General features: G+C 45.4%; 1 protein-coding gene across 2 annotated transcripts; it reads right to left on the bottom strand.

The window, feature by feature from the left end:
• Positions 1-115,882: 115,882 nt before the first annotated feature.
• LOC148508927 (NXPE family member 2-like) lies at positions 115,883-260,860 on the bottom strand. 2 transcript variants are annotated; one of them, XM_088443815.1, is made up of 7 exons: positions 260,454-260,860; positions 257,498-257,575; positions 256,811-256,908; positions 166,127-166,803; positions 134,390-134,451; positions 119,250-119,468; positions 115,883-116,653 (listed from the first exon to the last, which is right to left on the bottom strand). In XM_088443815.1, exons 3-7 carry the CDS (start codon positions 256,901-256,903, stop codon positions 116,115-116,117), a joined length of 1,590 nt encoding a protein of 529 aa, XP_088299941.1. In that variant the 5' UTR covers positions 256,904-256,908; positions 257,498-257,575; positions 260,454-260,860; the 3' UTR covers positions 115,883-116,114. The 2 variants fall into 2 exon arrangements, with proteins under 2 accessions (XP_088299941.1, XP_088299942.1); XM_088443816.1 differs by lacking the exon at positions 257,498-257,575.
• Positions 260,861-288,358: the final 27,498 nt, after the last annotated feature.

Below are 288,358 nucleotides of genomic sequence, written 5' to 3'. Positions count from 1 at the left end.
GTGTAGTTTGGGAAGTGTATGTCCAAGTCAGTTCCCTTTGGATTTTCTGCATGTCGGCAAACCAATATGTGCACACAGGGACGTTACGAGCGGGGTGGGAAAAGGGGTGTGGCCTTATTGTTAATGTGACCACGCCCCCTTAGGGAAAAAAAACTGTGCATGATTGTTCCCCCTCCCCCACAGGCAGAGGAGACTGTTCTTGCTGGGCTGCTGACAGGTAAGAGGGAGGGGGGCGCATAGGACCCAGGGCTCGCCAGGCCCCTCCAAAAAGCCTAGGCCTGGGCAATTAGTACCCTCTCCCCCCATTCTTGCCGCCTCTGTGTGCACAGCCTTAAGTGGCCGAGGAGTTCTATTATTGTTGTGTAGTATTGTGTGCATAGGCATGCGCAGAAGCCAGCACAGGAGGTGCTTCTTCAGCACTTCATCATCTGCCAGGTCATAGACTACCTGAGTCCTGCCTTCTATCGAGACATACACTACTCATCTGTGCCCACCTTGCTGCCCAGTTGAGTGGTCTATGTCCTCAAGTGAGGGGGGAACGGGGTAGACCATGATCCTGCAGAGAGGGAAGTGTAAAAGCAGTACCCTTTGTGTCAGCTTCTGTGCCTACCTATGCAGGGCTGGTGCTACCATTAGACAGCTTTAGGCAGCCTCCTAAGAGCCCTGGCCCCTGCAGGGCACCACTGAAGCCACAGCAGCGTGTACAGAAGAACCACATTGATGAGGCAGCAGGAATGTCAGTGATGCTCGCACACCCCAGGCGCCTGTTTAGCTCTACCTCATGATGCCATGGCTGTGTGGCATGGATATGTCTGAGCCATGCAGCATGCGGCAGTGCAGGCAGACGCTGTGCAGTCATCCCAGGTAATACTGCAAGCAGCACAGGGGCGTGTCCATTGGAGGTCGTGCTCCACACACTGATGGAGGTGGAGGCGCCTTCCAGACTGTGCCCTTGCCATGCTGCTGTGTTGGATGTGCGGTGAGTGTCACAGAGGTAACGGGGGTCGTTGCTGTTGCTGTGTGTGCGGAAGGGAAACTGATTTTTAGTCACTGCTGGGTTTTTCTGCCACTTATTATCTTCCACAACTTTTTATTGCACAGTTATGTTCCCCACAGTTTGTACCCCAACCCCATCATGTGCCAGCTCCACAGGAAGAGGAAACAATACGTGCTGCTGTCCTTCACTGCGATTCTGGCTCCCACTTGGCGCTATGGTTACTTGCAGACTGGTGCTGTGCATTGTTATATCCTGATGTACCTTTCTTCATAGCAATGACTCATCAAGTATGCTGTTTATGTAGTTTATCAATTATAAGTAATACTTGCATTATTACAGGTACATAAAGACATCATCTCCTCATTGCTGTTCTCCTTTCTCTTCCTTTTCCCTATCTCCCTCCACTTCCTGATCACATGTCCTTATATGCTGCAGGATCCTTAAAGGTACACTACCTCATCTTACTAGTACATGACAATGCACATAAACTATCTACATAGATACTACATGCATGTGTATATTTGTGTTACCCTCCTGTGTGCAGGAAGTACATGCTCTTAGTCCCCCGCGCTAGGCTGAAGCCAGGCTTGCCTACCCTCCCGATTTGGTCGGGAGCCTCCCAAATATTGGGTGTCGCTCCCGACCCCCCGGAAAGGCTGCCGCCTGCCCCCCACTACCTCATATAAACCCCCGCAGCAGGGGGGGGGCAGTGATGAGATTTGCACTGAATCGCGTCATCCTGGCCCCGCCCCCTGCTTCATAATGCTTATATTTTCGGCATTGTTAAGAGGGGGCAGAGCCACGATGACACAATCTCATGGCTCCGCCCCCAATGCCGCGCCACTAGCCGGCCACGCCCCCCACTGTGCGCAGATATTCAGCTTCCTCCCGGAAGGAGGGAGCTGAATGTCAGCATGTGTGGCTGAAGCTTTGCCTAGGGTGCAGAGAGAGCTTGCACTGGCCCTGCGCCTATGATTGTGTGAGTGTGATTGTGCAGTTTAGCTGGATACTAAGAAAAGTGTAACACTATTTTACAGTTTGCCTACTGGTATCGATTATTTTTTACAAGTTTGCCCTTTTGTAAATAGTCTGTCATCTTTTATTAATTATATTTTGCATAAAATAATTGAAAACTCTACCCATCATTATTTGCTCCGTCTATAGAAGAAATGTGCCGTGGTGGCTTCAGCAACAAAAAAATGTGTGTCTCATAACAAGTTAAGGTTTGGGCTGTGAGGTTATGGGGCAGAGGTTTCCTGAGTGAATCCCTGGTAAATGAAGAACTGTCCATTACCATGTAACCTGTAAGACTCAGATAAAGGCGCTGCCAGAAGTTACAATGGGAAAGAAACACTGCACATATGTGTCACCACCACTCAATGATGTGCTGAAAGGGGTGCTACATGTGACTAATGTAGTCAGTTTCCAATGTTTAACGCATTGTGGGGAGCACTCCTTTCATTGTTCAATCATGAAACGCTAAATAAATAAAGAGTTAACCAAATCCTCTGCACTCTAATGAAAGCAGCTTTAGAAATATCACTGACAAAAGACATCTCTTCTGTCAAATACAATAAATCAATAAAAAGGAAGTTGTGTCAACATGGAACACTATATCATGTGGGGGTAGTACTCCTTGTATAAACACCCAATAATGAAAAATCAGTTAAAATGTCTGTATTATTTATTACCAGTTATTTATATAGCATACACGTTTCACAGTGCTTTAAAGAGAATGTTTGACCATTTACATCAGTTTCTGTCCCAGTGGAGCTTACAATCTATGGACCTGATTCAGCAAGGATCGTAATTGCAATCTACATCACCCGACGGAGATCCTGGCCTCTTTCCTTCCCCCCCAATGGCGGTGACACACCTCTGTTTTGGGTAATAGAGGCTGTCGCCACCCCCTCACCACCTCCAAATGGCAGCACATTGTCAATCAATGAAAGTCTGCTGCCAGTTTGCAAGCGTACTCACAGACCATTGCGCACATGCACAGAACGGGTCTGGGGCCTGCGCAGATTCCCAAGCATCTGGAATCTGCGTTTATGCACTGCCGAATCAGGCCCTATGTTCCCTAACACATGCACACTAGGGTTCATTTTGTTGGGAGCCAATTAAGTATATTTTTACCAGTAAATTTTTGGAGTGTGGGAGGAAACCGGAGTACCCGGAGGGTTTCCTCCACTCCATGCAAGCACAGGGAGAATTTTCAAACTCCACACAGTTAGGGCCTTTGTGGGAAACAACGTTATCCATTACACCGTGTGTCTGTAAAGTTGTTAGTAAACAGAAAGTTGTCTGCTTATAGAAATATGGGCCTGATTAAGATCTTATCGTAAATGCCGCTGTAACTGCGATTTCTCACGAACTACCTTGTGAAAATATGCTAATGATAAACTTGCCATCCAGGTCTGAGAGATGCCCACTAAAAGCATCTCGCTCACGTCCAAAACCGGAAATATGGGATCCGGCAGGCATTAGCTTTCTGAGTAAATAAAGGTGCAGCAGACAGCGTGTCTCCAACAGTTGAATTAGGAGAATTTACTTTATTTAAAAGACAATGGGGCAGATGTATGAAGCTCTGGAAAGTGATAAAGTGCAGAGTGATAAATGACCAGCCACTCAGCTCCCAACTGTCATGTTACAGGCTGTGTTTTGAAAATGACAGTTGGGAGCTGAGTGGCTGGTCGTTTATCATTCCCCACTTTATCACTTTCCAGAGCTTCATACATCTGCCCCAATTATTCTTGATTGACTATTAGTGCTACAAACATCCATTTTTGCAGTGGCTAAATGCACACCCTAAAAACAGTGTTTAAACAGTCCGACATGTCTGCGTTTTTTTAACCACCCCTCGTTACCTTCCCTAAACGCTGACTACCTGTCTCTTATGTGAGTGAATCCTATGTGCGTACATGATCGCAAAACAATCGCTGCCCATGCGCTGTATGGCTTTCATTCATGCACAATGGCTAACAAATACTCAATATGTGTAAATATCGGAATTGCATGCGATTTGAACAGGGCCGGTGCAAGATGTCACGGCACCCTAGGCAAATCTTCTGCCACCCGCCCCCGCCCGCCCATACCCCCTCTACTTTTGGATAGAGAAATGCCCCCTCCCATAACAACTATGTAAAAATGCCTCAACATACATGTTGATAATATGCTGTATATAATATAGTTTATTATATATATATATATATATATAATAAACTAGTGTAGTGTATGCGTATCAGTAAGTGTAATGTTGCTGTAGCTAGTATATAATATACTGCCTACAGCCCCATTACTGACACTCATACACTACACAACAACAACATACATTGGAAGTTCCTGCTGCAGCCGCTCTCCCTCTTCATACATTTTCTTTATACCCAGCATGCCCCACACATTGGCAGGGTCCTCAGCCTGCACAGCAGCCTTACCTGTCAGTTGAGCCCATACTTTGCTACATAGGCACACATTCTGCCCTCCTGTACAGGTGTGCGCCCAGGTGTCCGTCCTGTCCCTGCTACGTCTGCAGAGGAGGCAGACTCCGGCAGCGCAGGGGCCAATTCTGCTAATCATCTGCTTGAGAGCATGCCGCTGGTGCCAGAGCTGGGTTTGAGCTGCTCCTGCCAGGGGGTAGGCCTGAGAGAGCAGGGCCCGGGGCCACTCACCCCCTGTGCCCCCCCTTAATCCGGCTCTGACTTCAGCCGGGTGGCACTTTATGTGAGCAGCAGCGGCCACAGCGCTGACGCCTGACAAACGGCCACTACTTTGACAAAGTAGGCAGCCTGCCTGCCCTGAACCCGCGCCTGACACTGCGGCTGAGGAGGAGACAGTGTGCAGCACTGACGCTGCAGTCTCACTGTCTCAGTCTCTTTCCCTAACATAGCGAGGTGGTTGCGGACTTTACAGGGGCGGCCAGGCCATTAAAGTATTGTGTACACGGTCTTTGCCTGGCTGGACATAGCGGTGGGCAAGGACAGTGTCTGGCCATTATAGTAGTACTATACACTGTGTCACTAACATAGCAGGGCAGCGAGCAGCGCCCTCCAGTCGCCGGTGCTCCTAGGCAGCTGCCTAATGGCGGCGCCGGCCCTGGATTTGAATCAGGACCTATATACATAGAGAATTACGGTTCAACCCCTCAATCCAAAAAATCTACATAACAAAATGCTGAAACCTTAGCGCTAGTGTGCTGAGGCAAGCCGCTGACAGAGAAGAGGGGGCCCAAATGGAGGCTGCACATGGGCAGGGCCGTTGAAAGCCTGGCCGGGCCCGGGTAATGGGGGCGTGGCCTAATCGTGGGAGGCATGGCCACGCCCCCTTAATGAAAACACTATCACTTTTGCAGCGGCGCTGCGCGCCGGGGAGGGGCACTGTTAGTCCCCCAGCCTGGCACTAAGCAGGGGGGACGCGAGCAGTGTGATCGCTCCCCCCACAGCCATAGGAGACTGCTCTGGCTGCTGCAGCAGCCGCGACTAATCTCACACAGTAGCCCAGCACAAGCTGTGTGCTGGGCTGCTGTGAGGGAGGGGGGGGGGAAACTGTACCCGCCCCCCCCTCTCGGTGCCCATGCACATGGGCCCCCTCCTCTCTTAAAACACCCCAGTAAAGACGCTACACACCATGGTTGGCAGGAAGAAGGTCCACATTTTATTTATCACCTCCATAAAGTTGGTGACCTAGGAAAAAGCAATTGTAAACTGTACTATTCAACCGAGTGACTAATCCTACCCACGGATTGGGTTCTTCCAATCCCACTGATCGTGAAGTCAGCAAACTCCTCCCTCACTACATGGTGCAAAGTCCGTATGTAGACTTATGTACCACCATTATTTGTTTTTAGAGGAGCCTTCATGATCTCCAATATCAATGAGGGCCGTGCCATTACCCGCAGCACTGCTGCATACACCGGCATAGGTGTTACACACCAATATAGGTGCCCACTGCCCGTCATTAGGCAGATAAGCTAAATAACTTGCTAAATCACTACACAGCCCCCAAAGACATATCCTCACACTAGATGATTATCATTGTACCTGGACTACGGTTTTTAGTTAGCAAATATTTATTGTGTTAGTTGGGGAGGGAGGGAAACATTTCATGCAAGATGATCGTTCTGTGCATCAGCCTTTTGTCCTTTGAAGCCTCCTCCCCTTCCATGCCCGTTGAACCTCCCTTGTCTTGTAAATCCATCTTTAACCCTGCATGTCCTACAGTAATTGTCTCTTGACACACTAATCATTACTTACTCTCCTGTGCACTACATATAGCCAAACAAATCCTACACAATAGCCCCACAATCCCCACAATGCTTACCTCCATCAGGATCGGGATCATTCACAGATCCCTGCTTACATATAAGCCGCTTAAGTAGGCAGTCGTTAGTATGTTTGTGCAGTTTGTTATACACCTATTATATAGATTCCTTTCGTCATTACCTCTTGATACCCAATAGATAAAGACACTACACACCATGGTTGGCAGAAAGAAGGTCCAAATTTATTTATCACTTCCATAAAGTTGATGGCCTAGGAAAAAGCAATTGCAAACTGTACTATTCAAATTTGGTCAACTGAGTGGGTATTCATACCCACGGATTTGGTTCTTCCATTCCCACTGATCATGATTTCTGCAAACTTCTCCCTCACTACATGGTGCAAAGTCCATATCTAGACTCAAGCCCCGCCATCACTTGTTTTGGGAGGAGCCTTCACGATCTCCAATATCAATGGGGGCCATGACATTACCGGCAGCCCTGGTGCATACACCGGCATAGCTGTCACACACCGACATAGGTGTCTGCTGCCTGTCATTAGACAGACAAGCTAAATAACTTGTGAAATCACTACACTGCCCCGAGGACATATCATTCTCGCACCACATGATTTGTACCTAGATTACGTTTTAGTTTGCAATTGCATTTCCCGCCAAATCTAAGGCCTCTTTAGGACCTAGCCTGCTACCAGTTACATGCATACTCCCTGACCCCTGCTAGTAGATCCTCTATAAACCAGGCAATCCCATAATCAGACAAATGCACTTCATCTGCTCTGTATAGTGATTCTATTGTAGCCACCAGTCGAGGGTGACAAATCACCATTCCTCCTAATTTGGTTACGAACTTGCCTCAGGGGCAGATTAAGAGGGGGCGACAGGGACGGTCGTTCCAGGGCCCCCACACACAGAGGGGCCGCCACACAGGGTCTATGTGACCCTGCAGAGAACTGGTGTCCAGCGGCACCTGTTCCCGGATGGACGCTCAAGCAGAGGAGGCTGTTCTACTGAATGCAGCAGCACAGCCAGTGCTGCTGCATTAGCTTTCAAGGGGGGAGAGGTGCCGGCTTTACAATTAGCGGATGTAGGGGAATTACACACCGATTCCCCCTACACTTACCGCATCGGGGGTGGAGCCAATATGACAAGCCCCACCCCCAAATCCCTGCAAATCGCTGCATTACTTCTAGGGGGCGGGGTCTAATGAACCGAGGTGCCCGACCCTTGGTGCAACCTATACCTGCATGCTGCAAAAGCTGCTGTATTAAGTGTAAGCACTGTATGCATGTGTACTGTTTTAGTGTCTGTGCATGTATGTACATATGTATGTATGTATTTCTGTGTATATATGTGTTATGGTGTATATTGTATGTATTAGAGGCCTATCCATTAGGCGACCTGAAAAACTGAAGACTAGCGTTCAGTCCTTCAGGTTGCCTACTGTAAGTGTGTGCCCGCAACTGAACATCGTTCACTGAACGTCATTCAGTGCAGGAGACCGACCTCCTATCTGCGAACATGTGGAACCTGCCGATCATCGTCAGGTTGACGAGTATGTTCCACAGATAGTCGGCAAGGACCCAGCGTGCACGCGCATCAATGGTCCTTGCCGGCTATCCATTAGACGACTTTCTGAACATTCCAACCAAAACCTCCTGGTCGTCTAATGGATAGGCCCTTTTAGTGTGTACTGTATGTATGTGTTAGTGTGTATGTATGTTAGTGTGAATGTATGTGTTAGTGTGTGTATACTGTTTATATGTGTGTGTGTGGGGGGTAGGCTCCATGTAGTTTGGAGGGGGTCCTCACAACTTAATTGCCCTGGGGCCCCCAGAAACCTTATTCCAGCCCTGACTTGCCTATGATCCTATTTGCCTTCTGCCTTGCCCTATGCATAGCTGGCCCTGGTGCTGCCTGCCAGTGCCTTCTAGGAACTATGGCCCTCATTCAGACCCACTCGCAAGCGGGCGCACGTACGTTAGGCGTACGTACAAAAATATTTAAATTCAATGGCTCGCTCGTATTTTCGTTCGCATCTAAAATTCCTCCCTAAACTCTGACGACCCCTCCTCTAACTAACGAGCGTACGAAATAGCGAGCGTACATCCCCGAAATGGCTTGAAAGGAACGCACGCACAAGTATAAACAGGAAGTGGCCTTGTCAGATGTCGATTACCTGCTCCTTTATTCTGCCTACCTCCATCAATCGTATCATGCCAATCAATGTATCAATTAGCTTAATTGTTTGTTTTTTTCAACACAATGCAAGAAACTTTACTCTTGTCCGTGTTTGTGTTTACCCGCAGAATACGTACGGATGAAACATTCGCTTTTATTGTTCAAAAAACATGTGAACCACAATTAAACAATTGTTCTATTGCTGTGGATCCCCGCATATTTCCCTGGGTTCATTTCTTTATTTAAATTTGCTTACGCATGTCACTGCATCAAGCCTATCATAACTCTCCAGAGATTTCTGGCCCTGTCGAACACATGACTCATACACTAACCAATAAAATTGCTCCTGTTAATTTCCAAAATACATTAGCCAATCAGAAAATTTTTACACACTTTATCAAAAATGATTTTTAAGAAAAACACCATTGCCATCATGAGAGCCTCCGCATTCACCAGGCGCGAGCTGCTGGTGCTTACGGAGGTCATGGATCGCCGGATCACCAGCCAACCTCAACCCATGACCAACCGGCAGAAGCGCTCCGCGTATGCGGAGGCACGGTCCCGCCTGCGGTCCTTCGGCTCACGCCGCAACATCGGGCAGCTGGAGCGCAGGTGGTCCGACCTGCAACGGCGAACGCCCCGCTTGCTGGCATGCTTTCGCATGCAGATCCTGGCAAGTAAGTGTTATGTATTGTGGTTTTAATGTTTGTGTTTGTGGGGCAAACTGCGTGTGCATGTTTTCCTGTCTGTCCTATTTATTATTTGTACTCATATCTGCGTGTGCATGTTTTCCTGTCTGTCCTATTTATTATTTGTACTCATATCTGCGTGTGCATGTTTTCCTGTCTGTCCTATTTATTATTTGTACTCATATCTGCGTGTGCATGTTTTCCTGTCTGTCCTATTTATTATTTGTACTCATATCTGCGTGTGCATGTTTTCCTGTCTGTCCTATTTATTATTTGTACTCATATCTGCGTGTGCATGTTTTCCTGTCTGTCCTATTTATTATTTGTACTCATATCTGCGTGTGCATGTTTTCCCTCTATTTCTGATTTATTCATTCTACTGCTATTTGGCTTATTTGTTTTTTTTTTGTTTTTTTTTAGTTTTGTTGCCCGGATTTGTCCATAAATTAACCGCAATTTCTTTGTCATATTTTAGGGGGACAGCCAAGACTCCGCCGTCACCGTCCGTCCAGACGGCGTTCCCGGCCACTATCCCCAACCCCCAGCCAACACTCCACCCCAAATCTTTCCCCTATTCCCCACTCCTCCCCATCCTTCCCAGACCCTCTCCCGGAAATGTCGGGCCTCCTTCCCCTCCGTCCCACTTCCCCCTCTCCTCCACCCACCCCTCTTCCAATTACCCCCTCCCCGGAGTCCATCATAACTCCTCCCCATTCTTTGGGGAATGACGGATCCTCCGAGGAGGATCATGGAGGTATTTCCGGAGCTCCCGTTTTGGCTCCCGGTATGTTTTTTTTTTTTTAAAGCACAAACTGTTTGTATGTAATCATGTGTCGTGCCTTTCTTCGTGTTTTTGTGGCTTGACTTTTGGTGATTTTGAAGGTTTGCCTTTACCTCTTCCTGGTGATTTCAACATACACATATCATACCTGTGGGAATTTGTACCTAGGCCTTGTATTTTTGCCAGCCCCCCCCTTTTTTTTTTTTTTTTGGGTTTAGGAGTGATTTGGTTGTGTTTTTTTTTTTTAATGTGGATTCCCTATTGTTGTATTAACCCACACACTTTTCTCACCCACAGAGGAACAGAGGCGTCGGCAAGAGGTGGCGGATTTTGTGTGGGGCAGATGCGGCAACATGTCATCGGCATTCTGGTTGCCCTCGACTGGCTGTCTGGCCTCCTTCGGCAGTAGTTTTTTTATTTTTGTTATATTTTCAAAATAAATTTATTCAGACAAATATACGTTGTGGCTCATTTTTAAAATCCAAAACCAAGATAGTTTAGCATGACATAAGTAGACTGTTCCTGCAAGGATTTCCCTTTTTTAAAAGTTAGATTGTGTTTTGTCTTTGTATGTCAAACAGACACAAGAAACACATAACAGTAACAATGTCATTTCCCTTTTTGGGTGTAGTGTCAATTACATATTTCTACATTTTACAGGTTCCTAGTTGGTGCGCAAGCTGCTTAGGCCAATCTTACAAATCCCAAGGTTGGGCCAGGCTTCCTTTTGGTGTGGGTTGTGAAGCTGAAAACATATTTCAGTTTAGCTCAACTGGCGTCAGTACTGGTTTACCCCTTAGTCAAATGTAACTTGTGTTAACCTGGTTACACTTGCTGTTAACGTCCCAAAAAAGGAAGACCATTTCACTCTCCAAACATTTATTCACAACATAACAGAGAAAACAAAGTGGTCACTCCCAAAAAAAGAACACACTGATAAATTCAAATACAACACATACCAAGAAATAATTAAATAAAAACAAAAAATCAAGAACTGGTTGACGAAGGACCATGCCAACATGATTCCACAAACATGGCGTTGCGATATGGGTTCCAGAATATATGCCCAAAAGGACCAGATCCAGGTTTGGTAAGGGTAGCAGGAAGTAGTGAGCGTTGGAGTGCCAAAGATTATGTGAACAAACAGAAGATGGTGAGAAAAAAAAACAAAAATTAGATGTTCGCAAACAAACACAAACACATTAGGTATAAACACTGTAGTTTTGTTCAAACTTACCTAAAAAATCTGGCCACCACATCATCGCGTATGGCTCCCCCACATACTGACCTTTGACCAACCTCGGGGGGGCCATCCTCAGGTAAGGCATCCTCTGGCTGCATTGGGACACCACTCCTTATGGCAATGTTGTGAAATATCCCACACAGGACCACAATTTTAGACACCATATCCGGCACATACATGAGCTCGCCACCAGAGCGGTGGAGGCATCTGAATCGGCCTTTTAAAAGGCCGATACAGCGCTCCACCACTTGCCTGGTGGCTGTAAGTGCGGAATTATACGCACTTTGTGGCCCTGGTGTGGGAGCCAAATAAGGAGTGAGCAGCCAGGACATGCAAGGGTATCCACTGTCTCCTGTGAACAAAAATATACCACATCAGGAACACTGTGTATCAAGCTTAACATTGTTATGTACTAAAGGTCTCCACTTACCCAGAAGCCACGCATCACCAGCTTGTAGGTTGGTTAATTTCTGCCATATCCCTGATTGCCGGATGACGAAGGAGTCATGAGCACTTCCGGGTAATTTAGCATTCAGGGACAGGATCTGGAGGGAGGCATCACATACCACCATTACATTCAGGGAGTGATAGTGTTTACGGTTTCTAAATATTGCCTCCAGCCGTGCTGGAGGCTGAAGTGGTATGTGAGTACCATCCACAACCCCTATGATGTGTGGGAAGCCAGCTATTTGGTAAAAATTGGCCTTGGCCACACTAAGGGCACCCATATCCAAAGGCATTTTAATAAAATGATGGAGGTGCTTGAAAAGTGCCTCCATCACTGCCCTCAGGATCCGGGAAAAGGAGGATTGGGAGATGCCCGCCACTATTCCCACCGTTGTTTGAAACGATCCTGAGGCACAGAAATGTAACACCGCCATAAATTGCGTCAGTGGTGGTATTGCTGTTGGACTGTCAATTTTCCGCTCAAGATCACTTTCTATTAATGAGAGAGTGTCTATGATGATTTTGGGAGGTAGACGGTAGCGTCTTAAAACCTCATCATCGGGCATTCCAAAAAGGGTGACACGTGTTCGAAATATCTGGGGCCTTGCATGCCTACGATGCCTATGCCTGGGACGAGTTTGAGGTTGGTCTTCTTCCGGGAGCAGGGCCAGAACAATTCGCCCCAGATCTACCTGAAATTCAAAGTTTACAATGTAAGGCTTTTGAGCCACCCCAAAAGTAACATAAAACAACTTAGCTTTCTGATACCATCCATAGCTGCTTACATGCCGGGGTATTGTCATGATACGTATAAACTGTAAAAAAGCCAAAAATGAGACATCAAAAATTTAGAGGGTGAATTTTTGTTTGTCAAATTGTTGCAAGCCAACACATAAAATAGGTGAAACACACATTTGGCCATCGATGAAAACGACATTGCACACCGTACGTCAAATAGGGTTCAAATGGACCCCAAAAATGGAAAAGGGAAAAGCAAAACTGGTTTACATGATGAATAAGCCTCGAAAAATGCGTTAATTATTTCGCAAATGCAAGTCACTACACCAACAGTCAAAAATGCGTTAATTATTTCGCAAATGCAAGTCACTACACCAACAGTCAAAAATGCGTTAATTATTTCGCAAATGCAAGTCACTACACCAACAGTCAAAAATGCGTTAATTATTTCGCAAATGCAAGTCACTACACCAACAGTCAAAAATGCGTTAATTATTTCGCAAATGCAAGTCACTACACCAACAGTCAAAAATGCGTTAATTAGTTCGCAAATGCAAGAAAAAAAATGGACTTACCCAACTCGAATATATAAGATTTCCAAAAAAAAGGTCTTTGGGTCCGAAAGCCAAAACAAACTAAAAAAGATGAAATTAGTGTAAAAAAAAAAATAGCTAACCAAAAAACAGAAGTAGACACCAATTGGCCACAAATTAGACTGCACAAAACTTACCAAATCAGGAAAGGATGGGGAAAAAAGCAAAAAAATGCGAACGGAAAACCAAAACAACTGTAGCAAAACCAAACAAAAAACCAACTCTGCCAAATCCTCCAACCGCAAACAACCAAATCCAAACAACTTAACCGCCAACAATCCAACAACCCAACCTCGACTCCACACACACCAAGCCATAAATAGTGTTTATTTTCCCGCACAAATTAAGGATGAATCATAGGGACGCACAATCAATGATGCGGCCGCAAACAAAGGACGCATGTATAAATACGTCACGAAATCACATTGAATTTCTGGTTGATTTCATTCTGGAAGCAGAGACATGGCTTCAGACCAGGGAAACAATGGCCAAAAATCCGGCGGTAAGGCCTTCATGCATTTTGTCTCAATGATTATTTTAAAACATAATATTGGGCAAGTTGTGAAGTGGCTAAATCTGCATATTTACCCAAATAGGTGAGGAGGATGACATGGAAGAGACTGCTGGCCCCAGTCAACCCGCCAAAGCTGCCAAAAAAAAAAGGCAGCCACATTTCACAAGCAAGGAGATGGAGGTTTTGATCCAGAAGTGCGTTGACATCCTGCCCCAGGCAGCCAGGAATATGAGCCAAAGCCAGAAGTGGAGAATGTGGGAGGAGGTCGCCGTTGCTGTCAATAGGGTGGGTGATTATGTCCGTCTAGCCCGGGATGTCAAACGGCGGTAAGTAAACACTTTCCCATCCTATAAACAAACCCCATTGTAAAAAAAAGGATAATGGTTCCAATTTCATTCCACAGATGGGCAGACTTCAAATATCGTCTCAAGCAAAAACTTGCCGACAGGGCTAGGCATGCAAGGGGGACAGGTGGGGGTCCCACCCCTGTGTCATTGGAGTTGACAGACTTAGAAGAGCTGGCACAGGGGTGTGTGCAGGCTGTGGAGGTGTTTGGCGTGTCCAACATGGATACGGACATGCCAGACTTTGCGGCTCCTCATGTTGGCCAAGGTAAGTCTTGTGATGTCACCAACTCTGAAATGCTATTGTGCCAATATGTAGATTCTAATGTGAGTCTTTTCGCAATTTTCCTAACAGAGACAGAGGCGGATGAGTCTGCTCCAGAGGGGAGCCTTGGCCGCAGAATTTCTGCTGGCTCTGCAGGGGAGGAACCAGTACATCCGGCTGAGGACCCTGCAGAAGCCAGTCCAGGGCGTGCCCCCTCGCAGGCAGTGGGCCTCCTCACAGAACTCAATTTTAAATTGGATTTCCATACGGAGATTCTGCAGAGGATGGACGCCAGTCTGATATGGGTGGCTGAGGCCCTGGAGCAAAATGCTGCGGCCAACGTGACCATTGCTCAGGCCCTGGCGGAAAATACCAGGGCCAACATCCGCATCGCCGATGCCCTGGAGCAGCTCGTTCGCCAGCACATGGTGGAGCCGACCTCCCTTCCTGCCGGAACATCTGGATCCTCCACCTCTGGCACAACATCAGCCAATCCTCCAAATGTGCCTAGCCCTGTGCCTAGTCCAGAGGCCACAACATCTGCCTCTGGACAGGCCAGCCCGATGGCATCCCGGACCCGGTCTGGCGCCCACCCTCACCCAGCCAAACGGGCGAGAAAACGGTGACAGCAATGGCGACTTTTCCCACACTCCTTCTGTGCTTGGCTCATATTCCTTTCTGGTCAAAACTTCCCTCTCCTTTCTTGTGAAATTTTTTTACATTTGGTATTTACGTTTATGTTACCAGTTATGGCTTTTTTTTTTTTTTTAACAAATATCTTTGCCACAAAAAAAAGGCAACAAAATATTAGGCCAATTTGTTTGTGTTTAAACAATAAATTTAAAACAAAAAACTGAGATTGTATTGTGACATTATTGTACAAATGGGTTACATTTAATCCTGGCCCTAAAGGCAAAAACTGACCCTCTTAAAAAAAAAAAAAGGCCTCTTTAAGGAACGTTTAAAAAATCACATAGCGATGCAAATTCCACAGTAAACCAAAAAAAAGGGGAGCTAATTAAAACATGATGACATTATTGTTACAATAGGCCATAACCAACAAATTGTGGCCAAAATAAAACACCCAAAATGTACGCTAATTGATTGTGTAATCATGACATTAGCAGCTCTGATTTCCACCTGCGTACGCTTTTGTGCTATCCCAATAAACTGCTTTCCAAACACATACCAAGCCGGTTTTCAATCCAACACTAATTACTTTACTGACCAGCCGCGATTAATCGCAGCACCATCATTGAGTCCCGGGACGGAGGAGAAGGCCATCGCCAATGTGGTCGAGTAATCCTGACCCTAAGCTGTGCGAGCATTTTGAAGGGAAAGCGGATGTTCCAGTGACGTATGAGACGGTCCGAACACATTTGACGTTCGCATCTGCTAATGTATGTACGCCCCAAAAACGCCTCGCCACGCCTGCGTTTTTTCATCTCCACCCCCGTCAACACCCAAAAACGCCCTGTTCTGTCAATCACATTTGACATGTCACTTCCTGTACGCTATTTTAGGAACGAGAGAAAAAAAACTCGCAATCTGCCGTACGCACATGCGCAGTGTAACACTGACGCATGCGCGGTTAGTCAACATCGGAACGCAACGAGCGTACTGTTGGTAACGTGCGGCTCTGAATGAGGGCCTATGTTTGACCAAGCCAGGAGTGTGTCCGGCCACCGAGAGTTTACCTGTGTTTTAATCATCCTGACCACTCCAGGAGCTTGCCCTGCCTAAATCATTTCCCCCAAGTATATTACTATCTTACTTGGGTATCCATATCACCTAGCTGCCCTAGTGATTTCTGCATCTAGCTGTTGCCACTTCATTCCACTCCTTCCCAACCACCTGATCTGACCCAACTGTCTCTCAGTAGTCTGCACTAACCCGTTCTCCCTTGCATATTTCTTTGCCCAGCAAATAAATAAATGCCCCATGATCCACTTGTCTCTGGCCATAACATGCTTTTCTGAAATTTGGAGAAAACATGTCAGTAACACTGTAATGTATGAAACTTTCAAACCCATTTTCCTTTGTCCTAACTACCATCAATGCATGCTCACTTGAGGTTCAAGACCCTCAAAGGGGGTGAAAACAAAAACCTTAATGTTTAGAGCCAAATGGAGAAATTAAAATTTATAATGAAATGAAGAAGAATAAAACCCCCCTCAGAGGTAGATCCCTTCACCTCACCCGAAATTCCAGTCCGATATCCTATACCATCGGTCCCAGTCTGAAATCCTCTACCATTGGTTTCCGTCTGATATCCTCTACAATCAGTTCCAGTCCATTATCGTCCAGATTCTTCCCGGAGATTCATCCATCATCTGCCAGTAAAGGGAAACCCAAGCAGAGGATCGCAACCTGCATGTCAGCCGCAGCTAAGCCCAAACTCCTTTGCGGGGTTCCCTGGTGAAAACCACTGGCATGTTAGATGCCATTTAGGGTCTCAGCCAATTCCCCAGTACTGTCCAGCTTCCCTTAGCCTCAGTAGACAAGCCAGTTTACATACATCCACTCCAGAACCCACTTCTGTCAGAGACTCAGAACCGAATCCTCAGACAAATCTGAACACAACAGTGACAAATGTCTTCCAAAAACAGCCCCAAACTCAGTGCTACCTGTCTCATCAATGTGCAGCTGCAGCTCATGGTTCTGGAAAGCATCCCTTTGCTATATTCGTACTCTGTTGAATTCTCGTACAAACACCTGCCACATTCTAAGATCATCTTGAATCTCATTTGATAAGCATACTTAGTGATGCAGTAGTTTCTGTCAAGGTTTTGTTATTCTGTAGATCTGGCTCGGGACCCTTATGGATGATGGATGTGCATAGTAAACGTGGAGCTTGATCGGTATAAACAGGATTGTAGGCACGCTAGTGATGGTGTAGGAACCAAAGACTTGTGATATGCATGGATACTGAACTGAAACCTGAGTGAATAGACCAGGTCCACTGGGCAACCCCATGCCTAATGACCTGTGAAGGCCAGCAAGTCCAGGGACACACTCTAGGGACAAAGGTGACCTCCAGAACTCAGAACAATATAGTACTGGTAGATTGGAACTCAGAACTCCAGGCCAGGAATCGGAGTCTAGTGTAGTCAGAGTACAGCTTGAGGAAGCTGCAACTCTGGTACTGCTCTGAAATTGGAAACCAGTAAGGAACTCAGAAACTGAGAGTCAGGATAAGTAATACAGCTTACTGAACACCTCGGTGTACAGACCGTATACTGCACACTGAACCCTAGCCCTGGAACCAGCACCCTTCTCTGAACCAGCCCAAGACAATAGCACACAGCATAGGGAAACCAATACAAGGTCAGCACAATAGTTTAACCTAATAACCTGATTAACCACCGAGCACAGAGTCATACAGTATAGGTACTGTAACTTGCATGCACTGTCCCAGCGGTATGATGTACTAGCAGTAGATAGACTGAAGAATGATGCTGCACTCGCTGGCTCTGCACTGAAGCTGCAAGTCGGTATGCAATGTGGAAGCTATGGCGCTGATAGGTGATTGATACACAGTGGCAGATAAGCAGGTAAGGTATACTTGCTGGCCGAGTTAAGTGGTTAGAGCAGATCTGTATGCAGCGTGGAAGCTGCAGTGCTGACAGATCATGAATACACAGCAGCAGATAGAATGCAGGTAATGGTATACTCACTGGCTGAGTGAAGTGGTTGGAGCAGGATGGGAGATGCAGTGCTGACAGATGACACATACACAGCGGCAGATGGAATGCAAGTAAAGGCTGGAGGCTGAGATTGTAAATAGCAAGGAGTCCATGAAGTAGCAATGATAGTCACAGAGGACATGATATCAGGATAGAAGGGGTAAACCTGTAGCCTAGAACTATCCTGGGAATGAACTTGTTGTTCAGGCAATGTGCTGATTCTAGGTGCAGATTTAAATAGCAGACAGTCCAACCCATTGATGATCAAGTGAACACTGCTGAGCTGCTCAGATGCATCAGATAATTGCAATGGAATGTTTCTGCATAGGCCTGGAGACAGCAATTAAGTAGTGTCTGAGCTTGCCAGAAATGCTAAGACCCATATTCATGAGAGTACTACCCCTTCACAAGTGGCCACTGGACACTTAGGATGGGGCTTACATAGTACCAAAGATTACATTTCTTGATAAAGTCTGGAGCATGAACATCAGAAGCTTTAATCCATCTGTTACAGGACATCATCCTTACAGTTCTGATGAAGATAAACTGGATTCTTCAATGCTTTCCTCTTTAGAAAGAGACTCCAAACTTCCTTCTATAGAAGAAACATCATCGTATAATGGAGTATGGTGGAAATCAAGAGTGAGAATTTCCTATTTCTCAACTGAGAAATGAGATACTGGTTGATTTTCACTTTTTGAGACTTTAACTGTCAATAATGAAACCTCTCCTGAGTGAAAATATCATTGGAAGACATAAAACCTTCAAAGAACAGTCTATTGTCTGTCTCTGAATCATAGTCAGACTCAGAATCCAAATCCAATGTCAAAATCGGATCTTTTGGTATAATAATAATAACAGGACTCGTGGACGTGGTCACAGCAGGTGTGGGGGTAGGCATGGAGTAGTGTGCTCCTTCTAAGCTCTCCAGCTCCAAACAATCCTCCTTCAAAATCTAGCAGAGCACTCCAGGGCATAGAACCATATCTCCGGCTGTCTTGGGATGCAGCGTTGTGGGAGATTTTTGACCAGTGAACTGTACCATTCAGCCAACACTGTATGCATTAGTGGACTTGGATGCAGTGATTTGCAGATTGAAACCAGCACTGTGGTTTTCTTCCACCTGTATCAAGATGAGCAGAATGCCAGCAGCTCCTATATTTGCTGCTTATTGGTCATGTATCTGGGACAATCGCAGACATTTACTATATACAGCTATATTCATAAGTATTAATGCCTGGCACACTGCTTTGTATAATTGTGGAAATTTGCCCCAGTTGCCTGGTTGAATACCATGAGCCTCATTCATACTTACTTACTTTTGAAAAAGCATTTCAGGGAGATTGTGAAAGCAAAACCTATGAGCATGCGTTAAAGTGAACGTGTACTGTCTGCTACATCTGAGAGGCATGTCATAAAATAGCCTTACATCCAAATATACGTGAGCCAAAAAATGTTTTTCAGAAAATGCATGTGTCCATAGGGATCACTGGGCCTTATAACCAAAGCAGGGAAATTATACTAATGATCCCATTTGAATGTATATATCTCTGTCTTTTTATATATATAACAGCTTTATAATGTAGGTAAGGTGCAATCAAGGATATTGCTAGGCTCTTCAAGGAGTCAGGGCGTTTGCTACTATTTCAGGGAGTCTCCCTGACAATCACGGAGCGTTGGTAAGTATGGCCTCAGGACCTGATTCAGCAAGGATTGTAATTGCAAAGATGCACACAGGCCACGCCCCCATTTCCGAGAATGCCTGCTGCCCCCCGCATCGCCCCTTAAATGCCTCTGCCTGCACAGGACCCATTCTACACATTGCCAGAATGGGTCCTGCGCACGCGCAGATTCACGATGATCAGGAATCTGCGAATCTGTTTGAAATCCGGCACTGCACATTTCAGTTTGAACTAAGTTATATAAGTTATATCAAACTCACTATGCCTACTTTTGTGTGATCTAGGATTATGTGCAGTGTGCCTGGCTAGTAATAGGATGAAAGCCACAAGTGTTGGCCTCTGAATCCTGTATTCCTGGCCGGTGAACTGAATTATTTGGCTAATACTGTATGCTTCTGCAGGCTTTGATGCAGTAATTTAAAAGTATACTGAACTAGCACTGTGTTTTCTTTTTACCTGCATTAAGGTGAGCAGACTACTAGGAGCTTCTGTATTTGCTGCTTAACGACTATGGAGCCTATTCATGATGTTAATTATTGGGGTCCGAACGGACCCCAATAATTAACATTCTAACTCGCCACAGATGCCGGAGTAATTCATCATTGCTCCAGTGCGGTTACATCTGATGCTAAATCAGCTGTCCCTGCGAGCGGCTTCACTGCTCCTTTTTGGAGCAGTGAATCTTTTCACTGCTCCTTTCGGAGTAGTGACGGGAGTGCGCATGTGTCCTACTGGTCACGCATGTGCACAAGAGCCTCGACATCCGGCAGAAGGAGCCGGACAGGGGCAGAGGGACCCAAATAGGTCTGTCTTTGCAACCCAGACCTCTTTCCCATAGGGAAGGAGCGGGTTGCGAGCCCTGAGCAGGAGAATTCGCCATAAGCAGATAAGTTGTTGTACTTTGGGACCAATAGATGACTTAGAAGTCCCTGTGAATTGTATGATACACTGCATTGTCTGCTTTATGAAGGGACTATGGATGAATACTAGTCTGCGGCTAGTTGACGACTTTGTAAATCCCAATAACCACGGTGACTTATTATATTGTCAGAAATACAAAGGTATCACATATGTATGCTAATCTTGGAATAGCTAATCATTTATTTGTGACCAATGTGGAATAGTTCATTACTTGCTATATAAATGTGCAATATAAGGATGTTTAAATTGCGATGTACTATGGTTAAAGTGTGAGCTTAACATACCACATGTAATGCTGCTGTGGCTAACACATTTGTATTTTACTGGCTAAAATGATTTATAGACCAGTACAACTAATTTAGATCTTCTTTTGAATACCAGTACCCACGTGGAAGTAATGAGGATTATCACAAAAATATAAAATTCTTATTAACTTGTCACCAGACAAAAGTCCATTGCTCAGACTATCATTAACTCACAAACAGATTCAGATTACCAAATATGAACCTGAACCTATACAATAGAAACACATATAACATTTAAATATAAATGTATATATGTACTATGGTTCACTAGGGGAACCTTGTTTGAGAACAATAGTTCTTTACTATTGCTTATTAAGATTTTCACCTTTGCCCTTGTTTTTGCTTTCGTGATTCCTTTCTAAAAATACTTGAAATAATCATATGCAATGAATGTAATGTCTACATAGACAGGAATCAAGCTATATGTCATTCCAACGACAAATAATGTAACTTTGTATTTGTTCTTGAACTATATTTTCTAGAGAAACATAATTTTAAATTACTTTAATAATTTGTATAACATTACACATAAGAGAACCCCAGAAAAGAGCCTTATCTTTCTATTATTATTTATACATAATCCACTGGCTCTAGGGAGCACCGCCAACTAGAGTGATTTGCAACCCGGTATGGGTTTGCGGAGTTCATTCAGACCCGCTTGCTAGATGCGTTCGCTCGCACCTAGCGTATGCAAAACCAGTGCACGCCCAGCAAGGCAGGCAATCACACGGCAAGGCATTAGCACGCCCATTAAGTCTTGGCGTGCGATCACTTTGTGTATGCAGACGCCCACCAGCCATTCATAAGACGCCCACTTGCGCACATCATCTCCTGGAAGTGCATGAAACCATTGGTACATCGAGCACCATCGGATGCAATCACAGCGCTTGAGGTTGACTATATCCTGCCGCAAGCACTGCTATCACTTCAGTGTGAAATTCAACCAAGTGATGTGTACTATTGTAACCCTCTATTATTATGAATAGGATACTGGGTACTGCTCCTACATATAGTAAATGTGCCTCCACCAAAACTATTAAAGGTTAGCCTGGGAAACCTCCTACTGTATTGTATACTGTACAGTTATTAACATGTCATTCTCTTTTGTGTGTGTGTGTACTGGTGGTCAACATACAATTTATATAGCAATAACTGTATTTAAATTTACCACCTGAATCCTTTCTTCTGTTACAGAAGGTTGCGGTCCTGGTACTCCCCCAGTATATCGACTCAGGTAAGTATTTGTTCAACAAAGACGGTTATGATTTCTTTTCTTGTATATATATGTATATATATATATATATATATATATATATATATATGACAACAGTATTTCCTCTATATAGAATATTATTGCATTACAGTATTAGTGCAATTATACTACACCTAGCATAAATTTATATTGAATGACAATAGGAGTATATTAATAGTATCAGTCCATAAGATACTAATAATGTCTCTTTGTATTGTAAAATAATCCTAAAATTAACTAGTTGATGGAGTTCCTTTATAGTATGTTAAAGTCTCGGTTAAACTCCAAGCAATTGTAAATGCAACTTATTTGTGTGTCCTCAAAGTCAGTTCCTGCAATAAAACTAAGTTGCAACCTCAGCCGAATACTTTTCCTCACTCTTCAATAAGAAATGATCCTGTGGAGTAATGTGTGTGCAATAAGAGTAACTCCCACCACATTAATAAGCAAAATTCCTGTAGGATTAGATAATACCAGAGCAGAAGGCTTTATGCAGTAGTTTATATTGATTCACGTAAGCTGCAGTGGAATTTGTTATAAATAAGGTTCCTACGGCCAAAAGTCGGTAATATACCTCTTCTGATCATCCCTATCCTCTCTGGACTTTGGTTATAAGATGCTGCCTCCTGAGCTTGCTATTGTTTAACTGGCAAAGTATTCTCTTAAACAATTAGTGCGGTTTCCTCTTTAGGGGACTGTCCCGAAACCTTCTTTATATATATACAGTATGTAAGTTATCCTAATGCCAGTCCAGCCAAGTATTATAAGACTTTATTTTTATAAGCCTTATAGATGACCACTTGTGGCTGGTAACCACCTTGTCTTGTAGTGATATATATATATATATATATATATATATATAGGTATCGATTTCCCTTTACTATGGGAGGTAAACACTATAGTCCCCCTCTGACTTTAATTATACTGTTCCTTAGCTAATTGCAGTAGATGCTCCTGGAAATTATATAGAGTATTAATGTCTTACACTTATATGGGTGCAATTCCCACTTTAGTCTGCAGTGCTTAGACATATATCAGCTGTTAATATGGGACTTGATATAAGTATGCTGTGTGTGTCTGAACTCACACAAGGCTCAGCGCTACTGCTGCAGCCAATCCAGTACAGGCATCTGCCCCCTTTCCTCCACACCTCCTGCTGATGGAGGATCTGCTGTCAATCAGTGACGGGCAACACCTCCGTCCTGAGTACTGCAGCTGCTGGCTTGCTGGTGGGAGGCAGACTCACTACCGCTCAGCCACTGACGTTGCCACGGAGACAGCAGCCACACCTCCCCTTCCTTCTGACCCAAGTGCTGCAGCTGCGGGGTTCAGCGTGGGAGAGCGGCTTAACACTGAACAGCCGCCGGGTCCTCAGAGACGGCAGCCGCTTCTATTACAGCGCTGCCGCTCTGGCCGCCTATCACCTGACCCAGCGGTGGCTCCGGTATCCACTTCCGGACTCAGCCCTACTCTGGCGCCACTCTCCTGCTACTCCTCGCCCTCCTATGGTGAGTAGCAGTGCCAGTGTGCACACTGGTAGGGGGACCTGCAGACTGATGGTTAGCGCTAGCGCAGTCCTTAAGTACATAACTGCTGCCCGCGTGACCTACCCTTCTTCCCGCTCAAGGCTCGAGCTCTCTGCAGACTCACAGCTCGCGCTACCTCTGGAATCTTCCATGCCCTAATTCCCTATAGCCTGCTGCAGCATATCACTACTAAAAAATAAAGCACTGCCTTTGCTCATAGCCTTAGCTACCCCCTCACAATCTATATATCACAGTATGTACAGCATAATATAACAGCATTACCCCATACATCCCTATATACATAGCACATTACCTTAACACATATATATTAATGACACAAACATATTGAGGTGCCAGTAAGCTACTCTCCATATATTTGTGGTATATGTGACCTAAAGTGTGACCTATATATATTTTAGCCATATTTGTATAGGGCTACACTATGACGCTGGCTATTAATTATGCACGCCTTTCAAATGGTGTTGAGACGCTCAGGCACGTCTGCGTTAGCACCTCCACTCCCCCATTTCTAGTGGCCTGCCCCTGTTACCACCCGCAAATAGCCTCTCCTGTCACTCATTCAGATGGGCTGTCTATGCTGGGCAAGTGAACGCTTCCCGATCTTTCACAGTGGTTCGCGCACGTGCATTGCGATGCATACGCATGCGCAGATTGCAAATATTGGCCAGCTACGAGCATTCGCATCCTAGTGAGCGGGTCTGAATCAGCTCCTACATACTAAGGTTATGTTGGTTTAACAACACATCATTACTATATCAAACTTTTCTGTGCGGATTTCTCCTTCTTCCTCTTTAACATTTTTTTTTAAGTCAGCTATATTCATAAGTATTAGTGCCCGGCACACTGCTGGGTATACTTTTGTAAATCTGCCTCAGTTACCGGCCTAAATACCATCAGCCTATGGGGGAGATTTATTAAAGCTTGGAGAGAGATACAATTGGAGATAAATAGCACCAACCAATCAGCTCCTAACTGTCACTTTACAGGCTGTGTTTGAAAAATGAGTTAGGAACTAATTGGTTGGTGCTATATATCTCCAATTTTATCTCTCTCCAAGCTTTATTAAGTCTGTTTGATATCCAGCACTGCACATTTCAGTCAGTACCAAGCTATATCAAAATGCATATGCTAAATTTTGTGTGATCTTAATCGCTATGCATTGTTAGTCTGGATGGTACTTGGATTGGGAGACCACTAGTTAATGAGAGATGAGCAGGCCTGGTTCTCAGGGAACCAAGCCCACCAGAAGACACAGCTCGGATCTTCCCGTCCTCCTCGGATCCCTATTCGAGGCAAAACCTCGAGATCCCGCTGTCTGATTTCAATGTTTTACCTCGAGTGGCCACTTTTGAGAGTCCCATTAAAGTCTATGGGCTTGCTGCTGATTGGCTGAGAGAGCTGTCTGTCACAGCTCTCAGCCAATAAGCGCTTGCCCATAGATTTCAATGGGCACAGGAAGGGGAAGAAAGATGTCACCCATCCCCCACTCTGACACCACAAACCCCCCCCCCCCCGCTGCCGACACTGCACTAAGGATACTGCCAGAAGCCTGCACTGCTGCCACCGTTCTGAGGACACCATCAGCACCGCTGGCACCCCCACTCTGCCAACAACGCTGGCACCCTGCACTAAAGACACTGCCCCCCACGTGCTGAGGACACAGCTGCCACCCCACACTGCCAACACCACCAGGACCCCCGCACTGAGGACACCGCTGGCACTCCCCACACTGCTGATGCCGCAAGAAGCCCCGCACTGCCAACACCCGCTCACTGAGGATGCCGCTGGCACCCCTGCACTTCCGACACCGCCAGCACCCCTGCACTGAGGACACCGCTGGCACCCCCACTCTGCTGACACTGCCTGCACCCTGCTCTGAGGACACTGCCAGCACCCCTGCACTGCCGCCCCCCTGTACTAAGGATACCGTCAACCCACCCCTGCACTGCCGGCACTCCCACACTGAGGACACCCTTGGACACCCCCACACTGATGATACCACCAGCACCTGCGCTCTGAGGATGCTACTGGTATTCTTGCTCTGAGGACACTGCCGTCGTCCCCGCACTGCCGACACCGCTGTCACAGTAAGTGTACCACTGATAAATCTAAACCACACTAGCCAACCTGCACTGTATCCGACCTGTACTGTATCCAACCCACACTATATCCAACCCACACTGTATAAAGTACTGTATCCAACCACACTGTATCCTGCACTGTATCCAACCCGCACTGTATCCAACACTATATCCGACCTGCACTGTATCCAACCCAAATGTATCCCGCACTGTATCCCTCACTGTATCCATCCTACACTGTATCCAACCCACACTGTATCCCAAACTATATCAGACCCGCACTGTATCCAACCCACACTGCATACCGCACTGTATCCGGCCTGTACTATATCCAACCCACACTGTATACCACACTATATCCAACCCACACTGTATACTGCACTGTAGCAGGTCTGTACTGTATCAAACTCACACTGTATCCCACACTATATCCGACCAACACTGTATCTCACACTGTATCCAACCCACACTGTATCCGGCCTGCACTGTATCCAACCCACACTGTATCCCGCACTATGGACTTCATTCAGACCCACTCGCAAGCGCTATGCGCTCACAAGCGGGTAGATGGTGAGGGCCTGCACATGCGCAGCGCTCGCACTGCACGTGCGCAAGCCCCGGAGCAAGTGACAAATGCACTCGCTCCAGGGCTCGCTACAAAATGGGTGGCTGTCGATGTTGATCGACAGCTCGCCCCATTTTGTAGGCGAGCTGCCATTTGTAGGCGGCCCTACTGACATCACCAGTGATGTCAGTAGGGAGCTTCCTGCTCTGTTAGAGCAGGAAGCTACCTGGGGCTTGCGGTAGACGAGACCCTACTGCAAGGGTCTCGTCGCAAGCCCCGATGGTCGCGATGGTCTCGACCATCACCTAGTCACTCGCTAAAGCTGTGGGTGGTAACCCACAGCTTAGCGAGCGGCCATGAGGCCGCCTTTCGAAGAAAAGTGACCACCCTCATTCAGAGCGAGTGCTCGTTTTTTGCGAGTGGCTCTGAATTGAGATCCTATATCTGACCCACGCTATATCCAACCCACACTGTATACCGCACTGTATCTGGCCTGCACTGTATCCAACCCACACTGTATCCCGCAATATATACAACCCGCACTGTACCCGGCACTATATCTGACCCGCACTGTTTCTGACCTACATGTATGAAATGCTGTTTTTATGTTTGGCTAGATTTTAGGGAACTGCTCAACAAAAAGACTTATTGAACGGGGCTTTACATGGGCACAGAGTGACAGTCATCAGTGGCCCAGCACCCCCAGGAGGGAAATAATGATTGTGCACTGAGAATAGGCATGTGCTGGGGGCATGTGCACTTGTGTAGGGGACATTCATGTCTGCTTTTGCTATTTACACATGGTTTAGGGTTTTATTGTTTGCTGCCTGTTAATTCTGACTACTTGTTTTGAGCAAGCATATTCCACGCACGATTTTTAGTACATTTCTGTGTTGTATTGCTTTTTATTGAACGTAGTTGCGAGTTAGTTTGATTGGTTATTGCTAATACATTACTAACCGGCAAAACATTTGTAAACAGAAATAACTTATGTGTATTTGTGCAGCTGCTCTGTTGGTTGCTTAGTTTAGCCAGCCAGCCTTTGGCCTATGTTGGTGAACAATATTGTAAGCTGTGAGGTGGTCAAAATTGATTGGAAATTACTGGAAATTATTGTTATTGAGTTTAATAATACTGTAGTAACAAAAATAGGTCCAAACTATGTGATTTTAACTGTTTCTATGATATTTTAGAAAAATATGGATCTGAAACACGAAGAAGATACAGATCCAAAACCAAAACACGGGGGTCGCCTGCAAGTAAATAAAATTTAAAATCAGCCATAAGTATTGGACTTTGAGTTCTGTAAGTACATTTGCTGGAAAAAGTGCTGTGCTCCTCTTTAGCTGATATGTGTTGATTCCAAATAAACTTGGTCATAATTATGGTTTTATAAATTCTGTATTTCCATCAGGGAAATAGCTGTGAGGAGCTATTCCTGTTGAAAGTTTGAACAGCCATATTTTTTTCTTTTTTTTTACACCCTGTAATTTGACTCTCCTAAATTCTATGATGGGGAAAACACAACATGCTGCTGCTGCAGTTAAATTGGAGAAGTATGCCAGGTTATCCGCACCCCACTATCCACAAGAAGTGGGCTCAGCTGTAACTCCTACTAAAGTGTCCTCACCTGCTAAGAAATAGTCTACTATAGTACATTAGAATCTGATTGTTACAAGTCGCGATCACAACTTGTCTCCCTCTAGCAGTTTACCTCCTCATGATGCTGTTGTGCCAGTTCCCTCAGTTGCTAGGCGATCTGCATGTCACAGGAGGTCATGTGTTATCCACAGCACGGTGTGTTTGTTTCCTCCTGATATTTGTGCAAGCTGGCCTTTTGCTGCCTCACCGACTATAGCGTTCCTTTTGGTTCTCTCGGCTCTGCTGCATGGTCAGCATTATGTGCTTTCTTGCTACGTTGTGTCCTGATTCTCCAGCGGTATTGCCGAGCCAATGGTTATCAGCTTCCCAGCCGCACCAGCAGCTTCCGTGCTGCCACCGGCTCACCAGCCACTGCATCGACTTTCCAGCCACACCAGCAGTTTCTGTGCTGCCATCAGCTCACCAGCCTCTACATTGGCATTCCAGCCACACCAGCAGCTTCAGCACTGCCACTGGCTCACCAGCCACTGCATCAGCTTCCCAGCAGCATCAGCAGCTTCCGTGCTGCCACCATCTCCCAATCCACTACATAGGCTTCCTTACCGCACTAGCAGTTTCCGTGCTGCCATCAGCTCTCAAAGCCACATCTCAAGTACACCAATTTGTGTACCGGCTCCCTAGCCACACCATCGGCTCTCAAAGCCACATTGCAAGTACACCAACTTGTGTACTGGCTTTCAAGCTGCACCATCGGCTCAAAAGCCACATATCAAGTACACCAACTTGTGTACCGGCTCCCTAGCTGCACCATCGGCTCACAAAGCCACATCTCAAATACACCAAATCCTACTACCAGCTCAAAGCCGCACCATCAGCACCTTAGCCGCACTATCGGCTCTCAAAGCTCTCACCAATTCACTTATTTCTGCTACAGCTCAAAGCTGCACCATTGGTTCCTAAGCCGCATCGTCGGCTCTCAAAGCCAAACCTTCCTACACATCAGTTCTCAAGTGACATCACTGGCTCTCCAGCCACACCATCAGGTCTCTGGTTGCCTCATTGACACTTCCTGTTCCAAACTCCTCACCTCACCACTGAATCCAATCAGACACTCATGTAAGCCGCTACTACCCCGAGTATTAAGTCCAGGCAGCCACCTAAGTACCGGTGAACATCTCTAGTTCTAAGGGAACAATGGATGGCTGTTAGTGGCGGAAGACTTTGCTAGGCCGGGTTCTAGGGGGCTTACTCAGAGTAGTCTTTGGGATTTGTAACACGAATTTACTGCATCCAAAACCTGCTGTAATATCAATGTGAGAAGCAACCGGCTGATTTCATTGGGGAAGTGCAATCTTATCTATCTATTACTCAGCAAAACTAACAAAATGGAAGCTGCTCAAATCAATTTGGCAATACTCTTCAGGTGCATGAAAGGGAGGGGTCATGCTAAACAAAAAAAACAGAAAGGGTGGGTGTCCCCCAGACGTTCCCCAGCACACTAAATTGTACCTGTAACAATACAATTATAGAATATTAGAAAACTGTATGGTAATTGGTAATAGAAATTAAAAGATATTTGTTGCATGCACATGGTAAGCTACCAGACCAATTTCATGGCTTCTATGATACTGTTGGTCCATACACTGCACGGTAACAGTACACACTCTGGGCCATGTTATTGTCTATTATAAGGCCTCATGATAAAGGCACATACAGAAACACATCCAAATTGAGAGCCAGCTTGATTACCCAGAATGGGTACTGTTATCATGCAGTGTAGGGACCACCAGTTATCAGAGAAGCCATGAAGCTGACCATGTATTAGCAAATTAATGCAACAAATATCTCTGAATTTCTTTTACCATATAGTTTTCAAGTATTGTTGCAGGTACAATTTAGTGTGCTGGGGGACGCCCCCCTTCCCCTATCTATTATTCATCAAGACCTTCAAAATGTTTGCAAAAGTGTTGGTGAAGCAGGGATGTGTACTAGGACTCTTTTGTGCCTATGAAAATATGGGTTGACTCTGTGGACTCCCAAATGGTAGTTGTTCAGCAGACGTTAACTGATATGAAGGGTTGCCTCCATCTCAATAATGTAAGTTTTATAGTATTGCCAGATAGAGAGGAAAGCACTTGCAAAGAGGGGTTTCTTGAAAAATGGCTGGTGGAAACTTATGGACGTGATGCCTTTTCTTCACATTTCTCCATAGAGAGAGCTCTTCGTATACCTACTAGAACGATGCTACCAGGGGGTGCTGCCTCAGAAAATCTATGCTAAATGTCTTCATTATGGTGATTGTGATGTACTTCTATGCCTGGCACAGGGCCGAAAAGCAGATTGCTGTCACCTGGGGCAAGACAGTAATTTGGTGCCCCCCCCTGGTAATTTCCCCATAGTAATGCCGCCTGCAGCAGTGCCCCTGTAGTAATGCCCCCTTCAGCGGTGCACCTATAGTAATGCCCCCTGAGGTAATGCCCCTGTAGTAGTGCCCATATAGTAATACCCCCATAGTAATGCCTATGTAGTAGCGCCCATATAGTAAGGCCCCATTGTAATGCCCCTGTAATAGTGCCCATATAGTAAGGCCCCATTGTAATGCCCCTGTAGTAGTACCCATATAGTAATGCCCATATGGTAATGCCCCCATAGTAGTGCCCCTGTAGTAGTGCCCATATAGTAATATCCCTGTAGTAGTGCCCATATGGTAATCCCCCATAGTAATGCCTTTGTAGTAGTGCCCATATGGTAATGCCCCTGTAGTAGTGCCCATATGGTAATGCCCCCATAGTAATGCCCCTGTAGTGCCGCTTACACAAAAAAAACAATACTTACCTTAAACCCCGCTCCTACGTCCGCCATTCCAGCTGCTCCTTGGGACTATGGGAGAGATGTCATGACGTCTCTCCCATAGTGCCTGTGGGGAGAGCCGGAAGCTGGAGATCAGGAGTGAACTCCCGCCTCCGGCTACTGTGGCGTTGCAGGGAAGGAGCCAGATCCCCGCTGGTAATAAAATCTTAGCGGTTGTCCGGCTTGGAGCCCCCCTGCAGTGCCGGGCTTAAGGACACTGGCGGCGGGTGCAGCGGCGCACTCGGTGCATGTGCACCTCCAGCCCCCCCCCCTATTTGCGGCCCTGTCCAAGAGCCTACACGAACGAGGTGGAATTCGAGTTTCTGTGTTTCCTGATTTTGCTACGGATGTACAGATAAAGAGCGCAATTTCTATTGGTCAAGAGACGTTTGAGGGACTTAAGTATCCCATATGCTATGCTCTTTCCATCTAAATTGAGGATCATTGCGGATGGCGAAACAAAAATATATTTCTCCACTCGAGAAGTAGCTTCATGGTTGGATGAATATAGATGCTGGCAAATGGCTGCTGATTGATTTTGAATCCTATCACTAATAAACACAATGCTTATTAATTGTATTTAATATATGAGTTTATACTAGGGGTGAGCGGGTTCGGATTTCTGAAATCCGAACCCCCCCGAGCCCCCCAGATCCTAGGCAGATCCGAGTCAGGCTCGACTTTTCCCACCTGACTCGGATCTGAAATCGAGGCAAAACTTCATCATCCCGCCTTCCGAGTCTCGCGGGTTTTGGAACCTATATAAGGTACCCGCGTCAGCGCCATTTTCTCACTCGGCTGTGGACAGTGAAGAGGGAGGGTGGGAGTTAGGGCTGGCTGGGCTGTGTAGTGTAGTGTAGTGCAGAGTAGTGTTGTGCTGTGCTGTGCTGCGCTGTGCTGCTGTTGTCCACTACTTCAAAGTCCATAGGGGCTGGCTGTGTTGTGCTGTGCTGCTGTTGTTAATAGGGGCTGTGTCCACTACTTCAAAGTCCATAGGGGCTGGCTGGACTGTGTTGTGCAGTCAGTTCTCCATAGGGGCTGTGTCCACTCCAAAGTCCTGTGCAGTGTCCCAGTCCTAAAGGGGTGCTGTAGTGTTGTCCAGGGGGTGCTCTGTCCATCAGGGGTGCTCCCCCCAAGTGCTAAAAAAATTAAATTTTTTTGTGTGTTTGTGAATTGTGTGCGCAGTAGCCGCACGTGCATCAACAAAGTAGTGCCAAGCGTGCGCCTGTGTCATAAGTAAAGGGCCGGCTGGCTTGACCGTTAAAGGGTGCTGTAACCCCCAAAGTACACTCCAGTCCAAACCAAAAAAAAAATTATTTTCTGTGTTTGTGAATTGTGTGCGCAGTAGCCGCACGAGCATCAACAAAGTAGTGCCAAGCGTGCGCCTGTGTCATAAGTAAAGGGCCGGCTGGCTTGACTGTTAAAGGGAGCTGTAACCCCCAAAGTACACTCCAAACCAAAAAAAAAATTATTTTCTGTGTTTGTGAATTGTGTGCACAGTAGCCGCACGTGCATCAACAAAGTAGTGCCAAGCGTGCGCCTGTGTCATAAGTAAAGGGCCGGCTGGCTTGACCGTTAAAGGGTGCTGTAACCCCCAAAGTACACTCCAAACCAAATAAAAAAAATATTTTCTGTGTTTGTGAATTGTGTGCGCAGTACCCGCACGTGCATCAACAAAGTAGTGCCAAGCGTGCGCCTGTGTCCCATAAATGAAGGGCCGGCTGGCTTGACCGTTAAAGGGTGCTGTAACCCCCAAAGTACACTCCAAAACAAAAAAATATATATTTTCTGTGTTTGTGAATTGTGTGCGCAGTAGCCGCACGTGCATCAACAAAGTAGTGCCAAGCGTGCGCCTGTGTCATAAGTAAAGGGCCAGCTGGCTTGACCGTTAAAGGGTGCTGTAACCCCCAAAGTACACTCCAGTCCAAACCAAAAAAAAAATTATTTTCTGTGTTTGTGAATTGTGTGCACAGTAGCAGGAAGTGCATCAACAAAGTAGTGCCAAGCGTGCGCCTGTGTCCCATAAATGAAGGGCCGGCTGGCTTGACCGTTAAAAGGTGCTGTAACCCCCAAAGTACACTCCAAACCAAAAAAATATATATTTTCTGTGTTTGTGAACTGTGTGCGCAGTAGCCGCACGTGCATCAACAAAGTAGTGCCAAGCGTGCGCCTGTGTCATAAGTAAAGGGCTGGCTGGCTTGACCGTTAAAGGGTGCTGTAACCCCCAAAGTACACTCCAGTCTAAACCAAAAAAAAATTATTTTCTGTGTTTGTGAATTGTGTGCGCAGTAGCCGCACGTTCATCAACAAAGTAGTGCCAAGCGTGCGCCTGTGTCATAAGTAAAGGGCCGGCTGGCTTGACCGTTAAAGGGTGCTGTAACCCCCAAAGTACACTCCAGTCCAAACCCAAAAAAAAATTATTTTCTGTGTTTGTGAATTGTGTGCGCAGTAGCCGCACGTGCATCAACAAAGTAGTGCCAAGCATGCGCCTGTGTCATAAGTAAAGGGCCGTCTGGCTTGACCGTTAAAGGGTGCTGTAACCCCCAAAGTACACTCCACTCCAAACCAAAAAAATATATATTTTCTGTGTTTGTGAATTGTGTGCGCAGTAGCCGCATGTGCATCAACAAAGGAGCAGCGCCAAGCGTGCGCCTGTGTCCCATAAGTAAAGAGCCGGCTGGCTCATTTCTTAAAGGCTGGTGTAACCCACAAAGTGCACTACTCTCCAGCAAAAATAAAAAAATATTTTCTGTGTTTAGCCGCACGTATATATCAAATCGATATAACATAAATGGAGGACCAAACTTTCTCCGATAAAAATAAAATAGAGAAAGATCAAGAACCACTTCCTCCTAGTGCTGAAGCTGCTGCCACTAGTCATGACATAGACGATAACATGCCATCAACGTTGTCTGCCAAGGCCGATGCCCAATGTCATAATAGAGGGCACATACAATCCCAAATGACAAAGTTCAGGAAAATGACCTTGAAAAAAACATTTAAATCAGCTGAAGAGAAACGTAAACTTGCCAATATGCCATTTACGTCACGGAGTGGCAAGGAACGGCTAAGGTCGATCCCTAGTATGTTCATGACTAGTGGTTCAGCTTCACATGACGATGGAAGCCCTCCTCCCACTAAAAAAATCAAAAGAGTTAAGCTGGCAAAAGCACAGCGAAGAACTGTGCTTTCTAAGAAGATATCACAAATCCCCAAGGAGAGTCCAAGTGTGGTGGTGGTTGCGATGCCTGAACTTGCCAGCACTGGACGGGAAGTGGTGGCTCTTTCCACCATTTGCACGCCCCCTGCAAGTGCTGAAAGGAGCACCCACAGTCCACTTGCTGATATGCAAATTGAAGATGTCACTGTTGAAGTACAACAGGATGAGGATACTGGTGTAGCTGGCGCTGAGGAGGAAGTTGGCGAGGAGAATTCTGATGGTGATGTGGTTTGTTTAAATCAGGCTCCAGGGGAGACAGTTGTTGTCCGTGGGATGAAAAAGCCCATCACGGTCATGCCTTGGCAGAAGACCAAACATTCCACCTCTTTGGTCTGGCAATATTTCTATCCAAATCCGGACAACAACTGTCTTGCCATATGTACCTTATGTAAAGGTGGAATAAGTAGGGGTAGGGACGTTAACCACCTAGGAACATCCTCCCTTATACGGCACCTGCAGCGCGTTCATAATAAGTTACTGTCAAGTTCAGAAACTTTGGCTAAGACCGTAAGCAGTCCAGGGACACCTAAATCCCGTTGTCCTGTTGTATCCAAGCGCCTGCAAACCACACCGTCAACTCCCTCCTCGTCAATTTCCTCCTTAGTCAGGATTGGAAGTAGTCCTGCAGGCCATATCACTGGCATGACTGACTCTCCTATCGGGGATTCCTCCGGAGGATCCTGCATTGCTACGCCTCCTGCTGCTGCTGCTGCTGTTGCTGCTGCTGGGAGTCGTTCATCATCCCAGAGAGGAAGTAGGAACACCACTACTTTTACTAAACAATTGACCCTCCAACAGTCCTTAGCGAGGAGGATGAAGTACGACAGCAGTCATCCTGAAGCAAAACGTATAACTGAGGCCTTGACTGCTATGTTGGTGTTAGACGTGCGTCCGGTATCCGCCATTAGTGCAGTGGGATTTAGACAATTGATGGAGGTAGTGTGTCCCCGGTTCCAAATCCCGTCTAGATTCCACTTCACTAGGCAGGCGATACCGAGACTGTACAGAAACGTCAGAAAAAGTGTCCTCAGTGTCCTGAAAAATGCCGTTGTACCCAATGTCCACTTAACCACGGACATGTGGACAAGTGGAACAGGGCAGACTAAGGACTATATGACTGTGACAGCCCACTGGGTAGATGTATCACCTTACACAGCAACAGCAGCAGCGTCACCAGTCGCAGCATCTCAGAAACGCCAGCTCGTTCCAAGGCAGGCTACGCTGTGTATCACCGGTTTCAGTAAGAGGCACACCGCCGACAACCTCTTAGAGAAACTGAGGGAAATCATCCCCCAGTGGCTTACCCCACTTAGACTCTCCTGGGGATTTGTGATATCTGACAACGCCAATATTGTGCGGGCATTACATCTGGGCAAATTCCAGCACGTCCCATGTTTTGTTCACAATAAACTTGGTGGTGCAGAATTTTCTGAAAAGCGACAGGGGAGTGCAGGAGATGCTTTGGGTGGCCCGAAAAATTTCTGCCCACTTTCGCCATTCAGCGACTGCGTGCTGAAGACTGGAGCGCGAGCAAACACTCTTGAACCTGCCCCGCAATCACCTGAAGCAAGAGGTTGTGATGCGGTGGGACTCAACCCTCTATATGCTTCAGAGGATGGAGGAGCAGCAAAAGGCCATTCAAGCCTATACATCCACCTATGACATAGGCAAAGGAGGGGGTATGCACCTGACTCAAGCGCAGTGGAGAATGATTTCCGTGTTGTGCAAGGTTCTCCAGCCCTTCGAACTTGCCATACGTGAAGTCAGTTCAGACACTGCCAGCTTGAGTCAGGTCATTCCCCTCATCAGGCTTTTGCAGAAGCAGCTGGAGAAAGTGAAGGAGGAGCTAAGACGGAGCGATTCCGCTCGACATGTGGGACTTGTGGATGAAGCCCTTCATTCGCTTTGCCAGGATTCCAGGGTGGTCAATCTGTTGAAATCAGACCACTACATTTTGGCCACCGTGCTCGATCCTAGGTTTAAAGCCTATGTGGTGTCTCTCTTTCCGGCCGACACAAGCCTGCAGAGGTGCAAAGACCTGCTGGTGAACACACTGTCAGCTGAAGTGGAACGTGACACGTCAACAGCTCCTTCTTCATTTTCTCCCGCAACTGGGGCTGCCAGGAAAAAACTTAGGTATCCTAAGCAACCCGCTGGCGGTGATGCAGGGCAGGCAGGTCCAAGTTTGGACATCTGGTCCGGACTGAAGGACCTGGCAACAATTTCTGACATGTCTACTGTCACTGCATATGATACTTGTACCATTGACAGAATGGTGGAGGATTACATCGGTGACAGCATCCAAGTAGGCATGTCAGACAGTCCATACCTGTACTGGCAGGAAAAAGAGGCAATTTGGAGGCCCCTGTACAAACTGGCTCTATTTTACCTGAGTTGCCCCCCTCCAGTGTGTACTTCGAAAGAGTGTTTAGTGCAGCCGGGAACCTTGTCAGCGAAAGGCGTAGGAGGTTGCTTCCACAGAATGTGGAGAAGATGATGTACTCCTGCACTCCCCTATCGCTTTTCAGAAAATTCTGCACCACCAAGTTTATTGTGAGCAAAACATGGGACGTGCTGGAATTTGCCCAGATGTGCCGCCCACTCGTGTCGCTTAGCATAGTCATCCAGCTACCTCGGTGCAACCTTTTGGACATAAAAACACTATTGTGAGGTGTTCAGAATAGACTGGAAATGAGTGGAAATTAAGGTTATTGAGGTTAATAATAGCATAGGAGCAGAAAAACCTACAAATTCTGTGATTTTAGCTGTTTTTATGCTTTTTTTCAAAAAAATACAGATCCAAAACACAAAACCCAGAACCCAAAACACGGAAGGGTGGTTTTGGCAAAACCAATCCAGATCCAAAACACGAAGAAAGATCCAGATCCAAAACCAAAACACGAAAAGTCGCCGGTGCACACCCCTAGTTTTTATACATGTTATAGTTTTTTGAATATTAGTAGGTTTTTCTATGGTTAAAAAGAAGGTATCACATAAACTGTAATTATACAACATACAAGATTAGTAACTTAAGTTGCGCGGTATAAATTACAGTAATTGTTATGAAATCATAATATGCACTATGATATTTATATTTATGTGTATTGGAACAATTGTATGGTTGTAACAACACGCAGGTATGGATTTTTTAAGTAGAATATACTGATATAATGGCATTTTAGCACTATTATATATAGTCATGCGTACTGCAGAACATCTGTAGGGTTGTATGATACATTGATATGGAGTTACCATGGAAGAATATTGATTTAAATATTTATTAAATTATTCATGATTTTGATTAGGTTTTACTGTTTTATATCATTATGATGTTGGGTTATAGAATATTGTGTGTATTTTTTAGTATGTAGCCCTTGGGGATGAATTTGGCTGGAGAGTGCCTCCTGCCTAGTGGCCACTTTGTTCCTTTGTTCCACTTTCTGTTGAGAAAAGGGAGGTTATCTCCGCCTTTTATGATTTGTTTTTTACTATAGGGTCTAGGTTGGGGTTATAGGGATGTAGGTATGCCAAAGTTGGGGTTAAGTATACAGGGAGGCGGGCCTGGGGATTTCGGTGGACTTTGTGGACTTTTATTGTGTGGTGAAACTCTCTCTTTCTTACTCTACCTGGAAGACTTCATGCTTGAGGTGTGTTGCTAAACTTAGCCTCAAATTCCAGACTCTTTTTCGCTTATATTCCACCTGTCTGTATATTTTTTAATTCTCAGAGCAGTTATTAGCACTGATTAAGATTCTCACTATCACTTGCTTCACATGTATCTCAAGTATTAGTGTTTTTACTTGTTTGTGTTTACCTATCTGCTGCATTAATAACTGTATACTGTGCCTAATGAGATATCTACCATACTCTTTTATCTATTTATTTGCAACTCTGATTGGCCATGTCAAAGATTAGGGTACTGAATTGGAATGTCAGTGGGCTTAATGACAAGATTACAAGGTCATTGGTTCTCTGACAGGTCCAACAATACCAAGTAGATATTCAGAGCCTAGTCAAATTAATGCCCTAGGCAAGATTTTCAGTGGTGCCCCCTCCCTGTGGGATTCTGAAAAAGGGGTGTGGCCTCATGAAAGGGGGCCTCCCCCAGCATGGCACCCCCCATCCCAGCACAGCACGGTGTCAGCACCAGTGACGTGCAGTGAGGTAAATGGCTGGTGAGGCACTACCTAGTATCAGAGCCAGATTTACACATCCATTTACGAACCCGAGAGTTCATATGGGCATTGTACAAAGGTGCAGCAGTATACAGTGCCTGGAAATTTATTGTGTTTTGATCAGGGAGGTGCGGAAAAGATAGACAGGGGAGGCAGTGCCTCACCTGCCACTCACTGTTTACTCCAGAGTTTTGACTATAAAAATGATTTGAATAATACAAAGAAGATATTTCAAATATTTTCTTACATTTTTTCTTATCATTTTTATAGTCAAAACTTTGGAGTATACCTAAGCACTGTATGACAGGAAAGGCTCTGCTAACCTGCCTCACCTGACAGAACATTAATAGTCGGCACCCACCCTCACCCAGTACCCCTTATCCCAGCAGGGCACCCCCTCTCCCAGCAGTGGACACCACAGCACCCTGTCCCTCTCCCAGTTCCAAACTTTCTCTACTTGAGCGCAGCCCGCAGAGCCATCTGACTCCAGGTACAGTAAGCCGCAGGTGGCGGACCCACTTTTCCCATCTCTGGCTGGCAGGCCACAGCTGTGTGTGTTGTGTGATGATTGCTGGAGGTGGAACCCAGAGCCGTCAGGTGTGACTCACACTCCAAGCTCTGAAAAGGCCCGTGGGAGGAGCTGCTGCCCATGCACAGAAGCTCATTCTAATTGTGTGATAGCCCAGAGCCAGCCTGACGCTAACCACTAGCCACTGTCCAGTTGCCTTGTCCCTGCAAACTGCCGCCGGCTGTTCCATCGCTGCTTTGCTGCTGCCAGGCCCAATTGGAGCTGTCAGATGAGCTTCAATCGTGGTGCTGTGCAGTGGCAGTTGTCAGAGCCTCTGCCCATCTGGCAGCAGGTTCCCGGCCATGTCTACACCAAACCTCCGCCGGCCCTAAACGGGCTTGGCTGCCCCTAGACATTCCAAATGCCCAGGCATTTGCTTAGTTTGTCTATGCCTAGAGCCAACTCTGCAGATATTGTATGCCTCACTGAAACACATTTATTAGGTGGCAAGCAAATGTCCTTAAGAAAATCTTGGGTCAGCTGGGCATACCACTCTTCACATACAATAATGCCCATAGGGGTGTCAGTTTTAAATCGTAAACAGTAGGTTTTTGCTTAGAGTTTCTGAAAACTGATCCTTGGGGTCACTATGTGTTTATCCAATCCCGGGTTTATGCTATGCCTTGCCTTATATTGGCAATATATATCCCCCATCGTACTTGAAATTATTAAGAATGTTCCTGAGTTCTTAATCTAGTTTCCTGATATCTCGGTTATATGCATAGGGCATTTTAATAATGTCCTTGACCCAGGAATGGTTCATTGGAAATTCAGTTTGTGGCAGAAATGGGCTTGGTGGATGAATAGAGGATGAGAAATTTTGGGATGAGACAATATTCCCTTTTTTCATACACCTATGGCTCGTTCTCCAGGATAGATATGGCCCTTGTCTCTCCCAAATTGATGCATAAGATATTGTCAGCTATTTATGAACCAAGAGGAATATCGGACCACTCCCCATTAGTGCTTAATTTGGGGGTAGAAAGGGGACAACCCTTTCCAAGATTAATCCATTTTGGCTAACGTATGGGAGACTGGGCCTGATTCAGAGCCGTACACTCTTTCAGAGCGCTCGCTCTGAATCAAGGCGGCATTTTTTATTTTATTTTTAACCGGCCTCCTGGCCGCTCGCTAAGCTGTCGGTGACCACCCACAGGTTTTGCGAGCGGCCAGGAGATGGTCGCGATGGGCATGACCATCAGGCTTGCGACGAGATCCTTGTGGTAGGGTCTCGTCCATTGCAAGCCCCAGTGAGCTTCCGGCTCTAATAGAGCCGGAAGCTCACTACTGAGGCTGCCCCCAAATGGCAGGCGTTCCTTCTGGCATGCCTCTGTTTGGCCAGCCACCTCCCCTGCCCGCCTCCAAAACGGGGTGAGCTGTCAATCACAATCGACTGCCGCCCTGTTTTGGTGCGAGACCTGTAGCGACGGAGCGCCCGTCGCTGGCCGGGTCTCGCGCATGCACAAGCGGTGCGCTCGCGAGCAGATCTGAATCAGGCCCACTGTTCATACTTAGAAACTGTGCGGAAGGGTTATTTTGCTACTAATGGCTTGGCCTGGGTGAAGGTAGTGTTGGACGCTTTTAAATAATTTTTATAGGACACGCTGATTAAACAAGTAGTGGAATTTAAATCTTTTCAAAAGCATCAGGAGAGAGTTAGAATCCTTTTACAATTGTAATTGGATTATCTGGGAATGGGTACTGATTCATTAAAGTCAGCATAGTTGGGCTCACAAAAAGAGTGGCACAATCATCTCTTAGCCAAGATCCAATTTAAGCTTTTATTTTGAGCTCACTCGCAATATATTTTTGTGGATAGACCAGGGAGTTATCTTCCGAATTTGGCTAGGACTGACTATCCCTCTAATACAGTGTTAGAGGCTATTGATGAAAAGAGAGAAATTGTAAGGCAGACTGCAGACATTGTTGGGGTATTTGGCCATTTTTACTAGACCCTTTATGCTTCTAAGTTGTTGTGTAGCATTAAGGATGTATATAAGTATTTGGCTGAGATTCCTCTTCTTAATTTATCTAAAGGAGGCTAGGAATTTTTTGGATTCTCCAATTACAATGGTGGAAGTAGAGTTGGCTCTTCATTCCTTCCATGAGAAAAAGGCTCCTGGTTTGAATGATGTGCTCGTTGAGTTATATAAAAAACATGCCTCCTTTTATTTGCCTCAATTATTGGAACTTTATAATCAATTATTTACAAATGCTGTTTTTCCACAATCTGGACCTCATTCAGAGTCGGTCGAAGCGGCCGCACGGTCGTACGCTACCGATGTTCGCTATACTGCGCATGCGTAAAGTTCGCAATGCGCGTGCGCAAACTAGCCGCTACGATCAGAAATTTCTCTCTCCTTGAACACAGCCAGGTCTGTAGTTTGAGTGACAGATTGAGGCGTTTGTGGGTGGTAACAGGGGAAGATGCTTGAAAACGGGGGAGTGGAGATCCGAATGCAGGCGTGCCTAATTATGCGAACGGCGTTTTATGGGAGTGCATACGGTTTATGGGAGTGCATAATTAACAAAGTAGCGTCATGGCACATGTGACATGGGAGGTTTTTACACTGACATGATCGTAGAGCTTAAGAGAGGGTATGGTCAACCTTAAGCTCTACGACCAGTTCCGATGGTTCCTGATGGTCTCGATTAATCCTTTTATGCCCGGAGATGACGTGTAATGCGTACGAGAAGGGGGCGCATTTTTTTGTCTTCCGGACGCTTCCTCCCCTTGGTCGGCCAGCTACCGATCCGAACTTAGGGACGCAACTTGCGATGGAATCATTTGCATATCCAGCCCCTTTTCCCGTACGACCGTTCGGCCGCTTCGACCGACTCTGAATGAGGTCCTCTATGTGAGAGGCTCTCATAGTGGTTTTGCCTAAATCAGGGAAGGATCTGAAGTTACCTGAATCATACCGTCTTATTTCTCTACGTACAACAGATGTTGAGATTCTGGCCAAAATATTAGCAACTAGCCTTAATCAGGTGATTTTGCAGATTATTCACCCGGATCAGACAGGATTTGTCCCATGTAAATTAATGTCTATTAATCTTAGATGTCTGTTTTCTCATTTGCAGTTCTCTCATGAAGAGGAGACATCCTTGGTAGTTGTATTCCTTGATGCTACCAAGGCAGTCGATTCTGTGGAATGGCCCTTTTTGTGGGAGACCATGAAATATTGGGGAATAGGACCTGTGTTTATTAAATGGATTCAGCTGTTGTATTCGGCCCCGGTGGCTCGGGTTTCTGTGTATGGATTTATAACTTCTCTTTTCCCCCTATTACATAGAATGAGACAAGATTGTCCCCTTTCCCCTGCATTATTTACCATTGCAATTGAGCAATTAGCATGTTTGCTAAGTTCACATTGAGGCATTCAGAGGTTGAAAATGGGTTCTAGGATAGATAAAGTGGCTTTATATGATTATGATGTTGTTGTTTATCAGGGACTTTCATATCGCCATGCCCATAGTTCTTGATGTAATTGAAAAGTCTGGCAGTTTTTCCAGGTCATTTATAAGCTGGGATAAGTCATGCATTCTCCATGTGAGGTTCTATGCCCAATGACTCCCTCAATTCCTCTTCCCTTACAATAGGTAGATAGATTTAAATATCTGGGTATCTGGATCTCTAATACATCTCATGAGTACATTAACCTAAATGTCAAACCTCAGCTGGAATATTTAAAGACATGGGTAAGTAGCTAGAGTAAATTACCTCTTACACTGATGGGTCAAGTCAATTTGATAAAGATGGTGATACTCCCTAAATTTTTGTAAGTTTTTCAAAATTCTGCAGTTTTTCTACCCTCTGCGTATTTTTCGGCAATTGATAGTCAGCTTTCATCTTTTATATGGGCAGATAAAAGGGCCCAAAATAAACTTTAATACACTTACAAGATCTAGAGCACGGGGATTACTTGCATTACCACATTTTCAGTTATATTGCCTCTCAATTGGCTCATTTACAATGGTGGTTAGTGATCCAGACCCTAATGCTTTACCAAAATTTTTAGTCACACTGTTGGGATATTTCCGTACTCCACGACAGACACTTTTAAGTGGAAAGATAACTAGGAGTGGTATTCCTCTGAATGATCAGGCGATTAGGGTGGAGGGACTGGAACCAGATATGACCCTCTGGCATTCTAGAACCTTGTCCGAACTCTCTACTATACAGATTTGTGAGGATTGGAGTGAGGGGGGAGTGATTTATGTGAGTCAAATATACACTTCTGGGGTTCCTAAATCATTTTCTTAATTACAATAAGAATTTGTTTTGCCAAATGATAATTTATTCTTAAAACGCTGTGCTGTCCACTCAATTCCCTGAAGGCCCTCCAGTCTTTAAGGATTCTCTTCTTAAAAAATACATATCATCCAGAGCTGTAACTAGACATTTTGGTGCCCTGTGCCAGAAAGAGCATCGGCGCCCACCCATTAATGAAATATGGAAATTAGGTGCACGTAAACTCCTTATCACACTGCTCGGAACAGCACAACAATATAACTTTTGTCCGACACATACTAAAGGCTTTATTAATAAAGCAGTTGCAGGTTAAAATTTAAAACGTCACCCGCAGTCAGTGTATAGCCGGCGTACTTTACAATGACTACGGGTGTCTATTTACATTTTTACCTGCTTCGTAAATAAAGTCCTAAGGTGTTTTGAGAGGTATATTTACATTGCAGTATGTTTATTGGGTATAATTGAAGCGTATGTGCACACTAAACAATGCATTCTTAATATGTGTACTTTAGCTAAAGTTTGTATAGCCCAAACTTGGATGGCCTAATAGGGACCAATATTCAATCAGTGGCTCTCTTTTGTTAATGATACTGTAGCACATGAGAAATATGCTTTCAAAGCCAGACATGCTGAACATAAGTTTAATAAAGTCTGGACCAAATAGTTTAACTATGAATTGTACACAGGGGCTATGGAAGTGGATTCTGAATTGTTGTCTACTATGTAGATGAGCTGTAAAAGTACTAATTTAATTGATTAGCATCAGTGTAATAGATACACATATATGGAAAATATGTAACAGGTTATATACTGGGAGATATTTGTGGTAATTGGTTCTTAAAATTATTTGGTTTTCTTTCCTTCTGTACTATTTTCTTTTTATAATTTGGCTTGGTTTGATTTTTTCTTTTTGTTTTTGTAATGTACGTATTTGTGTGTGGTTTGTATGGAAAGCTTAAAAAAATATTATTGAAACCTTATCTAAATGATGACACATGACAACTTGAGCTGGCATATAAAATGTATCAAATTTATTTTTTGACTGAACAGTTAAGTGGTTAAGAATCATTTGTAAGTAAAATGCAACCAACTAGTGTGGTATTGCACATTCACAAAGGGAAAGATAAATATGACAAGACAACCAAAAACATAAAGTCTGGGAGGGAATTCCAAGAAGGCAAAAGGAAGTGCTGCAAACTGTCAACTTCCAATGGTCCATACACACGTAGCGGTCTGCCAGCGATACGATATGGTCGGGACCATTTAAAAGAACTATATGAAAGATAACGCTAATGATCATTATCGTTCAAATCATTCTTTTAAATCGCTACATATGTACGCACCATAATAAGGATTAACAAAACTATGCCATTTGACAACAATAAATAAGCTTACTCATAACTAATCTAGCAACTGATACACCTGCAATTTCTTAAAGAGGGGTAAGAAAAAGGTGAGCGCTATCAATTATCAGTATAGGATGTGTATATGGTATGGGCTAGTCTAGGCTGCCCCTACAATGTGGGTCTGGGTACTCCACAAAAATATGGTAACAACTATAAATCAAATAAAGGTTCCTATTATTATTTACTAGGGGTGTGCACCGGCCACTTTTCGTGTTTTTGTGTTTTGGTTTTGGATCTGGATCTTTCTTCGTGTTTTGGATCTGGATTGGTTTTGCCAAAACCACCCTTCCGTGTTTTGGGTTCTGGGTTTTGTGTTTTGGATCTGTATTTTTTTTTTAAAAAGCATAAAAACAGCTAAAATCACAGAATTTGTTGGTTTCTCTGCTCCTATGCTATTATTAACCTCAATAACCTTAATTTCCACTCATTTCCAGTCTATTCTGAACACCTCACACCTCACAATAGTGTTTTCATGTCCAAAAGGTTGCACCGAGGTAGCTGGATGACTATGCTAAGCGACATGAGTGGGCGGCACAAACACATGACCCATCTAGGAGTGACACTGCAGTGGCAGACAGGATGGCAGTTAGAAAAACTAGGCCCCAAACTGTACATAATGCAAAGAAAAAAAAGAAGTGCAAGATGGAATTGTCCTTGGGCCCTCCCACCCACCCTTATGTTGTATAAACAGGACATGCACACTTTAACAAATCAATAATTTCAGCGCCAGGGTCTGCCACACAACTGTGGCTGAAATGATTGGTTCGTTTGGGCCCCCACAAAACAAGCTGGCAATTAATGTGTCCCTGCACAAACTGGCTCTACGGAGGCAAGATGTCATCCTCATCCTCCTCATCCACCGATTCCTCACCCTCTTCAGTGTGTACATCCTCATCCTCACAAAGTATTAACTCGTCCCCACTTGAATCCACCACCACAGGTCCCTCTGTACCTTCTGGAGGCTGGTCTCCCTGGAAGAGCTGATAATTCATTTTGATGAACATCATCTTCTCCACATTCTGTGGAAGCAACCTCCTACGCCTTTCGCTGACAAGGTTCCCGGCTGCACTAAACACTCTTTCGGAGTACACACTGGAGGGGGGGCAACTCAGGTAAAATAGAGCCAGCTTGTACAGGGGCCTCCAAATTGCCTCTTTTTCCTGCCAGTACAGGTATGGACTGTCTGACATGCCTACTTGGATGCTGTCACCGATGTAATCCTCCACCATTCTGTCAATGGTGACAGTATCATATGCAGTGACAGTAGACATGTCAGAAATTGTTGCTAGGTCCTTCAGTCCGGACCAGATGTTCAAACTTGGTCCTGCCTGCCCTGCATCACCGCCAGCGGGTTGCTTAGGATACCTAAGTTTTTTCCTGGCAGCCCCAGTTGCGGGAGAAAATGAAGAAGGAGCCGTTGACGTGTCACGTTCCGCTTCAGCTGACAGTGTGTTCACCAGCAGGTCTTTGCACCTCTGCAGGCTTGTGTCGGCCGGAAAGAGAGACACCACATAGGCTTTAAACCTAGGATCAAGCACGGTGGCCAAAATGTAGTGGTCTGATTTCAACAGATTGACCACCCTGGAATCCTGGCAAAGCGAATGAAGGGCTTCATCCATAAGTCCCACATGCCGAGCGGAATCGCTCCGTCTTAGCTCCTCCTTCACTTTCTCCAGCTGCTTCTGCAAAAGCCTGATGAGGGGAATGACCTGACTCAAGCTGGCTGTGTCTGAACTGACTTCACGTGTGGCAAGTTCGAAGGGCTGGAGAACCTTGCACAACACGGAAATCATTCTCCACTGCGCTTGAGTCAGGTGCATACCCCCTCCTTTGCCTATGTCATAGGTGGATGTATAGGCTTGTATGGCCTTTTGCTGCTCCTCCATCCTCTGAAGCATATAGAGGGTTGAGTCCCACCGCGTCACAACCTCTTGCTTCAGGTGATGGCGGGGCAGGTTCAAGAGTGTTTGCTGGCGCTCCAGTCTTCGGCACGCAGTCGCTGAATGGCGAAAGTGGGCAGAAATTTTTCGGGCCACCCAAAGCGTCTCCTGCACGCCCCTGTCGCTTTTCAGAAAATTCTGCACCACCAAGTTTATTGTGTGAGCAAAACATGGGACGTGCTGGAATTTGCCCAGATGTAATGCCCGCACAATATTGGTGGCGTTGTCAGATATCACAAATCCCCAGGAGAGTCTAAGTGGGGTAAGCCACTGGGCGATGATTTCCCTCAGTTTCTCTAAGAGGTTGTCGGCGGTGTGCCTCTTACTGAAACCGGTGATACACAGCGTAGCCTGCCTTGTAACGAGCTGGCGTTTCTGAGATGCTGCTACTGGTGACGCTGCTGCTGTTGCTGCGTAAGGTGATACATCTACCCAGTGGGCTGTCACAGTCATATAGTCCTTAGTCTGCCCTGTTCCACTTGTCCACATGTCCGTGGTTAAGTGGACATTGTGTACAACGGCATTTTTCAGGACACTGAGGACACTTTTTCTGACGTTTCTGTACAGTCTCGGTATCGCCTGCCTAGTGAAGTGGAATCTAGACGGGATTTGGAACCGGGGACACACTACCTCCATCAATTGTCTAAATCCCACTGCACTAATGGCGGATACCGGACGCACGTCTAACACCAACATAGCAGTCAAGGCCTCAGTTATACGTTTTGCTTCAGGATGACTGCTGTCGTACTTCATCCTCCTCGCTAAGGACTGTTGGAGGGTCAATTGTTTAGTAAAAGTAGTGGTGTTCCTACTTCCTCTCTGGGATGATGAACGACTCCCAGCAGCAGCAACAGCAGCAGCGGCAGCAGTAGGCGTAGCAATGCAGGATCCTCCAGAGGAATCCCGGATAGGAGAGTCAGTCATGCCAGTGACATGGCCTGCAGGACTACTTCCGATCCTGACTAAGGAGGAAATTGACGAGGAGGGAGTTGACGGTGTGGTTTGCAGGCGCTTGGATACAACAGGACAACGGGATTTAGGTGTCCCTGGACTGCTTACGGTCTTAGCCAAAGTTTCTGAACTTGACAGTAACTTTTTATGAACGCGCTGCAGGTGCCGTATAAGGGAGGATGTTCCTAGGTGGTTGACGTCCCTACCCCTACTTATTCCACCTTTACATAAGGTACATATGGCAAGACAGTTGTTGTCCGGATTTGGATTTGGCATCGCAACCACCACCACACTTGGACTCTCCTTGGGGATTTGTGATATCTTCTTAGAAAGCACAGTTCTTCGCTGTGCTTTTGCCAGCTTAACTCTTTTGATTTTTTTAGTGGGAGGAGGGCTTCCATCGTCATGTGAAGCTGAACCACTAGTCATGAACATACTAGGGATCGACCTTAGCCGTTCCTTGCCACTCCGTGTCGTAAATGGCATATTGGCAAGTTTACGTTTCTCTTCAGCTGATTTAAATGTCTTTTTCAAGGTCATTTTCCTGAACTTTGCCATTTGGGATTGTATGTGCCCTCTACTATGACATTGGGCATCGGCCTTGGCAGACGACGTTGATGGCATGTTATCGTCTATGTCATGACTAGTGGCAGCAGCTTCAGAACTAGGAGGAAGTGGTTCTTGATCTTTCTCTATTTTATTTTTATCGGAGAAAGTTTGGTCCTCCATTTATGTTATATCGATTTGATATATACGTGCGGCTAAACACAGAAAATAATTTTTTTTTTGGTTTGGACTGGAGTGTACTTTGGGGGTTACAGCACCCTTTAACGGTCAAGCCAGCCGGCCCTTTACTTATGACACAGGCGCACGCTTGGCACTACTTTGTTGATGCACGTGCGGCTACTGCGCACACAATTCACAAACACAGAAAATAATTTTTTTTGGGGTTTGGACTGGAGTGTACTTTGGGGGTTACAGCACCCTTTAACGGTCAAGCCAGCCGGCCCTTTACTTATGACACAGGCACACGCTTGGCACTACTTTGTTGATGCACGTGCGGCTACTGCGCACACAATTCACAAACACAGAAAATAATTTTTTTTTTGGTTTGGACTGGAGTGTACTTTCGGGGGTTACAGCACCCTTAACGGTCAAGCCAGCCGGCCCTTTACTTATGACACAGGCGCACGCTTTGCACTACTTTGTTGATGCACGTGCGGCTACTGCGCACACAATTCACAAACACAGAAAATAATTTTTTTTTGGTTTGGACTGGAGTGTACTTTCGGGGGTTACAGCACCCTTTAACGGTCAAGCCAGCCGGCCCTTTACTTATGACACAGGCGCACGCTTGGCACTACTTTGTTGATGCACGTGCGGCTACTGCGCACACAATTCACAAACACAGAAAATATATTATTTTTTTAGCACTTGGGGGGAGCACCCCTGATGGACAGAGCACCCCCTGGACAACACTACAGCACTCCTTTAGGACTGGGACACTGCACAGGACTTTGGAGTGGACACAGCCCCTATGGAGAACTGACTGCACAACACAGTCCAGCCAGCCCCTATGGACTTTGAAGTAGTGGACACAGCCCCTATTAACAACAGCAGCACAGCACAACACAGCCAGCCCCTATGGACTTTGAAGTAGTGGACAACAGCAGCACTACACTACACTACACTACACAGCCCTAACTCCCACCCTCCCTCTTCACTGTCCACAGCCGAGTGAGAAAATGGCGCCGACGCGGGTACCTTATATAGGATCCAAAACCCGCGAGACTCGGAAGGCGGGATGATGACGTTTTGCCTCGATTTCAGATCCGAGTCAGGCGGGAAAAGTTGAGCCTGACTCGGATCAGACTCGGATCGGGTGGGATCGGGGGGGTTCGGATTTCAGAAATCCGAACCCGCTCACCCCTATTATTTACTAATATCAGCGGTGACATGTAAATGTTTGCATTTGAATTGTGATCGCAGCCTGACATAAAGACTCCCCTTACTCACATCCATATACTGTAACAACATAGAGAAACAATCGGTAACATCGGACAGTTATGGAAGCCCAGACCTTACTCAGGAATTGCTTACTTCAGCGCACGCTATGACGCCTCAGGCGGCACCTGGTATAGCAGTGGATAATTTATGCATGCCCCTGTAATGGCGTTGAAACGCACTGGCACGCCTGCATTCACCCAACCACCCCCCTCATCACCACCCACAAATAGCACTACCTATCAATCACTCTGCCATGGGTCTGTGTAGCCTCTGCGATTGCAGTTCTGGATGCAGCGTCTGACTCGCGCACTGCGATGCATGCACAGCGTGAATTAATCGACCGATTGCGTGCATATAAGCAACTGCATTCCTTTATCCACAGCACTTCTATTATTATATCATATAGTCTTGTTAGTGATCTTATGTGGCAAGTTAACGTTCTGCACTCTGCTGGATAAGTCTACTCTGTTCTGTGCAGATCTGTATTTGTCTGCCTATGCCTAGCTACCTTTTACCATGTGTTATTTTACTGTTCACTTATTTCAGACCTTCCTCCAACATGACCCATTCCACCAGGTACAAAATGCTCTGCTCCTGGACTTCCCACCTCATTTCTGATTGCAGTCACATGTGTTGAAACTACTTTCTTATCAATTAACTAGTTCACAGGTGACTTCAATCATAAATTAGGTGGGAAGTCCAGGAGCAGAGCATTTTGTTCCTGGTGGAACGGGTCGTGTTGAAGGGTAGGTTATTCTGTGTATGAGTTGCTGACAGGGGCTGTGTTAAGTTTCCTCTACCCTACAGGCTTATACAGAGCCGTAACTAGACTTTTTGGTGCCATGTGCCAGAAAGAGCATTGGCGCCCCCCTCATTTTTCAAAGGTACATAATGCACCCAAAAAAGGGCCATGGCTTCATGGGGAAGGGCCAGGGAAGAGATAGGAGAGGCCAGGAGATGCTGGGGACGAAATAAGAGGAAGCTACTAGCAAGAATAATAATAAACAGAAATTTTACAGGCCCAAACAGTGCCCTCTGGCCTGTGGTGCCCTGTGCGATGGCACCAGCCGCACTACCCTAGCTACAGCCCTGGGTTTATATCTTCTTAGCCACACACACACACACTTTATTTTATTTCATATATTATTTGTCACCACAAGTACAGTGATCTACCCTGCAGAATCACAGCTATATTATATGGACAATCATTCCAATCTGTATTAATAAAAGGTGAAAAGTTTCAGAAATCTCATTGCCTGTGGATTAAGAGAAGGACTTGGTTTAGCTATCAGAATAGTTACACACTCTTTTTGGTGGGCTCAAGCTTTACAGATTTACAACCAGGCTGGTGTAATCTCACCCATTGCAGATCTACAATCTGGTGACTACGTTCATAGTGCTGGAAGTTCCTACAAGTTCACTCCAGACTCATTGTCACGTGCAGTTGATCTTGGATCTAAGGCGTGTTGTCACAGTCAGTTTCACCACAAAGAACTCAAACAAATGTGTGCAGTGCAGAGCATGTCCTGATAATCATCAGTCATAAACCTGCAAACTCCACATCATGGCAAACTGTAACTCTAATGTAGAAACTGCTGAAAATGCAGAAGATGAAATCCCATCACAGCCCCAGCAGGCCCAAGATGGCACTAGACCTGTATGTACAGTTAAGCTATCTGTACAGTTAGGCTGTTAAATCAGAGATGACAGACTTTGTTAAATTCATGGTGTGCCGTGAGCTAGTTAACACAGGAATTACAAAGTTTGATGACCATCCAGAGAACTACAGATCATGGAGGTCCAGCTTTAAGAACTCAATTAATGACCTGAACATCACGGCAAGTGAAGAACTTGATCTTTTAGCAAAATAATTGGGGAACAAGTCTTCAGAATGCGTGAAAACACTAAGGCCAGTCAATGTGAATAATCCCTCAATAGGATTCAAACTAGTAGGGGAACGACTTGGAGTGTTATGGTAACCCAGCAGTTATCTTTGGAAACCCTTCTCAACAAAGCTAGAAACTTTCCCAAAATTTCTAACATAGATAATCTGTTGCTAGAATTAGAGTCAGCTAAAACTGATCCATTTTTACCAAGACTTGGCTATTTAGACACTGCTCAAGGGGTGAAACATATTGTTGAGAAACTTCCATATAGCATACAAGAAAAATGGACTTTCCAAGGCTCAAGGAACATAATCAAGTGGTATTTCGTCCCTTCTTTTTCTTTTCAAAGTTCTTTCAAAACTTGGCAAAAACAAGAAATGATCCAAGTCTTGCCCTTAACTCCCAAACTACAGCCAGTCCAGGTTATCCAAAAGGTTATAGAACTACGAAATGGTAAGATAACTTCAAAATACCTTTTTCAGTACACAAGACAGAGGTGAAAACACTTGTGACTTCTCCTTTCACAACAGGTAAAAAAAGTAGAGGATCCCGATAGACAATGCCCTCTGCACAAGAGACCACATCCTCTTAAGAAATGTTGTACTTTCAGAGAGAAAACTTTAGAAGAAAGAATTTACTTAAAAACTTACAAATCTGTTTCCGATGCAGTTCCTCTACAAATTACCTCCTTGAGACTGTAAATCTATAATTAAATGTTTGGAGAGTGACAGTGAGAAACATGTAACTGCTTTACACCCAGACACTTTTAACCCAAATTCTGCCAACGCCCTCGGCCCTGTGTCAAAGGACGGCGAGGAGAAGGTGGGTGAAATGTTGGAAATTTCTACTTCAGGGTCCATAGGGGTTCCACAGGGTTGACCTTGGGGTATAGCTGGATCTGGATCCACGGGCACTACGCAGTTAAAGCTTTAGCTGCTCCTAGGATGCACTTGGGTCCATCCTCCACTATACCCCGCCCCTGAGCCACAGGCACCTCAGTTTGAGTTGGTGCCCGGCCGGAGTCGGGACACCCTGCGCAGGGGGGCTGCAGGAGCAGCCCCCAAAAGCTTTTTTTTTTAAAACGGCTCTTTAGTGGCAGCGAAGGGCTGTCTATACAGACGCCCAAGCTGCCGCTCTTATTCCCCGCTGGCGCAGCGACACCAGTATTGCACTGGGGATCGCAGCGGGAGGCCAGAGTCCATACTAGCTAGACTCTGGGGACCTCCCTGGACTGCTGCTGGAGACGCCGGGGACAAGGTAAGCCGCGAGTCGCCGATTAGTGTCGGCTCGCGGGTCTTGTCAGAAATGCTGTCCTTTGCCCCCGGTTCTAGGGGACAAACCGGGAATCCTAGCGGTGCCGGCGAGCTCCCCTTCTGCGGAGGAATACCCCATGAGACCACTAGACCACCAGGGATTTCAATGGCAAGCGGGAAGCCGGCAGCCCTGGGGTTAATTGCTAGCAAGGGGAGGAAGCCTTCCCTGTTTTTCAGCTCCTCCCCTCAGCTCAGCGCGCCTTTCAGCACGTAGTCTGGCATCGCTGAGCTGCAGTTACTCGGCCACTCCTTCTCTGAGGTCTCTGGGGGCCATTTTCTTGTGGCAGCGCAGATACTCTCAGGGAGCATGCGGACCGGTCCCCCTGTGTACCTCTCCCCCAATCAAGGACAGTGTACACAGTGCTATAGCCCTCCCAGACACTGAATCTGGGGGGTTGATTGTAGTGGAAAGGTGCAGTGAGTATATCTTCTCTGCATGTTATGTGACTTTTGCTAGTGCTGCCTGTCTGTGCTTATTTCTACTTACTGTCAGCTTATACCTATCCCTTTACTTCTCCTACAAGCCCTACAGGTGTGTGGGGGAGGGGCATTTCTACAGACCTCACCTATATAAATCACGTATTTGTAAGGTCCGTACAGTTGTGTGCTACACAATACCATATTGTGGGCTGTTGTTCAGCACACTGGTGAGTGCGCTTGATTCGGCTCTGTTGCCTGATATATTTATTTATATAATATATTTTGTCATGTCGGACGAGGAAATTGAGCACTCCGTGGCTCCGGTGTTGGTCTCCTGCGGACGCTGTTCTGCAGGAGTGGATAGGGAGGATTTGTCACAGGATGGCCTGTGTAGACGGTGCCAGGTGGTTCCTGGCCCCTCAAAACCTCCTATAACGCAGGAACCACCATGGGCAATGTTTTCTCAGGTGCTGGTGTCTATTGCAGACCGTCTGTCGGTCCCAACTGTGGTTGCTGCTAGGGCGTTGCCCCAGCCGGCCGTAACCCATTCCCCGGGTGTCCCGCAATTATTGCGCAGCCCCCCTGGGTCTCAGTCTGTTGGTCCTTATGCGGGGTTGCCTATGTATCTACAGGCTTCCCCTGTGACGCAGCAGTCTGTGGTGCCCTTCCAGGCCCCTATGGCGGCTCCTCCACCCTGGGTGGATGTGCTCTCCAACTCCGTACAAAATTTGGCGGCCGCGTCTTCGGCTTTTCAGTCAATATTGCAGACTGACATGCCTTCTAGGGCGTCAAAACGCACACGAATGGTGCGGGCGGCACATGTATCTGACTCAGAGGGGTCCTCAGATGATGGGGAGGTTCCTGATGACACTGACTCGGACACATCGGTCCAGAAAGTGGATACCAAGTCGTCCATTAATGTGCGAGCACTGGTTAGGGTGGTGCGAGCCATTCTTCTAATAGAGGAAGAGGCACCAGCTCCTAAGTCGAAGTATCCTAGTTTTAAAAAAAACTAAGGTGGCTTCTGCGGTGTTCCCCCTGTCTGATCAGTTGACGGATCATATCGTGGTGGCTTTGTGAGGGGTGGGTGCGGTGCAATGCCTGCTGCCGTGCAGGTGTACGTCTGTTACTTACCTTGCATCGCACCCTCTCACCTTCAGGCCGTGTGTTGAGCAGACGGTCCTGGAACCTCCAAATAAAACACGGACACGATGACCTAGGGGGAAGGAGACGAGGTGAGTACCGTCCTTCCTCACGTCGACCGACGCGCCCTACCGAACCGGGGGATAAATTCAGGTTTTAAGTGAAGATCATCATTGGCACTTTTGGCCTCAGATCCCGAATTTTCACCTATCGGTACTCACGCACCAGGTGAAGATCTGTCCTTGCACCGGGTTGCAAGGTTCACCGTCCGCCCAGAAGGAAGGAGAGATAGATAGTGACAAACAAACAGGGAGAGACACTACACACAGATATTTCTCACCGTGTCCACTCTTGCTCTTCGTCCGCTCACTCGCCTACAGGTCCCTGTAAGGAGATACACAACACAGCCGTGCAGGGCCTAAACCTATGTCAAGCAACTACACATACTAAACGGCATCACCCTCAACCTACGGTGTGTGTAGTGCGACAGATATAACAACAACTAAACTTTTGCCCTGCACGGAACACCAATCACAGACCAAATATACAAGAGCAAAACACGGTACTGTCTCTTTAAATGTCTGCTACCTACCTAGAGCTGGACAGCTCCTCTTCTCGGTGACTGGGGAAACCACTACCTCATGGGTGGAAGCCATACAGCTCTCCACCATTGCTCACACCTCTAATCATCCGCCTCTCTGTCAGCGCTGCAGCTAATGGGCTCAGGGCCCTGGGCCTAACGCCCAGGGTCTTACCTGCGGCTCATGCCTAGGTGCCTGCCAAACGGTGGGCTCTGGTAGTGGTTCTATGGGGCTCAGGCCTATTTGCCTGCCTGTCTGTGGGGCTCGCCTAGCGGTATGCGCCTAATGCCCAGACCACCTTATACTCTGGGTGCTCGGGCAGTTGCCCGCCTACTTTATTATATAGTGACCTGGGCCTAGTACCCAGGCCACTCACACCTGATTATGGGCCAATCCTTCTATGGGGCCTAACGCCCGCTACAGTGCCCCGGGCCTTGTGCCCGACTAATTGCCCACGGGCCTAGTGCCCGACATTGCTCCACGTTCCTAGCACCCGACAATCCTGGCAGTCTTGGGAGGGGGGTATATGGTGGACCTCATGGAGGGCCTACCTGCGACGTTGGAAGAGGCTGCGGGGGGGAACTTCGTGACGCTCTTTCACTTCCCTCCCCCGCAGTCCTCTCCGGTCCTCAGCCGCATTCTTCGGCCGCTGGCCCGTCCTGGCCAGCGGCGCCGCCTTTTCTTCTTCTCTTCCAGCCGGCGCCACCTGTCTTCTTTCTTGACAGCGGCGTCTTCTGGCCGCCGCCCCTGTTGCCGCGCCGATCTTCCGCTCTTCGGGAGGTCTTCTCTCCTCCCTCTCCGCCGCCGAACTGAACTTTCCCGCTCGGCGCCGTCTAATACAAGACGGCGCGAGTGGGCGGGGCTATGACGCGGCGAGCCGCGATTGGCTCGTCGCGTCCGCCTCTGAGTGGCTGCTGGCCCGCAAGCCAGGTTTGGCTCGCGGCCAGAGCCAAACGCCCGCCGCACTGAACGCCGCGCCCAACGCCTGACCGGCGCTGGGAGCAGGTACTCTGTCCCAGCGCCGGCTACCCGCCGCTTCTCGGCTGCTGGGTGCCAAGCTCCGCTGAGCTTGCGCCCAGAGCCAAGCTTCTCCCGATGCCAAAGTACCGCCGGCACTGGTGAAAGGGACCAGGCGGTCCCTTCACCAGGTGCCCGCGGTATCTGCACCAACGCTAGGGACATTACTGTCCCAGCGCCGGCAATGGATGTGTCCCGCAGAGGACACATCCCCTCTGCCTCCCCCTGCACCTCGGCTGATGCTGGGATCAAACGCGTGATCCCAGCACAGCCTTCCACATTTCCCCCCCTTTTTCCTATGTAGTCCCTACAAAGTCTTCTTCCATCTCCATCGTCCGCGGGTCAGGGTATTCTATGGTCCCTCCAGCGAGGATCTGTTCAAGGGCCCAGCCGGGACCGACCATGACCCCACATTCCTTCTCCACTGGCTCAGGGCTCTCCATCTTCGTACCTTCTGACTTCACTCTGCGGATCCTCTGTTGGAGTGGCAACTCGGAAGTGCCACTCAGGATGGACCACCATGGGGAATTTTCTTCTAAGGGTGCCGCAGCCACCCACTCTTCTTCCAACTTGTCTGGGGCATCTTCACTGAATTCAGGGTGTGGCACTAACCACCACCCAATAGTCAATTCCTCCGGGGCATCCTCTTCCTCCCGGGTCTCCGCCGACATTTTCCATGAATCTGGACTCTTCTCCACAGACTCCTGCAGCAAGCGACAATTTCCTTCTTCAGCGTACTCCATCTCTTCCACTGACATCTCCGGGTATCCAGGTCGCGGACTCTTCCAGCATGGGGAGATCTTAGACTTCTTTGCCACTGGGTCTTCACGCTCTTCCTTATAGCGTGGCATCTTCACCTCCCAGTCATCCACATCCGTCCTCTGCGGGCAAGGATACTTCTTCACTGGGACCTCTTCGGGGCATAACAGTGCCACTGCATCTTCCCATGGACACTCATGGGCCAAGTGTCCCTGCCGCCGACACTTCCAGCACGGGGGTGCTGTTGCCATCTTCATCACAAAGGGGTCTCTACCCTTCGGCTCCTGCTCAGGAACAATGGGCACCTGCGAACGTACTTCCAGCAGGCTCTTCTGCTCCACTTCCCTGGCTTCTTCTATCCACTTCTGGGCTCTGCCATCCAAGATCATCCGATTTTCATCCCACGGACAATCTCGAAGCTCATGCTCTGGATCTCCACATCCTTCACACCGGAATTCTTCCTCCTCCTGGTGCCACTCTTCATCACGTGGACAGTTATTATGCTCATGCCCGTAGGTTCCGCAGAGCATACACCAGTGTCTCTTCTTCACTGAGTTCTTCTGACCACATCTCTGGACCGCTTGCTGGGCCATCTGTGTGATCTCCAACGGGGACATTTCTTCCTCTTCTGTCGCCCTAAATTCACACCAGGGACATTCACTGGCATCATGTCCCAGCCGCTGACACGTCTTGCAGGGGGTTACAGCGGATTTCTTGCGCCCCTTCTCCCGGCGCTCTTCCTTGCCGCGCTGTACCGACCGCTGCACCATCTTCATGATGTCTTCTCCCGACACCGTAATCCAATCACTCTTGTCCTCATACGCCCGGGGATGGTTCCACTCCGGAGCTGTCTGTAGGGGGGTCCTCTTGCTGGTGGTCCACATCGTGTCCGTGATCCTGCCGACTACGCCAAAATGTGAGGGGTGGGTGCGGTGCAATGCCTGCTGCCGTGCAGGTGTACGTCTGTTACTTACCTTGCATCGCACCCTCTCACCTTCAGGCCGTGTGTTGAGCAGACGGTCCTGGAACCTCCAAATAAAACACGGACACGATGACCTAGGGGGAAGGAGACGAGGTGAGTACCGTCCTTCCTCACGTCGACCGACGCGCCCTACCGAACCGGGGGATAAATTCAGGTTTTAAGTGAAGATCATCATTGGCACTTTTGGCCTCAGATCCCGAATTTTCACCTATCGGTACTCACGCACCAGGTGAAGATCCGTCCTTGCACCGGGTTGCAAGGTTCACCGTCCGCCCAGAAGGAAGGAGAGATAGATAGTGACAAACAAACAGGGAGAGACAGTACACACAGATATTTCTCACCGTGTCCACTCTTGCTCTTCGTCCGCTCACTCGCCTACTGGTCCCTGTAAGGAGATACACAACACAGCAGGGCCTAAACCTATGTCAAGCAACTACACATACTAAACGGCATCACCCTCAACCTACGGTGTTTGTAGTGCGACAGATATAATAACAACTAAACTTTTGCCCTGCACGGAACACCAATCACAGACCAAATATACAAGAGCAAAACACGGTACTGTCTCTTTAAATGTCTGCTACCTACCTAGAGCTGGCCAGCTCCTCTTCTCGGTGACTGGGGAAACCACTACCTCATGGGTGGAAGCCGTACAGCTCTCCACCATTGCTCACACCTCTAATCATCCGCCTCTCTGTTAGCGCTGCAGCTAATGGGCTCAGGGCCTTGGGCCTAACGCCCAGGGTCTTACCTGCGGCTCAGGCCTAGGTGCCTGCCAAACGGTGGGCTCTGGTAGTGGTCTGGGCCTAATGCCCAGACCACATTCTATGGGGCTCAGGCCTATTTGCCTGCCTGTCTGTGGGGCTCGCCTAGCGGTCTGGGCCTAATGCCCAGACCAACTTATACTCTGGGTGCTCGGGCAGTTGCCCGCCTACTTTATTATATAGTGACCTGGGCCTAGTACCCAGGCCACTCACACCTGATTATGGGCCAATCCTTCTATGGGGCCTAACGCCCGCTATAGTGCCCCGGGCCTTGTGCCCGACTAATTGCCCACGGGCCTAGTGCCCGACAATGCTCCACGGGCCTAGCGCCCGACAATCCTGGCAGTCTAGGGAGGGGGGTATATGGTGGGCCTCATGGAGGGCCTACCTGCGACGTTGGAAGAGGCTGCGGGGGGGAACTTTGTGACGCTCTTTCACTTCCCTCCCCCGCAGTCCTCTCCGGTCCTCAGTCGCATTCTTCGGCCGCTGGCCCATCCTGGCCAGCGGCGCCGCCTCTTCTTCTTCTCTTCCAGCCGGCGCCACCTGTCTTCTTTCTTGACAGCGGCATCTTCTGGCCTCTTCCGCGGCCGCCGCCCCTGTTGCCGCGCCGATCTTCGGCTCTTCGGGAGGTCTTCTCTCCTCCCTCTCCGCCGCCGAACTGAACTTTCCCGCTCGGCGCCGTCTAATACAAGACGGCGCGAGTGGGCGGGGCTATGATGCGGCGAGCCGCGATTGGCTCGTCGCGTCCGCCTCTGAGTGGCTGCTGGCCCGCGAGCCAGGTTTGGCTCGTGGCCAGAGCCAAACGCCCGCCGCACTGAATGCCGCGCCCAACGCCTGACCGGCGCTGGGAGCAGGTACTCTGTCCCAGCGCCGGCTACCCGCCGCTTCTCGGCTGCCGGGCGCCAAGCTCCGCTGAGCTTGCGCCCGGAGCCAAGCTTCTCCCGGCGCCAAAGTACCACTGGCACTGGTGAAAGGGACCAGGCGGTCCCTTCACCAGGTGCCCCCGGTATCTGCACCGACGCTAGGGACATTACTGTCCCAGCGCCGGCAACGGATGTGTCCCGCAGAGGACACATCCCCTCTGCCTGCCCCTGCACCTCGGCTGATGCTGGGATCAAACGCGTGATCCCAGCACAGCCTTCCACAGCTTGGCAGGCACCCAGTAAGAGATTCCTACCTCAGAAGCGGTTGGCTTCTAATTACCCCTTTCCTGAGGCACATTGTAAAAAATGGGAAACTCCACCGGCGGTGGATTCTCACGTCACCCGTTTAATACGAAGCGCTACTTTGCCATTACCGTCTATATCGTCGCTAAAGGATCCCATGGACAGGAAAGTTGAGACTTGCTTAAAGTCCATTTACTTCCTCTCAGGGGCAGTGGCCCGACCGTCCATGGCCATCTCCTGGGTGGCCAAGGCCATTGAGGGATGGGCCAATGCATTAGAGGATACCTTTCCGGACGACGCTCCGGATGTCCAGAGGGCATTGTTGGGACAGATGAGGGATGCTGCTTCCTACATTGGAGAAGCCTCTTTGGATGCTAGTCTGCTGACTTCTTGAGTATCGGCTGCAGCAGTGTCTGCCCGCCAATCCTCATGGCTGAGGTCCTGGAAAGCGGACTCCGGTTCAAAGAAGGGCCTGGAGGCCTTACCTTTCAATGGAGAATTACTATTTGGTCCGAACTTGGACAAAATAGTGGATACCCTGGCTAAATCCAAGTCAGCTTCTTCCCTTCAGCGGCAACGCCTGCCAAGGTCCGGAGCTCGGCTTTTCATTCCTTTCAGGTTCAGGGTAAGGCAAAAGGTCAGTCCTTCCCGAGACAGTCGGCGACTAAGACCACCTCTAAACCCAAGAAGCAAGCCTGGAGTGCTCAGCGCCCTTCTTCCAAGCAGGAAGATAAACTTGCGGCCTGATGGGACGGGCCTCCCTCTGGGGGACCTCAGAGTGGGAGGCCGACTTCTCCAATTCACCCAGTGTTGGCTCAATACCACCACGGATGCCTGGGTTCGAGAAGTAGTCTCTCAGGGGTGCGCCCTGTCTTTTCGGGTCAGGCCGCCCCGCCAGTTTTTTTGCACGAGTCCTTCTCTGGACAAGACCAAAGCTTCCCAGATTCAGGTGGCTGTACAATCCTTGCTACAAGCAGGGGTCATTGTTCCCATTCCGCATTTTCAACGCGGGACTGGGTACTATTCTACTCTGTTTCTGGTACAGAAGCCCAATGGTTTTCATCGCCCTATCCTGAATTTGAAGTCTCTGAACAAATACCTCAGGGTTCCCAAGTTCAGGATGGAAACGTTACGTCCCATCATTCTGGCGATGGAACCCGGGGACTACATGGTCTCCCTGGATATCCAGGACACCTAACTTCATGTGCCCATAGCACCGACACACCAGAGGTATCTGAGGTTTGCTATCGTGCAACATCACTACCAGTTTCGGGCATTGCCTTTTGGCCTTTCCACGGCTCCGAGGGTGTTCACCAAGATGATGGCAATTATGGCCGCCCACCTTCTGGACCAGGGCATACGGCTGCTGCCGTATCTGGATGATCTTCTTCTGCTGGCGTGCTCCCCGGAGGTACTTCTTCGACATCTCTACCTGACCATTGCTTGTCTTCAAGCACACGGGTGGTTGATAAATTGGAAGAAGTCATCACAATGGATGGTTCATTTGGGAGCCCTTCTGGATTATCGTCAGCAAAGGATTTTCCTGACTCCGGAAAAGGTGTCTTCCCTACAACTGCAGATACACAGTTGCCTGAGCAGGGCCAGGGTTCAGTACACTGGGCCGTGAGAGTCCTAGGGTCCATGGTGTCGGCATTCGACATGGTAGAATTTGCCCAGTTCCATTCCAGGCCCCTGCAGGGGCAGATTCTATCGGAGTGGAACGGGGTGCCTCACCAGATCCAATCCCAGACACTGGTCATCCTCGGAAGTGCGCCAGTCTCTAGCTTGGTGGCTTCAGCCAGCTCATCTCATCGAGGGTTGCCCCTTTTGGATCTCAGACTGGGTTCTGCTCACAACAGATGCCAGTCTCCGGGGTTGGGGGGCAGTGACCAGCTCGTTGTCTCTTCAGGGCCGTTGGTCTGCAGAGGAAGCAGTTCTTCCCATAAACGTGCTGGAGCTGCGGGCCGTGTACAGGGCTCTGCTGTCATCAGGCATCGCTCTTCACGGAAGGGCAGTGCAGGTGCAATCTGACAATGCCACCACGGTGGCACACATCAATCACCAGGGAGGAACTCGCAGCAGAGCTGCGATGTCAGAGGTGCCTCAGATCCTGGCTTGGGTGGAGCGCCGCCTTCCAACGATCTTATCAGTCTTCATCCCGGGAGTCCTCAATTGGGAGGCAGACTTCCTCAGCCGTCACAACGTGCATCCCGGGGAATGGTCGCTTCACCCAGAGGTGTTTCAACTTCTCGTGATCAGATGGGGACTGCCGGAGTTGGACCTGATGGCCTCTCATCACAATTACAAGTTACCCGTCTATGGCTCAAGGACAAGGGACGCGGGCGCAAGCCTGGTGAACGCGCTGTCAGTGAAATGGACATTTCACCTAGCGTATCTGTTCCCTCCGATCTCCCTGCTCCCTTGGGTACTAAGAGAAATCAAACAGGACGGGGGCACGTTTCTGCTGGTGGCTCCAGTGTGGCCCAGACGTCCTTGGTACTCCAATCTCAGGATCTTGTGTGTTGATGCTCCAGTCCTTCTACCTCAGCGTCGGGACCTGCTGTCTCAGGGGCCTTGCTTTTACCCGGATCTGGGTCGGCTGTCTTTAACGGCGTGGCTCTTGAGACAGCCGTCTTAAGGTCCCGGGGTTTTTCAAGCCCTGTCATCGGTACCATGCTGAGGGCGCATAAACTGGCCTCTGCACGGATTTACCACAGAGTGTGGCACACTTATTTTCAGTGGTGTGAGTCCAGAAACTTTGATCCTCAGGTGTTCAGGGTTTCTAGGATTTTGGCATTTCTGCAGTCAGGTCTTGACCTGGGCTTACATCTTGCTTCCCTGAAGGTTCATGTATCGGCTCTGTCGGTGTGGTTCCAACGTAGAATCGCTACACTGCTTGACGTTCATTCCTTTTTCCAGGGTGTTTTTAGGATCCAGCCTCCCTTTGTGCCTCCAGTGGCTCCATGGGACTTGGTGGTGGTTCTTCGGGTCCTGCTGGGACCTCCTTTTGAACCTCTTGAGTCGGTTGACCTCAATTGGTTAACACTTAAGACTGTGTTTCTCCTGGCAATTGCTTCGGCCAGGAGAGTATCAGAGTTGGGGGTACTTTCCTGTAGTCCCCCCTTCTTAATTTTTCACCAGGACAGAGCAGTACTTTGCACTCGTCCTGAGTTTTTGCCTAAAGTTGTCTCTAAGTTCCACATCAATCAGGAACTTGTGGTGCCAGCTTTTCAGTCTCCTGATCTTACAGCTGGTGAGGCTTCGTTGGACGTTGTCCGTGCTCTAAGAATTTATGTTGATCGGACTGCTTCGGTTAGAAGGTCCGATTCATTGTTTGTCCTCTTTCGTTTTCATATGAGGGGTTGGCCTGCCAACAAACAAACCTTAGCCCGTTGGCTTTGTTCTGTTATTAGGGAGGCTTATGTACAGGAAGGTTTACCTGTTCCAGCCTCTGTTAAGGCTCATTCCACTTGGTCTGTGGGTCCTTCTTGAGCTGCTAGACGTGGTGCCTCCGCTGTTCAGCTGTGCAAGGCAGCCACTTGGTCTTCCGTTCAGACGTTTTTGAGGTTTTATGCGTTTGACACCTTTGCCTCTCAGGATGCATCCTTTGGGCGCAGGATTCTCCTTTCTGCACAGGAGCGTCCCCGCCCTTAGTTGAACTACTTTGGGACATCCCAAAGGTCAACCCTGTGGACCCCCTATGGACCCTGAAGTAGAAAACAAGAGATATGGTAAGAACTTACCTTTGTTATCTCTGTTTCTACGAAGTCCATAGGGTCCACAGGGCGCCCGCCCTGACGCACCTGGCTTCAAAAGGGCTGTGATGCTGGTCACCGGTTTTCCGTCTCCCTTTTCTATGAGTATGGTTTTCTTGTGTGTTCCAGTCTTCCTTCTCTCTGTTTAGTCTCCTCCTCCGACCTGGGCTGCTTACCAACTGAGGTGCCTGTGGCCCGGGGGCAGGGTATAGAGGAGGATGGACCCAAGTGCATCCTGGGAGCAGCAAAAGCTTTAACTGCGTGGTGCCCGTGGATCCAGATCCAGCTATACCCCAAGGTCAACCCTGTGGACCCTATGGACTTCGTAGAAACAGAGATAACAAAGGTAAGTTCTTACCATATCTCTTGTTTTTACTCACATCTACATGTACTGAGGTGTACAAAGAAGGCTATAGCAGTCGATCCTGTTCAAAAATATGCCTGGTCAAGATTTATCTGAAAGGACATTCAGAAACATCCATAAGAATGTACAGTACTCCATTTTGGATTATCAAAGTAATAGATCTTTAGCTGAGTCAGAGGTCTTTGACCTATTCAACATAGGGGAGAATCCTACTCCGTACACACTTAACACAAGTGCCGGGACGAGAGACACATTAGGAAGAAGAACAAATACCTAATAGAGACTGTGGATGGAAGCCTAAATATTTCTCTTTCTACACTTGTAGAGTATGATCAGTTGGCAAACAACAGGAGTGAGATCCCTAAGCCTGACATTGCACATCATCACCCTCACTTGAGAGCTATCGCTGATCACATCCCACCATTGGATGATGGCGCACAAATTCTTATTCTGCTTGGCAGAGACATACTGAGGATAGACAAAGTTTGTCAACAATGCAACAGCCCCCACAATGCACCCTATGCCCAAAGAGTCAACTTAGGATGGGTAATAGTGGGTGACATTTGTATTAACAAGGTGCACAGACCAGACAATGTCAATGCCTTCAAAACAAGCGTACTGGAAAATGGTTGTGTATCTCTATTTGAACAATGCCCTAATCTAAAATCTTTATAAAAGAGAGTCTCACCAGAATAGTTCATCAAAGTCAAGTGAATCATACTGACAGTGAGCTTACTACATGTGAGAAGGGTGGTGAAGGTCTTGGTGATGCTGTATTTCAGAGTGACAATAAAACTGCACCTTCAATGAAAGACAAGGAATTTCTAAAAATTATCGATAAAGAATTCTTCAAAGGTGAATCAAATAGTCGGGTTACTACAATCTCTTTTCATTCAACTAGATGTGATCTTCCTAACAATAAGGAGCAAGTTCTTGCAAGATTCAACTTTCTGAGGCGTAACTTGAAAAAGATTTTAGAAATGAAAGAGCATTTTGTAGCCTTTATGAAAAACATATTTGACAACGGCCATGCAGAACAAGCTCCTTAACTTGAAAAGTCTGAAGAATGTTTGTATCTTCCAATCTTCAGAGTGTACCATCTATGAAAACCAGATCAGATAAGGGTGATATTTGACTCAAGTGCTACATTTCAAGGTACCTCATTGAATAACATCCTACTCACTGGACCAGACCTTACAAACAACCTCCTGGGAAATTGTGCTAATTCACTTCACATGTCACTATAACAGCAGATTTCCAAAAGATGTTTTAGTGCTTTGTTATTAGAGAAAACAATAGAAACTATTTAAGATTCCTGTAGTACCACAACAACGATGTGCACGATGAAATAATTGAATATCGAATTAAAGTGCATGTTTTTGGAAATAGTCTTTCACCTGCAGAGGCTACCGACAGACTTAGAAGAACAACTCAAGAAGGAGAAATGGAATATGGCACTGATACAAGGCAATTCATTAAAAGGGACTTTTATGTGGATGATGGACTTAAATCCCTGCCTACTGAAGATGGAGCTATACATCTACTCAAAAGAGCACAAGCGATGTTAAATGTTGCTAATTTGAGACTTCACAAGATAGTTTCAAACAGTACCAAAGTTATGAAGGTATTCAACTTGGAAGATTATGCAAAGGATTTAGATAACTTAAGGTGCCCATACACAGGACGATTTTTTACATGATATGGCCAGTTACAACAGGTTGGACAGACCAATCATGTGAAAATAGGTGTATTTTGTGTGTTCTGCGACCCCAATGCGCGTCCCCGCCATCGTCTAGTTGGATCGCAGATCAGACGGTTTTGCAGAGAGATCTACGATCTTTTGAGTACAATGTGATACACTTCTATGCATCTTATTTTATGATCGTAACGATCAATCGTACACCATTTGACCACATCTTATGAAAAATTTTGAGGGAAGAATTTCAAGGACAATCGTACAGCTCATCTTACCAACTTTGAATCGCACCGTGTATGGGGGCCTTCAGATCTAGGTGTTGATACTCCTCCAATTCAGCGCAGTCTAGGAATAAGTTGGGATATAAAGACAGACACCTTCACATTCCAAGTGTCAATGGAAGAAAAACCATATACCCAAAGAGGTATCCTATCAACAGTCAACAGTATCTATGACCCAATTGGCTTTGTAGCTCGAGTAACAATACAAGAAAAGTATTTGCTAAGGAAGATTGTAGCAGATTCACAAGACTGGGATGCACCACTACCTTTAGGAAGGAAACTAGAATAGGACATATGGAAAGATTCCTTACATTTCCTAGAACAAATCCAAGTTCCATGTTGCTACAACTATATACAGATGGGCCCAGCTAGTTTGTTGCTCTTATAGGCCTGTAAGTTGCAGCATGTGATTAGCACCGTGTGGCGCATTAAGGTGCAATGAGACAACATCCACGGTATGCAATACACAGCTTCACCACTGGATGGCAAGTGCTCCACTGACTAAAATTAAATTAAGGCACTAAAAATACAGTACAACAGAACAGTAAGCTCTGCAATAACGATTAAAACACTCACAATAAGCAGCAGGGAGTTAGCAGTCAAGTGTTAGGTACCCTTGTGGGGAGTAAGGAGTAGAAGAAAGTGTATGGAGAAGCACATAAAGGAAGAGGTTCCTGCTCGTGAGAGCTTACATTCTAAAGTAATAAAGAATATTTTTAAATGTAATAATTTCTTGTGGTTTCCAATAAATATTATTTTTTGTGCTTTATGTGCATGCCAACCATGGAAATCTACTAGTGGTAAGGGGAATTCTGTGATGTAAAATGCACGCAGTATAAAAAAAGTGTACACTACTGTCCTCCTACCATAGCAATAACTAGCCCCAAACTGGTCAATTCCCAGGGAATTGGGGACCCCCAATAAAGGTTCCCTCCCTCCTGGGGATCCCCTAGACCTGGGTGAAGCCCAGGGATATTCCCTCCACCTCTGGGTGGTTGGGAAGTTAATGTAGTATTATAATTGATATTGTCTGTTAAAGTGGGACTACAGGTACCAGCAAGCCAGTCCCATCATGTCAGCAATAAGATTCTGTGTGTTACAATGTCAATAAAGGTTTAAAAATAAAAAAATAAATTCAGCTTGGACCCCCTAAAAGCCTTTGATCCCTTTCTGGTCCCTGTTTTTCCAGTAACCATTACCAGGCACAACCAGTTGGCAGTTAATGCCACAGCTGGGGGGACACAGGACCTCATTCAGAGCCGCTCGTAAGTGGCTGCTCGTTCGTTCCGAGCGATGTTCGCACATCTGCGCATGCGCGTGGGTTTTAGTACGCATGCGCGAACCAGTCAGTGCGGTCGAATTTCGTGTGCTCGCAAAATAGCGAATGCCTGCTAATTTGAGTGACAGAGTGAGGCGTTTGTGGGTGGTAACAGGGGAAGGTGCTTGAAAACGGGGAGTGGAGATCAGAACGCAGGCGTGCCAAACGGTCAAAACGGGCGTTTTAAGGGTGTGCATAATTAACAAAGCAGCTTCATCGACCACGTCAGTTGGGTGTCTTTTAGCCAGAACTGTTCGCATGATTGCGGTAGGAAAATGCAACCACGAGAATAGTGAGCAGTTCATACGCCGTTCGATGTACTCAATTAATCCAATAAATAGCGGAGATGACGTATGATGCGAGCAGCCAGGGGGCGTTTTTTACAAAATAACAACCGCATGTTTTGTTCGCTCGTTCAGACAGAGGCGTCAACAGACCGCAAAGAGCGAACGGTCAATTTAAATAGCCAGCCCCTTTTTCTGAACGAGCGAGCGCAAATAGCGTCCGGCTCTGAATCAGGCCCACAGTGTGTGTGGGGCCCCCCTTCCAAAGCATTAACCAGCCCCAAACTGGTCACCCCAGGCTTGGAATTCCTCAGAAAGTGGGGACTCCCTCAAAAAAGTAGTCCTGAGGATACACCAGTGCTAGGGTGAGACCCGGGCTCTTCCAAGGAAACCCTGTTGGCAGTGGGTGCAGGGGTAATGGTATACATTTAGAAATAATATTGTTATTTACAGTGGGACTACATGACTCAATCAGCAGATTGATTTCACCTGGAAAATCACAAGTGCCACCATGGCCGGACAGTAAGTGGCACCTGTACCTCCACTGTGAAGAAAATATAACTAAATGACAAGACTCCCACACCTAATGTCTCAGCATTTTATTAAACATTCCCCCGCACAGATACTACATACAGTACTTGTCCATGGCGAAGGTCGGTCCTCTTCTCCAGTAGACATTCAGGGGGCTTGGCAAAATAAAAAAATGCACACTGATCCCACAGACACACCAGGTCTATATGAACATACAGTAGTGTACAGTACATACTGTTCAGAACATCCACTTGCGCAAGAATGACAGGAGGGCAGGCATGTGTGTTGCTGCTCTTTATCGCTGATTAGCTAAGAGCAGACTTGACTGTTATGCTTATTGGTTTTTTTTGTTAATTTTCCAAATACTGTAGTGCATTAAGATACTCATCATGGAAGCCGCTGTAAACTTTCAGTATTCATATAAAAACTTGATTGTCAGAATTTCACTTTCAGAGAAATCTAAAATGAACATTTAAAACATATACTGTATATAATATAATATTGGTAACAAAATCAAATTCAAAATTATTCTTCATTACCACTGTCCTCAGTGGGAATTGAACCATGCTTTACCAGTATAAGAAGCATGCGCTTTGCATAAGGGCTCTGCGCCATTATTGCAACTAATAAAACACTGTACTATAAGCTGTTAGAGGATATGTCAGCACTTATCTAGAGTACAAGTCTCATCATCAAAACATCTCATTTTATTAAAGACTGTACATGCAACATATAAGCAGTCGAGTTTGCAACTTTTCCTTAGGAAAAAAATCCCTATTCACTGCTACTACGGTGGTTTGCCTTACTGTACGTCTGCGACTTTATAGCGGCTACAATCAATGGGAATCGAACCTCAGTTGAACGTCATGTAAAGCATTGACTATACCACTAAGCCACTGGAGCCACCAATTCAGATGCTGCACACCTCTCTTGTGATAGTCATTATTCTCACTGTTATTGTATAGGCGCCTGTGCCTATGCTTCACCAGTATGAGAAGCTCATGCTTTAAATAAGGCCTCTGTGTTATTACTGCAAGCAATAAGACACTACACTGTACGCTGTTGGAGCATATGTCAGCATTTAACTAGAGTACAAGGATCATTATGAAAACATCTCATTTTATTAAAGATTGTGCGCATAGTAGCATACTATTATTATTCTTCAATACCCCTGTCCTTAACGGGACATTGGATATTTCACACATGCACAAAGATATATATCAAAAGCAACATCTGGTGCATGGAAACCATTATTACACTCTTCAGCATCCCAGTACACAATGATAAAGCTGAATATGTTACAACGCATCTTGTTGAGTGCGTATGAGATACAACAAGCTAGCTGCACTACATGTCATATATACAGGGCCGGTTCTATAATTACGCATGGTACGCGGCCACGTAGGGCGCCACAGAGTGAAAGGCGCCACGGCCGCGACCATGCTGATTTCTAATTTAATTAAATACAGCCAGCAGCTGTTAATGGGCAGCCGTCCGATTCCTTGTATTGGTGCAACGTGACGTCATGACGTCACGTCGAAGGACGCAGGCACATCGTGGTAATGGCTAGGGCAGGAGCGCGGTGGTGGAGGGATGGGACGGGAGCCACGGCCCGCGTTTGGCGGAGAAGATACGTGCGCAGCTGCCTGACGGCTGGGGGGCGTGCGGAGGATATCCAGCTGAACTCGGACAAGCTAAGCGCGCTATAATGGGGACTAGACACCTTCCTGGGGAAGAGGCTGCTGCTGAGTCCACCTGAAGTAAGGGCGTTTTATGAATGGGAGCGGCGGCAGGGGCGGATTGGCAATTGAATTTAGCGGGCATATTCAAGGCTGGCAGACACACTGTGGGGCCTACTCGACTATCGGCCGGGGGATTTTTTTTTTGGTCCCGCCCCAATGCATGACAGGCAGCTTGCCTGCACTTGGCAGAGCGGCCCGCGGAGGAGCTCTTAGCATAGTAAGGCTTTCAGTGAGTCTCAGCTGCTCCAGAGAGTGGAAGAGGCAAAGGAATGGATTGGCTGCTGGCACTCTTCTCTGCACACACGGAGCAGCGCTTGCAGGACAGCCCTCACACCCAGCTAGAACCAGGTAACGGCTCAGGGGTTCATGGGCACTGGACCCAGGGGTGCTACTCCTACAAATGACAAGTCTCTCCAGTCTCCACCCTTTCCTGTGCATGACATCCTTTGCCCTCACCCTCCACCTGCGTGTGACAGCTTAGTCCTTCCCTTTCTTCAAGTGATAGCTTGCTTCCCCCTCTCTCGTTAGCCAGCCTCTAACTCCCCTGTGTGTGACAGCCTGTCTCCCCCCCATGTGTGACAGACTGTCTCCTCTCCTACCCCTGTGTGTCACAGCCTGTCTCCTCTCTTACCCCTGTGTGTGACAGCCTGTCTCCCCCCCCTGTGTGTGACAGCCTGTCTCCCCCCCTGTGTGTGACAGCCTGTCCCCTCTCCCCCCCCTGTGTGTGACAGCCTGTCTCCTCTCCCCCCCCCCCTGTGTGTGACAGCCTGTCTCCTCTCCCACCCCTGTGTGTGACAGCCTGTCTCCTCTCCCACCCCTGTGTGTGACAGCCTGTCTCCTCTCCTACCCCTGTGTGTGACAGCCTGTTTCCCCCCCGTGTGTGACAGCCTGTCTCCTCTCCCACCCTGTCTCCCCCCCATGTGTGACAGACTGTCTCCTCTCCTACCCCTGTGTGTCACAGCCTGTTTCCTCTCCTACCCCGGTGTGTGACAGCCTGTCTCCTCTCCTACCCCGGTGTGTGACAGCCTGTCTCCTCTCCTACCCCGATGTGTGACAGCCTGTCTCCTCTCCTACCCCGGTGTGTGACAGCCTGTCTCCTCTCCTACCCCGGTGTGTGACAGCCTGTCTCCTCTCCTACCCCTGTCACATTTTTTGTATGTAAGGGAAGTGGGTGCCGTCACATTTTTTGTATGTAAGGGAAGTGGGTGCCGTCACATTTTGTATATGGAAGGGAAGGGGGTGCCGTCACATTTTGTGTAGAGGGGGTGGGGTTATACATTACTTGTATATGACAGGGGCTGTTTCGATCTTAATTTATGTAAATTTAAACAAAAGTTCAAATTTCCATAATGTTAAGAGTGTCCATGACATGGTTTTTTTTTTTTTTAAATATAATCTGGTTTTTGATCTAAAGATTCACCTTGTGTATTGTCACATTATTATCCAGACCTGGGGCATAACTGGGGCACTTTTATCCACTACTCACATCTTTTGTAGCTATGTGTTACAAAACTGGATGTAGTACCAGACCCTACATCAGTTATTCTCACCTCTTGGCTTATTTACATGAAGTTAAAGTAGCTCAGCTTTACCTGTCTGCTACCCATAATGGGTAAGGCTACATCTGGCCTTATTGGAAATCTTCTGAAAATGAACCCATAAATCTATTTCTATTCCATATAGAACTAGATTATTACACAGTATACAATTATTTTCAAGTGTGCCTGGAGTCAGGGACCACTATTTCATCTATATTTAAATCACACAATTATCATACATATAAGGGGCGCCAAAATCTATATTTGCTTACCAAAAAATTTAGTCTTGGGCCGGCCCTGCATATATAGCCGCTAGATGAGCGATGATACATCTGTATTGTGGTTAAATATACCATCCCACGATCTCAGATTCTAGCACTTTACCAAGCTCAATATTATGTCAGCTTGGTGATCCAGAACTTCTCATCCCTCAATTGGTAAAATGCTTTATGGTGCGTACCAGAGCCATAACTAGACTTGTTGGTGCCCTTTGCCAGAAAGAGCATTGGCGCCCCCCTCATTTTTCAACGGGACATAATGCAACCAAAAAAGGGGAATGGCTTCATGGGGAAGGGCCAGGGAAGAGATAGGAGAGGCCATGAGCTGCTGGGGATGAAATAAGAGGAAGCTACAAGTGAGAATGATAATAAACAGAAATTTGACAGGCCCAAACAGCTACCCCTTGACCTGTGGTGCCCTGTGCGATGGCACCGGCCGCACTACCCTAGCTACGGCCCTGGTGCTTACACATGTAGTGATATAAATGAGCGATTTGAACGATAACGATATCGTTTCCGTTGTTGTTCAAATTGGTCATTTAAATGGTCCCATCACCATCAACCAGCGATGCGCGGCCACGTATGAACGATAGTGATATCGTCCATCGGCCGTGCATGCAGGTCAACTTGCTCGATATCAAGCAGGTTACTATAGGGACCTGCGATCACTGATTGAGGGTCGCTATAGTCATCGGTGAGTTGGTGGTGTGCTGTATGTTTGATATCGATCATCCAGCATACCAGGGAGGGTGCAGGATGATCAGCTAGCGATATCGTATCGCTGGCTGATCGCTACGTGTGTATGCACCATTAGATATAATGTTGTCCAAGCCTCGAGCAGGCAAAATAGCTATTTCATACCACTATAAGCTTTTGTATGTCCCTGAAGACCATATGAATATTACCTACTCCTTGTTTGCAAGAATTTTCAAGAAGGACAGATATTTTACAACAGGTGATGTTTTCTTTGAACATATACAGTTTATGGTTTTTCTACATTTCAGTTGACAAATGCTTAAAATCTTTGGTGGTAATGGCGTATTTTCCAGTTGGGTTTAGGCCTGTTTTATACTATCAAGCTATAATTAGTAAATAAATTGGGGTGAATGATATCATAACTCCCAACATTATACTTATCCATATCAGGACACTGTGCCTGATTCAAAGATGTACACTATTCCGATAAACGTCAATCTGTGCATGCGTCTGAGTCGCACTGCACTACTCACAGTGTTATTGACAGGCAGGGTGCATTTGATGGAGGTAATGGTGAGTCGCGGCAATGAACACAAGCTTGTTTCAACCATTTTTGGAGTGTGTCACAGGCTGCATCTGTGATCCTGTATACAGTGAAAGTGGCTCCAGCATCTCAGTTCCCAAGTCAATTCTGTGTAGCCATAGAGTAATGCAGAAATAAAGAAATGCAGGTGCTCACTATAAGCACTAAAAATACTAATAATCAAAACATTTATAATAAACTCTAACAATTAACATGTAGTTTAAATAAGGTTCCAAGTACATGTTTGGCCAAAAATGTATGCCCACCTACCACATCAAGTTGAACCTTATCAGGCGGGTTCCTAACATACCTAAAGGTGTGTCACGTACATGGTTTCCCAGCATAGGGGACGACGGGTATTACCTGTGTGGGTGCTGTGGTATGGTCCTTCCGGCGGAGGGGCTGGTGTCTGTCGGCAGGCGTTGGCTGTGCGAGGTGTTCCGCAGGCACTGTGTCATTCTGGCTGGGGTAAGCCTGGTGGTGTTTCCAGTCTGTTCTGGTATGGGCGCCGCCATCTTGCTTCTGGTCATGTGGCTTAGTTGCTCCAATCCTGGCATGTCACATGCTCTCTCCGACCATTCATGATCCTGCACTGAGTACTTAAGGGAGTTCAGAGCTCCCCATAGTTGCCAGTGCAAAGTGTTTCACAGCGCATGCTGTGAGAGAGTTCCTGTGCTTCTGAGACCTGTCTGTTCCCTGCTCGCCTGTGCTCTTGCTGGATCCCAGTTTCCAAGCAGCCTGCATTGCTCTGCTTGCTTCCAGTCTCCTGCTGGAACCACCGTGCACCTTCTATTAACCCTCTCCCTGCCTAAAGACCTGAGTGTGCAGTTAACCCTGTCCCTACACTGCCTCCAGTTACCTAGCTCTCTTCAGCTATCCAGTTTCTACACTGAGCCATCTCAGTACTACTCATCAGGTAACCAACTGCTCCTACTATTCAACTACTCCATAACCTCTCTGGATTTTATCTCCCCAGTATCCATTTGTAACCTGATATCCTGTCTGCAGTCTCACAGTAAACATTTGGATTACAAAGACATTTTATTATTTCTGTCACTGCCTGGACATTACCCACTCTTGCTTCACTTCAGTTTCAAGTCATCACCTCCCCATCTATATTCAGGACTTTATATTAACAGTGCACATGTCTTCAAGTTCATCCATTAAAAAAACACTTTTCAGTTCAAGTCTGTTCAGGTGTCTGCTCCTGTTACTACCCCGGGTCCACAACAAACTCAGATACTAACATGGTGGGTACACACCTGACAGATATATCTGCAGATGATGGTCGTTCATACACACTGAGCGGCCATCATCTGCTTGTGCCCTCGGGTCCCGGCGGCCGTGTCGGGGGCATGTCCCGCACCCCTCCTCGCGGCTGCCGCTCTGTGTGTACGGGGTGTCTGCAGACATATCTGTCCATCGGCTGTGCAGCACAGCCAATGCGATATGTCGGTGAACGGCAACGTTCACCAACATATCGCAGGTACACACTGGCCGACGGGCAGCAGATACATTGGCCAATCAATTGATCGGCCAATGTGTCTGTCAGTGTGTACCCAGCATAATACTGACACATTATATAAATCTATTTAGGACTTGCCTATAAAAGTACCCATTCCAATGTGTAGACTGCAATGCAAGGAGCTACTGTATACAAATGAAAATCACCTAGGGGCAAGTGGGCGGGTTGCTAATCCAGGGATAAGGAGTCTCACCTTCAAATATACATTAAATACACACATTCCTGGGTACAAATTGGGGGCTGGACTGCAAACCCTAATTTTAAACATAATAAGAGGTGCTATTTTATTTCAGACTTCTAGTGCCATGCAGAAAAAAAAGAAAATATAGGTGCACACTCTAAGGACTAAGAATACTGATAATAATCAAAACATTTATAATAAACTTTAAGGGGTAAATTTACTAAGATTAGTTTTTGGTTGATTTGTTGTTTTTCTGCAATTTGGTTGTTTTGCATACAGTATCAGAGATTAATAAAACACAAATCTACAGCAAATCACAGGTGAAACACAACTTCACACTCCAATACTTGGCAATGCACCATCGGACCAAACATTGTATGGTTAACACTGACAAGTATAAAAATCACAGATTGACACATTTTTTTAATGCTTAAACTAGCAGCAATCGTATATTTCACAAGAGTTTTTAATACTGTATATAAGTATAGTTGCCTACCTTTGCTGTCTCGCCCCGGGAGAAGCCCTGGGAAAAGAGGCAGGTGGGTGGCAACGTGGGTGGGGCTTGATGGTTTGCATCATTAAGCCCTGCCCCTCATGGTAAAATGTCCGCGATTGGCTTACATTTAAATGGGGGCGGAGCCAAATGACACAAATCATGTAGAATCATGTCATTAAGCCCCGCCCCCTGCACGGACACCCGCGATTGAAGCGGAAATTCTCCTAATTCTCCCCACTTCACTAGGAAGTGGGCAGAAAGCGGGAGAAATGCCTACCCTTCTGGGGATGCGGGGGGGGGGTTACACAAAAAATCATGAGCCTCCCGTGAAACCAGGAGGGTAGGCATGTATGTAGATAAGTGACAAATAAAAAACAATGTGAACACAAGGTGAACTGTGAGCATTTGTGCAAAAGTCTCTAGAAGTCTGTTCCAATACCTAAAAGAGAAAGCAATGTGAAGGCCACCATATAAATGGAGTATCTCAATATGAAATTCAAGACTGTTTTAAATTCTGCCTGACCTAAACTGGCTGCCAGGGGCGTCAAGAAGGGGGAGCGGGTACTACTTTCCAGTGATATGTGGTTAGGTGAAGCAGAGCCTTTCCTGTCATTCTTGGGTATACGCCACAGTTTTTACTCTAAAAATTATAAGAAAAATTTAAAGAAAATATTATAATTATTTTCTTTGTATTATTCTAATAATTTTTATAGTCAAAACTCTGGAATAAAAAGTGTATGACAGGTGAGGCACTGCCTCCCCTGACTACCTTATCGGCACATGCCTGATCAAAACACACCAAATTTCCAGCACTATGTACTGCTGCACCTATGTATAATGCCCACATGAATCCTCGGGCCATATATGTATTTGTAAATCTGGCTCTGATACTAGTCAGTGCCTTCCAGGCCATTTACCTCACTGCACGCCACTGCTATTTACCCAGGCCGGTTGAAGAGACCTGGCAGGGCCTCGGTTTAATAGCACATTGGGCAGGGAGAGAGAGGAGACGTATGCCGCTCACACCAGCAGGGGGGACAAATTCGTCCCCCTTCCCAGCAAACGGCACCGTGCATAGTATGTCACTGCTCTTGATGGCCCTGCTGGTTGCAAATACTACTGGTGCAGTCTTACATGCATCCTGCAATGTGTATGCCCCAGCCTAATGGTGTAAATTTGCCTTTTCTGTGTAATGTACTTCCAATATGCATCCATCTCAGCATCACACCCATAGACAACAGTACATGTACACTGTGTATCATTTTAAATCTAGTGTCTGCCACTATCTGCAGGTTTGAAGCTGATTTGCAACTATATGTTCAGGCTAGATAACAGAATATGGAATAAAAGCCCGGGTATGCCAAAGCAGACACATAACCCATTTAATTGTTTTAAATATTTATTATTACCACGGCCAGTTCTATACATTACCGGAACTCAGGACAAAAGTTTCCTTTGGTGCCCTGAGCTCGGGGTATGTGGCCTGATTGGGGTGCATGATCATGGGCAATAAGAAAAGGGGTGCAGTTTGATGGGGGGCATTTGCAAGGGAGGGCCATGACTGATTTATGTATGCATGTGAAGTCTGCTATCTTGCAGTAGATTCCTTTATATTAGCGTAGTCTGATGCAAATTGCATTCAAGGGAGGGCGATGTGTGCCTTAAAATTACCTTGAGAAGGCAGATGGGTCCCTTCTCCTTCTGCTGCTCCAAGTCCATCCTCTTCTCACTGCGACCACTCCCAGAATGCCATGCATGACAATGTCACATGGTGTGGTGTCATGCCCAGCAGTGGGCATTCTGGGAGACAGTGGGAGGGAACAACTGCACATGGTTTGGATAGTAATAAACTGCGGCAGCGCCATGATGTGCAGTTGTACCCTGCTCATAATGGTGCAGTGGTGGACAAGAGTGGACATCGCGGCGGGCAAGAGTGGGTGGGCACCATCAGATTAGATGGCATCGACGGGGTGACTGCGGTCGCGCCCTCTGACCACAGCGCCTTGGGTAATAGCCCTGATTGCCTGCCTCTAAAACCGCCACTGATTATCTACAAATATGCAAAATGTGGTCAGTTAACATTACTACTGATGACACCTGGTGCAGCACTTACCTACTCCTTGTGTGCTAAAGGGGGTGTGGCTTTGTGCCCATGAGTCCACACCCCTTTATGTGTACCATTTCGGGGGCATAACTTTGTGCCATACCACCATCATCATTACGCTGGGGGGCTTTCCCTGCAGTCCAGAAACTGTTGGGACATGCATATCATCTATCACCACTGCTGTGCTGATCGGAGACACTATCGAAGAGGGTGACACCGCAATAGCAGAGCCTCTCCGCCATTTTGGTGTCACCCCTTCAGATGGTGTCACCCAGCGTGGCACCCCCACCCCCCTCCCAATGGCACCACTGGCTGTGGTTTGTTTTAAAAAAAAATGCAAAATGCTATGGCTTCATTTTTGCTTTTCTTTACCACTTTTATATTAACAGTTTTGCTCTTTATGAAGACTTGTTTGTCAATATTACATTTCTTTATGGATTTTGAAACAATTCTGTCCATTTGGATGGGATAAAGGGCAGTGCAATAGGTAATGTGTTTCGTATATACAGACAATATACATGTAATAAATATACTTGTAATGTCCTTAATGTATTAAAACTTAAGTATTGGACTTTGTCCAGCAACTTTATTTCCCAGCAATAACTTTGTATCCATAAATGTATTTGATGGGTTAATCTTTCTGTGAATGAGAGAATTGTAACAGAAGGCTTTAAATTGAGAGCCAAATGAGCCCCTTTTAAATTTGTACAATATTATTGTATACTTTGTATGTATTTGTATCTTTGGTAACATTTTACTTAGAGCAACTTCTTCCAGTCACAAGACAATGTATATACGTAATTTTAAAATCAATATATAGAAAAGACAGAACATAATAAATTATTTAAAATTACATTTAATTTACTCCAAATATTTCAAAAGCATTTGACAAACAAATATTCAAAAGTTACATAAATCCAATGGGTATAAATAGAAGAATCAGTGTTCAAGCTAGTGTACCTTGAAAAAGATCAAAAGGCTTATTACACTATTACTGTGACTCAATAAAGCAAGGGAGTTTATTGATTGTTTTTTGAACTTTGGTTTTAATTTTATCTCTATTTATTAGAAATCTATGACCCATAATAAAATGTTTTTATAACTGGAACTGCGGAGATGAGGAATTTATAATAGAAAATTCTGTTTGGTCACGACCACATATAAAGAAACCTAGAAGTGAAAGATCGACTTGATTTACAAGGGAGTGTGGTATGTTGGAGGTTTTTACCATTTAAACAAACAAAACCAATATATGCTTCATTAAAATATTTCTCAAGTTAGTAGGGTACATTCATATACCTATCTTTTTTTGGATGACCTATCCCTCACACAAATTTGTGAGTGATACAAAGAGACCTTTACATGCATATGCTTGCACTCAGGGACAGAACTATGGGAGACAATGGAGGAACCTGCCACTGGGCTCCAGCTCTGAAGGGGCACCTCCCCCATTGTCCACAACATATTCACCTCATTTAGGGCTGTAACTATGTACCCAGAGCAGGGCTCGAAGTGGGAATTTAGAGGTGGGGCATGGAGATTGAATTCCCCCCCACTTGGGCCCCTGCTTCCATATCACCCCATTGTATGTCTCACCCCACCCCCACACTTCTCCTTGCCTGCTCCCCTCTCTCACACCCTGCCCTTCTCACTGATTCCCTCTCTTCCCTCACCCGCTACAATACTAAATGCCTGCCTCCCTCTGTCTGCCCCTCTCTCACATCCTCCCCTCTCTCTACTTCCCTCTTACCTGCACAGCTGGAATGGAGCTGCCAGGAGCACTGGGTCTCTGTTGCTGTTGCAGTAGTGCGAGCCAATGAGGTGCCACTGGCAGGTTTTCATTGGTTGGCGGCCGCATGCCCCATGATTGGCTGGTGGCCGCGAGCCCTGCGATTGGCTGGCGGCCGTGAGCCCAGTGATTTCCTGGCGGCCGCAAGCCCCGTGATTGGCTGGCAGCCAGTGTGTGCTGCTTACAATGCAGCCGGGACCGGATGGCTGCTTTGTCCCGGCTACATGTCAGCCACCGATTGAGATGTGTCCCCTGTGGGACACATCTCTACACATTGCTGCCGCTGTTCCAGCGCTGGGATGCCATGCTGCATCCCAATGCTGGTGCATTCTCTTCTGCGGCTAAAATTAAGTGGGGCCGGGAAGTGGCGGTAAGTCATACTGCCGTATACCGCCCCACTTCAACCACTGACCCAGAGTGTACCATTATGGCCACCCAATACATGGCACCCCTTTCCAGCACCTGAGAAGCCACCATACACTAGTGGAGAGCACCATGTCAGACCATCAGCTGCTACGTTTGTCTATCTATAGCCTGTCTGCATGCGAATTGTTACATTACAGTGTCAGCGGCACCAAATTATAACTTGCCCCCGGGCATCTGGGATGAATTTACGCCACTGCGCGCACTTCTTTGAAGTGAGTAAGGTACGTTGGGCCTTGAGTGTACACATTTGAGGAGATCTTCCCTTCAATATATACCATTTTATAAAGACATTACTACACATTGTTGTACTTTTCTATTTTCTTCCCCATATATAAATATTGTGGAGGCGGATTCGTTTGGGGAAAGCGCAAAACATCAGAAGGACGCCCACCATTTACATTTATTCTTAGAAGCAAAGGATATGGTTGGATGTTGTTTGTAATATTTATATACACATATATTTCCCATATATATTTTTAAAGGTATTACCGCCCTTATTTTCCACTTTCCTATTTATTGTCAACATTCCTTATAAATCCTGTTTTTTTGGACAGGATTAAGTGTGAAATTGGCTGCTATCATTACCGATAATTGCGCCAAGAATACACTTCTCTTTTCTGTATTCTATACTTGTTTTCCAAGATTAAGTGTATTTAAGCAGCAAAAATGTTTAGCCATTTAAAAAATAGGGAGGATTTTGCTAGAGAAATCTTTTACTTGGACAATACTGTAACAATCCCTGAAACCTCAGATGATGATTTAGAGACGGCTATGGAGAGATTGGGCTCCTTACTACTCAAAGAAAATAATCTTTGGTGGGAAGTCTCAACCTGTCAAACAGAATTGTCCCGAAAGGATTAAGGAGCAAAAAAACACCTACCTTTTAAGACACAAGCGAGGAATTCAAAAGTCAATGGAAATATATCCTAAACACATTGGGCCAAATGTAATAGGTCACGATTTTGTTTTTTTTTGCGAGCTTGACAGTAACTTTGCATGTTTTGGCTAATCGCAAATGTAATATAGTGTGAGAACAGACATTTTCCCATTTTTCACTTTTTTTCCCCAAATCGCAAATTGCCAAATCACATCCAGATGTTTTTACATTCTAAACTTACAACTCTCCAAATGTAATAGCTTACGATTTTCAAAATCGCAACCCAAACTTGACTAAAATTCACCAGAACTTTAGACCACATAGTGCATGATGGTGATGTCACTGCATGGTTCCCGAACAAGGTTAGGCAGAAATCCTGACCTGCAGCAAATGGCAAGGTAAGTCACACAATTTGGGCAGAGTGTGACATTACCCCACTCCTAATGGGTGGCCTCCAGACACCCCTATGACTAGAGAAAAAGAAACTTGAAAAGATCTCTGAAGATCAACAGCACTCTTCATTGGAGGAGCAGAAACCATGGTGGCAGTAAATGCTTTTCGACGAATCTTCTTGCCCTTTTGGGAACATCTTGATCCACTCTGAAGAGACAAAATCTCTGGTTCAATAAAAACTGTTTTTTTAAACATGGGACCTCCAGGGAAAGGTGCTTCATCCGCTACAGGATCATAATCGGAATGAGAATCCAAATCCTGAGTAAAAACAAATTTTCCTTTGGAAACAGTACCAGAAGTGGATGATGGATCCAACTAATCAGGATACCCAGAGGAGCCTTCATGGAGAGGAGCCAAGGAAGTGACCCCAAGTCTCAATACTGCAGGCTGTGGACCTTTTGCTGATCTTGACGCTTTTGGAGTAACCTTTTGCAGTACCGCAGGCTGTGGACCTTGTGCTGATCTCAACGCTTTTGGAGCAAACCTTTGCAGTACCGCTTCAGTGAAAGCTGAGAGATCTTCTAAAATTGGATCCTTGGTCTCTATAAGTGGATTAGCCCAGTGCAAAGCTTTGCCCCTAAAGGCAAAAAGGAAATATTTGACCACCTTGGCAGGAGTAAGTGAAGGCAACAGTCCAGAATTCACATCGGTAAGATATTGACGTGCCAAGGCGTAAAACTGATCTAACTCTCCATCAAAATAAACAGATGGTCGATCATCCACCAAACTGCTTAGCAGAGAATCAGGTGAAGGGCTCACTGCAGTAGGTATTAGACTGGTCTGTGAGAACTCAAAGTCCTTTTTGGAACCAGGAGATGGAGGACCCTCACTTGGCTGAATAGATAAAACCGGGTTGGGACCAGAGACACTTAAATTGGCAGGAATCGTACAGGTCAAGACCGGATTAAGACCAGACACACTGGAACTGGTTGGAACAGGAAGTTTAGATGACTCTTTCTGAGTCTGGACCATACTAGTAGTCCACATGGTGATGCTCTCGGGAAGTGGAAAACAGGAATCCATGTCTGTATCCATGGCACTGTGAATTCCTCCTGGGATCTTGGCACTGGAAATCCCCCCTGGGGCTGAGGCACTGGACACCCCTCCTGGGGCTGAGGCACTGGACACCCCTCCTGGGGCTGAGGCACTGGGCACCTCCTCTGGGGTTGGCAACTCAGACACCTCCTCTGGGGTTGGCAACTCAGACACCTCCTCTGGGCTTGGCAACTCAGACACCTCCTCTGGGGTTGGCAACTCAGACACCTCCTCTGGGGTTGGCAACTCAGGCATTTTTCCTGGAGCTGGAGGCTCACATGCCCTTCCTGGAGCTGAAAAATCGGACAACCCTCCTGGGGTTACAAAGTCAGATGCCCTTCCGAGGGTTACAGCATCAGATGCCCTTTCTGGGGCTATGAAGTCAGATGCCCTTCCTAGGGCTACAGAATCAGATGCCCCATCTGGGGCTACAAAGTCAGATGTCCCCTCTGGGGCTAGAGAATTGGATGCCCGCTCTGGGGCTGGAAAGTCTGGTGTCCCCACTGGGGCTGGGAAGTCAGATACCCCTTCTGAAGCTGGCACATTGGTCACTGCTCTTGAGACCGAAACATCGGCTGCCCCTGCTAGGGTTAACACATTGGATACCACTGTTGGAGTTGTAATATCGGATACTTCTACTGTGGCTGGAACATCGATTTCCTCCCTTGCAGCTGGAACCTTGGATACCCCTATTGAGTTTGGAATATCGGACACCTTGCTTACAGGTAGAACATCGGACACCCCTGCTGGTGTCTGAACATCGGATACCCTTGTTGGAGATAAAACATCGAATACCTCTACTGGGGCTGGAACATCGAATCCCTCTCTTGCAGCTGGAACCTTGGATACCCCTGCTTGTGCTGGAACATCGGATACCCTTGTTGGAGGTGAAACATCGGATACCCCTGTTGGGGTTTGAACATCGAATAATCCTTTTGGAGTCTGAGCATTGGATACTCTTGTTGGAATTTAATTATCGGATACCCCCCACTGGTACTGAAACATTGAATATCTCTGCTTGGACTGAAGCATCGGACACCTTTGCTGAGGTCTGGACATCGGGTACTCCTTCTGGAGTTTGAATATCGGATAATCCACCTGAGACTGCAGAAACTGACTTCTCACTGACTTTGGGAGATTTTAATACTCTCTTTTGATTTCCAAAGCTGGAATTGGGTGCTCTTGTCACAGGACCCCAATCTTGAACTGAAGTTCCTTTTTGGGCAACTTCCTTAGCACTCCTATTTGGAGTAGTGAGAACTGGAACTGAAGATGACATGCTAGGTAGTTTGTTGGCATAAATGCTGTGACACTTGTCACCCTTCCTCGATTTGCAAAGAGGGCAATCTCTTATGAAATGATCAGAACCCCCACAATAAAGGCAAAGTTGAAATTCCTTGCGCCGCTGACGTCCAGCTTCTGACAACTTGGGCCTTGGAAAACTCTGATACTTCTCCCTTTTTAGTACAGAGGAGGAGACCACAGTCTTTAAGGCTCCTAAATCAGCAAATTCCATAGTTTTATTATACTGAGTTGGGGTTTTGTCAGGACCACATGAAATTAATTCTGGTAAAATCAGCATAATGTTGGTTAAAAGCTTTTGCTGCTGCACTAGCATTTGCTGAAACATTCCCAGTTGTGCAGGATTCAATTTACTTGATGACTGGGAGGTCTGTGAGCAATTGTGATAAGTGGTCCCTTTAACTGAATTATGTAGAAGCAGGTTACCAACAAAATCTTCAGCAGAGAGTGGAGGCATGCAGGGGTTAACAGAGTCTGAAAAAATCCTCTGAGACTGAGAAGCCAAGGTAAAACAATCAGCCAAATGTTGTAGAATACCTGCTTGTGTTGTCTCAAATCTTTTCAGCACACTCATGAGACCCAGACTGGGGTCTGCTACCTGAGTCTGACCAGCAGCGTCCATATTTTTGGGCCTGAGCAATCTGTCACAACTCCCGGATGGTTATGGACATAACCCGTATTTGGGGATTGACGTGACCTATTTCTGAGGCGCGGAGTCTAATGTGCCGGCGGTGTTCACCAGGGACCCTCGCAAGAGGGTATGGGCTTGACTACGTCTGACACACAGGTCGCGGCCCTCAGAATAGGTTCCCTTATACAGGTGCTGGGTAATTCTGGATGAAGCAGAGAAGACGTATGGCTTAGTCAACAGGCCGGGTCAGAAACAAACGGACTTAGATGATACCAGGGAACAGGCGTAAACAGGTCACAGGGAATAGCCGAAGTCAAAACCAGATATCAGATGCAGTACCAGGGGTCAGGCAAAATCAGGGTCACAAACGAAGCCAAGGTCAGGAACAGGTAATCAGGATATGCACAGGAACGCTGGAGTCTGATAAATGAGCCTGTTAGCAGTGGTGGTATTCTGCACAAAGGAGCCACAGGTTAAGAACTGAACTCTAGGAAGCAACACTTTGCTCAGGCACCAGTTGAAGGTCTCACAGGGGATATGAATCTGCTGCAAGTCCCTGATAGGCTGCTGAGGTCAGCTGAGGCAGGAGCACTCTCACTGGCAGAATGCTAACAGCTGACATAGTGCATGATGGTGATGTCACTGCATGATTCCCGAACAAGGTCAGGCAGAAATCCTGACCTGCAGCAAATGGCAAGGTAAATCACACAATTTGTGCAGAGTGTGACAGTGGGCTGCTTTCTATAGAGAAGCTGCATAGGAGGAGGGCGCAGGAACATCACCAGATCCAGTTCCCTATTCTGCCTCGTGCCAGGCAAGGTTATCGACTAAGGATGGACCTGGACTCCCTCTCAGATCATGAGGTGGTTCAGTATTTAAATTGAACCGCACAAACCTCTTGACCCTATAGGAGCAAGTGAGAGATGATTTGGAGCTTTTGGCTGGTAGCAACTATGCAGTGTCTGGGCTGCATAAATTAATATGTGCCCTGCATTTTTTTGGCACTGGTTCATTTCAGTCAGTGAGTGCTAGAGTGCTGGGGATTACACAATCCACTTTCTCTAGGCATTTATCTAAAGTGTTATGTGCCCTGAAGAAGTTGTGGCGAACATATATCTCATTCCCACATTGTGAGTCCGAGTGGCTGGACCTTAAGGTAGCTTTCTATCGGCTCTCAGCATTGCCTAATGTGCTGGAAGCCGTAGACTGCACCCACATTGGGATCAAATCGCCGCAATTGAGGGGGTATGTCTATGTCAATAGACATGGCTACCACTCCCTCAATGTGCAGGTGGTCTGTGATGTTAACCTCAAGGTTCTCAGTGTGTTTGCAGGTTACCCTGGGTCTTGCCATGATACCTATATCCTGCGCCAGTCAGCCCTGTAGGAGAGGTTTCAACAAGGACACATGCTGGAGGGCTGGCTACTTGGTATGTTAGTTGTCAAGTTACTATTACTTTACACTAAATTTGGATTGCTGTGTGTTTCTCGCTATTGCCGTACTCATAGTATGTGTATGTGTTAGCATGGGTTTTTGATTCCAAAAAGGCCAGTAATGCAATTAGTACTGTGTTTACCTTTACATATATTCAAAGTGTTTGTCTTGTTACAATTTTATTTTTTAATGTTGAAATTAAGTAATTTTACTCCCTCTTTCTTCATTTAGGTGACTCAGGATATGGGTGTCAGACTTGGCTCATGACACTTTATAGCAAAAAGGAAGTGGGGTACAGGATTTTACCACTGCACAGATATGACTACTACACAGAAGTTGAGAATAAGAATTTAGAAAGGCTATGTCCACCAATGTTCCTAAATGTAAACCAGTTAATATTGTGATGGAGTTAGTTGTGGTGCTGCTCAGAGTCAAAGCCGTAACTAGACTTATTGGTGCCATCTGCCAGATGGCACCAATTATTTTTCAAATAGGTACAATGCCTCATGGGGAAGAGCCAGAGAAGAGATAGGGGAGTCCAGGAGATGCTGGGGATAAAAGAAGAGGAAGCTACAAGTGAGAATGATAATAAACAGGAACATTGACAGGCCCAAACATCGCCCCCTGCCCTGCGGTGCCCTGTGCCACGGCACTGGTCGCACTACCCTAGTTACGGCCCTGCTCAGAGTTAACGACAACAGTACCAAAAAAGAGATTGCATGGTCTGCAAGACTCTATTATGGAGCACTCTTATAGCCTATATGAATATTGAAATAAAATATAACTTTTAATGTATCAAGAAAGCAGATTAAAATGGACTTACCAAACCTGGGGTGGCAAAATATGATAAAGTGATAAACTTTAACAAATATAAAAAAGTAAAAAACACCTTGCTGAGGTAGCTATTTCTGAATAATGAAGTACAATTGTGCATTACCTGTAGCAGCAAGTATAGAACAGCATATGGTGCACAGTTTAAAGGTAATCATTTAGCAGCAGTATTAGCATAAAGGGCATAATAAAGAGAAATCTCCTTGTAATATAGAGAAAATGTATGCAGTATATATTCTCTAAGAGAGAAAACACATCACATTGTCACACTGCTGTCTGTTTAAAAAAACTGACAGATACTCAATGCAGTATAAATTACAGATGAAAGCATGGATGTATAACAGCAATTAATTAATCAAGGACATGTGTCCACATAAAACCTGGGTGTAAGGGTGTCCCACACTGCGCAGTTGTGGGGCACCATGGGGACCGACATGACACCTCTGTTGAAACGACGAAGCCCTTCACAGCACCGGTACAACAACGCACACATTGCTACAAGGTCAGTAATAGAGCGTACCTTTGGGGTGCTGAAAAGCAGGTTTTGTTATTTGGACAGGTCGGCTGGCATATTCCTTTACGATGTGTGTAAAGTGAGTGACATCATCCAGTCGTGCTGCATGCTCCATAATATGGCCCTTGGGATAGGCCATGATGACCTTGGGGACATTGCAGCAGTTGTGGAGGAGCCAGACCCTTTCCCATCAGAGGGCGTTGTCAATACAGAGGGCGGGAATGAAGTTCGAAAGAGGATCATACAGCAGTATTTTTCACATAAGTTTTGAGGACACAATGTAAGAGAATGTGTATGTATATACTTGTGTAAAAGTTGTATGCCTACAAACAGGATGCGTTTATGATGCCGGTGGTCGCTATGCCGACTGCTGGCATCTCCACTACAGAATCCCGGTGAGGGTTAATTAACCTACGCCGGGAGACCGGCGCCCGGCATCCCGATCGAAGGGATGCTGGGCGCCGAGCGCGCACAGCCACGGGGGGGTTAGGTTTAGTGTTCCGGGCAGGGCCGTTTCTAGGGGCAGGCGACCCGTGCAATCGCACGGGGCGCACTGCCTCCTACCCCTGCTGTAGAAACAGCATGTTAAGTGCCGGGCGCCCGCTGAGATTTAGTTACCAGCGGGCGCCCGGCAGAGCAGCTGGAGACGGAGATGGAGACGGAGGCTCCTGCTTCCGGCTTCCGGCTCCCACAATGTGCACTATGGGAGGACGTCATGACGTCTTTCCCATAGTGCAGAGAGAGGAGCAGCCGAGCGGAGCGGACGCCAGAGCAGGGCTGAAGGTAAGTGTTACTGTTTTTTGTTTTTTTTTGTGTGCAGGCAGCCTGGACAATACTTGGGGGGAGGCACTACTACTGGGGGCACTTCTGCTGGGGGAGCCACCACTACTGGGGGCACCTGGGCACAGCTACTAGGGACATTACTCTGGGGGCACTTCTACTGGGGGAGACACCACTACTGGGGGCACCCGGTCACTACTACTGGGGACATTACTCGGGGGGCACTTCTACTGGGGTTATTGCTTAGGAGGCAGCACTACTGGGTGCATTACTCAGGGGCCAGGGGCACTTCTACTGGGGGCACTACTACTTGGGGCACTACTACAAAGGGAGCATTACTATTCGGGGCACTAATACAGGGGCATTAATACTGGGGAATTTATAAAGGGGACACTACTACAGGGGGCATTACTGTTGGGGGCAATACAACTGGGGACACTACTACTGGGGAACTACAACAGGGACCATTACTATTGGGGGCATTACTGATGGGGGCATGACTACAGGGGACATGACTACAGGGGGCACTACTAATGGGGGCTCTGCATAAGTTACACTACCACTGTGGGCACTGCATAAGGGGCATAAATACAGGGGACACTGCAAATGGGGACAACTACAGGGGGCACTGCATAATGGGCACTTTTGCCTGAGAGCCAGTGGGGGGGAAGCCATAGACCTTTCGGGATGGAATGGCAAGGGAGGGGGCTGGAATGAAGTGTGTATTATGTGAATCATGTTTTTTCAATGTGTTTTATGTGGTTCTGGATTTAATAATGTATTTGAGGTGGATGTGGTTTTAAAACGTAGTTTATGTGCCTCTGGCTTTTCCAATATATTTTATGTGGAAGTGGTTTGTTGCAGCGCATTTTATGTGGATCTGGCTGGGCTCACTCCCAACGCGACTAAAACCGGGTGTGATGCAAGGTCATACTTCTGCAAATGTCACACCACAGGCATGCACACAGAAATGCGGCGTGGGCTTGTGACAGCTAGGCCACACCCCATTTTTTGAGCGTGCGCCTCCGGCGCGTGCATGCTGTCTATCTTTTGTTTAGCTACATATATTTTTCAGTGCTTTGCCTCTGACAGGTTAGACACCCCTGTACTCAGTAGTCACGGTGGCTGTCATTCTGTGGTCTTTCTAGATCATGCTCCCTTACTGTGATACCACACCCCCTCACGATGACGCCACGCCCACTCCACAATATTACTGCTTCGAGGGGGGGGGGCACATTTTGACTGCTCGCACTGGGAGCCTCAGACCCTAGAACCTGCCCTGGTTCCGGGGAGTACTTAGGGTTAGGCACCACCCTGGAGGTTAGGTTTAGGCTAGGGGGGAGGGAGGGAGGGTTAGGGTTAGGCAACTCCGGGGAAAACTTAGGGTTAGGCACCCCCTCGGGGGACTTAGGTTTAGATAGCGGGGAAAGGGGGGGTTAGGTTTAGGCACTCAGAGGCGGGATTAGTGTTAGGCACGGGGGGGGGTTAGGGTTAGGCACCCCTAAGGGTGGGTTAGGATTAGGGGGTAGATTAGGTTAGATCAAACTTACCTTATAGACTATCGGGATTTCCATCCATGTCGGGCTGGAGCTGCAGGGATTTGAACCGCCGGCCACGCGGACGCCGTTCAAACATATGTATTCCCTACAAACACATTAATTCAAATGTATGTACATAACACAGGGGTCTGAGCTGGAACCGGTGGAAAAGCTGCATGACATACCTTCTTTTTTTTGTCCATGAGTGTGTCTGGTAAGTGTTTTTGTTTTAAATCTACAAACAACATTACAAACAATAAATAATGTTTTTTTTTGCTTAGGATTAAATGATTACGGAATCCAAAAATGTAGCCTTTGTCACAGCTAATGCACTGTAACATGTTTTTATATGCAAATACAACAATATTGCAACATTGCAATAATATTTTTCAACTCGGATCACTGTGAACATTTGCATTTTCAAAAATGTAGTCAAATATAAGTATATATGTCTATTTTTCATAAAAAAGTGCAAGATGTGATTCGTAACAATACTGTAACATAAGTAATATGTACTTTTTGACCACTCAACAAACTGCACCTATAACTTTGCCTTTAACTACACCGCCATGTGTGCATAGACTGCGCCTAGGTGGAGTGGTAGGTTATGGACTTAGTAAAGTTGGCAAACACACAAATAATAATGGAACCTCATGTAGGCTTTAAAAAGGGCCCTCTGAGGCTACTCTTTCTGTGCAAAGGTTTCTAAGTGCCTCAGTCTCTGACCGAATATCCTGAGTAAGGTCAATCAGCCTTAAAGCAAGATTGTTATCCATTCTAATGCATTTGTTATCTGCCACTCTGTTATCAGTAGAAATTTCTATTAATTACATATTTAATGGTTTCCATTTGTTCTGTTTTTCTCTCCATGAAGTAAACCTGCTTTGTTGTAAAACTGTCAAGGGACAAAGCTATCTCATCAAAAGAAGGGGGTTTTGGAGGTGGAGGTATAGGCTTTATTGTACGGGTAATTTGGTTGTTGTTGTTACTAACCACTTCTGTATTTTCCTCTACAACCATGACAGGATCTACTGTACCTAATACAATTTTGTAAGACTCATCTTCTTCCAGACGATGTTATTGAGGAGTTGGTGGATGTGGACGTTATGGACCTAAAAAAAAGGTAAGGATTATTATTTTAATGTTTTAAATGTTTGGGGGGGGGGGTCTAGACAGCTTTTTCACTCCGGAATTAAGTTCTTATTGTGGCGATATGAGAAAAGTGTAAAGTTTAGGTGATTTATATCTTATTCTAATGTTTAAAAGGTATGTGCCAAGCGCTACACTGCTTATGGTGTGTAAGTTATAAGGCCTCTAAAGAAAAAAATGAACAACATGACATATGACACCAATGAATATGTTTTAAATGAAAAAATAGTTTAATAATTAATATCTGCGGAGTCACCGGGCTCCCAGTGTAAAAATGAATGATGCAGTTCAGAAGGACAGCGTAAGGCAAGTGCAATCTGACTGAGCCAGTTTAAACCCCGTGGTTGTGGGAGCAGTATACCTGTAAAGACTTTTCATGTTAGTGTCAGTCATTAGTGTTAGCCTATAGGGATCATTGGGGGTTTGGCCTTGTTAGTATATTAGGTCTGTCAGCCAAAGACTCCTCCTCTTTGTTTCTGGAAATCCCACCCTCCCTCCCTGTTTGTTGTGTGTTTGTTTGTTTTGAGTGTTGTGGCGGAAAGAACGGTAGCGTGCTTTTAGTTATACAAATTAGATGGGTGCGCTCTCCTGGTTCAATGATAGGCCAAACGCGTCCCTTCGGGGAAATGACACAGCCCATCCGGCCGTGCTTTTTGGGGAGAGTTGAACACCAATGAGTGATGTGTTTGGTCTGCATGTGTCTGTGGGAGTGTCCGTTCTTTGTTGTCCGCCACCATACTAACTTTAAGCTCACAATTAATTTCAATTGGCAACATCTAATTATCTAGTTAGATAACCCAAATTTAATATGATTAATTATTAATAATCTGATGTCAAATAATAATCTCAATTATCACAAATAGTGCATACCATATATGATACACATTGATGTGATAAACTCACAATGTAATGCGTGGTGATAAGTGTGCCCTTTTAGGGGGCTACTTTCCGTATGGTCAATTGTACCTAGTTACCTGTGTCCCGTAATGTGTGTGCTTTATATGTGGGTGGTGAGGACCTCGTCAGATGTCCTTTATGGTATGAAAGAGATGTCATTCAGTACGTTACCCTGGCACACACTTTTCTGTATGTGTACAGTATGAAGTCAGTCTACAGTCGCGGTGTCCTGCACTGTGACTTACCCGTTTTCTGTGCCGTCTTAGTCCTGCACACTGGTATGATGTAGTCATCAATGGTTGTAGCCGGGTGTCACCGGAGCCGGGTGTCTTTCATGGAGTCACCACGTACATCTGCAGTGTTGATGGTGGTATCGGGTCCCAGCTGGGTGGTTGATCACCTGGAGCCCCAGCGTCCAGCTTGTAAGCATGTGCTGATGGGTTTGTGTAGCACACACTTTGAGTGATGCGGTAACCCCGCGCTCTACAAGCCAGAGCTCTGCGTCGCACAGCACTGTGTGTGCTGGTGATGGTGTTACTCGCCAGGTCCACACCTTGGTATCTTTATATTACATCATAAAATCTGGTCTCAGCCTAGCATAATAACACCAGAATGGAATTAAAATCATTATATTATTGAAAAATGGGTCTCTTTAACTCCTGTGCTACTTTAGGGCTACCATGAGTATTATACTTAATAAATATTGCCCAGATATCCCTACCTATTCTCTCCTATTCTCATATACATTCCCCTTATCTACTCATTTTCTCCATGTGACGTGATGCGTGTTTACATCACGGGTCTCCCGGCAGCTGTTCTGGTTGCCGCACTGACCCGCCTCACCTGCGTGTCATTGTTTACATCATGTTGGAGCTGTAGGATGCGCGGCCAACGACAGCCATTCACCTGCGACGGGCTCCGTTCTAGCTCACATGATGTTTATTTACAAGTGGATGGACGAAGCACTATCGCAACTGGAGAATAATGTAAGTAACATTGTTCTCTCCTATATTAATGGATTTTTATGACAAATTATGATACATACTTTTATGGGTCTGCCTCCCACTTATCAATTTATGTATTATATGTATTTTGTTTTGTGAAATATGTATTTTTATTGCACAATTTCTTAAAAATGGATGATGCACAACAGCTGCCAATTAGCAGCCATCTTAAACAAACCGGTACTTAAAGGAGCTATTGCCAGTTCATTGTTACCTTTGATAAAGCTGTGACTAGACACAGTGAAAAGCGTCAAGGACTTACTAGGGGTGTGCACCGGCCACTTTTCGTGTTTTGGTTTTGGATCTGGATCTTTCTTCGTGTTTTGGATCTGGATTGGTTTTGCCAAAACCACCCTTCCGTGTTTTGGGTTCTGGGTTTTGTGTTTTGGATCTGTATTTTTTTTTAAAAAAGCATAAAAACAGCTAAAATCACAGAATTTGTGGGTTTTTCTGCTCCTATGCTATTATTAACCTCAATAACCTTAATTTCCACTCATTTCCAGTCTATTCTGAACACCTCACAATAGTGTTTTTATGTCCAAAAGGTTGCACCGAGGTAGCTGGATGACTATGCTAAGAGATACCCTACTGGGGTCAGCAGCACCTCTCGTCGGAGAGGGCTAAAATAGTGCATTGGGATGGGGCTGGATACCGTCTCACTTGCCAGAGAGGGATATCGGCCCTTGCAAGTTTTATATCACTATTACACTTGAATTGGGATAGTGGCCCGTTCAGTGAGTGTTTTACATCTTTGCCTAAGTCAAGTGTGGGGCGTCAGATTTCTGGCCGTTCTTTCTTATGCCACCATACTCTGATTGTAAAATAAATAAAGCTGACCATATATTTTTGATCGCATATATACTTGGTCTGTCTCTTTATTTTATTTAAGTTGGTTAAATAACTTTAAGATTGCACGCATTATCTGCCGATGGGGATTTTATGTTGTATAAACAGAACATGCACACTTTAACAAACCAATCATTTCAGCGCCAGGGTCTGCCACACGACTGTGGCTGAAATGATTGGTTCGTTTGGGCCCCCACAAAACAAGCTGGCAATTAATCTGTCCCTGCACAAACTGGCTCTACGGAGGCAAGATGTCATCCTCATCCTCCTCATCCACCGATTCCTCACCCTCTTCAGTGTTGTGTACATCCTCATCCTCACAGAGTATTAACTCGTCTCTGCTGGAATCCACCACCACAGGTCCCTCTGTACGTTCTGGAGGCTGGTCTCCCTGGAAGAGTTGATAATTCATTTTTATGAACATCATCTTTTCCACATTTTGTGGAAGCAACCTCCTACGCCTTTTGCTGACAAGGTTCCCGGCTGCACTAAACACTCTTTCGGAGTGCACACTGGAGGGGGGGCAACTCAGGTAAAATAGAGCCAGTTTGTACAGGGGCCTCCAAATTGCCTCTTTTTCCTGCCAGTACATGTATGGACTGTCTGACATGCCTACTTGGATGCTGTCACCGATGTAATCCTTTAATAGACAGACGCACGCTTATCGCTGCTGCTTTGAGGATGCAGGTGCGGCTACAGCCCACACAATTCACAAAGACAGAAAAAAAAAGAATTTTTTTATTGTTTGTGGAGTGCACTTTGAGGGTTACACCACCCTTTAACAGACAGACGCATGCTTGTCGCTGCTGCTTTGAGGATGCAGGTGTGGCTACAGCCCACACAATTCACAAAGACAGAAAAAAAAAGAATTTTTTTATTGTTTGTGGAGTGCACTTTGAGGGTTACACCACCCTTTAACAGACAGACGCATGCTTGTCGCTGCTGCTTTAAAGATGCAGGTGTGGCTACAGCCCACACATTTCACAAAGACAGAAAAAAAAAGAAGAATTTTTTTATTGTTTGTGGAGTGCACTTTGAGGGTTACACCACCCTTTAACAGGCAGACGCACGCTTGTCGCTGCTGCTTTAAAGATGCAGGTGTGGCTACAGCCCACACATTTCACAAAGACAGAAAAAAAAAGAAGAATTTTTTTATTGTTTGTGGAGTGCACTTTGAGGGTTACACCACCCTTTAACAGACAGACACACGCTTGTCGCTGCTGCTTTGAGGATGCAGGTGGAATCTAGATGGGATTTGGAACCGGGGACACACTACCTCCATCAATTGTCTAAATCCCACTGCACTAATGGTGGATACCGGACGCACGTCTAACACCAACATAGCAGTCAAGGCCTCAGTTATATGTTTTGCTTCAGGATGACTGCTGTCGCACTTCATCCTCCTCGCTAGGGACTGTTGGAGGGTCAATTGTTTAGTAAAAGTAGTGGTGTTCCTACTTCCTCTCTGGGATGATGAACAACTCCCAGCAGCAGCAACAGCACTAGGAGGAAGTGGTTCTTGATCTTTCCCTATTTTATTTTTATCGGAGAAAGTTTGGTGCTCCATTTATGTTATATTGATATATACGTGCGGCTAAGGCGCACACAAACACAGAAAATATTTTTTTGTTTTTGCTGGAGAGTAGTGCACTTTGGTGGGTTACACCACCCTTTAAGAAATGAGCCAGCCGGCCCTTTACTTATGGGACACAGGCGCATGCTTGGTGCTGCTCCTTTGTTGATGCACGTGCAGCCACAGTGCACACAATTAACAAACACAGAAAATATTTTTTTACTTTGTTTGGAGTGCCCTTAGGGGGTTACAGCACCCTTTAACGGACAAGCCAGCCGGCCTTTTACTTATGGGACACAGGCGCACGCTTGGCACTACTTTGTTGATGCACATGCGGCTACTGCGTACACAATTCACAAACACAAAAAAATATATTTTTTTATTTTGTTTGGAGTGCCCTTTGGGGGTTACAGCACCCTTTAACGGACAAGCCAGCCGGCCTTTTACTTATGGGACACAGGCGCACGCTTGGCGCTGCTCCTTTGTTGATGCACGTGCAGCTACAGTGCACACAATTCACAAACACAGGAAAAATATTTTTTTTTTAGCACTTGGGGGGAGCACCCCTGATGGACAGAGCTCCCCCAGACAACACTACAGCACCCCTTTAAGACTGGGACACTGCACAGGACTTTGGAGTGGACACAGCCCCTATGGCCAACTGACTGCACAACACAGTCCCGCCAGCCCCTATGGACTTTGAAGTAGTGGACACAGCCCCTATGGACAACAGCAGCACGGCGCAGCAAAGCACAGCACAACACTGCACTACACTACACTACAACACTACACTACACAGCCCAGCCAGCCCTAGCTCCCACCCTCCCTCTTCACTGTCCACAGCCGAGTGAGAAAATGGCGCCGACGCGGGTACCTTATATAGGATCCAAAACCCGCGAGACCCGGAAGGCGGGATGATGACGTTTTGCCTCGATTTCAGATCCGAGTCAGGCGGGAAAAGTCGAGCCTGACTCGTATCGGCCTCGGATCGGGGGGGCTCGGGGGGGTTCAGATTTCAGAAATCCGAACCCGCTCAACCCTAGGACGTACCTATTCACCCTCCACTATACACGATTCAGTAGGAGATTATCTATACCTTGCCATTGGTGCCACAGACAGCTAGCTGTCTCTTTACCAGAATTCCGGACCTGTGCCATAGGGTACGATCTCCACTGCAAAAGCTTTGCCAGCGTTGCTAAAGGACCCTACAATATTATCTGGACACTGGAACTGGTAATTATACCTCTTGCTGGACATTTTCCACATTAAGCACCATCAACTTCTTTAAACAAGGAACTTTATTTGGACATTTGCTCCCTGAATAAGTACCATTATTTGGACAATACTTGAGTCCTTGTGGATTGGGTGAATTTTTATTCTTATATACACTTTTTATTCTGAATTTTCTTGCTACTGCATTAATATAGTGCATCTATACATTTACAAATATGATTTTATTTGTGCATTGACCATATTTGTTATTAAACTGTAATTTAATTAGTTATGTTTATGTTTGAATTTTGAGCACTGTGTTTTTTTCTATTATAATCTTTCCTTGTTTGTGAGGATTGACCATCCCCCAGTCTATACAGCAGCTCACTTTATCATTGGATTTTTACACCACAAGGCAGCGCCTCATCAGTTACCTCTAGGTACTGATCCTCATTCATTCTGCTTGGAGAAATGCAAATCGCATTCCGGTTGGTCTAAAATTTGCGCCTTTTCCTGTGAGTATCTGTCACAAGCAGCGGCACTGCTCATGCTGTGCAGAGCGAATGCCGGGCCAGCGTTCGCCGAAACTCCGCCTACCTCCTGTCCATCATTCTGGGATCAGTCCGGATTGGCTCCTGCGTTTATGTCCTTCTGCTGTGAATGCTGCTTTCATGCCGGTGATAGTGTTTGACGTGTTAGCGGTTCTGGCATTGTCTCCTGTATCCAGTCAAGTATCCAGTCATCCTGCTTATCTTGTATACCTGCCATTTGTGTAATCTGGGCTCCATGGTTCGCTTACTATCTACCTGCTGTTAGTATCATCCAGGCAGGACAGGCCGCACTCCAGTGTCCTCTGTATGCAAGCCAGCATACTCGCGCTTGTGTCAACCTGGCAGCACAGGCCGCACTCCAGCATCCTCTGTGCGCAAGCCAGTGTACTGCGCTTGTGTAAACCTGGTGGCACAGGCCGCACTCCAGCATCCTCCGTACCCAAACCAGTGTACTGCGCTTGTGTTAACCTTGGGACATAAACCTATGTACTCGCGGCTTGTGTCAACTCAGTGGCACAAGGCACTTCCAGCCCTCAAGGCTGCTACCGGTCCAAAGGCCGCATCTCATCTTACTGGCCCATAGGCCACAACCAGCCAAGGCACTTTCAGCCCTCAAGGATGCTACCGGCCCAAAAGCCACATCTCATCTTACTGGCCGACAGGCCACAGCCAGCCAAGTCACTTCCAGCATTTCAAGGCTGCTGCATGGCCCAAAGGCCACACCACATCCTACAGGCTCACAGGCTTCAGCCACTCAAACCTTATCAGCTGTTTAAGCTGCTACACGGCCGCATCTAGCCAAGGTAGTACCAGCCATCAAAGTGGTTGCGGGACTATACCCTACTAAGTCACACCAGAGGCATAACATTATCACCAGCCACACCATATTTTTTCAGGGTATTATTGTGGTTCTCAATTATGGAGCCTGGTCCGAATCCGGCTCAGATTCTGGCTGCCCAGTTCCAAGTACTAATACAAAAAGTGCAGGAACTGTCCCTCCATGTGGAGGAGACTTGTGGTGCTCCTGCCCCCACTGTAGTAGAACCAAAATTAAATCTTCCTGATCGGTTCTCAGGATACCGTAAGGATTTTTAAAATTTTAGAGAGAGCTGTAAGCTCTGCTTCAAACTCCGGCCCAGGTACTTGAGACCCAACAAGTAGGGATAATAATCTTTTTATTACAGGGCGACCCACAAACCTGGGCCTTTGGTCTTCCCTCAACCAGTCCAGTCTTATAGACATTTGAGTAATTTTTTGCTGCATTACAGTTGCTCTACGATGACCCGGATAAATCGGCCATGGCAGAGGCAAGTCTTAGGTTACTGAAGCAGAAAAACAGAGCTGCGGAAGACTATTGTACGGAGTACCGTAAATGAGCTGTCAACGCAGGCTGGAATGATCCAGCCTTGCGAAGCCAGTTTCGTGGGGGTTTTTCGGACGAAATCAAGGATATCCTGGTCCAGTATCTGGCTCAGAGTTCTTTGAATGACCTCATGAACTTGGCTATTCATGTCGACCGATGGCTCCGGGAACGCCGAGTAGAGAAGTTGCCTTCTCAACCCTATCGATCTCCATTATGGATGGCTCCGTCCCAGTCTGAAGAACCCATGCAGCTGGGAGTATTTCGTCTTCTGGCCGAAGAGAAATGAAGGAGATGCTTGTTGGGTTTATGTCTTTACTGCGGTGGTAAAGGTCATGTTGCCCAGCTTTGTCCTCTAAAGTCGGGAAAAGGCAAGGTCTAGGTGAACTAGGGAAGGTACATCTAGGCCTTACATCCATCTCCCCAGAAAATTCTGTCCTTATGACTGCAGTTATCCATCTATCCAACATGCAAGTCTCCGTTGCTGCATTTATTGATAGTGGTGCAGCGGATAATTTCATAGATATGTCTTTCTTCCAAACTTTGTGTCTGACCCCACTGCCATTATCCACTCCTGTGTAGGTGATTGGACTGGACAGAACCAGTCTTTCTGAGGTCCCAGTGCTCTTTTGTACTTCTCATTTGCAGCAATCGATTGGCGTCATACATCGAGAGGAATTGTTGTTTTTTCTCCTGCAGTGTCCTTTGGTCCCAGTGGTTTTGGGATTACCCTGGCTGAAGAAACCTAACCCCGTGATCCAGTGGCAGACTGGGGAAATTCTAGAATGGAGTTCATCTTGCTTCCCTCAATGTCTGTCCCGACCTATTTGTCTAGCTGCTGCTGTCGCCTCATCAGTTCTGGTTACATATCATGACCTAGCTGAGGTTTTCTCTAAGAAAAACGCTAATGTCCTGCTGCCTCACTGCTCCTTCGACTGCGCCATCGATTTATTACCCGGTGCTAGGCTTCCCAAGGGCAGATTATATGCCTTATCCATTTTGGAGGATAAAGCCATGCAGGACTACATTTGAGAGGCTCTGGATAAGGGATTCATTCGTCCGTCCAAATCCCCAGTGGGAACGGGATTCTTCTTTGTCCAGAAGAAGGACGGATCCCTCCGACCCTGCATTGGCTTCCGTGGACTGAACAAAATCAGTCAAGAATGCATATCCCTTACCGCTAATCTCTGTGCTCTTTGAGCAACTGCGTGAGGCGTCCATCTTCTCAAAGATTAATCTCAGAGGTGCATATAACCTCATTCGCATCAGAGAAGGGGATGAGTGGAAGATGGCCTTTAACACCCATTCAGGACATTTCAAGTAACTAGTTATGCCGTTTGGCCTTTCCAATGCCCCAGCCATGTTTCAAGATTTCATTAATGAGGTGTTAAGGGATTTCTTAGGAGTCTTTGCAGTGGTTTACTTAGATGACATCCTCATCTATTCTAAGTCCATGGAGGAATAGCGGAGACATGTCAGGCAGATCTTGCGAAGATTACTGGATAACAACCTGTATGCCAAACTAGAGAAGTGCGTGTTTTATGTTAAGGAGGCGTCATTCTTGGGCTGCAGTATTTCTTCGCAAGGGTTCTCCATGTATCCTGGCAAGGTGAAGGCCATACTGGACTGGGAGCAACTCACTACGTTGAAGGCCATTCAGCGGTTTCTAGGTTTTACGAATTATTGCAGGTTCATCACATCCTTTTCCGGCATTGTCTCCCCCATCGTGGAGTTAACCAAAAGAGGAGCTGAGGTCACAAATTGCTCACCTGGGGCCAATCAAGCCTTTGACACTTTGAAGGCGGCTTTCGTGTCTGCTTCTGTCATCGAAATCTAGAGCTTCCATTCATCATCGAGGTCGATGCATCTGAGATTGGAGTTGGCGCTATCCTTTTTCAGAAAGATATCATGGATGGTAAGCTGCACCCATGTGCTTTCTTCTCCAGGAAATTCGGTTTCTTGGAGAAGAACTATGACATTGGAAACCAAGAGCTGTTGGTGATTAAGTGGGCCTTTGAAGACTGGAGGCATTGGTTAGAGGGGGCTAACCATGCAGTGACAGTTCTCACTGATCATAAAAATCTGGCACACATCGAGATGGCAAAAAGGTTGAACGTGAGGCAGACACGATGGGCCCTTTTCTTTATCCGCTTTAAATATGTGATTTCGTTCCAATCTGGGTCCAAGAATATAAATCGGATGCTCTGTCTCGAAGCTTCTCCATCAGTCAACTTCCCAGAGCTTCGGAAGATACCATCATACCGCCTTCCAGGATCCATTGTGCGGTCACCAGGACCCTGGCATATTTTCTCAGGGCTTGTCAAACTGAAGCCCCTTCTGTTAAGCCATCAGGAGTGCTTTTTGTCCCTGAGAGACTTCATAAAGCTGTTTTGAAGGACTTTCATTCCTCTAAGGCAGGGGGTCAGCCTGGCATTTCTAGAACTTTTGAACTTCTGTCTCTATCTGTGTGGTGGCAGTCCATGTCTAAAGACACTCGTGAGTTTATCCTGGCCTGTGATGCATGATCTAGAAATAAGACCCTCAGGACTACTCCACAAGGTCTGTTGTGTCCTCTTCCGACGCCCTCAAAACCATTGCCCATATTGCAATGGACTTTGTCGTTGACCTGCCTGTGTCTTCTCATTGTACGGTCATCTGGAGCATCGTGAACCGTTTTTCCAAAATGGTGCATTGCATTCCTCTTGTTAAGTTACCATCTGCCAAGGAGTTGTCTGCACTCTTCTTACAGCATGTCTTTAGGCTCCATGGACTTCCAGTGGATATTGTCTCAGATCGGGGGATACAATTTGTTGCTCGATTTTGCTGATGCTTTTGTGGTGATCTGGGCATCAATATCAGCCTGTCATCAGGGCACCACCCACAGTCCAATGGGCAGACGGAGCGGGCCAATCAGTCCCTGGAACAGTACATCCGCTGTTTCATTTCGAAGTGCCAAGACCATTGGGCTTCACTGTTGCCCTTTGCAGAATTTGCTTATAACATCTCCTGCCATTCTGCTTCCTCCATCTCTCCCTTCTACTGCAACTCTGGAATGCATCCTAGGAGCAATTCTTTTAAGTCCTCGACAACTAGAATGCCTTCTTCTTCATCTGTTTCTAAGCTACGGTCAGTGTGGAGGAAGGTGCATCAGTCTCTGCTTCAGGCATCTGGTCGGTCCAAAGTGTGGGCTGATAAGCATCGGAGGCCCTGTAATTTCAAAATTGGAGACTTGGTCTGGCTGTCAAGAAAAACATTAATCTACACCAGAGGTCACAAAGTTGGGGCCCAATTTCAATGGTCTGTTTCATATTACTGCCCAAGTGAATCTGGTGGCCTTTCGACTAAGATTAGCAAGGACTCTTAGGATCAATAATACCTTTCATTGCTCCCTCCTGAAGATGGTGTTTCTCTCCTCCAAGTTTTCTCTTAGACATTCGATCAGACCACCTTTGGTGCTCATCCAAGGGTGTCAGGAGTTTGTCGTGGTGAAAATCCTAGGCTCCAGAGTTTCCCGTGGATGTCTTCAGTTTTTGGTCCACTGGAAGGGGTATGGTCCAGAGGAACGTTCCTGGGTCCCAGAAAGTTCATTGCATGCTCCTACCCTGAAGAGAAGATTCTACTTGGACTTTCTGGACAAACCCTTGACCGTAACACCTCATCAAGGTCACTAGCCACCGCACTGCTATTGCTGTGCAGAACTCCGCCTACCTCCTGCCCATCATTCTGGGATTGGTCTAGATTGGCTCCTGCGTCCATGTCCTTCTACTGTGAACGCTGCTCCTATGCCGGTGATAGCATTTCACATGTTTCCGGTTCTGGCATTGTCTCCTGTATCCAGTCGAGTATACAGTCCTCCTGCTTATCTTGTATACCTGCCATTTGTGTCATCTGGGCGACATGGTTCGCTTACTATCTACCTGCCGTATATATCACTCCAGCATCCTCTGTATGCAAGCCAGCATACTCTCACTTGTGTCAACCCGGCAGCACAGGCCGCACTCCAGCATCCTCTGTATGCAAGCCAGCATACTCACACTTGTGTTAACCCAGCGGCACAGGCCACACTACAGCATCCTCTATACGTAAGCCTGCATACTTGTGCTTGTGTCAACCCGGTGGCACAGGCCGAACTCCAGCATCCTCCGTACAAAAAACAAGTGTACTGTGCTTGTGTCAATGCAGCGGCACAGACCGCACTCCAGTGTACTCACACTTGTGTCAACTCGGCGGCACAGGCCACACTCCAGCATCCTCTGTACACAAACCAGTGTACTGTGCTTGTGTCAACCCGGCGGGCGGGCCGCACTCCAGCGTCCTAAGTACACAAACCTGTGTACTAGCAGCTTGTGTCAACTCGGCGGCACAAGGCACTTCCAGCCCAAAGGCTGCATCTCACCTTACTGGCCCATACGCCACAGCCAACCCAGTCACTTTCAGCCCTCGAGGCTGCTACCGGCCCAAAGGCAGCATCTCATACTACTGGCCCACAGGCCACAGCCAGCCAAATCACTTCCAGCCCTCAAGGCTTCTGCATGGCCCAAAGGCCACACCACATCCTACAGATTCACAGGCTTTAGCCACTCAAACCTTATCAGCTGTTTAAGCTGCTACACGGTCGCATCTAGCCAAGGTAGTACCAGCCCTCAAGGCGGTTGCCGGACTATACCCTACCAAGTCACACAAGAGGCATAACAGTATCATCGTGAGACATCGCATGAGAACTGCGTAGGTAGCTGAAATATCACTATTACATACGCAAATTTAGAGTCATGCTCGCAACTTTTAAAGGCGCATGGAGGTGCAATTCCATATTTGTGGTTAAGCTCACACCCTATTACATTTGGCCCCAGTTCTTTTTTTAAAATTTATTTGATTTTAAAAGAGAGAAGGGATAAACTAAAGAAGATCAATGAAAAGATCATAGTACTACAGACATTGGTCAAAACATTTGAAAGTATGCCAGAATTCGTTATATTAGAAAAAGATTTAGAAATACAAATAAATAAGAATACCAAGGAACTAATAGCCAAAAAAACAAACAAAACATGTCTATGAATACTATAAAAATGGAGGAACTACACCCCCGAAAAAAACTAATTAAAAGAAAAAAAAAAGAAAAAGAAAAGAGAACACATACTGTATTAGAGAGAAATGAGGATATTGTAGAATTTATGGACCACATTACACCATCTAAAGACAAATACCTTGGGGATGATAAAACTATGCATCATTCCAGACATTTAAGGTTAGAATAGATAATCGATCCCAAAACTAATGGAAAAATTCTCCATACGAATATCGACATCAAAGAAATAATAGAAGTTAATGGTTCCAACCTAAAATAACTTATAGAAATAGAAACAGAAGAAGTGGGTGAGACAATAGACAACCTCTTCACCTATCAAATACATTTGGGATCTTAGGAGAGGACATTTTTGCCACCTGCTCCCTTTTTTTAGGGAAACTATACAAAAACAAATATTGTCAAAATTACTAGCCCATACCCAAAAAGTGAGGAAAAGGGGCAAAAGGGGTGGTACAAAAAGGAAAAAAACACAATGGGAAAAAGAAAATCGATCATCTCCAAACTGAAAAATAAAAGTGAAATAGATGGAGGCACTAAAATATTCAACTTAATTTCTAAACACCTTCGGCAAAAGAAAGTGTCCTAAAGAAGGACAGCTCATGTAAAGGGAATCATGATTGATTGCTTGATCTGAATGGAATTAAGAACTCCAGAAAGAAGAAAGACCATTTAGAAACAAATATAACCAAATGTGAAAGAGAAGCAAAATAATCATTGAGGGAAGATCTGTCAATAGTAAATAAACCCTACGATAAGGGGGGGGAATTGCTATTTTAGATAGAGTTAAGCATATCGAAGAAATCGTAGGACAGCTCAATAAAGATGGTACCTACCAAAAACGGACCCCCCAAATAAGATTAAAAACAACTTCCAAAATATTTTAATGAAATATGTAAATAACGGGACTATTAATAAAACAGAGTTTGATTACCCCCAGTAATATACATCCTCCCAAAAGTTCACAAAAACCCTGAAGCCCCACCTGGATGACCCATTATAGCAGGTATTGGCAGTTTAACCACAAATCTATCAGAAATGATAGACTGTTACTTACAGCCATTGGTTGAGAGCAACAAGCCATATCTGCGTGATACTTTAAATGACATCAACAAGTCAGAAACAATAACAATTGCAGATAATTTTACTTTAATCACTGCAAACGTCACATCCCTTTACACTGTTATTAAGCATGAGAATGGTTTACAGGCAGTAAAATGATTTTTAGAAAAAAACAAACCTAACAAAAGAAAAAAAAATTTTTTTTGGAAGAGATTGATTTTATATTAAGCAATAACTATTTTTACTTTCCAAAAAATTGGTACGGCAATGGGCATCAAGTTTGCACACAATATGGCATATTGGGAGCAGTCCCATGTATGGAATAACGAGTTGCTGGGTGCAAACTTGGTGTCATGGTACTATTATCTAAACTATCATTTTCTTTTGGAAGGGGTCAGATTTGGAATTAGATTTTTCTTGTGGTAATTTGAATAACAACAATACAAATATCCACTTAACATTTGACATAAACAAAACTTCAGTTGATTTTCTAGACTTGACAATATATGTAAAATATAATAAATTACAGATGAAAGGAGAAAGGATTCACCAAACCTACGGATTCAAATATCTATATCCCCATAAACAGCAACCACAACCAAAATTGGCTTAGAGGTATACCTAAAGTCCAATTCTTTAGACTACGGTACATAGGAATTGTAGTGAAAATTAACATATTGTTTCTCAATCTCACATTATGGGAAAAAAATGTATAGATAAAGGACTATAGCAGTATAAATATAGATAAAGTGGAAAAAGAGGTGATGAATATTGAAAGGGATGATAAAACAAGGCCTGAAAAACAAAAATAATATAATGAAAAATACAAAGAATGGGCCTTTATTTCCAATTTCAGTTCAGATTTTAAAAAGACAGAAAATATCAAAAAACACTTGGGCATCTTATTAAAAGACCCTGGGTGAGATGTACAAAGCCCAGAAGCGGTATCAGCGCAAGTTAGGTGCACTGACACCGCTTCTTCCCAATGTATGATCGGGGGTCTGGGCGGTAAATGGCACGGGCGCTATGCGCCCCTGTCATTATCGGCGCTGCTATCTACAAGATAGCAGCGCCGAACGGCAGGGCCATGTAAGAACGGTCATAACGCATGACTGTTTGGCCGGCTGTAGCTGTCGTTATCGACAGCTACAGCCTGGCGCTAGCCTATACCCACAGCATGGACAGTGCAGTCCCTGCTGCGGCGGCTGCCGGCTCCAGGCTGCGCGTGGGGATCTTGCGATACTTGCGAGATCCCACGCATGCTCAATGGAGCCGTCCGGGACTGACACACAGCGCATCAGCACTAGGCTGATGCGCTGTGGTCACTAGCGGGTAGCGCCGGAGGGGGGAGTTAACGCTCCCTCTCTCCGGCCAATGAGATGTTCATACATCTCATCGGTAGTGCTTCCTGCTTCGCCTCGGTAAAGAGGCGAAGTGGGAAGCGATATAGCGGCACGGTAAGTGCCGCTATAATACATCTACCCCCCTATTTTAAAACATTATATACCCAAAAAGGACTAAATACCCATACATTATCAGATCATTTAAAACATTCTCACAAGTGTTCCCCCTATAATATTGTTAGAGTCCTGTGTATCCAAAATATAAAATCCAATTGGAGAGATAGGAACATAGAGAGTAAATTAGCCAGATCAGAGATGCACTGGATTTTCAAGTTAGACACCTTATTACCAAACGGTCTGAACGCAGACTTCAAGCTCAAATTGTTTATTTAAATCCACTATATCATTTCTATATATTCAAGAGATATCAGTGACTATTACCCTAATATGACCCCTTTTCAGGATGACTTTTAATGAAAATACTTTTTTCATTTTTTCGTTATTTCTTTCTATCAACTTGCCTTCACCACTTATCTATGCAACATTTATACTATATAGATGTCACGACCCTGTCTAGTTGTCACCTTTTTGCCTTGAGACTTACCCCTGTCAGCTGTCCCATGGATCTGTGTTTGTAGCTCTCCTGGGGGAACTTCTCTATGCATTCCTGTCACAGTGATTATTGCACCTGGCCTCTCCTGTCTGTGAGCACTGCTAGCCCTGATTGGAATTGCAGGCGTGGTTCTGATTATCAGTGCTGCAGAGATGAATACTCCCTCTGCATGTTGTGCCTTCCACCACTCACAGGGGTATTCAATATGGGAGCGAAAACATCGTTTTTGCGTTAATATCGGAGGTATGACGTCATTATCGCAGGTTTTAGTTTTACACCGTATTCAATTTCAGAGACTTTTCGCAGTTTTGAAAGTCTTTGATAAAAAACGGGGATAACTTCTCACCATTGAATAGGTGTCGAAAAAAAGTGCAGAATTGGGGTTTAGGGGTGCAGGCTTAAAAAAAATAGACTGCACCCCTAGGAATGACATTTAAAAGAGAACTGTGTCAAAAAAAAAAAAAAAATAGGGACACACCAAAAAATTTATTTAAAAATTGGGGTGAAAATAAAAAAAGGGAAAAAATTGATTATCAATAGGGAAATAGGTTCAGGGCTATTCTGCAAGTATGCAGCAGGTGTTTTCTAGAATAGATTTATAGCGGCAGGTGCACAAATGCAGAATTTTTAAAAACTTACTTTAGGGACTTAAAAATATGCTAGTACCCATTTTCATGTACCCCAAAATTGATGGCACCACTTAAAAAAACGAAAAAAATAACCTAAGTGCTCTTCTGCAACACTTCTTCAATGTCGGGAAAAAAACACCTGCTGCGGCTATTTAAATCCCCGACTTTCATTTAAAGGCTAAAACGGGGGTACCCATAGTGATCCCCCATGTTTTTACAACTTTAGGGGCGTCCTACAATTTTTTTAAGGAAAAATTCGTAACTTTACGCAAATCCAACTTCGGAGGATCCCGTTTTTGTTAATTTTATATTGAATACGGGGATAAGCGGGAGCACGCCCGATACTTTAACGCAGGTAAAAACTCCGATATGAAATGTTAACTTCGACAGTGAAGTTAACGTTTCATATTGAATACCCCTCAGACTGCTACTGCCAGACCACCTGTCCGTATCCACCAGTTGCTGCCAGACCCAGGGTATATATTTCCTCCCCTGATAGCATTCTGGGCATGAACATCTCATCTTCCCATGGTGTATGGTTCATGCTGTTTCTGCATTCAAGTGTATCCCTGAAACCTGCTACAGCAACCCGTGGTACAATCCAGAAAACCTGTTACAGCTATACCTGGCAATTCAGTAAACCTGCTGTCAACAACCCCCGGTGCTTCCAGAAAACCTGCTACAGCTAAACCTGGCAATCCAGTAAACCTGCTTACAGCAATCCCTGGTGCATCCCGAAAACCTGCTACAGTAATACCTGGCATCCAGTCGTCCTGTTACAGCAATACCTGGCCTGTGCTCAGCTGCTAGTCCTACTCCTGGTTGGTCCCTGGCACTCTGTAAACCTGCATCATGTCACCCTGCCTTGCTTCCTGCTGTGGATCAACTCCTGCTCGTTTTACCTACCTACTCCCTCCCTGAACCTAAATTCCCAAACCTACCCATTCCTTCCTGAAACCTGTTATTCCCAATTATCCAATCCAGCCTGCACCTGAGTTCCAACCTTGTCACAGCATTTCCGGATCACCCTGTTTAACCCTCGTCTCAGCATTACCTGATTTCCCTTTCCAGTCCAGAGTCAAGTTCCTGTCATATCAGTTCTATCCACGTTATTCCAGTCCAGAGTCAAGTTCCAAGCTCATCAGTTCTACCCACGTTGTTCCAGTCCAGAGTCAAGTTCCAAGCTCATCAGTTCAGTCCACGTTGTTCCAGTCCAGAGTCAAGTTCCAAGCTCATCAGTTCAGTCCACGTTGTTCCAGTCCAGAGTCAAGTTCTTAGTTCATCAGTTCAATTCAACAAGTCTTCCTGCCGGTTCCTCCAGTTCCTGTCATTTATCATCAAAGGAAGTTTTCACTGCTACACAAGTCTTGTAAATAGAGCTATCTACATCATCTGTGGTTCCAGTCATGCCGGCCTCCGTTGAAACCCGATCACCACCTGAGACAGGCAACTCGCAGACACCAATTGTGACAGAATGTTCAGGCCCAACGATGGTGGCGGATCAAGCACCTATTAAGAGACTAGGGGGGGTCATTCAGACCTGGTCGTTAGCGCTGATGCGCTCGGACCGGGTCGATGGCCCCCCACAGAGCAAGCGCACGACGGCGCCGTCGTGCGCATGTGTGAGACCCACTACGACCAACAGTGCCGGTCGTAGCGGGTCTCGATCCAAAGGGGGCGAGCTGTCGATGTTGATTGACAGCTCGCCCCGTTTAAAAGGCGGGCCGGGGGGGTGGCAGCCCAAAAGGTAGGCATGGGAACGCCAACCATTTTGGGGCGGCCCCACTGACATTACTAGTGATGTCAGTGGAGAGCTTCCGGCTCAGAGCCAGAAGCTCTCCGGGGCTTACGACAAGTGGGACCCTACCCTAGGGTCTCGTCGTAAGCCCCGGAGCGGTTGTTAGAGCTGTGGGTGTTAACCCACAGCCTAACGACCGCAACAGAGGCGGGCGGTCAGGATGCAAGTGGCCGCCCAGTTACTGAGCGACTGCTTGCATCCTCCGACCGCCTCTGAATGAGGCCCTAGATGCTTTCCGTAACCTGGTCACCCGCTTGGATTCACAGGAGGCCGTACAGCATCAAGTGCTACAGCTTTTGCAAATCCTGAATAACCGGCTAGATGTTAACCAAACCTTACCTGAACCACTAACTACCTTCCATCGACTGCTGGAACAGCTTCAGGCTCTACTCAGCAAAATTTTTCAGATCATTCCTGAATTTCTTAGAGCTGCCTCTGTCTCGACTAAAACCTCAGCCTTGGAATCCCTAAGAAACAAGGATTCTTCCAAACCAAGTAATGTCAGACATCGTAGTTACCCACGCCCCAAACTCTCTGTGGCCGAACGCCAGCGGCGCAAAGATTTACAGCTCTGCCTCTATTGTGGGAGTTCAGACCACCTCATTAAAGACTGTTTCCTTTGCAACTCCAGCAGTGGTTCCAAGTGTCAACGTCTCAGTGCCCGTTCCGGCCCCAGCCCGGATTTTGCCCGTTCCGGCTCCAGCCAGGATTCTGCCCATTCCGGCTCCAGCCCGGATTCTGCCCGTTCCGGCTCCAGCCCGGATTCTGCCCGTTCCGGCTCCAGCCCGGATTCTGCCCGTTCCGGCTCCAGCCCGGATTCTGCCCGTTCCGGCTCCAGCCCGGATTCTGCCCGATTCTGCCCATTCCGGCCCCAGCCCGGATTCTGCCCGTTCCGGTCCCAGACCGGATTCTGCCCGTTCCGGTCCCAGTCCGGATTCTGCCCGTTCCAGTCCCAGCACGGATTTTGCTTGTCCCAGCAGGGGACTCCAGTCAGCAGACCCAGGAGGGGTCTCAAGTCTCATACCTCAGGAAGGGGCTTCAAGTCTCGTACCCCAGGAGGGGGTCTCAAGTCTTGTACCCCAGGAGATGGTCTCAAGTCTCGCACCCCAGGAGAGGGTCTCAAGTCTTGTGCCCCAGCAGGGGGTCTCAAGTCTCGCACCCCAGGAGGGGGTTTCAAGTCTCGCACCCCAGAAGGGGGTTTCAAGTCTCGTACCCCAGGAGGGGGTTTCAAGTCTTGTACCCCAGGAGGGGGTTTCAAGTCTCGTACCCCAGGAGGGGGCTTCAAGTCTCATACCCCAGGAGGGGGTTTCAAGTCTCACACCCCAGCAGGGGGTTTCAAGTCTCGCACCCCAGGAGGGGGTTTCAAGTCCCATTCCCCAGAAGGGGATCTCAAGTCTGGCACCCCAGCAAGGGGTCTCAAGTCTCACACCCCAGGAGGGGGTTTCAAGTCCCATTCCCCAGAAGGGGATCTCAAGTCTGGCACCCCAGCAAGGGGTCTCAAGTCTCGTACCCCAGGAGGGGGTTTCAAGTCTCATGCCCCAGGAGGGGGTTTCAAGTCTCGCACCCCAGGAGGGGATCTCAAGTCTCACACCCCATGAGGGGGTTTCAAGTTCCAGTTACCAGGCAAAAGTGTCTTGTACTACAAAATCTGATCATGATTCCTGTTCAGCGTCTCCTACAAATATCGTTTCAGAAGATGATAATCTCTGTAGCCTGTCCTCAGCTTTGATTGTTGATGCTACTGTCTCTAGCTCCCCAGGACTCCTTCCAGTTCCATCAATTGGTCCAAATTCCGAACATCTGTCAGTTTCAGTTATTTCGACTCCTCATCAATCGGAGCATCCTCAAGTTTCCTCCTGCCAGGCACCTGAAAGTGCTCCACAATCCTTGAACACACAGGATTCGTCGGATACTCCACCAGTATCTCAATACTATGCCTTATTGAAACAATTCTTCGGTATGATGAATTCTTCTTTGTCATGTGGAGTCAAGTCTACTAATATAGTAGAGTTTATTATCTCATCTTTTCAGGGTAAAGCTTGGGACTGGGTTGCCCCTATTTACAACTCCAATGATCCAATGCTTCAAAATATAAAGACTTTCAGTGAAGCTGTTGTCAAAGAATTTGGTCCTTACCCTGTAAACCAAAATTCTAGCGAAGTTCTCAGTTCCAAAATATTGTCCAAGCACTCTGTTTGTGTTACCAAGAATTCGTCCTCCAGTCCTCTGAAATCCGAACAAGGTCAAGTTTTCAAGGGCCAGCGTGCCAAATTCCAGGCATCCCAAGAGAGCAGCACTTTTGAATCTGTAACCCAGAACATGACTTTTGCACACACCTCCTTGTCCCCTTTCTGCGACTGTTCCTCCCAAAATTCTCATCATGTCCTTCCCAGCCACATATTTCCACAGGAGTTACCAGAGATTCCTTGTCCGTTGGTTGGCACAAAATGTTCTCGCAGCAAAAATAAGAATCGGCGAAAGTCTTGAACTATCTCCTATGTAGACTCTGCACTCCAACAAATTGAGAATTGGGAAGAGGTTTGAAGAAAGTTTTTTTTGTGTCCGGAGTCCACCCATAAAGAGGGGGGTACTGTCACGACCCTGTCTAGTTGTCACCTTTTTGCCTTGAGACTTACCCCTGTCAGCTGTCCCATGGATCTGTGTTTGTAGTTTTCCTGGGGATTCTGCTCTGACTTCTCTATGCATTCCTGTCACAGTGATTATTGCACCTGGCCTCTCCTGTCTGTGAGCACTGCTAGCCCTGATTGGAGTTGCAGGTGTGGTTCTGATTCTCAGTGCTGTAGAGATGAATACGCCCTCTGCATGTTGTGCCTTCCACCACTCAGAGTGCTACTGCCAGACCACCTGTCCATATCCATCAGTTGCTGCCAGACCCAGGGTATATATTTCCTCTCCTGATAGCATTCTGGGCCTGAACATCTCGTCTTCCCGTGGTGTATGGTTCATGCTGTTTCTGCATTCAAGTGTATCCCTGAAACCTGCTACAGCAACCCCTGGCGCAATCCAGAAAACCTGTTACAGCTATACCTGGCAATTCAGTAAACCTGCTGGCAGCAACCCCCGGTGCTTCCAGAAAACCTGCTACAGCTAAACCTGGCAATCCAGTAAACCTGCTGACAGCAACCCCTGGTGCATCCCAAAAACCTGCTACAGTAATACCTGGCATCCAGTCATCCTGTTACACCAATACCTGGCCTGTGCTCTGCTGCTAGTCCTACTCCTGGTTGGTCCCTGGCACTCTGTAAACCTACATCGTGTCACCCTGCCTTGCTTCCTGCTGTGGATCAACTCCTGCTCCTTTTACCTACCTACTCCCTCCCTGAACCTAAAATTCCCAAACCTACCCATTCCTTCCTGAAACCTGTTATTCCCAATTATCCAATCCAGCCTGCACCTGAGTTCCAACCTTGTCACAGCATTTCCGGATCACCCTGTTTAACCCTCGTCTCAGCATTACCTGATTTCCCTTCAGCCATTGTCACGTTATTCCAGTCCAGAGTTAAGTTCCTGTCATATCAGTTCTATCCACATTATTCCAGTCCAGAGTCAAGTTCCAAGCTCATCAGTTCTATCCACGTTGTTCCAGTACAGAGTCAAGTTCCAAGCTCATCAGTTCTATCCACGTTGTTCCAGTCCAGAGTCAAGTTCCAAGCTCATCAGTTCAGTCCACGTTGTTCCAGTCCAGAGTCAAGTTCTTAGATCATCAGTTCAATTCAACAAGTCTTCCTGCCGGTCCCAGTCCGGTCCCTCCAGTTCCTGTCATTTATCATCAAAGGCAGTTTTCACTGCTACACAAGTCTTGTAAATAGAGCTATCTACATCATCTGTGGTTCCAGTCATGCCGGCCTCCGTTGAAACCCAATCACCACCTGAGACAGGTAACTCGCAGACACCAATTGTGACAATAGATTTTGGAACATAAATCATCTGATATGATTTTGGTTATGATGTGCTACAGTTTTACCCCCTTTTGCTGCTATTCTTTTACATTATATTACTATATTCTTTTATATATTTATTGTAACGTGTATATTCTTAATTGTATCAATTAGTACTTTTAAGTAAGATTCCATATATTTTACACATGATCTTCTATAATTGGTCTTATGACATTATATCTATATGTTCCTATGTTTATAAATCTGAAAAACTGTATTGTATATGCTTTTTCCAAAATTAGCACTTCTGATGTGTTGAAACATAGGTGCTGACATGTCCCCCTAACTTCCAGGAGGTGGAATGTGGACATATCTGCATGTGGTGGTACACAGGCGCTGACTCGCAGGCACTTCCTTCCCCTTCTATATCCCCCATATTTAACCGGCACTTCCAGGAGGAGGAACATAGGTACTGTAACACAGGCGCCTCCATTAAATTCTACCCCACCCTTTGTACGGTCCTGATAGACGCTTAGGAGTCTATTTACTAAGCCTTAGGGCCGTATTCAATTGCTGACGAAAAGCCGTGATCGGGCGGAAAAGTTTCGCCGATGGCGTCATTTCGCCAAGTGTAAATTTTCTGCCCAATTCAATTGCATAGAATTTCCGTCGGTGCGAAAAGTCTGTGCCTTGTAACCAGCAGAAAAGATTTACCCATGAAAGCAGGCGAGAAAAAGTGCAGAATTGTGGGTTTGGGGTGCAAAGTTGCGGCAACACCCCTGCAGCCTTGAGATAGTCCCCCAAAGCTGAACTGCATCAAAAAAAGTTTAAAAAAGACTTGAGATCACCCCCAAAAAGTACTTTCGTTTTGGGGGTGAAAAAAATCAAATTGGGGGACAAACTTAAAAACTAGCAAAATAGACTTCAGGAGGTCCCCCAAGTATGCCCCAGCTGTTTTTTTGATTGCAGGTGATTGCTGAAGGTGCATTTTTTAAGTTTTTTAAAAACGCACTTTAGCGAATTTTAGCCATGCTTGCACCCATTTTCATGTACCCCAAATTTGCTGGGACTACTTATCTTTCCAAAAAAACACTGCTAAATGATATTCTTCACCACTTGTGCAAAGACGCTAAATAGCAGCTATTGAGACCATTCAAGCACCACAAATACCTTCAGCAGGGCTATTCGGGGGTATCCATAGTGATCCCCCAGGTCAATGCATCTTTTGGGGGGTGTCAGGCTGATTTCCCCATTTTTGACAGGACTTTCCGCCTCTCCATGTTTCGCCGGGACGCGTTCTTCCGTCCTTTGCAATTGAATAGGGCGAATAGCGGGGACGTGCGCGATACTTTTCCAAAGCTCAAACCAGCGATGTAGGTGGAAAGTACACCAGACGAAAAGTCCGGGACTTTTCACCGGCAATTGAACACGGGCCTTAGATGGAGATAAAGTGAACGGAGAAAAGGTACCAGCCACTCAGCTCCTAACTGCCATGTCACAGGCTGTGTTTGAAAAATTACAGTTAGGAGCTGATTGGCTGGTGCCTTATATCCGTTGACTTTATCTCCATCCTAAGCTTAGTAAATAGACACCTTTAAGGTCTTATTTCAGTGAGCGGAATGCCGGACTAATGTTCCCATAGCTGACATGTCCTCACTGTTAAGACCGGGGAAAACAATCTGCCCTTATACTGTATTATGTATATCATGACAACTAAGAGAACACCTGCCACGCGTTGGACATTGGGGACTTGTTTTTTCTAACTGAACACCTTGCAGCCACACTACCCTTTCTATACAGGTATTTAGCTACTTTGTAATAGATCTGGACTGTTTACATTGGGCTACTTATTACACCTATTACTGTGCATCATTTAAGCAAGAGTTTATTGTGGACTGTTTTTTGGACTTTGGTTTTATTTTTCTCTCTATTTATTGGAAATCTATGACCCATAATAAAATGTTTTTATAACAGTAACTGCTGAGATGAAGAATTTATAATAGAAAATTCTGTTTGGTCACGACCACATATAAAGAAACCTAGATGTGAAAGATGGACCAGATTTACAAGGGAGTGTGGTATGTTGGAGGTTTTTAGCACTTAAACAAAAGAAACCAATATATGCTTCATTAAAATATTTCTCAAGTGAGTAGGGTACGTTCATATACCTATCAATTCTTGGTGGATCCATCCCTCACACAAATTTTGGGTGATACAAAGAAACCTTTACATGCATATGCTTGCACTTCTTTGAAGTGAGTAAGGTACGTTGGGTCTTGAGTGTACAAATTTGAGATCTTCCCTTCAATATATACCATTTTATAAAGACATACTACACATTGTTGTCCTTTTCTATTTTCTTCCCCACATATAAATATTGTGGAGGCGGATAGTTTGGGGAAAGTGCAAAACATCAGAAGTACGCCCACCATTTACATTTATTCTTAGAAACAAAGGATATGGTTGGATGTTGTTTGTAATATTTATATATACACATATATTTTTTTTTAAAGGTATAAGCGCCCTTGTTTTCCACTTTCCTATTTATTGTCTTAAATCCAGTGGTGTTGCATGATCACAGTTGCATATAAATAAGGTGCACCCATTAGTTTCTGGAGTGAAGGTGGTAGTCCACTTGCCTCCACTTCAACCATCATTTACTACACTGTCAGTATTAATGTCTCTTTTCCCTACTTTCACTTAGATTGGGGAGTGGGGCACTGTAGACAAATTTCTGGAACTGTCCATCAAGCAATGTGTGCATGCCTTGCAGTTCAGAGAAGAGTACTGTACAACATACTTACTGACTTTTATTTTCTCCTCTCTGGAAGATGCCCAGAGAGAAGACACAGCTGGGCACTTTGAGTCGTGGGGTTCCTATGTCATTAGGATCTGCCCCCAGCATAGCAAAGTGCAGCGAATTGTGTTTTCCTTATCATTTAGCCCAGCCCCCTCGATACGGAGCTGCGTTTTCAGGCAATTATGCCACGATTCCCAGCAATTATCATCTCATCCTGCCCACTTTAATAGGTCATGGGCGAGATGCGGGAGATCCGGATACTCTTCTGGGTTTGCAGACGCCTACCCTAAAATTCGTGAGCCTCCTGCAACTTCCTGGAGATTAGGTAAGTATGCTGTACCATAGTATGCAAACATTAAAGTGGGGAATATCTGGGAGGTGCTTGCAGACATGATGGTGTGACTGTTCATTATAAGTTTGCTGCTAGGGTATGTGGTTGGGAAGCCGGCGGTCGAAATGCTGACCGCCGACTTCCCGACTGTCAAATCACGGCATGGGACTAATGATAGCTGTCAAAATCTCGACGCCTATCATTATCCGGGTTAGGCACCCCCGGGGGAGGTTAGGGTGCTGGGAGAGGGGGTTAGGCACCCTGGGGGAGGTTAGGGTTAGGCACTAGGGGAGGTTAGGGTTAGGCACCCCCAAGGGAGGGTTAGGGGGGAGGGGTCAGGGATAGTATAGTTACTTACCTTGTCGGGATCTTCACTCTTCTGTCTTCCGGTGTCTGTATTACATCCACCGGGCTCATGTCCAGCAGTACAGTATGTCATACCGATTCCGCTGCTAGTTATGGACAGTCTGTGCAATATGGTTGGTAATCACAGCCAATATGTAATACAACTTCCATTTTCCAGTATAAAATACAAATTTAAACCTATACTAGGAGCGCTGCACTGCAACTGCTGGATTAAAATATAGAGAAATTTATTAAAGACAACATAGGAATGTTAACCAACTATGACTCATATAATACAAAGATCAATACATACACTACAGAGATCTCTTCATAAATATGCAAAAACCTTCTAAATATCTATGGCCACAGTACAATCAATTGTGTAGAGATGGACTAACATGCAATTTTAAATAATACACCAGCTGTGTTAGTGGTTTTAACCCATTAGTTGATAGCATTTGTAAATATATAGCCAGTCAGCCCAACAAGTAAATGGTTTCAAGTAAGTCGTATTGGATATTTCATTTTTCTTATCCGCATTGATACATACACTTTTGTTTCCTAGTCCTGCTGGACAACTTGGAGATGTCCCCTTTAAATGTAATACAGTACTTTAAACAGGGAGCTTCTCTACAGTGATCATAGTAGGTGAACCGGAACCTGAAGCACCACTGCTGATTATTTTAACAGGCTGTAGGTTAAATGCATAGATTTTTACTGGTCTCTTGTAATGTGGTATAACTCTTTAATGTCTTTTACAGCAAAACATAAAAAAATCTGGTTACCCCCAGTTTACTTGCTGGCTTCAATCAGTAACAAAAATACAAGCGGACAATTGTTAGTAGACCATTGCAACCGCAGTATAAAAGTATTTTTTTTTAAATTGCATTTCTTTATAAGTTGTTTTAAGGTTTACAAACACAAGGGTTATGGGTTAGCTTTTGTTGGGGGACGTTAGGGTTAGGCAAACCCCCCCGGGAGGGTTAGGTTTTGGGGGGGAAGGTTAGGGATAGGCACCACCCCGGGAGTTTTAGGGTTAGGCACTCCTAAGGGAGGGTTAGGGGGGGCAGAGGGGAGGGTTAGGGTACTTACCAGCTGGCGTCGGTATCTCCTCCTGTCGGCCTTCTAAACAGCCGCCGGTATTTCATACCGATCCCAGGGAGATGTACTATGCTCTGAAAAGTGATAAATTAGAACGTGATAAACTACCAGCCACTCAGCACCTAACTGTCATCTTACAGGCTGTTTGAAAAATGACAGTTAGGAGCTGATTGTTTGGTAGTTCATCACTCTCCAATTTATCACTTTCCAGAGCTTAGTAGATGTGCCCTCTAGGTCTCTCCAAAAACCAGGTCATCAGGCAGTCATCTGACTGGTTTCTCCACCTCAGTCCGGGAAAAGCTAAGAGGCCTCATATTAGAATTTGCATTGTGGTCCAGTTGTAACAAGATACATAGCTGATTAACATTTCTATGAAAAAATTGCTCCAATTGTAAAAAGTTAATATAAAAATATTACTACAAGACAGATCAGTTACATATGTAGGTCATCAGCAAGCTTATCTCATTTCTTATATATGGTTCAGCAGGATGAATCTGATTTGTGTTCCATGCAGTGGTCATGTCCCAACCATTTACAAAACCAACATTGAGATCTTTGAAGACTATTTCCATGATGAGGTAGTGAACAGAGGCATGGAAATCACTCATTCCTTCATACTCGCTTGCCATGTCACTTGTGTTCTCAGTCTTAATGATAACCTTTGTTTCTGGGCTTCTGAGGAAAAGGCGCTCTATAGCACGACGAATATTGAGGAGTCTTCTGATGAAGTGATGTACAGGGAACAATCTAAAATGAACTCCAATGTTCAGAGCAATTACGGTGTATTGGTTACCTCCAATTAAGTCTATTTCACGTGGGATAGAACGTTCTTCTCTATGTGATATGAATCCCAAGTAAATAAATGGCCTCCCGTGTCTCTTCCAAAGAACATATATATTTCTTTCAACATCCACACCTATATGCTTTTGTGCCCATCCTCCTTCATAGACATTAAGAAGTCTCAGTGCTGAAAAAAATGTAAAATAGAAATGAATAATGTACAGTACTATAACAGATTAAGTTATTTCTGAAACCCTAACATTTATGAATTGCTACTATATTTAATGAAGGTTTCCCAATACTATACACCCTGTAGTGGACATGCCCTGTAGAATTCCAACAATATATGAAAAGGTTTGATTCTGTGTAGTTTGATAAAAGTTGAATTTCACCTAAACTTTCACAAACAGCACCATTGTTTATTTTTCCAACTTCCATAAGTATTTCACCAATGTCAAAACTTTTAAGGTCTGACATGACATAAACAGCCCCAGTGCTGCCAGTCACCGCACAACTGTATGCAGAATTTGAGACCCATCATCCTATACGTGTTTTTGTGATAATTATACTAAGTGTGTATAGTGAGTTGTGAGATGAACATTAGTGAACCCACTGAGTTTGTTACCATACTTACAGAATATCCTGCTGTGACCACATTTTAGAGGGGATTGGTATATCATGTAGAATTGAGAATGTCGACATGATGAACATGGTGACTTGACATACTGATTAAATGTCAACATGGTCAGAATGTCAACAGTGTGTTTGAGCAGTAAGTCTACCCTTAATACTAACCCTAACCCCTAAACCTAACCATAGCCCATAAAACCTAAGCATAACCCTAATGCTAATGTCCATATTTTCACAATGTCAATATTTCATGTCCATGTCAAGATTTTCCAAGTGTTGACACTAATGATGTCTACATTTTGTTAGCAGACGTTGGTATTTATTACCAGATTAAATCTTCTTTCATAAACAGTATTAGTCACATTTATTAAACTGTTATCCTGTCTGCCAATGCTGTGCCGCAATGTTTCATAAATGTGATATATTCTTTTAAACTGCCATATGTTTGTGCCGCTACTCTGTCACTTAGTTTGGCCAACCAGCTCACTTCAGCCTTTGACCAATATTGGTGAAAACAATATTGTGAGCTGTGAGGTGGTCTAACTTGACTGGAAATTAATATGAGGTTAATAATACTGTAAGAACAAAAACAGGCCAAAATTACATGATTGTAAATGTTTTTAGCAATTGGCAATACTCCGACCTCAGCTGCTTATTCTACCAGGACCTGCACACCGCGCCATCAGCCAGCAGCACCAGCTATGACACGCCAGGAACCAGATCTCTCCATATTGTAACTGGAGATATGTCAGGTCCCATCAGTAATACAATTCAAATGCAAACTTTTGAAGATGCACTTCTGCATTCTTAAAATAAAGGAATTAATTACCTATAGACCATTCTATCATCTTCTTGACATTTGTATGCTGCTATATTTACCAAAATATACACATCTATACAAAAACACACAAATTACTAGCAGTATCTATTCAAAGGGTTTTTTTTTGTCAATTGTGTTATATTCTTCTACGTACTGTAGTAGTAGCAGTAGTACTAAATTATCCAACATCTAGCTATATGGATTCATTAAGACCTTCAGGGCAAAGGGTTTCATTTTATGAATACTGTAGAATATGATTCCCTATTTCTGCCCATTACTGTTTATGATTGTATGCCACCAGACCTGACATCAGCTTCTTCTTTAATGGTCCGCTTTTTGTTTTAAGCGGGATGGTGCCTGCAGTTGCTGGGAGACCAAGACGCCGGACTGCTGCAGGTACTGCTGGGACTGCCAGATAACATGCAGTTTCCCAGTTGTCAGTTGCCTCCTCTTATCAGCACGTACTGCTCATGCCATATTTTCCTCCGGCTCTGCCTGTGGTCTCATGACCTATACCATCAAGGCTGCATCCCAGCCATCAAGGCTGCATTCATACCATCAAGGCTGCAGCTGGGACCTCAAGGCCACACCTCAGCTTTCAAAGCCATATCTTTTCTCACTAGGTTGAACCTAATCATCCAGCTAACATTTCAGCAACCTAAGCTCTGCAGAGACCATCATCCGAACCTGTGCCTGCCTGAATCCACCACCAGCAGCTTAATATCTAGTGATCACCAATATAGCTGTGTAAGCCTTTACTGTCCCGAGTTTAATACCAGGTGACATCTAAGTACCGGTGAGCATACTAGCTCTAAGGGAACAATGGGGGGCTGTTAATGGCCAGTGCAACTCTAGAGGTCTTACACGGTGACTAACTGGTGATCGTAACATTTCTAACTTTCACAGATGTAGTAATCATAAAAAGGATAGCTTGTTTGTCATGATACCATGCATGTAATGCACCACAGCTTTTTAATAAACACATTGCATTCTCTTAAGTGTGTTTCTCAAAGTATTAAGGGTTTGATGTATCAAACTGTGAAAAGAGTGGAGAAGTGGACCAGTGGAGAAGTTTTCCATAGCAACCAATCAGCTTCTACCAAATGTACTGGTCCACTTTTCCACTCTTTTCACAACTTGATACATCAACTCCTAAGTCTCAATTGTAATACTACCACATGTAATATTGCACTGGAAACGCCATAATAGACGAATAAAAATGGGAAGCCTGCCCACATGATGCATTAAAAAAAATAGGAAATAATCGTATCATTTGTTCTATACAGAGAAATTAAAATGCCTATTTATACTCAGATTGTTTTTCAATACTCACATTTTAGTTTGTTTTCAAAATAGGTCATCCACTGATGCATTGTTGAATCCCCAAACATGTAAAAGAACTTTCCTTTCATGCATGTGTTTAGTTCCTCCACACTTAAATATGTTTTCATGCTGCATAGTTTTGGGTACCAGATCTCCCTCATGACATATCCACTGGGATATTCTAACAGGTTTCCTGTTTTACATTGTTTTTTTGCCTCCGAACGTGAACCTTTATAAAAAGATGGGACATATTACTATATGTGCAGCATAAAGCAACATTTTGATTTAAAATCTAGTTATCCATAAGCTAAGGCAGCCTCAATGCTTATCATAGTAGTGGTAATTGATTGTTATAACAAGACAGATGTGTTAATTGATGTATTATGTAAAGAGACATAATCATCATTGTCTTCAGGTCCTTTAAACATTCTGCTCTATGGATGCAAGACAGCACCTGTCCTACTAAACATTGCCTCTGTATTAATCGACATTATCTACAAGAAATACTCTTGCTGTATATTGAACATCTTGGAAAGAAACCTGCCAGCTTTATTATCATCTGTTTAGTGCCGTCTGTCATTATCAATATTGTTATTTCTGTATCTGTGTTAATATTACATTCCTAGATTGCATTATACCCTGTGCCAGTGCCAGATAAAACCCTGTGGACGCCCCTAGGAGGTCGAAATCTCGGGGCCCCCCTCACAAATTATCTCCTAAAAGTTTTTAATTTTACCAACCAACAATTTTAATGAACCGCACGTACTGTAGGTTGCACCAAATTTTTTTTACAAACTGACAGCTGACATAATATGAGCTTGTTAGAGAAAAACTGTAGTGTGAATCTGATGTCTATGGTTTATGTACTTTAAGTTGTTAATGTGTACATTACATTAATACAGTATTTTATCCTTTCTTTAATGTAAAGTTTTTGTTTGGAAACAATTTAGGAAAGCTTTTGATCCATTGTTAGGGGGTCTCTAAAAGCCACGGGGCCCATAGGCCTACTCTGCCTATTTGGTAACTCAGCACTGCCTGTTGCATAGCATTGCCTATCTGTATTGTTACTGTTATTGTGTTTATCCTACAGAACCTGACTCCAGTTATACTTGTACCTGTGAAAAGCTAGATTTACTTCCTCATGCTAATACTAATTATCTGTTCAACTAATGTTGGTGCGTGTGCAAGTGCAAAGCAGTACCGCCCATTGGGTTTACACTGGTGGCCGCAACCGTCAACTTTAGCATCTGCACTTGCACAAGCCCCATACTGAGTGCAAGGATAAATCAGAAACAGGTTTCCATTACCTGTATGCATTACTCAGAACTGCATAAAACGTTTCATACATGCCCATGACACGCCCACAAGTCAGGGTGATTACGTGTGATCACATTGTCACTGACCAATTCCTAACCCAAACTGTCCTATTTCACAGAAAAACAGGTACGGCCAGGTTACATCAGACTCAGAATAGTACTGACATATGTAAAATGCGTAAATTTACTTCTGTACATCAGCTGTATGCAATAAACTTGCCTACCCTCCAACATGACCCCTTCCATCCGGTACAAAATGCTCTGCTCCTGGACTTCCTTCTTAATTAATGATTGCAGACACCTGTGTTGAACTAGTTAATAGATGAGATGGGTGTTTCACCACAGGTGTCTGCAATCAGCAATTAAGAAGGAAGTCCAGGAGCAGAGCATTTTGTACCAGATGGAATATGGTCATGTTGGAGTGTCTGAACTTGCCATTTGTGCCCCTGCACAGAAGATCTGTCCAACTCAGAATAAGGCCCTAGTGTGTCCACTTAATAAAATTGACATTGCTTTCACCTCACTGCAATTGGTAGCCAACATAATTTAACCTGGACACAAAGGGGGTGATTCAGCAGTGGACGGAATTGAAAAGCTGCATACAGGCTTGCAAATATGCAAATGCAGCAGGAGGTGTATAACACCCAATGCTGCATATGCGATCTCAGCACTGCGACTGAGGTCACAGGCTGGGATCACCATCGTTCGTGATGGTGGATGGCGCTGGGCTGCCAGCCAGCTGGATAAGCCTCAGTTAATTCAGGCTTGCCGGCTTGCAAGGCCAGGAAACTTTGTCCGTCTATGCAGTCCCTGGCCTTGCCACTCCCGGAAAACAGAGTGGACAAGCCCCCATTTCCAGGAATGCTGGCCACCCTTGCATGCCCCTTAAATGCGTGCAATGCTGAATCAGCCCCACAGTACTGTAACTCTCTTAGAAAACAGGATATCCAGTTTTTGAAAAGAGAGTCATTTGTATCACTCTGCCTCTATCAGCCCTCGCTGTGCACATGTGAGACCTAGGGGTAAATTTACTAAGATTCGATTTGGTCCCGATTTGTCCTGTTGTTCAACTCGGATAGGATCGATCAGAAAAGGACGTTTTTTCACTTAAAAAAATTGTGAATTTACCAAGCTCCCGGTTTTGACAGGATTGTTTTGATTGATTGTGTATCCTCTCCGTTTTGAAGTCCTGATTTAACCGTCTGAATTTCTCTCCCAAACAAGCAGGCTGCACATGTCAGTGAAATATGTGCAGACTGTTTTTTTATTTGAAGGGTTATTTTTATTAGAAAAATTTATGTGAGGACCCCCCAAAAGGCTAATCAGCCCCGGACTTGCCAGCCAGTCCTGGTTCTTTGAATTATGGGCACTAAAATGAGTAGGGTTTCACCTTAATTTAAGAACCAGCACCTGGCTGCAGGGCAAGTCCTGGTTTAAATTATAGGGAGAAATAAATTGGGTAGGGGCCCCCCTATAATTAAAACCAGCACCGGACCCTTTCTAGCGGGGGGCTGATGCCACAGCCAGGGGAGCCCTTTCACCGGGACCCCAGCCGCAACATCAGTCCTGACCGCTAGCCAATGGTGGGAACCACAGAATAAACTTTAGTAACCCTGCGGCTCTCCATTGACTTCATTGGAAAACTTCAATGGAGGAGCCGTTCGTTGGCTGAGAGAGGCTGGGGCTGACCACTCTCAGCCAATGTACACTCACATACGGCTCTACAAAGGCAAAACCCACATCTGAGCATTTCATTCGGAAGATAACAACCATCCTGGTTGTTATCAGTTGCGTGGATCAGGATTTTAATTTTTTTGTTTTAAGAAGACGTTGGATGCCTACTTTGGACAAGGGGACCACTCCTGTTAATGTAGGTAAGTATGTGTGTGTGTATGTATGTAATAAAACTGTACTTTCACTGTGTGTGTGTTTTGGGATTTTGTAGACATTTCTTTACAGATGAACTACAGGTACCAGTGGCCCCTTAATTCCCCGCATGCTGGTACTTGTGGTTCTCCAAGTACCAGCATGCAGAGGAGGCTTGCATGGACTTACAATTCGACTGTAAAGACAATGTTGATACTTCTATTTTTTAACACAACACCTACACTATCAACCCACCACCCAGGGGTGGCGAGGATAGCACTTTATATGGGGGGTCCCCAACTCCCCAGGGATCCCTGGCCCGGGGCTGACTAGCAGTCAGGACTGATGCTGCTGCTGGGGGCCACGGTGAAAGGGCTTCCCTGGCTGTGGCATCAGCCCCCTGCTAGAAAGGGTCCAGTGCTGGTTCTGGGAATTACAGGGGGACCCTACGCATTTTTTCCTCTGTAATTTCAGAACCAGGACTGATTCCCTGAGCTGGTTGTACTAAGGAATCACATATACAAGGAAGAAAAGTAAGTAGCTTTAATGGGTGCATTGGGACCCACATTGGTAATTTAAAATGTAATATTTTTAATAGATATGCATTAAAATCTCACTATATTAAATTTGCTAAGATGGTGAATAAAATATGCAAAACAAAACCGTTGTCAATTTGTCATTGTTTCAATATGATTAGTGTTTAGTAGCACAGTGGTTCATTACTTATTATAGTTTATTCTGTTATTTATGTTGCAAATAATTATTTCTTAAGGTTAAATGCCTTCATCAGCTCCTACAAGGAAGTAGCAAATTGTATCAAACAATGCAGTGACTAACATTGTGTATAGTCAGTTTTCCAAACTGATACAATGTCTTCTCTTCCTATACTTAGATGCCTTATCCTTATGTATTGCCATGCAATTATTATAGTGAATATTTGGTAGCTATGCAGTATACACAAATATATGTTGTAGTTCTGAGTCTCTTAGCTGTAAGGTTAAATCCCACACAGCAGGTATATGTTAGTATATAATTGGTCAACACACCTAGTATTAATGGGTCTCCACTACATATAATATAGTAGTTTCTCAAGGCATCACCTGTCATGTTATTTCCTTTCCTGAAATCCCCTTCCCTAAGTTCTGATTGGTTGTCAGCAAAAAAATAGATGGCTGGTGCAGGATTGGTGCTCTATTTGTAACTACTGGTTGTACTAAGGGCTCGCAAGCGCCTCGATGTTTGTGACCTGCGCATGCTGTCGATGGTGAGTGACAGCTCGCCCCATTTTGTAGGTGGGTAGGGGGGGTGGTTGGCAAAACACAGGCGTTCCCTTAGGATGTCAGTAGTGGACTTCCTGCTCTATTACAGCAGGAAGTCCACTCAGCCTACCACAGGGTCTTGTTGCAAAGGCCGATGGTCGCGATTATTGCAACGTGCTCCTTGCTGGGCTCCCACAGCTTTGCTAGCAGCAGGAGAAAAAAAAAATGCCCACATTACCTGCAAGCGGCCGGCCCTTACGAGCTGGTCTGGATCAAGCCCTAAGTACAGTGGAACCCTAAGCATTTTTTTCCCTGTACTTAGACAACCAGGACTGGCTATGAAAAGTCCAGGGCTGGTTCGGTTTTAGGGGGGGACCTCACGTCAATTTTTTCTTTAAAATGAACCCTTACAACACACTAGCCATTCATAAACATACACAAATCACAGTGATTTGTGTATATTGAAATGCAACTCGCAGCTCTGGAGGTGGTGCATTAAAAACTTGTACTGAGTGCCCGATTTGAGTGTAAAACAGCCAAATTGAGCAAAACAAATAATGGTAAATTCCCGATTTAGGCATAAATGAGTGAAAAGTACTTCCGAATAGAGCTGATGGTGATATAAATTCCATTGCAAAAAAAAGGTCAAATTAGCGGCATTAAACCACCCGATTTCAACCCCAAAACTACCACAAATCAGCCGAGTTTAATGTTAGTACATTTCAGAATTGCAAAAAAGTTATATTTTCACCTGAGAGTGCAAATCAGGTCCAACACGAATCTTAGTAAATTAACCCCCTACTGTAACACTGCTATGAAGAACCCGCAGTGTGAACTTTTGCTGCTGCTACTTAGATTTGGCTCTATAACAGCAAATAAGACACTTCATTTGTGTGGCACCTTTAAAATTATAAATGAATAGGTCCCATAGTAAGAATCTACTTGTTAGTTTTCCATAAAATCCACTGAAGATAAATGAAACCTTTACACTCAGATAAAAAAATCTGTGGGTTTCCCAGTGATTATCAGGATATAGGAAGGCAGCTCACCAGGGGTTTCCCCAATTCTCCTTTAAGGCGAATGCCTCAAAAAAATTTTATAGAAAAAAGTGTGGTCAGCACCTTTTCTAACCCAGAATAGTATTCAACTCAGTTTTTAAAATTTTATGATAAACAAATGTTATTGCAGGAATACAATAAGTATGAGATATGATAGATATAAAACACAATCCAATACACCGTATGTCAGTTTTACATAAGCTAAACTAGATCAAGAATCTTCACAAACATGTGTGAAATATAGCAGTCATTTGTATATACAATACCCGATGAATGTAATAATACCCAATGGATGTAATGCATAGCATAAGTAGGTCTGCTGGTGACTGTCATAGTGAATACCCTCTTCTGAAGGTCAGAACTTCCATGGCAGGATATCCAGGATGCTCTGTTTGAGTGATGATACCCTAGATCCAAAATGCTGAGATATGAAAAAGTCCTGGAGTGACTGAGGGCGAGTGCCGGCAGTGTGATGTGCCGCTCAAATGTCAAGGGTAAATGCTTGGTAGTCTGGTCCTCAGAAAATGGTGTAGCAGCAAATGAGGCTATAAATTCACCCCCACACTTACTTCTGTGGAACACTGACTGCTAGTGGAACAGATATTGGTGCCGGCTGTTACAAGCTTCGCTCACAGCAATACAAATGGCTAAAGATCCAGTCCCCAGAATGGATAGTGTTGGATGAAGTTGCATCTTGTCCCCACACTTACCGTATATACTCGAGTATAAGTCGACCCGAATATAAGCCGAGGTACCTAATTTTACCCAAAAAAACTGGGAAAATGTATTCACTCGAGTATAATCCTAGGGTGGGAAATGCAGCAGCTGGTAGTGCCCCCAGTAGTAATCCCCCCTGGTAGTGCCCCCAGAAGTAATTCCCCCTGGTAGTGCCCCCAGTAGTAATCCCCCCTGGTAGTGCCCCCAGAAGAAATTCCCCCTGGTAGTGCCCCCAGTAGTAATCCCCCCCTGGTAGTGCCCCCAGAAGTAATCCCTCCCTGGTAGTGCCCCCACAAGTAATCCTCCCTGGTAGTGCCCCCACAAGTAATCCCCCTCTGGTAGTGCCCCCAGAAGTAATCCCCCCTGGTAGTGCCCCCAGTAGTCCTAATAAAAATAAAAAAAACCCACTTACCTGAAACCCCGCTCCTGGTCCGCCGCTGCTATCAGCTCCTCCGGCCGCTTTGCATTATGGGAGAGATGTCGTCATGACATCTCTCCCATTACCCACTGCGGGAGCCGTAAGATGGCTCCCACAGTGGGAGCAGCAGCAGCCGATGAGAGTCTGAAAGACTCTCATTGGCTGCTGATTACAACAAACACACAGCTCCCGGCTCCGGCGGCTGTGTGTTTGGTAGTGTGTAGTGCTGACCGAACTCCGTCCGGTCAGCGCTACACACGCGGTGCAGCTGTGTCACAGAGACACAGTCTGCACCGCGGCCCACATGGTACGCTACTCAGCTGTGTACAATGCGGGCATGACTCGAGTATAAGCCGAGGGGGTGCTTTTTCAGACCAAAAAATGTGCTGAAAAACTCGGCTTATTCTCAAGTATATATGGTACTTCTGCAGAGCACCAATTAGCGGTATAACTGAGCTGATGGTCGGGCAGCAGTCCAGCGAATAAAAGCACTGCACTCTCAGCAGTTGTAAAATTGGTCTGAAGGGAAATACCTGCATAATGTCATAAATGTAAATTGTCAGACATTTCCTGTGGTAAGCCATGGAGCAGCAACAATCAAACAGATGGCGGCCGGTCCTGTAGTTAGTTGCTGTGCAGCTGGTACACACAGTGTACCAATTTACAGACCTGCCAAAGTCAGCAGCCAAATGTCTAAAAATGTAGAACAGACACACACAGCCCTTAATGCATTTCTCTCTCCATAAAGACATTAACAATAATCAATTAGTGATCGCCTTCGTGTAGGTAGAGAACCCATTCTCACGCAGTAATTAGCTGACAGGTGATTGCATCTTTAGCTCCTGGGATACTTAAGCTGGCCATACACCAGACCAACTTTCCTCCAACTATCCAACTACTTGGTTGATTAGAATGAAAATCTGGTAATGTATGGGAGCAAATGACAATCAGCAATTCACCCTATTATATTTGGCCCCGGGTATCTATCCTGGCTTGGAAGGAATATGTAATCCATACCCATATACATATCTATTATTTGAAGACATAGATATTATGACCTTCCAGTAAACTGGGATTACAGCGTTCGCTGCATTCATAAAATGTTTGAGCAGGGATTTCTTATATCTCAAAATGGGATGGTCTGTAAGGTTAGGCAGTCAGGAGCCAGGGTCAGATGGTGTACCCACCGCAACTGCAACCTTAGTGATCTGAATAAATGTAATCCAGAACTCATGAATGTTAAGGTAATCCGAGACCCTGGTATACTGGCGCAACACCAACATTAATTGAGGAGACCTTGGAACATTTTACAAAGAACATTTGGGCACCTATACCATCTTGTAAGAAATTTAAATTTAAATGTGTTTCGACTTCTGAAATGCTGTGTGAGGTGACTTGGGTATATAAAAAGATTTTTCAGAGATGGTGAGTCCCAATTCCCTCTGTCAGACTGTGGTAAAAGTGGGGAGAGAGCAAAATCATACTTCAGCCAGCAATTTATAAATATCAGAAAGCATGTGTCGAGGCAATACAGGATCAGAGCATAGAGATTCACAGGGGGTGAGGGCTCTGGAGAGTGAAGATGTTTCTATATGAAATGTTTCATTTGTAAGTAGTGCCAAAGCTCTCCATTCTCCAGGTTTCACCTCACCTGAAGAGTGAGGAATGAAGACAATGCATCATTTTCTACCAGCTGACCAAGACAAAGTGGGCTTGATGTGCGCCAATGTGGGAATGAGTGAGGGTGGAGGCCAAGTGAAAAGTCAACGTTGTAAAAGAGGGAATTTATTGATGAAGGCAAAGACAATATAATTTCCAACATGATAGCATGGGGGAGATTGTCAGGTGGATGAGGGGTGATAAAGTGGCCACCCAAGGAGCTACTTTGATAAGAATAGGTAAAAAACTGTTTACAATAGTGACCCATTGGGGGAGATTCAATTCAGCGCAATGTGAATAGTGCTGGGATTGACTGCGCTGTTAAGTCCGAATAGGGGATTTCTGCTCGCACCCTCCTGAGTCGGAGAATTCCGGTTAACGTGACTTAATACCCAGCTCAACGTACAGCAACCGGCATCACCCGACTACATGCACGGCGCGATGGGGACAATCTAATAGCTCCGTAAACTCCTTCCCAGTGCTCTTCACATTGCGCTGAATTGAATCACCCCCATTGTGTGAAGTCTGTACCTTCCATGCATTCAACTATATGGCTACGAAGGACCAAGTGGTGCTAGTGAAATAAGTCAGGGAGCTGAAGACTATCTTGGTGTTTATACCAGTCGAGGGTACAGTGTTTAAATCTCCATCTTTTGTTACCCCACACAAAATAATGAACAAACTTGTTGAGATCTTTAAAAAAAAGAGGGAGGAATATCTGGGAGTGTGCCCAGAGTCTATAGTGTATGCACAGGTCACTGGGAAAATGGCCGCAGCAGCCATTTTGGACACCACGGTCGTTTTACAGTGCCGGACCCCGCGCCGACGTGGGACTCCAGAGAGGTAAGTAATATTATGGGTGCAGGGTGTGCGGTGCGGGGCCCCCCTGGACCCAGGGGCCTGTGTTCCCCGCACACCCTGCACCCATTATAGATACGCCCCTGGGTGCATACAAATCCCTATAAGTATATATTTGTGTCACTTACAGCCACTAAAAATCTTCAAAATATGCCTCTAAACACCCACCTGCAATCTTAAAAACATATATTCCATTCATACAACAGCCCCATATACCTATCCCACATCAATTAACCCATTTTCCTGCACTTCACACTTTCACCCCAAAAAATGACATAATTATTGGCCAAATTAAGGTAATTAAAATATTATTTTTGCCTAATTAGTCATTAAGGAGGGTGTCCCTGTGGTTCTGAACTGACAAATTTACCTTAAAACCTGAATCTTCTCCAACTTTTCACCTGGTCAGGAAGTGGTGAAAACTAATTTGCTAAAAAAATTCTATGGAGAATTTGCACCCGTGAATTCTGCAGCTAATGGGATTGCACAATAAGTATTTAGTCACGTGATAAGCCAACAAATTTAAAAATACTTACAGTAAATACTAGAGATGAGCGGGTCGGGTTCTCAGAGAACCGGACCCAACCGAACATTGCAAATCCGAGTCGGATCCAAGTCCGGTTAAAGTTTTCACTCCTAACTCGGATCCGAAATCTGTGCATAAATTAGACATTGCGATCTCCTGTGTAGAATGAGAGCTCTCTGCGTATCAGGAGAGCTGCTGTGTTTGCGGCTGGTCAGACATGCCACATATGTATCATGGCTGCCCAATGTACGTCGATGTTACCGATTGTTACACTGTTGTACATTATCAGACAGATATGAGAAGGCAGCTGTGGGTGTCCCTATGCCTGGCCATGCTTTGGAAGGCATGTGCATGTTTTAGCAACTGCGATCCGTGAGAGTATGCAGTTGCTTTTGCAATAGCTTACATCTCCAATCAGGCCCATAGTATAAAACATTACAGAACCTGCTCATGATAGTTTACAATCTACAGACAGACTGGGGTGACACAGAGGGGAGTGCCTTCGTTTCTTTTAAGGTTAGAAAGAGTCTGCTTTTGGAGATATTTTGAAACAGGGCTTCAATGTGTGGTTTGAAAGAGAGGATGGAGTCAAAGATAAATCCAAGACAATAAGCTTGTAGGGCAGAAATGATGGTGAAGCCATCGATGGAGGGTGGTGAGGGGAACTGGGAGGGTGGGAAGATGAATAACTCAGTCTTTTGCTGGGTACACACTGCAGAGATATACAGCAGGTAAAATAAATATTGAACACATCAACATTTATCTCCATAAATATATTTGTAATGGGGCTATTGTAATGACATTTTCACCAAATATCAGCAACAACCCATGCAATCCACACATGCAAAGAAATCAAACCATAGATGTCCATCAATTAAGTTATGTGCAATAATGTGAAATGACACAGGGAAAAAGTATTGAACACATGAAGAAAGGGAGGTGCAAAAAGGCATGGCAAGCCAAGACACCAGCTGAAATCTATCAGTAATTAGAAAGCAATCCTGCCCCTTGTCAGTGCAAATTACTATAAGATGGTTCAGTCCCAACTGATGGCCTATAAAAAGGTGTCTCATTACTAAGGTGTCACACAAGAAACATCTCATGATGGGTAAAAGAAAAGAGCTCTCTCAAGACCTTTGCAACCTTATTGTTGCAAAACATACTGATGGCATTGGTTACAGAAGGATTTCTAAACTTCTGAATGTTCCAGTGAGCACTGTAGGAACTGGAAAGAACATAATTTCACCATAAACCGGCCACGTCCAGGCGCTCCTCGCAAGATTTCGAACAGAGAAGTGAAAAGAATTATCCGAGCAGTTGTCCAAGAGCCAAAGACCACTTGTGGAGAGCTTTAGAAAGACCTGGAATTAGCAGGTACAATTGTTTAAAAGAAAACAATAAGTAATGCACTCAACCACCATGGCTTGTGTGCAAGCTCACCACGCAAGACTCCATTGCTGAAGAAAATGCATGTTGAAGCTCGTTTAAAGTTTGCTGCACAACATTTGGACAAGCCTGTGAAATACTGGGAGAATATTTAATTTAATTAAAAATGTAATTCTTTGGATGCCATTATACACACCATGTTTGGAGGAGAAATGGCACTGCACATCACCCCAAAAACACCATACCAACAGTGAAGTTTGGAGGTGGGAACATCAAGGTGTAGGGCTGTTTTTCAGCATACAGTACTGACATACTTCATATAATTGAAGGAAGGATGAATGTAAATATAGACATTCTTGATAAAAATCTGCTGCTATCTACCAGGATGCTGAAGATGAAACGGAGGTGGACATTTCAGCAAGACTATGATCTCAAACACATAGCCAAGGAACTTCTCAATTGTTTTCAGAGAAAGAAAATAAAGCTGCTAGAATGGTCCAGGCAATCACCTGACTTGAAAACAATTGAAAATCTAGAGAATAGAGGGCCTGATTCAGACCCGCTCGCTCCGGGTCTTGCACCAAAGGGGGCTGCTGTCGATGGTGAGTGACTGCACGCCCCCTTTGACATCTTGAAGCTGTCAATACAAACAAAGGCTTTTGTACGAAGTATTAAATAAATTTTCAGTAAGCGTGTTTTTCCATGTGTCATTTCACGCTATTACACATAACTTAATTTATGGACGTCTATGATTTGATTTCTTTGCATGTGTGGATTGCATGGGTTGTTGCTAACATTTGGTGAAAATGTCATTACAATAGCCCCATTACAAATATATTTACTGAGATAAATGTTGATGTGTTCAGTACTTATTTTACCCGCTGCATCTGCAAATCGAGTTATCTGCAGATATATCTGTAGATGGTCATTCATACAAACAGAACGGCCATCATCTTCCAGGTAGCCGCAGGTCCCCTTGGCTGGGGGTGTGGGGTGGGGGCGTGTCGGCCCCATCCCCTTGGCTGCCACCTCTGGATCGCCTGATCGACCATACACACTTGCCGATGGACAGCTATATCTGTCCGTCGGCTGTGCGATATGTCTGTGAATGACGTCGTTCACAGACATATCGCTGGTACACACTGGCTGACGGGCACCAGATATATTGGTCGATCAATTGATCATCTAAAATATATCAGCCAGTGTGTACCCAGCTTTAGACATGTTAGACAAGGATATAGAGTAGAATCAGTTACAGTAGATACATGAGTGAGGAGAGAGGAAGAGAGTTTAGGGGAGGTGAGTTAGATCTGAGTATCACTAGGCAGGCCCGGCGACAGGGGGGGACTAGGGGCACAGCCTTACTGGGCCCTGAGGTTCTAGGGCCCCTTGAGGGGCCCACAGACAGTCCGAATTGTATTGAGCCAAACTGACTCATACAGTACGTGGCGCAGTGCAGGGGGCCATAGCAATGAAGGAGGAGGTGATACAACCCTCCTCCTCCCCTCTCGTCTCCTCCCGTTTTCCCCTCCCCTTACCTTTTTCTCCTAGACTGCAGATGCCGGGGGCCTGACGTCACACTGTAGTGTCCGGCCCCGGCACAGACAACCTGACATAGACAGCGTCTCCCGGCACAGGAAAGAGATAGATCCCCTTCCATACAGGCACAAGAACTGGGTGAAAGGTGAGTGCGCTCTCTCTCTCTCTCTCTCTCCTCCCCTCGTTCCTTATCTCTCTCTCCCTCCTCCCCCCTCCATTTTTCTCTCTCTCTCCTCCCCCCTTCCTTTCTCTCTCCCCCTCTCTCTCTCAAGCTCACCTAAAGAGGAAGTATAATGGGAGAATAAAATAGAATATGTCCAAGAACCAGAGCATTGGTGGACACCGACTAGTGGAAAAAGGGGAGAAGTGGATTGAGATAGAGAAAGAGTTGTCAGAGAGGTAGGATGACAGTCAGGAGAGGGAAATGTCACACAGACCAAGGGAGAGAAGGATTTGCAGGAGGAGAGGATTGTTTATGGTGCCAAAAGCATTGGAGAGTTCAAGCAAAGAGTTCAGTAAAAAGTGTCCAGGTTGTGCATAAAGCAGGTTATTGAAATTAAGAGAAACTGAACTCATTGAAGTGAGTTAAATGTACACTGAGTGCCAAAAGCCATGATATAGCAGAATGTTAAGGTAATGGTATGTGGCATTACCATACTGTGAAGTCTCTGAAATGCCCAGACCTGCATCAGTTGTAATATGACATATCGTGAGACAGTTTAAACACCGGCTAGGCTGCTCATGGCAAGGTCATGTGAATTATCGGAGTTTGGATGGAGCATGATATCAGACTCAGCTCCTCACCTGGGCTTGTGACATTGCTAATTGGACTCTGGAGGACTGGCAATGTGGCATGATCCAATGCATTACGGTTTCAGTTGTTAGGGTTCAGGTGTAGCGCAGACCCTATGAGGCCATGGACCCCAGTTGTCAACATGGCACCGTGCAGGCTGGTGGTAGTTCCATAATGGTGTGGCATGGGTTGGATCTGCTTGTTTCATTGCGTATCTGTTTTTATAACCTGCACTTTATCTTAGCTTGATTTCTCAATATAACATTTATCTCAAATCTTACCAATTTTACAAAACAAAGAACGTTTTTTTATATAAAACAAACACATCCCCAGGTATACTATCATGCACCTGCAACAAATCTTCATTTTACTTTGGGTCCGCTGGTCCACCTGAACACGTCATTGACCGATAACAGCTATGTTGCATTGTTTAATGACTAATTGCAGCCCTTCATGGACTTCATACCCCACACAACGATGGAACATACCAGCAGGATAATGCACTGTGTCATCACACCCAAGTTGTTCAGAACTGGTTTGAAGAGCATTCTGGAGAAATCCAATGAATAGTGTGGGCACCACATTCTCCTGACATGAACCCAGTCAAGCATTTAAGGGACTTGGTGGAGAGGTCCAGTCACACACCAAGATCCTGCAGCTACAAATATTAGGGAGAATGTGGGAAGCTATACAGATGGCATGGGTCAACATCTCCCCAGAGGTTTTCTGTCCACTTGTGGAATCAATGCCACATCGTGTTGCTGCACTTCATTGGGCTAGATGGGGTCCTACGCTATACTAGGCATTTGTAACATGACTTTTGGCACACAGTGTAGTTCTTCAGTATTAGTGCATTCTTGTAGAATGTCATCCTTCTGTTTTACTTTTATTTAACTCCAGCATAACTCTGAATTATGAATTATTTGTTGAGACAAACCCTTTAATAGTCTAATCAGTTTATAATATACAATTTATTCAGTAAAGATTTGCTGCCACCTAGTGACTAAGGGGTCTATTTACTAAGCAGTGTTAGGAGACAGAGTGAAAAGTGATGTCTGTGATAAGGTGCCAGCCAATCAGCTCCCAACTACCATCTCACAGGCTGTGTTTGAAAAATGACAGTTGGGAGATGATTGGCTGGCACCTTATCACAGACTTATCACTTTTCACTCTGTCTCCTAACACTACTTAGTAAATAGACCCCTGAGACATTTCCGATTGATTTACAGGTATAAGAATCTCAATCTTTCAAACTTATAACAGGACTACATATTTGCATACTCTCCCGGAATGGCCGGGAGGCTTCAGAACCTTGGGTGATGTTCCCTGGCCACCTGGAAGAGCAGTCAAGTCTCCTGGAGGCTGCAGTTTCCTCCCGTCAAGTAAGGTGGGTGGTCGGGAAGCCAATGACACAATTCCCACTGAATTACATCATAGTAGACCCGCCACCCGCTTTACAATGCTGGTAATCTCTGCATTGTAAAGCATGGGACGGGGCCACAATGATGCAATCATGTCACCATGAGCCACACACTGCCCCCTTTGCTGAACCACACACCCCGCACACTCCCTGCTGTGTCGACCTGGTCGCCAAACACAATGATCTCATATCAGCCCATGAATCATTCCAAAGCAAAGTGATGATGCTAAGCCATAAAATCTTGGATCTTGATGATGTCATAATATCAAGAAATTAAGCACTCCTTAAAATGTGCTTAAGCTAATTATCTCAGGGTTATCAAATTTTATACTTACTGTTACAGAGAGATACATTGAGCTCCTGAAAGTCATTTGGAATCGCCAGCCTGACATTTGACCTTGAAGTTAAAAGAAAGTAGCATCATTTTAATTTAGCAATAGATTTACACAATCAGTAATTTGCACACAAATATTAAAATATAAATGTAACCTAATATGCAATTAAAGAAAAACCCTCAACCACTCATGCCCAGTTGACCTAGATCCAGGGCATATACAGTAAATGAAATGCTCCACAGCCAAATGTATTAATTATCTGATAAATGTTATGAGTTTTGTTAGTTATGTAGGAGGAAAACAAGAAACAAGTCCATCTCTACATGTGCCTTCAAATACAGTAGTCTTAGATGTGTTAGAAACACAAACAGCATTACTAAAAAGCAAACATATTACACTCTCCCTCTATTCCCTCCCCCCATACTCACTCACTCACTCACTCACTCACACTCCCTCCCTCCCTCCCTCCCTCCCTCCCTCCCTCCCTCACCAGTTTAACCACTCTTTCTTCCTCTTCAAAACAACACAAAACAAATGACTGGGGGCAATGCAGTGTGAGCGGTGAGGGGGAGCTGTGTGAGCTGTTGGGGAGGGTATGCAGTCGGGAAACCGGCTGCCTTAATACCGACAGCCGGCTTCCCGGCTGCTTTATCCCGGCGTGGGATAAATGACTGGCGTCTATATCTAGACGCCTGTCATTTACCCAACACCGGGAGACCGGCGCCCGGCATCCCGATCAAAGGGATGCCGGGCACCGTGAGCGAACAGCCGTGGGGGGGTGGTGGTTAGGTTGAGGGCACCCGGGGGGGACTTAGGGTTAGGCACCCCCCCTAGGAGGGTTAGGGTCAGGCTAGGGGAAGGGGGGTTCGGCACCCCCGGGGGGACTTAAGTTCAGGCAGCAGGGAAGGGGGGGTTACGGTTGGGCACCTAGAGGGGGGATTAGGGGTAGGCACTTGGGGGGGGTACCCCTATGGAGGGTTAGGGGGTTAGGTTATACTTACCTTAGGGACAAACAGGATTCCAGCGCTGTCGGGCTTCCGCTGCCGGGCTCTGCTGATCTGTCGGGCTGCCTCTGCCGGGAATCGAACTGCCAGCCATGCGGCAGCCGGGATTCCATACCGATTCCATTGGAATTGCAGTGGCAGCCCGGTAGAGGTAAAAATCCTGATCGTTCTTTTTAGTAAGTATCACTAACCTAATTCCCCCCCTAACCATTACCCTGCCTAACCCTAATACTCCTATATGTGCCTAAACCTAACCCAACCCCCCTTCCCTGTAGCCTAACCATAAGTCTCCTGGGGGGTGCATAACCCTAACCTCCCCCGGGGGTGCCTAACCCTAACCCCACCTTCCCCAAACCTAACCCTAAGTCCTCCCTGGGAGCCCCTAACCTAACCCTCCCCCCGCGGCTGTCCACACCTGGCTTATCTTCGATCGGTATGCCGGGCTCCCGGCGTAGGTCTAATGACATGCGTTGCCTGTCATTAGTACCTTGCCAGGATTAGACAGTCGGGAAGCCGGCGGTCGGGATATCGTCCGTCGGCTTCCCAACTGCTTCCCACTCAACAATGATATAACGTAGAAAATATTTAAAAAAATATATCCTTGCACTAGTCAATGACAATAAATGAATTAATCAACTGGGATGGTTCTTTATCTTGTAGTGCCCTGCTTTAATGCTTCTCATGTTAGAAGTAACCTCATAAATAGGAGGAAAAACACAGTGTAATGACCCCAGTAGCGTAAAGAAGTTCATAATAACTATTTCTGACTCGCCGAGACAGGGGCGCCAAGATACCACCCTGGCAATCAGTAAGAAGTAAAGTGATCACATGTGATCACTTTACTTCCTGCTTTGGACCTCAGGTGTGGTACTACGCATGTGCAGGTGTCCATTGGTACATGTGCAAGCAGGCAGCTCCGTGGAGGAATCCATTTGAGCATACTGGAGCAAAAGTAAATCTGACAATTAAGCAGCCCAGATAGAAACCTATAAGGGCTGCTGTTGCTGTCAGAAATGTAATGACCATGTCAGATTTGAGAGAGCTGCTGTGGATCCTCCTTCACATAACCAGGAGATCCTTAATATGGGTTGGGTAAGAAATCTCGGCAGTCGGGAAGCCTGCTGTCAAAATGCCGACAGCTGCATCCTGATGCTAGGAATCCCGACAGGGGTCGGGAATGTTAACCTTCTCCCCCTAACCTCCTTTCTTGCACCCTAACCCTCCCAACCCCGCACCCTCCCTGTTAGTGCCTTAACCCTACCCCCTTGGTGCCTAAACCTAACCCTTCCAACCCTAACCTCCCCCCCAAAGCCTAATCCCCGTGGTGCCTAATGCTAATCCTCCACCCCCCCATAGCTAACAGCTAAGGGCACCCCAGCTTACCTTCAATCGGGATGCTATCTGTTGGGACTCAGGCGTCGGTCTGTGGGCTGGCGATAGGATTTAGCCGCCTATGTTAAATCCCGGGTCGGGGTTACGACGCCGGGATTTCAACAGACAGTGCCCCGGGCGTCGGTATTTTAACTACATACCCCTTAATATATGTGGGTACTCGAAGAAAACAGGTGTGTTCGGAAGATATTCCACAAATATATTTTTTGAGTTATGCCACTAAAGGGCCTATTCATCATCACTTATTTTTCACAAAAGCATGTGAAAATTAAAATTTTCATATATTTTTGTACAAAATAAGTGTCAGCGTTATTCATCAAGTTCCGAAAAAGCATTTTTTTTGGCACCTGATGGTGTTACCGGACACCACTTTCAGATGGCGTTCAGTCCCCGATAACCTTCACAGCAGGCTGCTGTGTACACGGCAGCCTGTGAAGATTTACTTGGCAGCCACAGCAGAGGGATCTCTGCAGATCTCTCCCTGCTGTGTCTGCTCTCTGCACTGCCAAGCCACTGCAGACATGTGGCCCGGACTCACCGAAAGAAGACAGGCAGCAGGAAGTAGGGGGGCTGTACACCTGCGCGGGGGGAGTTCGGGCACCAGGAGGGGGGGCGGATTGTACATCCATGGGGGGGAGGGGGGCCAGATTGTACATGCGAGGAGGAAGGGGGCCGGGTCGTACACCCACAGGGGGGGCAGTGACGTCTGCAGCCTGTTTTCACTGCACAGCTTGAAGGCAGGCAGTGAAAACTAGGCGAAAAGTCTTCCACTTCCGAAAAACTGCTTCATAGAAACAGCAGTTTTTTGGAAGTGATAGTTTAGGGCAGGAGGCATGATGAATGCAATGTGAGTGGTTCAGATTTCAGAGATTCGAACCCACCCGAACTTAGGGGATCAGAGTCAGATCCGAGTTGGCTAGGGTTTTCCCGCCTGACTCGGATCTGAAAATGAGGCAAAAAGTCATCATCCAGCTGTCAAATTCTTGCGGGTTTTGGATTGTATGAAAGGTCCAGCACTCACCGCCATTTTTCATTCCAGCTGTGGAGATTGAAGCGAGAGGGAGCTGGGGAGCTGTGCTGAGGGAGCTGTGCTGTTCTACTGTGCATAGGGGCTGGCTAGGTTACTGTTGTATGAGGGGCTGGCTGCTTATTTCCATAGGGGGCGGGGCTGGCTGTTGTCCATATACTGGGGCTAGCTTGCTGTTGTCCTGTCCACTCCATAGGGGCTGGCTGTTGTCTGTAATATCCATATATAGTTATATACTGGGTCTGGCTGGCTGTTGTCCTGTGCACTCCATAGGGGCTGGCTGTTGTGTATAGGGCTGGCTGTGCTGCTGTGTTGTCCAGGGGGTGCTCTGTCCATCAGCGGTGCCATTAACCCCCAGTGTGAAAAAAATAAAGTAGTTTTTTATTTCTGTGTGTTTACGCGCCTGTTAGCCATACTTATCAGCAACGTAGGTGTGCAAGGGTGCTGTGCTGCCTGTGTCTCAATTATCAAGGGGCTGCTGCCTCGTTCAGGGGTGCTCTTCACCCCCAGTGTGAAAAAAATAAAATAAATTTTTTTGTGTGTGCGTGTTAGCCTGTCACATCACCAGTGTTCAAATAAAAACAATTTTTTTTGTGTGTGTGGTCGGTTGTGTGCGATTGCTGCAACTTAGCTGTGCTATAATTGCTTGGTGACACTGCTGTAAGATCGCAGTGAGTACGGAGGACAGTCACATGACAGGAGAGCAGGATCCACATATCAGTGTTGCAGCTGCCAACAGCAGTCATGATGACGATGCAAGGCCATCAATGTCATTTATGAAGGCTGATGTACCAGGGCTTAAGTCAGGCCAAAAAGTCAGGATAAAAAAAAAAAAACTTTTACCTTGTTAAAGAAGAAAAAAATCTAAAGCTAAGTCAGCTTTAGAGAAACAAAAAATTGGCAATATGCCATTCACTACACGAAGTGGCAAGGAAAGGATAAGGCCTTGGCCTTTATTATTTATGACTGGTGGTTCTAGTCATGATTTAAGCCCCTCTGCTTGTAGGAGAGATACCAAAAAAATTTAAATTGTTAAGACGAGTAAGACACCGCAACCAACTGTGTGCTCCGAAAAATCACAAATGCCCGAGGAGAGTCCAAGTGTGTCCGCAGTTGCCATGTGTGAGCCTGACCTTTTGGATCCTCCTTCCACCATTTGTGTGCCCTCTGCAAATGTGGGGATGAGCAGCACAAGTCAACATGCTGACATAGAAATCGTGGATGCTTCTGTGGAATTGCACGAGGAGGATGAGGAGGATATTTATGTAGTTGGCGATAACAACAAGGATGATGAAGATGATGATGATGATGTTGATGGCGAGGATGTTTGTTTAAAGACTTTAAATCAGGCAACAACTGTTGCCCGTGGTGGGGAAAATCCCACTGTTGCCTTGTGTGGAATCATTTCCTCCCAAATCCGGACAACCTTTGCCAAGCCATTTGTAACCATTGCCATGTAACATTGAGTAGAGGTAAGGACCTTAACCATCTTGGAACCTCCTCCCTGTTATGTCACTTGCAGTGCATTCATCAAATTGGAAAGAGTACAGAAACTTTGTGGACAAAAAAGTGAACAACAATCAGTCCAGTGTCCCCTAGCTGCTCCCTTCTATCTGGATCCAAGCGCCTGCAATCTCCACCACCAACACCTGCATCATCATCAACATCCTCATTTGTGATCGGAAGTAGTCCTGCATCCAATATCATAAGGACTGAGGGCCTCATTCAGAGGCGTCATAGGATGCAAGCGGTCGTTCTGAAACAGCGCGGCCACTTGCATCCTGAACTGCTGCCTCCATGTCGGTCATTAGACTGTGGGTTAACACCCACAGCTCTAACGACCACTAAGGGTGATGGTCGCGATGGTCAAGACCATCGCAACCATCGGGGCTTATGACGAGACCCTAAGGTAGGGTCTCGTCAACCTTAAGCCCCAGGGAGCTTCCTGCTCTGTTTGAGCAGGAAGCTCCCCACTGACATCACTGATGATGTCAGTGGGGCCGCCCCCAAACAGCAAGCGTTCCAACAGGAACGCCTCCATTTGGCCAGGCACGCCCCCGGCCCGCCCAGCAAACAGAGCGAGCTGTCACTCAACATCGACAGCTCGCCCCGTCTGCAACGAGACCCCTAACGACGGATCACCCGTCATTAGCCGGGTCTAGCGCATGCACACGACAGAGCCGGCTCCATCATGCGTATGCACACTGGAGCAACATCAACCCGGTTGCGAGCTCATAGAGCTAACGACCGGGTCTGAATAAGCTCCTGAGTCCTCTCCTATCCATTGTTCCTCATAATGATCCTTGAGTGTTACGCCTGCTGCTGCTGTTGCTATGACTGGATCTTCATCCCAGAAGGGGACCAGGAAGAAGACTACTTTTAGTAGTTCAAGTTCAACCAAACAATTGACTATCAAACAATCCTTTGCATTGGCAAACAAGTATGACAGCAAACACCCAGTTGCACAGTGGATTACTGACGCCATAACAGCTATGCTGGTATTAGATGTGCGTCCGCTATACGCCATTAATGCAGTGGATTTTAGATAGTTAATGGAGGTCCTTTTTCCCCACTACCTTGTCCCTTCTAGATTCCACTTCTAGCAATTCCCAATCTGTACAAGGACATTAAAAAAAACCTTATTAATGTCCTCCAAAATGCCGTTGTGCCCACTATCCAATTAACCACAGATATGTGGACAAGTGGGACAGGGCAAACTAAAGATTACATGACTGTGACAGCACAATGGGTAGGTGTATTGCCTCCAACAGTGCAAACAGCAGCATCTATCAAATGCCAGCTCATTCAGAGGCAGGCTACGCTGTGTATCAATGGTTTCAGTAAGAGGCATAGTGCTGAGAACCTCTTAGAAAAACTCAGGGAAATCATTGCAAAATGGCTTACCCCACTTGGACTCTCCTCAGGATTTGTGATTTCTGACAATGCCAGCAATATTGTGTGAGCATTATATCTGGGCAACTTCGAACACATCCCATGTTTTGATAACACAATGAATTTGGTGGTGCAACATTTTTTGAAAAATGACTGGGGCGTGCAGGAGATGCTCTCGGTGGCCCAGAAGATTTCAGGACATTTTCGACATTCAGCAACTGTGTCGAAGATTGCAGCACCAGCAAGAACTATTGAATTTGCCCTGCCATCAGCTGAAGCAAGAGATAGTAACTAGGTGGAATTCCACCTTCTATACGCTTCAGCGGATGGAGAAGAAAAAGGCCATCCAAGACTACACTGCGGCCTATGACATAGGGAGAGGGAATGCACCTTAGTCAAGCGCAGTGGAGAATACTTTCCGTGTTGTGCAAGGTTCTCAAACCCTTTGAACTTGCCACATGTGAAATTAGTTCAGACACTGCCAGCTGGAATCAGGTGATTGCCTTAATCAGACTTTTGCAAAAGAAGCTGGAGAAACTGAAGGAGGAGCTGAAATGGAGTGATTCTGCGAAGTATGTCGGACTTGTAGATCAAGCCCTTCATTTGCTTCGACAGGATTCAAGGGTCGTCAATCTCTTGAAATCAGATCACTATATTTTGGCGACCATACTTGATCCTAGGTTTAAGTCATACCTTGTATCTTTCTTTCCGACAGACATAAATCTGAAAAGATGCAAAGAGCAGGTGGTGAAAGAATTGTCAGCTCAAGCTACAGCTGCCAGGAAAAAACTAAATTTTCCTAAGAGACCAACTGCTGGTAGTGATGCAGATCAGTCAGCAAAACCTAATGACATCTGGTTGGGTCTGAAAGAACTGCCTACAATGAGTGACATGTCTACCGTGACTTTGTCTGATATGGTCACCATTCAGAGAATGGTGGATGACTATTTTAGGGACAGCATCCAAATAGGCATGTCAGACAGTCTGTTTCACTACTGGCAGAAAAAAAGGCAATTTGGAGTCCCTTATGCAAACTGGCTTTGCTGTACTTAAGTTGCCCACCCACCAGAATGTACTCTGAAAGAGTTTTCAGCGCAGCCGAGAACCTTGTCAGTGATCGTCGTAGTAGGTTACTTCCCCAAAATGTGGAAAAGATGATGTTCACAAAAATGAAATACAAATTCCACGAAGAACACTTACCCAGCACTTACGTCCAAAAAATACAGAAGCGTCTGTAATGATGGATTCCAGCGGGGACAAATTAATATTGTGTGAAGAGCACACACTGATGGGGATGACGATGACAACATCTAATGTATTGTAAAGCCAGTTTGTGTATGGGATCATTGCCACCAATGTCGACTGCGCATTGGCTGCTTGTTTTGTGGGGGGTTTAAATAAACCAATCATTTCAGCCACAAGTGGCAGTCCCTGTCACTGAAGTGAGTGGTTTGTTAACTGTGAATGTCCTGTTTCATATACACAACATAAGGGTGGGTTGGAGGGCCCAAAGACAATTCCATCTTGCACCATTTCCTTTCCATTATGTGCTGTTTGGGGCATTGCTGTCTGACATTATGAATGTCCAGAAATTCTCATGGCCACAGACAGCATCTCCTGCATGCCCCTTTCATTTTTTTTAAAGAAAAGTCTGAACCAACTGCTTCTTGTTGTGTCAACCCGGCGGCACAAGTCGCACAACAGTGACATTCAGCCAAGGGTTCTCAGCCCTCAAGGCTGCTACACGGCCTAAAGGCCACATCCTGCTTCACGGCCCAAAGGCCACCTATCATCACTCCTCACCAGCCCTCAAGGCTGTAAGGACCGCAACTTGCCAAGAGTTCAAGCCCTCAAGGCTGTTGAAGGACTGGTTCCTTCCTAATGATAGCTCTGCATTCCACTAGTACTACTCAGCCTGTAGGCTGCATCAACAATTAACTCTCAACTATCAATTCTTCAGCCAGTGGCTGCACCAATTATCAACTCTTCGTTCTTCTTCCAGTGGCTGCACCAATTATCAACTCTTCTTTCTTCTTCCAGTGGCTGCACCAATTATCAATTCTTCAGTCAGTAGTTGCACCAATTATCAAGTATCAACTCTTCTTACTTCAGCCAGTGGCTGCACCAACTGTCAATTCTTCAATCCTCAAGGGGTACACCGACCATCATCTTTGCACAGTCCTCAATTCTATTTATCACTCAGTTTTGAGCCAGTTAGCTGGATGCAACCTTTTGGCCGTTAACTATATGAAAAAAATCAATATTGTGAGCTGTGAGGTGGTCAAAATTGACTGGAAACGAGTGGAAATAAATGTTATTGAGGTTAATAATACTGTAGGAACAAAAACAGGCCCATTTTATGTGATTTTAGCTTTTTCTATGATTTTTTAAGAAAAAATTCCAGATCCAAAACCGAAAAACAAAACATGGAGGTGAGGTTTTGGCAAAACCAATCCAGATCCAAAACCAGGGGAGATCCAGATCCAAAACCCAATCACGAGGGTCGGCACACATCTCTAGTTTAAACTCGCAGCAAGTTCAAACCATAATTATCACATGAGAACTGACAGAAGAAAAAAGACAAGATTTTTATCTGGTGCACTTCAGGGGTCAGGATATCCTGTATTTAATTCTCTGGAGCAATAATAAAATATAACTTTTATTTCAATATACTTAAAATATAGTAGCTAAGTCCAAAGTTTGGGGGGCGAAATATAATTACAATAAAAAAAGATAAGTAAAGAGTGTGTACATATGTAGAATGATATAAAGTGATTTAAAAAGCCACCTGCTGCCGGTAAATTCAACGTACTGGTATTACCTAAGGCCTATATGGTTTAACGTATTGAAATATAAAGAGATAATATCTATGTTGTTACTCCGTAAAGTTTACAAATTGTTACACTCGGAGGATGGTTATATGATGGGAGTTAAGTGTGATTAATATTAATATCGTTTTACCCAGGGAATATTTTATAAGTATTGAGAGGTAATCCTGATCTTATATTGCTAAGGAGTAACCTCAATTATTACCACATGTATATTGTGTATCATGTCTTGTTTTCACTATCAGTATCCATAAGCTGTTTATATTTGGTACCTATTTGCAACAAGACTGCAACATATTGCAATAAAGACACATTTTTAAGTATACTTCAATCATGAGCTTCCTCACAGTACAAATGTGCACTTGTTAATCTTAAGCAAAATGAGCCCTCATATAATGTAATTTGGCTCCTTATCTATGTTGCTGTACAATTTTAATGAGGCTAGTTTGGTTTGTGCTGTCATGCACTAACTCATGTCCCAAATCTCATACATATACACGTGGTGGGTTTATTAATAACGATATTGCTCGTCTGTTACAGTCACAGTACGGCGTCACACACTTCTCCCACAACAACCAGTCCCTACAAGCCCGGTTACACATATATTAATTTTTCTGGTATTGCTGACGTTTTGCATATAATAGTGCTATAGCCGGCGGCAGCGTGGCATGCCGACGCGCGTTTCGCAGATAGCAGCTTTGTCTAGGCAAAGCTATAGCACTATGGTACCAAGTCAAACAGAGTCCCGGTTCGGATCTTTCCACAGTTCCGACTCGAACCTCAAAACCAAACTCGTGTGTGGATTGACTGCAAACAGGTCAAAATTACATAATGTTAGTTTTTTTTTTTTCCCTTAATTATAGATCCAAAGCATGTGAGGGTGATTTTGCAAAAACCAAAACACGATGAAGAATCCAGATCCAAAACCAAAACACGGAGATCGGCGCACATCTCTAGTTGTAACTGAGAGATGCTAACGACTCAGAACCACCTGTATATGCATGTGTTCAACTACCGAACATGCGCAGCACAACAAATTTCAACATTTAAAATCAGCAAAATAAAAAACATAGATAAGTGAAGACACAAGGAAAGAAGTGAATAAAATAGTGTGTACTTTACTTCAATGCATCACAAGTTATTTATTATATGTGTGTAGCAGAGCAATTGGTGGACTAACCAATGAGAAAATTATATATATTTTCTATTCAGTGAATTTGTGTCACATTGCAGATATTATTGAGCTTATTGCTGCTATTGATGTTATAAAATGTTCAAGCACCAGCACAGTCATAACTATTATAGCAGTTATACAGTATGTATACTCCTTTATACATTATCATTAGTACAGTATATTCCAACTACCAGACAGTTCAATATCTCCTATAAACTAAAGATGAGTGGTTCGGGTTAACGTAAATCTGAAAATGTTATGCCATATTGGAGGGGAGGGGATCACAATGAAAGGATTGACAAAATAGAGAGCAAATGGATATTCAACTTACAGACTCTGATCCCAGAAGGACTAAATATAGATCCATAAATCCCATTTGGATCATACAGTGCACATAATGTCTATATTGATGACAATGTGTGCAATTATTGACGTAAGGCAACATGGTAAGAGTTTTCATGACTTTACCTGAAAGTAAATCCCTGAAATATATGACTGACACTGAGACATCAGCCAAGCTTTAATAAGAAACATCACTAAATAATCGTTATATATATTTTTATTTTTTATTTTATTTTAATTTAATTAATTTATTTTATTTATTTTGTTTTAGACCATTTAATCATAGCATGGCATATGGATACATATGGTAGACATCAGAAAGGGCTAAGATATAAGTCATGATCAAGTAATAGAATATCATCCAAGAGGTCTATAATGTAATAATATTGGATCCATATAGTTATATGAACATTATAATTAACTAGAGAAGCAGAATGTTTTTTTATATGTATAACTGATAAAATGGCCGCACACTATGAGGAGACACTTTCCTGGCCATAACCCCAGCATTACATATGCTCTCCACCAAGAAAATGGCCGCCGCAATACCTTATCCACTAGCTGTTAGATTCATGTCCTCAGCAAAATGGCCGCCGAAGTCCGCGCAAGTGCAATGCACAAACCAAAGACTGTAGAAAACACTCTAGTGTCCATAACTCGGTTACTGGAGCTGACGATGATGCGATCCCAAACCCGGAAGTGCGGTGGGCGCGAACAGCGGCAGCTAGCACAGATGATCCACAGAACATATTTAAGAGGGACACAGAGAAAGGTAGGCACCTTGAAAAAGTCCATTTTAACTGGATGAAACGCGTTGGTCCACGCCCCTTTTTCCTACAAACGAACTTGATTATATCACATGCAATAGTGCAGAATTTGGGACTTATACTGCCTGTCCAAATTTTTTTTGCTTTTATAGACTCCTGTGAGTCTTCATTTTTAATATAAATAAAAGCCATTCATTGCACTGGAGTACATAGTCTCCTTACATACCCATTACCCCACTCTCCATCAAAACTTCTTCTGAGCACCGGGATGAGGGATACCAGCAGGAACTGACTTCACATTTGGTGGAGAGAGAGGAGAGAGAAGAGGTTACGTTTAGTACCGAACACCCATCCTACAGAATTAAGGAAGGCATTATATAAAGAACATCCAACCCACAGATCTATATAGACATTTCTCAAAGACCCTTATGTTTGAAGCCCCACAAGAATTCATTGGACATTGTGGACACATTTAAAGACATTACTTTTTTGAGATATTGAAATCATATAAAGAACACCCTGCCTACAGATTACCACTAAGGAATTGTTATTATATTTGACACCATTCTATTAATAACCCAGAGCGCACCACCAATGTGCTTATAATTTATGTTTATGTAGAGGTGGGATACCTCTTTTTAAGTGGAGCCGCTAGGGTTATTATAAATAAGAGATCTAGAGCGCTGTTAATCCCCTTCTCATCGGAAATCTGAAAATACCCAAACTTGGGGTTTTCAAGGAACTGAGTCCTGGCTCGGGCCCTCCCGTCAAGCTGGTATCTCAAAATGAGGCAAAAATGGTAAACTTTTGTTAACTTTTCTTCACGATCCATAGGGTCCACAGGGATACCATGGGGAAATGTGATTGGAGTGATCCAGGCACCAAAAGGTTAAGCTTTCAGCTCCTAGGATGCCTTAGGTCCTCCTCAACATATACCCCGCCCCTGGCCACAGGCATTCAGTTTTTTGTAAACAAGCCCAAGGCAGGAGAAGGAAAAAGAAGAAAGTACAATGTACACCAAAAACACTGAAACTGAAGATGAGGGAAACCGTGACCGAAAGAAGAATTACCCAATACAGCTAGGTACATCAGGGTTGGTGCCCTGTGAACCCTATGGACCTAAAAAAAAATAGTTAACAAAGGGCAGTGCCTAAAATTGGTAATGTTGTTGCAGGACAGCAAACTGTAGAAATTGTTGGCAAGATAGCATAATAGACACATGCAGATAAGCTTCCTGAATGTCCAGGGAAGCCATAAAATCCCTAGGCTTCAATGACAGAATATTTGACGAAAGAGTCTCCATTCGGAGCTTGGGTACACTGATAGGGTTTTCAGATTTAAAACAGACTGGAACTCCTTCCTTGTTAAACCACAGGAACTGGGATTATCACCCTTGCACACAGCAGGGAGTATATGGCCTTCTGGAGGGCCAAGGCCTTGATAGAATCTGATGGGAGAGTTGTACAAAAAACCTCTGGGGAGGATGCTTCCGAAAAGGTGAAGGCATACTCCTGAGAGACCACTTCTCGGACCCAGGCGTCTGTTGTTTGATGCAAAGAAAGAGAGGAAAAGTGGTTGTATCTGACAGGCGCACTAATAAACAACTAAAATATAACTTTTATTAATTTATTCCATTAATAAACCAGAACCTTATCACTAGGTTCAGGTTGGAGATCAGTGAAATATATAGCTAAAAATTGAATTTCTTATGATGTGAAAAAAATGTGTGTTGGTGCTCAAACAAAAAATAATAAATAAAAATAAATTAATAAACTATCTGATGTTAAGGTGTCTAATGTATTTATAAATTCTGAAATGCACTGTCCATAAATTCGACTGTATAAATAATTCACCACAGTTAGTGCTCCCGATTGGTCATAATTCAACAAATATCACATAATATGAGTGGTATATATTGGGTCATGCACTACCAATGTTAGGTTATTATATCTTCTGTGGGATTAATATTTCAGTATCATAGTACCAGAATCGGTATGATTTACCGCCGGACCCATGCCCCTCGGTTGGAATCCCGACAGCGGCATCCCGGCAGAGGAGGAAATACAGATCATCCTAAGGTAAGTATTGACTAACCTATTTTTACCCCCTAACCCTCCCTTAGGGGTGCCTAATCCTAACCTCCCCCCAGTGTCTAAACCTAACCCCCCCTTCCCCTAGCCTAAACCTAAGTCCCCAGGGGGGGTGCCTAACCCTAAGTCCCCCCTGGGGGTGCCTAACCCTCCCTCCCCCTAGCCTAAACCTAACCTCCCGGGGGGGTACCTAACCCTAAATCCCCAACGGGAACCCTAAACCTAACCCTCTCCCCCCTCGTGGCTATCTGCACTCGACGCCTGGCGTCCCTTCGATCGGGATGCTGGGCGCCTGTCTCCCGGCATCAGTAAAATGACAGGCGTCTAGATTTAGATGCCTGTCATTTAACCCTCGCCGGGATTAAGCAGTTGGGAAGATGGCTGTCGGGATTACGTCCGCCGGCTTCCCGACTGCATACCCATAGTACTATATGTATTTCAACCTCTGTCACTGTATCAAATATCCAATACAATCTCATAGGTCTCGTATTGAATATTGATAAGCAAATGGTGCTGCATGCACTAATTATCAATTGACAGATGATATAAAAAGTACATAATTTATTATTTTCAAGAAGGATTTTATGTTGATACACATATGAGATTAAACCACAGAGGGACTCACTTGTTTACTCTGTATATGCTATATCCCTAATAATTTGGGTTTTTAGTAATGCTTGAGTACTTAATATAAACTCTTCATCTAAACACAGCAAGTCTCAAGATTACTGGATTGATATTGACATTGTTGCTCTATGTCAGTACTAGTACTGGATACATAATGGTAACAGTCTAATTGTTACTAATTTGCAACATAGTCTGCACTGTGAATCAAACATGACACATTGTAGCCAGATAACTGACGTTTCACTGATATGCTTTTTCAAGGCAAAGCATCCTGTCTTCTGGTCCTGCTATTTATTAATATGAGGAACCAATTCTATGTAGAAGATATGTATGGGTGAATTACCCACATGACCTGATTGAGGCATAGGATTGCCTAGGCTTTGATGTAGCTGTTGATGGCAGACCTGCAGATCTTGAGGCTGCCAGAGTAGTCACTATCTTATCCAATTCTGCTCCAAAAAGTATGTTTACATAAAAAGGCAGGGATTCTAGAGCGACAACCGAAGCTGCCGATGCTTTAGATGCCAGGAGTCCAGCATCTATTGCAGCTTCTCCCAAATAGGAGGCCGCTTCCCGTATGTGGGATTTATATGTCAGCTGTTCTTTTTGGTACAGTATCTTCCAATGAACCCGTCCATTCTTCAACAGCCTTGGAGACTGAGGCTGCAGTTTCCCACTTAGTACATTCAATAGGTGGGAAAGGATACAAAGATGCTTACCTTTTTATAACATGAAACCGTTTATCCGGAGTACTCCATGCTTCTCCCATAAGTTCAGTGAGCTGCTCAGACTTATGAAAATCAGCTTTTAACACCCTCTGGTGTTTAAGCACTGGAGCCTTAGGACTCATCATCCTCTATATTTAGGATTGATTTGATCGTCCTCACCAAAGATGGGACATCCACTGTAGAAGGATGGTCCTCCTCTGCTGAGATAGACCCTGGAGAAGAACCCAGCGAATCATCTGACTCCTCAGATGATGCATCTGAATCTACATGCTGGGCAGACTGACAAAATGATATCGTCCGCTTAGACGCTTTAATGGCTACCGGTCTGTTTGCCTGGAACATTTGTTGAAACACAGCAGCTGACTGAGCTGTATTCTGATTTGGGTGGGCATAAACATCCATCCAGGAAGGATGTGTAGGGCGGGCAAATATAGCAGGTTGGAACTGCTGTGGATATACCATTATGGGAGGCAGTGTGGGAGCAGCCAAACGGTTCACTAGCTGTGTCATAACCTGAGACAAGGAGGATACCCAAGATGGCTCCTGTACAGGGGCTGGTAGACCTCCTGTTTACCCTTATCTTTTGACATAGTAAATAAGTGTAAATGTGACTGCCTTCACAAGTATCAATGTGAAGTACAATAGAGAAAGAAAAAAAAATTCCCAAACACCTGTAGCAAAGGGTTGAGGAGAAATAGCAGTGATAGATATAACAGACAGCAAGGAAAATAAAGGCAGTATACCATTACAGCAGAGCTAGCAAAAGTCACACACTGCATATACAATATACTTGCAATCAGCACTGAATCAACTACTCAAAACACAAGGCTTGGTAGGATTTTGAGCTCTGGGGAGGGGTATATAGGGAGACTAGACCCAAAACCTCCTAAGACCAGCAGCTTCAGCAGAGCACTGATAGTGCTCGCTGAGTTTCTCATAAACTGAGGAGGGTAGGAGGAGCAACCCAGATGCTGGAAAACCTCAGCTGGATGCATGAGCAGCTCCTCCTGTTATAAAGGTGCATCTGAATCCTGCAACACCAAACGGAAAACTGAATGCCTTTGGCCAGGGGTGGGGTATATGTGGAGAAGGACCTGAGGCATCCTGGGAGCTGAAAGCTAAACTTTTTGGTGTCTGGATCACTTCAACCACATTACCCAGTGGTATCCCTGTGGACCCCCTATGGACCCTAAAGAAGCATAATTTTACTGGAAATGTCAGACCTCTTGTAGTTTGGAGTGCATATAACAGTCCCTCCATCGTGTTCAGATCCCATTTCACACAAGAGAGTGTAGGAAGTGGCTATGGACTATAGTTGTTTAAAAAAGGTAATTCAGATGCCATAAGTATGCCATTAACACAGAGTTTTAGTAAGTAGGTGGAGTAGGTGCCTGGGAATGGTGACTTCATGCATCTTTGTCACTGTGCAAATGACTATAGGCCTGATTCACTACGAATCGCAATATTGCGTACACACGCAGTTCATCAGGGATAGCAAGCTAATCCATTGCAATCACAATGCAAACTCAGCACAACATAAGGACGCCCACATTACCTTACGCACTTCCGTAATGTTTAGCAGATTAGCAAAACCATCGGTACAATCGAGTACCATCACAGCCTCACACACACTTGGACAAGCCCTGACCTTACTCAGAAATTGCTAACAATCAAAAACGCTATGGCAGCTCACGCTGCATATGGAATAGCAGTGGCTAATTTATGCACACCCCTGGAACGGCGTGCGAATGCCCTGGCACGCCTGCGTTTCCCCGACCACCCCCGTCACCACAAATGGTGCTTCCTGTCAATCACTCTGCAAGGAGTCTGCATAGCCTCTACGAATGCAATAGCTAATTTGCACACGCACACTGCGATGCATACGCATGCGCAGACCACAGCAATCGGCAGATTGCATGTGTATTAGCAACTGCGATCCACGCTGAATCAGGACCTATATGTGTGTTTGTCAACGCACTAGCTAACAAGCTGACCGCAAACAGGCTACTGTGTGTTTGTTTTTCAGACACTAGTAGCTCCTGCAATTCAGTGCAAACAGGCTATTGTACATTATATATACTGTAGTTATGTTGTTCCTTGTATATGAGGACAGAGACATTACGATTACAAGATTATTTGTCCAAAAAAATATACTGTCTGAGTGAACTGTTTCCCAAAGACCTCTTTTCCTGTTATAAAATAATATTAATTGCTAAAAAAAAAGTTTTTTCATGTGTCAAAAAATATTTGCAAAATGTTTTAATTCAATTTAAATCATAATCTTTGTACTGACCTGTGTGTTTGTAAGAGGCAGTGTATATTACTGTACTTATGAGTGTGGTTGTCTCCCTGTCAATTGCTCCTCAAAAGAGTCTAAGTGCTAACAAGGCATTTTTTTTGCTGGGGTCAAAATATTTCAGCTGTATTTTATAACTTAATTTTGAACCAAATTCTTTATACTCGAGTATGTGTTTGTGACAGGCAATGTTTATTACTGTACTTAGGAGTGTGGTTGTCTCCTAGTCAACTGTACACCAAAAAATAATAAGTGTAAAAACTTCTGGTATAAAAAGAAAAATGTGGTACTTGTGTACTTTACGGACTCATTGCAGAGAGAACCCAAGTGTCCTACACTCATTATTATTATTATCAATCATGGTAATGTCTAAATCCCCATCACGGAGAGGACCCTGACGTCATCAGCCACTGTCCAGCGTCATTCCCAGTGTCCAGCGTCAATCCCTACCATCCAAGTTGGCATAGAGGGGGAATTTAACCGTGTGGCGAGCGTAGCGACCCGAGCCCGGAGCGTGGTGAGCGCAGAGAGCCAGCGAGGGGACAGCTTTCTTCTTTACGTGGGAACTACTTTCGGTATTTGTGTACGTAAAGTACACAAGTACCATTTAAAACATTCATTGGGTTCTCTCTGCAAAGAGTCCGTAAAGTACACAAGTACCAAAAAAGTATTTTAAAATTCAATTTGAATCATATTCTTTGTACTAGAATGTGTGTTTGTCAAAGGCAGCATATATTACTATACTTATAGGTGTGGTATACATGCCTACCCTCCCGGAAGTCGCAGGAGGCTCACAATTTTTCGGGTAACCCCCCGCACCCCCGGAAGGGTAGGCACTTCTCCCACATTCTGCCCACTTCCTAGTGAAGTGGGCAGAATAAGGAGAATTTGCTTGTGGACCGGCGGGTCCACGAGTAGGGGGCATGACCTAATGACGGGATTCTATGAAAATCGCATCATTTTGGCCCATAACTTATTTAAATATGCCTTGTTCACGGGGATTAATGATGCAACCCATCCAGCCCCGTCCCCAACACCTCCCACCTGATTCTCCTCCCCGGGCTTCTCCGGGGGAGGAAAACTCCAATGTCAGCAAGTATGGGTGTGGTCATCTCCCCATCAGCTGCACACCAAAAAATATTAAGTGCAAAAAGGCATTTGTTTCTTGATATCAAAAAAATCTGCAGTATTTTATAATTCAATTTAAATCATAATCTTTCTACCAAAGTGTTTGTGGAAGGCAGTGTACATTACTGTACTTACTGTGTAGTCATCTCCCCGTCAGCTACACCACAAAAAATTATAAGTGCAAAAAAGGCATTTTGTTGCTGGTGTTTAAAAAAAAAAATGCAGAACAAAAAGAACACTAAAGGCCAGAATCAATTAACCACGAAAAGCAGCATAATTTTTGGGGTCAAAATGTAAAAATTGTTGGAAAATGGGTTTAAAGTACGGGGTGAGGAATTTTGTGGGGCTCTATGGTTGGGACATATGTTTTAAAGATTGCAGGTGGCTGCTGTGGGTGTACTGTATTTTTAAACTTGAACTTTATAGACACAACAAAAATATACTTGCACCCATTTTAATTGAAGCAATTATTTTCACCAAAAAATATTATTTTGTCATTTTTCCCCATTATGCTAATGTGCATATAACAGCCATTTTACACAATTTAAGAACCCAAAATACTTTTATTAGGGTTATTAATACACTACTATATTGATTTCCTATGTCAGTTAGACTTTTTAAGGGGTACAGACTGCTTTCCCCAAAATGTGCTGTACTTTTCGCTGGTTTCATTATGCGCAGTTTTCGCACAAATGAATTTTCACATCTTTTAGTGCTAAAAGCGGGAGCGTGCATTGCCAAAAGAGTGAAAACATTTGCACCAAAACACGCGAATAGTACGAAAACTTCTCCGACATTAAGTTTTCATTTTATGGTGGCTAATTGATTCTGCCCTTAAGACTGAACAACAAACTGTCTTCACCATCTTCAAAGATCCTTGAGGAAAGTTTAAGGGTGTAGTAGAGTGCTGTGTGCTAGTCTGACATTTCTAACACTGATACTAGAGAAGCCCCTACCACCATTTCTGAACCATCTGCAAATGTGAGGATGAGTAGCAGTAAAGGTAATATTGAAGACAGAAATTGAGGATGCTACTGTAGAAGTACAACAGGATGATGAGGTTATCTGCATATTTGATGCTAATGAGGATGTTTCTGAATGTTTTGGGCAAGAAGAAGTTGATCAAATTCAGGATAATGTTGGTTGTGTGACAGTAAATCAACCATCAGTGACTTCAGTTCTTGACAGTAATAAAAAGAAGGACATTGTCATGCCTGGGCATAAGATCAAAAACCCACCTCTTCCGTGTGCACATATTTTTACTCAAATCCTGGCAACATTTGTCAAGGCATCTGTAGTATTTGTGAGGCCAAAGCAAGTAGAGGTAGGGACATTAACCATCTAGGTACCTCCTCCCTGTTACTTCATATGCAGAGTTCATGCAAGTTAGAGCATGGGTTAAGGCCGGGGTTTTCTGTACTTATCCCTTTCACACATGGGTGGCAACCTGGGTTATTCCCGGGATGTCATCATTTACACCAGACCCAGGTCCTCCAGTGACCTGGGTCTTCCGGATTTCAGTCGGCGCTTGGACATTATGTCATCTCCAACTGCTACTGTCCGCGTCCAATTACTTTCTTTTAGGTGTGATCCGGGTCATCAAGACCCAGGTCGCACCTTTCAAACATACGCCTGACCTGGGTTGATGCGCGCTCAGGTGCAAAAGCCTGGATTTCTAGCTTGTGTGTGAAAGGGGTATTAATTATCAAAATCTGTAAAATCATGTAAAGAAATAACAAGCAGTACATTACATTTTGTCAACTAGGTTTGATCCTAGGTTTAAGTTCTATGTAATCTATTTATTTTTAAATGACACAAAGATGCAAATAGTTCCATGCAAGCAAGTTGTCAGCTCAAGTGGCAAATGGCACAATGACATCTCCTGCTACAGTTTCTCCAGCAAATGCTGCTGCCAGGAATAAAATGACCTTTTCTAAGAGACCCACTGATGATGATGAATCAACTCAGTGCACCAGATATGTAAAATGGTCCTTATTTTGGATTGCAGATCATCAGAAACATAGTGGGTGTCGAAGAGAAAACCCAAAAATATCATCCTCTGAGATTAAATTAAATTTGATTTGGGAAAATTGATGATCCAGCCAAATCTCTGGAGCATGCCTAAGGTAATCTGAAGATGTTGTAATGGAGCTTTAGAGAATGCCCTTAGCAACAAATCGTCCAGATAAGCCAACAGATTTATCCCCCCACTCCTGAGGAGGAAGATCATGTGTGCCATAACCTTTGTAAAGACTCTGGGACTGGTGGCCAAACCGAATGGCAGAGCCTGGAACTGAAAATGCCGATACCTCACTGCAAACTGCAGAAGATGTTGATGACCCTTCCATATATACTAATATGGAGGGGTCATATAGGAATATGGAGGTAGGCATCCTTGATATCTATGGAGGGTAGAATTCCTCTTCCTCCATGGAATAAATGACTGACCTTATCGACTCCATCTTGAATTTTTCCAAATGGAGATAAGCAATTAACCCTCTTAGGTTGAGAATGGGATGAAACAACCAGTCTGATTTGTCTACCTAGAAAAGGCTTGAGTCGAACCCCTGGCCTTGCTGTAGTGCCAGATCCAAAATAATTACTCTGGCATCGGAAAACGCAGAGATTGCATATGTGAGAGACGCCTTTCTGCAACCATCCACAGGGAGAGGAGTGGAAAAGAATCTATTTTGGAACAGGACCCTCCAAATAAAAAATGTAACCTCTGGATACTATTTGACTTACCCAAAAATCTGAATTGGAATGAATCCAAGTTTCCTGGAATTTGAGTAAGCAGCCCCCCACCAGAGAGAGGGTACCAGTCCTGTGACAGTCATGTGCATTGACCTGCTGGCTTAGTAGTGGCTCAGTCAGGTGCTATCCCCGGTAAAGATTATATGTTTACATGGGGATGTAGAAAAATGCCCCGAGTGCACCTCCCGGTAGTGATAAAAGGGCAATCTCTAAAGGTGGTAGCTGCAGTATCCGATAGACCAGCCTACCCATTGATCCTAGGTTGGGATTTGAGCCGACTATTAAGGGTAGATAGGATTACCACCTCAGTTTATCACCCGCAAACAGTAGTAGAACGTTTTAACCAGACCCTTAAACAGATGATAAAAAGGGCTGTGTCACAAGAAAAGCGAGATTGGGATATACTCCTGCCTTATTTGATGTTTGCAGTTCGAGAGGTGCCCCAATCCTCCACGGGGTTCAGTCACTTCGAACTTCCCTTTGGAAGGCAACCTAGAGGGATTTTAGATTTGTTAAAGGAAGGGTGGGAACAGCAGTCATGCCAAGATCATAATATCGTTTAGCTTGTGTCCCAATTGTATGGCCGGTTAAGGCAGATTGCGCCATTGCTGAATTAACATATGGACAGAGGGCCTGATTCAGACCCGCTCACGAGCGCTGAGCGCCTTCGCAAGCAGGTCGATGGTGCCCTAGTGCGCATGCGATGAAGGGAGCTCCGTCGTGCTCATGCGCGAGACCCAAATAACGACGGGGTATCCGTCGTTATGGGTCTCACACCAAAGAGGGCGTGCTGTCGATGTTGATTGACAGCACGCCCCCTTTGGTGGGAGTGCCGGGGGTGTGGCTGCCAGACGAAGGTGTTCCCATGGGAACGCCTACCGTCTGGGTCCAGCCCCACTGACATCACTGATAGAGCCAAAATCACTCCTGGGCTTGCGGCAGCGAGACCCTACCGCAAGGGTCTCGTCGCAAGCCCGATGGTCGTGATGGTCTTGACCAACGCGACCATCTTTTTGGCCGCTCGCATAAGCTGTGGGTGGTCACCCACAGATATGCGAGCGGCCAGGAGGCCGCTCCAAGGTTAGGTAGGAGGGCCCTGATTCAGAGCGAGCGCTCTGGTCAGAGCGTCCGACTCTGAATCAGGCCCAGAGCTCAGCAGCGTCAAAAACGAAATTACGATGCTACCACAGTCAACCAATCTTCAAATTGGGAGACAAGGTACTAGTGCTTGTGCCTACTACTGAAAGCAAACTGTATGCTCAATGGCGAGGCCCTTATGAGATCATTGAGGCGGTGGGACCTGTAAACTACAGGGTACAACAGGTGAATAGAAAGAAGGAAGCACAAATTTACCATGTAAATCTATTAAAACTTTGGAAAGAAAGTGCCAGTCAGCCCTCTTTAGTGGCAAAAAAAACACCAGACTGTCATGTACCCATTGAGGTCACCCTCAGTCTTAGTCAAAAACAGGAAGTGGCGAGTTTAGTAGCATGAAACCAAGATGTATTCTCTGCTATTCCGGGAAAGACCCAAATCATACAGCATGATATTGTCACTCCTCCCGGGGTGATAATAAAGCAGAAACCCTATCGCATACCTGAGGCAAAACGGGCAGCGGTAAACCGAGAGGTGGAGGCAGTGGCATAACTAAGGGGTGTCGAGTGGGGCACATGCCCTTGGCACCATGGCAAGCCCTGCAGAGGGGGGCACCGCCGGCCATGGCATCGTACCCACACGCCCGACCCCCACCCACATTGAGTCCTGTCTGCACTTTACCAAGCAGGCAAGTGTGCCACTGCCTGCTAGCCTGGTGTTGGCTGGGCTGCCTGTAGGGGGAGCTGCAGCAGAAGCATGCAGTCCCTCCTAGGCAGCCTTCCTAACAGCTCTATTCTCCTCCAGACCTGGACTACAGCTGCCATCTGTGCCTGGTGAGGAGTGATTCTTCCCTTCCCGGTGCTGTCCGTCTCCGCTTACTGCAGGTAAGTTATTGGTGGGGGGAGGAGGGGGGGTCAGGGGTGGATGACTAAGCTGCCGCAGGAGGGGGGAGGGGCAGGTGTTAATTTTTTATGTGTGGTGCTGGTGGAGTGGGGAGGTGGGGAAGCTGCTGGCTGCATTTGTGAGAAATAAGTGTGTGTCTGTATAGGCTTTCAGCGTGTGCATATGTGTCAGTGTGTGTGTATACTGTATGTGTCAGTGTGTGTGTATGTATAGGCTTTCAGTGTGTGTTTGTGTATATATGTGTCAATGTTTGTGTATATGTGTCAGTGTGTGTGTGTGTGTATGTATAGGCTTTCAGTGTGTGTATATGTGTCATGTGTGTAAATATGTTTGTGAATCTGTGTCAGTGTATGTCTGTGTGTTGAGAGACAACGCAGGGGAGGTGGTGATGGTGTGCTGAGAGTTGCCGCAGGGAGGAGGTGTTGGAGCTGATCATGTGACAGAGATGACGCAGGGGGGAGGTGATGGTGTGCTAAGAGACGACACAGGGGGGGTGATGGTGTGGCTAAGAGACGACATGGGGGGGAGGTGATGGTGTGCTGATAGATAACGCAGTAGGGAGATGATGGTGTGCTGAGAGTTGATGCAGGTGGGTGATGGTGTGGCTGAGAGTTGACCCAGGGGGGCAGTGATGGTGTGCTGAGAATTGACGCAGGGGGGCGGTGATGGTGTGCTGAGAGACGACTCGGTGGGGAGTTGATGGTGTGCTGAGAATTGACGCAGGGGGGGGCCGTGATGGTGTGCTGAGATAACGCAGGGGGGAGGTGATGGTGTGGCTAAGAAGAGATGACAAGGAGGGAGATGATGGTTTGGCTAAGAGATGATGCAGTGAAATGATGGTGTGGCTGAGAGATGCAGGGGGAAGGAAGTTACACAGGGGGAATGAGTCTGGTTGAACTACTGTCGTATGATGGTTCATAGAGGAGTCAAACAGTGAATGGAATACCCCAATTGTGCTAGTGCCTAAGCCTTCGGGGGTGTTCAGATTCTGTAATGACTTTTGCAAGTTAAATAAAGTTTCTCAGTTTGACTCCTACCCTATGGCCCGGGTTGACGAGCTGGTGGAGAATCTAGCAAAATGCCAGTGTTATTATTATTATTATTATCCTTAATTTATATGGCGCCACAAAAGTTCCGCAGTATCTCACCACTCTTGATTTGACAAAAGGGTATTGGCGGATTCCTTTGACTGAAGCTGCTAAAGCAAAAAACAGCCATCTCTACCCCAGAGGGTTTGTTCCAGTACAAAATTTTGCCTTTTAATTTGCATGGAGCCCAGCAAAATATAATAGATAATGCTAAACCTTTATTTGTACCTGTATACAAGTTTGGTAAATCATGACACAATAAATATATTTGTACAAATGTGTGTACTTCTATAATCAGTCTTATAATAAATAAGATAAAATAAGTAATAGAGCAAATGTTATATGAGCAATGTGGGTGTACTGTATATAATTAGAATAAATAAATTTATGCCCAGAGAACGCAAGTACTCAACTGTGGAACAGGAGTGCTTGGCGATTAAGTGGACAGTAGAGTCGCTAAAATATTATCTGTTGGGGCGACAACTCTGGCTAATTACAGATAATGTTCCATTACAGTGAATGCGCACAAACAAAGATTTTTGGCTTTACAGTCATTCAAATTTGAGGTACAGCATCGACCAGGGATACAGCAGCTCAATGCTGATGCCCTTCCCAAAAGGTTTGTGGGTCCCGAACCTCCAAGCAACTGTATGATAAAGCTAGGGGAGGAAGAGGGAGTTCAAGGAGAGCTCTGGAATGTGGTAGAGGATTATGTTCCCGGTCGAATGACGCAAACAGAGGTGGGAGAGGCAGAGAGCTTGCCTGGAAAAGTTTTAGCTTTACCAGGGTGGTTGACGCTAAGGGCGAAGGAGTGTGACATGAGGTTAATGCAGAAGGTTTGTGCAGAGATGGAGCAATAAACATCATGGTAATGAGATCCAGTCCAGGTTTTCCTGGGGTCAGCTATAAGCCATGAAGCAAGGCTAATTAGCAGCACCTGTTATCTGTCTTTTAAGTTGTGTCAGTGCAAATCCACAATGATCCGGATGGTGATTAGTCACCCAGGTTACAGGCCCGGGGGTGCTTAGAGTTAGGGATCCTGGACCTGAGGGTCCACTAAAAGAACTGTATTACTGTATGGAAGATTCTGTGTACCTGCTGTAACATCTTGCCTGTGACCACTGCACTGACCTTTATATCTGCCTGTGGTGAGAAAATAAACTTCTGTTGGATTTTACTCCGGTCTATGTGATTCTTCTCACAATATACATCACAATACTATAAGCCCAACAAAAGATCATCAGGTTAATATCCATAAGTAATAATCCTAGTTAACTGCTTATCTGTTAGCACACAGCCATCCCCTATTTCTGCTGCGAGACTCCTCCAAGCAAAACTTCAACCGCTCTCATCAGCTGTATTGGTGCGTGGCTCTGAAGCCACGTGAGCTGCTGCAACTGAAATATCTGGGGGAGACGTGGCTGGGCACGCCGTTGGTGTCCTGCTTCACTCAGGACCCCTACAGGATGTACAGCGGTGCAGCATCCTGGAATCGATCAAGCCTCTCTCTCCCACAAAAGCCAGCAGCATGTTGCTGCTCTGTTATCCCCTCCGGTGGTGCTCTAAGGGAACAGTCGGGGTCATGAGAGCGGTGGGTGCTGTGAAAGCCCAGGGAGGTATGAGACACACCAGCCCTACAGTGCAGTCGTGCGAGTAATAATATACCCGGCCGCTATGTTCAAGAGCAGCACATAGAGGCAACAAGGTCTTTTACATATCTGTGAAAAACTTACCTTCTCTTTGCCAGCGGCCCCCTCAGGTAGGTGTCTTGTATGAAGAGAGACCCAGGGACTATGTAGCTTAGTGACTCTCTCAGGGGCCGTCTTTAGAGTGGGATACAGGGTTCACACAAACCTCTATTCTATCTACTCCCACTATGCTAGTGCTTGTTGCCTGTTGCCAGGAGCTAAGCACCCAAAAAAAACAGTAAAATAAAAAAATTAGACCTAACTAAAACTAGGACCTAGCCAATGCCTTACTCCAATGCACGAAAAACATACACTGAGCCTAGGGTGAAAGGGGAGGGGTTATATAGAGGGTGGGAGCCAGTTTCAATTAGCTAATGTCCAACTCCACACTTCACTATGCATAACCCAGAAGAAATGGCATCCCCCAGAAGGAAGAAAAGGAAATGGTATTGCAGTGCACGTATCTGGGTCTGGAATGGATATTTTGGGGCTGCTATACTAGAGTCAACACTCTCCCACAGATTCAACATGATAAACAGTTATAGTATAAGCGCTCTCCAGATGTGCTAATAAGTATAAAAATATATTAAAATATAAAAGATAATGCTAAACCTTTATTTGTACCTGTATACAAGTTTGGTAAATCATGACACAATAAATATATTTGTACAAATGTGTGTACTTCTATAATCAGTCTCATAATAAATAAGATAAAATAAGTAATAGAGCAAATGTTATATGAACAATGTGGGTATATATAATTAGAATAAATAAATAATTATGAGATAACAAATGTATCTTAATTTTAACCATTTTAACTGTCAATACATAAGGGGGATGAGAAACAGGGGGAAGCCTTACACTAGGGGGTGGGATGTTGAGGAGAGGAGATAGGGTATAGGAAGTTTGGTTATATTCAGTAATAGTCCACTCTTGAATACCCCTGCTGGAAATATCGGGGAGTCATAGATATTAATTGACTGAGGGTTATCTTGTGAACCTTACAGAAACAAGGGTGTTGCTGCTCAGGCTACTTGTGTGTAGTGTAGTAGACTGAAATGCTACAGTCCCCATTGTGAGGTAAGTACAGTATATAGGATTCTGCTCCCAGCTACAGTATGACACAGTGGTAAACTAGCGGGCCCTTCCAGGTGCCTGCTGCAGGGGACAGGTTGCTACCGTGGGTCGCCGTATAACTGACAAACTGCAGAAACGCCATCACCATGATTTGTCGGCACCATCCGGGGTAGTCCTAGACCGCACTTCACAGCATGACACTGGGGCTTACCTCTTTCAGCAGCAGTCTTCCTGCTTAGTTTGCCGTGCCTTCTGTAACTCTAGTAAAGCAGGGATTGTGGAAGGTGGGTACACACGGTACGATGTGCACTCACCGATGCGACGGATGATCCGTAGTGTGTCCTGGGACTTAAATGTTCCCTCAAGACTCATCTGTTCAGTATACCCTACCAACCAGGGACATCTCCCATGTCATACTCCCTGTCAGACTGCAGAGTTTTGACTTTAAAAATGATTAGAACAATACAAAGAAGATATTTATAACTTATAAATATCTTCTTTGTATTATTCTGATCGTTTTTATAGACAAAACTAACCGAAATTGCAGCACTCCCTGGAAATACACAGAAAGATGAGGCAGTATTAGCTCAACTTCACCTCTGATAGCTCAGACACTGCCTGGAGCTGGGGCTGGGCCATGAAGCAGCCAATAAAACACATAAAAAAGAGTTCATGGAGGCATGTCTCACTGTGAGGGGGAATGCCTTGAGCTCTGATGGACACCTTTGACGATCAGATGACCAGTTCAGAAGAGAAAAAGGTGAGGAGGGTCTGCTGTGGACAACAGGACACTGTCTGGGGCCTTGTAAATCACTGTGTAACAGGATAGGGTGGTCTCCCTGCAGACAACAGCAGCTGGCATCTCGTCATTATGCAGGGACTGGCACTTTCTGTGTAAAGCTGGCTTAGGTACACACTACACAATGTGTACTCAGCACAACATCATTCTGATACCAGCCAGTGCCTCCCCAGTCATTGACCTCACCGCACGTCCCTGCTACCAACCCACCTCTAAACTGCATTCACACTCTCTCTGCCTACCCGTTTTGGGCCTGTATCAGGTCCAGATGCTGTAGTGGAGCCTCACGCAGTTTTGTGATTATGAGAAAACTTTGCATGAGCAGGACACGTTCTGCGAATGTGCAGAACGGGTCCTGTGATCTCGGTCTATGATAAACCAAGTCGCAGCATGATTGACATACTGCAGCTTCTACGGAGTGGAGCAGTGGCATGCCTGGCTAGCATTCCCAGAAATGAGGTCATGTCATCCGCATTTTTCAGGAGTGCTGAGGCCAGGGTCTGCATCGGTGGAAGCAGATTTCATGGTCTTGCAGGCTGCCAGCCTGAGTAAGCTGAAGCTTATTCAGACTGGCCGGGGCAGATACCATCGTGCTCGATGGTAGGGATGGTTATGCGAGGGAGCATCTGCCGACACTGCACTAGGATTGTCTGCTTCCTATAGATGCTTCCTGCAGTATTGTAATATTTTCTGGACGGTATTGCAGATCTGCTTCCTTGCAGTTGTGCAATACTGTCTGAACCTGAATCAGGCCCATTGTCTCCAACCCAGTTCACCCTCCAACTGCTTATCCTCTCTTTATAATGTTAGTTTTTGACAGTGCTCTCTTCTCTCTTGTTCTTGCCTTGAACTAGCTTTACCACCAGTGATCCTTATCTTTTGTCTCCTACTCCTCTTTAGTGACTGACACGGTATGCTTGCCCATATGATGGGTAAAGTTTAATTTACACCTGGCTATAGCTTTCATCAGCAGGGAGGGTTTGATAAATAAGGAGAGATCCAATGTACCTCAGAAATACCTATTTGTACAGGAAAAATGGGGTTTATCACCAATATAAACAGTAACAGTAAATGTATGACTTGTGCTCTTAATACAAGTTATAAGTAGAGATGTGTGTCGACCCTCATGTTTTGGTTTGGTTTTGGATCTGGATCTCCCCTTGTTTTGGATCTGAATCTGGTTTGGGATTTTTTTCATTGGTGTTTTGTCTTTCAGTTTTGGTTTTGGATCTGGATTTTTTTCTTAAAATTTCATAAAAACAGCTAAAATCACATAAAATGGACCTGTTTTTGTTCCTACAGTATTATTAACCTCAATAACATTTATTTCCAGTCATTTCCAATAAATTTTGACCACCTCACAATATTATTTTTTTCATCTAGTTAAGGCCAAAAGGTTGCATCCAGCTAGCTGGCTGACTAAGCTAAGCGATACAGTGGGCAGCACTAACATGTGGCAGTTCAGCTTCCAATTTCCAACATGGATACAGTGTGTTATACAGTGTGGGTTTGATACACCAATAGTGCATTTACTGTGACAGCAGTGTCGGCAGAGCGGAGTTGCTGACCTTCAGTACATGGAATGGCAGTGCTGTGGTGCCGGCAGTGTCCCCAGTGCAGGGTATCGGCGGTGTCAGCAGAGCGGGGGTGCCAGCAGTGTCTTCAGTGCAGGTTTGCTGGCTGTGTCGGCAGTGCAGGGGTTGCTGATGGTGTCCTCAAAACATGGAATGGCAGTGCTGCGGTGCTGGCAGTGTCCTCAGTAAAATATATCAGCGATGTCGGCAGTGCCAGCAGTGTCTTCAGTGCAGGTCTGCTGGCTGTGTCAGCAGTGTGGGGGTTGCTGACAATGTCCTCAGTACATGGGATGGCAGTGCTGCGGTGCTGGGAGTGTCCTCAGTGAAGGGTACCGGTGATGCCGGCAGTGTCAGTGGTGTCTTCAGTGCAGGTTTGCTGGCTGTATTGGCAGTGTGGGGGTTGCAGATGGTGTACTCAGTACATGGGATGGCAGTGCTGCGGTGCTGGCAGTGTCTTCAGTGAAGGGTACTGGTGGTGTCGGCAGTGCGGGGGTGCCAGCGGGGTCTTTTTTGTAGGTTTGCTGGCTGTGTTGGCAGTGCAGGGGTTGCTGTTGGTGTCCTCAGCACATGGAATGGTAGTGCTGCGGTGCTGACAGTGTCCTCTGTCCAGGGTACCGGCAGTGTCGGCAGAGCGGGGGTGCCAGCTGTGTCCTCAGTGCAGGTTTGCTGACTGTGTTGGCAGTGCAGGGGTGTTCGCAATGCAGGATGCCAGCTGTGTCGGCAGCATGGGGGAGACAGTGGCGTCAGTAGCGGGGCTGCCGGCGGTGTCAGCAGTGAGGGTGCCGACAGCTGGTGTGTTGGCAACGGGGGGTTCCAGTCGTGGGAACCAGCGCCTTCTTTTTTCACTGCATTCAATGGGCTTAACGCTGATTGGCTGAGAGCTGTGACAGACGGCTCTGTCAGCCAATCAGCGCTTTGCTCATTGAAGGCAAAGGGATTTTTAAAAATGGCCGCTCAAGGCAAAACCTCGAGATCTGACAGAGGATCGTGAGGTTTTGCCTCGATTAGGGATCCGGGGCAGGAGGAGAGATCTGGGGGGCACCTTAGATCGCCCCGGATCCCCGAAGTTCGGGTGGGTCCGGTTCTCAGGAAACCGGACCCACTCATCTCTAGTTATAAGATGCCCTAGACTGTTCAATGGTCTGTATGATCACATAACCCTAATGTTTGTAATAACCTGGATTGTCTAGAACAGCACTTGGTGGGCAACAATTAAGGCATAACGCTCAACTGTCCTGATTTTGTTTGGACTGTCCTGAAATGTGGAAAGGGAGCTTATATAAAAGTAGGCAATTTAGGATGATCTTAGTGGAGTTTGGGTTGGTTGGGTTATCTGGCTCATATTATTGGGCTTATTTTGTTCAGGTCTCAATTTTGTAAGCTATTTAAAAGCCATGCTGTCTAAAACAGCATTATTTGTACTGTATAACCCTGTACTAGAGAGACTTCCTAGACTATATTATCATTCACGGTTCTGCCACCACTTCAAACAACCGACACTACAAATTTCATTCCTTCTACCCTCATAGTCTGGATGGATCATATGAGTGGACTGTTCCAACTGGGAAATGTGGGGAACAGGGAATTGAAATCCACCCAGTCACAACCACATAAACATGAAATCGCACCCACTTCCTGCAGCCCTTTAGAGTTCTAAGATTTGGGAAAGGATGGAGGTATGATACATATCGCTGTTTGATATATGATGCAATTATAACATTGTTGTTTTTTTTTTAGCAACAATGAGAATTTCAGTTTAATAATCAAACATGTATACTGGATTTGTTTTTAGTCTTGTGGCTAATCCACCTCCTAACAAAATCAGCGATGTGACTGGATGCAGTCAAGTCAGATTTTTTATAGTTTGCATCATTTTATTGCTATTTGCTAGCAGTAGTGTATGTGGAATGTAATACAGTATTCACTTTCATCATCACCAAATTCAATACAATCACTTGTAAACTGTAAATAGAATAACATCAGTCAATACAAGACATCAGTGATCTGATTCAGAGTTCAATGCAAGTCGGATTTTTTCCAGATGTATTTTTTAACAATGTGTCAGAACCAAGCATACTCAATTCCAAGCGATTCAGAGTCAAACTGATTTCCGTTATACTTCCACTTGCAACTACAGTATGGAGGTGTAACTAGGCTGTAACTAGACTAAATGCAGTGAGGGCTTGTCAGTGGAATTGTGGCTTATGCTGAGTTGCACAAATGTATAAATTTATGCCTGTTTTCAGACACATCTTTTCCACCAAGGATAGGGCAAGTGCACACTGGTGATAATGACAGAAGGAGTATGGGTAATGTGATCACATTGATGTGTACAATTCTGCAAAAGGGCAAGTATACGTGTTTAAGTCCATGCAGACAATGCAGATATAATTGTGTCCGACTTGTGTTCAACTCTGCTTTGGCACCTACACATTTTACCATCAATAGTAAATCTGTCACATACCTGACAAGAAGACTGTTTTCCAATGTGGACAATTGTGTACGAAGAGTTTTCCAGTTTGTAAATTCTGTATACGAACCACAACTGAAATTCTTAGGTTTGACACAATAAAAGTATTCTTCATCTCTCTCGTCTTTGTACTCACACAGTTCTTTTTCCTTAAGATCAAACCCACATTTGGTCTCCACTTGTTTGTCTTGAGTTGTAAATTTTCCTAAGTAATCTACATTGCCATACCAGCTGTTTCTTGACTTCCAAAGAGCAGAAACTGCTTCACTTGGGTGCATGAGAAACACTGTCACCACAACTTTACCTTCCCAAAATAAAGTAAAATGAATGTAATATGTCCCATTGTTACAGTCTTCAATCCTGCCAGATGCTCCTGCTCCAATATCAGAGTTAGAAATTCTTGCTCTTAAATAGTCTCCTCCATAGGTTTTCTTCTTGCCCAAATAATCGTAGGCATCAACCTGTACTGTCAGTAAATCACCAACACAATAGCTCTTTGTTGAGTTTTTAAGGAAGACTTTACTGTTCTTAGCACTAGTTGTGCTATTCATATGGGAAAACGACACTTTAGGCATCCTCTGATCTACTTGATTGAATATTTGATTTATCTGCATTTGAATTTCTGAAGGTATCCGAGTGGTGCCATTGATTTTCTTCTCTCTGGTGAAACTCTTTAGAACAATTTTTTTATTATTATTACATGTTATTTCTATAGAAGCAACTTACAAACTTGCAGTGTGTATAGAGTAATTATATAAAAAGCTCATACATATATATATATACATATATATATACAGTATATATAGCATTTCATGTAGAGGGGCACTCGTAGTAAATGAAATAATGCCGGGGTGCCATCCATAGAATATGTACAATACAAAGACCCCCTCTAATACAGGGATCAGGCGGCACTCAGCAGACTTCAAAATAGCAAATCGTGGGCTATTCCAAATACAATCAACGTTTCAAGACCTCAAGGGTCTTTTCATCAGGATATACATAGGTTCCTGATGAAAAGTCCGCTGAGCGGCACCTGATCCCTGTATATATATATACAGACATACACGCACACAGAGTAAATATCATTGTAAAAATAGGAGACCGATGTTGTAGTCTATAATGGAATTCAGAATATGTTTTAATGATAAAGGCAAATTCATGTGTAGATCAATAAAAACAGAGTGGGCTTGTCTGAAACAATTCAGTCGCAGAGGATCAAGTAGAGAATCTTCATATATATAACTCTTAAAGCTCAAAGGTTAACCATCTGTAAGAAATTATCAGGGGACTACTTTGGTGTATTACCTTAAACAAGATGTTTATTTGAATACATCATCTAATTAACATACACTTACAATAAAAAAAAGCAAATATAGGCTTATCTACAGGATAATTCCTTGTCACTTGGACCACCATATCCAAAATGCTCTCTTCCAGTTCAGTCACAAGTCTAATAGAAGATTCCACTAAACTCCAAATGTCACTACTGATTTTGTTCTAGAAATTCATGAACAGTGTTACCACCTACATCTGAGCTGCTCATTATATAACCCTTATTCATTATATCCTAACTCCTAGGTGGTCCATGATTCGCCTGGCTGACCATAACCATTTTAAACACATATAAAATAATTATTTGACCCAAAAATTATGCAAACTGTATTGATCAGTTGTGAAGAAAATAATTCAAGAGTGATTTTAAAAAGTGTATAAACCAATTTCTCATACCTTGGATAGTGGTGTCACATTTCTGTCATGCAATAACTGCACCTTCTTTTAGAATTAAGGCCATATTCTTTAGGAGATTGTTCAGGTGTTATGGGTCAAAAGCATTTGATAGCATTGCGCGATGTTGCAGCTGAAAATGTAACTTCTGGCATTATGGTCTGCAAAGCATGCATTTGCAGAACAAAGACCTGTCTGGACTTTGATGCATCCTTTTCCCTTTAAAGAGGGAACTTGTCTGTTACTAAGTGCTAGGTGATTAAGTTCTGCCCCAAGATGCTGTCCAGGACCTAGCTCCTAAATGATTAATTACCTGTGTTCTGACCTGGCTTGTATATAGATTCTAAAAGAAACTGATAACCTTTGTACTTACCAATGTTGCATTTGGAGTTTCAGAATACTGATTACTTATGTACTGACACAGCTTGCATTTGGATTCTTTGAGGGCCGATTACCTGTGCACTCAACCATTTGTATTCTGAGAGAACTGTTTATCTGTGTACCGAATCTGTTTTTTACAGGACTTACTTCCATTAAAGCTATTTAATTACTCCAGCTATGCCAAATCCAGATTGCCTAACCATGGGAGTTTTTATACAGCCTCTCAAACAGGTGAGCAATACATTTACACTTATTGCTCACACTTTGTAATAAATTATTACTGCCACTTGAGTTCATATTGGGATTGTTGTAAATTATTTCTTTGTTACAGTGACATGTGAACACTTAACCGCCAATGGCAAACCTCCATGTCAGCCCACAAGTGAGGCAAGGAAAACGGTCACATGACCACATGTGCCCATATGTTATAAGCTTTTATTTTATGAAAGGAGGATTGACAAGAAAATAATAAGTATTATTTAAAACCTGCCTAGTTTACATATGCTTTTATAATAAGAAAAAAAATAATAGATATATCTTCTAAGTCTTAAAATCTTAAAAGTGTCCAAGTTATGTAAATTTTAGGTCATACTGAATGATCTCAATATATTCACCATGGGGAAAAGTGATTCCCTTATAATATCCCAACAGTGTGAAATAAATAAATACAAAGGTAAATCCCATTTATTTTTCAAACTCTTGGTTTCCTTTATTCATTTTTTACAGGACTCATACAATTACAGCACCAAAAGTATACATTTATTTATATTGCTTCTTTCCTTTTTTATGCCCTAAGGCCCTAAAAGCAACCCAATATCTATTGCCTAATTAAGGCCATATGGAACCTGATTATTGGTTTGATGTATTCAGGAAGTCTCCCATTTGGCTATTTGGCCAGTGTTTTAATATAATTCTAATGAAGCTGATAACATTTTAACTAAATTTGGTAGCAAAGTAAATTTAATCTGGTTTGATTTTTTATTATTTCCTTTACATTCTAAAATTGCAGTATTTTCCTTATTAAGGGCTTTTAAATATGCTTAATTTATGAGGGTTAACCTTTTTACGTGGAATTAACTCTTTGAAAAGATCCTACTCTGAACTCTACATTAACCTGATAAATTGTAAAAATACTATGTTCTTTTTCCACTTGGCAGCTAACTGATTTTACATAACTGTTTGCATCCAGTTTTTTAAATGAATTGAGACAAACTTGTTTTTAAAAGCCTCTAACATAATGTCTAGGTATTCTATTTTCTCACTATCATCATTATGGGTCAGATTCTGAGTCGCAAACTATGTGGCTGTTGTTGTGAGCAACCGCAGAAGCCAAATTTACCACCTTATGCTAATGGGACAATCAATTCAACTAACGCGGAGGTTCATGCATCTGCAAGCAGAAACCTGTGCTGCCTATTGATTTTGCGTTGGCTGCCGCAACGGTCATCATTAGTGTCTTTGCTTGCATCAGCCCAATGCTACGGTAGGTGCAAGAGATCCATCAGAAACAGGCTTCCATAGTCCATACACACACCTCATAATTGCATGAAGCTTTTGATATACATCAGTGACGCTTCCTTGAAACTCCCATTACATTCCTACAAGTCAGGGCAGTTATGTGCGATCATGTTGTCACCACCCAGTTCCTGCCCCAAAATACCCTATTTCTGTCCAACTCAGAATAGGACAGACAGATGCAAAAAATGTTAATTCACTTTTACACTTGCACTGTATGCAAATATTCGACATCAGCATCAATGCTAAGAGATCCGTCTGAATCAGGCCCTATCTGTGAACAAGAGGTTCCAACATGATCAGCAATCATCCAAAAGCTCTATTCCTTTCTTTACAAAAGTGCTCATCATTAGAGCCAACAGTGGGTTCCTTCAGCATACACAAATCTCTTGTATTCTACTACTAAGTAGTGCTCTCGTTTTGCTACATCCCACCATGATTTCATCTCTTTGGGAGCAAACCTTTTCAAAGAGGCTAGTTTGGTTTCTGTATCACAGGTTTGATTCCACCTGAAAAGATCTATTATAGACAGACACTGTTTACACTGCTCACACTGTTTTTATTGACCCACACATGAATTTGGCTTTACCAGGTGCATTTATATTTGTGATATAATATTGAACAACATTAACACTCACTGTCTCCCTGTCTCCTGAAGAAGTCCAACCACTTGCATAGCGACAAAGCCATATCAGTACATTGGTACGAGCACATGCACTTTATATTTTATGGTTATGGAGTAAAATTTTTTTGGGGTACTTGCAGTGTTATTTGCACAAGCTCGATGCACTTTTTTGCAGTTTTGTTTATCTGATAGCACTTTTTGAGAGTGTATTGTCACTTACACATGTGTGAAGTGTCATTTTGGAACAAAGTTAATATTGTGTGAATTGTTTTATTATTAATACACTTATTCATTTTTTATTTCTTTATGATTATTGAAAAATATCCAAAGCATAAAATCATAAAAAGAAAAATCAATTTGGAATAAAGCACAATTTATTATGTTGTTGATACACTAGATGGTGGTGTTATCTCACAATTGTTGAACACTATTTTTTGGGACTATTTGAACAATGGTCTGAGCTGGAGATTCTGAGGCTGCCACTCATAGGGGCATATGTATCAAAGCTTGATGTGAGATAAAATTGTGAGATGTATATCACCAACCGATCAGCTTCTAACTTACATTTTGCAGGCTGTGTTTAAGAAATGATAGTTTGGAGCTGATTGGTTGGCTTACCGACAGTGAAATCCCAGCATGGGACTAATGATAGGCGTCTAAATACCGACGCCTACCATTAGCCCCACGCTCAAATCCTGATGACTGGCATACCGAACATAGGTAAGCCGGGCATCGGGAGCTGATAGCCGTGGGGGGTAGGGTTAGGTTTAGGGACTCCCGAGGGGACTTAGGGTTAGGCATCCCCCCAGGAGGTTTAAGGTTAGGCTAGGGGAAGGGGGGCGGTTATTGTCAGGCACCACCAGAGGAAGGTCAGGTTTAGGCACCCCCCGGGAGGGCTAGGTTTAGGGTGCTGGGAGGAGGGGGGTTAGGCTTAGGCACCCCTGGAGGGTGGTTAGGGTTAGGCACTAGGGGGGAGGTTAGGGTTAGGCACCCCTAAGGGAGGGTTAGCGGTCTTACTCACCACAGTTGGGATCTTCATGTGCCAGCCTTCCGGCATCGTTATTTCATCCGCCGGGCTTTGGTCTGGTGGTAATTCATACCGATTCTGTTAAAACACTCCTCTCAGTGTGAAATATTGCTGCCTATTGCAGATATTGCATGCCTGAGATCTTGGAAGGGTTTTTACAGATAAAGGTGGGGCTGGAGAGAAGACGCTGGTGGGGGAGAAGCCGGCAAGTGTCACAATCTGGAACAAGAAATTCTTCTGTGCAGGACATGAACCAGGGGGTTAGGGTGGTAGAGCAACAACTGATAGGGCTGACAGTGATAATGTCTTCCTATTGCAGCCAAACCCAGATTTGGCCAGACCTGCCAAGAGGCACGAAGTCTGACCCACTTGGTGGTCTTCACCAGTGACCCCTCCTATTGGGATTTGGGTTTCGCCACACCAAGTGAGCAGGTCATAGCCCTCTGGACAGTGGCAGAAGACAGAGATATAATACTAGAACTGAAATAGCACTGGGAATAATTGGAAATGTAATAACACTGGAAGTTATTAAAATGTTGTATCACTGGAGATACTAGCAATGAGACAGTATTGGAAATAACTAGAATGGGATGGCACTGGGAAACACTGGAAATTAAGTGGCACTGGAAATACTGGAAGTGAACCAGATGCAGGCTTGCTCTGGGAAACACAGGAGATCCTGAGACTGACTTGCTGTAGAACACTGTAAAAAACACTGGGGAGCCTGATGCAGATTAGCTCTTGGACATAATGGAATCCATACGCAGACTTGCTCCAAGAAACACTAGAAAACAATGAGAGAACTGAACATGTAACTAAGGGAAATAAGCAGGAGAGGTGAAACTTTGAACCCTGGTAATCAGCTTAATAGCTAAAACATGTAACACAGAGAATCAGCATGAGAGCTGAACTGCACACCAGAAATCAGCATGAGAGCTGATACATATAATGCAGGTTAGTGAACATAATACACTGTAGATCCAGTCACGGAATACAATAACGGCAGGGAACTCACAGACTAGCTGTGGGATACGCTATGAAAGCAACCTAGAACCTGGGACAAATATTGGCATCACAGTCACTGGGAAAGCGAAGTTGAACAGCAGCTTCCTGTTCCTGGAGTCAGACTAAATACCCTTAGGTAGTTGGTCATTGGAGCAGAAGATCAGCTGAGTGACCGCAGGACTATCATTGGGAGAGACTAGTCAGGTAACACGGACCAACATGGCTGCACTCATGCCCACCACCACAGATACCAGGACGCCCGCATGGAAGCCCTAGCAGACCCCGTGAGAATACTCAGTCACCACTCACCTCCACTCCCGGCAATTGAACACCTAAGCCCAAGGACGCCGGCACGGAGGTGAGTAGCGGCCAATCCCAGGCAGCATCCTGACAGCAAGCAGTAGACCTCTTTGGAGAGACATCTTAGATCTGGGGATCAGGAAGGTAGCTCCTACATTCCCCTAGAGGGAGAGAATGGTGGTGCCATGGCAGCTGCCACAATGCCAATCTAATGTCCAAGGTGAGAGAGCGAGAGAACAGGAGAGAGAAACCACAGGGATAAAGCCTGTGAGAGACAGCAAGAGAGAATTTAAAGTTTGCAGTGTGGCAGCATCCATGAGAAGGGTAAGAACTGCAAGCATATGTGTTGATGAGAGAGGGAAAAGAAGTTTTCCAGAACTTCAGTGTTAAGGTCAAAGAGGAAATCCATATGAATGAAAGCCAGCAGCCAATACAGAGGTGGTCACCGTGGGAGCATTGTGGCTATAGGAGCCATCCCTGTAGAAGAAGGTTGGGCATTAGCTAAGAGTGTCATAGCTGCATTGGAGAAGTCTGTGGACTGCTGGCCCAGACTGAGTGTGAGGCATTTTGTACATTGGGCCTGATTCAGAGATGGACGCTAATGCGATAGCAGCTGTGATTTTGCACGCAATGCAGCAGCGAAAATATGCTAAAGTCTGCAAAGATCACAGGAGCATAAGGACGCTCATTGCTGCCTTCTTGTCTTCGTGCGACAACGCATACTGTACCAGTGTAAAAATATATCGTAACAACGTCGCACATTGGTGGCCATTTTGGCCTTGTGGCAGGTCTGACCTGCAGCGGCCTTTGGAGCTCTTCAGACACGCAGATCTGTGTATGCAATCGCAGTGGCTAATTTATGCACGCACATTTAACAGCTTTTAAACAGACAGACATGCATGCATTTTTCTGACCACTCCCCGTTTCTACCCCCAAACGCTGACAACCCGTCACTCACTGTGCGATGGATTCCTATGTGCGTCCGCAATTGCAGTCCAGATCACCGTACAGTGCCGCTTATGCGCGATGGCAAACAAATGCTCAATTGCGTGTGGAATCGCTTTTGTGTCCATCAGGCCCATTGTCTGCAGAGAGGCAAAGAAAGACAGTGTAGTGGCGCACAAGGGAAGAATAAATAATGTGCTTCTGTAGGGTGTGTCCTCCATTAAAGCTGCTGAGATTAAGAGCCGCTAGAGAGATTTTAGGGAAGCTGTGGAACTATAGGCATCAGCCAATGAAAGGCCAGGAAGAACTGCCAGCACCAGCCTGCGAAGGGTCATGTGCACCTATACAGTATGTGTAAGGTGTACTGGAACACATTTATTAAAACTGTGCTTTAACACTGTGTTGGTGAAGAAGAGTGTGATGTAGTCCCCATATCTGCATCACTTTCTATGCCATCTGATAAGTATTTGAGCTGGAGGAAGAGGAGAAGCTTGCTGTAACCATATTCATGTCCTTTAAAGTGATGTGCAGGAGTGGAGAAATAAAAAGGTATATTTTTATAAGAGATTGTCTGATGCCCAAAATATTTTATCAGGCACTGTTGCATTACTGTGTATCCCTGTCTTCATAACATAATGTTATAAAGTCTACAGGAGCAGTGACTCATTCTCAGGTATTGCCCACACCCTGAAGAGCTAGCATGGAAAGGTATTAATCCCCTTCACTAGCCGTACCTGGAAGTGACGTGAGTGAGAACGGAAGTGCAGGTTTCTGCCCACACTTTCCACGAAAATAAGAAAGTTGTCCCCTTGCTGGCTCGCTTCACTTGCCACGCTGCAGGATCGGTGGCTCGCTGCTCTTGCCACAAGAATATATTCTCCCTCTATGCCCACTTGGATGATAGGGAATGACGTTGGACACTGGCTGATGACGTCATCGGCAGCGCATCCATCAAAAAGTAAAAAAAAATTCAGAAACTTTGGCTAAAAAAGTATCAACAAGCAGTTCAGCATCAGCTAGCTCCCTTTTCTCTGCTAGATCCAAGCACCTGCCATCTTCACCATCAACACCTTCATCAACAATATCCTCAATCATGAAGCAATTGGTTTGTTTTTGCCCCCACAAAACAAGCTACCAATGGGCAGCTGACATTGCTGGCAATGATCTCTACGTGCAAAATATTGTTGCCATCATCATCCGATTCCTCACCCTCATCAGTGTGTACATCATCTTCACACAATATTAGTTCGTCCTGCTAGAATCCACCATTACAGGTGCCACTGTAATTTTTTATGTAATTGGTATAGAATTTTACGTTAATTTTGAGGGACATCATCTGTTCCACATTTTGAGGAAGCAGCCTCCTACACAGGTTGCCGACAAGTTCCGACTGTGCTGAAAACTCTTTCTGAGTTTATACTGGCTTTGCTTCACTTGAGCTGCCCACCCTCCAAATTGCCTTTTTTTCCATCCAGTAGTCAAATAGACTGTCTGACATGCCTATTTGGATCCTATCATTAAAAAATTATTAAATGTATAATAGTCCTCAACCATTCTTTGAATGGTGACCATGTCAGATGGAGTCATGGTAGAGGTCTCATTGTAGGCAATTCTTTTAGACCCAACCAGATGTCAAAACTGGGTTGTGTTGACTCATCGGCCTCACCAGTGGGTCTTTTGGGAAAGTTTAGTTTTTTCTTGGCAGATACACTTGCTGGAGAAACAAGGAGGAGCCATCGCTGCATCAGGTGTTACTTGAGCTCTGCTGCATGGTCAACGTTCCTGTTGTTCCAGATTGTAGTGAACCCTGTTTCTCCGGCTCCTCAGCCACATCATCAGCTGGCAAACTGCAACAGACTCCCTGAATGTTCCATCAGCCCACCAGCCACTCCATCAGTGTGCAAACTGCTCCACTCCCAAGCTGCTCCATCGGCCTCCTACCACTATGTCAGCTTACAGCCTGCTGCTGCCTCCCGGTCGTACCATCAGTTCTCCAACTTGTACTACTGGCTCTAAGCCACATCACCAGCTCTCAAGCAGCACCATCCGTTCTCCAGTTTGTACTACTGGCTCTAAGCCGCACCATCGGCTCTCAAAGCCACATCACTGACTCTCAAGCTGCACCATCAGTTCTCCAATTTGTACTATCAGCTCTAGGCCACATAATCAGCTTTCAAGCCGGACCATCACTTCTCCAATTGTGCTACCAGCTCTAAACCGCACCATTGGCTCTCAAAGCCACATCACCGGCTGTCAAGCCGCACCATCAGTTCTCCAATTTGTACTACTGGCTCTAAGCCACATCATCGGCTCTCAAAGCTGTGTCACTGGCTCTCAACCTGCACCGCCTGCTCTCCAAGTTGTACTACTGGCACTTGCCATACCACTGACTATGTTACTGGTATCCAGTATCTCATGCTATTCTCTGGTTCCTCTAGATAATTTGTGTAAACCACTACAACTCCGAGTTTTAAGTCCAGGCGGCCACTTAAGTACCGGAGAATGTTGCTAGTTCTAAGGAAACAGCGGATGGCTGTTAGTGGCAGAAGACCTCGCTAACCTGGGTTCTAGGAGGTTTACATGGAGCAGTCTAGGGAACCGTAACACAAGGAAGCAACTGAGAGCCAAACAGGCAGAGAGCCACAGCGGCACATTTCTGACAACAGTGGCGTTGTCAGAAATCACAAATCCTGAGTAGAGTCCAAGCAGGGTAAGCCATTTTGCAATGACTTCCCTGAGTTTTACTTAAAAGTTGTCAGTGGTATGCCTCTTAGTGAAACCGGTTATACACAGAGTAGCCTGCCTCTGAATAAGCTGCTGTCTCTTAGATGCCGCTGCTGCCGCTGAAGGCAATACACCCATCCAGTGGGCTGTTAGTAATGTAATCTTGCATTTGCTCTGTTCTGCTTGCCCACATATCTGTGGTTAAGTGGACAGTGGGTACAATGGCATTTTGGGAGGACACTAAGTTTTTTTTTAATGTCCCTGTACAGGTTGGGAATTACATTTCTAGTGAGGTGGAATCTTGATGGGATTTGGTAGCAGGGACACAGGACCTCAATTAACTGTCTAATATCCACCGCATTATTGGAAGATATTGGATGCACATCTATTACCAGCATAGATGTTATGGCATTAGTGATCCACTGTGCAACTGGGTGACTGCTGTCATACTTGCTCCCCCTTGCAAATGATTGATTAACAGTCAATTGTTTTTTTAAATACTACTAGTAGTCTTCCTGGTCCCCTCCTGGGATGAAAATCCACTCCCAGCAGCAGCAGGCACAGCTCTCAAGGATTGATGTGAATGATTTAAATATTTTCTGTATTTTCTGTAAATGCCTCCACTCCTCTCCTTCCTCATAAATTTGCTTCGGAATCCAAAAATTATATTAAAGTTTACTATGAATCAAATCTTCATTTCCCTGCCTTCAACTACATACATACTCCAACTCCCTCAGGCCTCTTGAATAATAAAAACATTTGTTTTCTGATGTGCCATGTTGACAGTTGAACTACCACAGCTGCTCAGTCTTTGACATGATTTTGCTGAATGCCAAAAATGTCCAGAAATTGTATGGCCACAGACAGCCTCTCCTGCAATGCCCCTTTAATTTAAAAAAATATTCTAAACCACAAAGTTGGTTTTGTGGGCAACAAAGGTGAAATATTGTTCACCCATGCTCTCCCCTCCTCCCTCATAAATTTGCTTCAGCATCAAAAATTTTTATTAAATTTACTACCAATCAACCCTTCTTGTCCCTGCCTTCTACAACATACATACCCCATCTTCCTCAGGCCTCTTGATTAATGATAACATATGTTTCCTTGCCATGTTGGAAGTTGAACTGCCACATGTTCGTGCCGCCCACTCTTGCCGCTTAGCTTAGTAAGCCAGATAGCTTGGTGCAAATGTTGGGCCTTCAGTGGATGAAAACAATATTGTGAGCTATGAGGTTGTCAAAACTGACTGTAAATGAGTGGAAATTAATGGTTTTGAGGTTAATAATAATTTAGGAACAAAAAAAGACCAAATTATGTTATTTTAGCAGTTTTTCAAAATTTTTGAAACAAAATGGATCCAAAACTACAACACGCAAGGGCAGTTTTTGGCAAAACCAAATCCACATCCAAAACATGAAGGAGATACTGATCCAAAACCAAAACATGGGGGTCGGTGCACATCCCTAGTTCTGATGTGACACTACTGTAATATAGTAGTGTTCACTGGTAGTTTTGCAAAATTGCTTTATTTATTTTTAACACTTGCTTCTTGGCTGACACTTTGAGTTTAAATAGGATGGACTAAACAAAATAGACCATTAATTAATCATAATAAGAGGGATGAATTGTTGTTGTGTATGTAATGTATTAATGTTACCTGCAATCAGCACATATGGACATAGAGGCCCTGATTCAGAGCCGGACGCTCTGACAGAGCGCTCGCTCTGAATCAGGGCCGTCCCTCTGAATTTTAAAGCGGCCTCCTGGCCACTCGCATAGCTGTGGGCGACCACCCACAGCTATAGCGAGCAGCCAACAAAAATGGTCAGTTTGCTTTCAGTAGTAGGCACAAGCACTAGTACCTTGTCTCCCAATTTGAAGATTGGTTGACTGTGGTAGCATCGTAATTTCGTTTTTGACGCTGCTGAGCTCTGGGCCTGATTCAGAGTCGGACGCTCTGACCAGAGCGCTCGCTCTGAATCAGGGCCCTCCTACCTAACCTTGGAGCGGCCTCCTGGCCGCTCGCATATCTGTGGGTGACCACCCACAGCTTATGCGAGCGGCCAAAAAGATGGTCGCGATGGTCAAGACCATCACGACCATCGGGCTTGCGACGAGACCCTTGTGGTAGGGTCTCGTCTGCCGCAGGCCCTGGAGTGCTTTTGGCTCTATAAGAGCCAAAAGCACTCCCAATGACATCACTTGTGATGTCAGTTTGGCCGGCCCCAGATTGTAGGCATTCCCATGGGAACGCCTCCGTCTGGCCAGCTACGCACCCGGCACACCCACCAAAAGGGGCGTACTGTCACTCACCATCGACAGCACGCCCCCTTTGTAGCGAGACCCATAGCGACGGCTTGCCCGATGTTATGCGGGTCTCGTGCATGCGCATGACGGAGCCGGCTCCCTCGTGCGCATGCGCACTGGGCCAATATCAACCCACTCGCTCGCGAGCAGGTCTGAATAAGGCCCAGAGTTCTTGCTGTCACTGAAGCTGTGCCACGATTGCCTATGTCTTTCCTCTGCAGTTGAGGTCCGCTCGCGCTGTGACCGCATATCACTCCCGGATAATGCAGAGGTCCGCCTACACTGCACATCGCATCCAGCTGGCTATGAGGTCTGTCCAAACTGTTCCTGCTCTGTGCTGTCAGTGTGTTTACTCATTATGCTAGCACTCAGGCTGCACACCAGAGTTCTCTCCAAAACTCAGTACGGGCACAGCCATTTTGGATTCAGTCACCTGACTCTCCTCCACCACTCAGAGTGCTGTTCCCAGACCAGCTGGTCGCAGCATCCAATCCCTGGGGAACCACACCTATAAATTGAATTTCCTGTCTGGCCCACATTGCCAGTACAACATTGCTTCTGCTGTAGTTACAGCTTTATGCTGAGCGCCCAGGTACTCTGTCTCTCAAGGGGTCCAGTCTGTATCATTCCAGTTTCAAGTGTGGTGATCAAGTCTCCAATTCCATCTAGTACTCCAGTCTAGTTTTACCACAGAGACTTGTTCCTAATTACAACCATTGGTTCCAGTCGATATCTCCAACCGTCGGACCCCAGCTGATATATTCAAACATCAGTCTCAAACCGATCCAGTACTTCAATTCATCAACATCGGTCTCAAAATGGCCCAGTTCTTCAATTCATCAACATCGGTCTCAAACCGATCCAGTTCTTCAATTCATCAACATCGGTCTCAAACCGATCCAGTTCTTCAATACATTAATGTCCGTCTCCATCCAATTGTCTAGAAACATCAGTTCCAATCAGATTGTCTCCAAACATTGGTTCCAATCTGATCCTGCTTCATCAGTTCCATATCATCAATTCTACTACAGTACATCTGTTCCTTTTTGATTCGACCACTACAGTTCCAATTCAGTTTCCAATTTAATAAAGTTGTTCTCTACTGTCTTCGCCTTCTAAGTCATACAGCATGTCTGATTATATAGTACTTCCTTTTTTTGTGTAATCTGTTTTTATTGGAGCAAAAGCAGCATAACACATATATGGCCAACAGCGGCCTACATAGACAAAAAATGAGTATGAATAACAATACAATGTTTGGCTGGGGAAGCCTTGGCTGGATGCAGCTTTTTTCAAAGTGCAGTGTTTTTAAGTGCAAAACTAGCGTTAGACCTGCGCTATATTTATTACTTAATTCTTCTGCTGATCTTGAATGAATTGACACCGCCTCTCTCCCTATCTACAGGTAACTGAAGTTGACTGTGACTGCAAAGTATTTCACCTCCTGTGCCTCCTTTATTAATTATAATCATAGGTAACTGAAGTTGACTGTGACTGCAAAGTATTTCACTTCCTGTGCCTCCTTTATTAATTATAATCATAGGTAACTGAAGTTGACTGTGACTGCAAAGTATTTCACCTCCTGTGCCTCCTTTATTAATTATAATCATAGGTAACTAGCTTATTCTTTACTGAATCCTTATGCTAGTGTTTCTAATGCCTTATGATTTGTAATAGTTAAATTGTTTTAAGGATTCTCTCAGTCTATTGACTAAAGTGAATGCTTGATTTATTTGTAGCCTTAGATGTATGGTATGTGGTCATTGTTGACTTCAGCCATTTTTATTGCTAGCTTTCTCTGGCTGGCCAATTGGGGGTTTTCATTAATTAGTGTCCACACTTGCCTGCATCCCTGTATAAGTGTCAGTAGTTTGGCTGGGGAAGCCTTGGCTGGGTGCAGCTTTTTTCAAAAAGCAGTGTTTTTAAGTGCAAAACTAGCGTTAGACCAGCATTAAACCGAGGAGAAACAGAAGGAAAATAGGTCCATCAAGCAACAAACTTCAACAATCTAAAGACTCAGACTACAACTGGACTCCCTGTACAATCACGGCAAGAACACTTCTATTGCTACTAATAATGCTGGCCTTCTGATTCTCGCATACAATTCAATGCTTATCATACTTTTTCCCATGTCAGTTTACATCTATCAACTTTGAAACACTGTCCTTTATCTCAGCTCTCTTGCCTAGCCTCACTTCCTCTATTTGCTTACAATCTGCATTATTTTTCAAATTCTGCACACATTAGAACCCCACTTTTAATCCTCTCTATAACAATCTTGTTAATCTGCATACATATTGATACTGTTTTTTGATACATCACTGTTTTTTCGCTTGTATTCCTACAAATTTCTTGCACTCATATCTCATTTACATTTCCGAATTTCATTCCTCGTTTACTTATAAACACCATGACAAGGTTTTCGTCAACTCCCTCCTTCACTCAGTCTCTACCTAATCCTCTATTCTGCCCCCTGCTTCCACCTTTATCCTTTCCCCCTTATCTCTTCCACCTCCTCCTCCCCTTCTCCCCCCTCCTATCTGCCTACTCTTCACTCCTCACTCATTACTCCACCTTCTTCCTGTTCTACCCCCCTCTGTCCTACTACCCCACCACCAAACCCTCCTCCTGCACTCCTCTCCCTGTCACTTCATCCCACTGCCATCCACATCTCCCTCCCTGCCCACCTCCTATGGGTTCCCTTTCTAGCTCAGGTGCCCACACCATCACTAAACTCTATTCATATCGGTCCCCCAAATTAATCTTACCTCCACGTCACAGTAACCCGGATAATCTTATTCAGATCTCCCCCACAAATGCTATCTCTCTATCCTGTGCCCTCTGGAATGCCAGGTCAGTCTGTAATAAACTGGTCCCCACCCATGACCTTTTTATCTCCAACTCTCTGAATCTCCTAGCCATCACTGAAACTTGGATCTCACCCACTGACACCACTTCTCCTGCTGCTCTATCCTCTAGGGGCCTTGCCTTCTCCTACAAGCCTCGGCCTGGGGGTCGCCATGGTGGTGGTTTTGGGGTCCTTCTATCCACCAGTTATTCATACCAGCTAATACCCTCTGAACCATCCCTTACATTCCCCACATTTGAGGTTCATGCTATACGCCTCTTCCAACCAGTAAACCTCAGAGTAGCTGTCATTTACTGTCCCCCTGGCTCTCCCTCCAAATTCCTTGACAACTTTGCTTCCTGGCTCCCTCACTTTCTCTCCTCAGATCTTCCCTCCATTATCCTAGGTGATTTTAATATTCCTATTGACATTCCCACAGAATCCTCTGCAGCTAAACTCCTTACCCTCACCTCTTCATTTGGTCTCGCCCAATGGACCTCATCACCCTCCCATGTGAGTGGGCACTCACTTGACCTGGTCTTTACTCACCGTTGTGATATTTCTGATTACTCCAATTGCCCGTTCCCCCTCTCTGACCATCACCTTCTCTCTTTTAACCTATCTCTCTCTCCTTCCCCTCCTTTAACTCCTAAGGCTACCATTACTAAGCATAATATTGAGGCTATTAACACTGCTTTTTCCTCCCTGCTGGACTCTCTTCTATCCCCTATCATTTCTCTCTCCTGTCCTGAACAAGCTACTTCCCTGTACAATTCCTCCCTTAGTTCTGCTCTTGATTCTGTTGCTCCAGCAATAACTACTCACCCTCGCAGATCCACACCACAACCCTGGCATTCCAAATGCACCAGATACCTACAAAAGTGTTCAAGGCTCTAAGGCTAACTTCCTCAATTTCAAATTTATTCTCTCTTCCTACAGTGCAGCCCTGTATCTCTCCAAATAAACATATTTCAAGAACCTCATCTCCTCCCAGTCCTCAAACCCCCGGCGTCTGTTTGCCACTTTCAACTCCCTATTCTGCCATTCCCCTCCTCGCCTTCCCTCCTCGCTCTCTGCCCTCGACTTTGCCACCTACTTTATATCTAAAATTGACTCCATACGTGAGGACATCATATTCCATCAGACCCTCAGCACTCCTCCCCCTCCTTGCCCATACCACCCCTCCCCTTCTGTCTCACCAACTCTGACATCCTTCTCCCCTGCTTCTGGAGAGAAAGTCATGACCCTTATCTGGTCCTCCCATCCACCTCCCCTCTTGACCCAATCCCTTCCCGTCTCCTCTCCCACCTGTCTCCTTATGCCTGCTCCCATCTGGCTCACCTCCTTAATCTCTCCCTATCATCTGGCACTGTCCCTTCTGCATTCAAACATGCTCTTTTGTCCCCCATTCTTAAAAAACCTACCCTTGATCCTAACATACTTTCCAACTATCGACCCATCTCTCTTCTCCCTTTTGCTTCCAAACTCCTTGAGCGCATTGTCTACAACCGCCTTACCACCTTTCTTTCCTCCCACTCCCTCCTTGACTCATTTCAATCTGGCTTCCGATCTCTCCACTCCACTGAAACTGCCCTCACGAAAGTCAGCAACAACCTCCTTGCTGCCAAATCCAAGGGCCACTACTCTCTGCTCATTCTCCTTGACCTCTCTGCTGCATTTGACACTGTAGACCACCCTCTCCTCCTACAAATCCTTTACTCTCTCGGTTTAAGTGGCACTGTCCTCTCCTGGCTTTCCTCCTACCTCTCTGATCGTTCCTTCGCTGTGTCCTCTCATGACTCCTCTTCCCCTCCACTTCCACTAATAGTAGGAGTTCCCCAAGGTTCTGTTCTTGGACCTCTCCTTATCTCCCTATATACATCCTCTTTAGGTGAACTCATTAACTCCTTTGACCTCCAATATCATCTCTATGCTGATGACACTCAAATTTACCTTTCCACCCCTGAGCTCTCCCCCTCGCTCCTTACCCATATCTCCAACTGTCTCTCTGCTGTCTCTTCGTGGATGTCCCAGCGCTTTCTTAAACTTAACATGTCTAAGACTGAGCTGATCATCTTCCCACCCTCTTCCACTACATCACTTCCCACAATTTCATTATCTATTGATGGCATAACTATCTCCTCTAGCCCCAAAGTGTGCTGTCTTGGAGTTATCCTAGACTCCTCACTCTCCTTTAAACCGCACATTCAGCACCTCTCGCAGACCTGCCATTTTCACCTAAAAAATATCTCCAGGATTAGACCCTTCCTCACCCAGGATGCCACTAAAACCCTCATCCACTCACTGGTTATAACCAGATTAGACTACTGTAACCTTCTCCTAGCTGGCCTCCCAGTCTCTCACCTCTCTCCACTGCAATCGGTTCTCAATGCTGCTGCTCAGCTCATCTTCCTCTCCAGACATTCTACATCTGCTTCCCCTCTCCTTCAAGCCCTACACTGGCTCCCCTTCCCCTTCAGATGCCAATTCAAGGTTCTTACATTCGCCTACAAAGCCCTCAGCAAATCCTCTCCCGCATACATTTCTGACCTTCTTTCCCTTCACACTCCCGTCCGTCCACTTCGCTCAACGAATACATGCCGCCTCTCTTGCCAACTGATTACTTCCTCCCACTCCCGCAACCGAGATTTTGCCCGTGCTGCTCCCTACCTTTGGAATGCTCTCCCTCTCCCTATCAAGACTCTCCACCTCTCTACAAATCTTCAAATGGGCTCTCAAGACCCACTACTTCATCAAGGCCTTTCAGCACTCACCCTAACCCACCTGTCTTCCCCTTCTATGTCACGCCTGTCTGTCTGCCCCCCCCCTTAGAATGTAAGCTCTCATGAGCAGGGACCTCTTCCCTCATGTGCTTCTCTTTACATTTTCTTCTACTCTCTACTCCCAATTAGGGCACCTAACACGGGACTGCCAACTCCCGGCAGCTTATTGTGAGTGCTTTAATCACTATTTCAGCAATGTATATAAGTCGTATCCTTGTCCTGCACTGTAATGTACTGTAAGTTACTTGTTTCTTGTTCACCTACTAGTTCTATGTACTATGTAAGGCACTGCGGAACACTTGTGGCACCATATAAATAAAGGATGATGATAATAATAATAATAATAATAATAATAATGTCAGTGAGTAAACATACTCACAAAAAAAACATAAAAAGAAGTCCAAGAAAGACTAATATCTTGCCATACCTTCACAACATTGCTAAATAAAATAAAAGCAAACATAACTAATAGAATAATATATATAAAAAATAAAAGAAATATAGTAGATAAATAAAATATGGTAAGAAAAGACAAAGAAAAATAGGGAAAGAAAAGCAGTAGGGAAAGTCCCTATGTCACAGGGGGCGGAGAGGTAATATGTGAGCTATACCCAGAAGACTCTTTAAAATTCAACCAACCATACCAAGTTGCTGTAAAATCAGAAGAATGCGATCTTAAAGAGGAGAGATCTTCCATAGACATGGTCTATTCTCTGGAACACCGAGAGATAGGAGGGCAAGTCAGAGATCTCCAAAAATACGGTATATTAGCCCTCGCAGCATTCACCAGATGACGCAGCAAGGATTTTTTGTATATGGAGATGGAGAAGTCCAATAGTTTTAGCAACCAAAACTCAGGCATATCAGATAAGAGAAGACCAGTGATCAACTCTGTTATCTGTCGAACCTTCCTCCAGAAATTAGCTATTACTGGGCATTGCCACCAGATATGGAAAGGGGTACCTAACGCCTGACCACAGTGCCAGCATAAGGCAGATAAATTTGGGAACATCCGGTGAATGTGTGCAGGGCACCTATACCACCTAGCTAAAATCTTGTATTGAGTTTCCAAAACTTGAAGTGACGAGGAACTAGCAAAAGTAAAACTGAATATTTGGGACCACTGTTCATCTGTTAGTTCCCTTCCCAATTCACCATGCCAAGCGGAAACATAGGAAGGCATAGATGGATTGGAACACTCAAGACATAACTGATACATTAAAGAAATAAGGTGTCTTGGTGGATCTTCTATCAAGCATAAAGCTTCAAACCTAGTCGGGGTCCATCGAGGACTACCAGTAATAAGAGTTAATGTAGTGTCTTATCTGGAGATAGACCCAAAATGAACGAGGTGGGAGATGGTAAAGTTGCTGGAGTTCCAGATAGGACTGCAAACCTCTAGTTGTAACAAAATGGGATAAGCGTGAGACATCCGCTGAGGACCAACTAGACAGGCTAGAGACCTGGGGGAAAATCAGGATTGCCCAACAAAGGAGTAGGCAATGAAGTGCCTGGTCTAAACAAAGGAGAGTTCCTAAATTTGTTCCAACAATGAAGGGTAGGTCCTAGCGTCGGGTGAGACAGAGACGGACACTTGACAATACAAGGGAGAACTTGGGCTGGTATAGCGACTGTGTGACCCACTATAAGCATCCATTGTTTAATTACAGGTAGTCTGGACATCTTAATAATTCTATCCAGGTGGACCGAGTAATAATAAGTGAGAAAATGAGGAAGCTGAAGATCACTTTTTGTGCGACTTTGAGTCAATACAGCCTGTGACAGTCGAGATCGACCTGATCCCCAAACAAAATGTCCCATTAGACCTTGTAATTCCTTAAAGAAGGAGGCTGGGATCGCAATAGGCAGAGCTTGCATCAAGTATAAGACCTTAGGTAAGATAGACATCTCAACCGTATTAATCTTGCCTAACCAGGATAGTTTCAATAGAGACCAGTTTTGAAAGTCTATCTTAAGCTTTTTAAGAAGAGGGGAGAAATTGAGTTGAAACAAGTTATTATTAGAGGGAGATAAAAGAACACCTAAATATTTGAGGTGAGATGAGGTCCAGAGAAAAGGAAATGAGCTTTTGAGACCCGCCACCATACTGTCAGGAGATGATATATTCATGGCAACAGACTTGGAACAATTCATCTTAAAATTAGAGACCTCACTGAACCTATTAATCTCATGCATGAGGGCAGGGAGAGAGGTCACCGGTGCAGAGGAGATCATCAGCAAATAATGGCAATTTATAATCATGATCACCAATCCGCACACCCTTAATGTCACTGTTACACCGAATAGCCCTCGCCAGTGCCTCCATGCATAGCACAAATATAAGGGGAGACAATGGGCATCCCTGACGCGTGCCATTGTGAATCGGAATGGGGTCTGATAGGGCCCCATTAGCCCTCACCCTAGCAGAAGGAAAATGATAAAGGCCAAAATACGATGAAGACAGTGAGAGCCTAATCCCATTTACCGAAGAAGACCCTCCATGAACTGCCAATCAATCCTGTCAAAGGCCTTCTCTGCATACGTTGATAGTAGATTAACAGGAGACCCAGTGCCTCTAACATGATAGATTATATCAATGATGTTAGAGGTATTATCCTTGGCTTCCCTACCCCAGACAAATCCTACTTGATCTCCATGGATCAAGCCAGGAAGAAGGCAACTCAACCTATTTGCCAACATTTTAGCATATAATTTTAAATCATTATTCAAGAGATGGGCCTATAGCTTGCACATTGGGCAGGGTCTTTTCCCTCTTTGGGGATTATGGAAATGTGGGCCTCAAGATTCTGGGGAGAAAAGCCCACCTTGTCTGACACTCCATTGCAAGCCTTCAAAAAAAGTGGCATAAGTATGGAACGGAATGTCTTATAATAGCTCACGGGGAAGCCATCCAGACCGGGACTCTTTCCAAGTGGTGTAGTTGACAGAGCCAAATCCAACTCTTTATTAGTAAAGGGACGATCAAGGGAGGTCAGATCATTTTCCTCAATTCGCAGAAAGTTGACTGAAGAGAGATAATCTCTGACTGCCTCCTGATGTGATAAGGGATTACCAAGGGGTTGGTCATTTCGTAAATTATAAAGTTTCATATAATAATTTTGAAAGGTAGCTGCAATTTGGGGAAACGTGTGAACACTATTCCCCCCCAGAATCCTGAACAGAAGAAACGTAGGATTGTAGCCTCTGAGCTTTTAGCGCTCTGGCAAGCATTTTGCCAGGTTTATTACCCCATTGAAAAAATGTGTACCTGCATTTCTGTAGATCTAATTTAGTTCTGTCCTGGAGAAGCTTGTTAAGTGCCAGTCTAGCTTCAATAAGGTCACGCAATATAGACGCATCTAAAGAAGACTTAAGGGATGTTTCCAGAGATATAATACGGGCCAAAAGTTGTTGTCGTTGGGCCATCTTTTCCTTTTTTAGTCGGGAGCCTAGCTGAATACAGTGTCCTCTAATCACGCATTTATGCGCCTCCCAAACCACTACTGCAGATATATCTGGAGCATCATTAATAGCAATATATTCAGTAATGGCTTTAAGAAGGTAATTTATAGTACGAGGGTCACTAAGTAAAAGCTCATTAAAACGCCATGTCCATGGCCTGGGAGGCGCATTAGGAAGACACACATTTGCAAAAACTGGAGCATGGTCAGACCATGTAATTTGGTCTATATGACTATGGGGAAATTATTGAAGGCTCCTATGGTCTATAAGAAAATAGTCAATACGTGAGTACACCGAATGTGGGGTAGAATAAAACATGTAATCTTTAACCGTTGGGTGCCAAGTCCTCCATAGATCTATCAATTGATATTCAAAAAAAAGTTGATGCACTCTACAGTGGTCTCGTAATGGGGCTCGAGATGATCTCGAGGAGCAGTCTAAAACAGGGTCCAAAGACCAATTGAAGTCCCCACCTAACATTAAGCATCCCTCTCTCAGTGGCTCCAGAAGTCTTAAAACCTTGCTAAAAAATTGCCTCTCTTTTTGATTAGGGGAATAAATATTCACAATAGTACACAGTTGGTTGTATATCTTGCATTTTAATACCTCACATCTACCTTCCACTATATATGGATATATGGACCCAATAAAGAAGTTCAAGAGAAATGAGGAAATAGCGACTGGGAAGGACATAGATGGGAAAGGAAAAATAAAAAATAATTTAAAAAAAATAGGAAAAAGGGGAAAAAAGGAAAATTGAAAGATAAAAAAAGAAAAAGAAACAAAAAAAAACCAAAGCTGATAAAACATACAGAAAAACATATCCATAGAAGAAAATTACAGCTGTTGGAGCAGGTGGACAACAACAATTGACCCATGCTCTAAGGTCAGAATGCGGAACAACCCAACTGGGGTGAGGCAGCCGCAACCACCCCCGGGATTAAAGAGATAAAATATAACAGGTAAACGGTAGTATCAGAGAATCATCTAATTAATGAAAACATCAATACCATCTACATCGTAATCATAAATGTGTGAGGCATATTTATGAAATAATTTTAAAAACGTTTTTTTAATTTTTTTTACAGAATCTGCTGTGTATAAAAAGAGAAAAATGGAAATAGCAATAAATGTAAAACAATGAACCATTGGACAAAGACAGTTAGGAGAATCTACTGTATGGTTAGCAAATAATCAGTGAATAAACTGCAACCATCCTGGAACTGCTATCATTCACCCGTTACTCAGTGGCCACCAGGGCTTTAACTGTAAGTAGTGTAAGCTCAAGATAACAGACACAAATGTAAAGGGAACAGGACACCTCAGACTATACTAAAATTATATGTAGAAAAGGGACACGTTTAGTATCCCAGCGCAGGGGATGCCGGCGCCTAGAATATCCCGACCTCCAGCACCCCGAAGGTAAGTAGCGGGGTTGGGGGTTAGGTTTGGGTTAGGCACTAGGGGGAGGGTTAGGTTTAGGGTGCGGGGAGAGGGAGGTTAGGATTAGGCACTAGGGAGAGTTACCTACCGACAAGTGTCTGTATCCTGACCCTGTCGGAATGCCGGCATTGGGATTTTGACTGCCAGGATCCCGAGCGCCGCCATCCCGTACCCATCCCATAGAAAACAGCAAGCCAGATCCTCAGTATAACACTGCCAATTTGCATTGAAGAGCATGCTTACCAGATTTACCCATAACACTGAACAATGTTTTGCTGGACAATTCTTTCATATAGCACAGTTTTTTTTTCACAATAGAGAATTAATGACAAACAGGTTTTCTGAATGCACAGGTAAATGCTTTGTAGAGAAATGCTTAACAGTTCTTTCAAAAAGCAAGTATTTTCCACAATAGAGAATTACTGTACTAACAGATAATGGATTTCCTGAACAGCACAAATACTTTGCATATCAACTCAATAGCTTGCTGCTGTGCAGAGTACTCCTGGCTAGTTGCACTGTAATAAAATGCAAAACAGTTCTTTTCAATAGGCACAAATAATTTGCACTGTAGCAAGATACTTATACCCCTTTTACACCTCAGCTAAAACTAAAACCCAGGTTATTGCCTCTCTTAACCAAGGTTGCTGCTTGGTGTAAAGGGCCAGGGTTGGATACCTGGGTCAAGTAACCCGGCAATCGAACACGGGTAGCTTGCAGGGTTTAAAATAGAAACGAAGAAAAAAAAAACTGCGCTGCAATTGTGAGAAAAATATATATTAAGTGGTGGTGCTTGATAGACCAATTAAATACAGGCTTCTTCTGACTATATATAAAAAAACATTTCAGAAAAACCTACAAATATAAGATTATTAATATCAGTAAAACATGCTCTTCTGGTAAGTTTTGCAATGTGTAGTCCATAGGCCACAGCGGGCTACCACCATCTTCAGACAGTGGTAGCTGCAGAGTTCAATCTCTAAAATACATAGCATTGCAGAAGTTAGTAAATATGGCAGCATTGCATCCCCATAGAAACCTATGGAGGTTGTGGCTGCCAGCTAAAATGGAGGGATTGCAGCAGGTATTGGAGGTATCTGGTGCTGTCCCTCTGTCAAACATTCAGGAGAAACTAAACATATGCGGTTATCCTCTGAAAATGTGTGTTTTCGAAGAATAAGCCACAAATATTTAATAATAGGTGGGCCCCTAGAGGAATACTGGGGGGAAACGGAGGTGAGGAGACACTTGTACTGGGGGGGCAGAGGTGAGGTGCTGTTTGTGTGTGTAGCATGTAAGTCATGTTAGAGAGCTGTGTTTACATGAGAATGAATATGTGTCTAACGGCCCGTGCCCTGTGTCCACAGCTCATGCATCTAACAGACAGATGTGCTAACCACACACCCTCACAGCCACCAGCTGCCCTGGTTGGAGAGAGGCAAGTCTCCACTGTCCGAAGGAAGCCTTGGGTGGTCTGCCGCTTTGCCAAGACCCTGCTGCAAGATGTCTGGTGCAGTGATTATTAGAGATGTGCATAAACCCTGTGTTTTGATAAAAAAAACCTCAAATGTTTTGGTTTTGAATTTCTTTAAAAACTGAAAAAATCACGTAATTTGGACCTTTTTTTTTCTACATTATTATATGTCTCAGTAACAATTATTTCCAGTCAATTTTGACCACCTCATAGCTCACCATACTGTTTTCACCAATATTGGCCAAGGTTTTGGTGAGCTGGTTGGCACAAACACATGGCTGTTTAAGAATATAGCACATAGATGACTGCCGACTGTGGCAGTAATCCACTGCTTTCTGTATTAGATATGTGTGTTGTGTATTAAAACACACCTTTGCCCGCACATCGGTCACACCATCAAACCAATGCACCAGCCCTATGGAGGTACAGAATGTCTATCTGAACCTGGCCACCAAGATCAGTGCATCTGCGGAAAAAGCCGCAGTCACTGACCAAGACAAGACTTGGCTAGCCACCCTCTGTTGGCACCCAGGACCACCCACTGAAATTGCCTCCCTCTGCATCCAAATTTGTTCTAGAGCTTTCAGTGGTAATCACCAGGACACATGCACAGGTTAAACACAAAGGCCACTTGCCTCCACCTCATGATCAGGACCACAGGGTGCAATTAAGTAATGACAACATAAAACATGGATCAGATGGGACAAATCCAGCTTTCATTACACATGAATGCGAAGGAGAATTTGTTTTTCTGACTTGGAAGTTGAAAGAATTTTATTTAGAGAGAACATGTTTGATCTCATTACCAGTACAGTACTCCTAATAATGAGTTATATCAAAACTGGTATGAGTTGAAAAAAAAAAGAGATAGATTTCCTATATCATGGGATAACCCTGTTGAATTATTTTAAGATGAAGTATATTCCGATGGTCTTCTGCATACGGAATATGCTGACTATTGGCAGGCATAATATAGGATTCTGTAAGTGCTGAGTGGCCATTCCCAATAATTGCTCCAAGGATCTTCTTTTATTAATGATTGAAAAATCTACTAGGAAATGTCAAATTTTTGAAGATGGGCACAAAAGTACAATGGCGGCAGACCAGCAGACTAAAGCTGCATACACGTAAAGATTTTCTGTCCAACCATCCAACTACTTGATTGGTTGGAATGAAAATCTGGTAAGGTATGAAAGCAAATGACAATCAGCAATTTGCTCCCAAACGCCAGAAAATGGACAAAGACTGTTGTTTGAACAAATTGTTTAGATCAAACTAGGGGTGTGCACCGGCCACTTTTCGTGTTTTGTGTTTTGGTTTTGGATCTGGATCTTTCTTCGTGTTTTGGATCTGGATTGGTTTTGCCAAAACCACCCTTCCGTGTTTTGGGTTCTGGGTTTTGTGTTTTGGATCTGTATTTTTTTTTTAAAAAGCATAAAAACAGCTAAAATCACAGAATTTGTTGGTTTCTCTGCTCCTATGCTATTATTAACCTCAATAACCTTAATTTCCACTCATTTCCAGTCTATTCTGAACACCTCACACCTCACAATAGTGTTTTTATGTCCAAAAGGTTGCACCGAGGTAGCTGGATGACTATGCTAAGCGACACGAGTGGGCGGCACAAACACGTGACCCATCTAGGAGTGACACTGCAGTGGCAGACAGGATGGCAGTTAGAAAAACTAGGCCCCAAACTGTACATAATGCAAAGAAAAAAAAGAAGTGCAAGATGGAATTGTCCTTGGGACCTCCCACCCACCCTTATGTTGTATAAACAGGACATGCACACTTTAACAAATCAATCATTTCAGCGCCAGGGTCTGCCACACAACTGTGGCTGAAATGATTGGTTTGTTTGGGCCCCCACAAAACAAGCTGGCAATTAATGTGTCCCTGCACAAACTGGCTCTACGGAGGCAAGATGTCATCCTCATCCTCCTCATCCACCGATTCCTCACCCTCTTCAGTGTGTACATCCTCATCCTCACAAAGTATTAACTCGTCCCCACTTGAATCCACCACCACAGGTCCCTCTGTACCTTCTGGAGGCTGGTCTCCCTGGAAGAGCTGATAATTCATTTTGATGAACATCATCTTCTCCACATTCTGTGGAAGCAACCTCCTACGCCTTTCGCTGACAAGGTTCCCGGCTGCACTAAACACTCTTTCGGAGTACACACTGGAGGGGGGGCAACTCAGGTAAAATAGAGCCAGCTTGTACAGGGGCCTCCAAATTGCCTCTTTTTCCTGCCAGTACAGGTATGGACTGTCTGACATGTCTACTTGGATGCTGTCACCGATGTAATCCTCCACCATTCTGTCAATGGTGACAGTATCATATGCAGTGACAGTAGACATGTCAGAAATTGTTGCCAGGTCCTTCAGTCCGGACCAGATGTCCAAACTTGGTCCTGCCTGCCCTGCATCACCGCCAGCGGGTTGCTTAGGATACCTAAGTTTTTTCCTGGCAGCCCCAGTTGCGGGAGAAAATGAAGAAGGAGCCGTTGACGTGTCACGTTCCGCTTCAGCTGACAGTGTGTTCACCAGCAGGTCTTTGCACCTCTGCAGGCTTGTGTCGGCCGGAAAGAGAGACACCACATAGGCTTTAAACCTAGGATCAAGCACGGTGGCCAAAATGTAGTGGTCTGATTTCAACAGATTGACCACCCTGGAATCCTGGCAAAGCGAATGAAGGGCTTCATCCACAAGTCCCACATGCCGAGCGGAATCGCTCCGTCTTAGCTCCTCCTTCACTTTCTCCAGCTGCTTCTGCAAAAGCCTGATGAGGGGAATGACCTGACTCAAGCTGGCTGTGTCTGAACTGACTTCACGTGTGGCAAGTTCGAAGGGCTGGAGAACCTTGCACAACACGGAAATCATTCTCCACTGCGCTTGAGTCAGGTGCATACCCCCTCCTTTGCCTATGTCATAGGTGGATGTATAGGCTTGTATGGCCTTTTGCTGCTCCTCCATCCTCTGAAGCATATAGAGGGTTGAGTTCCACCGCGTCACAACCTCTTGCTTCAGGTGATGGCGGGGCAGGTTCAAGAGTGTTTGCTGGCGCTCCAGTCTTCGGCACGCAGTCGCTGAATGGCGAAAGTGGGCAGAAATTTTTCGGGCCACCCAAAGCGTCTCCTGCACGCCCCTGTCGCTTTTCAGAAAATTCTGCACCACCAAGTTTATTGTGTGAGCAAAACATGGGACGTGCTGGAATTTGCCCAGATGTAATGCCCGCACAATATTGGTGGCGTTGTCAGATATCACAAATCCCCAGGAGAGTTTAAGTGGGGTAAGCCACTGGGCGATGATTTCCCTCAGTTTCTCTAAGAGGTTGTCGGCGGTGTGCCTCTTACTGAAACCGGTGATACACAGCGTAGCCTGCCTTGTAACGAGCTGGCGTTTCTGAGATGCTGCTACTGGTGACGCTGCTGCTGTTGCTGCGTAAGGTGATACATCTACCCAGTGGGCTGTCACAGTCATATAGTCCTTAGTCTGCCCTGTTCCACTTGTCCACATGTCCGTGGTTAAGTGGACATTGTGTACAACGGCATTTTTCAGGACACTGAGGACACTTTTTCTGACGTTTCTGTACAGTCTCGGTATCGCCTGCCTAGTGAAGTGGAATCTAGACGGGATTTGGAACCGGGGACACACTACCTCCATCAATTGTCTAAATCCCACTGCACTAATGGCGGATACCGGACGCACGTCTAACACCAACATAGCAGTCAAGGCCTCAGTTATACGTTTTGCTTCAGGATGACTGCTGTCGTACTTCATCCTCCTCGCTAAGGACTGTTGGAGGGTCAATTGTTTAGTAAAAGTAGTGGTGTTCCTACTTCCTCTCTGGGATGATGAACGACTCCCAGCAGCAGCAACAGCAGCAGCGGCAGCAGTAGGCGTAGCAATGCAGGATCCTCCAGAGGAATCCCGGATAGGAGAGTCAGTCATGCCAGTGACATGGCCTGCAGGACTACTTCCGATCCTTACTAAGGAGGAAATTGACGAGGAGGGAGTTGACGGTGTGGTTTGCAGGCGCTTGGATACAACAGGACAACGGGATTTAGGTGTCCCTGGACTGCTTACGGTCTTAGCCAAAGTTTCTGAACTTGACAGTAACTTTTTATGAACGCGCTGCAGGTGCCGTATAAGAGAGGATGTTCCTAGGGGGTTGACGTCCCTACCCCTACTTATTTCACCTTTACATATGGTACATATGGCAAGACAGTTGTTGTCCGGATTTGGATAGAAATATTGCCAGACCAAAGAGGTGGAATGTTTGGTCTTCTGCCCAGGCATGACCGTGATGGGCTTTTTCATCCCACGGACAACAACTGTCTCCCCCGGAGCCTGATTTAAACAAACCACATCACCATCAGAATCCTCCTCGCCAACTTCCTCCTCAGCGCCAGCTACACCAGTATCCTCATCCTGTTGTACTTCAACAGTGACATCTTCAATTTGCATATCAGCAAGTGGACTGTGGGTGCTCCTTTCAGCACTTGCAGGGGGCGTGCAAATGGTGGAAAGAGCCACCTCTTCCCGTCCAGTGCTGGGAAGGTCAGGCATCGCAACCACCACCACACTTGGACTCTCCTTGGGGATTTGTGATATCTTCTTAGAAAGCACAGTTCTTCGCTGTGCTTTTGCCAGCTTAACTCTTTTGATTTTTTTAGTGGGAGGAGGGCTTCCATCGTCATGTGAAGCTGAACCACTAGTCATGAACATACTAGGGATCGACCTTAGCCGTTCCTTGCCACTCCGTGTCGTAAATGGCATATTGGCAAGTTTACGTTTCTCTTCAGCTGATTTAAATGTCTTTTTCAAGGTCATTTTCCTGAACTTTGCCATTTGGGATTGTATGTGCCCTCTACTATGACATTGGGCATCGGCCTTGGCAGACGACGTTGATGGCATGTTATCGTCTATGTCATGACTAGTGGCAGCAGCTTCAGCACTAGGAGGAAGTGGTTCTTGATCTTTCTCTATTTTATTTTTATCGGAGAAAGTTTGGTCCTCCATTTATGTTATATCGATTTGATATATACGTGCGGCTAAACACAGAAAATAATTTTTTTTTTGGTTTGGACTGGAGTGTACTTTCGGGGGTTACAGCACCCTTAACGGTCTAGCCAGCCGGCCCTTTACTTATGACACAGGCGCACGCTTGGCACTACTTTGTTGATGCACGTGCGGCTACTGCGCACACAATTCACAAACACAGAAAATAATTTTTTTTTGGTTTGGATTGGAGTGTACTTTCGGGGGTTACAGCACCCTTTAACGGTCAAGCCAGCCGGCCCTTTACTTATGACACAGGCGCACGCTTGGCACTACTTTGTTGATGCACGTGCGGCTACTGCGCACACAATTCACAAACACAGAAAATATATTATTTTTTTAGCACTTGGGGGGAGCACCCCTGATGGACAGAGCACCCCCTGGACAACACTACAGCACCCCTTTAGGACTGGGACACTGCACAGGACTTTGGAGTGGACACAGCCCCTATGGAGAACTGACTGCACAACACAGTCCAGCCAGCCCCTATGGACTTTGAAGTAGTGGACACAGCCCCTATTAACAACAGCAGCACAGCACAACACAGCCAGCCCCTATGGACTTTGAAGTAGTGGACAACAGCAGCACTACACTACACTACACAGCCCTAACTCCCACCCTCCCTCTTCACTGTCCACAGCCGAGTGAGAAAATGGCGCCGACGCGGGTACCTTATATAGGATCCAAAACCCGCGAGACTCGGAAGGCGGGATGATGACGTTTTGCCTCGATTTCAGATCCGAGTCAGGTGGGAAAAGTCGAGCCTGACTCTGATTGGACTCGGATCGGGGGGGCTCGGGGGGGTTCGTATTTCAGAAATCCGAACCCGCTCACCCCTAGATCAAACATTTAACAGACTTGTCTGACGACCATTTTCATCTGTTTTCTGGCATTTAGGAGAAAATTGCTGATCATCAGTTACCAGATGTTCATTCCAACCAATCAACAAGTTGGATGGTTGGACAGAAAATCTTTATGTGTGTATGCAGCTTAACTGACATGAAAAAATTAACATCCAGATTGAATAATATCACTAAAAGAGCTGGTTAAGTAGAAAAATGAAAAGCTCATTAAAGTTAAGATAGATTATGACCAACATATTGATAATGAAATGAGCCATGACGGCCTCTCAACATCAAATAGCAATCTCCTTTTATTATTATTCTCCTTTATTTATATAGTGCTAGAAGGGGTCCGCAGCACCTTACAAAGTGCAAAAACAGAAACAGTTTATACAAAACAAATTCAAAATAACTTACGATGCAGAACAAAGCAGGATATGTACATGGTACATTGCTGCATCAGTCGTAATATCCAAATGTGCAGCAAGGCGGCAGAACCCAAGGGAGAGGTGCTGATGAAGGCAGTGGGGAAGAGATAATGATATAAGTGAGGGGAGAAAAGCGCATGAGGGAAGAGGGCCCTTGTAAGAGCTTACAGTCCAACACAAGGGCCTATAGAAGGTCAACAAGTAAGGACCAAATGAAGGCAAAACTACAAGGACTCCATTGCTGAGAAAATAGTTTAGAACCTCTCTTCTGTGGATTTAACCCTTGAGGATTGAAGCCCTGAGGAAATGCAAATCCTTAATAGAGGTCTTACTTACGTGCACACGAGTAAGCATAATAAGTTTCAGTGGAAGATTGATTTTCAATTACCGATGTAATTTAAAGATCAAATAATATTTCTTCAGGCAACAACCTCATCCTATTCTGCCATCTAAAGAAGCTGTACCTTCATAACATTTTTGCAGAAATCAAGGTTTGATAATCCCATAGCTACTCCATCAATTAAGACTTTTACGAGAATGCTGGAGAACTCCATTGGTACTGATTCAGAAAATATACCAAAGCAATGTCCAAATCTCAACATTAAGGAATCTCAGGCATTATAGACTCTGAGTAAGATATGGTCCTATCGTATGCCAATGCTAGAGAGCATAGCCAGAACTTTGTGGGCCCCATAGCAACATTTTGAAGGGGCCCCCACCCTAATGTTTCTAGTAGACACCTTTTCACAACAGTTGCTCATTTTATGTCCTATAGAAGTACCCTGGTTAATCTTTCATTTAATTTTTCACATTATTTGCCGATGATGATGATTTAAAGGCTCCATCTTTATTGGCAGCTTTTGAATCTTACATGACAGCCCTCGATCTGCATGGCCTTCAGGGCTGAGAATATTGCAGTTTAAAATTAGCGTAAATATAGGGGAGGAGTGGTAGAGGACCAACTAGCTTTTTCTTATGGGAGATACTTCCTAATGCATTGTACGTTGATTGAGGATCTTCTTAATTTTAGCACAATGTCCCTTTCTGGGACAGTCCTAGCTCAATCGCCCCTTAGCTCACTTCAGAAAGGTTGTAATCAAGCAGAAGCAACTCTCCGAGAGTGCCAGGTTGACTAGCTCAGCTGTGCCTGTCAGGATGAATGTGGAAGCTTGAGAGATGGAGACCACCACATGTATGAGCCCTGACAAGTAACCCTTTGCAGGCTGGGACTAAATTTGCTTAGCAGCCAATTTATGTAACTTGCCAGACTACTACATGTCTTGGGTCCGGGCCACCTAGGCCTCCTAGCCACATAGCAATGGCACCCCCGCACCCACTATAGCTACTTTCTTGCCAACGCCTATATGTACTATGCTGAACTGGATTTGTTCTTTAACCATGAGATAAACAGGGCCAATATCCTTTTGTATTAATGCTATATAAATGACCTTTTAACAATCTGGTCCAATACTAGTGATTCCTTTATACAATTGATTAATAATCATAATTCCACTGATAGCCCTGTAAAATTCACACTATAAGTGATGCAACAGTAAATTTTTAAATCTGAAAAAGATATTTACAACACCTACAGACTGTAATAGCCTTTGAAATGGGAGAGCTAAAGTGGGCTTCCTTACTTCGTTTCCGCGTGTAAGCAGAATACCAAGTGTTCCCACAGAAACAGTGACACAATTAAATATTATGCTGGAGAGTTTGTACAGCGTCATTACAATCATAAAACAATGTATTGAATATACCACGACAGGCCACTTTTATATCTAAAAACATTAAAGACACGTAAAATATTATTTCATGGGTTAATAATCACAATACAATAGTAATTCTTCTGCTAAAAAGGCCAAGCTATTTCAGCTCATTATTAATTCTGACAAGGAATTACCACTCCTACAAAATACAAGGATAATGCCTAGTTACATCAGAGACAAACACATAAAAGGATATATTGTTAAAACTGATATTACAGGTTTTCTCAGTACTATATCTATGCATTTTTTGCAGAGTAAAATGGTTTGTTACAGATACCCAACCTTCAGGTACCTCATTCCTGGTGACACGTTTACACACCCTTGTACAGGTAAAAAATCAGTATTAGGCTGGGTACACACCTAAACAACTGGCGATCGCATGGCATCTGTTCTCCTCCTGCACACCCGCTACTCTGCTATGCAGAGCAGAGGTTTGTGCTCTCCCCAACTTCCCCCCCCTCCCCGCGGGACACTGCGGCCCGCGGGTGGGACAGCGTGACAGTCCCAGAAAAACGGCACTGTCCCGCTTCCAGTGGGACAGTTGGGAGTTATGCTTTTTCTCCTAACACAGCTTAGTAAAAAGACCTCTAAAGCTCTTAAATAGACATTGGCAAATATGTCTAAACTCCTAGAGGAGGCTTAAATGCTGAAGGAGAAAATGTTGTGCTTTTTGCAAAGAAAGAACTAGACATTGTTGAATTGCACAAAAAGAGTGCACACACAGGGAAAAGCATTTAGCACTGGTGTTGAAAGAAAAAAAACTTTCTAATTATGTCCACACAAGCAAAACTTGCAGAGTGTGAATTAGAGAGAGAGAGTCTGAGAAAAAGATGAATATATTCATATGATGCAGAATTACCCTCAGTGCGAAAGAGAAAGGGATACAAAAAACATGTTGTCTTCAAGCAAGTTTTGAGGAGCACGTCCAGTCCAATTTGGCTTCTTTCAGAGTAACTGCAAAGTGTCTTGCTGAAAGAGATATATTTCTAGAGGAAATTCTGCATGAAACAGCAGTACAAAGTGAAGTTTTGGAGAAAGAACTTTACGTCCTGTGATTGCGGAGTTGAAAGGAGAGAATGTGAACCTTGAAAATGACTATGAAGTGCACAGAAACAGTTTCACAATCCCCAGGTGGAAATTGGTGCAAGAGAACAAAAGCTTGAAGATACAAAACAAGCTGCAAAATATGAAATAACTGAACAAAAGTTAGGACTTGTTAAACTTGAAGATATGGAGAGCAATCTTCTGCAGCTGAGGGCCTGATTCAGCAAGGATCGCAAGTAGGAATTTGCTCACAGTTGGCCGATGTTGCGTCTCTGCGCATGCGTCTCAATGGGCGGGCGCGATCCAGTCTTTGCGGTCAAGTAAGGGATCGCACGGCATACGCAATTAGCATGGAGAGACCTCCAATGTTGATTGACAGGAAGTGCAGTTTGTGGGTGGTGACAGGGGTGGGTCTGGTGAACGCAGGCATGTCTTTGCATCTAAACAGCGTTTACAGGGGCGTGCATAATTAAGCTTGTGCGGCTGCATACGCAGCTGTACGTCTCGATGTACACAGGAAGCTGCCACAATCCTGCAGCTGGTTAGGGCTACCACAGTTGTGAATATGGGTTCGATGGTTCCCAGTGTTACCAATGTTTTCACTAGTCTGCGTACTGATAAAGCATAGAGTAAAGGGAGATGTGTTGGCTTTATGTAGTGCTGGGCGTCTGCATCTTGTGTCGCGATTGCCGTGTGTATGCATTCATTAGCATATTCTCGCAGTGGCCAGTACATACAAACTCTTCTTTGCGATCCTTGCTGAATCAGGCCCTGAGAACAAGTTGGAAAAATTATCAAGCTGGTAGAACTGCTCTCTGCAACAGAGGGAAAGTGTCATTTGGAAGTGGAAACAGCAGAAAAGGAAACACATTTGGCTTACTCTCTGGAATTTGATTCTGGCCATGTTTATATAACTGACTAATACCCCTTTCAGACATACAACCCGGGAAATTTCCTGCTCAGACCCAGGAATTTCTCCTGTGCAAAATCCCGGGTATTTGGTTGAGAACCCCCTTTCACACTACAGCGTCTACCCGGAAATTCTCAGGTAGATCCCTCTCAGACATAAGCCGGGTTTTTCAGATTACCTGCCTCTCCTCTGCCGTCTGCTCCTCCTAGCCCATACCTCTCCGGCTGCCGCTGATGATGTCATCAAAATGCAGCAGGCAGTCGGCCAATCACAATCCAGCCATTTTTTTAAATTTAATTTTATTAATAAATTATTTGTTTTATTCCCTATTTGCCCTTGTGGTCCAGTGGGAGTGCGGGCGGCCCGCTGTGGCAGAGTCCCGTCGGCAGTCTCCAGCTCCGGCGGGTGTCCCTGGCGTCTGGGTGGGGTCCTCTGTGTCGCTGACTCGATCTTCAGCAACGCAGCCACCAGTGCGGGGGGTGGTGAGCGGCAGCGCTGAGCGTCCTATAGGACGCTCTGAGCTGCCCACTCAATGTAAAAGCTGCTTGTTGCAGACTGAGAGTAAATTCCCGGGTAGCATCATTCAGATATGAGCAGGGTAATTTCCCGGGACTTAACTCCCGGGAAATTCCCTGGTCAATTGGAGGGTCGGCTACCCATGAACGTGTTCCCGGGTAGGTACCTTTCAGACATACATGAGATCCCAGGAATTTGGCCAAGGCAACCAAATTTCCTGGAGTCTCAGTATGTCTGAAAGGGGTATAAGTGGTTGGTCAAAGCTGCAAAATGCCCAAAAATAACTTATTACAGAAAATTAAATGCCTTGCAGTGAGTTTCAGCTTCCTGTTGTACCTATAAATGTGTAGTCCTCCCAGAGGGTTACAGTTTTAAATGATAAAGCTCTACCTAAAGTGGGTGATATGGAGTTGATAAATACAAATGACAATCTTTTGTCCCATGAGCAGGGGTGTAGCGTGGATGGTTCCAGTGGAGCATGAGCTCCGGGCGCCAAAATGGACAGAGGGCGCCATCCAGGGTTTCTGAATTCATTCGCACTGCACAGTATGACAGCCGCCTGTTAGTTTTATCTCGGTTTGTTTTCTCTATATCCTAAATAAGTTACATATCTGAGACCCGTTTATACATTTCATGCTCCCTCAAGCTGCCCAGATTGCTTTTCCTCCGGCCCTCCCTCCTCTGTGCTAATCTTCTGTAACCTCCCCTTTGCTGTCAGACTGATTACATTCACTTCTTACCTCTTTAATTCCCTCCTCTCTCTAACCTGTGATCGGCTCCTTGCCACTGTCTACTCCTTTCTTTCTGACTTCTGTCACCACCCTCTCTGATCGACTCTTTGCCCCTCCCTTCTCCTTTCTTATGGGCTTCTGTCACCACCTCTTTCCTCTCCTTTTCTTATTGGCTTCTGTCACTGCCCCTCTCTTATTGGCTTTGCCCTTCCCCTCTCCTTTCTTATTGGCTTCTGTCACCACCCCTCTTCTCTCCTTTTCTTAATGGCTTCTGTCACTGGTCCTCTCTGATTGGCTTTACCCTTCCCCTCTCCTTTCTTATTGGCCTCTGTCACCTCCCCTCTCTGATCGGCACTTTCCTTTCCCCTGCATTCTTTGACCCCCTCCCTCCTTCTCTCCTCATGCATTCATGGACTTGAATGGACTTAAAAGTGACACATCTGAGATAAAATCCTAAACTGCAATTATAAGGTATGAGTTTAAAAAAAGGTCACTGCTTTGCTATTTAAAGTAATGGAGGTGCTCCCAGGCATGACCACAAAGTGTTATTTGAAAGGTCTTTTAAAAAATATTAGAACACCTGAAATAATAATGGTGGTAGACAGAACATGACATGATTAATAGTACTCACATTAATATAGGTGCAATGTATATTTGCGAAGTAGGAGCATAGCTGAGAAGCAAACTTAGATTAGGTGTCCCCACTCCAGTGAAAGCTGCTTGGGGCAGTAACTGCAGTAATAAGCTGTGCACCCTGTGGAATCTCACTCTAGCACATGTATTCTGTCAATTTCAGTTAAATGATCAGAATATATAATACAATCTCCTCCTAATGACTAATAACAATGATCCAAAGGAGATAAAAGTTAGATCCTAGGTGCTATACATAAATAAAGTAGTGCCAAGGAGCTACCCGGTAATGTCCCTGATGGGACCTCCATGCCCCAGTGTCAGTGGCGTCCCTCCCTGCAGTGACACCCAGTGCGGGGAGGGATGCCACCACGCAGGGATGCCACCACGAAAAGGGGATGTGGCCTCATGACGGGGGCGTGGTCTCATGAAGGGGGCGTGGCCTCACGGTCCAATTCCGGTCGACGGCCTGTGGTTAAACATATCGATGGGGTGGTGGGGGGAGCAGGTGGTGCGGGCACAGGCAGTGCCAGCTCCCTTACTGTGACAGGAACCAAGTGCTGCACTTAATGCTACAGTGCAGAACACGGCTCCTGTCACTGAGGGAGAGCCTGCACCTTGGTGTCACCCCTCGGTGGGTGACACCTGGGTGCGGCCCACACCATACTGCCACTGTTAGCTGTTTTTCTCTTCACTTCAGTATTCCCCCGCCTCACAGGCTGGCCAAACCCCAATGACACAGTTCAGTACAGGGAGGGGGCGCTATGACATGCACTTTCTCCAGGCACCATGGTTCCACGCTACTCCTCTGTCCATGAGGCACAGGCACAAGACATACTGAAGGCTTGTAAGAATATCTACGCTTCCCAGGATAGGTCCCTAATTCTGCCATATGATCAGAATGAAATGGATATAACTAGTTCACACATTTTTGCACTTGAGAGCAAAACCTTGCATGAACTTCATATTGACTGTCTTCTGATGAGTAGTACTCCTGTACATGAAAAAGTGCCTTTATATATCCACGTCAGTACTTAATATAGCTGAATTTGTTTGTGAGGAAATTAATTTAAGTGGGTCTCATACAACAAGGATTGGAAGCTTCCAAGCTAAAGAAGCATCTTCTCCATTTATGAATAAAGGGCCTCTTTCAGAGATGGACACAATGCCAATGTTTACTCCGTTGAGTGATTATTGTGGTCTACGCATACATCTGAGTACACTGCGCATGTGTCAAGCTTCATTACAGTAATGATTTATTCACAAAGTGATTAACAGACAGGGATCATATGTGGGAGGCAAAGAGGCGGTGGCAACTCAAATGCAGGCATTTCACCACTGTTTCTCTTTGCGACTGTGATCTTGTAGCAGGGCCCAAGGTACTCTTACGCTCACTGGCTCTGCTATTGTGCACCCTCAGTAAGGGGTGTTGGGGCAGGATGGGATTTTAGAGAGATCCTGGCCCATTCACTGATGCGGCTAGGTCCGGCTGCAACAGCAGGCAGGGCGGCAGCCCTGGATCTTTCATGATCCAGCCCCGCCCATCACAGCAGCAGAATTTGGCAGCAAGTGTGGAGGTAGCAGTGGATTTCCACCGCTGCTTCACGTGCATGATGGCTTCAGGTGTGAATCTGCAAGGATTCAGGCCCCGCCAATCGGAGCCCAGCATTTCAAAGTTGGCAACGCCAGTGACCCAAACAATGCTTGTAGACCAGCAGCCAATTAAGGATGGACACAGCGCGCCAATTGCGACTTGCTGCATCATCGCCCCGTTCCCTGCTTGCTCAGTTTGACGGGCGGAAAGGAGTAGTGAAGAGCTCCCGAAGATTGAATAAGAGGAGAAGACGCCAGAAGTCTTGGAGTGTGGTGGCCATTGCAAAAGAGTTTAAATAGGCAGCTGCTTCTGTTTAGAAGGGTTTGAAATTATGTTTGTACTGTAGTTCATTGTCCGTGTCCTGTGGTTCTTTTAATATTTTCTTTACAAGCAGACTACAGGTGCCAGTGGGCCCTTAATGTCTGGGCATGCTGGCACTTGTTGTTCCATAAGTTGCCATCTGTTTTGAACTAATTTATAGAAACCAACCGCATATACAGTGCATCCGGAAAGTATTCACAGCGCTTCACTTTTTCCACATTTTGTTATGTTACAGCCTTATTCCAAAATGGAATAAATTAATTTTTGGCCTCAAAATTCTATACACAATACCCCATAATGACAATGTGTAAAAAGTTTTTTTGAGACTTTTGCAAATTTATTAAAAAAGAAAAACTAAGAAATCACATGTACATAAGTATTCACAGCCTTTGTCATGAAGCTCAAAATTGAGCTCAGGTGCATCCCTTTTCCACTGATCAATTAAACTGTAGGAACATCTCAAGGATGGAGTCCACCCATAGGCAAACACAGGGGGGGTTTCCGTCTGCCTGGAAACCCCCCTCCCCAGCCCACACCATGACCACAGTAGAAATGGTAATATCATAGATTGTTACTAGTGCTGCATGTTCTTCTCAGTATCACAAATGAAATAATTAGCACCACCTGTGGATCTTTTAACATGTATAAGCCAGTAATAAATAACCTGTGCACCAACTAGGAGATCTGGAAAACATGCACTGTTAGAGATGCACTGCTATAGAGCCCAACATGTACATATATGTCCAGGGCAGAGCTAGGTTATTCTGCTGCTCACCCAGGCTCCCGGACTTGCTCCAATGATCTGGAATGGAGCACACATCTAAAATAAATACATTCAGCTCAGGCAAGATGGCCTACTGCCACATCTAATGGCTTACTGTGATCACTGGTCCTGTATATGCTGGGATTATTACACACAATATCAGTGGCGTAACTTCCTCCCAGATGCCGGAGGCAAGATAAATGTTGGTGCCCCCCCAAATTAAAATGTACCACCCCCCCAGCACCTATGCCAGCCCCACCTGCCACCCCCCTATGCAGTTCTCCCAGTAGTGGTCCCCCTGTGGTAGTGCCCTCTGTACAGGTTCCCCTATGCAGTGCCGCCTATGTAGTGCCCCCAAGTAATGGTCCCCCTATGCAGTACCTCCAGTAGTAAGAGCCCCTGTAGTGCCCCAAGTAGTAAGCCCCCTGTAGTGCTCCCAGTAGTAAGCCCCCCGTAGCAAGTCCCCAGTAATGCCCCCTGTAGAAAGCCCATAGTAATGCCCCCTGTAGAAAGCCCCCAGTAATGCCCCCTGTAGCAAGCTCACAGTAATGCCCCCTGTAGTAAGCCCCCAGTAATGCCCCCTGTAGAAAGCCCCCTGTAATAAGCCCCCAGTAATGCCCCCTGTAGTAAGCCTCCAGTAATGCCTCCTGTAGTAAGCCCCCTGTAATGCCCCCTGTAGTAAGCCCCCTGTAATAAGACCCCGTAATGCCCCCTGTAGAAAGCCCCCAGTAATGCCCCCTGTAATAAGCCCCCGCAATGCCCCCTGTAATAAGCCCCTGTAATAAGCCCCCTGTAGTGAGCCACCAATAATGCCCCCTGTAGTGAGCCCCCAGTAATGCCCCCTGTAGTGAGCCCCCAGTAATGCCCCCTGTAGTGAGCCACCAATAATGCCCCCTGTAGTGAGCCCCCAGTAATGCCCCCTGTAGTGAGCCCCCAGTAATGCCCCCTGTAATGAGCCACCAATAATGCCCCCTGTAGTGAGCCCCCGGTAATGCCCCCTGTAGAAAGCCCCCTGTAATAAGCCCCCAGTAATGACCTCTGTAGTGAGCCACCAATAATGCCCCCTGTAGTGAGCCCCCAGTAATGCCCCCTGTAGTGAGCCCCCAGTAATGCCCCCTGTAGTGAGCCACCAATAATGCCCCCTGTAGTGAGCCACCAATAATGCCCCCTGTAGTGAGCCCCCAGTAATGCCCCCTGTAGAAAGCCCCCTGTAGTGAGCCCCCAGTAATGCCCCCTGTAGTAAGCCCCCAGTAATGCCCCCTGTAGTAAGCCCCCGCAATGCCCCCTGTAGTAAGCCCCCTGTAATGCCCCCTGCAGTAAGCCCCCTGTAATAAGCCTCCAGCACTGCCCCCTGTAGTGAGCCCCCAGTAATGCCCCCTGTAGTGAGCCCCCAGTAATGCCCCCTTGTAGTGAGCCCCCAGTAATGCCCCCTGTAGTGAGCCCCCAGTAATGCCCCCTTGTAGTGAGCCCCCAGTAATGCCCCCTGTAGTGAGCCCCCAGTAATGCCTCCTCTAGTGAGCCCCCAGTAATGCCCCCTGTAGTGAGCCACCAATAATGCCCCCTGTAGTGAGCCCCCAGTAATGCCCCCTGTAGTGAGCCCCCAGGAATGCCCCCTGTAGTGAGCCACCAATAATGCCCCCTGTAGTGAGCTCCCAGTAATGCCCCCTGTAGTGAGCCACCAGTAATGCCCCCTGTAGTGAGCCACCAATAATGCCCCCTGTAGTGAGCCCCCAGTAATGCCCCCTGTAGTGAGCCCCCAGTAATGCCTCCTGTAGTGAGACCCCTGTAATGCCCCCTGTAGTGAGCCCCCCCGCGAGTGCACACACATACAAAAAACAAAACAAGAAGAAACCAATACTTACCTGAAACCCCGCTCCAGTGATGCTGCCTTCCGGCGCCCGCTCCTCGGAACTATTGGAGTGATGTCATGACGTCACTCCCATAGTGCATTGCGGGACCCAGAAGCGGAGCTCAGGAGTAAGCTCCATTCCTCCGGTTACCACCGGGGGGAAAGAAGGAGCCGGGCGCCCGCTGGTAACACACTCAGCGGGCGCCCGCCAAGTAGGGGGTGCGAACGCACCCCCCGTATTAACTCCGCTGGAGGTGGAGCGCCGAACATCGACGCTCCATCTCCATAGCAGTGCCCAGAACGGCCCGGGGGACAATGGAGCCAGGTGCCCCCTTAAGCGCTGGAGCCCGGCGGCAAATAACTCCATTGTCTCCGGGAGTTCCACCATTGCACAATACACTTTGTATGATGCATATTAAAGCTGGACAAGTGCTAATTCTACCCTCTTCATGGACTGGCCACACTCACTCTAAAATCAGGCATTTGGAAACCCCCCTCTAGAAATCCTGCGTTTGCCACTGAGTCCACCTGTGGTAAATTCAGTTGACTGGATATGATTTTGAAAGACATACACCTTTCTATATAAGGTCCAGGGGCGGACTGGGATGGAAAACCAGCCCGGTAAATTTATGGGAGCAGCCCTAATTGGGGCGTGGTCTGATGAGGGGGCGGGATCCCTCCCCATAGGGCCTGATTCTGAGTTAGATGCAGTTGTGGCCTTCCTTGTGTCTTTTGCTGCAGTTCCGTCTTTGACTTTATGTTGATGCAACTACAGTGCCCCTCCCTGGTGTACATCCATGTGTCTGACTGTGCAAGGACTGAGACGCCCACTATTAGTGTCTGCAGACGCTGCAGTCATGCTTTGTGTGTCTTTAGATGCCACCATCAGTGCAGATCATCCGTATGAGCATGGCCTCCATTGTGAACAATTCAGAGTCTTTGTACGCAGCCACTTTCAGCAACCCACACGCGACTCTACAGTAACATGGCCATACTGCGCTACATCTGCATCTAATAAGCCAAAAACCTGTAACTGCCCAGGAATGCCCATCACATTTCTAATTTACTTCTTTGTGTGTGCATGTGAATAAGTACTGTGACTCTGTACCAACACCATCAGGATGTATATGCAGTGCAAATCAGATGAAAGCATTGCTCCACTGCATCCAACATTGTCACTGTGTCTGACTCAGAACCAAGCCCACAATGCTGTATACCAGTGTTTCCCAAACTGTGCTCCATGGCACCCTGCGTGCCTCAGGTTGGTAGTTCAGCACCAAATCAAATTCTTTATGGTCAATGTAATGTAAATATGTGGCTCACACACACTTCCCCAGCTAGAGATCATACCTGGCTGAGGACAGAGGCAGTATAATGGGGCGCACCGTGTGTCTGTATATGAGACAAATCCTCTGTGTCCTATCACCTGTGTATAATGCACCTACACCATCAATATTACATACATGGCAATGACTAGAGAATAGACAGTCATGTATGGTTTCTATAAGTACACAGTGATGTGTGATCCCTCTATTTATAAATGTAGAAATAAATGCACCATATAAAAACAGGTGTGTTTATATCTATCTCATATCTATTTATCTAGGGGCCTAACTAGGTATTTGAAGGCCCCATAGCAGCTGCACCCCTTGTACCTATGGTATTTACATCTATCTATCCTAAAATCAAAGCACAAGAAGGGGGTGCCACATCGTGCATCAAATAGTAAAACAATTTGTTGCAATCATAAACCACTGAAAAATGGCATACGTACCAATATTGGCCGCTGAAACTACAGCAAGTATAGCAGATTTATACAGAGATACCACCGGCAATACACCAGGCTTCACCGGGCAGACACATCACAGGAACGTCTCAACGCGTTGTGACGTTCCTGTGACGTGTCTGGATTCAGGTAAATTGCTGGGGAAGTTTTATATAAATAAAACAAACCAAGACTCTGGCACTCCAGCTGTAACAAATACACGTATATGCCCCGGGGCCCTCCCAAAAAGAATCCACTATTAATCTGTCGATTTCTTTCTTAAACTCACTCAGAAATTTCTATGACCTTTGCCTATGATGGAGATAAGCTTTCAATGGTAAACGTAATGATCTTTGATTCAAATAAACTCTGTTCTAGGCATTACCAGACAGAACCAGCTCGCTCATATTCCCAATATTCTCTCCATGACTAGCTTTGTTTAATTAATGTAGAGTACATCACCCTTTAGCTAAGACCTCATTTTATTAAACCTCATTTTATTACAACCGAAATGGCGCTGGGCGCATTATAGACTCTGGGCACTACAGTGTGCCCAGAGTCTATAATGTATGCACAGGTCACCGGGAAAATGGCCGCGGTGGGCATTTTCCCTGTACTGCGCATGCGCAAACGATGGGAAAATGGTCGCCGTGCCCATTTTCCAGTCGTTTTACAGCGCCGGACGCCCGCACCGACGTGGGACTCCGGAGAGGTAAGTATTTTTACGGGTGCAGGGTGTGCGGTGCGGAACCCCCTGGACCCAGCACACTCTGCACGCATTATAGATACGCCCCTGTATATATGTGTCTGGACTGGCACTCTGAAAAAGACAACTCCTTGGGTGGTTGGATGGCCTCAGTAGTAAGATGGTCAGGCTTAAATGAAGACTGCGGCACCCCAAGATTATTGAAAATAATCATACATGTATTGGCATACACCACCAACATTTCAGAGCCCCTTGTGACTCTTTTTTGAAGGCAATCAAGTAAACATAGCCTCAGGGGCTCTGAAACGTTGATGCCAATATATGCATGCTTATTTACAAGAATCTAGGAGTGCAGTCTTTATTTAAGCAATATATTACAGGAAGTGTATGACTTACAGTGCCACTGCCGGTGCCAGTCGCGGCCGCTAGCTTCCCTGAGTTCTGCGGTCGCTGTTCCTGGCTCGGTTACAGGCTCAGCCAGATCCCCGGCTCCTGCGCTGGTGGGCGTGGTGGCTGATGGACTCTGAGGCAGAGCTGTGAGGTGGCACTCACGTGCTCCGCATTGACCCATGGGAGGAGCTGCTGCAGCAGCCCTCCCACGGCCATTTCACATATTACTGCTGAATGAGCTTCTGCGCATGTGCAGAAGTTCATTCATGACTGCTGCCCGATCGGAGCTGAGCTCCGATCGCGATAGCGGCCTTCAGAGCGGCCGGCTGGCGGTCAGTGTAAAGCGGCCCATCAGAGGGGAGATGGGACCGGCCCAGCAGGGACTTTCCCGGTGGCCCAATCCGCCCCTGATAAGGTCCCATACTTGACAGTGCATGTCAGAGCACAAACCAAGCATGAAGTCCAAGAAATTGTCTGTAGACCTCCGAGACAGTATTGTCTCGAGGCACAAATCTGGGGAAATGTACAGAAAAATATCTGCTGCTTTGAAGGTCCCAATGAGCACAGTGGCCTCCATCATTGATAAATGTAAGAAGTTCGGAACCACCAGGACTCTTCCTAGAGTTGGCCGGCCGGCTGTCTAAACTGAGCGATCGGGGAAGAAGGGCCCTAGTCAGGGAGGTGACCAAGAACCCACTGGTCACTCTGCCAGAGCTACAGCATTCCTCTGTGGAGAGAGGAGAACCTTCCAGAAAGACAACCATCTCTGCAGCAATCCACCAATCAGGCCTGTATGGTAGAGTGGCCAGACGGAAGCCACTCCTTAGTAAAAAGCACATGGCAGCCCACCTAGAGTTTGCCTAAATGCACCTGAAGGACTCTCAGACCATGAGAAACAAAATGTTCTGGTCTGATAAGACACAGATTGAACTCTTTGGCGTGAATGCCAGGCGTTATGTTTGGAGGAAACCAGGCACCACTCAACATCAGGCAAATACCATCCCTAGAGTGAAGCATGGTGGTGGCAGCATCATGCTATGGGGATGTTTTTCAGCGGCAAGAACTGGGAACCAGTCAGGATAGAAGGAAAGATGAATGCAGCAATGTACAGAGACATTCTGTATAAAAACCTGTTCCAGAGTGCTCTTGACCTCATACTGGGGTGACGGTTCATCTTTCCGCAGGACAACGACTCTAAGCACACAGCCAAGATATCAAAAGAGTGGCTTCAGGACAACTCTGTGAAAGTCCTTGAGTGGCCCAGCCAGAACCCAGACTTGAATCCGATTGAACATCTCTGGAGAGATCTGAAAATGGCTGTGCATCCGATACTTCCCATCCAACCTGATGGAGCTCGAGAGGTGCTGCAAAGAGGAATGGGCGAAACTGCCCAAAGATAGGTGTGCCAAGCTTGTGGTATCATATTCAAAAAGGCTTGAGGCTGTAATTGCTGCCAAACGTGCATCAACAAAGTATCGGACCCCTAATAATGAATGGCCCGTTATATAAAATATGTGGTAACTAGCACTATGGACCATTTAAGTGATGATGAATTGGCCCCTTAGAGCAGCAAAAAATTAATGACATCACCATCAGGTTTCAGTTGAAGCTGAAATCCAGTGGTTATTACATATAGATTTATTAGATATCAAAACGACCTTGATGTCCATCGATTTTGATCAGTTTTGGTTTAGAGCCAAAACCAACCTGTTGTAAATGTAACCCTACAGTCTCTGATGCTGCTTTCTTTGTTCCGGATATCGCAATTATTGAAATTCTTAGGTTCAGCCAAAACAATTTGTATGCAGCTACAGAGCATGTTGGTATAGAGGTTCAAGAAAAAGAATTGTGAAAGGCCCTGATGAGAAGAGTGAAGAGGGACTTCACCATGAAAATGACTCTTCTAAAGTAATTGACCCCAGTAGTTGTGAGCTGGGGAGGGGGATATGTGGTAGGCAGCATTTGTGAGCCATTGATTCTTGCTGGGATCCTGCCAAGTAAGTTAAATAAGGGGTGTGCCCACATGTATTGGCTGGCCAAGTTGATACAACCCAGGTGGGACTGTGGCAGCCTTGCCAGGCCAGGAGGACCTGTGACTGTGTTGTGCACAGATTAGCTGTCCTCATTAGTTAGGGCTGAAGAAGTAAGGTACAGATGTGTCCTCATACACTATTGCTGCCAAACAGCCTCTCTCAGCATGCCAGGGACTGTACGAGTTGGCTTGCCCCGATCGTCTTTTTTGGATTTTTTTCCCAAGAATGCATCTTTAGTCACAAAAGGATGCAACAAGCTGCTTCATGAGTCTATACAGTATGACTCTTGTATATATGTGTGTGTGCCTAAGTCTGAATCTTTATATAAAGTGCTACGATGCATCGGCCATGGCATTTGTTTCATGCCAAGATCTGTTATGCTGCATATAGAGATTTAGATGCATATACAGGTATCTTATATCAAATTCATCAGTTCAGTGTCATGAATCGACTAAGTCGCATTTTAAGGAGAAAAAGATGCTTGGCACAAACCAAGATGCACAGGACTTGGTGGCTGACTCACACTAGGCTAACGGTCGATTTTAAACAAAAAGAGAGAGAGAAAAAAAACTTAATCAAGGTTACCCTTTCCAGGAGCAGAGCTCTAGAGTTGAGTAACATTACTGATCTAAAAACATCTCTTGTCTATCCAAATATAAGCTTAGCTTGTATCTGGATAAAAAGTTTTAATATAGTTGAGTGAGGAAAAGGAGTTGGGAAGCATGGTTAAGGATAAATTAGTGTTCCCACTAGGCTCTTTTAGCATGGCACTGTGCCCTGCCAGATTTTAAAATGTGCACTGACCTTAAGGTTGTGCTTCACTGAAACAGCCGGATGAGTACTGTCTCCACGTGCGGGCCATAGTGTCCAACGGGGGGGAGAAATCTGCAGTGAAACAATCACTGTTGGGTGATTAGATGCCGTGCGTATGAACACAGCATTTGTTCATGCTGCAGGGAGAGTTTTGGAGCTGCCCATCATCTGTGTGTGTTCTGCGCACATCCCCTACAGTAATGAAAAGGGGTCTTAAGGAACACGTCCCTGTTTTTGGTGCCCCTGTCCCACTTCAACCTTAGAGTAAACACTATAGATGGAAGTGGGGCAAGGTGGGAGTTTGGAAGACAAGAGATGTGTAATACAGATTGGATATGACGATGGCATTAATAAGGATTTTAATGGCTTCCAGAGAGATAAATGCCAGATCCTGGAGATATTGCAGAGAAGAAAGTGGTAGTGTTTCACAGGGACTGAATGTGAGGGGAGAACACATCTGAGGTCAGTGAAAAAGGAAATGTTAAAGGGAGATGGGGAAGGAGGAGGGACCTTGGCAGTGGGAAAGACAACGACTTCTACTTTTTCCATGTTAAATTTACGGAAGTATCTGAACATCCCGGTGGAGATGGCCAACATAAATCATGTGTTAAGGCAGAGGACAGAAAAGGAAAGTTCAGGGGAAGAAAAGTAACTTTGCTTGTCATTGGCAAACAGGTGTTATTGAAAGCCAAAGGAGCTGATAAGCTCACTGAGGAAAGAGGGGAAAGAGAGGGAAGGACAGAACCAGGAGGGTAACTGGTAGGAAAGGGGAGGTGAAGTTAAGTGAGGAGACAGTGAAGGAGTGGTTGGACAAGTATGAGGTGAACCAGTAAAGTGCTGTATCATGGAGGCCAATGATGTGTAGGATAAAGAGGGTTGGCCAATGCTATGAAATGTGGTCGCAAGATAGAAATGGGCAAGAATAGAAAAATATGAGAATTTTTCAATACCAGCGCTCAGTACTCTCAAATGTAAATCAAAATCAGCAGACAGCTGCCTGCATAGAAAAGGTATCCCAGAAACCTTTTGAATGGTTCAAATTAATATACACATGCAGCACTCATCTAGACTTTGTACAGTTGTGTGTAGTTAAATATATGGTGGTTAGATGATTAAATATATAGTTAACTATATGGTTATATTGACGTCTACCCAGCAAAAGAGTATGGGGATGGACATAAATAAAAACAAAAGAAGACTAGAAGAGGATTACGAGCAGGAAGGAGAGTCAAAAAAATAAAACACCCACCTCCAAAACAACAAACAGAAACCCCATGAATATAGAACCTATTGGCATATTTAATTTGACTGTTGAAATTCTTTCCGATGCACACATTTCTGTTTTGAACAAAGGGTTGAAGTACGCTCCATCAAAAAAATTGAATAAATTTGAGACATATCTGGATATAAAAACTTCACACGTAAATTAACCCTTAAAAAATATTTTCTTTCTAACAAAACTTCGATAGACCCAAAGGTAGAAGATACAAGATACATACATACATACATACATACATACATACATACATACATACATACAAGCCTGAAACCCCCTTCAAAATTCAATCCCAGCCATATGAGAGGAAATTATATACCAACTTTTGAACAGGCAGTACTGAAAGATTTGGAACAATTAGATAAATCACAAAATAGTAAGATAGTAAATTTGAACATAACAAGAGAAGAACAAAATGCATTGGAGGATTTACGGAAAAATAAAAATTTGGTGATAGAACCAGCTGATAAGTGGGGGGGTATAGTGTTAATGACAAAAACACAGTACATAAATGAAGCTGAAAGGCTATTGAGCGATACAGACACGTACAAGAAATTAAACAAGACCCCACTACGAGTTTTCAAAGAGAACTTCAGAAATTACTTAATAAAGGGAGGACAAAGGGAATTCTGAATAAACAGGAGCATGAATTTCTTAACAACCCACATCCAATAATACCTGTCTTTTATTTCTTCCGTAAAATCCATAAAAGTTTACAAAATCCACCTGGGAGACCAATTACTTCAGAAGTAGGCTCTCTAACATCAAATTTATCAGAGTACATTGATCATTTCCTCCAGCCAGTAGTCAAACAACAAAAATCATATGTCCGTGATACCACTCAAGTATTAAATGTGTTAGATACAATCAAATGGGAAGACAATTTTTGTATAGCCACAAGTGACGTTACTTCGCTCTATACAGTAATTGAGCATGAGCAGGGTTTAGAGACCAGTAGACACTTCCTAATAGAATATAACACTTTAGAAACAATACAAATTAAGTTTATCATAAAGGGGATGGAACATATCTTGACACATAATTCCATGTGGTTTCAGAATACATTTTATCTATAGCGGAAGGGGACAGCTATGGGGACCAAGTTTACTCTGAGTTATGCGAACTTGTTTATGAGCACATGGGAGTCGACTACCATCTGGACTAATGAAGAACTCGGAGCAAACTTGGTCCTGTGGATCAGATTTATAGACGACATCTTATTCATCTGGAGGAGTGGTGAAGAGGATTTGAAGTCATTTATAGAGTACATCAACAGAAATGAGTCCAATCTAGTATTTTCAACAAACTACAGTAGAGATCATGCAGAATTTTTAGATTTGGACAGATAAAAGATGGACAGATCCAAACCAAAATGCATTATAAGACTGTTGATGTTAACAGCTATATATTAGCATGCAGCCACCATCACCCAAATTGGTTAACTAGTATCCCACAAGGTCAATTCACTAGACTGAGACGAAATTGTTCAGAGATGAAGGATTATGTAGAACAAGGAGAAGATTAAAAAATAAATGTAAAAACAAACTATATGATACGGACAGAGTAGAGGAGGCATTCCAGAAAGGTAAAAAAATGGATAGGAAACAGCTATTAGAATACAGGCTTAAACAATCAGAAGAACCAAACAAACAGAAAAAGGTATACTTTGTAACTGAATATACTGGAGCAGCCAATAAAATTAGAAACTCATTACATAAACATTGGCATATTCTACAAATGGACCAACAACTACAGGATATTTTACCAGAAAAACCAGATGTGGTATTCAGAAAAGCCCCAGATATAAAGAAAAAGTTAGTGACCAACCATTTCAAAGAGAATACAACATTAACACAAAGAAGTATCATAACAAATGAAAGCAGAAAATGTTTTTTCTGGTGTGGGAAATGCATTAATTGTAGAAATACAGGTAAAAACACCACCAAACCAGCCATAGAGTTTCAGTCGAATCAAACAGGACAAACATTCCATATGAAACAAGAACTGATGTGTGACTCTAAAAATTTTATTTATCTTTTAGAAAGTGGCTGTCAATTACAATATGTGGGCAGAACAGTGCGACCACTAAAAATAAGAGTAGGAGAACATATTAGAAACATAAAAAGAGGATTTGAACAACAGTGTTTCCAACCATTATAAAGAGGTGCACAGCATTGACCCTAGATGTTTGAAATTTCTAGCTATAGAACAACTAGTACCGAATTGGAGAAGAGGAAATTTCAATGCATGGGAAGACAAAAATGAGAGCAAATGAATCTTCAATCTAAAAACTCTAAAACCAAGGGGTTTGAATATAGATCCATTAGGCCTTATCTCTAACATATTTACAGACACATGGATGTATGTATGTACGGACTTACACATGTTGGTTCTAGACATATACATATATATGTGTGTGTTTGTTTGTTTACATGTATTATATGTATGTATATATACATGCGTATATGTGGGGATACCATCATAGAGAATGATCAATATATGATCATAGATGTCATATGAGTCAATATTTTTCATTCATCTCATATATTTTGGTATATATTTATGCCTTCGTTATTTATAACAATGGGACAAGACTTAACAAGTGTATAATTTGGAGAGTGAACATAATACACTATGGGCCTCATTCAGAGGCGGTCCGAGGATGCAAGAGGTCGCTCTGAAACTGGGCGGCCACTTGCATCCTGACCGGCCGCCTCTGTTGCGGTTGTTAGGCTGTGGGTTAATACCCACAGCTCTAACGACCGCTCGGGTGATGGTCGCGATGGTCAGAGACCATCGCGACCATCGGGGCTTACGACGAGACCCTAGGGTAGAGTCTCACTTGTCGTAAGCCCCGGAGAGCTTCTGGCTCTGTCAGAGCTGGAAGCTCTCCACTGACATCACTAGTGATGTCAGTGGGGCCTCCCCCAAATGGCAGGCGTTCCCATGGGAACGCCTCCGTTTGGGCTGCCACCCCCCCGGTCCGCCTTCCAAACGGGGCGAGCTGTCAATCAACATCGACAGCTTGCCCCCTTTGGAAAGAGACCCGCTATGACCGGCTCTGTCGGTCGTAGCGGGTCTCACGCATGTGCACGAGGGAGCCGGCTCCCTCATGCGCATGCGCACTAGCAAAACATCGAGGTGGCCGTGCGGTCGTAGACCGTACGGCCGCCTCTGAATAAGGTCCTATATCCCTATGTGATAAAAAGACATTATTAATGACACCAATAATGTTATAATTATGTAATAACAAGTTAGTATATGTTAATGAAACAAGTAGTAAGATAAGGATCTTGTTATGTGGGGTATTATGAAGAGATTGAGATTGTTTAAGATACTCCCTTTTGGTTAATATGTTGGAAGGAATAGCTTCCACTACAGTAATTTAATCCAATACAATGTGAATTTGACCACAACAAAATGGTGGCCTACATATAGCGGACAACACTACATACAAGTGCGGGATATAAGACTGAAATACAAGGAACTTCACTGTCCCCAGAAGGGAGTTCGACACCTGCGCATAGCTGAATCCATGCTGCATAAGGTAGAGGCCGCCCTACAGAACTAAAAACACACGTGGAGTGAGAGTCCACGCAAGCACAGTGTTCCCAAATAGAGAGAGCAGAGAACTACTCCAATGCGCAAGCGCATAAGACAGGACCCAGAAGTACCGGCAACTCGTGAACGGCATTCAGAGACTGAGTGGGCAATAAAAAAGGTATTGAACTACAGTCTAGTTAACACCCTTGAAAAAGTCCCATAAACGGGATGAAATGCGTTGGGCCCATTGGACATTAGTACATTTATTGTATTAAGATTTTGATGTTCTTTAACTTCTTATAAATAAATTGATTTTATACATAGCTAGTGTGAGCAACAATTTGGCTCACCAAATCAAACGCATTACATACAGAGGTCCACTTACCCCCATTCACTCGACAGCTGAATTGGACAAAGGAGACCAGCAGAGGAGTTAATGGGTATATTCTTATCACCTCTCTGCATTCATAGTGTCAAATAATAAAGTGATACTGTCCCTATCCTTGTTATTGAAGGTGCTGAATTTTGGAGTGGATTTCTGGAGGATTGTAATGAGGTGGACTCTGTAACAAAAGTTTTGAAGGAACAGTGTGGTATTTTAATCACATTCTTGGGATTTATGCAAAGGACATTGGAATAGCTACAGTGACTTTGGATATTTCAATTGTACAAGACTTTGGATATTATATATTTCATTTGTTCGGGACTATGAGTAGCTACAGAGACATTGGTTATATTGTGGTACGGGACTGAGTTTTATTGAAGGAACATACAAGATTATTCAGTTATGTATTTACTCATTTATTCATTCATATATTCATTTATTTATACTCTTTTGCTGGGTAACCGTCAATATAACCATATAGTTAACTATATATTTAATCATCCTTCTAACCACCATATATTTAACTACACACAACTGTACAAAGTCTAGATGAGCGCCGCATGTGTATATTAATTTGAAGAATAGAAAAATAGCCCTTGGATCAGGTCAAGTGTGGCTGTAGGGGAGGAGGATGTACCATCCAGGGCCCTACCATTACTTTTCTGGAGTTTACCAGTAATTCCATCGCTCCTAAAGGGTTGGTTACATTTAAGATTTATTGTCTGTTATCCTACAGTATCTAAACTAAAGGTGCTTGCCCATAACAGCAACTGCAGTTTGGGGACAAGGGAATTTACAGTAGGTGAATTGAATTGCACCACATGAAAATTGGATGCAAAAGGGAAGTACAATCCTGATTTTTGTGCAATGCTGGTACACATTCTCCAATAGCATGTGAACTGAATCCTAACAGAGATAGGTCAACCGCAGGGATCAGATTGCTGGACAGTAAACATTGTGACCATGTATGATGATATATAAACTGAGTTTTGTAACACTGTTGGTTTATTAAGATGTTTTGTATATAATTCTAGGTGATTCTAGGTAAAACAGTTAGACCGAATTATGTCCTTGATGATCGGTTGATGTGTCTCCTCATCCTTGCTCCCCTTCCTCTCTGCCTCTCTTGCAGAAAGTTGAGAACACCTGGAGCCTCTGTGACTTCAAATTTGACTATCAAGGTTTTAAAGGGGGTGGCTCTCTTAACCACTGAAGCACTGAATGCCAGGCATTATTTCAGCAGATGGCCCAAGTAGATTACCAGGCTCCTCCATTCCAGCAGGGATGTGAGCAAAGTAGTAGTCACTCCCATCTGTCAAGTCCCAACATCAAGGAACCAATAAAGGAGAACTCTATGTAAGCCTCCCTAACAAAATAAAGGAGGTGTTTGACCTTCAAAATGTGTAATCCAACAGGGGGTTCTAGATATTGTCCTGATAAAGCCTGAAGTTGGGGGTTATGGTCCCTTATAGATTGTGTGTTACCTAGCACGAATGCCGTTATCATGGCCATTGTTCTTTTGGATAATAGAACTTGCTGCAGGAACTCTTGACTCCCCCTGGAGTAAGACATCAAACAGCTGGGTACAGAACCCTGTCTAGTAGAAAGAGGTTGGCCAAGCTTCTGGGAACAGTGAGAGCCAGAGAACAGTATTGCCATTGCCATACAGTATTGCCACTCAGTGCCACTGCGTGCACTGCACATTGGTAAACAGAATACAGATGTGTCCTCCTACACTGTTGCTCAAGTTGTGCCAAATAGCATCTTTCAGCGTGCCAGATCCTGGAGGACTTGCCTGCTTCTGACATCTATCTTGCTCAAAATGTGCATCTTATTTAATAAATAAAACAACTGGGAGAGACAAAACGACATTGCAGGATTACACACTTATCAATTTGATGTGTGACATTTGTACATCTGTGTCTGAATCTGTGAAAGAAGTGCTGTGTTGTAGTGGCACCAGAATTTTCTTACAGCAAGTTCTGTTGTACTTCATCTGTGACTTTGTACAGGTTTAAAACAAATTCCTGTGCAGTTAAAGTCGCAGCCCAGCATCTCTAGTACACCGAGTGGTGTTTCATTGCATCTGTGATGCAAATAAGAGACAAAATATAAATAAAGTATGCTACTCCTCTCAGAGCATCAGAGTCACATAAACCATCTCACGCCATATGGCATATACAGTACTGTAGATGCTAGATGTATGAGGACACATCTGTAAAAGTATTTTGAGATTTCTAAACCCTTATATTGGTTAACACTAAAGGTAATTTGTTATGGTATAGATATAGTACCTGAACACTAAGGGCCTGATTCAGACCCGGTCGCAAGCACTGAGCACTCGCAACATGGTTGATGGTAGCCCACAGCGCATGCGCACGACAGAGCCGGCTCTGTTGTGCGCATGCGCGAGACCCGGCTAGCAATGGGCAATCCGTCGCTCTGGGTCTCGCACCAAAGGGGGCGAGCTGTCAATGTTGAGTGACAGCTCGCCCCCTTTGGTGGGCGGGCCAGGGGGGTTGCTTCCCAAACGGAGGCGTTCCCATGAGAACACCTGCCTTTTGGGGGCGGCCCCACTGACAACACGAGTGATGGCAGTGGAGAGATTCTGGCTCTGTTAGAGCCGAAATCTCTCTGGAGCTTGCGGCCACGAGACCCTAACACAAGGGTCTTGTCGCAAGCCCGATGGTCGCGATGGTCTTGACCATAAGACAGCACACTGGCAAATGGTAGGCACCTAATATAAAGACAGACAATCTGGTAAGGTAAATAAATAAAAAACAGATAGCAGTAAGTTAAGGAGACAATGACACAAAACAATGAAAACTTTGATAGTTGCAAGTTAGGAATGGAGGCCAAAGATTACCGCAGGTGCCAGACTGAGATGGGTATAGGGAGGAAATAAAACACCGCACAGACTCTACTCGACAACCCCCTTAGAAATACACATTAGATGGATATACTATCACAAAATTTATGTATAAAGGAGGTGTGCTACCTACTACCCTTGATAGTAAATACGAAAAATATGGAAAAAGGGGTAGTCTCTAGGTGCACTATATGAGTAATATAAAGTGGAATAATAAAAATTAACTTTTATTGGTATATATTAAAAATGATTATTTAGTCCCTCAAAGGATTCATGGATGGCAAAGTATTTAAAAATAAAAGATTAAAGAAAGAAATATAAGAATTAAAATAATATGCCAAGGGTCATGTCACTTGTTTGGGCAGATACTGCTGTCCACAAATCAATAATTATATCTGTAGGTAAAATTTGTATGTTTGTATTTCTCAGAATGCGTATTCTTGTTATTAATTAAATCTTCATGTGGCTCATGTAAATAATAAATGTAGTACTGACCAGATAATTAGTTGTCTCATTTATTTTGTGTCAGATAGACAGCATAAACAGTGATAACTCTATGTTAACAGTGAAGATTCTATTCAATTCCTAGCACAAGTCTGCTGGATGAGTGGCAACAATATAACTAATATCTATTTATAACCGATCATGTTGCCAAATGATTCTGAGTAACTGGCAATTAATGTATCGATTTGTCAGCACTGTGTTCTTGATATTAGTAGGCAAAATTTCCCATCTGTTTCTGTTATCTGTCCACTACTACTGCTGAGAAATGCAAGCTGATACAAAATTTTATTTTCGATTATCACTACCCCCTTAGGGAATATGATCAAGTATGCAGTGTTCCTTGTGTGACTTATATCCTTATTCACACAACCATAAAGTAGGTGATATAAGAATATGGTATCAGTTGGTGATTAATTCACTTCTATACACTGGTCACACCCATAGACTTAGGCATAATTTATGTCCGTGAGGTATATTACATCAACGCTCATAAATATGATACAGCAGTATCTTTTTATTCCTGCTGTTTAATGGCCAGGGGATATAGGTTAGTACTAATGATATTCAACGTCACCTAGTCATATAAGCGTTATATACGGATGTAGATTGTTACATGTGTGGTGTCCATGAGCACTGATGTAATGTGCCTTGGCAACATGTATGTTTTGTGTACCTATTAATGAATGTGATAATAATCCACTGTGAAAACTGTCTATCTGACACAAAATAAATGAGACAACTAATTATCTGGTCAGTACTACATTTATTATTTACATGAGCCACATGAAGATTTAATTAATAACAAGAATACGCATTCTGAAAAATACAAACATACAAATTTTACCTACAGATATAATTATTGATTTGTGGACAGGAGTATCTGCCCAAACAAGTGACATGACCCTTGGCATATTATTTTAATTCTTATATTTCTTTCTTTAATCTTTTATTTTTAAATACTTCGCCGTCCATGAATCCTTTGAGGGACTACATAATCATTTTTTATATATACCAATAAAAGTAAATTTTTATTATTCCACTTTATATTACTCGTATAGTGCACCTAGAGACTACCCCTTTTTCCATATTTTTTGAGATGGTTATAGATCAGAGATGGTACAGGTAGGCATCATGTTTGGGAAAGAGCAGAATGGACAATGTGAGAGGTGGAAGCATAGTGAGTACAAGTTGATGTAGTGTTCAGTTGAGGAAGGTTGGAAGATAATATCCAGAGCCTGCAGATGGGAGTATAAGAGGTCAATGTTATAGGTTTAGCAGGGAAGAAGCCATGGAATCAGCATGGAGGCACAGGACTGGACAGTTAGTGTTAGATTTTCTGACGGGGAGATTCTGGCCTGCTGATTGGGTTAGATTGAGAGTAGTGTTGCCACTAGTGTAGGGTAGCCGTTAATCAGGTGAAGATAGCATGAGGACAGATAGAAAAATGTGTCACAGGCCAGTGCACAGGTGAGAAGCAGGTACCAAGGACTTCGGGACAGCATATGTGCAATGGTGAAGAGGGTCAAAAGCAATGAAACCATAAGAGCTCTTGAGTGGAAGAAGTTAGGATACAGTCAGTATGAGGGGGAAGAGGGGGGGGGAGCCCCAGGAGGACTTGACTGAATCCCGAGCCTGGAGCAAAGATTGTGGCCTTGAGCTGTCTTGGAGTATAGAAAAAGTATATCTGAAGTCAGAAAGGGTGTCAGGAACAAGTCCTGGAAAAGTAGGTATGTGAGGAGGAAGTATAAGGCCCAGAGTACAAAGCCAGAGTAAGAGACCTGCTGATTGTAGCTGCTGGTCAGAGGGAGGCCCAGGGATCGGAGCAATGGAGGAGAATGTCGTGATGAGAGGCAGATACAACATAGGAAAAAAGAGCAACCAGATGCACCATACAACCATTAATAATTATATGCATAATATGCTAGGTAGATACAATAAGTGAAGTGGGACCTTGGCCACTCCAAAAGATTTAGGGTCCAAGTTAGCATGGAGGAAGGAGGGCCCGATTGACAGCGTTAGCCGTAGCCTTAATTTATTGATAACAGGTGACATGTGGTCCAGGATCTTTGAGTGTCTGGAGCTGTGAACTGTGCATAATATAGTAGTCGGGTGGGCAGGGACCATCCTGAGCAACTTCTGTTGATTTAGGAGCTCAGGTGATTGCAGAAAATGGGCTGCAATGGAGAGCTCACCAGGGCATGTCTGCTCAGTCCAAACACAGGTAATAAAAAAATATCTCATGTTTAGAAACCTTTCAAGTTTGACAAGCCCAAGAACTATTGCCCAAATATGCCACTGTATTGATGAAGTTAATATTTTTACAGGAACACATTTTGCTAAAGTAGTATTTCTGCTATTCAAAAATACTATATACTCTCCTGACTTTATGTATTTATAATTACAGAAATAGGTCCGATACTTCATCGAAAATTTCATGTTAGAAGGAAACTTCATGTGAGAAGAAACTGAAGCCTTTCTATATTTGGACTGTACCACTTATAGTATTATGATATACTGTACTGTATGACAAAGAACAGCACACACATAAAGTTTACCTATACAGAGCTGTTTATAACTATAATAGGCAGAATGCCACCATATTTAGTAAGCTTACTATTCAAGGCATGGGGAGAAGAATTCTGTGAAAAATGTTAGTTCTAAAATCTGCTGTGCAATTTCTTCTATTAACACAGGGATGGGGAACTTCAGCCCGGGGGCCGTATAAGCCCTGCGGAATCATTTGGTCTGGCCCTCTGAGCTTTTTTCTGCTAGCCTCAGCTGGCTAGCAGGGTGCCTAGAATGGCACCCTGCAGCCAGAATCTATGCAGCACTGCAGCCTGGAGCATCCTTAGGATGCTTCAGACGGTCACACTGCTGCCCTTACAGCATCCCAGAGCATTGCTGCAATCACTGGCGAAGGGGCATGGCCTGCACCGGGCACACGAATAATGTTCTATATATCACAATGGCCCTCGGCATAAAAAAGGTTCCCCACCCCTGCATTAACATATAAAAACCTCATATTTAAACCATGATCGAGTAAGTGAAACTCAGCTTTAACATTAAACTTTTAGAATACGGATGCCATATTCACACAGTGCGTGTGGGATATTATTTAGAGATTCAATATATAGACAGCATAATGTTGACAGGTATATTATACAAGCAACCAAAATGTTTACATGGGCCATATGTCGACAATAAATATGTTGACAGTCGAAATGTTGACAGGTACATAATACTGTATAGAAATGAACATCATGTAAACAACTAATCAACAAACAGGATAACATGTTAAGGTCAAAGTGTCAACAATTAAAAGGTAGATCAAGTCAAAATGGCAGTTAAAATGTAGGCAGTCAGTATTTCAACAGTTAAAATGTAGACAGTCAACATGTTGAGAATCACAATGTTGACATAGATAAAATAAATAATTATGACCAGTCATAAAAGACAAATGTACAAGAGAGCGTCACACTGAGAGAAGTGCACTACGCATGGCCCAACACTCATCCTGTTCTGTCAGCCATATAGTCATAATTTTCTTAATGTCACATAATAAAATCACGCCCACCCTCCTGATAGAAAGCTGTACACAGACTAACTGCATGCCCATTATGTGCCACACCATGAATTAATTGCCACGACTATTATGCTAAACCATGTCATGGTAGCGCTAATCCCCTTCACAGTTGTGATACATATATAATAATTATAGCATGTAGACCTATCTATATTTTGACTGCAGGTTAAACTAGGTGCAGTTGCCTATACTTTAAATGTCAACATTTCGATTGTTAACATTTAGATATGGTAAAAATATAGTCAAATGGTGAAAAGTGATATGGTAAAAGTAATATGGTAAAAAATGTAGATAAAGTCAAAATATAGGGTCAGATTCACTACGGATCACAGATGCGATCGCGGCTGTGATTATGCACGCTGTCCGGCTGCGATGTACTAATCCATTGCGATCGCTATGCCATCGCAGCAATACATAAGGACGCCCACTTTACCTTACACATGTCCGTAATGTTTAGCAAGACTGCAAAACAATCAGTAACATCGAGTACAATCGGAGCCTCACGCACACTTACACAAGCTCTGACCTTACTCAAGAATTGCTAACCTCATTGTATGCTATGAGTACTCAGGCTGCATATGGTATCGCAGTGGATAATTTATTCATGTTCCTGCAATGGCATTCAAACACAGTGGCACGCCTGCATTTCACCGACCACGCCCCCCTCTCCCATCACCACCCACAAACAGTACTTCCTGTCAATCACTCTGCAATGGGTCTGCGTAGTCTCTGCAATCGCAGTCCAGATCGCAGTGACTAGTTCGAGTACTGCGATGCATATGCATGCTCAGATCGCAACAATCGGCTGATTCATTACGGATCGCAACTGCGATTAGGCCCAGAGTCAGGTCTATATTTTGAATGCCAACATTTTGGCCACACCTCTAGTTTGAAATGGTTGAAATGTCAGCATGGCTATATTTTGACTGCAGGTTAAACTACTGTATTTTCCTATATTTTGAATGTTGACATTTTGACATCTAGGTATAAAGGACTTCATTCAGAGTCGGTCGAAGCAGCCGCACGGTCGTATAGAAAAAGGGGCCGGATATGCTAATGATGCATACGCATGTTGCGCCCCTAAGGTCGAATCGTTAGCTGGCCGACCAAGGGGTGTATGCGGTCGGATCGCTAAAATTATGCCCACATCTCGTACGCATAGCGCGTCATCTCCGGCTACATAAGGATTAATCGCGAGCATCGTATACCATCAGAACTGGTCGTAGAGCTAAAGGTTGACCTTACCCTCTCTTAAGCTCTACGATCATTTCAGTGTAAAACCTCCCCTGTCATGTGTGCCATGACACTACTTTATTAATTATGCACTCCCTTAAAACGCCGTTCGCATAATGAGGCACGCCTGCGTTCGGATCTCCACTCCCCCGTTTTCAAGCACCTTCCCCTGTTACCACCCACAAACGCGCAATCTGTCACTCAAACTACCGACCTGGCGGTGTTCAAGGAGAGAGAAATTTCTGATCGTAGCCGCTAGTTTGCGCACGCGCATTACGAACTGTACGCATGCGCAGTTTAGCAAACATCGGCTACGTACGACCGTGCGGCCGCTTCGACCGACTCTGAATGAAGTCCAATATGTGGACATAGGCCCTTATTCAGAGCCGCTCGTTAATAGCAGTACGCTCGTTGCGTTCCGATGTTGTGACACCGCGCATGCGCCGGTGTAACACTGCGCATGTGCGTACGGCAGATTGCGAGTTTTTTTTCACTTGTTCGGCAAATTGCGAACAGGAAGTGACATGTCAAATGTGATTGACAGAACAGGCCGTTTTTGGGCGGTGACGGGGGTGGAGATGGAAAAACGCAGGCGTGGCGAGGCGTTTTTGGGGCGTACATAAATTAGCTCATGCGAACGTCCAATGTGTTCGTACCAACTCATACGTCACTGGCTGATCCTCTTTCCGTTCAAACTGCTCGCACAGTTTAGGGTCTGGATTACTCGACCACAATGGCGATGGCCTTGTCCTTTTGCCCGGGCCTCCACGATGTTTCATCGATTTATCACGGCCTGTCAGATAAACAATCAACTTTGGATTGAAAACCAGCTTGTTTTTTGGGGGTTTTTTTCCACTTTGTAATAGCACAAAACTGTACGCAGCTGAAAATCTCGGCTGCTAATTTCAGGATTACACAATCAATTAGCGTTTTTTGGTAGTAATGTATTTTACAATTTGGTTAGTATTTTTGCATTTTGTAACAATATTGTATTCATCTTTGTGTGTATTGTAACCTTTTGCATTGTTTTTTTTTTTTTTAAACATTTATTCCAAAGTGTTTTTTAAAGTAACATTTTGTTTTTTTAACCCTTGATTTTTTGAAAGTCCCAAACTCAGATTTCGTTTTTCCCTTGTGGGCCAGAATTAACTATAAAACAATTGTCAATTAATGTCACAATACAGTTGAGAACAATTTGTAGGTTTTATTTGCCAAACACATTTTTAAACAAATCATGTGCATCGTCATGTACATTTTTGGGGTCCTTGTTACCCACTAATATTTGACACATATTTTTGGATTAAATTATATTTTTTGCACACAAACGAAAAAAATATTAAAAACAATTCACAAGAAAGGAGAGGGAAGTTTTGGCAAGAAAGGAATATGGGGCAAGCACAGAAGGTGTGTGGGCAAAGTAGCCAGTGCTGTCATCGTTTCTTTCCCCGTTTGGCTGGGGTAGGGTGGGCGCCAGACCGGCTCCGGGATGTCCTCTGGCTGGCCTATCCAGAGGCAGATGTTGTGGCCTCTGGACTAGGCACAGGGCTAGGCACATTTGGAGGAATGGCTGTTGTTGTGCCAGAGGTGGACGATCCTGATGTTCCGGCAGGAAGGGAGGTCGGCTCCACCATGTGCTGACGAACGAGCTGCTCCAGGGCATTGGCGATTTGGATGCTGGCCCTGGTATTTTCAGCCAGGGCCTGACCAATGGTCACGTTGGCCGCCGCATTTTGCTCCAGGGCCTCAGCCACCAGTAGCAGACTGGCGTCCATCCTCTGCAGAATCTCCGTATGGGAATCCGATTTAAAATTGAGTTCTGTGAGGAGTGCCACTGCCTGCGAGGGGGATTGCCCAGGACTGGCTTCTGCAGGGTCCTCAGACGGATGTACTGGTTCCTCCCCTGCAGAGCCAGCAGAAATTCTGCGGCCAAGGCTCCCCTCTGGAGCAGACTCATCCGCCTGTGTCTCTGTGAGAAAAAAGAAAAAAGAGGAACATTACAATCTACATATTGTCACAATAACATTTACGAGTTGGTTACATCACAACATTTACCTGGGACAACATGAGGAGCTGCAAAGTCTGGCATGTCCGTATCCATGTTGGACACGCCAAACACCTCCACATCCTGCACACACCCCTGTGCCAGCTCTTCCAAATCATTAAACTCCAATGACACAGGGGTGGGACCCCCACCTGTCCCCCTTGCATGCCTAGCCCTGTCCGACACTTTTTGTTTCAGGCGATATTTGAAGTCTTGCCATCTGTGGGTGAAAAAGTAGCCATTATTCCTGCATTATGTAATTTTTTTTTTTTTAGGGGGGTCAAGTTTTTACTTACCGCCGTTTGACATCCTGGGCTAGACGGACATAATCACCCACCCTATTGACAGCACTGGCTATCTCCTCCCACATTCTCCACTTCTGGCTTGCACCCATATTCCTGTCTGCCTGTGGCAGGATGTCCACACACTTCTGAACCTAAACCTCCATCTCCTTTCTTGTGAATTGTGGCAGCCTTTTCTTTTTCCCTGCTTTGCCCAGAATACTGGGCCCAGCAGCCTCTTCCATGTCATCCTCCACACCTATTTTCAAAAAAAATGAGAAATTGTAGTGTGCAAACTTTCACTATATTATGTTTCAAAATAATCCTTGTGTGGAAATGCCTGAAAAACTTACCGGCCGCCTCTTGGCCATTGTTTGGCTGGTCTGTAGCCATTTCTTATATCAAAACAAGAAATACACCAGACCGTTTTTTTTTGGTTGTGACGTATTTATACATGCGTCCTTATTTTTCGGCCGCATCATTGATTGTGCGTTCCTATGATCCCTCCTTAATTTGAGCGGGAAAATAAACACTATTTATGGCTTTGGCCGTCTCGAGTCTAGATGGCGGGTGTTGGTTGTTGGAGGTTACATTGGTCGGAGTGGATTGTTGGCGGGAATTGTATTTGGCGGTGTTTGGCGGTTTTTTCAGTGCGTTTTTTTCAGTGCGTTTTTTTGGAGTTTATCTTTCCGTTCGCTTTTTTTGGTGTGGTTCTTTTATTTGTCGTGTATTTTTTTGGTAAGTTTTTTGCCGTCTTCCTTTTGTTCAATTTGGCTATCCTTCTTTTTTTTCAATTTTGTTCTCTAATTTTTTCACAATTATCCTATGGTAGGTTTCTTTTGGCTCTGCCCCAACGACCTTTTTCTCCGGTGACTTATATATCCTGTATTGGTAAGTTTGGTTTTTCACTTGTTTATTAAATGTTCATGTCATTTTTTTCGCAACTTTTGTTCACCTTACAGTTTTTACCTTTAGTTTTGTGTTTCCTAAATGTCTGAACTAATTAGCGCATTTTTGTCGGCTTCTTTTCTGTATTGTAATTGCGAACTAATTAGCGCATTTTTGTCTGCTTCTTTTCTGTATTGTAATTGCAAACTACTTAGCGCATTTTTGTCTGCTTCTTTTCTGTAGTTAAATTGTTTGAGATTTACCGTTAGCAATCTTGTTTTTTGGGTCCCAAATTGTGGAAGTCTGCGCACTGTCGTTTTGCTCTTTGGAGAAATGTGTGTTTATCCCCCCAAAAAATGGACACACAAAAAACCATAAAAAAAATAAAAAAAACCAGACAGACAAGTTTGACTGTTTTGCCATGTGGGATATGTGTATGGGGAAATCAGCAGTAAAATGTAAATACAAACAGATATATAACAAAACTTTTGGCAAACCAAAAAAAGGAAAAGGCACAGACACAGGATTAGATCAACACATTTTCAACAACAAAAAAGGATAAAAGGGAAACATACTGTTCTGAATGACGGCTGGCCCCGAAACAACTCCCTCGTCCTCCTCGGAGGTGGCCAAATTTCCCAAGGAGGTGGGAGGGGTGATGACCGATTCCGGCGATGGGGTGGTCAAGAGAGGGGTGGTTTGAGGGGAGGGGGAATTTGGATGGAGGGGAAGTAGCACAGAGGGATGGGCGACAGGGTCTGGGCAGGCTGGGGAGGAGGGGGAATTTTGGGTTTTTTGGGGAGAGGAGGTTTGGCTGGGGGTTGGGGAGAGGGGACGAGAGCGCCGTCTTTGACGGCGATGACGCCGTAGTCTTCGCTCTGCCCCTAAATGATGGAAAACAAATTGAGGTTAGTTTAGAACATCACCTTGTTAAACGCTAATTGTTGAACCCCAAAAAATGAAAACATGCACATGCAGATATGAGTACAAAGAATAAACAGGCCATACATGAAAACATGCACATGGAAATATGAGTACAAAGAATAAACAGGCCATACATGAAAACATGCACATGCAGATATGAGTACAAAGAATAAACAGGCCATACATGAAAACATGCACATGCAGATATGAGTACAAAGAATAAACAGGCCATACATGAAAACATGCACATGCAGATATGAGTACAAAGAATAAACAGGCCATACATGAAAACATGCACACGCAGTTAGGGCCACAAAGATAAACATGAAAACCAAAGTCAAATAAACTTACTTTCCGCTATCTGCATGCGAAAGCATGCCAGCAAGCGGGGCGTCCGCCGTTAAAGGTCGGACCACCTGCGCTCCAGCTGGCCGATCTGGCGGCGTGAGCCGAAGGAACGCAGGCATCCACGTACCTCCGCATATGCGGAACGCTTTTCTCGATTGGTGATGGGGGGAGGCTGGCAGGTGATCCGCCTGTCCATCACCTCTGTTAATACCAGGAGCTCGCGCTTGGTGAATGCAGAGGCTCTCATGATGGCAATGGTGTATTTTTAATAAAACAGTTTTAATAAAGACCAGAAAATAATTTTGATTGGCTAATGTATTTGGGTAATTAACAGGACCCATTCTATTGGTTAGTGTATGAGTCATGTGTTCGACAGGGCCAAAAATCTATTGAGAGTTATGATAGGCTTGATGCACTGACATGCGTAAGCTAATTTAAATAAAGAAATGAACCCAGTAAAATATGCGTGGGTGAAAACACAGAAAACAAATGGATAATTGGCTCAAACATGTATTTTGACAAATGAAAGCGAATGTTTAAGCCGTACGTATTCTGCGGGGAAACACAAACACGGACAAGAGTAAAGTTTATTGCATGGCAAAAAAAAAAAAAAAAAAAAACATGTGAAGAGCAATTAAGCTCATTGATATATTGATTGACATGATACGATTGAGGGAGGTAGGCAGAATAAACGAGCAGGTAATCGGAATATGACAGGCCCACTTCCGGTTTGTACTTGTGCGTGCGTTCCCTGCAGGCCACATTGGGGATGTACGCTCGCTATTTGGCTCGCTCGTTAGGTAGAGGAGGGGTCAGTAGTCTTTGGGGTGGTTTTTTTGGTGCGTTCGAAATTACGTGCGAGCGCTTAAATTTACATATTTCGGCACGTACGCCGAACGTACGATCGGCCATTTGCGTCCGGCTCTGAATCAGGCACATAGGCCCTCATTCAGAGCCGTACGCTATTTGTGGTCGCTCGTTTAAAAACAAGGGGTGGCTATTCAAATGATCCGTACGCACATTGCAGTCTGTTCACACCTCTAAGTCTGAACGAGCGAGCAAAACATACGCTCGTTTATTTGTTATAAACGCCCCCTGGCCGCTCGCATCCTACGTCATGTCCGCTATTTATTAGATTAATCGAGTACATCGACCAGCGTATGAACTGCTCGCTATTCTTGTGGTTGGTGTTTGCTACCACAAATTTGCGAGCAGTTCTGGCTATAAAATAACCCAGTGACGTGGTCAATGACGCTGCTGTTTTAAATATGCACACCCATAAAACGCCCGTTTTGACCTTTAAGCACGCCTGCGTTCTGATCTCCACTCCCCATTTTCAAGCACCTTCCCCTGTTACCACCCACATACGCCTCATTCTGTCACTCAAAATAGCAGGCACTCGCTATATTGCGTACCAACGATTTTCGGCCGCACTGACTGGTTCGCGCATGCGTACTAAAAAGCGTACGCATGCGCAGATGTGCAAACATCGCTCGGAACGAGCGTACTGCCGCTAACGAGCGGCTCTGAATGAGGGCCATAGTTCTTACTGGCACTTTATAACTTCAATACTAACTTGATATTAACTTTATTGTTTTTCAGTATTATTGGAAATGTGTGTAAACACAGAGTATGCCATTGAAAGACAGTCACTATGTGTTTTTCAATGGTAGCCAAAAATTAGACATATTCAGTTCGGTTTTCCAGAAAAATTAACACATCGAACTTTGGGGTTACATGTTAACAGGTTACATGATTTTATGAAAACCAAATCCAAACCTAAAAATTTTAGGAAAAGTGAAAGAAAAGCATTTCTGATTTTTTTCTTAAATAAACTACACAATAAATACTTGATGGTTGTTACTTCAACCATGGCTGCAACTAGGGGGGGGGGGGGGCTAGAGGTGCACGTGCTCCGGAATGCAGGGGGTGAAAAAGGGCTGACTCACTGTGGCTTGGGGGCTGCAGATTCAGAAAATGGCCATCCAATAATGGCCGCCACGAAGGAGGAGACAGATGCTAGAGGTCCTTACTGGACCTCTAGTGTCTGTCTCCTCCTTGGCGGTGGCCATTTTGGGATGGCCATTATCAGCAGATTCCATGCGGACTAGCCATCCACATGGCCTCAGCTGAAAACGACCATCCAAAAGTGGCCACCGCCGAGGAGGAGACAGACACTAGAGGTCCTACTGGACCTCTAGTGTCTGTTAGGCCAGCGCAAGTGTCGGGAGAAGATGCTGTAAGCTGCATCTTCTCCCATGAAACCCCCTGGCAATGAGCATAAACCCTATAGCAATGAGCATGAAACCCCCTGGCAACGAGCATGAAACCCCCTGGCAATGAGCATGAAACCCCATGGCAACGAGCATGAAACCCCCTGGCAAGGAGCATGAAAGCCCAGGCAAAGAGCATGAAAGCCCAGGCAAGGAGCATGAAACCCCCTGGCAACGGGCATAAACCCCATAGTAATGAGCATGAAACCCCCTGGCAAGGAGCATGAAACCCCCTGGCAACGAGCATGTAACCCCTGGCAACGAGCATAAACCCCATGGCAACAGGCATAAACCCCATAGCAACGAGAATAAAACCCCCTGGCAAGGAGCATGAAACCCCCCTGGCAACAAGCATGAAACCCCCTGGCAACGAGCATAAAACCCCCTGGCAATGAGCATGGAACCCCTGGTAATGAGCATAACAACCCTCACAACGAGCAGGTAATTTTTATAGTAATTAGAAGCCTTACTGTGGGGCATAAAATGGTGTCGGGCAAATATGTAAGTGGCACTTTGGTAATAGGCATTACAGTGTGTGGCATAATGTGTAATGGGCATTATGGTGTGTGGAATAATGCAAGTCACTATACCAGGGACATTTGACTAGTGCACTGCTTTATGGAGGAGCAAGGACAAAATCCAGGTACGGGAAGGGAGGGTGCGCAAAATTGCTGCCTTGCACCGGGTGACAGATATCCTAGTTTCGGCCCTGCTTCTACTATAATAAATCTTTCCCTAATCAATGTGCACTGTAGGTTTTAGCAACAAAATCTACACTTGAAAATAACTATTTTTAAATTTGCTGGAGTAACGGGTCAATGATCTTGCTGCTGCACCACATACATCACGTGTGTCTGGTTTCTCAGTCCACCGGCACCCTGTCTGCTTACCTCTGCCCTCACAGGTGTGTAACACTGACCACAAGCCTGCACACTGTTGTCATCTGCAGGTTTCTGACACTGGCGGTCAGATTATCCAGGACCACCTGAGAGTTCCAATCACTGCCCACATTGAGTGAGAGAGAGAGAGGGAGAGAGAGAGAGAGAGAGAGAGAATAGCCACAGGCTGATGGTCCGCACCGAGAGCAGGAGTACTACTACCAATCTAAGTGTTGCACTTGCAGCCGATGGGACACTGGGCCTGATTCAGACCCGGTTGCAAGCGCTGAGCGCTCGCAACCAGGTCGATGGTGGCCCAGAGCAAATGCGCACGACGGAGCCGGCTCTGTCTTGCGCATGCGTGAGACCCAGAAAGCGACGGGCAATCCTTTCGCTCTGGGTCTCGCACCAAAGGGGGTGTGCTGTTGATGTTGAGTGACAGCACGCCCACTTTGGTGGGCGGGCCGGGGGGTGGCTGCCCAGACGGAGGCATTCCCATGAGAATATCCTAGCACACTAACAGTCTACAGGATATTAGTGGATTTCCATCCTATATTGGACTACATCTTGGCTACACTATTCTCTCCTATACCCGTTATGGGCAGTATGCGGTAAGAGACAACAAAAGAGTGTCCCTATGTATGCACTGAGGGCCTCATTTATAAACAAACGTAAATATCAGAGGCATTTTACGATTAGTATCGCTGTGATACAAATGAAATGCTACTAGTATTTATCAATACTTCCCCCTCCAGCAAGGTCAAGTAAAGGCCTCGTCGTCAGCGAGGTCCTCAGCTCAGCCGCTGGCAACCTAATGCTGCCAGTGATGGGCTCCTGTGTAATGCGCACGTGCATGACACGGGGATCTGGCAGTGCTTCGCTGAAGCCGGAAAGGCAGCGCCGGGTCCCCTTGCCATCAATGACTACTTGCTCCATGACTGCTGAAGACACTACAGTTCAGCAGCTGCCAGTAATCTGATATGCTGCTCTGTGTGATGTGATAACATACGGTGCTGCTCTGTCACCTCGGAGGCTTAAATCAGCTGCCTCTCTCGGGCCTTTTCGTGGGCTAATGGCTCTCGGACACTGCTGGAATTCGCTATAGCTCTTATGCAAAGCAGCGCTGGTAAGTCTGAGAAGTGGGCACAAGAGAGGGGATCTGCAGACTGTCTGACTGCGGTGCCATTCCTCCTTATATACTCCCACCTTACCTGTCACGTGACCCCCATTTCCTGTTCACCGTTCACGCCCCCTGGGTCTCACCTCGCGCACATACTGTTCAGAAGCTTCTAGCAGTGTCTAGAATGGCCCATGCCATTACCTCAGTAATTTGTAACACAATCCACATCAGATATAATAGTACAATTTTACAGATACAATCCCCACATTTACATAGACCATAAATCCTCACACAAAAATCACCCTCTACCCCTATACTTCTAAACATACCATTTTATAATTTATTCTAAATATGTACCTTTGTACCTAAAAATACATTAGGACAAATACATCTATATTACTAACAAAACATATCACATTGTTATAGCTTTCCCTACTTAATTTGGTATATTATATTCAGTGAAAATCACCAAGGGTTACAACATAACCCCTTTAGAGAGAGCTAAAGGGGTTATGCATCATTAATAAATGGGTCCTTGAATATCTGCACTTTTTGGTGGAGATTTGGATACAATTAGATTGCTATATTAAGCATTAGCTACATTATCTAAAGCAGTATTAACAGTGATACTGTGTATTCATATGAATATTGGATGTTTACAAACGGTGGAATAACAGGTGGACTTACAGTAGTTTCTATAGAGTCTGCATGGACAAATCACTATAATACTCACATCCATATATTGTGCATCAAGGGCCTGATTCATTACAGATCGCAATAGCATACCCAGTCAGTCGATTGTTGCGTACTACGCATGCATCACAGTGCGCGTACACGACGGCTACACTGTGATCACGCAGAGCACGATAAGCCATCGCAGAGTAATTGACAGGTAGTCAGCATTTGGGGGTGGTGATGGGAGTGGTTGGAGAAACGCAAGCGTGCCTGTCCGTTGGAACGCCGTTACATGGGCGCTCATAAATTAGCCACTGCGACTGCATATGCAGCTTGTGTACTCACTGTGTGCCACGAGGTTAGCAATTTCTGAGTAAGGTCTGACCTGTTGTAACTGTGCGTGAGGGGCCAATGTTACTTGATGTTCCCGATGTATACGCAGGACTGCAAGGTATTATGGATGTGAGATAGCGGTAATAGGCGTCCCTATGCTGGCTGTGCCACGGCATTGCAACAGCATTCATTAGCATATTTTTGCAGCGGGTCTGCACGCGTAATGGCAGCTGCGATTGCAATAGCAAATCAGTCCTCAATGCTTTATTAATGGATCAGAGAACAATATAAATGCTGTATGCTGACATCTCTATTATATTGGTGTATTTTCTGCATATTATGTTATTTTACATAATGTGACCCAGTGCAATTGATATGATATAGGTGTTTATATTATGTTGTTTTTTTTTTTAATTGATGCTTAATAAAATATTTTGTTGACTCATAAACACATTCAAGCTGAGCGCTCCATTTTTATGTTATTTTTGTTGTGCCTTCATTAGAGGGTAGCAGAACCTACTGTGTGAGCTGTTGCTTGAAACAGGAGTGTGAGGCTAGTACTTAGCGCACCATTGTATTTGTGTCAGTGAACATGGCTCCATTCTCAAACACATAGCAGCAGCCACAGAGACCATATTTAGCCAGAGTTTAGAAGGAGACACTGTGCCAGCCATGAAGTACTGATGGTTGAGCATTTAGAACCACCCAGTGGCGTCACAAGGGGAGTGAAGGCCGCACCCGGGTGTCACACGCTGAGGGGTGACACCAAAGTGCCAACTACTCCTCAGTGACAGGAGCCGGATGCTACACTGTAGCATTACGTGCAGCACTCAGCTCCTGACACTGTGAATGAGCCGGCACTTTTAAACAGACTCGTCCCCAGGGGGCAGCCTGCATCTCCCGGACCCCTGGAGTGACTAAAACGGGGGTTTGGGCAGCGAGGTCACACCCCCTACCTGCAAAGGCACGCCCTCCTTCCCAAAATGTCACACCCCTTTTTCCATGAGATCATGCTTATACGAGTAAAGACATGCCCCTGTCCCATGAGGCCACAAAGTCACGCCCCCTTTTTGCCTCCATGCACACCAACCCTCGCCGCCATTACCCACACCAGGTGTCACTTCAGGGAGGGACGCCACTGGAACCACCAGCAGAGTTACACTGTCTATGGGCATTTAAAGTGGACATCTGATAAATACTAGTGGCATTTTCATTTGTATCACAGCGATACTAATCTTGCACTGTCCAGTGCACATTAGGGGAAGCCTGAAACTAGCATTTGCAAATTACCATCGCTGCGACTTACCACTGCTGCCAACAATGCCTACCATTTTGTAGACTAGAAATCCAACTGCATTATATGAGAAATCCCCATTTTATTTAACACATGATGTGTTTTGCCCCTATGATGGAGATAAGGAACATTTTATGCTCTATCCCAACTATGGAAAACGTATGTTTCCTGTAGGACACGGTGCTATTGGGCAGGGCTTCCATCAGAAATTGTGGGGCCTGGGACTGACAGAAGTGTCCGCCACCGGCTCAACATAATCTGATGGAGACAGTAGCAGTGCTGCTGCTGCTGCTCTCTGTAAAAAAAAAATGCCATAAACGACAGAGTTGTGGGGAAAGGGAGAATGGGGGCGCTGTAGGATCCGGGTCCCCCCCCTTTTTGCCAAGTGCCCAGGCTTGGGAATCCAGTCCCAGCAGTCCCCCTACTGATGGCGGCTCCGCTATTGAGCCTGATTCAGAGTTGTATGCTATGTTTTTACATTTGAGCAATTTCTTGCTACTGCAGAGGAAATTCTCACTGTGCACACATGAACTGTAGTTTGACATGGAATTCACAAGGTCTGCATGAAAGTTCCTTATAGATCTCTACGATCCATGGGCATTCCTGGGAGGAGTCAGGGAGGTGGCCGAAAGTGTTCGCAAATAAAGGCCAGTTCATGGATATGATATGGGAGTTCCAGGGGTGTGCCAGCCATGAAGTACTGATGGTTGAGCATTTAGAACCACCCTTCCCAATTGCATTCCCAATTGCAGAACCACAGTCACTAATGCCATTTTTTAGAGACAGTTGACCTGGAATGTGGGTAGTCCAGGACGTAATGTGCCCATACACGGTGTGATTTGTATTTGATGCGATCTCGTATAAAATTTCCCTTGAAATTCTTTATGATTTGAGCCAACAAATGGAACGATTGTACAAATGAACATACGATTAGATGTGTCATAAAGCGATTGCTGCATATCATATATATTGTAAACGATTTGCAAACAATCTCACGATGCATCTGCTGGAATCTCAATAGGGGAGGGCTTATCTAGGGCTTATAAAAGGCAGCATCCATTTTAGATCTTGGTACACTCTGCTCTGTGACTAGTGAGGCTTGGTTTTATACCTTGCTGAACGTTGTACATTGTTATTGTGCTTTGCTTTGTTATGGGTTTGCCTTTAACAAAGTGTGTTCTATACTACATTCTGTGGTGATGGACTCCTATCGCTATAAGCTTTTGGCAGCCTATGACTTTTTGAAGTTCAAAGGTGATGGAGCTGAGGAGAGGAGGAGGATGAGGTCGAGCTCAACAAAGGAGTGGCTGATCAGTGGCAAACGCAGGATTTCCAGAGGGGGGTTTCCAAAGGCTTAATTTTAGAGTGAGTGTGGCCTGTCAATGAAGAGGGCAGAATTAGTACTTAACCACCTTTAATAAGCGTCATACAAAGTGTATTGTGTGCAATAATTCCAGCATATACAGGACTAGCGATCACAGTAACCCATTAGATGCGTCAGTAAGCCATCTTGCCTGAGCTGAATGTATTTATTTTGGATGTGAGCACCATACCAGACTATTGGAGCAAGTCCTGGAGCCTGGAGCAGCAGAAGAACCTAGCACTGCCCTGGACATACTGTATCTGTACATATTGGGCTCTATAGCAGTGCATCTCTAATAGTGCCTGTTTTCCAGATTTTCTAGTTGGTGCACAGGTTATTTATTACTGGCTGATACATGTTAAAAGAACCACATGTGGTGCTAATTATTTAATTTGTGATACTGAGAAGAACATGTAGCACTAGTAACAATCTATTATATTACTATTTCTATTGTGGTCATGGTATGGGCTGGGGAGGGGGGTTTCCAGGCAGATGGAAACTCCCCCTGCGTTTGCCTATGCTGATGAGGAGGGAGACTCGCTCCCATATGCCCCTGCTGATGGAGATTAGGGAGAATCCAGACGATTACCGCAACTACCTGCGTATTGATGATGCCACCTTCCAGGAGTTGCTGCATCTGGTGACCCCCCATATACAGAGGCAGGACACCAGAATGAGGATGGCCATCCCTGGCTACAGAAAGGTCCTTTGAAGACCTGAAGTTTGGGACCCTCATTTTCCCCCAGGCTTTGGGGCGCATCATTCCGCACACCTGTGATGCCATTGTGAATGTCCTGAAGTTCCACTACTTTAAGGTGAGTAAAAACACTACACATTTTTTTTTGTTGAAAGAAAAAAAATATATTTTTTTTTATACTGGAGGTAAAAGATCAACCAACATGGCTGTAAATATCAATAAACATATTTTTACTTAAAAGCAAAACCAACATGGCTACTTTTTAATGTTTAACAAACCAACATGGTTTTAAATGTATAAAAACTGTTATATCAACAAGTTTTATCTCTCCCAATAGCTAGCCAGCTGTATGGTATACGGTGTTTCAGACGACGTATTGAATAGACCAAGAAGCACATGCCGCAGGTCCAGATTGAGGCCCCGTAAAACAACAATCTGTCCTTGCGCCATATGTTTAGTGACCCTGTCCAATCCACATAATCCGCACCGTATACCATGCAGTAGCTATTGGGAGAGACAAAACTTGTTGATATTTCAAAATTACTTTAAATTAAAAAAAAAAAAAAATTGGGGTGGCTCCTCATCCTCCGCCAACATGGTTCTATAAAGTACCTCAGAGGATGTGGAGGGGTTGGTTGGTCCAGGAGTAAGGTAAGTGGTATGGGGTGTAGGGTGGGATAGGGTTGGCCCCAGTGGTGTGGCCTAGAAGCTTGCTGGCGGGAAGGAATGGAAGGTGGATTACCCATAATGTGGCTGCACCGTTGTCAGGGGCAGAGGCTCATTGTTGTGGTGCCCAGTTGCTTCAATCTCCCCCAGATGACTGTGTCGTAGATGTTCTTCTGGGCGTGGACTTGTTGGCATTCATTCATTTCCAGCAGACTACTTGCTATATGAGTTCCCAGGAGGTCAAACAGGTACAGGGGCTTTCGTTGGGCCTGCTCAACTTGTTTTAGGAGCGATTCTGGCTGCGCCTGATATCTACGCCGTCTTGAAGCAAGCTGAGTAAATTCGGCCTCGCTCTCGCTTCTGGGTGTCATCACTTCTGGTGAGGTCGAGGTCTGGTGTTCTAGACTGTTTGGGAGGAGAAAGAGTAAAAAAATTAGTTTATTTTTGTTGATGAGGGCAAAAATGTCCGTGCTTCTGATGGAGGGTCATTTAAACAAACCCTCTTCTATGAGAGACTTAACACCAGCCTTCTGAATTTGCCAACTACAGCGGAAACAAAGCACAGCCTAAACTACGTTTTTGTGGCTAATGAGGCATTTGTTCTCCATGAGCACTTGCTAAAGCCATATGCACAAAGGGGCCTGACTGAAGAAAAGCGCATCTTCAACTATCGTCTATCCAGGGCACGGAGGATAGTTGAAAACGCCTTTGACATTCTCTGCAACCATTTCCAAATTTTGAATACGGCTATAAATCTTTGTGTGGACAAAATAGATTCAGTTGTCTTGGCCTGCTGTGTCCTCCACAATTTCCTCCGCAAAACTTCTACTATACAACAGAGGACATTTGACACAGCTATGGCAGACGACCCGGATCATCCACACGAGACATTGCAAATGCCCTCTGTGGCCCCCTCTGCAGTTTCGGATTCAACAGGAACTGCGCGGGCTAAACAGGTCAGGGAGCAATACCTGGCCTACATTAATGGAGTGGGGGCAGAGCCATGCAGGAGGCAAATATACGCTAATGTCATATAGACAATTGTGGACTATTAAACTTTTAGAAAACATTTGGCATGGTATGTATGCACTATGGCCCTCATTCAGAGCCGTACGCTCTGAGCAGAGCGCACGCTCTGAATGAGGGTCGTCCTCCATAATTATGGAGCGTCCTCCCGGACGCTCGTATAGCTGTGGGTCACCACCCACAGCCTGTACGAGCGTGCAGGTTGATGGCCGCGATGGTCTTGACCATCGCGACCATCGCCACTGCGAGCCGGAGCCTGCGGTTGAGTTTTTCAACCGCAAGGCCCGGAGTGATTTTGGCTCTATCAGAGCCAAAATCACTCCCACTGACATCACTAGTGATGTCAGTGGGCCGGCTTCTGACGGTAGGCGTTCCCTTGGGAACGCCCCCGTCAGGGAGGCACGCCCCCGGCACGCCCACCAAAGGGGGCGTGCTGTCAATCAACATCGACAGCACGCCCCCTTTGATCAGACACAACGAGCGAAGGAAAGTCCTTCGCTCGTCTAGTCTGGCGCATGCGCACGACGGAGCTCCCGCCGTCGTGCGCATTCGTAATGTGCACAACATCGACCCACTTGCGAGCGGACAGCCGCTTGCGAGTGGGTCTGAATCAGGCCCTATGTCTGTACTTACCACTTCCAAAGAGAACGGTTGTTCTGTTTCTGCGCTGTCCTCTTGCTGCTCTTCAGGGATACTCTTGACCATGAGCGCTTGGGAAGCTGCTCATGCAGGAACTTGGAGGTTGAAGATGAGGTACTGGTGTATACCTCATCTGTCCCTGCTCCAGATGCCCGCGATTCCTGCGGTTATTTAATAACTTTGATGTACACCATAAGTAAACTCTGTATTTTAGCTTTCACCCACTTCGGGGAAGCCTCGTCATGGTATGGCTTGCTGAATGTTACGAGCTCTTCAATGACAGCTGCTCACTTGTATTTATTGCTGTAGTCGGGCCCCTTTATGCGCCACAGACATTCGTGAGCGCGATAGCGCTCGAGAAAACCGATGACAAATTGCCACTCTCTTGCACTGGTCATTTCTGTGGGAAAACAGAACAAATATGTAATTTAAAATTTGAAAGTTTGAATGTTTTACAAATTGAATTTTTTAAATTAGTTTATATGTTTTTAATGTGTTCTAAATACATTTTTAAACCTGTGTCAGTGTATTTTCATAGTACATTTAGGCCAGTATTCAATTTGAGGCAAAAAGTCCAGACTTTTCACCTATTGGACTTTTCACCTCCTTCGCCTGTTTTCCAGGCGAAAAAGTATCGCGCGCGTGCCTGCTATTCCCTGTATTCAATTCCAAAGTAGGCGAAATTGGGAACAGGCGTAACTTGGATGGCGAAAAAATAAGGGAATTTTCAGGAAATAATTGTAGGACCCCCCTAAAGATGTCCAGCCCTCAGGGATCAGTATGGGTACCCCCGTTTTGGCCAGCAGAAGAAAGTCAGCTTTTTAAATAGATGCAGCAGGTGGTTATTTTGCCCAACATTGAAGAAGTGATGCAGAAGAGCACTTAGGCGTTTTTTTCGTTTTTAAAAGTGGTCCCATCAAATTCGGGGTACCTGAAAATGGGGGTAAGCATATTTTTAAGTCCCTAAAGGTAATTTTAAATATTCTTCAAAAATACAGCTGACGCTACTCTGTGCAATGAAAAAAACACCTGCCACATACTTGGGGACCCCACCAGAATTAATGTAGTTAGTTTGGCATTTTGTTTCCCTATATTTTTTTTTCACCTCAAAAGTTTCAAAACATTTTTTTGGGGTGTCCGGATCTTTCTTTTACATTTTTTTTTGCACACTTCATTTTAAGAGGGCATTCCCAAGGGTGCAGGCTATTTTTTTTAAGCCTGCACCTCTAAACCCCAAATCTGCACTTTTTTTCACCTGCCATAGGTAATTGAAAAATTATCCCTGTTTTTTTTAAATGACCCTTCGCCCCATTTACGAAAAAAAACAGGAATTTTAGGGAAATATGCCTGGGACCCCCCTAAAGATGTCCAGACATGGGGGATCACTATGGATACCCCCATTTTTGCCTGCTGAAGGAAGTTGGGGTTTGTATTAGCCACGGCATGTGTTTTTTCCCGACATTTAAGAAGTGATGCAGAAGAGCACTTTTTTTTTTTTTTTTTCTTCGTTTTTAAAAATGGTCCCATCAAATTTGGGGTACATGAAAATGGGTGCAAGCATATTTTTAAGTCCCTAAAATGATTTTTTTTAATTCTGCAAAAATGCACCTGCCGCTGTCACCTGCATTGAAGAAAACATCTGCCGCATTCTTCCAACCCCAACCCCCTCTGGAATCTATTTAACTATTTTATAAGTAGTTTGTCCTATTTTTTTTTTTTTTTTACCCCAAAATGTAAAAAAATTTTTGGGGGAGTCCAGATTTATTTTTCTTTTTTTTGACACAGATCATTTTAAGGGGTCATACCCAAGGGTGCAGGCTAATTTTTTTAAGCCTGCACCCCTAAACCCCGGCGAAAAGTCAATGTGATTGAATACGGGGATAATGAAAATAGGCGAAAATTACGTCATCGGCAAGAAATTTTCGCCGATTCCGACATTTCGCCTCATATTGAATACGGCCCTTCGTTTTTTTAAAAATGGGGAAATGGGGGGACAACTTGCATTGTGCTACACTGTCATAACATTGGCTGGGGTAGTGGGTACATTGCGGGTGCGATGGATATTAACCATTGATGGGCTAGTACTTTGGTGGCATTGGGTACATTGGTGGTGCAGGGGTTACTAAGCATTGGTGGTGCAGGGGTTACTACGCATTGGAGGTGCAGGGGTTACTACGCATTGGTGGTGCAAGGGTTCATACTAGGGGTGAGCGGGTTCGGATTTCTGAAATCCGAACCCCCCCGAGCCCCCCCGATCCGAGTCCGATCCGAGTCAGGCTCGGCTTTTCCCGCCTGACTCGGATCTGACATCGAGGCAAAACGTCATCATCCCGCCTTCCGAGTCTCGCGGGTTTTGGATCCTATATAAGGTACCCGCGTCGGCGCCATTTTCTCACTCGGCTGTGGACAGTGAAGAGGGAGGGTGGGAGTTAGTGCTGTGTAGTGTAGTGTAGTGTAGTGCTGCTGTTGTCCACTACTTCAAAGTCCATAGGGGCTGGCTGTGTTGTGCTGTGCTGCTGTTGTTAATAGGGGCTGTGTCCACTACTTCAAAGTCCATAGGGGCTGGCTGGACTGTGTTGTGCAGTCAGTTCCAAAGTCCTGTGCAGTGTCCCAGTCCTAAAGGGGTGCTGTAGTGTTGTCCAGGGGGTGCTCTGTCCATCAGGGGTGCTCCCCCCAAGTGCTAAAAAAATAATATATTTTCTGTGTTTGTGAATTGTGTGCGCAGTAGCCGCACGTGCTTCAACAAAGTAGTGCCAAGCGTGCGCCTGTGTCATAAGTAAAGGGCCGGCTGGCTTGACCATTAAAGGGTGCTGTAACCCCCAAAGTACACTCCAGTCCAAACTGAAAAAAAAATTATTTTCTGTGTTTGTGAATTGTGTGCAAAGTAGCCGCACGTGCATCAACAAAGTAGTGCCAAGCATCCGCCTGTGTCATAAGTAAAGGGCTGGCTGGCTTGACCGTTAAAGGGTGCTGTAACCCCCGAAAGTACACTCCAGTCCAAACCAAAAAAAAAATTATTTTCTGTGTTTGTGAATTGTGTGCGCAGTAGCCGCACGTGCATCAACAAAGTAGTGCCAAGCGTGCGCCTGTGTCATAAGTAAAGGGCCAGCTGGCTTGACCGTTAAAGGGTGCTATAACCCCCAAAGTACACTCCAGTCCAAACCAAAAAAAAAATATTTTCTGTGTTTGTGAATTGTGTGCGCAGTAGCTGCACGTGCATCAACAAAGTAGTGCCAAGCGTGCGCCTGTGTCATAAGTAAAGGGCCGGCTGGCTTGACCGTTAAAGGGTGCTGTAACCCCCAAAGTACACTCCAGTCCAAACTAAAAAAAAAATTATTTTCTGTGTTTGTGAATTGGGTGCGCAGTAGCCGCACGTGCATCAACAAAGTAGTGCCAAGCGTGCACCTGTGTCATAAGTAAAGGGCCGGCTGGCTTGACCGTTAAAGGGTGCTGTAACCCCCAAAGTACACTCCAGTCCAAACTAATAAAAAAATTATTTTCTGTGTTTGTGAATTGGGTGCGCAGTAGCCGCACGTGCATCAACAAAGTAGTGCCAAGCGTGCACCTGTGTCATAAGTAAAGGGCCGGCTGGCTTGACCGTTAAAGGGTGCTGTAACCCCCAAAGTACACTCCAGTCCAAACTAATAAAAAAATTATTTTCTGTGTTTGTGAATTGGGTGCGCAGTAGCCGCACGTGCATCAACAAAGTAGTGCCAAGCGTGCACCTGTGTCATAAGTAAAGGGCCGGCAGGCTTGACCGTTAAAGGGTGCTGTAACCCCCAAAGTACACTCCAGTCCAAACTAAAAAAAAAAATATTTTCTGTGCTTGTGAATTGGGTGCGCAGTAGCCGCACGTGCATCAACAAAGTAGTGCCAAGCGTGCGCCTGTGTCATAAGTAAAGGGCCGGCTGGCTTGACCATTAAAGGGTGCTGTAACCCCCAAAGTACACTCCAGTCCAAACCAAAAAAATATATATTTTCTGTGTTTGTGACTTGTGTGCACTGTGGCTGCACGTGCATCAACAAAGGAGCAGCGCGAAGCATGCGCCTGTGTCCCATAGGTAAAGAGCCGGCTGGCTCATTTCTTAAAGGGTGGTGTAACCCACAAAGTGCACTACTCTCCAGCAAAAATAAAAAAATATTTTCTGTGATTGTGTGCGCTTTAGCCGCACGTATATATCAATATAACATAAATGGAGGACCAAACTTTCTCCGATAAAAATAAAATAGGGAAAGATCAAGAACCACTTCCTCCTAGTGCTGTTGCTGCAGTGGGATTTAGACAATTGATGGAGGTAGTGTGTCCCCGGTTCCAAATCCCGTCTAGATTCCACCTGCATCCTCAAAGCAGCAGCGACAAGCGTGCGTCTGTCTGTTAAAGGGGGGGTGACACCCTCAAAGTGTGCTACACAAACAATAAAAATATTGTTCTTTTTTTTTCTGTCTTTGTGAAATGTGTGGGCTGTAGCCGCACCTGCATCCTTAAAGCAGCAGCGACAAGCGTGCGTCTGTCTGTTAAAGGGTGGTGACACCCTCAAAGTGTGCTACACAAACAATTAAAATATTGTTCTTTTTTTCTGTCTTTGTGAAATGTGTGGGCTGTATCCGCACCTGCATCCTCAAAGCAGCAGCGACAAGCGTGCGTCTGTCTGTTAAAGGGTGGTGACACCCTCAAAGTGTGCTACACAAACAATTAAAATATTCTTCTTCTTTTTTCTGTCTTTGTGAATTGTGTGGGCTGTAGCCGCACCTGCATCCTTAAAGCAGCAGAGACAAGCGTGCGTCTGTCTGTTAAAGGGTGGTGACACCCTCAAAGTGTGCTACACAAACAATTAAAATATTGTTCTTTTTTTTTCGGTCTTTGTGAAATGTGTGGGCTGTAGCCGCACCTGCATCCTTAAAGCAGCAGCGACAAGCGTGCGTCTGTCTGTTAAAGGGTGGTGACACCCTCAAAGTGTGCTACACAAACAATAAAAATATTCTTCTTCTTTTTTCTGTCTTTGTGAATTGTGTGGGCTGTAGCCGCACTTGCATCCTCAAAGCAGCAGCGACAAGCGTGCGTCTGTCTGTTAAAGGGTTGTGTAACCCTCAAAGTGCGCTCCACAAACAATAAAAATATTCTTTTTTTTTTTTCTGTCTTTGTGAATTGTGTGGGCTGTAGCCGCACTTGCATCCTCAAAGCAGCAGCGACAAGCGTGCGTCTGTCTGTTAAAGGATTAAATCGGTGACAGCATCCAAGTAGGCATGTCAGAAAGTCCGTACCTGTACTGGCAGGAAAAAGAAGCAATTTGGAGGTCCCTGTACAAACTGGCTCTATTTTACCTGAGTTGCCCCCCCCTCCAGTGTGTACTCCGAAAGAGTGTTTAGTGCAGCTGGGATCCTTGTCAGCGAAAGGCGTAGGAGGTTGCTTCCACAAAATGTGGAGAAGATGATGTTCATAAAATGAATTATCAACTCTTCCAGGGAGACCAGCCTCCAGAACGTACAGAGGGACCTGTGGTTCCAGCGGGGACGAATTAATACTCTGTGAGGATGAGGATGTACACACTGAAGAGGGTGAGGAATCGGTGGATGAGGAGGATGAGGATGACATCTTGCCTCCGTAGAGCCAGTTTGTGCAGGGACAGATTAATTGCCAGCTTGTTTTGTGGGGGCCCAAACGAACCAATCATTTCAGCCACAGTTGTGTGGCAGACCCTGGCGCTGAAATGATTGGTTTGTTAAAGTGTGCATGTCCTGTTTATACAACAAAAGGGTGGGTGGGAGGGCCCAAGGACAATTCCATCTTGCACCTCTTTTTTTTCTTTGCATTATGTACAGTTTGGGGCCTAGTTTTTCAAACTGCCATTCTATCTGCCACTGCAGTTTCACGCCTAGATGGGTCACGTGTTTGTGCCGCCCACTCGTGTCGCTTAGCATAGTCATCCAGCTACCTCGGTGCAACCTTTTGGACATAAAAACACTATTGTGAGGTGTGAGGTGTTCAGAATAGACTGGAAATGAGTGGAAATTAAGGTTATTGAGGTTAATAATAGCATAGGAGCAGAAAAACCTACAAATTCTGTGATTTTAGCTGTTTTTATGGTTTTTTTTAAAAAAATACAGATCCAAAACACAAAACCCAGAACCCAAAACACGGAAGGGTGGTTTTGGCAAAACCAATCCAGATCCAAAACACGAAGAAAGATCCAGATCCAAAACCAAAACACAAAAAGTGGCCGGTGCACACCCCTAGTTCATACGCACTGGTGGTGTAGGAGTTACTACGCATTGGTGGTGCGGGGTTACTACGTATTGGTTGTGCGGGGTTACTAAGCATTGGTGGTGTAGGAGTTACTACGCATTGGTGGTGCGGGGTTACTAAGCATTGGTGGTGCAGCGGTTAATACGCATTGGTGGTACAGGGGTTACTAAGCATTGGTGGTGCAGGGGTTACTAAGCATTGGTGGTGCAGGAGTTACTAAGCATTGGTGGTGCAGGGGTTACTACGCATTGGAGGAGCGGGGTTACTAAGCATTGGTGGTGTAGGAGTTACTACGCATTGGTGGTGTAGGAGTTACTACGCATTGGTGGTGTAGGGGATACTAAGCATTGGTGGTGCAGCGGTTAATACGCATTGGTGGTACAGGGGTTCATACGCATTGGTGGTGCAGGGGTTACTACGCATTGGAGGTGCGGGGTTACTAAGCATTGGTGGTGTAGGAGTTACTACGCATTGGTGGTGTAGGGGTTACTAAGCATTGGTGGTGCAGCGGTTAATACGCATTGGTGGTGTAGGAGTTACTACGCATTGGTGGTGTAGGGGTTACTAAGTATTGGTGGTGCAGCGGTTAATACGCATTGGTGGTACAGGGGTTCATACGCATTGGTGGTACAGGGGTTCATACGCATTGGTGGTGCAGGGTGTACAATGGTGTAGTAGAATACAAGCGATACTCACTTTTTTCACTGCAAACTCCGCAAGATACATAATGCTGTCGCTTGTCTTCACTTCTCCCATCGTCTGTCACAAAATGAGGAGGAGGTGGCCGGGGACATCGTAAATCACACATCACATCGTACATCAAGCAAAACACCGTACGATGTGTGTCACATCGTACACGATCGGTCGAAATCTTACAGCAGGTTCAGTTGATCTGTGATGCCAATACACGACGTCAGGGACGTGCATCGGCATCGTAATCGTACTGGGAAACGCCACTTTTTACACGATTGGTCGTTACGAATGAACAAAAACGGCCAAATTGTGTACAAAATTGCATCGTGTATGGGCACCTTTACTCGAGGAGTCGATGTGCATCTGATGTGGCGTTGATGGTGGTGTGTTTTCAACCAACGGCAGATCTGCACGCAATGCATATAAGGAAAGTGGGTGTAGCAACATTTGCATAGTCCGTCGCACACTATTTCAGGTGGGGAGTCAATTGGCAGACATTGGTATATTTTTGCACATATTGCGAGCATGATCGCAGCTGTGAATACAGTAGCGCACGACTCTGAATCAGGTCCATTGTAAGGTGCTTCCAAGCGATCACAAAACAAAATCTGTTAGGGGGAGGGGGGGGGCGTTTTTAATGTGGGTGACAAATATTTTTTTACAACTATGTTGGGGGAGGTCTTCCCCAATCCCTGGGTCTTCTACAAACCCTGGACTCCATGTTTTTATTCTGCAATGTAGGGGCGTAACCTCTGGTGATCACACCATCATCTGCAGCAAAGGGGTTAAACATTTGAATATCAAGACTGGAATCTGAGGTACATGGATTTAACACACTATCAGGGATGGATTGAGGACTAAAAATGGCTTAATGTGGACGGCACCAAATCAACTGTAGTCAGAACCAATACCAATGTAGGCAGGCTTACTACATCACTATAGCCTTTAGGGCAGAGGTATTCAACATGTGGCCCTCCAGCTGTCGTGGAACTACATATCCCAAAATGATCTGACAGTTTTTCTATTACGGTGCTAAAAGTGTGGCAGGGGATGTTGGGTTGTGCAGTTCCACAACAACTGGAGGGCCGCATGTTGAATATCCCTGCTTTAGGGCATTGCTAGAGCAGAACTGGAGTGTCTAATTATCTATTTCCAAATCTTTAAGTTCCAGATCCCATAGAGTGACAGCAGGACTGTCCCAAGGTTGAGCATTAAAGACAATGGGCCTGATTCAGAGCCGGACGCAATTAGCGCTCGCTCGTCCAGAAAATAGGGGTGGCTATTCAAATGAACCGTTCGCTCTTTGCGGTCTGTTCACGCCTATAGGTCTGAACATGCGAACGTAATTTTGAAAAAAACGCCCCCTGGCCGCTCGCATCCTACGTCATGTCAGCTATTTATTAGATTAATCGAGTACATCGACCAGCGTATGAACTGCTCGCTATTCTTGTGGTTTGTTTTTGCTACCACAATTTTGCGAGCAGTTCTGGCTATAAAATAACCCAGTGACGTGGTCAATGACGCTGCTGTATTAATTATGCACACCCATAAAATGCCCGTTTTGACCTTTAAGCACGCCTGCGTTCGGATCTCCACTCCCCGTTTTCAAGCACCTTCCCCTGTTACCACCAACATACGCCTCCTCCTGTCACTCAAAATAGCATTCGCTATTTAGCGAACAAACGATTTTCGGCCGCACTGACTGGTTCGGGCATGCGTATTACGATCCGTACGCGTGCGCAGTTGGGCAAACATCGCTCGGAGCGAACGAGCGGCCGCTTACGAGCGGCTCTGAATCAGGCCCAATGTACAATATTCCGTTTATAGCAGATTTTTTACACTGTATAGTTAAGCAGACAAAAACACCCATCACCCAGCTAAATAAAATGAATCACTCATTCTCACAACTTGCCCAGATAATGTCATCCATCCTCCGTTTGACCCTGCAGACCCTCTCCCTAATCGTACCCAACTTCAAAAATGCCATATCTGCAGGGCAAATAAACAGCACAAAGATTTTGCAGCCAAAATAAAGCACCCATATTACTCATACCTCACCCTGCCCAGCAATACATAAGGGGTCTCATTCAGACCCGCTCGCAAGCGGGTCTGAATGAGACCCCTTATGTATTGCTGGGCAGGGTGAGTGCGTTGGTTGTGCATTGTGCATGTGCAAGCCCCGTAGCGAGTGAGAAATCCACTCGCTCCGGGGCTCGCCACAAACGGGGCGGCTGTCGATGTTGATCGACAGCTCGCCCCATTTTGTAGGCGGGGTGGGGGGGGAGTGGCTGGACAAACGAAGGTGTTCCTGAATGAACGCCTGCCGTTTGTGGGCGGCCCTACTGACATCACCAGTGAGTGCGGGGGGCTTGCGGCAGACAAGACCTTACCACAAGGGTCTCGTCTCAAGCGCGATGGTGGCGACCATCGCGTGGCCACTCGCAAAAGCTGTGGGTGGTCAAAAATAAAAAGCAGCCACCCTCATTCAGAGCGAGCGCTCACTTTTTGCGAGCGGCTCTGAATGAGGTCCAATGTCTGCATTCTGTGTGGAGTTTGCATATTCTCCCCATGCTTGTGTGGGTTCCCTCCAGGTACTTTAGTGTCCTCCCACAATCCAAAAATATACTGATAGGTTAATTGGCTCCTGGCAAATTAACCCTGTGGTAGAGAACATAGATTGCAAACTCCATTGGGGGAGGTAATAGATGTGAATGGCCAAATATTCTCTATAAAGTGTGCAGAATATGGCCCTGATTCAGACCCGCTCGCTGCCAGAAGCAGCTCGCAGGTCTGAAGGGCGTTTTTCTTTTTTTTGGGTCCGGCCTCCTGGCCGCTCGCTAAGCTGTGGGTGACCACCCACAGCTTTTGCGAGCGGCCAGGTGATGGTCGCAACCATCAGGCTTGCGACGAGACCCTTGTGGTAGGGTCTCGTCTTCCGCAAGCCCCAGTGAGCTTCTGGCTCCAATAGAGCCGGAAGATCACTACTGACATCACGAGTGACGTCAGTAGGGCCACCCACAAACGGCAGGCGTTCCTTCGGGAACGCCTTCGTTTGTCCAGCCACTCCCCACCCCGCCTACAAAGCGGGGCGAGCTGTCGATCAACATCGACAACCGCCCGTTTGTAGCGAGCCCCGGAGCGAGTGAAATTCTCGCTCACTGCAGGGTTCGCGCACGCCGCACGTGCGCACTGCCCGGCTATCCACCCACTTGCGAGTGGGTCTGAATCAGGCCCAATGTGTGCACTATATAAGCAGTTATCACGAAAAGCGAAAGAATTTGTGGGTCCCAGGGACCCATCGCTTTATAGAATTGGGGTCCTACTCCACTGTTTCTGAGTCCCATTACATATTATGGAAGGGTGAAAGCAGGCAGCAGTTTGTGCTGGGGGGCAGGTAGCAGTTGGGGTAGAGCTAGAGGGAAAGGCAGGGAGAAGTTGGGGGTAGTGGGGAGTAAGGGCAGGCAGTGCTAGGGGTAGGGAGGGGGTAAGTGCAGACAGCAATTGCGACAGTGCTGGGGAGCAAGGATAGATAACAGCTGACACAGTACTGAGGTGCAAGGAGGGGGCTAGGGGCAGAAGTACTGAGGGTAGAGAGGGGGCAAGGATAGATAACAGCTGACACAGTACTGAGGTGCAAGGAGGGGGCTAGGGGCAGAAGTACTGAGGGTAGAGAGGGGGCAAGTATAGACAGCAGCTGAGGCAGTACTATGGGTAAGGAGGAGGTTAGGGGCAGGCAGTGCTGGGGGTAGGGAGGGGGCGGGTGTAGATAGTAACTTGGGCAGTACTAGGGGCAAAGAGGAAGTTAGTGCTGGGTAGGGAGGGTGAAAGTGTAGATAGCTGGGGCAGTACAGGGGGTAAGAAGGTGGTTAGGGGCTGGCAGTGCCAAAGGGTAAGGAGGGTGTAAGGATAGACAGCAGCTGGAGCAGTACTGGCTACAAGGGTCAGGCAGTGCTGGGGGTAGGGAGGGGGTAAGGGTAGTCAGCAGCTGCAGAAAGGAGGAGATTAGGGACATGCATATTTACAGTGCATCGCACACAGGAGTCCCCCATAAATATAGTGGCCCACACAGAGCAGTGCATTTAGAGAGTGTAACACACAGGAGTGCCCACAATGTCTAACAATACTCTATTGGGAGGATATTGTAAGGAAATAATATAAATAGTCTCTCACCAGCAGTGCACAGCTCCCTGGAGGACACACTCTACCTCCCCAGTCCGCAGTACTGCAACTCCCCAGCGATTACTCTCCTACTCCCTGATGGCAGTGCTGCAGATCCCATGCAGTCACTCGCCTTCACTTTGCCAGCTGCACGGTCTCTCTCTTCCCTGCTAGTAGAACTGAAACTCCCTGGTGGTCACTACTCGTCCTCAGCTCCCCGCGGCACGGTCACTCTGCTCCCCTGTCTCACCTCATCGGGCGGCAGCGGGTTCTCCTGCTCCGGCAGCACCCAGCTCCCCCCCTCGCAACTTGCTACACTCCGTGGTCTCCTCTATCCCTGCAACGTGGTCTCCAGGCTGGGGAACGGGTTCTTCCGCTTCACTGCCCCACTCTGCTGCTGCAGGCACAGGGAATAGGGCCGCACCCCAGCCGCCCACTTGATGGCATCCACCAGGGATAATAGCTCCGCCTTGGCTCCAACTCCTTCGCTGGCTCAGCCGCAGGACCTCCGAGGGCTTCTTAAAGCTGTGGGAGAAGCCGGGGAGCAGAGCGGACATGGCAGCGACTACGGACTACTGCCACTGCCGCCATTGACAACTCCGCCCCCCCGCATGGAAAGTCCTGCTACATCAGTGAGACGCCACCACCTTTATAAGCAGCGCATCCCGTGACTTTGTTGGGCATGTTTGAAAGGGCCGCTGGCAAGGGATTGGCTGTAGCGGAGCGCGTCCCCGGGGACCCACCCATTTTTAAAAAATGAGTCCCCAGTCCTCAAAAGTGGGTAAAATACGCGCTATAGCATGTATTTGTGAACACTGATAAGTAACTGGCGAAAATAATAATTCTGCCTCCATGGCCATTTATGACATATTATTATTATTATTATTAACCGTACTCCGAAGTAACCACTAAAAGGCGAGTGGAGCCCTGCAAGTCCAGCCATCATACATCAGAGGGGAAAAAACAAGAAGAGACTAATAAACAATAGTAACAAATACAGTATATCAATAAAACAGTGTGCAAAACTTCACTGCTGACAGACTGCCATTACCACAAAGAGGAGCTGACCCTCAAAAGAAATAACAGAACCAAGTGGAGCGTTAACTGTCTAGCAGGGATGAAGTGGAATGTAAGAATTCAAACCATTTATTGCTAGATGCATACAACACATTAAAATACATACAAAAGACGTAAGAACTATGGGCCTGATTCAAAGTTGTACGCTAACACAATGGCAGCTGCGATCACTCACTGTGCATTTCCGAAAATATACTAATAACGCAGATGCCATATTGTGATTAGAGACGCCCACTGCCAGCTTCTTACATCCGCTGCTTGAGTGCAAAAGCGGAAGCATATGAAACATTAGACGCACATCGCTCGACCATCGGACCCCTGAGTAAGCTTATGCTGTCTCAGACAGAGCAGCTCTCCTGACATGCTGAGGGAACTCCAGCTGGCAGCAAAAATGCAGTTGCAGATTTTAGAATGCCCAGGAAACCGTCAGACGACAATCCCTACACACCTGCGTTTGTCTAACCACCCCACGTTACCTGCCTCAAACTCTGACTACCTGTCACTCACTTTACACATAAATCCTTTGTGCATGTTAATTCGCAATTCAATCACAGCACATGTGCAATGCAGCTTTGGTGCGTACGCAGTGACAAATAATCGAACCAACTACATACAACATGAATAAGCCCCTATTACTGTACAATATTAAAACAATAAAGAATTGAAGCTGAAACTGCCATCTCAAAATACAACCAATGCTGGTAATTAACTAACTGGTCTATTTACTAAACCTTGGATGGAGATAAAATTAATGGAGATAAGGTACCAGCCAATCAGCTTCTAACTGCCATATCACAGACTGAGTTTGAAAAATGACAGTTAGGAGCTGATTGACTGGCACCTTATCTCCGTCGACTTTATCTCTATCCGAGGCTTAGGAAATAAACCCCTAAGGGCCATATTAAATTTGGAGCGAAATGTCGGAATCGGCGATGACGTCATTTCGCCTATTTCAATTATCCCCGTATTCAATTTCAAAGACTTTTCGCAGGTTCGAAAAGTCTTTGAAACAAAACAGGGATAACTTTTCACCACTGAAATAGGTGGCGAAAAAAGTGCAGAATTGCGGTTAAGGGGTGCAGGCTTAAAAAAAAATAGCCTGCACCCCTGGGAATGTCATTTAAAAATATACTGTGTCAAAAAAAGTATTAAAAAAAATCGGGACACCCCAAAATATTAACTTTAATACATAAGATTTATGAATGAACATGAAGCTCCCTCGACCTTCTTTTTCCATACAATCCACTTGTAGAGGAGATGGAGAAGGCTTGGACATATTTAAAACACAGAACAGCTGATCACTCTAATTCAAGACAAGCCCATTACAGACCACTACTGTCCCTCTGGCAGTGAAATTACAATTTAAAACAATATTATCTGATTTACCATTAGGCAGGCAGCGTATCCTTGTGTCACTCTGTAGCACAGACACAGATTTGTCAGGGTGGGCCGGGAAGTAGTGACCGGGGGAGCTTTGGGCCGGATTCAGAGCTGAACGCTCTGACCAGAGCGCTCGCTCTGAATCAGGGCCGTCCTATTTAAATGTGGAGCGGCCTTTTGGACGCTCGCATAGCTGTGGGTTACCACCCACAGCTTACGCGAGCGTCCATGATGATGGTCGCGATGGTCAAAGACCATCGCAACCATCGGGCTTGCCACAAGCCCAGGAGTGATTTTGGCTCTATCAGAGCCAAAGTCACTCCCACTGACATCATTACTGATGTCAGTGGGGCCGGACTCAGACGGTAGGCGTTCCCATGGGAACGCCTCTGTCTGGCAGCCACGCCCCCGGCACGCCCACCAAAGGGGGCGTGCTGTCAGTCACCATCGACAGCACACCCCCTTTGGTGCGAGACCCCGAGCAACGTATTTCTCGTCGATCGCCGGGTCTCGCGCATGCGCACGACGGAGCTCCCTCCGTCATGCGCATTCGCACAACATCGACCCACTTGCGAGCGATCTTTGCTCGCGAGCGGGTCTTAATGACCCCCTTTGTCTACAAACAAGCTCCTCCATGTTGCAGGGCGCTGACAGGCTGCCCGTGACGCGCACATATGTGCGGGGTCCGATGAAGCAATTGGCCCCACAGTCCGGCTGACCTCACAGGAATCTTCCTTGTGACTTTAACGCCCAATCCGCCCCTGCTACTATGATGTTTCTCTACATGCAGCACACTAAGAATAAAGTATAGTCTACTATGATGGTATATATTACAAAATAGATAAGGGTGTCATACTGAATATTCTTTTCTATATGTGGTTATTACATTAAAAACCTGCAGCTTTTTTATTTTGTGGAAATGCACCTATTTGTCTGCTAACTAAACTTCATTGTGGAGACTTCCTCATTCCGGGAATTGTATTCATAAAAGGAAATATGCACCTTTATGGACTTGATAGTACACCTGAAAATGCGCTAGGCAGAAACTATAAACACCACTCCAAGGCCCAACCACCTTTTACATTTATCTTGTCTTTATCTTGTGTAAAGATAAACCCCTTCCCCCTTACCTAGGTGCATTTATATACCTCATCGGGACTCAGCAATTAATTAAACAATCAAATGCAAAAACTGTGCATATTACAGTAATAGCTGCACACAACATTTGCACTGTTGGACTCACACTTTTGAAATTACAAACATGACCCTTGCATGTGAGATTTGCTTCAGAGACATAGATTATGGTCTCTTAAGTGAGCATCATTTAATTTCTTTTCCTAGCAGGTAAAGTTTTGAAATACAAAATAAAAAATGATTCCATAACAACATGTCAACTTATAGTACAAATTAAATACAGATTTACTAGTATTTTATTGAATCATCCACAGTTGCTTTTTTCCATGACTGATGTCTACTTTCACGATAATAGAAATACCGGTATACTGTAAGAATCCCACATACATCTATTATATAGAAAAATGTACGATAATGTTACCTTTTTTACTTTTTCATGATAAATGAAGCTGAAGAGGAGACAAAACAGAACTACTATGATCATGTAACTCTTATATGTTGCCAGGAAGTTCATTTTGTCTGCAGTAGAGAAAAACAATTAAGAGGTTAGTATTTAGTACAGTTCTAATTAAAAGCATCTGCATCAAACAGGTCAATAAGCAATCAGTAGTTGCATATTTTCATCATTTCAAAGAGCGCACCAAAGTCAGACTCACCTCACTGCTGGTGACTGCAACTGTTATTCATGTTATTCTATAGCAAAATGTGTTGGACATTGGGTGTGTGCTACACAAACTGGAATAGGAATGCAGTCAATTATCCTCGCTATTCCTGTCAATATAGTTTTATCCTTTAAAGTTCCAAAAAACAGTGTGTATTAAACCTAGGACCGGCACCACCATTAGGGAGCTTTAGGCAACTGTTTACGGGCGCCGGCCACGTCGAGTAATAAAACAAAAAAATGAAGGATCTCTCAGAGACATCTTTCTTTTACATGCGCAAGCGGAGGCCACAGGTCTAACCAGCTGCACTCACCGCTGTCACCTCACCCCACACATAACCTTGAGTCACTGGCATGGCCAGGGCGAGGATACCTCACCAAGTCTGATCGGGCTGTCAGCAGAACAGGCAGCACTGACGTGTGCTGTATACGAGTGTGGGCACTTACCCACTTGCCTGCTCTCTTTCCCATAACTCCTCTTCCTTTGCAGAAGATGAGTAGGACTGTCGGCTGCTGGGGCTGAGCCTGATGAGAAGAATATTAACAAACATTAACCAACTTGTCTGACAGCCGGAGCCAGTGCTGGTAAGCCAGCTCAGCAAGCTTTGGTTTGAGTGTGTAGTTAGTGTCATTATTTTTATACAATCACACAATTCCATTATATACCAGCAGAGAAGAGGTGTCTGCTGGTTTATGCTGCTGAACATTAAAAAAAAAAAAAAAAAGAATATACTGTAGCTTGCAGCTTTACTGTCAATGAGGACAGAAAGGGTGATGGGGAGAAAACGTTATTAGGTAGGGCCCTGATTCATATTTATCAGCAAGAAATTGATTATGTACTATATGGTGGGTACTAATGTTCAGCATAATTATGTATTGTGGCACTGATATGTGGCATAATTATGTATTGCGGGCACTGATTTGTGGCATATTACATATTAGGCAGTTATGTGTGGCATCATTATGTATTGTGGCATTAATGTGTGGTATTATGTATTGTTGGCACTGATGCGCGGCATAATTACATATTGTGGGCACTGAATTATGACATAATTATGTATTGTGGGAACAGATTTGTAGCATAATTGCATATTGGGCACTCGTGTGGCATAATTATATATTGGGACACTGAAGTCTGACATAAATATGTATTGGGGCACAGCTGTGGGGCATAAATATTTATTGGGACACAAATGTGTTGCATAATACTGTCCAGAGTGTACACACAAAGGTTGTTTCCAAGGTTTTATGTAGATGGCTGGGGGGAGAAGAGGCGGCAGGGTGAATCTTTGCCTAAGGTGCCCACAAACCTTGCACCGGCCCTGGTTAATCCTCAAGTCTGGGGACTTGCTTGTGGGACACCATGTGATTAGTTGGTCCTATTGTTGCTAGGGGTGTGTGTTTTAGTGCTGTATGTCAGGCTTTGTGGGCTGATACAAAGCCTCTTCCTGTCTTCTCACCCTCCCTCTCCACAATTTTTTTTTGGATGGAATATTTTTATTAGCTATTTTTGTGGTGGAAAAGAATGGCAGGTCGCTACTTCAGGTGCAAATTTAGTTGAGTGATTTAGCTATATAGTCTTTGGGTGCGCATATCTTTGTTGACTTGTTCGCTGGACCAACCTGATAAGGGCTGTGAAAACAAAGAACAAAATTGCTTACGGTGGCACTCGCGATGCAACCTACAAAAGGTTTGTCGTAGCTGCCGCAAAGAAAAATGTGTATAACTCTTCAAAATGACATGAAAAACTACAGATAGTGGCTGCGCGATCAAATCATACAGAAAAACATATATATGTATACAAATGAATTTTACTCCTTAGAAAGGCATACTTTCTAAAAATCAACAAAAAGCATAAAAAATATTAAATGTTACACACATAAATATCACTATGAAGGTGATCTTATGTATTGCACAAATGTAGCAGAATAAAAAACAGAAACCTCAGTTAAAATATTATTAATCCACTCTACAGATGCTAAGGCTGGAGGGAGGTGAAAAGTGAAGAAATGGTCACTAATCCCACCGGCTGTGGTCTGCCGATAGTAACTGTACTTAGGGCCAAATTCAATTAGTGAAAAAAATTGACGTTTTTTTGCCAACTGCGAAAACAGCCGTTTTTCGCCCAAAAAATGGTGAAAATGGCAAACAGGCGAAAATGGAGAAAAAAAACTGGAGAAAAGTTTTCTCCATCCCAGACAAGAAGAAAAAAAATGCAAATTCCCTATATTTGGCAAAAAATGTGGGGATTTCTTTCAGAACCCTTTGAACCCCCCCCCCAATGATAAATCATCCCCAAAAATGTATCATATGTGACATTCTTGCGAAAAATGGGCGCACACATATTTGGTGAAAAACAAAATCGTTGAAAATTATAAAAATCTTTTTTTTTCCAGGAAATTACTGTCCCATGTAAATTGGGGGTACGTTAAAATGGGTTCAAGTATATTTTCATGTTGTAAAAACACGATTTTAAAAAACGTTAAGAAAAAACCTGCTGCGACCGCGTGCGATGTTTAAAACACTTGACGCATCCATAGCACCCCCTGAAAAATCAGACCCAATACGTTAAAACAATTTTCAACTATTTTTTTTTTACCAAAAATTTGCACTGACGTTTATTGCCAAACTACACTACTTATGAAAAATGTAATACGGCCCTTAAATGGAATTTCACAGTGGGTGAATATAAATGGCAGTCCCAACGGTGTGTGTGGCCAGTGGCTGCTCGTGTCTAGTGCCCTGTGTGTTAGCGATAGTACGGGCTACTGGACCTGATTCAGAGCCGGACGCTATTTGCGGATGCTAGTTCAGAAAAAGGGGCTGGATATTTAAATTGAGCGCTCGCTCTTTGCGGTCTGTTGATGCCTCTATGTCTGAGCGAGCATCCGAAACATGTGCTCGCTATTTTGTAAAGACGCCCCTTTGCCGCTCGCATCATATGTCATCTCCGCTATTTATTAGATTAATCGAGTACATCGAAAGGCGTATGAACTGCTCGCTATTCTTGTGGTAGCATTTTCCTACCGCAATCATGCGAGCAGTTTAGACTAAAAGACAACCAAGTGACGTGGTCAATGCTGCTTTGTTAATTATGCACACCCTTAAAACGCCCGTTTTGACCGTTTGGCACGCCTGCGTTCAGATCTCCACTCCCCGTTTTCAAGCACCTTCCCCTGTTACCACCCACAAATGCCTCATCCTGTCACTCAAATTAGCAGGCATTTGCTATTTTGCGAGCACACGATTTCCGACCGCACTGACTTGTTGGCGCATGCGCATTACAACCCATACGCATGCGCAGATGTGCGAACATCGCTCGGAGCGAACGAGCGGCCGCTTACGAGCGGCTCTGAATCAGGCCCACTGTCCCATTAAAAGATTTGGCTGTAGCTTAAAGTACCTTTTTTTAGAGCAACAGGTTCGGGTGATGACAGCTGATGGTATCCGAGTGGCAGTGGGGAGAGGTGCCGGGGATGAATCAGGTGGTGTCTGCCCGGCAGTATGTAAATCGCCAGCACACCGTGTGCCACCTGTATACAGTGCTGCTGCCGCTGGCCGCTTGGAGGTGATAGGCGGTGCGTATATCCTAATTACACTATAATAATGCCGCCGGCAATCACGATCATGCAAACGACAGCCACCGCTGTTGAGTGTCGGTCAGCTTGATAAAATGTTGTTGTCCCCGTGGATTATAGGGATCCAATGCCCCCAGGTACAGGGAAGGATTAAATAGTCCAACAGTAGTAATGGATTTATGCTCAACACGTTCCGTGCTCAGAATCACCTTCGTCAGGGCGTAAAGGTGAAAGTCGAACCGGACCTGTTGAGATGATGTGTAATGCGCGTACCCGACTCCTCGTCCGTGGAGCTGTCATTGGGGAGGGAGCGATCATCCCCGCAGCTCCCCCGCCGGACCAGATGCCGGAACGCTGGACCGGACCAGCACCCTGCAGCGATCTCTGCTGTGTAATGCGCTGCCGGTCAGGGGGGTGTATTAAGTGACAGGGGGGAGAGATCACAGCCGGCTCCCTGCACGAAGCTGGTGCTGCCTCTGCCGAAATAACCTGAAATTATAAATATATGCCCTGCACAGTAACACAGGCCACACTGTACAGGGAGATGCTATATAGTCTTCTGACCCGCTGCCTCTGCTCCCGTACAGAGGGATCAGCACAGTGATGGCTGCTAGTGCTACATCTAATGTATTTAATAACACTTGCTGCATGCAAGGAGGGAGAGGAGGGGGTCAGATGTTTTGAATATAATATTAAATATTATCCATAATAAATTACCACTTGCCCACTGTTAATGTTGGGATGATAGGGGGTGTAACCATTAGTTGAGTGTTTGGGAATAGCTGTAACGGGTGCAGACCCCCTTAGATAACCATTCTGGGTGCTGGAACAGGGCACGGACCAACTCAGCCATTCAGGGTGCCGGAACAGAGCACTGACCACCTCAGCCAGCTCTTTAGGGTGCCGGAACGGGCTGCAGACCACCTTAGCTGTTTCTGGTGCCGGAATGGGCCGCAGACCACCTTAGATAGCCGATCCAGGAGCCAGAACGGGGCGCTGACCTCCTTAGATAGCCAATCCAGGAGCCAGAACGGGGCGCTGACCTCCTTAGATAGTCGTTCCGGGTGCCGGAATGGGACAGCCTTAGATAGATGTTCCAGGTGCCGGAACAGGGCATAGACCACCTAAGATAGCCTTTCTGGGTGCTGGAATAGGATGCAAATGACCTTAGATAGCCAGAACAGGTGCCAGAACGCACCACAGACCACCTTAGATGGGCGCTACGGAAACCGAAATGGGGAGCTGACCATTATAGAAAGCCATTCTGGGTACCAAAATGAGGCACAGACAGCCTAACGGGGTGCAGGCCACCTAAGAAGCCGATCTGGGGGCCGGAATGGGGCATAGACAGCCTTAATTAACCATTTTGTATGCCAGAATGGAGAGCTGGCCACCTTAGATAGCCGTTCCGTGTGCCGGAATGGAGCATAGACCACCTAAGGTAGCTGTTCTGGGTGCTGGAATGGGGCGCAGACCACCTAAGATAGCCGTTCTGGGTGCCAGGACGAGCATAAACCACCTAAGATAGCCATTCCAGGTGCCGGAATGGGGTGCAGAACACCTAAGATAGCCGTTCCGGAACGAGGTGCAGGACACCTTAGATAGCTGGAATGGGGAACAGGTCACCTTAGATAGCTGTAACAGGGTACAGACTACCTTAGATGGCCGCTACAAAAACTGGAATGGGGAGCTGGCCATGTTAGAAAGCCATTATGGGTACCGGAACGGGGCGCAGATCACCTAAGATAGCCATGCTGGGTGCTAGAACAGGGAGCAGGCCATCTTAGATAGCTGCTCAGGAGACCAGAATGGGCAGCTGGCCATGTTAGAGAGCCTTTCTGGATGTCAACACAGGGCACAGACCACCTAAAAGCCATTCCGGGTGCCGGAACGTGGGCGCAGGTCACCTTAACCAGTCATTCCGGGTGCCGGAACTGGGCGAAGGTCACCTTTGCCAGCCATCCAGGGTGCCGGATTGGGGCGCAGGGCTCCTTAGCCAGCCGTTCAGGGTGCTGGAACGGGGGGCAGACCACCTAAGATAGCCATTCCATGTGCTGGAATGGAGAGCAGGCAGTCTTAGAAAACAGTTCCGTGTGCAGGAATGGGGCATAGACCATCTAAGATAGCTGTTTTGGGTGCTGGAATGGGGCACAGAACACTTAAGATAGCCATTCTGGGTGTCAGAATGGGGAGCAGGCCACCATAGATAGCTGTGGTGGAATGGTGAGCAGGCCATCATAGATAGCTTTTCAGAAGACCAGAATGGGGAGCTGTCCATGTTAGAGTGCCATTCTGGGTTGTGAAACGGGGTGCAGACTATCTGTGAAAACCATTCTGGCTGCCGGAATGGGGATCAAATCACCTTAGATAGCTGTTCCGGACGCCGGAACGGAGTGCAGACCACCTTAGATAGCTGTTCTGGCTGCCAGAACGGGGAGCAGGCCACCTTAAATAGCCGTTCTGATGTCTGAACGGGGCGCTGACCATCTTAGCTAGTTGTTCAGGGTGTCAGAACAGGGCACAGACTACCCTAGCCAGCTGTTCCAGGTGCGTAATGGAACACAGACCGTCTTACCCAGTGTTCAGGGTGCCGGAACATGTAAAAAAGACATATAAGACTTGCGCTGCTGGGGTATAGTTAATCACTGTTTAATAATAAAATCCAAATGGAATATCAAGGTATAGTATTCTCAATAAAAAACACATATATAGAAAACAAAGAAATAAAAAATAATAAAAATGAAGTCTACGCGTGTAGATTATTAGAAGCAAGAAAAATTGAAACAAATGGACATAGCACAAATAAAGAAATAATATGTTTAAAAATGTAACCATGGTTAAATAACAGTGTATCATTATCTGAAAAAAATCAGCTGATGGTTAAAAAATAACAGCAGTTCTGTTAAAACAGATAGTGCGCCTCCTTTATATGGCGGAGTCTTTTGAGGATTTGAAATGTAATCCCTATATAGGGCAAATAGTTCAGTTGACACACTGGATAGTCCCGCAAATATAGGTAACAACTTATATACTTTGCACTCACAATTGGTGGTCACGGTGTGTCCGTTAATCCCCAGTGTTAAATGAGAGCTGATACAACCTGCGCTGTATAATTAGCTTATAGGAGATCAAATATCTATGCACAGGTAGGTACCGAATCCGTCCGAGCGTCCTCGGAGCTGAGCGGGGATCGGAATGTATGACCAGCTGTGAGGAAGTGTGGCAATGGTCCGACTGGACAAGTGTGCAGCCTGACACAGCAACAGGGAGATGCAGTCTCTCAAAGCAGGGATCCAGGTGCTCCGCTCGTTTCTACAGCTCAGGTGAATCGTCCTCGAAGCTGAGCGGAGATCGGGCTGCACGAGCGGCTGGATGGGAGTGCAGTAATAGTCCAGACTGGACAAGTGTATAGCCCGCTCAGCTCCGAGGATGCTCGGACGGATCCGGTACCTACCTGTGCATAGATACCTGTGAATAGATATTTGATCTCCTATACGCTAATTATACAGCGCAGGTTGTATCAGCTCTCATTGAACACCAGTTATTGAATTACCAGTGCCATGCTCCCTGAGGGGCCCGGCAGGGGCCCGGGCCCGACGCCGCCCCCCCCCTCACAGCAGCCCAGCACACAATGTGTGCTGAGCTGCAGTGGGAGACTGCTCGTGGCTGCCACAGCAGTTTCCTATGCCTGTGGGGGGAGCTAACACACTGATCGCGCCCCCCTGTCTTTGCACTGGGGTGAGGAGACTCAGAGTGCCCCCCTCGCCAGCGCGCAGCGCTGCTTTGCTGCGCTGAAAATCAGGGTTTTTTCCCTGAAGGGGGAGTGGTCATGCCTCCCATGATTAGGCCACGCCCACTGTTACCTGGGCCTGCCCTGGCTCTTGGCGGGCCTGCCCACCAGTGTGCAGTGCCCCTAGTAGTACTCCCAGCAGTGCCCCTAGTAGTACCCCCAGCAGTGTCCCTAGTAGGAATCCCCCTCTATGTAGTGTCCTCCAGTAGTGGCCCCACCTGCAGCACCTCCAGTAGTACCCCCAGCAGTGTCCTTAGTAGTAGTCCTCCCCAGCAGTGCCCTTAGCAGTAGTAGCAGCCCCCCAGCAGTGCCCTTAGTAGTAGTAACCCCCCCAGCAGTGCTCTTAGTAGTAGTAGTCCCTCCCAGCAGAGCCCTTGGTAGTAGTCCCCCCCCAGCAGTGCCCTTAGCAGTAGTAGCAGCCCCCCAGCAGTGCCCTTAGTAGTAGTAACCCCCCCCAGCAGTGCTCTTAGTAGTAGTAGTCCCTCCCAGCAGTTCCCTTAGTAGTAGTCCCCTCCCAGCAGTGCCCTTAGTAGTAGTCCCCCCCAGCAGGGCTGTCTTAACAGCAGTGTGGGCCCTGGGCTAAGCCATTCACCGGAAAAAAATGTAAATGGTCTATAAAATTAAACCCTCCTGCATGCCCATCAGACCTCCCACACATGCAGAGAGACTCTGACTAGTCTGAAGCCTGCGGATGAAGTGAAACTGGGACTGAGGTGAGTACTCGTCATGGGGGGAATGGGGTGGGGGAGGTTAGATAGGAATATAGTGCACCGGCAGTCATCTTATAAAAATCACAAATTTACCAACTGGCTGCGGCTGCAGGAGGGTGGGTTGGTTGGCCCCTACAAGCTTTGGGCCCTTGGGCAACTGCCCAACAAGCCCGATGGAAGAGATGGCCCTGCCCCCCAGCAGTGCCCTTAGTAGTAGTAGCCCCCCCAGCAGTGCCCTTAGTACTAGTCCCCAGCTGTCCCCTTAGAAGTAGTAGTAGCCCCCCCAGCAGTGCCCTTACTAGTAGTAGTAGTAGCCCCCCCAGCAGTGCCCTTAGAAGTAGTACTAGTCCCCAGCAGTGCCCTTAGTAGTAGTAGTAGTAGCCCCCTCAGCAGTACCCTTAATAGTAGTCCCCCCCACAGCAGTGCCCTTGGTAGTAGTCCCCCCCCTCAACAGTGCCCCCCGGTCAGACACACACACGCACACACGCAGAAAAAAAAAACTCCACTTACCTTAATCCACGCTCCGGCATCTGCTCCTCCATCCGGCGTCCTCCCAGGCCAGCCCGCTCTGCATGATGGGAGAGACATCATGACGTCTCTCCCATCACTCACTGCGGGAGCCGGAAGCCTGGCTCCTGCAGTGGGCGCAGCAGCCGATGAGAGTCTGACTGACTCTCATCGGCTGCTAAAACAAACACACAGCTGCCGGCGCCGGTGGCTGTGTGTTTGTTATACTAACAGTGTAGTGCAGACTGCACTTATGTGTGGTCCACACTACCGCCCTGCAGAGCCGGCGCTATTAGGCAGCTGCCTAAGTTTGTCTAGTGGTAGCGCCAGCCCTGGGTCTCCTTCATTTTTCAAGGCACCCTTAAACCAAATTACCTGTAGTACTGCCCTTTATGTAGTGTCCCCTCTAGTACTGTCCATGATGCAATGCCCCCTGAAGTAGTGCCCCTTATGCAATACCCCCAGTAGTAGTGCTCCATATGCAATGTCCCCTGTAGTAGTGCCCGTTATGCAATGCCCACTATAGCAGTGCCCCTTATGCAATGCCATCAGGAATAGTGCCCCTTATGCAATGCCCCCTGTAGTAGTGCTCCTTATGCAATGTCCCCTGTAGTAGTGCCCATTATGCAATGCCCACTATAGTAGTGCCCCTTATGCAATACCTCCAGTAATAGTTTCCATTATGCAATGCCCCCTGTAGTAGTGCCCGTTATGCAATACCCCCTGTAGTAGTGCCCATTATGCAATGCTCACTATAGTAGTGCCCCTTATGCAATACCCCCAGTAATAGTGCCCATTATGCAATGCCCCCCGTAGTAGTGCTCCTTATGTAAAGTCCCCTGTAGTACTGCCCATTATGCAATGCTCACTACAGTAGTGCTCCTTATGTAAAGTCCCCTGTAGTACTGCCCATTATGCAATGCCCCCTGTAGTTGAGCCCATTATGCAGTACCCCTTGTAGTAGTGCCTCTTAGGCAGTGTCCCCACTAGCAGCCCCCACACCCCTGTGCAGTACTTACCTGCATGAAGTTCATGCTGGTGACCGCTTCTCCTGCTTCTCTCCCGCTGCCGCTGCACTGACTGGATCAAGCTGGATCCAGCAGGCGCATAGGATGCTCACAAATTCCCAGTGATGCATAGCGTGGTGCCGCGGGTGCACGGGCGATGTCATGACGTCACCCGCACGCCCCCGCACACTGCATCACTGGGAATGCTGAAGAGATCAGAGGCTTCTTTAGCCTCTGATAGCTTCAGAGGCCAGTGATCCACTTTCTGAAGGAAAGTTGATCGCAATCTACAGGTGGGAGCTCTGCAAGCTACCGGTAGATCGCGATCAACGTTTTGGCCAGGCCTGCTGAGATGACAGCAGCTTCCCTCCGGCCACTGCACCCTGGTGACAGCACCGCGGCGCCCCAGGGTGATGCGGCGCACAATTTGGGAACCACTGCATTGCACTATAAATCAGCCTGAATTATATTTAGAACACACAGCTTATGAAATTTAATTACAGACCATATCTAATAGATGGCGCTGTGACACCACAAATTTGAAGAAATTATCCAAGATTATATAGACACACTGTATTCAATTTTAGAATCATACTGGACTGGTGTGTTATTGTGAGATAAATATATCACAATAATACTACCACTAATCGCTATTCACTGTATACTTACCAATATGATATAATTATGAGTGCATTATAGATAGTGAAGACATTAAATCCAATGAATATCATTGATTAATTAAAAGCACAACTAAAAACGGACATGGAGACAAGTGTATTATTAATAATTTAATACCGTTTAGAATTTCATGATACACGTTTGTTTCATAATTAATTTATTATTTTTTTTACATAATATTTCACTAACAAGGCAAAGTGAATTTTTAATATGTATTTAATAAAAGTAAAATTTTATTCATTCTTCACATGTGACAATACTTTTCTTTTCTCTCTCCTCCTTGCATATATCTATTGTCTCTGGCAGAACCCTCATAGAGTGATTCTATAGTGACATAAATGATCTAATTAGTGCTAACTTCCTAATACATTTCTTGACCTAAACCTAGTGCAGAGGTGTTTCCAACATCCCTTATCCCTAATTCAATTGTACATTTGCTATGCCAAAGGTCATAGACTGGGATTAGTTTGGGATGGTGGACAGTGCCAGGATGCCAGCCAGCTGAGTCAGGCTCCATTTACTCAAAGTGGGCAGCTTAATTAACCTGGTAAATGCATACGTCAATGCAGTAGTGGCCCTTGCCACTACTGGAAAAAAGGACGGTCACACACCCATTTGAAGGAACACCAGCCTGCACCATCACTGCAAAAAAAGCCTAAAAAGACCTCTGCCTGTCAATCAAGCAGTGGCATCAAAGGGGCTGCATGTGTATACACAGAACACATTCTGCCATGGCACAAGGCACCGTAGGGCAGGGGGCGCTGTTTGGGCCTGTACATTTTCTGTTTATTATCATTCTCACTTGTTGCTTCCTCGTATTTTATCCCCAGCATCGTCTGGCTGCCACAGGAGTACCTCTATCTCTTCCCTGGCCCTTCCTCATGAGGCCATGCCCTTTTTCCGTGTGCATTATGTCCTTATTTGAAAAATAGGGGAGGCGCCAAAGCTCTTTCTGGCACAGGGCACCAAAAAGTCTAGTTATGGCTCTGGGTCCTGCACATGGGCAGATTCAATATAATCTGCATACAGCAATGCACAAAAGTGGTACAAATAGAAATGATTAAAATCGGAATTGTGTGAGTGTGTACAGTACATATATATATATATATATATATATATATATATATGTATATATATATATATATGTATATATATGTATATATATATAAATCTATCTATATACATATTAGAGATGTGCGGTTCGGTTCTCCAGAAATCCGAATCCACCCGAGTCGCGTTTCTAATCTCCTGAGGAGATCCAGGTAAATCCGGGTCGCAGTTCTGATCTTTTTGTGGTTTGGAATTCGGATTTTAAATCTGATTTTCGGGTTTTGGATTGCATAAATTACATGATTTTAGCTGTTTTTAAAACTTTCTCTCTTTTTTATTTTTTAATCCAGATCCAAAACCAAAACACTTGAGGGTGGTTTGCAAGCCAAATCCAGATCCAAAACTTTGAAGGAGATACTGACCCAAAACCAAAATCAATATCTATATATATATCAATCTGTCTCTCTCTACATATATATATATATATATATATATATATATATATTGTTATACACATTTGCACACAACAAATTGTTAAGGGGAATAAAAAGGGCCTTTATACTTATATTTTAATCATTAGCCTATTTCAGTTAACTTGCATGATGAAAGGTACAATTAGTTGTAATTATTTGTTCACGACAAACAGTCATTACAATCAATACATCAAATGCTGTGAAAAGTCTGGTTGAGATCCTTAAGGGGGGTATCCACTTAGCGATATAGAAACGACAGCACGATTGCGACATTGCAATCGTGCTGTCGTTTGTATAGCTAGTGATGTGCCTAGACTGAACGTTCACTCGTTCAGTCCCGGCACATCCCTCATCCCCACACATGCAGACCATGACGAGATCATCAGGTTGACCTGCATGTACGGGCGATGTCGGATGTCGGGTCGCTTCCGTCCAAAACATCCCCAATGCATGCACGATGCATGCGCGATTTGCAAGCGATTGCACGATAACGACATCGTTATCGTGCAATCGCTTGTTTAAATCGCTTAGTGGATACCCCCCATTAGCAATACAAATTTTTTGATACATTTTGGTGGTAAAGGATTTTCTTTTTTATTTCCACAATACTGTAATTGGCAATATGTTAAACCACCTTTGTACGGGCTGCTGCTCATGGGCCAGTGCTGTGGGCTTGCCCCCCGGTCTTAAGTTTGCCAGCCAGCCCCTGCTTAGGGGTATATTTACTAAAGTGTGGATTTATTAAAAGTGGAGTTGTTGCCCATAACATCCACTCAAAGTCTAGCTATTATCTCTTAGAAGGTAATAAGTAAAAGTAGAATCTGATTGGCTGCTATTGGCAGCAACTCCACTTCTATAAACCTGCACTTACTAAATATACATCATACTGTATCAGATTGAGAAACAAACAAAAATGGCAGCTGCTCAAATCAATCTGGCAGTATTGTTCAGGTGCATGAAAGAGAGGGGTCATACGAAGTAGAAAAATCAGATTGAGACAAGGTTTATGCGTATCGCGCTATGCAATTGGCAAAGTTTTCACATGTGCGAAAACTCCATAGACAAAAACCATCTAAATGTTTTCACCATCTCAGAGCAGTTGAAAAAAAGGGTAAAATCTCTATGATTGGCTAAAAATGTGGGGACTTGGTTCAGATCCCTTTGGGCAACCCCCTAATGACTAATTAGGCAAAAATATTTTTCATTAGCTTAATTCCCCCTAATAATGACATTCTTTTGGGGGTGAAAATGTAAAAGGTGTTGGAAATGGGTTTACATTATTGGATCAGGTATTTTGGGAGGCTATATGGATGGGACAGGTGTTTTTAGGATTGTAGGTGGCTTCAGCAGGTGTATGTCTAAAAAAAAAAAAAAAACTACAATTTCTAGACACAAAAATATACTAGCACCCATTTTAATGTACCCCCAATTTAACTGTAGCAATTATTTTCTCCAAAAAATATTGCTTTATGTAATTATTCAACACTTATGCAAATAACAGACATTTGACACAATTTAATAAATCAAATACACTTTTATTAGGGCTAATAAATAATAGACTTTTATATTGATTTCCTATGTCAGTTAGGCTTTTTAGGAGGTACAGACTGGTTTCCCCAAAATGTGCTGTACTTTTCACTAGTTTCGCAATGCACAATTATCGCACATATGCGTTTTCACGTCTTTTGTAATTGGATAGGGCAAAAAATGGGAGCCCACATTGCGAAAATACACAGAAATATTGCACCAAAACTAGTTTTCGTTTTATCATGGCTAATTGAATCTGGCCCTTAAATGGGTTGACCCCATGGTATACTTATCACACCCTGTGGTCAACTGCAATCTTAGCACTCTCATGGAGAGAGATTGCTATCACTCACAAAATGGTGGAGCTGGTAATTCACAGTTTTGTATGCTCACTGGAATACACACATGCAGTCTGTGCAACTGATGGTCTGAGCAACTTTAAAACACAAATTATAGGCCGACTATCCACACAGCTCTGTCTCCCCACCTATGTGTGCTGCTCTGTACCCCCTATCTGCGCCACACTGTCTTCCCACTCTGTGCCACTCTGATTCCTCCCCATGTGTGCTGTTGTACCCCCTACCATGTGCGCTGCTGCCCCCCACCATCCACAGCACACTGTCACCCCAACTGCGGCATTCTGTCTCCCCCATCTTTGTATCTCTGTCATCTGCACCACTCTGTATTCCCACAATCTTGCTGTTCTGTCTCCAATGTAACACATTACATAAGTAATGTTTCTTTTAAAGTGGCGAATGACTTTGACAATCAAAATGGTATTTCCCTAGGAATAGAGGTAATGGGGTACAGGTTTGGAAACAATGAGTAAATATGAGAAGGAGGCTGATTGGGATGTGGGCAGTGAGTGGGCTGTACAGTGATGAGTGTGAGATGTATAGTTAGTAAGATGTATGTAGAAAGCTTAATGACAGTTGCAATGTGGATATATGTTCAGATTTCAGGACCGATGTTGGCTTTGGGGAATAGGATGTGTGTATGGAGCATAACAGTGAGTAAGATGGTTTTATCAAATTGGCAACATGTTTGTAGGAGTTGAATGTGGATACTGAATGAGATGGCTGTAGGTATGGAGAAGTGTATTGGACCCCAGTGGGATTGGCTCCACCATTTTGTGAGTGACAGCAATCTCAGTCCATGAGCAGTGGAGTAACGTGTGTGTGGGGGGGTCAAGCAGGGCACATGCCCTGGGATCCATTGGACCTGATGGTGCAGGGGGGATCTGCCAACCACTGACCACAGCCAAGGGCAGTGCTGTCCGTGGCACTACACACTAAAACAAATATGTCACCACCATCAGTAGTGTATTTGTTTTAGCACTGCAGCCAATAAGAGTTAGACAGACTCTTATTGGCTGCTGCACCCAGGGATGGAGCTCACTCATGAGCTTTGCCTTCCGGCTCCTGCAGTGGGTGAAGGGAGAGACATCATGATGTCTCTCCTATAGTGCCGAGCAGGAGTGGAGGAGTGGACAGCTGCGATCGCAAGATCGAAAATTCGGGTAAGTATAATTTTGTCTGTCTGTGTGTTTTATGTGTATGAGGAACTACATGACGCAATACAGAGGCATTACTGGGGGCACTGTATACAGAGCACCGCTGGGGACACTGCACAAGGGGCATTGCTGGGGACACTGTATAAGGGGCACTACTGGGGGCACTACACAGTGGTGTCACAAAGGGGGTGCCCCCTGCACCGCCTTTCTGCGAGGCACACCCGGGTGTCACCCACCGAGGGGTGACACCAAGATGCAGACTCCCCCTCAGTGACAGGAGCCGGGTGCTGCACTGTAGTATTAAGTGCAGCACTTGGCTCCTGACACTGTAAGGGAGCCGGCACTGCACACAGGACAGGGCAGTCCGCACCTACTGCACCCCCCCTCCGACAAAAGCATGGAACAACGGGGTTTGGGCTGCAAGGCCACGCCCCGTCCCACAAGGTCATGTCTCCTTCCCATGAGACCACGCCCCTTTTCAGCAGCGCACACCATCCCTTCCTGCAACAGGTGACAACATGGGGAGGGATGCCACTGGCACTACATAAGGGGTACTACTGGGAGCATTGCATAAGGGGCACTACTGGAGGGACTGCATAAGGGGGACTACTGTGGGCACTGCTGGAGGTCCCACTGGGATCACTGTATAAGGGGCACTACTGGAAGCACTGCATAAGGAGCCCTACTGGGGGCACTGCATCAGGGGCATTACTGGAGGCACTGTATAAGGGGCACTACAGGGGGGCACTGCATAAGGGACACTACTACTGCGAGCACTGCTATAGGGGGCATTGCATAAAGGGCACTGCTACTGAGTGCTTTGCATAAGGGCCACTGCTACTGGGGGCATTGCATAAGGGGCACTACTACTGGAGGCATTAAGGTGCATATGGAATGATAAGGAATGTTCCCAGAGAGATGAGAAATGGTGGTATGTCATATTGAAAAGCCCCCATTTTTCAGTGGCCACACCCCATGTGGCATGTGACCATGCCCACTGTTTGCCGTGCTCGCCTTCGGTGCACACATTTAGTTGGGGGGCTCTGTTTTTCATCTTGCCCTGGGCTCCAAAGACCCTAGTTATGCCACTGTCCATGAGAGTGCTGAACTGGCAGTTAACCACAGGGTGGCATGGCATACCATATATTTATTGCACAAGGAACATGTCCACTAAGGCGTCAGCCTTAATAGTAGGAATATCATTGCTTTTTGGAGTGTGAGTGGAAGAGTTACAACAGGCTTCTGAAATTTCCGATCATGTGTAGGATGCCTTACTGGGACGTATGAAATAAAAAAGTTTTTGTCTAAGGAAATGTTATTAATATATATATATATATATTATAAGGGCACAGGCGTGCCCTTATATTAATGCTGCATCTAAAATAACGGATTTCTCCATAGAGAATTCGGAGAGGGGGGCAGGGTGTTCAAGGGGCTACACCTCAAAAGCTGTTAGAGGTATGGATCTGAAATCTGGCATGGTGGGGTAGAACTGTGACTGGGTGCCGCATACCAAATTTCAGGGCAAAAACATAAAAAGTGAGGACATGGGAGTAACCTAAAGCTCCAACTGTCACTTTTTGCTAACATTCTCAATTAGGAATCCTTTTTTGCTGTAGTCTATGGGGGATGTTTTGGGAAGGCATAACTCAGGGTAGGGGAGGAATTTAGACTTGGGGTTTGTTTTATTAGGTAGCTCTTGTGCCAGAGTACGTGCTTTTGGGGTTCAGGTAAATTAGAAGGTTACAGTTTTGAAACTATTACCTCAAGAATGCGCCATTATAAAGATAGGACTTTTCAACTTGTTGCGCAGCCTCAGTAGGAGCCTCCAGCAGGTGTTCTCACTGTGGCTTCACTTGGGGCACAAAGGGGATGTAGTCTGGAAGCCGACAGTCTAAATGCCGACTGCCGGCTTCCAGACTCTCTAATCCTGGCGTGGTACTAATGATAGGTGTTGAAAACTCGACGGCTGTCATTAACCATATGCCAGAAGACTGACGTACGGCATACCGAATGAAGGTTAGCCGGGCGCCGACAGCTGCAGGAGGGGGAGGGTTAGGTTTATGGATCCCGGGGGGACTCAGGGATAGGCAACCCCCACTCGGGAGGGTTAGGTTTAGGCTAGGGCAGGGATGGGGAACCTCAGGCCCGGGGGCCATATAAGGCCCCCGGAATCATTTGGTCTGGCCCTCGGAGCTTTATTCTGCTAGCCTCATCTGGCTAACAGGGGGCCTAGAATGGCACCCTGCAGCCAGAATTTATGCAGCAGTGCCACCTGGTGCATCATTAGGACGCTACAGACAGTCACACCACTACCATTTCAGCTCCCTGAGGATGCTCCGGGCATTGCTGTAATCACCGACAATTGTGGCCCCACCCCCGGGTAACATCACATGGAGGGACCCGCGAATAGGTTATATATATCAAAATGACCCTTGGTAGAAAAAAGGTTACCCACCCCTGTGCTAGGGTTAAGTACCCCTGGGGGGGAGGTTAGGGTTAGGCACCCCCCCTGGGGGACTTAGGTTTAGGCAGCTGCCGCCACGGTTTAGGCACTTAGAGGGGGGATTAGGGTTAGGCACTTGGGGGGGAGGTTAGGGTTAGGCACCCCTAAGGGAGGGTTAGGGGTCAGAATTAGGTTAGCGATACTTACCTTAGGGACAATTGGGATCTTCACCCTTGCCGGGCTGCTGCTGTCGGGATTTGAATTGCCATCCACACAAAGATGGTCGTCATTTGCGGGCGATAGCAGTGCTGGAAAACACCAATTGTAGCAGCGGGGGGGACAAGGAGGCGGCGGTGGGGACACCAGCGGCGGTGGTGACACGGGTGTATGCAGTGTCGCGGGTCTTGGCGCCGGATCGCAGGTGTCAGCGGCGTGGGGGTCAGTGGGACCCAGTGGCAGCAGAGGTGCAGGCGTTGGCTGCGGGCCTGGATTCGAGAGGATCCAGTCCCCACCAGCCGTTCTGCCGAGTATGGCAGCGGCGCCCATTTCAAAAATGGAGCCTCTGTGCCATTTTTTAAATTCAAAGACGGCCGCCGCAAGCCAATCACGGCTCGCTGTGGCCATCTTTGAATTTCAAAAATGGCGCTGAGGCGCCATTTTGTAAATGGGCGCTGCTGCCATACACGGCAGAATGGCTGGTGGGGACTGGATCCTCTCGGACCCAGGTCCGCCGCCAACACCTGAATAGGCGCCGGTCCAGCAGCTGCCTGATGCCACTGACGATGATGTCGCGAGCCGTGATTGGCTCGCGGCGGCCATCTTTGATTTTCAAAGATGGCCGCTGCAAGCCAATCATGAATCGCGATGTCATTGGAGGTGGTGGCACCTGACGAGGACCACAGAAGCCCTGGGGAGGTGGCAGCCACCCCCCAGGTGAAGATAACAGAAGCCCTGGTGGGTGGGTGCCCGGCAGGCGAAGTCGCCGAAGACCCAGCGGGTTGGCGCCCGCCAGGGCTTTGACACCTGGTGGGTTGGTGCCCGCCAGGCTAAGACACCGAAGCCCTGGCAGGTTGGCGCCTGCCAGGTGAAGACGCCAAAGCCCTGGAGGGTTGGCGCCCGCCAGGCGAAGATGCCATAAGTCCTAGTGGGTGGCAGCCATGAAAAAGAGATGACACAGGCTGTTGCCCACTGGGTGAAGACGCCGAAGCCCTGGCGGGTTGGCGCCCTCCAGGTGAAGATACCAGAAGCCCTAATAGGAGGCAGCCACGAAAAAGAGCTGACACAGGCTGCCGCCCACTAGGTGAAGACATCAAAGCCCTGGTGAGTTGGCGCCCACCAGGTGAAGATGCCGAAGCCCTGGCGGGTTGGCGCCCTCCAGGTGAAGATACCAGAAGCCCTAATAGGAGGCAGCCACAAAAAAGAGCTGACACAGGCTGCCGCCCACTAGGTGAAGACATCAAAGCCCTGGTGAGTTGGCGCCCACCAGGTGAAGATGCCGAAGCCCTGGTGGGTTGGCGCCCACCAGGCAAAGACACCAGAAGTCCTAGTGGGAGGCAGCCACGATAAAGAGCTGACACAGGCTGCCGCCCACTAGGTGAAGACGTCAAAGCCCTGGCGAGTTGGAGCCCACCAGGTGAAGACGCCAAAGCCCTGGTGGGTTGGCACCTACCAGGCGAAGATACCAGAAGTCCTAGTGGGAGGCAGCCATGAAAAAGAGCTGACACAGGCTGCCGCCCACTAGGTGAAGACCTCAAAGCCCTGGTGAGTTGGCACCCACCAGGTGAAGATGCTGAAGCCCTGGCGGGTTGGCACCCACCAGGCGAAGACACCAGAAGTCCTAGTGGGAGGCAGCCATGTATAAGAGCTAACACAGGCTGCCACCCACAAGGTGAAGACACCGAAGCCCTGGCGGGTTGGCGCCCGCCAGGCGAAGACGCTGGAAGTCCTAGTGTGAGGCAGCCATGAAAAAGAGCTAACACAGGCTGCCGCCTACTAGATGAAGACAACGAAGCCCTGGCAGGTTGGTGCCCACCGGGCAAAGACGCCGGAAGTCCTAGTGGGAGGCAGCCATGAAAAAGAGCTGACACAGGCTGCTGCCCACTAGGTGAAGACATTGCAGCCCTGGCAGGATGCCGAAGCCCTGGCAGATTGGCGCCCGCCAGGCAAATACACCATAAGTCCTAGTGGGCGGCAGCCATGAAAAATAGCTGACACAGGCTGTTGCCCACTAGGTGAAGATGCCGAAGCCCTGGCGGGTTGCGCCCACCAGGCAAAGACACCAGAAGCCCTAGTGGGTGGCAGCCACGTAAGAGCTAACACAGGCTGCCGCCCACTAGGCACAGATGCTGAAGCCCTGGCGGGTTGGCGCCCACCAGGCAAAGATGCCGGAAGTCCTAGTGGCAGCCATGAAAAAGGGGAGGCAGCCAATGAAAAAGAGCTGACAAAGGCTGATGCCCACAAGGCAAAGACGGCGAAAACCTAGCGGGTTGGTGTCTGCCAGGCGAAGATGCTGAAGCCCTAGCAGGTTGGCCCCCACCAGGCGCAGATGCCAGAAGTCCTAGTGGGCGACAACCAAGTAAAAGAGCTGGCACAGGCTGCCACCCACTAGGTGAAGATGCCAAAGTCCTGGCGGGTTGGTGCCCACCAGGCGAATACGCCAAAGCCCTGGCAGGTTGGCACTCGCCAGGCAAAAATACCAAAGCCCTGGCAGGTTGGCACCCACTAGGCGAAGTCGCCAAAGCCCTGGTGGGTTGGCGCCTGCCAGGCGAAGATGCCTAAGCCCTGGGGTGGTGGCAGCCATGTAAAAGAGCTTAAAGGCCGTCGTCCCCCAGGTGAAGACCAGTAAAATAAATTTTCCAATATTAAAGTGTGTTGTGTTATTTTAATATTTTTTTTTACAGGTGGACGACAGGTGGCAGTGGGCCCTAATTCCCAGCATGCTGGTAATTGTGGTTTTCCAAGTACCAGCATGCAGGGAGGCGTGCTGGGACCTATAGTTCACCTGCAAAAGAAAATATTCTATAAAATGCACCCCATCACACAATCAACCTGGCACCCACTGCCCAGGGGTGCTGGGGATAGCCCCAGGCTATCATCCTAGGCCTGGGGTGCCCTAAGGAGGGGGACCCTTTTATTGGGGGGTTCCCAGCTCCTCAGGGATCCCTAGCCTGGACTTACTAGTGGTCAGGGTTGATGCTGCGACTGGGAGGTCTGGTGAAAAGGCTACCCTGGCTGTGGCATCAGCCCCCCATTAGAAACAGTCCAGTGCTGGTTCTGGAGATTACAGGGGGACCCTACTCATTTTTTTCCCCTGTATTTCCAGAACCAGGACCAGATCAGTGCACAGTGCTGGTTGCGCAACTTACGGGGGACCCCTACGTCATTTGTCCCCCGTTTTTTGGCAACCAGGACTGGTTCTGACTAGCCCGGTGCTGGTTGTACTTAAATATGGGGGGACCCCTATGTCATTTGTCCCCTACATTTAAGCACAACCAGGACTGGCTGCCTGTGTTTAAAAAAATACAAAAAACGGCATGGCCCCACCCCCCAGAGTTCGAGACGGCTGTAGGCGTGTGGGGTAGTGGTAGCAGCAGTGGAGCAGAGGCAATGGTGCAGTGCAAAGGGGGCATCAGTGAGCGACAGAGGGCTCACTGGTAGTGCGTATGCACCTGAGAAAATCAAATCAATAAATCACAGATGTGTAAATAAAAAAAAGGAGTAGCCCGGCCCCAAGAAAACCAGCACTGGACTCCTAGCTAGGGGTTGATGCCACAGCCAGGGGAGCCCTTTCACCAGGCCCCCCAGCCACAGCATTACCCCTGAACGCTAGTCAGCCCAGGCCGGGCATCCCTGGGGAGTTGGGGAACCCCAAATAAAGGGGTCCCCCTCCTCAGGGCACCCCAGGCTGATAGCCCAGGGCTAGCCCCAGCACCCCTGGGTGGTGGGTTCCAGGTTGATTATGTAAAGTGTGGTGCATATGAAAATATAAATATTGTCTTTTGCTGTGGAACTACAGTTCCCAGCAAGCCTCCCCAGCATGCTGGTACTTGGAGAACCACAAGTATCAGCATGTGGGGCATTACGGGCTTGCTGGTACTTTTAGTTCCACAGCAAAAGCAATATAAAAAAAAACACAACACAGCATAGAAAAGTACAATTTTATTAAAACATACATGCACACACACATGCACACACTATCTCACATACTCACCTAGTATCCCTGAAGCCATTCTGTCCTCTTCTCCAGTAGATAATCCAATGGGGAGTACCTGTAATAAAAATTCCATACTCACCTCCTCCTATGCGTAGATCAGTTCACACAATCCAAGGTCTTGGCAAAAAAAAAACGAGATACCCGGACCCTCGCACATTAGTAGTGTTCTCTAAGAACACTACTACCCGAATGACAGCTCCGATCGGGATTTCAGTACAGAAATCCCGGTGTGGAGCACTCATTGGCTGAGAGAGGCGAGCCTTCCGCCTCTCAGCCAATGAGCGGTTCTCACCATTGAATTCAATAGTGAGAACCGAGCATGCCTTTTTCAAAAATGGCACCTCAGCACCATTTTAGAAATTTAAAGATGGCCACCATGAGCCAATCACGGCTCGTGATGTCATCGCCCTGCCCCCTCGGCTGGCTTAAATACTGCCAGCGCGAGTTGCCGTACACTCAGTCGGCGGCTGGGAGGCAGCACAGAAGAGCTGCCAAAGACAGAAGATAGAAGATGCCGCGGAAGCCCTGGATGGGCGACGGCCAGGAAAAAGAGCTTAAAGGCCGTCGCCCTCCAGGTGAAGATGCCATAGAAGTCTTGGGGGAACGGGAGCCATGTAAAAGAGCTTAAGACTGCCGCCCCCTAGGTGATGGTCCCGCTAAATAAAATATTTGAAAAAATGGTGTCTGTCTGTTTTATTTTAATATTTATTTTGCCCTTAGTGCCCTGCCTGCTGGTACTTGTGGTTCTCCAAGTGCCAGTGTGCGGGGATGCCTGCTGGGACCTGTAGTACTACTGCAAAAAACAATATTTATATATTCATATGCACCACACAATACAAATCAACCCAGCACTCACCGCCCAGGGGTGCTGGGGATAGCCCCAGGTGCCCTGAGGAGGGGGACACCTTTATTGGGGGCTCCCCAACTCCCCAGGGATCCTTGGCCTGGGCTGACTAGAAGTCAGAGGTGATGCTGCGGCTGGGAGGCCTGGTGAGAGGGCTACCATGGCTGTGGTATCACCCCGCCCCCCGCTAGAAGGAGTCCGGTGCTGGTTCTGGGAAATAGGAGACCCTATGCATTTTTCCCCCTGTATTTTTCTGAAACAGGACCAGCTCAGAGCCCAGTGCTGGTTGCGCTAAATACGGGGACTCCTACGTAATTTGTCCCCCGTATTTTGGCAACCAGGACAGATTCTGAAAAGCCTGGTGCTGGTTGTGCTTAATACGGGGGACCCCTACATCATTTGTTCCCTGTATGTAGCACAACCAGTACTGGGGATCCAAAGCCCAGTACTGATTGTTTTCTGGGGGGCGGGGCAATGCTTTTTTTTTTTTTACACATCTGTGATTTATTGATTTGATTTTCTCAGGTGCATACGCACTACCAGTGAGCCCTCTGTCACCCACTGAGGCCAATCTGCACTGCACCGCTGCCACTGCTCTGCACCACCGCTGCTGCTGCTACCCCACATGCCTACAGCCATCTCGAACTCTACACCCCCCAAACCAACCTCCTGTGTGTTGTACCCTCTTCCACCTGCGTTACTGTACCATTTTGTTGCCCTACTCCCCTGCAGTGGCCCGGTATGCTCATGCAAACCCTGATAGTTAATAAATTTTAAAAAAGCTATATATCCTAAGCATTGGAGTGCTGGCTACACTGGATTTTATATATAGATATATATATATATATATATATATATAATTCCATAGACCATAAACCTTACAGTTCACATGTCCCATTAAGGCTGCTTAGACATGATCTGAAAATTCACAAAACCTATTGATTTTCTGCCACTCAAACTTCAAAAAGCAATGAAATTGCGATCATTAAGGCTGATGCCTTAATGGATGTGTTCCTTGAGCAATACAGATGCCATCACACCCTGTGGTTAACTGCAGATTCAGCCCTCTCACAGAATGAGATTGCTGTCACTCACAAAATGGTGGAGCTGCTAATTCACAGAACTGTGTAACTGAGGTCAAAGCAGAAAATAGAGCTGTGCATATGAGATAAAAGTGGTGTGGATGAAGGGAGGAGACACAGCAGCGTGGATAGGTGAGACACAAAGACGTGTAGAAGAGGGAAGGTTAAGCAGTACAGAGGGGAGGTAGCCAAAGTAATGCAGATGGGTGGAAAACAGTGGTGCGGATGGGGGGAAACAGAGTGGCACGGTTTGGGGGGACAGCAACATGGATGGGGGTAGAGCGTGGCATGGACATGGGAAGACAGAGCAGTGCAGATGGGTAAAGACAGATTGGTGCGGATAAGGGAATACAGATTAGCACAAATAGGTGAACACACAACAGTAGGGATTGGGAAAGACAGATTAGTGTGGATGGGTAGGAAGACAGAGTAGTGCGGGTGGGGTGAGGAGACAGAGTTGCACAGTTGGGGGACCAGAGTAGTGCAGATGGAGGAAGAAAGAGTGCCACAGATGAGAGAAAGACAGCAATGTGGCTGTGGAGAATGCACGGATGCAGGGCTGTGCAACTGGGGAAAAACATTGGTGCGGATGAGGGAACACAGACTATCATAGTTGGGAGATCACACAGCAGTAGGGATTGGGTAACATATAGCAGCATGGAGGAATATAGGGGAAGAAAGTGTACATGCATAGACTGAGTATGATATTTTTAAAAATAATAGAGCTGAATGTGTATTGTAAATAAGATAATTGTATGCAGTGAGTAGGATGTTGGAAGCCAGTGAGATTGTTTTGGTGATAAAATGGGAAGATTGTGGGGACTGAGGGCCTGATTCAGAGCTGGACGCTATTTGCGAATGGTCGTTCCAAAAAAGGGGCCGGCTATTTAAATTGAGCGCTCGCTCTTTGCGGTTTGTTGACGCCTCTATGTCTGAGCGAGCAAACAAAAAATGCGCTCGCTATTTTGTAAAGACGCCCCTTTGCCGTTCGCATCACACGTCATCTCCGGTATTTATTTGATTAATCGGGTACATCGAAAGGCATCTGAACTGCTCGCAGTGGTTGTGGTAGGATTTTCTTACCGCTATCACTGCGAGCAGTTCAGGCTAAAAGACAACCAAGTGACGTGGTCGATGACGCTCCTTTACTAATTATGCACTCCCATTAAACGCCCTTTTGACCGTTTGGCACGCCTGCGTTCGGATCTCCACTGCCCCGTTTTCAAGCACCTTCCCCTGTTACCACCCACAAACGGTACATTCTGTCAATCAAATTAGCAGCCCCTCGCTGTTTTGCGAGCACACGATTTCTGACCGCAATGACTGGTTTGCACCTGCGCATTACGACCCATACGCATGCGCAGTTGTGCGAACATCGCTCAGAGCGAATGAGCGGCCGCTTACGAGCGGCTCTGAATCAGGCCCTGAGTGGGATGTGGGAGCCACATAACTGCTCAAACCTCAGTTACATAGACTGCATGTGTGTATTCCAATGAGCACACAATTCTGTGAATTAGTAGCTCCACCATTTTGTGAGTGACAGCAATCTCATTCTGTGAGAGTTCCGAATATGCAGTTAACCACAGGGTGTGATGGCATACCATATCTGTATTGCGCAAGGAACACGTCCTTTAAGGTGTCAAGCCTTAATGATCATAATTTCATTGCTTTTTGAAGTTTGAGTGGCAGAAAATCAATAGTTTTTGTGAATTTTCAGATCATGTCTAAGCAGCCTTAATGGGACATGTGAAGCCGTAAGGTTTATGGTCTATGGAATTATATATATATATATATATATATATATAGTAGTACAAATGAGACCAGCAGCACACTCTTGGTAGCAGCAACAATGAGGAGTGCAAACACATAATATGATATGTAATAAAGAAAGAAGGAGTCAGCACATCCATATCAATCCATAGAAAATGTATTAATCCAGTAGAGAACAAATGTCGAGGTTATTTGAGGGGCTTGTGAGCAAAGTCATAGCAATAGTTCATCATGGCACAAACAGCAGGCAATCATGAAAATACTCATCACAAGTCCTCCCTCCAGAAAGTAGCGCCCGACAGCCGTTTCGGTGTCAATCCGACACCTTCATCAAGGGCATATCATACAAACCACAACCCCTGCCTACATATACACCCAACAATCAAAGTAAAGCATACTCACCTGTACATAAACGCACAGCGGCGGGTCATGAGACCATAGCTCAGACACACGCCGGATATGCCGGAAGTGACGCTCCTGGACCGGAACTGGTCACAGGTAACCAAGACAACCTAACAACAACGCGAGCACCGGAAGTGACGATCCGAAAAACGGATCGAGTCACCAGTAACCAGGGCAACGCAACTCAATAAACAGTGTAAACTAAATTAATAATAAATAACTCCTTAGGTAATAGCTCAAATAAACACTGTCTACAAAGAGAGCACCAGTATAAAAGCGCCATGTACTCCAAAAGGTTGGTTACTCCAGCATATTGGTACGTAATGTAACGTAGCGAGCATGATCCACATCATTGGTGGGTGTATAATAGACAAAAAGATATTTACAAAAGAAACCCAAAGAAAAAAAGTAGAAAACCATAATACAAAAACAATAACAATACAATAACAACAACATTTCCATAACAGCGAAACCACCAATATAGAGAGACTAAATAAAGTATACAAAAAACTATAAAAAACAACTCAATGACAGCCCCTCATTAAGTCCGTGCGGGGTCACAGTGTTAAGTCGACTAATCCAGAAACATTCACGTTGTAAAAGCAATTTATTACGATCTCCTCCTCTCCTTAATGGAGCAACATGGTCAATAGGAAAAAATAAAAAATCTTTCATAGTGTGACCATATGCTGCAAAGTGTCTCGCTACCGGAGGTGTATTAGCATCAACAGCCCGTAAAGCTTTCTTAATGGACGACCGGTGTAAGGCAATCCTCTCCTTAAGGAGCCTTATGGTTTTACCAACATAGAGCAATAGACAAGGGCACCTGATGAGATAGATAACGAAACGGCTGTCACAGTTCAGATGGTATCCAATATCATATGAAATGTTGGTACTTGGATTAATAAATTGTGCTCCAGTCTGAAGAAACGGGCAGTTCACACAACCATGACATTTGAAAACTCCATTCTTTTGTCGCAACCACGTATTAAGCTTCGTGGCTCCAATGTCGGTTTTAGCCACTGCATCTTTAACATTACTGCTACGTTTGTAGCAGAATAAAGGTTTTTCTTTACAGAGATGTCCTATGGTATCATCAGCTTGAATGATATGCCAATGCTGTAACACAGCTTCTCGTATACGCTTAGACGCAATAGAATAAGTGGAAGTGAACACCATACGTGAAATCTGATCGCCACGGTTGCTGCTGACCAATGCTTCGTCCTGCGTCAGAGTTGCACAATATGAAATGGCCTCTTGAATCTCACTAATAGGGTAACCCCTGTCTATGAACCTCTTGCCCATCTGCTGTAGTGCCAAGGGAACCTCAGTGATGTCCGAAGTAATCCGAACAACTCTCAGTAGTTGTGATAGAGGAAGTCCTTTTTTAAGTGATAGAGGATGAAAGCTATCAGCCTGTAACAACGTGTTTTTATCTGTGGGTTTCCTGAATAATCTAGTTGACAATCTGTCCCCAGATTTATAGACACAGACATCCAAATAACAAATGGTGGTTTCACTGTAAGATAAAGTAAATCTGATACTGGTATCCAATGTATTGAGTGAATCAATAAAATCAGTGAGTAGGCTCACACTGCCAGTCCACACAAAAAATAGGTCATCAATATAGCGTACAAAAAAATGTATATATTGAGAAAACTCTTCATGTGCAAAAATATGTTGATTCTCGTACATATGCATGTACAGATTCGCAAATGCCGGGGCCATATTCGACCCCATCGCAGTTCCCGTTAACTGCAAAAAGAAAGAGTTTTCGAAAAGGAAATAGTTCTTTCGTAAAACTATTTCCATAAGTAATAGCAAAAATTCGATATTAGGACCTCCATAATGTGGACTGCCAGTGATGAGGCCCCTCACTGCATCTAAACCATCTCTGTGTCCAATGTTAGTATAGAGGCTAGTAATGTCAAGAGTTACAAGTAAACTGGAATCAGGGAGCGAACCCAGTGCTCTAAGTTTGTTAATAAAGTCCGTGGTATCTCTAATATAATATTTAGTATGTTGTACCACTGGTTGAAGCCAAAAATCGATGTATTGTGACAAGGGTTGGCACAAAGACCCACACAATGAAATTATAGGCCTCCCTGGAGGCTTAACAAGGGTTTTATGCACCTTGGGCAATACATAGATGAAGGGTATCTTAGGATGCGTTTGTGTAAGGAAATGAGCGGTAGGTTCATCAATATAATCATTGGAAAGGCCTAATGTAATCACTGCATCAATCTCCTTTTTATAAACATAAGTAGGATCATATGTAAGTTTTTTATAGCAGTTAGTATCATTCAACTGCCGCATAATTTCTGACACATACTCATCCCTATTCAACAATACAATACCACCCCCCTTATCGGAGGGGCGGATCACTATATCAGAATTGTCCCTAAGTGTATTAATAGCTATATTTTCTTCCTTAGAGAGATTACAGTAAGAAATCCTTTGATTATCCATAAAAGATAAAGTATCGCGTTTAACTAAATGAATAAAGGTTTCAATTGAGGGATTTGTCCCTGGAGGGTCAAATGTACTCTTGGGTCTGAAATTACCACCAGCATCGATAGGTAAAGGATGCTTACAGAAAAAATCTTTCAATTTAAGCAATCTGTGAAAACGATATAGCTCAACCCCAAATTTAAAGGAATCCTGTCTAAAGGTCCTAACAAAAGAAAGGCCCCTGGACAAGACCCCCAACTCCGGGGGAGTGGGAATATAGGAAGACAAATTAAAAATAACTACTTCCTCCTGCCTCTTTGATTCGGATTTCTGTTGTTTGTGGTGTCTAGCCCCTCCCCTTCTACAGGGTTTTTTCCTTTTGGACCCTTGAATTTGGGTCGAGTTGCATCTCCCTTTAAAAAAGGCACTTGCACATGAGAATGATCAGAATCACTAGCAGAGGTATGAGTATCGACCTCAGAAAATGACCGATCTATTTTATTCCTCCGGAACCTACTGCCACCCTTATACCCAAGTTTGAACTCGCCCCCCTGCATCCAGGTATAAACTCGCAAATCCTTATAATCCTCTTTCACACGTTTATATTTACTTTTTTTGAACACAAGGAGATCAGAATAAAACTGATCAACACAAGTCTCAATTTTGGTCAACCAGTCAGTACCAGTATCAGCTTTCAATATACCGAGACCAGTAGATTCACATACAGAAATTTCTTTGTCCAGTGTCACAATGTCAGAATTAACTTGTTCAATTACCAAAACCATTAACTGAAGAGAACATTCATTCAGAATTTGGCACCATTGCTTGCAAAAGGCCACATTTGATCTCCCTAGAGTGGGTTGATTCTTGATTCTAAAACCCCTAGGGATAATTTTCTCCTTATAATATTGGGAGAGAGTCAAACCATGAAGATTTAATTCTACTTTTCTCTTTCGTAACTTCAGTAAATCTGAATAAATTTCCAAGGGGGAATCCACATCAAAGGCCAAAGATTCAGTATCAGCAAACAAGATACGAGTAATATCCTTATTTTCAAATCTTTTAACTTTAGTTAACTCATCAAAAGTATTCACTGTAGTGTCCATTGTAAAAAGAAAAAAGAAAAAATCCAAAAAACTCAAAAATTTCAAGCAAACATTAAAAAATTAATTTTAGAGGTGCTATCCAGCATACAAAGGGTTAATAGTAGTACAAATGAGACCAGCAGCACACTCTTGGTAGCAGCAACAATGAGGAGTGCAAACACATAATATGATATGTAATAAAGAAAGAAGGAGTCAGCACATCCATATCAATCCATAGAAAATGTATTAATCCAGTAGAGAACAAATGTCGAGGTTATTTGAGGGGCTTGTGAGCAAAGTCATAGCAATAGTTCATCATGGCACAAACAGCAGGCAATCATGAAAATACTCATCACAAGTCCTCCCTCCAGAAAGTAGCGCCCGACAGCCGTTTCGGTGTCAATCCGACACCTTCATCAAGGGCATATCATACAAACCACAACCCCTGCCTACATATACACCCAACAATCAAAGTAAAGCATACTCACCTGTACATAAACGCACAGCGGCGGGTCATGAGACCATAGCTCAGACACACGCCGGATATGCCGGAAGTGACGCTCCTGGACCGGAACTGGTCACAGGTAACCAAGACAACCTAACAACAACGCGAGCACCGGAAGTGACGATCCGAAAAACGGATCGAGTCACCAGTAACCAGGGCAACGCAACTCAATAAACAGTGTAAACTAAATTAATAATAAATAACTCCTTAGGTAATAGCTCAAATAAACACTCTACAAAGAGAGCACCAGTATAAAAGCGCCATGTACTCCAAAAGGTTGGTTACTCCAGCATATTGGTACGTAATGTAACGTAGCGAGCATGATCCACATCATTGGTGGGTGTATAATAGACAAAAAGATATTTACAAAAGAAACCCAAAGAAAAAAAGTAGAAAACCATAATACAAAAACAATAACAATACAATAACAACAACATTTCCATAACAGCGAAACCACCAATATAGAGAGACTAAATAAAGTATACAAAAAACTATAAAAAACAACTCAATGACAGCCCCTCATTAAGTCCGTGCGGGGTCACAGTGTTAAGTCGACTAATCCAGAAACATTCACGTTGTAAAAGCAATTTATTACGATCTCCTCCTCTTACCTAAGGAGTTATTTATTATTAATTTAGTTTACACTGTTTATTGAGTTGCGTTGCCCTGGTTACTGGTGACTCGATCCGTTTTTCGGATCGTCACTTCCGGTGCTCGCGTTGTTGTTAGGTTGTCTTGGTTACCTGTGACCAGTTCCGGTCCAGGAGCGTCACTTCCGGCATATCCGGCGTGTGTCTGAGCTATGGTCTCATGACCCGCCGCTGTGCGTTTATGTACAGGTGAGTATGCTTTACTTTGATTGTTGGGTGTATATGTAGGCAGGGGTTGTGGTTTGTATGATATGCCCTTGATGAAGGTGTCGGATTGACACCGAAACGGCTGTCGGGCGCTACTTTCTGGAGGGAGGACTTGTGATGAGTATTTTCATGATTGCCTGCTGTTTGTGCCATGATGAACTATTGCTATGACTTTGCTCACAAGCCCCTCAAATAACCTCGACATTTGTTCTCTACTGGATTAATACATTTTCTATGGATTGATATGGATGTGCTGACTCCTTCTTTCTTTATTATATATATATATATATATAAAATCCAGTGTAGCCAGCACTCCAATGCTTAGGATATATAGCTGCGTCCTTGTGCCCTCCTGATTACCCTTCCTGGCCTGAAGTGGGACCATCGATAGTATGCAATAAAAGTGGCACTAATGGAAACAAAAGTCCTAGTATGAATCAACGTTTCAACGCCTTTCTGTCTTGCAGCATGCAACAGGCCAAATCAGAAGTGGATGTGTAGCAAATAGTAGTTGGAGCCAAGCACTGTTTCTGAGCAGGTTTGTAGGCAGGAATGGTGTCCAGGTTGTAGTCCAATGAGTGGGTTGAAATAGTGAAAACAATAGGGGAGGCTTTGTGTTGAGAATGGTATACAAATGGCTAGTCAATAAGTAACTAAGAGGGTTGTGGCCTGCACCGGCCCGCGAATAATGTTATATATATCAAAATGGCCCACGGCAGAAAAATGGTTCCCCACCCCTGATATAGAGCCATCATGTTACTAATTACAAAATATTAATAAATTAGACTTTATGATGTAGAGGGATAAACATCTATTGTAT

Source organism: Taudactylus pleione, unplaced genomic scaffold (assembly GCF_031769625.1).
Source record: "Taudactylus pleione unplaced genomic scaffold, aTauple2 ptg000334l, whole genome shotgun sequence".
NCBI classification, from domain to species: domain Eukaryota; kingdom Metazoa; phylum Chordata; class Amphibia; order Anura; family Myobatrachidae; genus Taudactylus; species Taudactylus pleione.
This window is presented reverse-complemented; position numbering and strand designations above follow the sequence as displayed.

What these genes read in the sequence shown, in the direction of transcription:
- LOC148508927 (XM_088443815.1), bottom strand. Translation starts at nt 256,903, where the DNA reads ATGAACTTCCTGGCAACATATAAGAGTTACATGATCATAGTAGTTCTG. An exon ending in GAAAACAGTCTTCTTGTCAG is followed by an intron (nt 134,452 to 166,126) that starts GTATGTGACAGA and finishes TTTAACTTCAAG; the next exon opens with GTCAAATGTCAGGCTGGCGA. An exon ending in CAATGTATCTCTCTGTAACA is followed by an intron (nt 119,469 to 134,389) that starts GTAAGTATAAAA and finishes CTTTTTATAAAG; the next exon opens with GTTCACGTTCGGAGGCAAAA.